At 33.8% G+C, this 288,358-nt stretch overlaps 18 protein-coding genes across 20 annotated transcripts; 10 read left to right on the forward strand and 8 right to left on the reverse strand.

Moving 5' to 3' along the window:
* Window positions 1-1,292: 1,292 nt before the first annotated feature.
* Window positions 1,293-19,025, reverse strand: LOC134254190 (E3 ubiquitin-protein ligase Topors-like). Its single transcript, XM_062736737.1, has 7 exons — window positions 18,935-19,025; window positions 15,054-17,675; window positions 3,271-3,473; window positions 2,877-3,041; window positions 2,387-2,644; window positions 1,905-1,994; window positions 1,293-1,405 (listed from the first exon to the last, which is right to left on the reverse strand). The coding sequence occupies exons 2-7, from the start codon at window positions 17,651-17,653 to the stop codon at window positions 1,293-1,295; spliced, it is 3,429 nt and encodes a 1,142-aa protein (XP_062592721.1). The 5' UTR covers window positions 17,654-17,675; window positions 18,935-19,025.
* A 257-nt stretch (window positions 19,026-19,282) lies between these two features.
* Window positions 19,283-24,466, forward strand: LOC134254191 (uncharacterized). The gene is made up of 8 exons (XM_062736738.1): window positions 19,283-19,543; window positions 21,672-21,767; window positions 22,473-22,580; window positions 22,702-22,799; window positions 23,044-23,140; window positions 23,546-23,707; window positions 23,932-24,056; window positions 24,327-24,466. Exons 2-8 carry the CDS (start codon window positions 21,724-21,726, stop codon window positions 24,464-24,466), a joined length of 774 nt encoding a protein of 257 aa, XP_062592722.1. The 5' UTR covers window positions 19,283-19,543; window positions 21,672-21,723.
* A 542-nt stretch (window positions 24,467-25,008) lies between these two features.
* LOC134254192 (DNA excision repair protein ERCC-6-like 2) lies at window positions 25,009-58,391 on the forward strand. Its single transcript, XM_062736739.1, is given in 30 exon segments — window positions 25,009-25,109; window positions 25,312-25,440; window positions 26,173-26,256; window positions 26,506-26,642; window positions 26,738-26,837; window positions 27,013-27,072; window positions 27,260-27,375; window positions 27,525-27,640; window positions 27,736-27,819; window positions 28,065-28,210; window positions 28,797-29,027; window positions 29,234-29,305; window positions 29,473-29,618; window positions 29,732-29,827; window positions 30,159-30,258; window positions 30,383-30,535; window positions 30,728-30,899; window positions 31,031-31,138; window positions 31,728-31,879; window positions 32,704-32,736; window positions 32,738-32,817; window positions 34,086-34,282; window positions 34,392-35,126; window positions 39,234-39,295; window positions 47,468-47,593; window positions 48,233-48,381; window positions 48,691-48,849; window positions 51,116-51,183; window positions 52,076-52,166; window positions 56,091-58,391. Coding segments are annotated over 29 exon segments (5,706 nt in total). The 5' UTR covers window positions 25,009-25,109; window positions 25,312-25,416; the 3' UTR covers window positions 58,000-58,391.
* An 11,396-nt stretch (window positions 58,392-69,787) lies between these two features.
* Window positions 69,788-82,009, forward strand: LOC134254194 (atrial natriuretic peptide receptor 1-like). The gene is made up of 20 exons (XM_062736740.1): window positions 69,788-69,866; window positions 70,374-70,515; window positions 70,795-71,117; window positions 76,305-76,456; window positions 76,649-76,721; window positions 76,813-76,948; window positions 77,521-77,607; window positions 77,780-77,923; window positions 78,032-78,153; window positions 78,343-78,548; window positions 78,635-78,748; window positions 78,977-79,096; window positions 79,175-79,268; window positions 79,394-79,621; window positions 79,896-80,045; window positions 80,137-80,160; window positions 80,416-80,507; window positions 80,960-81,311; window positions 81,649-81,780; window positions 81,869-82,009. The coding sequence occupies exons 1-20, from the start codon at window positions 69,788-69,790 to the stop codon at window positions 81,943-81,945; spliced, it is 2,847 nt and encodes a 948-aa protein (XP_062592724.1). The 3' UTR covers window positions 81,946-82,009.
* A 699-nt stretch (window positions 82,010-82,708) lies between these two features.
* LOC134254165 (atrial natriuretic peptide receptor 2-like) lies at window positions 82,709-101,704 on the reverse strand. The gene is made up of 18 exons (XM_062736707.1): window positions 101,649-101,704; window positions 100,368-100,476; window positions 93,515-93,668; window positions 92,544-92,878; window positions 90,369-90,514; window positions 90,043-90,115; window positions 89,695-89,809; window positions 89,470-89,556; window positions 89,093-89,358; window positions 87,970-88,163; window positions 87,576-87,683; window positions 86,748-86,867; window positions 86,203-86,296; window positions 84,990-85,217; window positions 84,735-84,884; window positions 83,337-83,435; window positions 83,144-83,232; window positions 82,709-82,958 (listed from the first exon to the last, which is right to left on the reverse strand). Exons 1-18 carry the CDS (start codon window positions 101,649-101,651, stop codon window positions 82,752-82,754), a joined length of 2,577 nt encoding a protein of 858 aa, XP_062592691.1. The 5' UTR covers window positions 101,652-101,704; the 3' UTR covers window positions 82,709-82,751.
* An 8,981-nt stretch (window positions 101,705-110,685) lies between these two features.
* On the forward strand, window positions 110,686-116,658 carry LOC134254212 (calumenin-B-like). The gene is made up of 6 exons (XM_062736761.1): window positions 110,686-110,940; window positions 112,681-112,845; window positions 113,193-113,340; window positions 113,653-113,818; window positions 115,077-115,272; window positions 115,527-116,658. The coding sequence occupies exons 2-6, from the start codon at window positions 112,686-112,688 to the stop codon at window positions 115,802-115,804; spliced, it is 948 nt and encodes a 315-aa protein (XP_062592745.1). The 5' UTR covers window positions 110,686-110,940; window positions 112,681-112,685; the 3' UTR covers window positions 115,805-116,658.
* Window positions 116,659-118,826: 2,168 nt separating this feature from the next.
* Window positions 118,827-128,003, forward strand: LOC134254211 (nucleolar GTP-binding protein 2-like). The gene is made up of 15 exons (XM_062736759.1): window positions 118,827-118,933; window positions 120,742-120,829; window positions 120,934-121,028; window positions 121,145-121,278; window positions 121,440-121,538; window positions 121,806-121,958; window positions 122,169-122,327; window positions 122,691-122,804; window positions 122,953-123,081; window positions 125,458-125,562; window positions 125,904-126,062; window positions 126,603-126,698; window positions 126,975-127,527; window positions 127,628-127,707; window positions 127,824-128,003. The coding sequence occupies exons 1-15, from the start codon at window positions 118,864-118,866 to the stop codon at window positions 127,908-127,910; spliced, it is 2,121 nt and encodes a 706-aa protein (XP_062592743.1). The 5' UTR covers window positions 118,827-118,863; the 3' UTR covers window positions 127,911-128,003.
* Window positions 128,004-128,864: 861 nt separating this feature from the next.
* LOC134254169 (multiple epidermal growth factor-like domains protein 10) lies at window positions 128,865-149,103 on the reverse strand. Its single transcript, XM_062736711.1, has 16 exons — window positions 149,000-149,103; window positions 144,245-144,322; window positions 143,874-143,978; window positions 142,415-142,631; window positions 134,813-135,000; window positions 134,046-134,231; window positions 133,723-133,784; window positions 133,078-133,619; window positions 131,758-131,918; window positions 131,262-131,525; window positions 130,962-131,099; window positions 130,712-130,846; window positions 130,472-130,618; window positions 129,800-129,908; window positions 129,582-129,706; window positions 128,865-129,448 (listed from the first exon to the last, which is right to left on the reverse strand). Exons 1-16 carry the CDS (start codon window positions 149,046-149,048, stop codon window positions 129,042-129,044), a joined length of 2,913 nt encoding a protein of 970 aa, XP_062592695.1. The 5' UTR covers window positions 149,049-149,103; the 3' UTR covers window positions 128,865-129,041.
* Window positions 149,104-159,809: 10,706 nt separating this feature from the next.
* On the forward strand, window positions 159,810-163,632 carry LOC134254172 (uncharacterized). The gene is made up of 3 exons (XM_062736716.1): window positions 159,810-160,301; window positions 162,311-162,412; window positions 163,224-163,632. The coding sequence occupies exons 1-3, from the start codon at window positions 159,902-159,904 to the stop codon at window positions 163,535-163,537; spliced, it is 816 nt and encodes a 271-aa protein (XP_062592700.1). The 5' UTR covers window positions 159,810-159,901; the 3' UTR covers window positions 163,538-163,632.
* A 9,114-nt stretch (window positions 163,633-172,746) lies between these two features.
* LOC134254181 (uncharacterized) lies at window positions 172,747-181,347 on the forward strand. The gene is made up of 6 exons (XM_062736723.1): window positions 172,747-172,797; window positions 177,097-177,155; window positions 177,246-177,468; window positions 177,557-177,664; window positions 180,020-180,095; window positions 180,887-181,347. The coding sequence occupies exons 1-6, from the start codon at window positions 172,782-172,784 to the stop codon at window positions 180,996-180,998; spliced, it is 594 nt and encodes a 197-aa protein (XP_062592707.1). The 5' UTR covers window positions 172,747-172,781; the 3' UTR covers window positions 180,999-181,347.
* Window positions 181,348-182,884: 1,537 nt separating this feature from the next.
* Window positions 182,885-221,543, reverse strand: LOC134254176 (uncharacterized). 2 transcript variants are annotated; one of them, XR_009989269.1, is made up of 5 exons: window positions 221,427-221,543; window positions 211,163-211,199; window positions 211,020-211,084; window positions 206,967-207,101; window positions 182,885-183,462 (listed from the first exon to the last, which is right to left on the reverse strand). XR_009989269.1 is itself a non-coding variant. In XM_062736719.1 (4 exons), the coding sequence occupies exons 1-4, from the start codon at window positions 211,237-211,239 to the stop codon at window positions 182,999-183,001; spliced, it is 741 nt and encodes a 246-aa protein (XP_062592703.1). In that variant the 5' UTR covers window positions 211,240-211,255; the 3' UTR covers window positions 182,885-182,998. The 2 variants fall into 2 exon arrangements, 1 of the variants encoding a protein (XP_062592703.1); XM_062736719.1 differs by lacking the exon at window positions 221,427-221,543 and having other exon boundaries at window positions 211,163-211,255.
* On the forward strand, window positions 221,433-223,947 carry LOC134254173 (uncharacterized). Its single transcript, XM_062736717.1, has 3 exons — window positions 221,433-221,820; window positions 221,925-222,026; window positions 223,537-223,947. Exons 1-3 carry the CDS (start codon window positions 221,433-221,435, stop codon window positions 223,848-223,850), a joined length of 804 nt encoding a protein of 267 aa, XP_062592701.1. The 3' UTR covers window positions 223,851-223,947.
* A 2,255-nt stretch (window positions 223,948-226,202) lies between these two features.
* On the reverse strand, window positions 226,203-228,902 carry LOC134254177 (uncharacterized). The gene is made up of 3 exons (XM_062736721.1): window positions 228,526-228,902; window positions 227,211-227,385; window positions 226,203-226,405 (listed from the first exon to the last, which is right to left on the reverse strand). The coding sequence occupies exons 1-3, from the start codon at window positions 228,784-228,786 to the stop codon at window positions 226,218-226,220; spliced, it is 624 nt and encodes a 207-aa protein (XP_062592705.1). The 5' UTR covers window positions 228,787-228,902; the 3' UTR covers window positions 226,203-226,217.
* Window positions 228,903-230,843: 1,941 nt separating this feature from the next.
* Window positions 230,844-235,531, forward strand: LOC134254178 (prolyl 3-hydroxylase OGFOD1-like). Its single transcript, XM_062736722.1, has 13 exons — window positions 230,844-231,059; window positions 231,345-231,499; window positions 231,775-231,824; window positions 231,933-232,033; window positions 232,265-232,384; window positions 232,495-232,586; window positions 232,679-232,807; window positions 232,992-233,105; window positions 233,290-233,372; window positions 233,541-233,716; window positions 233,915-234,040; window positions 234,886-234,892; window positions 235,297-235,531. Exons 1-13 carry the CDS (start codon window positions 230,885-230,887, stop codon window positions 235,508-235,510), a joined length of 1,542 nt encoding a protein of 513 aa, XP_062592706.1. The 5' UTR covers window positions 230,844-230,884; the 3' UTR covers window positions 235,511-235,531.
* A 289-nt stretch (window positions 235,532-235,820) lies between these two features.
* Window positions 235,821-242,567, reverse strand: LOC134254171 (transmembrane prolyl 4-hydroxylase-like). The gene is made up of 10 exons (XM_062736715.1): window positions 242,293-242,567; window positions 239,558-239,642; window positions 239,290-239,444; window positions 239,028-239,089; window positions 238,568-238,602; window positions 238,258-238,423; window positions 236,825-236,879; window positions 236,608-236,720; window positions 236,389-236,479; window positions 235,821-236,228 (listed from the first exon to the last, which is right to left on the reverse strand). Exons 1-10 carry the CDS (start codon window positions 242,446-242,448, stop codon window positions 235,923-235,925), a joined length of 1,224 nt encoding a protein of 407 aa, XP_062592699.1. The 5' UTR covers window positions 242,449-242,567; the 3' UTR covers window positions 235,821-235,922.
* Window positions 242,568-251,289: 8,722 nt separating this feature from the next.
* Window positions 251,290-253,986, reverse strand: LOC134254210 (F-box/LRR-repeat protein 12-like). Its single transcript, XM_062736758.1, has 3 exons — window positions 253,848-253,986; window positions 253,059-253,219; window positions 251,290-252,244 (listed from the first exon to the last, which is right to left on the reverse strand). The coding sequence occupies exons 1-3, from the start codon at window positions 253,961-253,963 to the stop codon at window positions 251,508-251,510; spliced, it is 1,014 nt and encodes a 337-aa protein (XP_062592742.1). The 5' UTR covers window positions 253,964-253,986; the 3' UTR covers window positions 251,290-251,507.
* Window positions 253,987-262,971: 8,985 nt separating this feature from the next.
* On the forward strand, window positions 262,972-272,644 carry LOC134254182 (Krueppel-like factor 10). Its single transcript, XM_062736724.1, has 7 exons — window positions 262,972-263,124; window positions 263,776-264,022; window positions 264,274-264,913; window positions 265,178-265,281; window positions 270,529-270,789; window positions 270,902-271,703; window positions 272,030-272,644. Exons 2-7 carry the CDS (start codon window positions 263,780-263,782, stop codon window positions 272,212-272,214), a joined length of 2,235 nt encoding a protein of 744 aa, XP_062592708.1. The 5' UTR covers window positions 262,972-263,124; window positions 263,776-263,779; the 3' UTR covers window positions 272,215-272,644.
* A 6,819-nt stretch (window positions 272,645-279,463) lies between these two features.
* LOC134254183 (leucine-rich repeat and death domain-containing protein 1-like) lies at window positions 279,464-282,416 on the reverse strand. 2 transcript variants are annotated; one of them, XM_062736725.1, is made up of 2 exons: window positions 282,093-282,416; window positions 279,464-281,457 (listed from the first exon to the last, which is right to left on the reverse strand). In XM_062736725.1, exon 2 carries the CDS (start codon window positions 281,186-281,188, stop codon window positions 280,340-280,342), a length of 849 nt encoding a protein of 282 aa, XP_062592709.1. In that variant the 5' UTR covers window positions 281,189-281,457; window positions 282,093-282,416; the 3' UTR covers window positions 279,464-280,339. The 2 variants fall into 2 exon arrangements, with proteins under 2 accessions (XP_062592709.1, XP_062592710.1); XM_062736726.1 differs by lacking the exon at window positions 282,093-282,416 and adding an exon at window positions 282,029-282,082.
* Between the last annotated feature and the right edge of the window lie 5,942 nt (window positions 282,417-288,358).

Consider the following 288,358-nt stretch of genomic DNA (forward strand, 5'->3'; position numbering starts at 1 on the left):
CCCTGTATCTATAATTAATCAAGATTATTTGATTTTATATCAAATAGTAAATTATTAATTTAGGACAGGGTTTTAATGTTTGGTTAGTTGGGACGAAGTGTACACAAGTTATTACATCAGGAATATACAAAGTCGTATTACGAGTCAAACTGCGTACGAATTAATCATAAAGGTGCACCGGAAGTTATCCCCCTTTTCAAACCAGCAAATTGTTGAAATCAGACGCTTTTTTCCCAGCCCACCCACCCTGTAATTAATAGTTGAAAGGTCATTAATGATAATAAATTAAAGAGATTTCTTTTCTGCTGTGTTTTGTTTTATCTTGCAGGAAACTGGAATGTGGACCCATGGGGATAGCAGGCATCCATATGTGTAGGAAAATGTGAGCAGCACAGAGCCTATGACCATCAAGGAATACACGCTTATACCAGTTCATTAGACTTTCTAGTGCATGTAGTGTAAATTATCTACCACAGACACTTCTATAACTGGGGAAGCCTGGTCAATTATAAATGGGGAAAATCATGTTTGGGAATTTATCCTTTAACCCCCCTTTTTAACTGTCGCAATTCCGGGATGGGGGGATGGGGACTGGGGGATACTTTTGTGTATGTTGGGATCAAGTGGCCCCATAACCTGGTTGTCTCCCCACCCTGCCTCAAAGCAGGGGGGCGTTTTGGTATGTAATACATAAGTACATGTAGCACATAAGTTGTCTAAAGTAACATTATATGGTAACATCCGTGGTTCATGGCCTGTCATGGCTGGTTCCACCTCCACCTCGCACAAGCGGGGGGAGGCCACAGTCTGGTAAAGTAAGTGGGTACACCAGGTGGCGCTGGAGACAGGGAGAAGGGCAGTCCCGCATTCACTGGTCCAGAACGTGGTGACCGTTCGGATCGGGCACTTGTGCTTACACTCGGCCCCCCATGTGCCCATGGTTATTTTGGTACATTTGTAGGTATCCCCCGTCCCCCACAAAAAATTGCGGCCTTTTTATCTCCAATTATGTTGATTGTAATAAATGTGTGTTTTTGTGCTCAAAGTGTTAATAATAAAGTGATAGAACTTAATACAGGTGTTATCATTACAGGCGTTTACATGATAGGATGGGTCTGATCTGAGTTGTCTGTATGACTTCTATCTTAGTAGTGGATGGACTCGAAGCAAAGCGCTTGCGCTGCAAGTGCATTGAATGAGGGTAGTACACTAAGCGGAAAGTTGTGTAAAGGGATCATGCTCCCTGTATCTATAATTAATTAATAATTTGTAAATAGAAAACTTTAGTTTAATTACCTCCCGGATCTTCTGACCAGTACTGCTATAAGCAGTATAATTAAGATTAGGATTCCAATAACCGCTGCTAAAACATACACTAAAACATTCGGAGAGTCTTGTTTGGCAACTGAAAGTAAAACCAGCATTTGGAAGATAAGCAGGATTATTATTAAATTGAAATGCTGGTATTCTTTACTAAATACGAAAAAATTCCAGAAGAACATAAAATTATATTGTGTCTATGAATAAACTTAATTAAGCTTTGCTGTGATTACTAATAATTAATGATTGATCACTGTTCGTTTTAAACATTTTCATTGCACTCTTTCAGTGCTTAATAGTTATAAATTAGGCATTTCTATTCAAGATCAACTATGCAACACACTTAATATACATGTAATTCTAAAAATTGCAATAAAATCAGCCCTGAACATTGAAAATTTTACATTGATACGTCTATTCTTGCTGTTTACCCCCCCCCCCCCCAAAAAAAAAAAAATAAAAATATAATATAAATTATTATCATAAATATAAAAAATTAGATTTTGTCCATATTTCGATCCTCTGAAAAGAAAAACCAAATTGAAATTGGAAAAAAAAAATAAGAATGTTTAAACGTTGCATACCTTGTGATTTTGTAGCTTCTGTAGAACTCGTTGAAGACGTCTTTATAGAGTCTTTATCAGGTTCATTCTTAATATTTGGATCTGTGTCTCCTTTAATTATAAAGATGTCTTAAACAGGAAGCAAACTTTAAAAGCTGCAATTTCTTTTCATTCATACGTTTATTTGTCATTTAGCATCATTTGAAATATTTTTTTTTAAAAAACCTAAAAACTATCGCCTTGGGTTTCAGTAGAAGAAATACGTTGTTGTAATGTTGTTTTTCTTCTCTGAGTTTGTAGAATCGTTTGAATTCATTATCAAAGTATTTATAGAGTTCGACTCGGGCTTAATAACAATATTATTTTGAATGCGTAACTATTAGAAAGAGCATAAAAAGTAAATTTCATTCCCCCCCCCAAAGGGACGTTAATTTTTTTTTCATTCAAAACACCTCAATCATGGTTGTTTTAGGTACTTATAAAATCAAATAAAATCTGCTTACCAACGCCCTGGGTTTCAGCAACAGATACAGTTGTTTGTGAAGAATTTGACTGTCTTGTGGAAGTTGCTGTTTTCACCGTTGTAGACTGAGAAATGAATGTTGTCATGCGTCCTGTTGTTGTTGATTCTGTAGTCGTGACGTCACTAACCACGCCCTCTCTAGCTGTCCCTGTGCTAGATGAGGTTACCTCTTCTGAGGACGACGAAGAAGAGGAAGAAGAAGAGCTTGATTCTTGTGTTGTAATGTTGATTCTCTTTTCTGTGAATAGCAAAATATCAATCAAACTTATCTTTATATCTTAAAAGAGTCTTCTATTTTAAGTTAAAAAGAATAGATATAAAACATTGTTTAGGATCTTGAGGGTGATTAAAATTTAATTTAAGATCAAATGCAGGAATGCATAAAATGTCAAACATAAAGTTTTTGAGGACATTCAAGGAATAAAAGAGTTCTACTATATCGTGTTGTTTATCACGTTTTGATACCATACCAACGCAATAAGCACTGGAGCAGGCGTCTGTCTGTTTGAGATGGTAAACCCTGTAGCTTCCACAGTTCTTAACGTGTATGGTCCAATTTCTGGAACAACAGCCATTATAGTCAGTCAAGCAGGCCGTGCGAAACACCATGCCATCAGAAACGGACGGAACAGTGCCTTTAAAGAGAAATTGTAAAGCATAAAATGGCAAGTAGTGTAAAATTAGAGAAAAATGTTGCTTTCAAACGTTTTAGCTATTTAAAGTTCTTTTCTAGATTCTTGATTGGAAAATATTAAGAAAAGGGCAAAACATTAATTAAAATGAAGTCTAAATCTTCAACTTGCATAACAGAGTTGGCATTCAAACGAAATTTCCAAAAATAGTTATCTTAAAGTAAAGTCTTACCGAACATCCACACGGGAAAGACGGTTCCACACTGAAGCATAGATGGACATGATGTTGGTATATCTGCGCCGTCGTCCACTCTGTACCATTGTTCCGGGATAAAATTATCACAAAGGCCGATGTCTCTAGGCTGAAGTTGATTAGAAAGACATCTTTTCTCTTGAAATCTCAGTAAATCGTTTGTCGTGCACGGATCTAATCCTGTTTTAAAAAAATCAAGAAAGATTAGAAAAGAAATAATTTATAACCCGAATTGAATAACGGTTGTCCTTCTATTATATAAAAAAAAATACAGAATACATGTGTAGATAAAATAAAGTGTTAGAAAAGATCAAATCTAAAGGATGCCATTGGACTTGATGTTAAATTTTGAAATCTAAATGGGCAAGTACCCCTATGGCAATACAGATCTTGCTCCTTGAAGCTGTCTTAGCCTAAAGTCTAAAACACATGTGCCAAGGCCGATATACTATTAGGGTCTGATCATAGAGCCAAGATACAACATTTATATTAACATGCAGTTTAGTTTTGTTGACTTGCAACTTATTTAATTATTTCGAAAAGATGCAGCTTATTAATGTTAACATGCGACTCATTTATGTTATCATATGAGTGAATTCTGTTACTCAGTAACATGCAAGATATGTTTGTCAAGATGTGAGATGATTAAGTTGATATGCCACTTATTTAGATAAGATACATGTAAAAGTGGTATCAATTGCGCTCCGTTATTAGCAGATCTATCTTTGTATTCATATGAAGCAGAATGTGTGCAAAATATTATGCGTGAAAAGAAGAAAACACTTATTGTGGCCTTTAACTCAACATTTAGACATATCAACGACGTATTGTCAATTAACAATGGTAATTTCCATTCCTATGTTGATACTATATATCCTGGTGAGCTTGAGATAAAAGATATCACAGAATCTGACACATCTGTTTCATACTTGGATATTTACTTGAAAAAGACGTTAATGGTAATCTAACAATCAAGCTGTATGATAAACGTGATGAATTTAACTTTTTTTATCGTCAACTTCCCTTACTTATGCAGCAATATACCTTCATCACCTGCATACAGCGTTTATATATCTCAGTTGATTCGATACGCAAGAGCATGCTCTACGAATGAACAATTTCTAAAACGAGGTAAATTATTGACAAACAAGTTGATGAAACAGAAAAAGAATATCAGCAAGTTGATATAGTTAATTCGCATTAGTTGCATGACGACATAATTATCTTGCATGTAGACATAATAAACGAGCAGAACTATGCTGAGGGGTGGGTTTAGAGTAAGGGTTTGGGCTTCGGATGTTAGGATTATGGTGCAAGAGTCATTGTCAGGGCTTAAGCTGTTAGGGTTATGGTGCAAGAGTTAGGGTCAGGGCTTAAGCTGTTAGAGTTATTGTAAAATAGTAAGGATTAGAACTTAAACTGTCAGGGTTATAGGGCAAGAGTGAGTAGGGGTTAAGGCTAAAGCTGGTAGGGTTTTAGTACAAGAGTTTGGGTGAGGGCTTAAGCTGTAAGGGTTTTGGTGTAAAAGTAAGAGTTAGGTTTTGTAAGCTGTTCGGGTTAAGGTTTAAGCTGTTTGGGTTATGGTGCAAGAGGAAATGTTAGGGTTAAGGCTGTTAGGGTTATGGTACAAGAGTAAGGGTTAAGACTTAAGCTGTAAGGGTTATGGTGCAAGAGTTAGGGTTAAGGCTTGGATTGTTAGGGCTATGGTAAAACAGTTAGGGTAGGGGCTAATGCTGTTAGGGTTATGGTGCAAGAGTTAGGGTAGAGGCTAAGTTATTAGGGTTCTGGTGCAAGCATTAGAGTTAGGGTAAGGTTGTTAGGGTTATAGAGCTAGGATATGGGCTTAGGCTGCAAGGGTTATGTTACAAGAGTTAGAGTGAGGGCTAGGGCTGTAAGGGTTCTGGTGCAAGTGTTAGGTTAGAGCTTAATGTGTTAGAGTTATGATAAAAGAGTTAGGGTTAGGTTGTTAGGGTTATTGTTTAGGAGTTAGGGTCAGGGCTTAGGCTGCTAGGTTGCTTAGGTTATGGTGCAAGAGTTAGAGTTAGGGTTAGGCTGTTAGGGTTATGGTGCAAGAGTTAGGGTAAGCGCTAAATGTGTTATGGTTATGGTAAAAGAGGATTATGCTCTTAGGTTTATGGTGCAAGAGTTAGGGTTAGGGCTTTAGGAGTGAGGGTTATGGTTCTATGGTTATGGTTCTAGAGTAGGGTTACGGTTAGGGTTATGCTGTTAGGGTTATGATGCAAGAGTTAGGGTTCGTGTAGGCAAGAGTTAGGGTTAGGACTCATGGTGTTAGGGTTATGGTGAAAGGGTTAGGGTTAGTGTAGGCTGTTAGGGTTAAGGTGCAAGAGTTATGGTTACGGCGTAAGGTGTTAGGGTAATGATACAAGAATTAGGGTTAGAGCTTAGGCTGTTAGGGTATTGGTACAAGAGTAAGCGTAACGGTTCATGGTGTTAGGGTAATGTACAAGAGTTAGGGTTGGGGCTTAAGCCGTTAGGGTAATGATACAAGAGTAAGGGTCTGGGATTAGGCTGTTAGTGTTATAGTTCAAGAGCTAGGGTCAGGGCTTAAGCTGTGAGGGTAATGGTAAAAGAGTAAGGATCATGGATTAGGCTGTTATGGTAATGGTACAAGTGGACAGATTATAAATTCAGGTAAAATTATATATTGGTTCATAAGCACCTCATCAACATATACTATATCTGTGGATCATGATGAAAACAATGAATTACATGACCCAAGGTCAGGAGAAAAAGGTTTTAAGACATGAAGTGTCCTTCACAATAAATTTAATATGTCGAAAGCAAAATTTGTGCATGATAAGAATGAAATTCTGTCTGTTTCTGTAACTTAATTAGAATAAAATATCAAATACACTTTCCAACTTGTCGAAAGGGTAAGTGATTCAGGGTCAAGCTTCCGTTAGAAAAGCTGAAGGTCATTGCTAGAGAAAAACTAGGTCAATGAAGTGGCTCCCGGCTTCAGAATACCGTATATGTAGTGTTTTTTGAATAAATTAACTGCATTTAAATATTAATATTACATGAATTTTGGATAAATAACTTACTCAATGGGCTCTTTTCGTTTTTAATCTATTTTTTGTTTAGATTTTTGTCCCCCTCTGAAAGTGGGGGGATGTTAATCTCTGCCTGCATATCTGTCTGTCTGTCCGTCCGTCTGTTTATCAGTATTTCTGTTTGTCTGTAACACTTTTGTTTCCACGCGTGATCTCAAGAAGCCTTTTAGCTTTTGCAATGAAAGTTTACACAACTCCCTGTGGTCTAAGGAAGACCCCTATTGATTTTAAGGTCAAAGGTCAAGGACATGAATTTAAAAATCCTGTCATTTTCTTTTCCACGTGTTATCTCGAGAAGCCTTTGAGCTTTTGCAATGACATTCTATACCACAATTCCCTATCACCTAAGGAGGACTCCCAAATATTTTGAGGTCAATCCTTAGCGGGTGACTCTCTGAAGAAGCTTGGTTAAAAATGTTTTTAATGTGCAGATATTTTTTAAAGATTTTTGTTCTATAATGCTTTCAGATTCCAGTTAACACACGTGATGATATCATACATGTACCAGTCCATTTTTTGATTTATTTATTTATTTTTGCTTTTCACCTTTGAATTCAACTTCTGAATAGAAAAAAAGTACACTGTAATAATCGTGTGTAAGTGCTACTAGGACATCTATAAGGACCAGAAGGATCGGTTGATTTAAAAAAAAATGTCAAAATTGAATTCTTTTTTATGGACACGTTTTTCCCCACATTCAGTTTCGGTTTATATCTCTATAATATCAAATATCGAACTCGAATAGATTTGTTTCCTTCAGTATAATAGACAGTTTTAAATTTAACATTATTACTGTTGTCAAACTTCCGTGAATGTTCACAATATACAATATAGAAAAATGCACTGAATAGACTGTACTTCTAAACTGTGTACAAACACTACTGTGTAATTACATTGTATACATGTGGGTACAGAAATCTATTTTGTTGAATATATCGTTGGTTAATATATCCATTAGTAATTTTCTTGCAAGGTAATATTCATCTTATGAATTTCAAATAAATAATTGGAAATAGAGTCAATGCACTGGCGTAGAACTGCTATTAATTTGAAAAAAAAATCAAGTTTTTGTATTTTTTGTGATTTTTATTTCTCCAAAAATCGAGAGAGAGAGAGAGAGAGAGAGAGAGAGAGAGAGAGAGAGAGAGAGAGAGAGAGAGAGAGAGAGAAACGATTAAAAAAATACACTTTGACAGGATAACATATCGATTTTACTTTAAATAATCAAGGAAACGATTAATAAATAATGTAGAGTTTTCTCGTTAAAAATCGAAGTAAAAAGGAACATTTCTTTTATTGCTCCCGTTTTTTTTTCAAACTGATTTATAAAAGGTTTAAGATTACAAAAAGTTAAAAACAAAATTCAGTGATTTGATAGATAATTGTAAATTAAATTGAATATTTCAATCCATTGCTTAATTAATGAAATTGAATACTCAGTTACATATAATGCATGTATAAAATAAGATTTTTAAAAATCAAGTTTGGAATTAGCTTAATGATGGATCCTTATCATGCTTTTCTTCAAATTGCCTGATTCAGATTAAGTTTGTTCACTTTATTTCTTTTCCTTTATACGGGGTTTGATCCAAAAGTAATGTCACAACTTTGATAAAATTGCTATAAATTGGCGTAAAGCAACACAATTATACATGATGGAAGCTTTGTTCATTTCATATCAGACCTGAAAAATTCAAAAGAATATGATGTATACTTTCCAAGATATCGGATTTTAAACAATGTGCGTTTATGATAGTCGCCGCATCTAAATACATGTATAACGTCAAATGATGGATATGTACTGTCATACTTTTAAGCATTTCCCCTTGTTTCATTAAGAAGATATTTGTGATCCGCAAACACTTTCACCAATTCCACTTTCTTTAAGAATTCTTGGTATCATTATACACTCACTCTTTTCATAATTAAGCCCTGCCCATTTTTTTTAAACAGTAACATAAGACAAACTTACAAATTCACATGACACACTATACGTCTGTCTTTTTTTGACAACGTCAGGTGCCAGTGAACGTTTCCGTCCGATCTCCTATCTTTCGGTCTTCTTGTCCTCTGCTGATCATTCAGTAACCAATCACCCGCCCAAAATTGCTGAAACCATCTATTAAGATGTCTCTTATCTACATCCTTTATTCTGTAAGTCTGATTAATTAACGTAACTGTCACGTGTGATTTCCTATAATTTGAAGCAAAAATGTATTACAACTCGTCGAGCCGTTTTTCCCCATTTCGGCAATCCCTTCGTTCAATTTAATAGAGTAAAACAACAATGTTTATGATCACAAATACAATTTCAATTATAGACTAGAAAATGACGAGAATCGTGTCTTTTAAAAAAAATGGGAAATTATGTGCTTTTTAAGAATCTTTTTAATGTGTTTGTCCTTTTCATTCATTAAAACGTGACGTTCCGTTGTGACGCGGCGACACCCCCTATACTATATGTTTTAATCATCTATAAAAAAAATTCAAATAGGTATTATTAATTAAAATTGCAATGTTAATTAGATTTATATTTTTGCATCTTTTGGGAAACTGTATTTAATAATATTACGCCAAATATAAAAGATATGGACACTGTGACATTATTTTTGGATCAACCCTCTATTTTGAATAAGTGAATGTCACATATTCCTAAAAAAAATTCTTTATTACATTTCTGATTTATATTTGATCTGCAGCTTGTTTCAATAAGCTTCTAAATTCATTTATAATTAAATAGCACTTCAAAATTCATTCGAATCATATAAATAAATAATTTACCTTCTATATGAGCACCTCTGAAGACGAGCAATAGAACTAAAGTTAATCGTCCTTCCATATTTATGACATCACTCGAAGGAACTCGGAAATTTAGTGTCCCACTTCCTTATTCGAAAAAAATATGATCCAAACACTTCTATTGTACATTGTAAACTACACTTTCATTTAAAAACGATAAATTGATAATGACGGTAAAGAGCTGTTTAAAAGAATCTTGACTGAATCACCGGTCTGAGGCCGTTTAATGAAATTCAGCGTTTTGGAACAGTGGTACAGTGATTTGCATATTAATTATTCTCGTGGTTGACGCAATGCCTTCGAAAATTCATATTACGACATTTACAGAAAGGTGCCAACACTGTACATAGTCTGGTGCATAAATCGTAAAGGTTTTTTTCTGTATTGTGATCATGCAATTAAAGTGCAAAATTTTATTACTTTTGAAATTGGAACACTTACATGCATTTGACTATGTTTCAAGTCCATATTTTGGATACGTTTATAGCAGGTAAATCACAGATATGAACTTCCGTCTGTATTGAAACAAAAGAAAGGAAAAAAATGGGCGAACAATATGGCTAAATTTTCTGTTTTAATATTTTGATTACTTTTAATAAATATAGAATTATTTGCGCCTGAAGATGTTTTCTCTGTTTGGACCTTAATCAGTTTTGAAAAACAACCCTTCACTTAATTCCTTTTTTGATGCATCTTTTTTTTTTTGTCTGAAGTACTTATAAGCAATGGAATGATTTTTGGAGTAATGAAAAATATTATCACAATCGTAGATGTGTAAACAAATATTGAATGAATCACCTGGTTTCGTACTGAATGAAACTTGACATCACGCGGTCTAGGACAATAGCATATTATGCTGCATACTAATTAAAACAAAAGCTGACGTGATATTATCTATTTTTGTTTTTAATTACATTTTAATCACTTTTATTATTTTACGTGACTTCTCCCGATCACATCATCATGAAGCTAGAAATTATATAAAACCCAAATATATCTAAATAAAGTGGGTGAAAAAACATAACAAACTGATGACCTTTTGTATACTTGAATCATTTGTCGATATAAATCAAAGTACTGAAAGCACTCATGGGAGTTGAACATGGTGTAAAATAAAATCTTTGATCGGGAGGTTAAGTGAACAATATTATTATTTCAAATACAGACAACTGTTTAAGATTTTTTGAGCTGCAACAATCTTGGGAAAGACATTCAGAGACATTGAATAGCAAAAAAATGCATGGGCCATATGCTTGCCTGCCTACATTAGTCCCTTTTTATACCCCCTGCTTGAAAAGCAGGAGGGTATTTATTAATCAGGATTTCCGTCCATCTGTTTGTTACGCTTTAGGTATACCCATCTCTTATCCGCAACTCCTCTTACACCACTGAACGAAATTTTCATAGAATCTTTATTACATATTGTCGTTGTGCACCTTCTATTACTTTTTCATCCTACACTTATTTTGGGTTTCCCATTGCAAAACATGGACACTGCCATTATATTCATATTAGAGGCGGTTGATCATTTATATAATTCACTGCTCACAGTCTTCAAATTTGTGCCCCGTGGGGATCTGGGTTAGAATAGGTCATCAGTACCCCCCTTGCTTGTCGTAAAAGGTGACTAAATGGGGCGGTCCTTCGGATGAGACCGTATAAACCGAGGCCCCGTGTCACAGCAGGTGTGGCACGATAAAGATCCCTCCCTGCTCAAAGGCCGTAAGTGCCGAGCATAGGTCTAAATTTGCAGCCCTTCACCGGCAATGGTGACGTCTCCATATCAGTGAAATATTCTGGAGAGGGACGTTAAACAGTATACAGTCAATCAAATTTGTAATATATTTTTCCTGGCACCTATACCCATGTGTTATGAAAATTTCAGTTCCGCAGGAATAATACCAATGTTGATAAAATGTGGATTTTCACACAGCATGCTTTAAAGAGCTAACAGGTTTGTTATATAAAACTTTTCTGTGAATATAAATGTATTTCAATTACACTAACATTATACATGGAGTACGTCAGAACTTGATCTTTTTTAATATTGTGAAGAAAAAAGCAATACCAAGTTAAAAACAAATATTTAATGACCAAACACAAAAACAGTGGTATATGTGAGTTTGTATGCGTACAAATTTAATATCTGGTATATAATATGTAAATGAGGTTTTCCTTTTATTAAAAAAAAAATATACTTCATTTTGTTGTTTTTAATCGCGATTTTACGAAAACATCGATGTCCGTTTTTGGTTTTAACATTTATAACAGAGTACTAGATTTACCGCTTTTGGCAGGTGATACTGCTGATTTAGTAATAAATACGCATGTTTCCTAAAGTTTTTATGCATTAATGAATTGATTTAAACCAAGAAAATGTTCATGAAAAGTTTGAATAAATTCTATGCACCGGTAAAAAAGAAATTGCTAAAAAACCGGGACCATCGGGCGTCGGGAAGACTTGCCGTCAGTGTGTAGAGTTGTCGTTTGTATCTCTTTCAGTGTATGACGCTACACTAAAAATGAGTTCCATTACGAAAAACTTTTGAGGTTCTTTATAATTTAGTTTTACTTTGAACTAAATCGAATATTCAAAATAAAATTACTTTATCATTACATTTCAAATTATGAAAATTAGATCAATTCAGAAGAAAATGACATGAACTATTTGTGGCGGATGTTTATGCATGTTTTCTGTTGAATATCATCGGAGTAAATCGGTCGACACAGTAGCCTCGCTTTCGGCTCTATATAATCAACACAGATTACTGCGCATGTTAAATGCGTGATGACCATGGGAGATTGAACATAGTTCAACTCCCAAAAATTATAATAGAAGCACATCAGGATGAAAGGTCAGGGGAAAAAATGAATAATTAGAAAGTATTCAACAGAACATGCACACGTGCATTTTACTGTTTTTAAAGAGAATGGGTACATTTATATATGAAGCTCAAGCAATCGGTCTCTTATTACATAATTAAAAGCAAATCTTGACAGGGGATGTCAGATTCTACGTAGGTTTCCCCTCGCATAGACTTATATTCTTTTGATAATGTTGAGATTTTAAATAAAACAAATACATTGTTTTCATTTCTGGGTCATAACTTATGCGAAAACTACTATATAGTATATTTCGTCCAAAGCGACGTGATAAATTGATATGAAAGTCATCAATCATTTAAAGAAAACCAGAAATCTCTGTCGAGACTGTAGCTCTACTGGTTTGTAATTATAATAAAAAAAGAGAAAAGAAGCAGTTGGGACTAAAAACTTTACAAAAGCAATAAATAGAATAATGATCCTTGATTAAGTCTCTTTTTGAGGCAAGATTGCAATAAGACTACAACTGTAGGATAAGCTTTTAAAATTTTTTAAGAGAATTTTCAATTTAAATTACTATGGCAACATACTAAGTAAATCATCAAAATCAAAATTTCTATTTTAGTAACCAAGGCAAAACCATTCATCAAAAACCAAAAACCGATAGACAGAATTATGTATCTTAGTGTAGTCTACTTGTGTGCCAAGTTATATTGAAATCAGACCAAAACTGTACGAGGAGTAGCATTTTAAAAAATTGTTTACAGACAGACAGACGGATGGACGACGGACGTATTACTATTGCATAAGCTTTTCTGGTCTCTGACCAGTAGAGCTAAACAACTCTCTTTTATATCAATTTCCCTTGCACTACATGTATATCCATTCATCCCATTGTAATTTTTACCTAGAATTTTTTAGAAAAAAAACATCGCAAATTTGTAGTAAAATCTCATGTAATTTGTCTGAGAAGTTTTTGATATTTTTTTTTTTTGAATCTCAAACTTTAGTTGCCAATTGTGACCCCCTTGCTACCTTCTGAGATTACGATTTTAACAATGAACTCATAGGCCACAACACTAACCTGAGTCACCATGACCCAGCTCCTCTTTATTGACAAATTCTTTTCCATAATTAAACGTTTACTTTTAGAGAAACGGAAAACACAACACAGGACACAACTGGCAAAATTGATCATAGAACCCACATTGTCTTTCAGCTCAGGTGGACTTACAAACAAATCTACACTCTATGACAAAGTTTTTACATAATAAAGTTTTAGGCAGAGTAGTTCTTAAAAAGATTTTTGAAAGACATAATTTTTCATTCTATATAATGTCCACTTGAAAGAAAGTATAGCTCTCTGTAACTGATCTTAGAGGACAGCCATTTGATTCTGAAAGGGGGGGGGCAAAATTTTTCCAAGTCTGATTATTAATATTCATGTTGGTGAAGGGCAGAATAATTTGTTTTTCAATTAAAAAATTAAAGCTGATACGCTAAAAAAAAAAAACAAAAAAAAAAACACCCCCCCCCCAAGAAAATAATGTTCAAAACTCATTCGTTGGTGGGGGGGGGGGGATTAATATTTGCAAAATCTGCAAGCCTTTTCAGAATAAAATGCTCATTTGTTTGTAGCACCTGCTTTCTTTATTCTTCTTGGTTACGGTTGAATTGGGAAGCAAATACAGTTCTTCTGCATGGTTTTTCTTATTCTTACTACAAACTCTATAAACCTGATGAATACACTGAACAACGGTTACACTTAAAGTTCAAATTTCTTTATCATAAATAATAAGATTCCTAGATACAGCACTTCTTCATCAATACATAAACATGCCTTTCATTCATCACATAATTAATTTGTATTATTAATTGTAAAATCACAACAATTTGTCTAAGTTCAGATTTTTTTCCAAATCTATGAAAACATTGAGAAATCTTTTATCACTAAATTGACATCACATTTGAAAAATATAAGTCCATAATTTATTTAGCTTGGAAAACAGAACACTGAATTTTAATCATTTATATTTGTTTTATGTTTGTTTTGTTACAAGAAATAAAATATAATCCATAACATTTAAATCAGTGCAAAAAATTTTGCCATTAGCAGAATCTTTCTAGTATTTATGATGCATTAATTTGGAGTAACAGATTCTCTACATTCATTTAAAAAAAAATGGTGAAAACAATCAGTCAGTTATTGTAAATCATGTACCTTTAAATTTGCTGTGATTCTGCTGCATAAAAAAATATATAGATACTGGTTCATCCATGACATTTTCACAGCATTCACCACTAAAGTCAGTACAAAGGTTTTATCAGGATCAGTATAAATACACTAATATTGGCTACTGATATGTACTTTTTACTTCTATGTCATGAAGTTGATGGTATAGTAAAAAAAACCAAATGAAGTGGTACATGTACATAGGGGGGAAAAAGTTTGATTTATAATATGACATTGTTACATATCTGTTTAATTAACTTCTTTAAAAATTCATGTTAAATTAAAACTGCTGCTGTAAATGCAAATAAATGATAAGCTTATGACCATATTTTACTTTATCTAAATCACTGTTTTAGATTAAAAATACAATGCCAATGTATATCCTTAATGTAAAAAAAGTTTTCCAAAATCTTTTGATACTATCAGAGGCTTTTTCAGATATAAAAAAATACCCCTGTATATCAGACAAATAAGAATGCCCTATTTAAACTCAGTATTTAGTTCAATATATATTACAAGTATAAGGCATAATGATGTGATGTCAACTACAAGTATGAATGGCGATCTAATGAAAATCTAGAGTGTTGGTTAATTTCAAAATATTTTCTACACCTCACTTTCACTTTAAAGATTTGTGAATACAATGCACTTTTCATTAATAAAACTGCAATCTTACAAGTAGGAAACATTCTTGTACAAATGACTAATGACTTTTGTTTTAAAACTAAATTTTTCTCACAAGTTCAATTCTTCTGAACTCAAATAATTTTGAAATCTTACACACAAAAAACTAAAATATGAATTTATGTTACAAATCAGAAATTTCCCCCTCCTCTGACCCCCCTCCATCTGATATGTCTGATAAGAAGTTGTTGAGTGACGTGTGGATGGGGGAGTGTACTTTGGTGCTTTGAGCGTGACTGTCAGAGGTAGTGGGCTTGTTGGTGGACTTTGCTGAAGACACAGACTGGAGTAAGTTGATCTGGGAATCAGTGGAGCTGTCAGATATCGGACTCAGACACAGGTTACCCTCCGATATCTCCTGGATGAGACTTCCCCCCACATCCGGGGGACTGGCGGGGGTATCCCTGCTCCTCCCTGGTCTATCTGTGCTCGCTGTACTTTGTGTGGCTGTGGAGGACTTCTTCTTGTGCCCTGTAGGATGTTTCTTGTATTTTACTGTTTCAGCAGCTGTGGCACTTTCAGCAGGTTTCATTGTGAGCTGGGTTGGAGCTGGTGCAGTTTTTGGTTTACCTACTGCAATGATTTCAAAATCGGAGTCAGAGGAAATATAGGTGGTCTTATGCTTTTTATGTTTCTTGTGCTTTTTATGTTTCTTGACTTTTTTGGACTTCTTGCTTTTGTGAAAGTATGAGTCTTCGCTACTAGACCTATAGGATGATCTTTTCGGACGTTCATATTCTGCTTCAATCACTCGATTGTATGACCTTCCATAATCCCATTCCCGCCGGTCTTCTAGGAGTCGAGGTCTGGACATTCTAGAATAATAATCATCTTCATAGGTTGGTCTGCTACTCGGGTAGTATCTATCTTCATAGTAATAGGGTTCATATCTCTCTCGTGACCTTGACCTAGTTCTATATCGCTCATGGTCTTTAGATCGGTGTTCCTTGTGACGTTTTCTTGGATGATGAGCATGGCCTCTCTCCCTTGATCTTGATCGACTGCTAGACAAATCATATCTGTGGCGATGATGGTCATGCCTGGATCTGGACTTTTCTTCAGGTCTTCTGGATAAGGTTTTGTCATCATGTCTAGTTTTACTTTTTTTCTTTTCAGTCCTTGATGACTGTTGGGCCACTTGGTCATCATCAGATTCTGAGGAAAGAAGCACTGCGGGACGTTCTTCCCATGGATTTTCAATAGACACAAATATGACATCACTTCCTATAGAGGACTCTGAATCACTGTTTTCAATTTTGATGGTGGCCTTCCCTGCACCACTGAACAACTCAGTAAGCATGGGAGGAAAAACTGGAATTCCACCCTTTTTCTTTGGTGGTGGCAGTGGGTCCTTTTCTGTTGACAAGGTAACAGTGGATATGGTTGTAGATACATTGGGTGGTGTAGGGGGCAGTGGTATCTGGGTTATTTCTCCTGAATCACTGTTGGTGTCCATCCAGGATGGTCCTGGTAATGGGGAGTCCCAGCCGGCTGAAGATAGACTAGGAGGCTCCTCCAGAAATTGTCGGACCCTATCTAGAATTGGTGTGACCTCAGTGTTGGTACTTACTCTACGTTCAGCAGGGGGTTCCTTGGGAAGACGGGGTTCCTCAGGATATGGTTCTGGTGGCAGGGGTGGTGCTTGTGAGGAGGGCTGTGGTGGTGGTGAATCTCCTACAGACAGGTCAATGGGGTCGGTACTAGATCCTCCCTGATCAATGATGATGACATCATCATCGTCATCATCATTTTCTTCCTCATCCTCTGTGGTGTCCACTGTTGATATAACTTCAACTGGTTGTGGTTCATACACAACATTCTGATCATAAGCACCTATATTGTACGGACTTTTGGCAAAAAATTCAAACTCGTGCATAAACTGTCTTGTGTGACGACCGAGGTGAGGATAAACATGATGGTAAAAATCTTCGCTGTTGATTGGAAAGGTTTTGATAAGTCCTAGAATATAGTCTAATAGGAACTGATCATGTCTGTCATTATTCATTAGAGCATTTAGTTCCCGATTTAACCAGGGAACCAGTCTGTGTAAAGTTGCTGGATTCCTCGTGAAGAACTCGGGAGTTACGTCCCTTTCCCTCAATCTCTGATCTTGAAATTGAACAGCTCTTAATCCATTGGTGTACACACTTCTTCTGAAGTCTGATGTAGCATTTTCTCTGTGTCTTCTCCACAGAGAGTGTGTTCGTGTGGTTGTTCTAGAGGGCCTCATTAAGGTATAGTCATGTTCTATATGTGACCTGTCTGCCTGGGGAAAGTCCAACATTAAGCGCCTCTCCAGGGTTAATGTTGTTCGATACCTGAACCTGTGATGCCCATTCTCAGCTTGAGCAGTGTTCTGTATGTCAGCAACACTAATCTGTTCATATTTTTCATAAGATAAAACATTAAACAAGATACTCGTATACTTCTGTTTGCATAGGGGACACTCTGGTTTCACTTTTGTCCATTCTTTCAGACAGGTAAAACAGAATTGGTGGAAACAGCTGTCTGTGAAAGATGTGTTATCCAATTTACCCAGACAGATGGGACATCCTCCGTCTGGTGAGCCCGCGTTTGATTTACGACTACTCTGTCCTCCATCTCCTGCCTTTTGTTGGTCCTCTGTTGTCAGGGTCTTCTCACTGGACTTCTCCAAATCCTTCCTATGCTTTGTCTTTTCACTGCTTCTCTTTTTATCATGTTTATGACTTTTACTAGATTTCTTTTTCTTGGTCTTTTCCTCCTCCATATTTGTACAGTGTAGATTTAATCTAAAATTGAAAAACACATTCCTTTAGGGACATCAACATATTAAGAAATTATAATTTGATATTTTTTAAACTCAGAGAAGAAAGAAAATACAAAATTCCAATCAGTTTCAAAGTAACAAATGGTCAAAACATGTGTGGACCTTTTGTAAAAAAAAAAAATGAATCAATTCAAAGTGTTGTGAAAAAGTACATAAATCAACAGAAAGATGTTTCATTTTTATTGATAGCGTAAGCAATTTTTAAGAATGACTTTTATGCTACTATGAGGGGAAAAAATGGCAGCAATACCACACATGATTTGTTCATGACGTGATAGTTTGTTTACTTATTTGCTGACATCATGCACAAAATAGCCGAATGGAGAGGGATGCCACCTTATTCAAATGACACTCAATTTGTCGGCTATAATTTTCATTATACTTTTTTTTTGGCAATAACGTCATTTTAGTGATGATTTAGTTGTAGAAGAATCATCCCTTTAGCGAGTTTTCGCGTCTCAGATGTAAGATCAGAAAAATAAACAGGTCCAGCAAAATACCCTGATAAAGGTATATAGCTTGATAAAGCTATATATTTTTATCAAGGTATTACAAATACCTTGATCAAGGTATTTTATGTAATAAAAATTCAAAAAAATTCTTTAAAAATCAAATACTGAAAGTCGAGTTCTGAGTTTTTGTCAGTGTGTCTACTTGTGCATGTAAAACACTCTGGTATCAAAAAGACAGCATAAAAGAACATCTCCTCACATGACATGATTTTATACCGATTTATTTGTGTTTGAGTTCTTTACATGCATGGGTGAATTTACTGACAACAACTTTTCTCAAGTAAGTTGTTTTTTGACTTTGTTTGCAAATCGTGTGCTTATTTTGATTCTTCCCTTGTGTATTTTTATATGTGAAGTAGAGAATAGAATGGATAAGATGCATCTGTGCTCTGACTCTTCCCTGCACATCTCACAATATAAAAAGCAGGGATTAGGGTCAGAGGAATCTCGGGTTATGTAAACAACTGGTACACATAACCCAGTCAGTGTTGGCTCAGCACGATCACTGCTTATTGTTTACCTTGTTATAATGTTTAACTTTCGATTCCTGTCCGAAAGCTACGTTGTTAGGTCGACTCGTTAGTCGTAGCTAAACGTAGCGATTATATCACCAGGCCTGAAACTAGTGAAAGCAAACGTGTCGAAATAGGCTAGATAAAAAATACATTAAAATTTTTGTTTTCAAATTTCTGAAAAAGATCTAGCTTACCTTGAACATGAAGAACTAGTCTACAAATAGGATGAATGGTTTCTTTCAACAATTCTTATCAAAAAGAACTGTTATGTCGTAGATCTTTTAAACCGGAAGCTGATTGTTCACAATCTCAGAACTTAGTTAGCCATTACAATGTTGTTTCTGCTTGTTCAAATACACAAATTGTTATTTGATTAAAGTATATATAGGCTTCTTTTTTTTGAGTTTATACCAAAAATTATGTCAAATGTTAACAATTTATTTATTTTTTGTACGAAAAACCTTGCAATTGATAAATATTGTCATTTGTACATTAGATACGAAGTTCAGAAGCTCGGCTTATCCAAAATGTTATCCAACGAATTTTACCTGAATTTACTCTGTTCAAAAGTTGTTTTAGCACATAGCTGAAAAAGGTCCAATGACCATGATGCGAGTTGCGACATATTTTATTTAAAATGACCTAACACATGGGGTCAATGTGGTCTTACTCGTTTTTCCGATATATTTCTTTAATATCGTTACGCTTATAGTCATAAATAGCTTTCTGGTCATATCCTAGTTAGATTACCTGATTACTGCATTATGCCATTAGATCAAAAAGTCGAATGAAGTAGAAACTTGGTAAGTAAATTTTGTAAATAAACAATTTTTAAGACTCTTTTGGTAGATACTTCATTATTCAGTAATTTAAATAACTTTTTGAATACAGTGATTTATCATGTTAATAAAAATTTCATAGTATTAATCATGTTAATGAAGTAAAGATAACTACATTACATATGTAGTCCTTAGTATGGTAAACAAAAAATGTATGTCTCCAATCATTACAGTTTATAACTTTATATATAGTTGACAATTATTTAAGAACTTCCTCTTTACATATTCCTCAGATCAGGTCCAGTACAATCTCTTGATTTTAAATAGCTATATAATTATATTCAGTATAGCTTAATTTAGCTATTTTACTACAATTTTTTCTTAAAGGTGTAATTTTCTCTGTGTGTACAAAAAAGCGCACCTTGGTGCAGTCATTATATACAACTTTGAACTCTTCTGAAAATAATGCATGTAAAAATCACTCATCAAATTACGTCTCCTTGAGAGACTTTGTACTCAAATCTAGTTTTGGGGCTATATAAAGCAATTGATACAGTTACTTCTGCGATGATATTATAATGGAGACCAATTATGTTCAACAAGATAATTGATTGGTAACAGTTCACCACAATGAGAAGCAGTCATGCCTCAAGGCACCCATGGTAGTGGACAGTTAGTCTAACAATAGAAATTCTCTTTTTGCTTAAAAGTATTCAATAGCTGCAAAGTTAGAACTATCTTTGATTTTGGTTGTTGTTTAGATAGCCCATAGTACCTAAATGAAGAGTCAAATACATGCGACTTTTTGTTTATTTTCAGCAAAAAACATTTTTGTGAATAAATGTATACAAATAGCTAAATATAGCTTAATAAAGCTATATAGCTATTTAAAGCTATATAGCTAAATCAAGAGATTGTACTGGACCTGCAGATTTTCAAACTAATATATTATTTCATCAGGCCTTAGGCCAGGTAAAATTAATCTATAGATTCTCATCCTAATTTGCTAAAAAATCGGGGCGGGTGGGCGGATTTTATTTTTTATTTCTTATAATTCTTAAATTGTAAGTATATCAACAAAACATATTGGACTCTTGTACACATTTTTTTTTATCATGTTTATTATGTCAATGCCAATTAATGAATAGATTTTATTTTTTTCATATTCTTTTAAATATGTAAAGAAAATTCTTGCATAAATTATTAGATATTTATTGTTAATTAACAAATTATCAAGTACACATATACCGGCACCCGCAAAACAAAATGAGGTGGGGTTCTGATACCAATAAATTTTGTATGCATGACTTCTAATCGGCCTTTCCCTAAATACCCTTTAGTTTTACCTACAAATCCCTCTGTTTTCTGTAAAATATATATTTCCACCTTCCTCAAAAATTGGATCGTTCTTGAGACTTGACATTTTCGACAATAAACTAGGTCATATTTACAAAATCTATAAAATATTCTAATAAAATATCCTACCGAAAAAACCTAGGCCTGAACAGTTTTAAGATTTAACATTTTCTTAGCACTAAACATTCTCTAAAGTCTGCCTACGATGTTTTATTTTTCTATCAAATCAAAATCACACACAGTAAATTGGAGATCGTTAAAACTTGACCAGGTGTCATTTTCCATGTCTATTTTTATACTTAGTTTTAAAAAATCTTAAAAAACTTGCTCATGCCAGTGATGGTATCTAGATGTGTTTATGCTATTATTTTTTCTCTGCCTTCTCTATACTGACAAATAATCTTTTCCTTACATATTTAAACTGCTTTTATTGCCGATTTTTCTCCATTCTTCATATGGCTCTTTTGCTATAAATAGCGACACGCGACTTTTAATACAGTCGGGAGATAACTCTTAAACTTCACCCAAATTCTTACTGAATAAGAATACATGAAAATATTAATGCCTTTATTAACACCAAAAAATCAAAATAAAAAACGCCGTGGCGGGAGACTTTGAGAGGGGCGGGCAGGGATGAGAATCTTAAGATTAATTTTATCTGGCCTTAACCGTATCAATTATTTCGGTATGAGAATTTTATTTATTTTTTCAATTTTGAAAATAGAACATCTTTGCTTGGAGCAACTTTTTTTTTGATAGATTGTAACATACAATTCTTATTCTTCAAATTTTGTAGACATTAAACTTGATAAAAGAGTCCCTGCTTCCTGAAAATCTAGAAAGGCTTAATGTTCAAACCACTAACTGGTTCCGAGGAGGGTAAATGGTTAGAGTAAGTGTTAATTTACATTCAGGAAAAGATAGTACTTAAAGTTATAATTTTTTAAAAATTTAATTTCAAACATTGTAAAAATGCATTCAAGCTCGACTACATTAGGCTTAAAGGAAAGAAAATAAATCTTAATCATTTTAGAAATTACTGGTACTTGAGAATTTCACTTTTTTTTAAATTTTGATTTTTGAAGACAATCATAATCCAGGTTGTTGATAATTTGAGTACTGTAGATCATATCACATTTTTTTGTGTTTTGACTCTTTTTAGCGAGACAAAATTTTCACGAATTGTGGTTACTGCTCTATATAATCTTAAGGAATACTATTATACGCGAGAATTAAATTTTGAGCTAACTATCTCGCGTTGTTGTCTCGCGAATAAAAAGTGATTTACAGTATTTATATGTACCGTAAATCACCTTTTATTTGCGAGAACTTTATTTTCGAGTAATTATGCGAGACAGTGAGCTCGCGAAAATAAAGTTCTCACGTATAATAGTATACCTTAAGATTTTATTGAGAAGTAACAACAATTCATGAAAATTATGTCTCGCTAATAAAGAGTAAATGATAATCTTGTGAAAATAAGGTGTCGCGAAAATTTAGTGATCTACAGTACTTAATCATGGGGGAAAATGAATGTAGAAAGTCATTGGAGTAAGTACTAAAAGTAAATTAATCTTGTGTTTCCCCCACAATTTAGGGAAAAATATGCTGATATAGATTATGAGAGTTCTAAGCATTGCAAAACTCTGAGATCAAAAAAAGATTCAAGACCAGAAGTTGTGACCCGGCTGTCTAAATGTACCAGGTGAGTGACAACTGTGCAGGAATCTTAATTCATAATCCCAATCATTTTTCTCTCAACCGCTGATTTTTAATGGCCATACATTTGATTATTGAGAAGCAATTTTAATACATTGTTACAGTAGTAGAAATACAAAGGTATCTGACAAACAGCAAGGAAGAAAGAGGTGTCATGGCTTCATTAACAATCTAGGAGAGACTGAGGAGGAAGCAGATACATCAGGTTTCTGGGTCACCTGTTTTCTAATTTGATGTGGTATAAACATCTTAAATTGAAGCATGCAGAGTTTTGCATATCCTTTTATTTATTTTTTTTTTTAATTATTATTTATAAGTGAAAAAAGAATAATAGAATTTTTTTCCAAAGTTCTAGCTGATTTGAAAAATTAAATAAACAAAATAATTTAATAAACACTAACTTGCAAATGATGATTTTAAATAAATTCTACCATCTGTGTTTTTGACAGACTCTGATGTGGAAATTATTGAAGAAGAAACAAATAGTCCTCAGAATGACAGCTTTTTTAAGCCACTGAGAGGAAATGAAGAGGCAGAAAGATTGGAGTAAGAACTTTCTGATATTTTAGTCATAGCATATTGTAAAATAACATACAAGTATATGTTTTAAATGAAAAGAGATTTAATATGAACGTCAAAGTAAATTTACACACCAAGAGAATCTTGAGGCATTTAACTTTGGGAATCAAGGCAAACTATATTGAGAAGAAGAGAGTGTTTTAATTTGATTTTTAACACCACTTTTATATTTTGTTTTATCTTAACATCAGCATGATATATAGCTCAATGTATTTGAATAAAAAAAAAATTTTGTTCTTCATTTCATTTACCTTGAATTTTTTTTTGTTTGTTTTTGTTTTTTGTGTGGAAAATTATTAGGCTAGTAGCGGCATCACCTCTGATGTCTCTCTTGCTTTGCCCTGGCATAAATGTATATTTGTATTCTTACAGAGTCAAATATAAAACTGAATTTGAAGCTGAGGATGAAGTACAAAGTTGTTCCACAGCTAAGAAACCCAAACTGACATTTATAACTACTGAAAATTTCGCAGGAAAATGTAGAGAATCATCAAAAAATGTGTATGTCATGAATATACCTCTTTTCAAAACACAGTGATGGCAATTCAGTTGCTTTTTAGAGTACTATTTATTTTTATGACTGTTTTTTTGCTTCTTTTTCTTTAATAATCGGAAAAATATGTACCAGGTAACACATGCTCATTGTATTTGTGCTATAGGAAAGCAAATATGAATTTTTCTAATTTATCTCTTAACTACTGAAGAGTATATTTATCTGAATTTTAAAATAATTGTTCCTGAAATATAATTATTAACAGGGATAGTACCAAAAAGCCAAGTACACCAAGACAATCACAAAGAAAGGAACAAAAATTGGCTTGTGCTGAATACAGTCCTGATACAGAGAAGGAGAAAACATTCACACATATAAAGCATACTACAGGTAATAAACATATGGAGACAACCACTAAATCACTCAGCTCCATAAATGTCACCATCGCTAGTCATGGGCGTCCAATCCAAAATGTACTGTTGTAGATTAAATTTTTTATCAGAGACCCAGAGCTGTTTACCCTTACTATTTCGTGGTATTTCTTACGGATTTTTAATCCCAAATACGCCTCACGTTTTGCTATTATGAAAGTACGAAAATGCGTTTCTTTGGAATTTAGCAGTTAGTTTTCATTATGATCTGCTGAAATATGGCTGAAAGAATGCCGACTCGGCTTAAAACAACAACAATCATTGACATTAGTTGCTGGCATGAAACAGACCCCTCCCTGCTCGATGGCCTTGAGTGCTGAGTATAGGACAAAATTTGCAGCTCTGCACTGGCAGGTGGTGGTGACTTGATGAGTAAAAAATTCTTGAGAGAGACATTATACAATCAATCAATCATTGTTATGATATGTCTCAGTTTCACGCCTTTTAATCACTATAAAAGAAAGAGATTTCAAGTGCATCAGTGATTTCAAGTTGCCAAAAATGCTGTAAGAACATGTTATTTAACCATGTTTTAGTAATCAAAAAAGCAGTTGTTCTCTAATTATATACGTAAAATCAATGGAAAGGAAATCTTAATGGCAAATGTTTAATCTCACGGACAAATCTAATAAAAAATACTGAGAGACGACGATATGGGTAAACAAGTCTGGAGACCCTTGACTAGCAAAAATGCATATGAGTTAAATCTTCAATAAAGAGTGAAGGAAGAAAAAGTGTCTCGAAGGATCATGCATGTAAACTTCACATGAGTAACATTTATTTTAAATAAGAGATCTTACATAAATAAATGTATTGAATTAATCAATTACTAAGTACTGTGACAACAAATATGTTTTTATTTGTGTATATAAGTTTGATGATTTTATGGTATTTGTTCAATTAAGGAAATGATCAAGAAGATTTTGAAAAACCAAGGTTTAGAGGCAGAATTCCTCCAGCTGCCAAAGTCCCCTTCAAGTTGTCTGACCCAACAGATGACAGACAGATAGAGGTTAAAAAAAAATCACAATTTAAGATTTAATGAACCCCAAGGTGAATGTCAAAGCTTTTCAGATTGCAAACTGATAGAAAAATGTGATAGAATTTAATGAATGAGACAATGAGATCTAGTTATAAGACACAAAAATTTTTGGTTAAACATGTATTCCAAAGTTAAAAAAAAAAAACAACTTTTAATTGCTATTTATTTATAGGTACCAGCTCCTTTGAATCAGCATCTGAGGGATTACCAGAGAGAAGGGATAAAATTCCTATATGACCACTACAATGAAGGAAAAGGGGCCCTTCTGGGGGATGACATGGGGCTGGGGAAAACTGTACAGGTCAGGAGAGGAAATAGAAATATTCTCAGACATAATATAATATATGATTTAAAAATTCTGCAAAGAAAATTTTGAAGTAAACTCATTTTATCATCAGTAAGTAAAATATGTTAGTATTTACTTGTTCCAGAAGTGATACTGTAAATGTATTTTATTTGGCGTGTACGATATTTGGCGGAAATTTTTTTTTTAACAAGTCAGTGTAGATCTGAATTAGCGCTTTCTGAATGTGCTTTATATGAATATATAAAAACAAAACATTTGAGATGTACTTGATTTAGCGAATGATGCTTTCTGCGAAAGGCGCTAAATACTGTTGATCACTAAATTTTCGCGATACCTTATTTTCGCGAGATAGTCATTGCCACTTTATGAGCGAGACAAAATTTTCACGAATTGTGGTGATTGCTCTATATAATCCATAGGAATACTATTCTATGCGAGAATCATATTTTCGCGAGCACTCTGCCTCGCGTAATTACGCGAAAATAAAGTTCTCGCTAATAAAAAATGATTTACAGTAGGATACACAGCAAAATATAATACGTTTACAGCACATGTAGTTTTTTTTTCAAATCAATGTACATGTAAGTGTTAAAAATAATTATAAAAATTATATTGATTTTAAAATACTTTCACTTTAGATATTTATAAAAGAATGCTTAAATGAAATTTTTATTTTTCTGAAGAAATGTATTTGTTGGTCACGTAGTAAAGATATTGTCCTTGTAGGTCATTGGTTTACTAGCAGCACTACTTGGGAAAAAGAACAATAAGGCAGACATCATGAAACAAAAACCAAGATTCATTAGAGAGGTAATTAAATATAACAGAAGATGATTTTTATTCTGAGGTAAATCAGTCTTTTTAATTGGCACTGAAATGCTCTGGATCACAAATGACCAACAACTGTCTCCGTTATATTTCTCATATATGTATTAATTTTATAAGTAACAATACTTGGGTGTTTAAAGCCTTCCTCTTTTTGTTACACATTTTTTTTGGGCATAAGTCTGCAATATTGTCTTTTGAGAGCCCCTCTGATTTATGTATTACCATTTACAGATGTCAGATAACAGTCTAGAAGACAAGCTAGATGAAGACACAACATACAGATGTCGGCCATTTCTTATCATTGGTCCGGGGAGTGTGCTGTATAACTGGATGGATGAGTTAGAAGCCTGGGGCTACTTTACTGTGGGGTCAGTCTCACCTTGTTTTCTGTAAAGGTAGGGAGGATTCTATACTGATTGAAAGTGATTAAACTCAGTCCGTTCTTTGTTTTAATATTTCACAGGAAATACCATGGTGGTGAGAAGTCGGAATGCCTGTCCAAATTAGAAAAACAAAGTTTAGAAATAGTTGTGACTACTTTTGAGACTTTCAGAGAAAATCTGGTAAGAAATGAAACTGCCATTTAAACTGTACAGACTTATGTAAATGTAAACATTTATTGAGTAGTGGCAGAAAAGCACCTGAATTTTTTTTTCATAGAAGAGGAAAATTAACACATATGGAATTAGTGATTTCATGTTTACAATTGTTGCATTTATTCTGTAAACTTTAATATAGAGTGAGCTGAATTCAGTGAAATGGGAAGCTGTCATAACTGATGAAGTTCACAGGATCAAGGTAAGTGCCAAATCAAAATACCACAGTACGTCACTTTTTTTATAAGACTGGCGTAGCAAAGGGTATGTCCAGACAAGAAAGGACAGATATTTAGTCTATAATTTTTTTTTTCATTTGGCATGTTAAAAAAATCCTCAAATGAAAGATGTTAAAGCTGCAGCATTTCTACAAAGCTTTTCTCTGACAGGGATTAAAAGCCCAGGTGACCAATGCTCTTCGATCAGTAAAAACTAGACGTCGGTTTGGACTGACGGGAACAGCTCTACAAAACAACATGACAGAACTTTGGAGTATTTTAGATTGGTCAGTAAACCAACCAGAAAGATTTATGTATATAAACCTTTTTAATAAAAAAAATATGTATTATTAAACATACATCTATGAATCTGATGCCATGGTTTAAATTCAATGGCACAGTTTGACTTTGATGTATAACTTACTTTTCCCTCTAGGGTCCAGCCTGGTTGTCTTGGCAGCATTGATGTATTTACAGAAGAGTTTGTGGTTCCCATAGAAACAGGTCAGAAAAGAGATGCCACAAAGAGGGAGCTGGCTATGGCCAGAAAAGGTACTGATGTTATTTACAAAGCACGTGTAATAAACAAATGAAGGTTAAAATGCAGCCACATGTATTTATGTTTTCCTTGTCTTCTAAATTTAAAGTGAAAGAGAAATTTGCTGCCATCAGAAATAAGATCATGCTTAGAAGAACTAAGCAACTGATTGCTGACCAACTGCCACAAAAAGGTAAAGATGGTTTGGTTTTATTTACATATATGTCAGATTTATAATTTGTAAAGGTAAGAAATACATGTAAGAGAAATTTGCATTATGCATTTTAAGCTTTTGTTTGAACAACTAAAATAATTTGGTTTTTTTTGGTACCCAAATTGAACATGCATAACCATTCATTTTTCTACTGTTTACAGATCTGATGTAAAAGTAACATTCTTATGTTTTATGACCAATGATGTTTTTTATCTTGTTCACAGATGATAATGTTGTGTTCTGTCGCCTGAGTGACCTACAAGAACAGGTGTACCAATTTATCCTGGAACACCCAGGCCTGAAGCATGTGATGTCAATGGATGACCCTTGTCACTGTGGCAGCGGGGAACCCCGTAAATACTGCTGTAAGGTAGGGGAAAACAGGGGGAACCCTGTAAATACTGCTGTAAGGTAGGGGAAAACACTTGGGAAAACCCGTAAATACTGCTTTAAGGTATGGAAATAAACCTATAACACTGAGGGAATCCCGTAAATACTGCTATAAGGCATGGGAAAATACCAGGGAACCTCCTGTAAATATTGCTGTAAGGTATGGGAATACACCAGGGAACGCCCATAAATATTGCTGTAAGGTATGGGAATACACCAGGGAACCTCGTGTAAATATTGCTCTAAGGTATGGGAAAGTACATGTACACTGTACCAGGGAACTCCCGTAAATTCTGCTATAAGGTTTGGGAAAACACCAGGGAACAACAAACAAACAAAACAAAAGTTCATCAATACTCGTTTATATTGCCGTTTTATAAAATCTTTTTATGTTTGTTGCTACATGTAACAAAATAAAATTTTACTCTTTGGAAAGGTGAAAATTATGAAAAAGTTATTTTTAGCTAAATTAAAACTTGACATTGAAATAATTCAGTTGATATTGTACTATCAGGGCTGTGATAATAAAGATGAATTTTAAGACAGGTAATATATTTTGGTTTCAGCAAGTGATGAAGGAGGTGACTGTTACGGGGCTTCAGTTTATTTTTATGCACCTCCTGCTGAAGGTCTCTAACCATGCTGCTCTACTGGTCGAGAACCCCCATCGTGAACTGTCCCAGTACTCCAAGATGATCTGTAAATCAGTGTTTGAGGAGTTTCCTCATTTCTACAACCACACCAGGGAGTCGGCATTTAGAACCCTGTCTGATCCTAAGTACTGTGGCAAAATGAGGGTGAGAGAAATGTTCACTTTATGTTTATTTTTATATCTTTAACAGTACAAACGCATGTAAATCTATAAATATTACTGGATGTAAAGGGAATATTTACTGTATTTCTTGATCTTTTTAATTTAAATCTTGATTTTGACTGCCTAAAAAACTTATGTGATGATGTTTAAATGGATTTAATATATAAATAATGTCCAATGGTTTGACAGATCCTGCAGAGGTTGTTGAAAGTTTTCCAGAGAGACCACAGCAAGGTGCTCATCTTCTCCTACAGTACCAGGGTGAGATAACTCTGTAATTACTAAAATCAATGTCTCTATATTTATAACTATGGTTAGGCTTAACAAAATGCATTCCAGAAAATGGCTTGTTATTGAGATAAAAGGCTTTTAAATGTAGACAAGTTGTATTCAGTTATGTTGACTTGGTGTTTGTGTGTGAATTGTAGGTATTAGACATTATTGACCAGTATCTAATCACCACTGGGTACGAGTACCGGAGACTAGATGGCAGCACTAGTATGTCCAAGCGGTCAGTGCTGGTCAGAGAATTCAACAAAGATCCAAACATCTTCTTGTTCTTAATCTCAGCTAAGTATGTTACTATGTACTCAGAATTCTTTTGGATTGTATTCTTTTAAGCATGCCATTTTAAAATAGACATTTGAGTTGATACCTGTAAATAAATGTAACATTTTTTTTCTGTAGAGCTGGGGGATTGGGTTTAAATCTGACAGGAGCTAATAGAGTTATTATTTTTGATCCAAGCTGGAATCCAACCAATGACCTCCAAGCACAGGATAGGTATGCAATAAGCAATAAATATCATCTTGCTCAGTTCAATTCTCTGTAATTTTCCTCACTGTTTTCTTTATTTTGTTTTGGGATTCTGTTTTGGTCAGCAGTACCGTATATACTCGCCTATAAGTCGGAGTTTTGGGAGTTAAACTTTGATTCAAAACTTTATGTCTGACTTATAGGCAAGATATAAAGATATTTGTATTTTAGAAGGTCAATATTTCTAACATAAGCTTAAAAAATACAACCAACTTATAGGCGGACCGACTTATAGGCGAATATATACAGTAAATGTTGTATTTTGACAAACTGTAATTCACATGGATGATTTGTACAGAGCCTACAGGATTGGTCAGTGGCGAGATGTACATGTGTACAGGTTAATATCATCTGGTACCATAGAAGAAAATATCTACCTGAGACAGGTGTACAAACAGGTAGGAACCATAGAAAATCTTAATATTGTACCTATAACTACCTGTAAAGTATTGGTCTGCTTAGCAAATACCAGGTATATATGTACTTGTAAACATCTTCTCCCCTTTCCTACACCATGTTTAGCAATTAGACAGTGTAGCTGTTGGGACAGAGAATGCCAGGAGGTACTTCCGGGGGATAGCTGGTGACAGGAAGAGGTACGGGGAACTGTTTGGAATAAAGAACATGTTCCAGCTCCACACTGGAGACTCCAGCAGGACAATGGAGATACTTAAGGTAAGAAAAAACTGAGTCAGGTGATGTATTGCAACAGCTTTGTACATTCCAGAGTACTTTAAAGTAGATTTAACTTATGTGCAAGTTATTTCCACAAGATTTGTGACCTTCCTTCACTGTACTTGCAACATTTTCAACAAATATTTTTCTATAATGAATATCATACTCAAGGCCCACTATAAATTGTTTCAGCAAAATGAGAACCTGGAGGAGAGTCTGACAGAGTTTAGAATGGCTAAGTATGTCCCTGGGGCGAGTCGCAGAGTTAGTGTGGGAGAGGAGGACCAGGAGGAAGTTGGGAGTGAAGATTCCCAGACAAGCGAGGAAGAGGAAGACTATCTGTCCAAATATCTGGATTTACATCGTAAGTCTGGCTTTTATTCTACTGTAATGTTTTCCAGATAGAGGAGAATATTAATATGTTCCTTATTTTAGAACTTATTTTTAAATGAAATTAAATACCTTTTTTATTTTTTCTGGTTTGTGACACTATAGACAGTGATAGTGAAGCAGAGGAGGTCAAAAGTAAAATGTCAAAGGTCAAGATCAAGAGAAAGAACAGTAAAGGAAAGGATTCACCCACAAAAGAAGGAACCCTATTAGGTAACTCTCTCTGTACCAAGATAATTCTATAGAATTCAATTCCATTGGAAAAACATTCGGGTATTTGGTTAGTGTATTGTCTTCTAATGCTGTGGAGAATTGTGCTGGCCAGATCCAGTTGGACTCAAAGCTGGTCAGAGCTAGAAAGCTCATGATACTCAGGTGATAGCCAAGGCCTATGAGCCTCTTTTCTAGAAAAAATGACCAGATCATAGGGTTTTTTTTAAAAAAAGATATTCCTATCTATGTTAATTTAAGCTGTCCCTTGACACTTGTATGGATAGCATGCACACTACCATACATGGTTTGGATGTTGAATCTTGCTAACATTCTCCTGGTAATTGTACAGAAAAAGTGTCTTTTGGAGGAATTCCATTCCCAAATAAATGAAAGTCCTTCCCACACCCAGTTAGCATAAAATAAATGTTGCATTTGTGGATTCACACTATCAGAGTATTTGTTTGATGGTGTTGCCTAACTAAATTTTAAGATTTGTTGCTGTGAGCTCTGCAATCTTTGCTAACCTATTTGTATTTATTAGAAACCAAGGTCTCTGCTATAAAGCTATTGAAGATGAACTCTTTGTCAGGTGATGAGGATGTTGTTCACGTGTTGAAGAATAGTAAGATTGTGGGAGGGAGTCGGGCGGAGGATCACATGTCACGGTGTGCCATACAGGACGTGTTTGAGCTCCACCAGAATTCCCAGGAACTGGCTGCCCACTGCCAGCCACTATCAGAGGTAGGCATCAGCGGCTTTGAGGGATTCTCTAAATTTAAAGATCAAAAATCTCTTTTAAGTTTTTTTACATTTACAAAAAGAGATCAACTAACCTTAAAATGCATAAACAATGTCAAATCAATATAAATGTCAGGATTAAAAGTTTTATACCAGCTGAAGATCAAAGTATTTAATATACAGTTGTATTTAAAGGTATTTTTTACACATTTGGGGATAAATTGGATTGTGAAGTTGGGGGGGGGGGGGGGGGATTTGGACCTGAATATCCAGATAATTAAATTATTTTTGCTATCAAACTGGTAGCACAATTAGAAAAAAAAACATATTTTTTTTATCATTATTTATCACTATCCATTATAAGAAACAAAATCTTTTAATTACACTCCATGTGATTTTCTCTCTCAAAGAAATTTCAGATGTACATATATTAACAACAGAGTTCACACTAGGCTCCTTTTCTGGCTCAGCTTCAGACTCCAATTTCCAAAAAAAGTCATTACAAATCTGTAGTAATTTTATTGCAAGGATTTTTCTCTCTTTTTTGGTTTAAAAATCACTCCAATTTCCAAAAAAAAGTGTCATTACAAATTTGTAATAATTTTATTGCAAGGATTTTTCTCCCTTTTTTTGGTTTAAAAATCACTTTTCAACCCATTCAAACATCCGTAAGATATTAAATGTATTAATACATAAAAAGCTTAAGACAAATGTTTCTTATCAGCCATAGGTCAACAAGTTTCTTGACAAAGTTTATTTTTTAGAGAAAGGAAATTGTTATTATATTAAATATATGGAAATTGGTGTTTATTTTTGTATCTTTACAGCCTGAAAGTGAGGAAGATGTAAAAGAAATCAAAGGAAAACAAAGCTTTATCGTATTCCACCACAGTAGGAAATAAAAGAGTGCTTATTGGTCAAACCCCTCCATTAATTAGAATGTATGCATATACAATGTGTACCTTATATTTCAGTTAATCTGGATATTTAATAGGTCATGAAAGTTTTTCAAACAAAATTGTTTAATATGTGCGACAACTATGACTAAAGAAGCAGTAAAATGCGTTACTATAACAAAGTGACAGGGTTTTACGATTCTGCTTCGTTATAATCGTAATTTGTTATATCCGTTTTTACAATATATTTTAAAGTCATGGCGAACTAAAATCACTTTGCTGTAATTGTCAATATTCATTATGAATTTTTTCACTATACGAGGGGTGATCAAAAAGTTCACAAACTAATTGAATAACTTCCATACAAGAAACAATATTTGGTTTTAATGTTGATTATATTTTAAATTAATCCTCCCCGATTTTCATGCACATCAAACACCATTCTGCGCATGCGTGAATCACTTGATATTGGCGGTCACGTGACCCCCTCCATAGCGTTCTGTCACAAAAGTTAAAAGATTTTTCCGAGTTTTATATTTCTTTCCATGTGAGTTAATTTTTATGACAAGAACAGTTAATTTGTCAGAAATGGTCATATCTCGGCAACAGAATGGGTGGATAATAACATCCTTTCCAAAAATAAGCATGGCAACCATTAAAACACAAATCTGTCTCAGGAGAGACCTTTATTCAAGGTGGATAGAGAATGGGTGCATCCTTTTTATCATATCTAATATGTTTAAAATCTAAAGTAAAGGATATCTTAGGTATTTAATACTTATATCATTGTTCAAATATTCAACTATTTTTCAAAGTGCTAATTGGAGGTCTTTGATAGGAAATTGCTTAATTAAAAATGCATATCTTTTCAAACTTGCTTTCACTTGGCAAGATGACAAGTATCAATTTTAACCATCAGCCTTCCTTCACTAAAACGATTAATCCAATCATTAATTGAATTTATAGGAACTCATTTATCTCAATAAACTGTGTACAAATTATTATATGATATTGTAGAGGGGTTTCTAAGATATTACAATAAATTGTACAGTCGTTTGTTAGTTCAATACAACCATTTTTCGTCACAAGTGACCTAAACAGTGAATTTTCACATTGTGACGTCACAAACAAGGAGAGAAACTTTATTCAGCATATGCTATTTATAGACCTTGTGTATGGCTATGTGTGTACCGAATTTCATTCTAATCTGAATTGTGGTTTTGTAGATGTAGAGATACATGTAGTTTGCGAACTTTTTGATCACCCCTCGTAAGTATGTTTCACTGTACATATAAATGTATTTTTCTTCATAGGAAGCATTTTCAAGAGATGACAAGGTTCAAGAAAAAGGCAGCAATGGTAGAGCTGGCTGAAGATATACTGAAATCTTCTTCTGGTGAAAGAAAAAATATGCTAGAGCATTTCTACACACATTTACACCCTGACATTTCTAATATTTTCAAAAAAGAATCAACAAAAATGGATACTACTTTAGAAAATAATAGGAAAGGTGGGAATAAGGAAGTTTGTTCCTTTGCATATGAATATTTAAGTCTCGTAATTGTAAAAAAAAAACTAAAGATTTTTATTAAAATTATTATCTGTGTGTCTTTCTCCAGCAGATTCCAATAAAGAGAGACAGAGAAAGAAGAGAAAATCTTCAAATAGTAGTATGATAAAGAAATCACCCATAAAACCATCACCCTGTGTTGTGACAAGAGAAACATTTACGACTGACGTCAAGAAACAAGGTGTAAACGTGGTTAGAAAAAGAAAACCTCCCCTCTTTGTACCAAGTTACATTGAGATAAGTGATGATGGAACAATGGATACCTCACACGAGGGTGTGGATTTCAGCACAGATGATTTGCTGCAGGAAATAGCCAAACAGAATGATGAAAAGAATGCTGAAGAGGTCGGTCAGAAGGAGGAAAGAGTGACAGAAGTGGATGAAGAGAGAATCAGAGAAGACATTGAAGGGCCTAGCACCTCAGATACATCAGTTCTGGATGAACTCTTCTCACCTTCCCTGATGGCAAGAATTCAAAGAAAACCAGCACCAAAGAAAAGTAGACAGGGAAAGACTAAATGTGATGGGTCAGATGAATTGTTTTCAGACTCTTCCTCAGCCAAGGGGGAGGGTGGGGAGGAAGGAAGAATTAGAATGGACAACACATTAAAGGATGATGATTTAGACTGTTTCACTGACCCATCAAGGAAAAGGAGGAAAGGGTCAAGGGCACAGAAGATTGTGTCAAGGTTAATTGAGGAGAGCGAGGCCACATACAACAGACTTCCGAAGGTGGCCATTGGAAGTCAATTAGATCAAGTGGAATCATGTGACAGAAGTCCGAGTCTGTTCTGATGGTTGATAAATGGATATGAAACATACACTTGTGTACTGTGCTTATACATGTACTCCAGTCTAGAGAAATTTTAGGACCAAGGATATCTAATTTCAAGTTGTTTGTGTTTACAAATTTTATGCTGAAAGTTTTAAGTGAAGTGTATTTTAACAGGAATCTTAATTTTTAAGTTTTGGAAAATTCTGCATAATCATCAGAAACATTGTCAGAATTCATTTTTTTTAATCCAAGATGGACTGTACCATTTTATTTCCATGATTCTAGTATATTATTTTAAAACCTGTGTTTTAAATTTTTTGGATAAAACTCAAACCTACATGTTACATCTTTTAGTATCATTATGTGGTGCTAAGTTGTTATATATGGAAAATAATAATTACACAAAACCTGTGATAATCTTCTTTATTGAATGGACACCTGACAAACGGTTTATCCATTTACCTGAGAATTACCTCTTCTGAGACAAGACCAATTTTTATACCCCACGCAACAAGTTGCGTGAGGTATAATGTTTTTGACCCGTCGATCAGTCAGTGTGTCAGTCAGTCAGTCCGCCAGTCCTGGTTTTTTTTTTGTCAGCACAACTCATAAACCGCTGCACACAATTTTGTCAAACTTTGCAGATATTTAGGACACAATGTGTAGATGTGCATATTACCAGGAAATTTCCGCAATTTTCAACTTAGATTTTTGACCATAATTATCTTGAATATAGAGATGAACAGTTTGTCAGCGCAACTCCTCATAAACCGCTGCACACTATCTCGTCAAACTTTGCAGATATTTAGGACACAATTTGTAGATGTGCATATTACCATAAAATTCCGATTCCTTTATTTTTCCAGGAATTTCGGCACTTTTCTACTTAGATTTTTGGCCATATCTTGAATATAGAGATGAATAGTTTGTCAGCGCAACTACTCATAAACTGCTGCACATAATTTTGTCAAACTTGGCAGATATTTAGGGCACAATGTGTAGATGTACATATTACCAGAAAATTCCGATTCTTTTATTTTTTCCAGGCATTTCGGTACTTTGACTTTTGGGGGAGCGTGGGGTATGTGAGCTTGCTCACGTTTTCTTTCATTTTTGTTGATCGACCTCAGAATATGTTGATCTAGTCAGGGTCTCTATGACTTACTTTTGCATTTTAGTTGAATCTCTGCCATGACTGACGATAAAAAATGGGTGGGAACTGTTCCTTCGCCATGCACTTTGCACTTGAAGAGAAGTTTCGTGTCCTTCGGATGGGACCTTAAAAACCAAGGTACTGTGTCATGGCAGACATTGACAAGATAAAGATCCCTCACTGCTCAATGGTCCTGAGTGCCGAGTAGAGCTCCAGATTTGAGACACTTCACTGGTATATGGTGACGTCTCTACATTAATGAAAAAAATTCTCCAATTGGACATGATACAACATACGATCAATTTTTTAATCTATTTCAATATGAAGTTTGACAGTATTCGTTTTAAAAGCAGTTAAAGATATCTTCTACATATAATGGTAGTGTTTCAGTAGATCAGTAGCAACATGAGGGGATACAATTTGTTTTGAGTTTGAATACAAGTCTCAAACGAGGTAAATTACTAGTATTGACAGACAAATTGCAGAAAGAAGATTTTCAGTAGTCTTGTTTTTAGTCATTATTTCATAAGTTCTATGGTCGATACAATTGACCTTGTCAGCAAATACAATTTATCATTAAATATTTACATCCACTGAATATTTTCTCCTTTATTTTTTAAAAAAACCCATTGCGTTAATCACTGCATGAACTACATTAGGCATGTCGCCTGTACAGATTTCTTGATCAGTGGCTGTTCCATCAATGAAACGTATAAAGACGTTAGCATGAACTACATTAGGCATGTCGCCTGTACAGATTTCTTGATCAGTGGCTGTTCCATCAATGAAACGTATAAAGACGTTAGCATCATTAATACAATAATTAATCTTTTTTAATTCTACTTTAAATGATTATTTACGCGGGTTATGTATTTTTTCTGCAACAGCTGCTTCCGTTAATTCCAGTAATAACAAACAAAGAAAGCATTTTATTGTTTAATTTAACTGACGTTTTTCATACTAATAGTTAGGCCATTATTTACACACTGAATTGTCGAAGGATTTTTCCATTATTTCATTATTATGACAAGGAGCACAGGGCGGGTGTGAACGGTCGGCAGGAGATGCCCACTCCTCCATGGCACCTGATCCCACCTCTGACGTTTTGGAGGTCCATGTTTGCTCTGCTCTAGTATTGTTTAATGGACTTTTGAGCTTGAATACTGTTTGTTATCTCCATATACTTCATTGTATGAGATGGTTTATCTAAGTTTGGATACGAGTTTCTTTACTCTAAGTCTAGATACGGATTGTTTATATCCGAAGAATTGTTTTTAGAAGCTTCAGAGTTAACATACGAGTTGCTTTATTCTAAGTTTGAATACGATTTGTTTCGTTGAGATTGTACAAATGTATGTAATAAAATATATATCCAATTGACCTGTATCCAATATATAATAATGATTCAGTTGTAAACATTTTTTTCTGAGTTTGGATATGAGTTGTTTGCATCAGGAACTCTATTCTTATTTTGGATACGAATTGTGTATATCAGAAGCCTTATTCTATGTATGGGTACAAGTTTCTTTACTCAGAGTTTCGATGCGAATTGTTTATATCAGATGCTTTACTCTGAATTTGGATTTAAGTTTCTTTATTCTGAGTTTGGATACAATTTTTTTTTTCAGAAGCATTCTGAATTTGGATACGAATTGTTTTTACAAGGAGCTTTATTTTGAGTTTGAATACGAGTTGTTTGTATCCGTTTAAAAGATGCACGTTGGGATTGTATGCATTATATCATCCTATTGATCTGTATCCATATATAGTAATGATGCAGTTGTTTATGCAGCATTGAATATTAAAGTAATGTATGCATAAACAGAGAAATCATCAAAATATTAAATACCTATGTTAAGATATATAATTAATTATTATTGGAGATATTGTAGATGTAAACCTTTGATAAACTTTTAAGGAAAGTAAAAAAAAAGCAACCTGAAATTCATTAATTAATTATTAAACTATACTCATTATATAAATGGAAATTAGAGTCGTTCCGTTATTTTTGACAGCTTCAGCAATCGATACGTGCACTGGAAAATCCGTGAAACATTCCCAGCTTCCGCTGTCCCTCAGTTACTTTTCTCATTTTCCGCGCTTCTTAATTATACCCTTTGTATCGCAAGATTTAGTGCGGACTTTCACAGAAGAACACAGACACGATGTGAAATCTAGAGAATAGAAGAAAATGTTTAATTATCTTATCCCGAATCTCTCCCTCGTTTTCAAGACAGAGAACTGTGTGTGAAGCAAATCTAATGATATTGATTTCATCATAAAATATAGATAGTCTCGAATCGGAGCTCGGGAAAGCCTTCCATTAAGCTGGTAAGATTTTGAGCAGCAAATATTCAAACAATAATTAAAGTTTAGACACAGTGGCAAGACTGGATCGATAGAGACCGTACTAGCCGAGTCGCTCAAGATGTGGGTTACAGACAAACGAGGCAGTGTGCAGAACTCCGCTAATCATCGATGTCTCTTGCAATCAACATTGTCGTTCATTTGTAGACCAAGATAACGATGATATATCATTGAAATTAACGTTGTATTTATCCCCATAAGAATATATTTTTATGGCTATTGGACCATTTTCGGGACATTTGAAGTCAGATGTAGCAATATAAAATATCACCACATTAATTGTCGGAATTCCAATATTTATCATGCTTTAACTCGTGCAGGTCTGAAAAGGGAATGACACGAAAATGTAAAATTGATTAAAGCTTTCGGATAAAGTGTCACATCATGTGACATAAATGTGTATTAGCATGTTCTAGGAATTAGGTGTAGGAGTACGGAAAACAATTAAAAAATGATCGATTTTCATCCACTGAGCGGCCTTATCGTAATTTACAAATCGATACTGAAAAATAATAGAATCCTGTGAAAGTGAAAATCTCCCACACGACATATTTAGTTTATGAGTTGACATATGTATGATTTTTTTCGTATTTCAGGATATTCTGTCACAGCAGCCAATCAGTTCAGGGTGTCGTCAGAAAAAACAGACGGAATCGCAGTCAATATCGATCCGTCATAGAACTGCCACAGAGCAACACATTGAAAAACGGATGACGAAAAAGCCTCTTTTTGATTTGGAATAATTTTCATCAATGGAAGAACATTTTCTCGTGTTTTTGGTGAATACCATTGGATGACTACGGACGGAAGCGAGGGGAAATAACTCAGTGCCAAGGCTGGTCCGACGTCATGTCATTGCAGACAGTCTGAGGTTTGTCATAAAAGTACTAAAGCTACCTTAATCATGACTTGGGCACTATATCTCATTAAAAAAAATTAAAGGATGAATATTTCTAGGGTGCTTGAAGTTCTTCCTCGAAAGTCACATATTCATGGAAATAAAACGTTATAAGTTATGATTGTTTGAGGTCTAGTTCATAAAGAACCGTGATAATTGTATTAGCTGAGGTATCTTCTCTGCACGTTCATGATTTGACAAATCTATGGAATGTTAATTAAGCAATAATATAATGATTCTTTGTTATCAACTTGTGGCCTTTAGTTAATTCTATGTGTTACTAACTTGTGGTCTTTAGTTAATTATGTGTTAATTTCCTGTGGTCTTTTGTTAATTCTTTGTTAATTTCTGGTAGTCTTATGTTAGTTCCGTGTTAATTTCATGTGAACCTAAGTTAATTGTGTTAATTTCTTGTGGTCTTATCTTAATTCTGTGTTAATTTTTAGTGGTATTATCTTAATTCTTTGTTAATTTCTTGTGGTCTAATGTTATACAAGTCTCCTTCTGAGTATTATAAAATAGTCCACAGCCTCCTACGAAATGAATATGGCTCTGCGTCACATTGAAAGTACACTGGTATTGAGTGACGAGAAAGTACTAAAGTAACATGCACGTAAAAGGGGCAATCAAATGGCGTACGGTCTCCGTGGAACAATAAGTGGCACGTATCTTTGTATTGTCATCACTATGTCTATAAAAAAAACAAATGTCAGGTTGCAATTAATTTGATGAAAGAAAGTACGTTTCTCGAGTAGTAATATAAACATCAGCTTTCACGCCTGTAGAAGCTAGTATATATTTCGAGTTTTGTAGCTGCATGACGGGTGCGGTTTCCACAAGTTTTCAGTGGTTTTCGTGATTATAGTATTTAGACCTGTCTTTTTCTAATGTGAGTGTTATTGGATGGAACTGGGAACTAGATAATGACCAAGGTCGTGGATAAGTCAAGATATTTTTTTCTCTGTGACATAGTCACACTGGAAAGGAAAAATGTGGAATTTCATCAAAATCACTAAAAGAGTCCAGCCCAACCGTATATAGTGTTTGTCAATTCCTTTCGATAGGTCTTGACCCTTGGTTAGGAAATATATATTAATTTATTAGTAGAGCGGTTATTATCTTTGTAAGGGAGAAAATGAAGGCTGAATTAATACTGTATTATACTAACCCAAATACATTGTATTCTATTCTCCTACTTGAACAAATGCTAAGAAGTTTTCTACACAAGAGCTTACTCTGAGTACGACAACTTTTCAAAGCGAGGCAGGCTACTCACAGATAAGTTGTTGTTACACCGTGCAGGGATTTCAACTCGTTTAAAGTTAGCACTTCGTATAGTTTTTGGTCGTTATCATGACCTAACCCTTCATCGGTTCATCTTTTTGCTGACTTATATCATACCAAAAGTTAGGCCTTTATTTTTATACTGAATTGACTACAGAAAATTCCTTCTACGTGTTCAATACTTAGGGCACACGGCGGGTGTGACCGTTCAATAAGGGATGCTTACTCGTCGTAGGCACCTGAACCCCACCGCTGGAGTTCCAAGGAGTTCTTATTGTATGTAATTGACCAATTCACATATTTATGTTGTTCAAATTATGAATCACGGTTCTTTTTCTTTATACCTTTTACATACGTTCTGATTTTCATCTAAACATTATATAAAATCTGTAATCTCTAGTCTTTTTTTCTTGGCAACCTTCACTCAACTTCTGTGGACTAGTTCTATATAAAAAAGCTTTGTCTTGTTTTTTAAGCGTATGGATGCTTAAAAAATTTTGTGTTACATGGTTTAAATTAGTCTTGACAAAGTATATGTTTTCTACCTGCATTGTCTGAGAAGAAAAACCTACGTCAGCAGTAATAAGTACACTGTATATTTATTGATTCCATAGCTTCTGAGGAATGATATGCATTTAACACGTGGGAAACACAGAGAATCGTATTATTTTTGTAAGTTTGAAGTTTACGGTTTACCCGATTCCACCACAATTATATCTGCATATTTACAGTAATACTTATGAAACTAAGTATAGTTAACGATTCCGTAAAACTATATTTAACGGTTGTTAACTATGGAATGTTAATTTAAGTTTTCTGTAATAAAGCGTTAACAATAGATTTTGTTGATAAACATAATACTTATGAAACTAACTTTGGGGTTTCGTATCTTGAATTTGGTAGTATTAGAATCTGACACTTCTTATTCATATTTAGATTTTTTACAAGAAAAAGTTAATAAAAAACCTGTAAATAATTATTGACAACAAGTACGATAGACGTTATGACGTCAAATTTTCTATCGTCAACTTTCCTTATTTACCCGGTATGTAGCAAATACATGTATACCTAAATCACTTACGAAACATATTTGATACACAAGAGCATGCTCTACACTGTTAAACCAGTAATTTCGAGAACAAAGGAAACTAATGACAAATAAGTTGATGAAACAATGGTATCAAGGATATCTTTTTGAAATCATTTTTATTCTATGGTCGATAATATAACCGTGTCAGCAAATACAATCTATTATTAATTCGAATACTGACTGACGTTTTTCATACAAATTGTCAAGCCATTAATTTCACACTGAATTGTCTACGAATTTTTCTATTTGTCCGATTATGACAACAATATAAGGAGCAAACTCCGAGTGTGACTGTTGTTCGACAGGGGATGCTTACTCCCCCATGGCACCTGTCTCCACCTCGGCTGGTTTTAGAGGTCTGTGTAACTGTTTCTTCTTCTCCAAAGTATTGTAACAACGGACTTCTGAGCTTTATTAAATACTGTATGTATTTCATTCAAAGAACCTTTTTTATGCGGTATGACCAGATGATCGGGTTGGGGACGAGGATGGAATATGATTTTTAAAAATCGACAAACAAACAAACTTGATAGTTTTTGTACCAAGCGCCATTTGATATTTCTGTTTGTCCTTCAGTGTTTTGCTTGTTATTTGTTAGCAAGGTAGGAAACCTATCTCATTAGGTGACCAAAATTGGTTCTGGCGACAGGCTGTAGAAAACATCTGAAGAAAACTAATAATCAATACAACATGACTGCAGGCAATCTGATTCTGATATCCTCCCACACCGACTGTGACGTCATGACAGCGTGGGAGGCTCAAGGTTTCTAAGTCATACATGTATGTCTCAATTTCTTTCTCAATACAAAACGACCCACCTACAAAATAACCATCTGCTAATAACTTTGGCATTCTCAGTCACGGCGTTCAATAACATCTTTATTGGTGAAAGCAGAAAGAAATCCCGGTTCTTTTATAAGGTCAAATCACCTGCGTGGGGACGATTGCCTGTATATTTCCTTTACTTATCCTTCGCAAAGCCGGCAAACGGATGCTGTGCTCAGTTGTTGTTTCGATATATAATACTACGCAGGCTAATTGCTGATGGTGAAATGATAATTCGATTAACAGTGGAGTAATTACGACAGTGTTGCATTCATTCAGCACCCAGATTTACTAGAAATCACAGCGTCATATAAATGTTGTGATCACATTTTTAATACCGATGCGTTTGTAAAGTTTTTAGGAAGTGGTCAACATATCAGTAAATTCATGTGCATGATAAAAAGCAATTTTTGGACACACTTTATATGACGATGAAAGGATTTATTAAACAAAAATCTAGAATTACAGAAACGAATAATGCAAAAATTCGACACGTTTAGATTGGTTTAATACTAATTCACTTGACAATTTGCTAAGGCACCATTTTTTTTTTTTACCTTTTCAGAAGTTGTTTAAATTCCTAACAGAGCGCTGATTCTAATAAAACAAGAATGACCCCTGGGAGTAGAATAAGCCTCAATGGGGAATCAAAGCATTGATATATCCACCCACTCTGGCAAGGAAAGAACCCTCGTATTTCATTCACGTACTATGAAGTCTTGTCCTTCCGTTTGCATCGCTTAAAGACAGTAAAGCCTAAAGGTCTTATTCCAAGGGCTGGTCTTTCAATCCATCACAGAGTACATAGAAAGTAACGTCCTTAGTTTAAACCCTAGTAATTAAAATAGGCCATTCAACTGGTCATTCACATACGTAATTTACCAAATTATTCACATTGGTCATTCAAACAGATCATGCACTTGGTCATTTACATAGGCTTTTTACCCCTAAATCTGTTCTTTACCAGAGAAAGCAATGTTTATTTTTTTTTCTGAAGATAACCATCGAAATAAGTAATTTACTCTGAAGCCGATGTGATCCTTAGCATAGAAGGTAATGCTCCCTCATTCCTTCGCCTTGTCCTAACCAGAGGAGGTAATGTTTCCGTACTCCTTCGCCTTGTCCTTTCCAGAGAAGATAAAGTTTCTGTACTGGTCCTAACCAGAGAAGGTATTTTTTCCTTACTCCTTAGTATGATGCTTAACGGAGTAGATTATGATTCCTTACTGTAATGCTTGTCTGATCCTTACAATAGTATATTTCCTTATTCCTTGTCCTGCTCTTTACCAGAGAAGGCAATGTTTCTTTACTCCATACCCAACCCTAACCAGAGAGGTAATGTTTTTTTACTCCATACTTAACACTAACCAGAATAGTAATGTAATGTTTCCATACTCAATACCTATTCCTTACCAGAGAGATATGATTCTTAACTCCTTACCTAACCCTAAGCAGAGAAGGCAATATTTCCTTACTCCATACCCAACCCTAACCAGAGAAGCTAATTTTTCTTTACTCCATACCTAACCTTAACCAGAAAAGCTAATGTTTCTTTACTCCATATCTAACCCTAACCAGAGAGGTAATGTTTTCTTACTCCATACCTAACCCTAACCAGAAAGGTAATGTTTTCTTACTCCATACCTAACCCTAACCAGAAAGGTAATGTTTTCTTACTCCATATCTAACCCTAACCAGAAAGGTAATGTTTTCTTACTCCATACCTAACCCTAACCAGAAAGGTAATGTTTTCTTACTCCATACCTAGCCCTAACCAGAGAGGTAATGTTTTCTTACTCCATATCTAACCCTAACCAGAGAAGCTAATGTTCTTACTCCATACCTAACCCTAACCAGAGAAGCTAATGTTTCTTTACTCCATATCTAACCCTAACCAGAGAAGCTAATGTTTCTTAACTCCATACCTAACCCTAATCAGAGAAGCTAATGTTTCTTCACTCCATATCTAACCCTAACCAGAGAGGTAATGTTTTCTTACTCCATACCTAACCCTAACCAGAAAGGTAATGTTTTCTTACTCGATATCTAACCCTAACCAGAGAAGCTAATGTTTTCTTACTCCATACCTAACCCTAACCAGAGAAGCAAATGTTTCTTTACTCCATATTTAACCCTAACCAGAGAAGCTAATGTTTCCTTACCCCATACCTAACCCTAATCAGAGAGGTAATGTTTTCTTACTCCATACCTAACCCTAACCAGAAAGGTAATGTCTTTTTACTCCATAACTAACCCTAACAAGAGAAGTAATGTTTTTTTCTACTCCATTCCTACCCTAATCAGAGAAGCTAATGTTTCTTTACTCCATACCTTACCCTAAGCAGAGAAGCTAATAGTTCTTTACACTATATCTAACCCTAACCAGAGAGGTAATGTTTTCTTACTCCATACCTAGCCCTAACCAGAGAAGCTAATGTTTCTTTACTCCATATACCTAACCCTAACCAGAGAAACTAACATTTCTTACTCCATATCTAACCCTAACCAGAGAAGCTAATGTTTTCTTACTCCATACCTTACCCTAACCAGAGAAGCTAATGTTTCTTTAATCCAAACCTAACCCTAACCAGAGAAGTTAATATTTCTTTCTCCATACCTAACCCTAACCAGAGAGGTAATGTTTTCTTACTCCATACCTAACCCTAACCAGAGGAGCTAATGTTTTCTTACTTCATACCTAACCCTAACCAGAGAAGCTAATGTTTCTTTAATCCATACCTAATCCTAACCAGAGAAGCTAATATTTCTTTCTCCATACCTAACCCTAACCAGAGAGGTAATGTTTTCTTACTCCATATCTAAACCTAATCAGAGAAGCTAATATTTCTTTGCTCCATATCTAACCCTAATCAGAGAAGCTAATATTTCTTTACTCTATATCTAACCCTAATCAGAGAGGTGATGTTTTCTTACTCCATACCTAGCCCTAACCAGAGAAGCTAATATTTCTTTACTCCATATACCTAATCCTAACCAGAGAAACTAACATTTCTTACTCCATATCTAACCCTAACCAGAGAAGCTAATGTTTTCTTACTCCATACCTTACCCTAACCAGAGAAGCTAATGTTTCTTTACTCCATACCTAACCCTAACCAGAGAAGCTAATATTTCTTTACTCTATATCTAACCCTAACCAGAGAGGTAATGTTTTCTTACTCCATACCTAACCCTAACCAGAGAGGTAATGTTTCTTTACTCCATACCTAAGCTAATATTTCTTCACTCCATACCTAACCCTAACCAGAGAATCTGACATTTCTTACTCCATATCTAACCCTAATCAGAGAAGCTAATATTTTTTTACTCCATATCTAAATCTAATCATAGAAGCTAATATTTCTTTTCTCTATACCTAACCCTAACCAGTGAGGTAATCAAAGAAGAAAGCTTATATTTCTTTACTCCATCCACCCTACCTAACCCTAATCAAAGAAGGTTATATTTCTTTACTCCATACCTAACCCTAACCAGAGAAGCTAATGTTTCCTTACTCCATACCTAACCCTAACCAGAGAAGCTAATGTTTCCTTACTCCATACCTAACCCTAACCAGAGAAGCTAATGTTTCCTTACTTACTCCTAAGCCTGGTCCTTACCAGAGAAAATAATTTTTCCTTACTTTGTAATCTGATCCTTTCCGGAATATATAATGCTTCCTTATTCTGAATCCGTGTCCTTACCGAAAAAAGATATATAATATTTCTTTACTCTTTGTCCTGGCCCTTACCAGACAAGGTTGTGTTTTCTCTCTGCTATGCTGGGTTCTTAACGGAAAATGTAATGTTTAGTTACACCTAGCCCTGGTTCTTATTAGTGAAGGAAATGTTTCCTTCTCGTCAACCTGGTCCTTTCCATTGAAGATAATATGCCCTTGCCCCTGAAACTTGTCCTTACCAGAATAATTATTATTTCCATGCTTTGTCCTAACCAAAGAGGGTCATGTTTTTTTTACTTCTGAAACTGGTCTTTACCAAAGAAGGAAATATTTTCTCACCCCAAGCTTGGTTTTAGATATGTGAGCCATGATACCAGTTCTGCTGTTCTGTTTTAACTGTATAAGAAAATAACAATTTTACCTCCCCTATCAAAGCGTCTCTTATTTCGAATCTGTCAATATTAGGAAAGGGGCACTGGAGTGACCTTTATGTGATCAGAAAAAATTAAATTCACGCCCTCGCGGCTTGATTTTTATTTATTTTGATAGAGTCATTACTCATTATTAAGAAGCAATGAATTATGCTTTACCCTTTACATGAATCTTCCACCCACTCTGGCAATTATGCCTCAAGGACTTCTATTTTGCAAGACTGCAAAAGTGTTAAGATAAAGTCAATAGTTTTTCAAGCTAATTATTATTTTCCATGCATAGTCTGGAGAGATGAGTAAATAGCGTCAAATGATACTGCAATAAATCCAATATCTTTCATTTTACAACGAAATGACACAAAGATGTGGAAACATTGAATATTGACAAACAATGGCATTCAGTGAGAAACAAGGGATTGGGCCACATCCATGGTACTAATATACATGTACATTAAACATTTTTTTCGCACTATCTCTAATCAAAATTTGAATTTTCAACATTTTCAAAATTTTGGGATGGGATTCTCATAAATGAAATTATTTTTTAACGAATAATGTTTGTGGATGAAAACGTTCAAGACGTAGTGTATGATTAAAATTGATAAATATATCTGTCATTTCAGGTTCAATGGCGAGAAATTCACGTGATTTACCGAAGCATTGTGACAAATATTGGACAGTTTGATGTAGAGGCATTCTCTTTTACGGGAGTTACAGAAATGCCACAGGGAAAAGAAATTTCAGATGCAGTAGGTTCAGTTTTAGCAAGTATGATTCCCACAGAAAGAAACATAGTTTAATATAGAATAAGATGTCTGATAAAGAATATATGTACAAACATCGCAGCAAAAGCAAACATTTGAATGCGTTTGTACTTGTAAAAGGAGTGGTTGTTAAAAATATATTCATTTAACAATGTATACCGTTGCTATAAATAGTTAAACATGCTTTTTAAAAAAAAAAAAAAAGGATTATTATTTGCAAACTTTGACATTCTTAAAACGGTTAAATGATTAACATACTAGTATTTGAGGATAAAATGGAAGCCATTCTTTGTCTATTTTTAAAAAACGAATTTTATCATGATTTTGTCAGTACAATGCAAAAAAAGAAAATAAATCCAGTTTTTGACATCTGGAAAGAGTTTGGTTTCAAGTTAAAATGTTCGAATCGTTTTTATGGTAAACATATGGCATGTGATTACATTAAACTTTGAGGAAAATTGTTTGCAAACTTTTCTAAAATTCTTGAAAAAAGTTAATTTGCTTAAAAAATCATAATCTGTCCTTTATTTTTAATTTCTATGGATAGATAATTTTTTCTTTCGAGTAAAGAATGTTCGAACCGTATACTGGTATAGGACCATTATGTGATTACATTAATTTTAGAGTTTTAATTCCGGATCCGGTGGTCAAGCAGCGCCACCTTACGTTACTTTGAGTATTCTGGTGGCGGGAGTGGTAGGCGGTGTGGTGATTGTGGTGGCGGTTCTCTTTTGCTGTAAATGCTGCTCGGAAAAATCAAAGTCAAGATGGAGGTAAACACAGCATCATGTAAACGGATTAGACTACCTACATATTTTTGAAAGTGAACTATTTTTAGGATATATGAATGTATCATAATTTTTTTAGCATTGTTTTCTCAGAATCGTGTGAATCAATGAATAAATTTACGACTGTAGAAATTCAACTGTAATTATTGGTCTTCTTGAATGCTTTTTGAGTTCGATGCTACATCAATGTTTTCAAATCGATGCAAATCAGAAAATTTACCGAAAATGTTTCAGGTCAAATATATCAAATAAGATTTTTTTTAGAAAATTTTTTTTTTCTTCTGTGTGTTTCAGATTGAACATAAGGGATTCCTTACACTTTACTGATATAGAGAGGAGCGTGACGTCACCAACCTCGAAATTCGAAAACGCCCAATCTGACTTGTTTTCAGACCCCAGCATCGGGTCCGTGGAAGGAATCCTGTCCAATCCCCGACCGGACCTCAATAAAAAGTTAATAACTATGAAGTATAAATTATAATTATACATTAAGTATAAATTGTTCACTGAGTCTCTTATATTGGCTTCCAGAAAACAAGTTTTATACGAGTATATATAAATGCCCTCATAACCTTTATTCATAACATTTGAATGGACAGAATGAAATCTATCGAAACACGGTTCATGTTACTGGGTATATAATATTTTAAATATGAAAGTCGATCATCAGCTGTTAACATAAACTTCTTTTCAAAAGTGAAAAAAAAACTGCAAATAAAATAAGAAACTCTATTACATCAAAAAACAAGATGTGTTTGTGAAACACTATGCGCCCAATGGCAACAAGTTCAAAAAAATATTTTCAGAAGATACGTCAAGGTCACAAGGTCATTGACCTTGGTGTCATTTGAAGAACTTCATTAGTGGAGTATGCACACCAAATATGAAGTCTCTATCTGTCATGGTTCAAAAGTTATGGAGAAAGTTTGTAAAATCTATTTTTAGCATAAAGGTTACAGTCAAGGTCACAAAGTCACTGACCTTGGTGTCATTTGAAAGAGCGTCATTGGTGGTATATATATATATATATATATATATATATATATATATATATATATATATATATATATATATATATATATATATATATATATATATATATATATATATATATATATATATATATATATATATATATATATATATATATATATATATATATATATATATATATATATATATATATATATATATATATATAGTATGATATCAAATATGTATTATTCTCTATGTGTATATATATATATATATATATATATATATATATATATATATATATATATATATATATATATATATATATATAATAACCTTTATTCATCTCTCATGTTACTGGGTATATAATATTTTAAATATGAAAGTCGATCATCAACTGTTAACATAAAATTCTTTTCAAAGTAAAAAAAAACTGCAAATAAAATAAGAAACTATCCATATATCAATAAAAAAAGAGTATGTTAATTCGTAAAAAGCTAATTTTAGCAAATAGGTCACAGTCAAGGTCACAAGGTCATTGATCTTGGTGTCATTTGAAAGAACTTCATTGGTGGAGTATGCATACCAAATATGAAGTCTCTATCTTTCATGGTTCAAAAGTTATGGCGAAGGTTAAAGTTGACAACAGACAGACAGACAAACAGACAAACAGATAAACAAACAGACAGGACAAAAAAAATATACTATGATCTATCGATAAAGTAAAGGAGTGTGTTATTTCGTAAATTTCTATAAATGAAATACGTATCAGACATTTCCATCCATGTTATACGTGTTTGTCCTTGATTTTTTTGAGACGCATTTTTCAGTATTATGTAATCTTTGATGTGGTTTCTAGAGATTTTATTGTTAATGCTACCACTTCGAACTAAGCCGGTTAAGATACTCTTTTATGACATAGAAGAAGTGGTAAGAAAAACGACAACTACCTTAACCCTATTAAAGCATTACAGTGTGGTCGAAAGATCAAGTTATGATTTCATAAAGTACTAGAGCATTATTACAATTCTCAGGTCATTATAAGCTTGGACTTTCAGTAAGGCGTGGCATTCTCGACGTTATACATAATCAGCATGTGAAATTTACACAGCTTTCATTCACTGTTGAAATATACATACACCACCTTGAGTTTGAAAGATGCTGTTTTCTTACATAACTACATTGCCGTCCCCGTATAGAGAATAAAAAGTTCTTTTTTAAAAAATTTTTCCACTACCTGTAGAATTGAAATCTAGGAACAATCACTCTCATTCGCAAGAGGTTACCCAACGTGGGCGCCGAATGCAATTATGGAATATCTGCCTCCAGTGGATTTGAACCTGGAAAAATATTTTAAATCCCCAAATAAAATTACATAAAAGTAATATAAAGTTATTTAGAAAATAGTCATGGCTGCAGCCAACTTCTTAGCTGTAATTACAATTGTAAGTAAGATTTTTTTTTTACAATTACTGATTACGTCTTGATGTAATTACGTCATTGACCCAGGCATGATATACAGGTACACTGTAACATAATTAAAAGAAAAGGCAAATTTCTACAGTATAATACATTATAAAGCACAACATACAGAGCTAAACGTTCACAAAAATCGCACAAATAAATTTGGCAACGCACAACTTTCATAAAGCATATATTGCCAATAAATCAATGAGAGTGCCAAAAATTTTCACCAATGACCATGATATCAACTCTTTCTTAAATGGTGCTAATGATTTTTCAGTGGAGAAGCAGAGCAGCTATTCTACGAGGCATCAGAAACAACGAAACTGAAAACGGACTTTGAAAGAGGTTAGAAATGATTGGCGCTCCTCTCAACACACCTACTTGATGTCAAGTTATAGCCAGATAATAACATTGAAAAGATTTTTAAATAATAAGCTGGTGATCTTCAGTTGCTAGGTTTGAACATTGGCAACTTTTTAATTTACAATTCAAGACGTTTTCGGCGAGCGCAAAAGATACGCGATTATCAGCGTATTATTTTATCTTTTTTCAATTTTATCAAGTGGTTATTTAAGGAATCACTGTCTAGTTTGTATAGTATTCCAGGGCATCAACAATAGTGGGAAACATGGGATAATTTGCATAACGGGCGAAGCCCGTTATGCATAAATTATCCCATGTTTCCCACTATTGTTGATGTCCCTGGCATACTATACTACCTAGACAGTGATTCCTTATATTTCCATTTCATTGTGAAATGGAATTGTAGATTTAGACTTTAAAAATGCAGACATATATATAAATTACACGAGGATTCCCATCCCAATTTCAAAAGTCCTCGCCCACTGACGTCAAACACAACGACAGCCGCACGAGATTTTCATGCATATTTGGCCTCCTTAACGTCAGACTCAGAGACAGATGCGCACGAGATTTGTATGCATATTAGGCCTCCTTAGCTCCCGACCTATTGACTTGCCTAATTTACATTCCGGTAGAATTATCAAGAAATTAACTCCGCTAACTTTCAAAGGGTTATCACAGAGAGAAAAATTAGAAATGGAAATTTATACGAATTTCATTTAAATTTTCTCTGTTCTTATACGTAACTCTATTGAGCTCGTTGTTCTAGCTATCATTCACGCATTAAATCCTACTTTCTGAATGCAAAATGGGTGATTGTTTCATTTGAATTTAAACAATAGCTCCATATATTAAGATATTTTTAAATTTTCAGAGGACTATAAAAATGACCTGGGTAATTTGGAATATTCCAAAGAAGAACCGATTTCTCCTCCAGAGGAACCAACAAACGACAAAGCCTCAAGGCGAGTATCCTTCCAGCTGGAAGATCTTCCGCCCAGTCAGCACCTGCGCAAAGGAAGAAGGTTTGATCAAACTGCTCGGTTTTTTCCCGTGATCCCACACTGCACAACTAATCATTACCTCCCTTTTCCGACATCCGGGCAATAAAAGACTAGGGCACTTACTAAATTTTGTTGTCTATTTATTCAATATTGTGTCTATGTTCTCTGGCATTTTAGAAGGGGAGATAACTATAATTTAGATTCTGAAAATAAATTGCCAGAACCAAACGTTTTGCCATCTTTCTGCATGATGTGGCATGGCATGTCGTAACGTACTGTTTATAAACACAATGATTTTGCACATATGAATCCTTTGAAGTATAACTTACACTTTTACAATTTTTCAAATCGACAAGTAAATCTTAGAGGACAGGCACATTCAAGATTTTTTTTCTATCTGTTCATCCCTCCGTTATTCATGAAATCCTTTTCTTTGCATCAACAGCGATTTAATGTTCACAATCGCTTCTATGCTTGAACCGTAATTCAAATGTCCACATGAATCTAGAAAATGGATCATGTGCTAAGGAAGAGCAAGCATCCCTTATTGAAACACCTGCCCTGAAACCCAAATATTGATCAAGAGATGACTCAACATTTCGTATCAAATTTAGCTAAATAAGGCCGTAAATTGGTATGAACACATGAGCCAAAATATGACCCATTGATAGATAATATTTGTTAACATGGTCGTTATAACGACCGTGGAATCAACGAAATAATAACTTTCACTGGGAATGCTGAAATCCACATAACATTAACTTATCTGTCAGTAGCCTGTCTCGGTTTTTCAAACTGATCGTACAATGAGCATGTTCTAAAGTATCTTATATCTATTATTTAATCATTAAGATTCGCGATTGCCAATTTTTGTGGTTTATTATAATTTTACAGATTAGCAGGGACGATTTTGTATATTCACAATAGAAAAGATGACCCTTAAACCCACTTTTTTATTGAATTTGTGGAGGATGCAAATTCGTGTTTGATAACACCCACGAATTCAATGAATATTGAGGCCGGCGAAATTTTATATGATTCCACAGTAAGTTGGGAGACGCAAACACCATATGCAGATGACGTTTTGTTTGTCATGCAATTTAGCTGTTACTAAATTAAAATTGCCGTTATCGTTTATAGTCAATAAATCACCAAACTATGAAAAATATGTGGCAGAACTTGTGTGTCTTTTATCACAAGTTCACAGGGATACATCGAGGCGACAAATGAATGAAAGTATAACTGGATTGTTGATTGTTAAAACGTCGATATTTCTAAATGTCGAGTTAAAAGCCACAGCAAGAGTTTTCTTCTATCACCCTTGCCCTCTCCCGTCTAAGAATGGTAAATAATGGATCGGTAAGTAGGTAGGAAGTTTGCCCCCAGAAATTGCCAACATCAATGCTGAATTTTAAAAATCTATTGTTTTAAACAGCTCTACATGAAATTCCACCATTTTCCTGTTTACTGAAATCTTAGAAATTCAAAGTTAAGTGAACCATCAAATTATAATTTACCATGATAGCTAAGCGTACAAACATGTTTTGTAAAACATTCTTTTAATGATAATTATTAATTCTATCTACGTATGGTATGACTTTATGGAGATATAAAACTCAGCAGTTTGGTCACCTTTACCTCCATGTTTCCACCTTCATTTATTTCTTCCCAGTCACTTCACTATTTCAATGTACATGTTATAACATCAATTTATGACGGACAAAAAAAATTGGTGAAGGCAAGGCATTTGCTTTTTAATAAAAAAAAAAGTATAACTGCAACAATATATTTTTTTATTGAATTGAATATAAAAATTTGGATATTATAACAAAGGGAAAAAACTCGCCATCAATAGAACCTATACTAGTGAAAAGGAAAAGTAATTGCTACCTGACTATGGCAAGCCCTTTTGCTATTTATTTGGAAAATAAAATTTATCTTAAAATTACAGAGATATCTCTCATTTTAGAGAGATATCTTTTTAAAAATAGAGATATCTCTCCTCTTAAAGAGATATCTTTCATTTTTAAGAGATATCTCTAAGAGAAAGAGATATCTCTTATAGTTAAACTTAGAGATAAATCTCTTATACTTAGAGAGGTATCTCTTTTTATAAGAAAGATATCTCTCTTATTTGAACAAAGGTCTCTTTCTCCTTGAGAGATATCTCTTTCGTGAAAAGAGATATCTCTGAACGTTAAAGAGATATCTCTTTCATCTAGAGAGCTATTTCTTTTACTTTGAAGATATCTTTCCAAGTTAAAGATATAACTCTTAAAGTAAAAGAGAAATCTCTAATAGTTTATCTTAAGAGATATCTCTCAACATGAAAGAGATATCTAAGAGATATCTCTTAAAGTAAAAGAGAAATCTCTCATAATTTATCTTAAGAGATGTCTTTCAACATGAAAGAGATATCTTTCAAACGTGTCTAAAAGAGATATCTCTCATGCAAAAAAGATATCTCTTTATTGCAAAGAGATATATCTCTTCATTATTTTTATTTAAATTCCGTTTGAAATGACTTCTCCCTTTACCGGAAGTAAGCTTTTTATTCGCAGAAGTACATTAGAGTATTTTTAAATTTCGACATGTTCATGATATTCTATATTATAGTTTTTCTAAACATGACAAGTAATTCAGTGTTGTCTAGATTTCAAATTAGGAATAGTTGATTATTTCATAAGCAGAGAAAATTCGGTCCATTGCATTTGAGATTTGATGCTAATACTTTCTTTTTCCTGAATATTTAACTGTTAGCATTTTTATCAAACAAGTTGCCCTCATTATTTGTTGTTTCAAACAAGGGATTAATAGCATTTTTCAAATTTTGTATACATAGTACATATATTATTCTGGGTATTGCATTCTCAGCTTTTTTCTCTTATAGCAGCGAAATTATTCCAGAGACTTTACTTCCTGTTTCGCTTTTGTTTTAAAGGGGAGAATTAATTATTTTATTTTAAGGATGACTGGAAAAGAGATGTCTTTTTCAATTAAAACAGATAATTATTTAGCTTAGAAAGATATCTCTTTTTGAAAATCTAAAGAGATATCTCTCTAACTAAGAAAGATATATCTTTTAACCTTGTTAAGAGACATCTCTCGCTTAAAGAGAAATCTCTCTAGCCTTTAAAGATATCTCTGTGATTAAAAGAGATATCTCTTTTTCTTAAAGAGATATCTCTATATAAGGTATAAAGATATCTCTATTAGTCAACGACATATCTCTAGAATTTAAAGAGATATATCTCTATGCTAGAGAGATATCTCTTTTATTGAAAGAAAATTTTTATTTCACTAAAAAAATAGTAAAAGGGCTTGTCATACCGGACACTAGCTTTTGATAATTGTAAAAAAATAGTACGTTTACATAGTGAAAGTGAAGTGTATGTGCAAACAATTTCTAACATGTTCTTGAATTTCTAATATATCTCACATGTTTTGTTTCCTTATATTTTTATCTTATAGTCAAATAATATCTGGAAATAAGGGTAATTTAAGAGGTATTTAAAACATTTGAATATTTTCAGTGAAAAATGTACTCAATTCGAATTGCAAATTACTGTAGATTCCTAAAAATCGCGTAATTTTGCGGGAAGTGCCACACGCAAAATAAAATTACTCGCCTTTATTTTTATGGTGCTGAAATCTATGTAAAATATCTCTTGACCAACCGTCCATTAGCGAATTATTATTCTCGCGATTTGATGCTGAAGAGCCCATTCGCGACATTTTAAAAGTACCCGCGAAAAATAAGGAATCTACAGTATACGTTGATTTAATTAGCTAGGAAAAACTTAAAATTAATATTTTCTTTGTACGTCATGTTCAGATTTTAAAAAAGCATTCTAATCTAAGGAATGTTTTACTTTTTGTTGACAGATACACCGACGGAGATTTCCATCATCTTAAAAGATCCAGAATTGGAAAAGTTCCCCGCCAGTATTCTCTCGGAACAAGGAACCCGGATGCTACCAATGGCGTGGAACCACTAGACCAGACAGTTCTAGAAAAAATACAAAAACCCACGGTGAGTGAGGAAGATTACGTGACTCCTCAATACACTGGAAATGAATCTCCCTCACCTTCAAGTACCCCCCTGAAAACGGAGGTGGCTGTAGAAATACATCACAATGCTCAGGAAAACAAATCAGTCCCGAGCTTGCCGAAGTTCAAACCAACAGTGAGCGAGAAGAAACAGTGGCGATTTAAGTTGTATTCACAAAGTTTGGACATTGCATCGGATGATTACGAACATAAACAAGAAGAGCGAAGATGTAAGAGTTACCAGGACATCGGGGACTATGATGTACTCCAGATAACGGAGTTCAAAGGTCCCTTCTTTAACACAGATTTCGACGCCATTTCAGAATTAGGGTCGTCAAGCAGTAGCAAGGTAAGGTATAATGATACAGGAAGTATCGAACAGCTTAATGATGAAAACCTAGATAGTCTGGAATTCTTTGAAGAGTTTGAGATGGATACATTAAGGATTGATGACAGTGATGATAATGAAACAATTAACGGTACACAAAAATACCGCGATCTATGGCATCTAAGAACCACTTTTGAAGAAGAGGAGGAATGTAGTGATACAATACGAATGGAGGACATGACTTCGCCAGATCAGTCACCTGATGCCGATGTCCAGAACGTATTTGATTCTCAAGCAAATTCTTCTGATGATCAACCAAAAGGTAGAAGGTCTAGTTCGGTTGGATCAGTTCCAACTAAAGAATCGACCTTAAATCCCGAGTCAGAAATTAGACGTAGGACATACAAAAATATCCTTGAACGACGAAGTGAGCAGCGTTCGATACACTGCTCTCCAAATGCGGAAAACAGTTTTGATAGCATTACAACTGTTGACACCGACGGCGACCGCTCAGATACCAGTCGACCGGAAGTGACGACGACTTCATTTGAGTCAACAACCGATAACACAGACAGCACAACAGAAAGTCAGAACCATAAACTGATCCAGATGAAAGCCGACAGTGGGTACAAGTCACTAGAAACTCCAAATCCTTCACATCTATTTAAAAGAAATCACAGTACTGGAGAAATTGAGGAAGAAATAGTAGAATTAGAACCACTTACTGAGAAACTATTTGTTCATGCGCACTCCCTTCCGGAGAGCGGATCTTCCGGTGAACGCGCCTATTTTGATAGACGCACAGGCAAAACTGCCTCTCGAAAAAGACGAGAGTATCGTAGAGAACGGCAAATGGTTCAAGTGTATGAAAGCATTAACGAACCAGAAAGCGATTCAAAATCCGATCAACAGTCTGTTGAAAGTCTGAAAGTTGCTTCACCTTCCAGCAAATTCTCTGTGTTTTCTCGATTGTTTAAGTCAAATAAAGACCACAAAGAAAAGCAGTATGCTACTCGTGACTATTCTATAGATGAAAAATCCAACAGGGTGTTCCAGGAATTTTTACGGTTTGACCCTGCGCTGGAAAACAGGCCACGTTCAGCAAGTCAACCAAGAATACATTTACCAAAACACAGACTTCACAGAAAACACTCAGATGTCAAATATTTTGAGGAAAGACGTCGGGATAGGCTGGCGCCAGACAAACGAAGTTTAAGTTTAGGAAGTGACAGCAGCACCAGTTCTATTCGAAGACTCTCGCCCCAGGACAGTATTGAAGAGGAAGATTACGAGGATGTTCGAAAGGAAGAGGAAGAGAGCAAGTCATGTGATCCACTGTTACAGAGAGCGTTTTCCGGTCACATGGTACAAACCTTACCCCTACCGGAAGAAGAGATTGGTACGGAGGAGGCGTAACCTCGTGTCCTATTTCTTACAATCAATTTACAACAATTCCATAACTTTGTCACAATTTTAATTGACCTTGTTTACTGTTCTGCAGTAATCTTTATATTTATATGAACAATTGGTGCAAATATCATTTTATAAAACCATTAACTTAGATTGGATTTAGAATTTAAGTGGTAGAGAAAAACTGTTATTTGATATGTTTTAATATTATCCACAGACAAATGTGCTTATACATGTTATAATGGCATCCAAAACGATGTGTTTTTTTACATTAATATTGTTCAGCATTGAATATACCTTCCCAATATTTTTTTCTATTTTATATTCTTTTTTAAGTTAGAAACCTTATCAAAGAAAATAAATGTTCAAATTTTACTACATTAAATCAATGAAACCAACGCTCAAAAGGTTATTTTTGGTTGTTGGCTTAAATGAACAGGAATGTTTTAGCACGAGAGATCGTGATAGTGTTATGTCTACATGGATGGAGAAAAGGAAAGATCAACAGATTAAACACAAATTACTGGGGTAGGGATGGGTGGTCTGAAAAAATTTCGCCGAATACAATTATTTAAAAAAATACATGTACAATGTACAAATATATATTGTATAATTTCTTTGGCGAGTGATATTTTGAAATTATTTTTCTACGAACAAAGTTAACTTGTTTACTGTCAACCTATCATTCACGTTTTTTCTTGCGTACTAAGAAAGCAAACAACAATTATACTCCTTAAAAATGTATTTATGCATTTAACGCTAATGTAATTAATATGTTAAATGTTTTCAGTACACTTTAGCGTTTGTGAAATGGTTCTTTTATTTGATACACTCTTGGATGCATGTCTAAGCTGATGTATGCCATCCATGAGATAAGATCATAAAGTCAGCTCAACAAATTACTTACATGAATTTTAACAAATTTGATTTCATTACGCTGCAAAGCACTACTTCTATTTATTTCACACGGAGATATTCGAATTAAACGTAAAGTAACTCCTCCGGATTATGCTAATTTTTAAGTTTTCGCCATTAAATTACTGATACATTACGGCGCAAGCGAATTAAATTTTGACGCTGTACCATGGAAGTTTTGATATATATTTGTGCTATATTTGTTAAAAAATTGAAAGTATGTTAATCACTAAAATCAATACAGCTGTAGCCACTACATGATGTATCAAAGGATTCTCATGCATGACGTGATTTACAAAACTATGAATTCAATATATGTATTTTTCTTACCTTGGTCTTTGACCTAAAATAAAAAAAAAATAAAATCATATTGAACTTTCCCGGTGGCCAGCCTTAGCTGTCCTGTCTGTAGCCACCCTTTCTCACTCAGTCTTGGAGACTCCTTTGCTACCTCGCTGCTCTTCCTGCTTCATACATTGTTCTAATGCTCCAAGTAGCGAACCTGATGGTTTCCTGATAGTACATGTAAAATCTTCCGTTGCAAGACCTCAAGGATAAAAAAGATATCATTAGGGAATCATTCTTTGCAAGGTAGATATTTGTGACTTTGTCATTTGAACTTTAAACCCATTCCGTTGGAATTATGGTAAAAGATTATTGAAATAAAAAAAAATTACAACGTTTGAATTTCTAAACTTATATATCCTGAACCAGATTTCGCCTACTTCAATGGGGGCCTTGATGCTGTGCATTGAAGGTCAAAAGGAAGCTGCAACGATGACTCCTTTCTCACATGCAGGAAACCATCAGGTTCCATCAGGAGCATTAAAACAATGTATGGCACCTGATCCCACCTCTGATGTTTCAGAGGTCCGTGTTTGCTCTGCTCCTATTTTGTATTGTTTTATGGACTTTGCTATTGAATACTGTTCGTTATCTCTATATCCTTCTTCAAGAATCTCCAAGGACTGAGTGAGAAAGGAGGGCTATAGACAAGACAGCTAAAGCTGATCACCGGGAAAACATTGTTGTATTCAGGACAGAACGCGGAGGGACACCCCCCCCCCTTACACACGCGCGGAAGGTGTAGGCTTGGTGCTATCCCTGGAGGCACAACAACGTGCTCTTATAGGATAGGAACCTGTAAAATTCCAAGAAAAGATCAGATTGAACATGATCCATTGTTATGTCCCCAAAAATGACGCTGATGACGAGAATACAGACTACCTTTTTCCAGCAACTAAAGGCAGACGGATAAAACAGAGAAGAAATATATGACAATACTTATGGGCGACTTCATTGCAAAGATCAGAGCTGACAATACTGGCTACAATGAAGTCATGGGCACACAAGGACTTGTAATGAGAATTAATGAGAATGGAGAGATTTGCATTTGCAGACCTATGCTCCCTTAACCAGCTTGAAATAAGATGAAGCACCTTCCCTCATAACGGATACAAAAGCCACATGGAGATTCCCTGACCGTGTTACGAAGAACCAGATTGATCATATTTGCTTCAGCAAGAAATTTAGAAGAGCATTGAAAGATGTCAGGATATTGAGCGGAGCAGACATTTCACCTGACCACCATTTCCTGATGACGGCAATAACAAGTTTAACAAATAAACAAACATGAGGACAAGATACAACGTGAGGGTCCTCAAAATAAAGGAAGTGAAGACAACATTCTCCACCTGCTACAAGACCAGTTAGAAAACAGCGATACCTACATAGAACCAAAATGGTAGCACATCAAGGAAAGGTGGCGAAATACATGTGAAGAAGTCTTCGGCAGAAGAAAGATTCAGCACAAAGAGGGATGAAATGTATAAAGACAACAAACAGCATCCAAGCTCAAATGTCCTCTCAGAACAAACACGGACCTCTAAAACATCAGAGATGGGATCAGGTGTTGTGGGAGTGATCATCCCGGTCATCCGGTGCTCCTTGTCATGATCGGGAAATAACTGTAAAATCCGTCGACAATTCAGTGTGGTCAAACAACTAGTTTGAAAAAAGTCAGCATTTGACTTAATGATAGATTGTATTTGCTGACAATGTCGTTGTATCGACCGCAGAACTTACAATAAATAACTTTAAATGAGACTGTTGATAATCTTTTTTTAAATATCTTACTTCGTTTTAGAAATTGTTCATACGTTAGAGCATGCTCTTGCGTATCGAATCAACAGAGATATATAAACCCCATGTACAGGTGATAAAGGTATATTGCTGAGTAAGTAACGTTGACTTTTGAAAAGTTAAAGGCATCCCGATTATCATAAAGCTTTGTTATTAGATTAACATTGGCATCTTTTACTAGTCTCATAATCCCGTGAGGAAATTAAATGTCAGAAAGGAAAAAGAAAGCGGGACTTAAAACAAACCGGACAAGAGCAATAAATATTAAGAAAGATAAATTGGATCACATTGACAACCTGCATGACCAAACAAATTGAAGAAGCAGCGGGACAACGAAACTTGAGAGAACTGTATATGACTACAAACAAGCTCTCCAATAAATATCAGCAGACAGACATGCCAGTGAAGGACAAGAACGATAAACCTCTCACTATAACAGAAGAACAGCTGAAGAGGTGGGTAGAACACTAATTTTTAAAAGCTATTAAATGAACCAACACCAGAAACACCTCCGGACATACAACCAGCCGATACAGACCTCCCAATCAACTGCGACAAGCCAACAAATAGAACATGAGATGTACTAACAAACTTAAGAATGGAAAAGAGGCAGGGCCTGATGAGATACCAGCAGAAGCCATCAGAGGGGATACAGAAAGGGCCATTGACATCCTCCTGTACAACCTCCTCAAGAAGACTTTCACGGAGCGACCGGCCTAGGTAAGTAAGGATGAATTTCTGAATCGGGCTTTTGACAATCCATTGGGTTCTTTAATACACTTGTAGGTTAATAAGAAATAATATTTTAAAAAGCTATAATTAAGCCCCGAATTAAAAGAACAAAAAAGTTTAAAACATGATATCTTGTATACTAGTTAACAATGATATGACTGTTTTTTCCCTAAAATAAATTGTTAATTGATATTTTTAAAAAAAGTTATCGTAATACGTAATATAAAGTGATATTTTAGAAAAAAAGAAGTTATCAGTCTTCCGCCATATAACACACAATCCGAAAAAACGTGCAAGTGTAAAGATTACAATAGCCCACGCCCAAAAGATTAAGATTTTTGTATAATATTCCTTTGAAAAGTCTAAAAAGTTTTTAATAAAAAATACATGTATTTGTAAAATTTGATGATATCTGCATACGATGAAACCCTGATTTAATTATTAGTCTAAGTTTCTTTGTGATATACACTGTATTTAAGACTTCTTGTGTAATATCCCTCTGATAAGAGAGATAGTAGTAACTTTCCGAGGAAATTATTCCAAGCTATTCAATGAATTATCATATCAAAGTTTAATTATGAGGACCATTTTATATTTAACTCATTCAAATCTAATCTATGGTACAGATGTTGATTTCTTGTTTCTGTTGCTAATACTTTCATTAATTGCAACGTACAGTACTTACAATAGTTTACCTAAAACATTTTATGTTCAATTCCTCTAAGCTGTGAATATTTACATATTTCTATCTCTTACTGTATAAGTCTTCAAATTGTTACAGGAATTTCAGCTGCAGAATTTTCATAATCTATTAATTACAGGTAATATTTTGTTTCACTCATAGCTATTTTCAAGAACGATAATGGAAAGATAACTCTTGTTGATGGATGCGTATTATTTTACAAGCACAGAAATTTCAAAACAATATGATATTCTGATTTAGAAAGCAACGCTTCATTATGTTTTCTAATGGGAATTAGAAAGGTATGATTTTAAATTATATTTTCATATATGCCTCATATTTTTAATTTTATTGTGAGATAAAGAAATATTGATCTTCCTAATAACCATATCAAAATTTTTTCACATCATCATCAGACATAATATTTATTTCTGAAAAAATAAGCAACGCTTCATACTTCAAACTGATTTCCATTGGAATCAAATAATTTGTTGTTGTTGAAAATCAGTGTTTGGAATTTAAGAAAAGGTGGTGAAATATGGAGCAGAGGAATATTTCACGTTAAGTGAAATATTCCTCTGGTCCAAACACCATTTTTTTTTTAATTCCAAACATTGATTTTCATCAATAACAATAGAAATATCTATAATTTTTAACTCACAATAAAATTAAAAGTATGAGGTATATATGAAAATATTGTTTAATATCATATCTATCTAATTCTGATAAGAAAACATAATGAAGCTTTGCTTTTTAAATCAGAATATCAAACTGTTTTCTGTGCTTGTAAAATAATATACATCCATCAACAAGATTTATTTTTCCATTATCGCCCTTGAAAATATTTTTAATGAAACAAAATATTAATTAAATGTTTATAAACAATTCTGCTTCTGAAATTTCTGAAACAATTAAAAGACATACGTTAAGAGATAGTAATATCTTATTTTTCACAGTTTAAAGGAACTTGATATAAATATTTAAGTAAACTATTATAGATAATTAATGAAAATATTGGCAATAGAGACTAGAAATCAACATCTGTATTTTCACTGTAAATTGGTCCTCATTAAAGAACTCGGTACATTCTGACAAGACAATCCATTGAATATCATGAAATGATGTCGTCAGAAAGTTATCTCTCTTATCAGAGGGATAGTACACCTTAAGTCCCTTATTATCAATTTCACTTACATTTGAATATATTTTCTTCAAGTCTTTGATTATGTAAAACTATAATTAAATTCGTTGTTCTATATATAATAATTTTGAGAAGCAGAAATGAAAATATTTTCAAACAACGCCATTCTGCGGAAAATTCAGTCCCTGCTAGATTCCAAACTCAGTTTACTATATATATTTGTGAAGAGGAAAGTAAAAATATTGTATTTTTAATCTCGTACATCTAAATATATAGAAACCAGACAAGAACCCCCTTAATATTTAAAGCTTTAAATATTGATGGTAAACCTTAATTTTCAGAGATTAAATAGATTGGTTGGGTGGCAATTACTCGTGAGTTGTACTGTACATCATTAAATGAAGATATTTTAATTTTCAAGAACTTGTTCTCATCTCATTCACAAACACTCGTTACGTAAATAAAGTATGGCTTTTCAACACTTTATACAACCTTTTCCCCTTCTAAATTAAAGAAAGACCGTTAATTTTGATAACATAGACATCTGTTCTTTTTATAATAAAAATTGACCTCATAAATAATCATTCCATGTTATTGGCCATCTGTATACTGTAATTATTTCATAAATTATAAATTTATGTTTTAAATTATACATCATTTTGATTGTACTCCTTGGTTGATTCTGATTGAAAATAACGTATAAGTAGTAATAAGAGCCTAGTCGGGGATGTCAACTGAGTGAGCTTTTAGTCCCCGGGCCGAGTTAACCCAGCCGGGTCTGGTAGGCCGGGTTAAGCCTGGTTCGGGATCTGGAAAATCCAAGTGCTGTAAGCAGCCCAGTCCGTTTATGACCCCCTTTTTCCAACTGTTATGAAAAAGGTTAAAACAAATATATTGCTGAAGCCTATATGTTACAACCAAAGCCTAATGAGACCATGATGATGTTTTTTCTATGGGTACTGCATGTAATCGCGGCGCTATGAACAAATCTATTTTTGTATTCATCATAAGAAGAATTTATTTTTAAAAGTTTCTTCATGCAGAGAAAAGGTTTCTTGCTGTGGCCTTCAATTTGACATTTAGATAGATATATGGTCTTTTATCTACATGTGTATAAACAAGTTACTTCCATTCATATGTCGACACGAAATACACATATTACATTGAATTTGAAATAAAAGACTTCATAGAGTCTGACACATTTATTTCATATTTGGATATTTAACAAGGAAAGTCATTAAAGACTTACAACAAAACTTGATGATGAACGTGATGAAGTTATGTACAGTGTTTGTACCTTTTCCATCGTCAACTGTCGTTATCTGTTGTTAAGTAGCAATATACCAGAACGCATGCATATGGTACGTGTCTCCCAGATTCAACACGCAGTTGCATGCTCTACCTACAGCAATTCCTAAAATGAGACATGCTTTTGACTAATATCCGTAACAGGTAAGTAATAAGTTCCGTTTAAAGTAAGCATTCCGTCAATTTTATGATCAATACAACAACCTTATTAGCAACAGAGGCGTCGGAAGCAAAATCGAAGTAGGGTGGCTAATTGAAAGGGGGGAGGGGCAAAGCAACGAAAAAAGGTAAGCCGCAATTTTCAATGCTTATATTATGTCTATCTTTGAAAAAAATTTGGGGGGGGGAGGCTAAACACATCTGTTTCATATTTGGATATTTTACTTGAAAAAGACATTGATGGTAATCTAACAACCAAGCTCCATGATAAACGTGATGACTTTATTTTTTCGATTGTCAACTTTCCTTACTTAATTCATGCAGCAATATCTCTTCATCACCTGCATACGGAGTTTAAATATCTCAGTTGATTCGATATTTGCAAGAGCGTGCTCTACGTATGAACGATTTATAAAACCAGGTAAATTATTGACAAACAAGTTGATAAAACAAGAATATCTACAGTTTCGTTTAAAGTCATCATTTTGCAAGTTCAAAGGTCGATACGATGACCGTGTCATCAAGTACAATTTATCATTAAGTCAAATGCTGACTGACGTTTTTCACACTCGTTGTTATTCCATTATTTATACACTGAATTGACGACGTTTTCCGTTATTTTCCGATCATGAAAAGGAGCACACGGCGTATGTGACCGGTCAGCAGAGGATGCTCACTCCTGCATGGCACCTGATCCCATCTCTAATGTTTGTGAGGTCTGTGTTTGCTCTGCTCCTATTTTGTATTGTTTTATGGACTTTTGATCTTGAATACTGTTTGTTATCTCCATATGTTTCATGCGTCATCAGCTGGTTTGTAAATAGCATGCCCTGTTTTAATTTTTTTTTTCGTACATATGTTCTTGCATATGAAATTAACTTAGAGGTATTGACTCAATATGCAGGAGGTGATTAGAGAAGTTGACGATTGAAAAGTTAAATTCATCAGGTTTAATAATAAACCTTGGTATCAGGTTTTCATTAACGTCCTTTTTAAAAGTAAAATATCAAAGTATGAAAAGCATCAGACTATGTGGTTTTCCTTATTTCAAGCTCATTGGAATATATCGAGTCGACATTTGAATGGAAGTATCTATTTTTCAACATGATACATGTAAAACGTCGTTGGTTTATTTAAATGTAGAGTTGAAGGTCGCGGTAAGTGTTTTCTTCTTCTCAGGTAGAAGTCTCTGAATAAATTCTGCTTGACTCAATGAAATGAAATGAAATGTACAAATCCGTATGATACAAAATTATAATATAATATATATCATATATTCATATTTGAAATAGCGTGTTTCCACATCATTTGGAGAAAATAATTTAACATACGATAGTCTTCATACTTTCACCTTGCTATTTGCAAACCTCGATATACTTCTCTTAAATCATCAGTTATTATCCACAATCGATCATCATACGAAAATAGAATACAATTTAACTTCCTTGTAAAATGTGACAACGGTACCCAATGTGAAGCGATTACAAAGCTGCACAGCTGCTAATGTATAGGTATGCCTAGACTAATTAATCTCTGAAAGATTGAATGCATTAAATACATGATTTTAATCCATCTAATTTAAAACCTTTAACAATCTAGTCAGAATGCTATGTGAGATATACATGTACGTGCTGAAATAAACATTCAGGATAATGTTTCAGAGTGGAAAAAGATCTCTTTAATGATCAGATCGCATTTATGTAGTACAATTAGTCTATCACTGCTGAACTTTTTTTGGTTCAAAAGGTCTGTGATATATCATTGCGCTAATGAAGATTTTTTTTTTTATCTTTTAAAATATCGCTTCATTATCTTTAGAAGTATAGTTTCAAAATGTTGTCAATTTACACTAAAAGTATTTACTATTTAATTTTCTTCACGTCGATAATTAGATACGATAGAGAGCCACAAGTTTATTCCTTCATTTAGGATGTAAAATGACTGAAAACCATCGAGCTGTAGCAGAAGCATTTTCTATCATTGTGACCAACACTTAATATCCTTTAATAAATCGCCGTAATATACCAGACTATGTTCAACGCTTTAATGAGAACATTGTCCAAAACGATCGTTAGGTTGATCACGATGACAAAACGGAAATTTATTTATTGATGGTCCCATTGATGAGGTATTCCCAGTGGTGGGGGTATTTCTCCTTTAATTGACTTTCATCTCTTCTTTGACCATTTCCGAATCACTCTTCAAATCAAAACAAGGTGAATAAAAACTAGGATACTATTTGTTTATGTAAGGTTTGAATTTGATAAATGGTTATGGATTGCTTTTTGAATATATTCTTTATAATTTTTACATTGTATCTTTGCTGAAATCCTTTATTTGAGAAGATGGAAAATTATACACGTATCGCCTTGAATGCAGTTGCAATTACCATTTAAAACAGGCACTCTCTAACAATGCATTGGATTCTTAATGGAGAAAATTTACCCCCAAATTAAAATACTTTTTTTCCTAGTTTACAATTAGCGAGTCTTTCAATCGTTTTGAAGCATGTGAGCAGCTTATGAAATCTTGAAACGGTGATTCAAATACATTTCAAGTGTTTTGTGTCTGGAATCTTTGAATAAAGTAGATTCCAGAGCAACTACTGCGGCCTTATGTGTATTATGTCCATGGTCCTTCTGCGTTCTACTGTGATTTTAAGTTTGTTCAATAGACTTAATTAAAGCAGGAACATTTGTTTACTTGGTAAAGGAAACAACGGTCCCATCGAGCAAACAGCGCCCGAAATCAACGAAAGCTGAGAGCTTTTAATTGTCCAATGTCCATTTAAAATATTGGTCATTTTAAAATACCTATTTAAATAACTGTGCGTTAATCACGTAAAGTAAGTTGTCAAATATTGCACATGGCCGTTGTTTGGGTCCAGTAATGAGCGATCTTAATTCGATCAATACCCAATAACAAGCCATATAAATAACCCTCTTCCTTTACCCATGATCCGGGGTGCTGAGATTTGAACAGTGGATTTTCATTCAAGAGGATGCCATTCTAAGAGCTCAAAATTATGGGATAAATGAAAAAAAAAAATGGACTTGGTCAGAACAATTACGTTAATTCTGGTTAGTATTTGTTTTATTTTACAGTCTCAGGTATATATTTTTAAAAATTTTTTGCTTTTAATGCCTTTTTCTACAATAATCCATCATTAAATTATCGTCATTTAATTGTCATTAAAATCAAATATTTCATCCACCTCTCTCTCTCGCGCGCGCACAACAAATGATCACAACAAATGATATAAAAATTATTTTTAAATGACTTTATATGATGCATGTAGTACTATTATTTCCACATATATTTGAATTATATATTAACTATCATTTTAAATTATCTCTACGAAAATCAGCCGATTTATCCGAGATCTTTTATGAAATGCATATACATGTACATGTATAATACATGTACTTTGAAATCTTTCGAAGATAAAAAAGTTTTGTTCCGCTCTTTCATTTGCAAACGTTTTCTGAAAAACTATTGTTATCAATTGTACCAAAAGCTTTTAAGGCCATTATTTACAATTTTACAATGCTAGCAAATACACCCTTGTGCGGGTACATTATAATTTTTTACCATCAATATAAGCATTTCATATACATGATAAAATATACTTACTTTGTTTGACTGAAGTGTATGTAATGTTTTCAACTAAATATACAGGTGTTCTCTAACATCACCTTCTAGGGCTTGAAAAAAAATTAAATGACGATTTTGCATCATAAAAAATAATAAAACACTTAAGATACATGAACATGTATATGAACAGGGACCATAAAAACGGCGGATTGAAAAGGCAAAGCCATACATACATGTGTCAAGGAAGAAAATCCAATATGAACCGATTAATAACAATGTAGGCCTAATATGCCTTTTTGTAATCGTAAATTAAATTGTTGAAAATCAGTAGTGGGCAAATTTTCATGTGTACAATATTTGAATATTTAGTATAAAAAAAAAAACTTCAACTGTTATGAGAAAATACAGACAATCGGAATTTATCCGAAATTTAATTCCATTTTACTTCCTCAGGTTTCCTTAACAACAGTGGTAGGGTATCACGACCCCTTTGATAATGTGAACTATCACTGCTGGCCAAAGACTGCCTCAGCAACCAATGACACGCCGCTACCAAAGTGTGAAGGTACGTACATGTAAAATTAACCACAGGCAAGCAGCTATCAAAGTGTGAAGGAACATGTACTTACATGTAAAATCAACAAATGACACGCCGCTACCAAAGTGTGAAGGTACGTACATGTAAAATCAACACTGAAATGACACGCCGCTACGAAAGTTTGAAGGTACGTACATGTAAAATCAACACTAAAATGACACGCCGCTACCAAAGTGTGAAGGTATCTCAATGTAAAATTAACAAATGACACGCCGCTACCAAAGTGTGAAGGTACGTACATGTAAAATTAACAAATGCCACGCCGCTACCAAAGTGTGAAGGTACGTACATACATGTATAGAATTAACAAATGACACGCCGCAGTACCAAAGTGTGAAGGTACGTACGTGTAAAATCAACAATGAAATGACACGCCGCTACCAAAGTGTGAAGGTACGTACGTTTAAAATCAACACTGAAATGACACGCCGCTACCAAAGTGTGAAGTACCTCAATGTAAAATTAACACTGAAATGACACGCCGCTACCAAAGTGTGAAGGTACGTACATGTAAAATTAATAAATGACACGCCGCTACCAAAGTGTGAAGGTACGTACACGTAGAATTAACAAATGTTACGCCGCAATACCAAAGTGTGAAGGTACGTAAATGTAAAATCAACACTGAAATGACACGCCGCTACCAAAGTGTGAAGGTACACACATGTAAAATTAACAAATGACACGCCGCTACCAAAATGTGAAGGTACGTACATGTAAAATTAACAAATGACACGCCGCTACCAAAATGTGTACGTACGTGTGTGTAAAACCAACCCTGAAATGACACGCCGCTACCAAAGTGTGAAGGTACGTACAAGTAAAATCAACAAATGACATAACGCTACCAAATTTTGAAGGTACGTACATATATATACATGAAAATTTGAAACTAAATTCAATCCTGCAACTATAAATATGCACTTTTCTTGAATTTTGCCAGCAAAATTTTCGTTGAAAAAAAGAACTCTTTTGCATTTTTAATAGTGTAAACTTTTCTTAAGGTTCAGTGACCCTCTTACAAGAAAGATAACTCTCATCGGAAAATTACCTAAACACCTTAATAAAATGTTCATATTATGTTTGTCAACTTGTGAACTGTTCTGTAGGAACGATCCTGAGATGGGTGGATCCACCACCTTCCACCTTAAAAACAGAAACCGGATTTAACACCACATATGAACTGATACTTACATCCGACTTCTACACCTGGGCAGTCACTCAAAACTTCTTTCAAACTAAAGGATTCACGTATGTTATTTGATATTTTTGGAGGAAAAAAATCTATTTTATTTAAAAATCTTTGGCGTTTTATATATTGTGAATTAGATAATCTTATAAGAAGAATAGCTATTAATTAAGTTGTGAATTTTGATTCCTTCTTGTGAAGAAAAAAAGCAAAAATGTATTTCATTAGGATCGTTGAACAATCTCAATGAAATTTGGACTTGAAGACATTGATAAAACGTTCTTCAAAGAGAACACTATATTTCCAGTGAAGATCACATTTTCTGTCCGCATGTTTTGCAGCGATGGTCCCACTGCGCAGGCGTGGTGTGAGAATACGGTGTGTCCGTCGGCTTCTGCGGCCACAGCTGACAACTGTTGTATCCATCACGTGAATGTCCACTCCTGTCCGAGAGCACGGACAAGCTTCTGTGGACCATGGATTCCGCACGACGGACAGGTGTTCACGCACTCGGAAGCCCTCGTGGGTCCAGTGCAGCAGGGAAATTGGACAAGTTATGTCCCGGGATTTTATGAAAGCGGATTAACGTCGGTGATTGCACATTTTAAAGTGGCTGATATGCACTATGCTTTAGAAACTGTGATCAATGTTGTTCCGAAATCAGGTTTGTGTAATACTTTTTTTTATCTATGTCAAAAAATTGGAAGTACAAGTACTAGTTTATTAATATTTCATCTAATTATCACTGAAGTATTTGGGTTACTGTGTAAAAACACGTTTCCTTTTCAACACTTTTTACATCTGTTAAAAACACCCTTCAATGCTCGGTATTCTGCTAATCATACTCAGGAGCATAGAATAATTGAATAAACATAATATGATTGATACATTCTCGTCCTAAAACAAGAACTTTTAAGAGGAATCCTTGCACATCAAAATTGTGAATATTTTACCTGTTGAATTATTAGGAATGAAGAAAAAGACTTTCGAAGAATTACTTTATTTTGCTATATATACTCAGTAGAACCACAGCCTACATGTACACCACAATTCCTGACCCAAAGGCCATCAATTTCATGATTCAAAAGAGGCAACGTTGAACATCATTAAAATGCTCCTGAATACCGAAGATGATCACATTCACGGAACTGATGCATTTTCACTATGTAGTTAATAAAATCTCACATTATCACCCGTAGCCCTGAAGTATTTTTTTCTCTCTCACAAAACTGATGCATTTTCACCACGCAATTAAAAAAAGTCTATCTCTAACACAAGAACCTATGATCCTGGTATAATGAATTTCAGAAGGTTGGAAAATTCACTGTTGCTAATTATGAAATGAAATATATGGAGATAACGAATAGTATTCAAGCTTAAAAGTCCATTTCACAATGCACAATATGAGCGGGAAAAGGGACCTCAAAAACATGAGAGGTTTGGTCAGCCGCGTGCCCCTTGTCATGATCGGAATATAACGGAAAAAATCCGTGGACAACTCAGTGTGTAAATAATGGCCTAACAATAAGTATGAAAAACGTCAGTCAGCATTTCCCAAACTTATTCAACAATATACCCTCAACACCTTCATAAGGGGTAATATCTCTTAGTTGATTCGATGCGCAAGAGCTTATGCTACATATGTACAATTTCTAAAACGGGGTAAATCATTGACAAACAAGTTCCTGAAACAAGAATATCAGCAATCTCGTTTAAAGTCATCATTTCGTAAGTTCTATGGTCGATACAATGAGCATACGGCGGGTGTGACTGGTCGGCAGGGGATGCTCACTCCTCCATGGCACCTGATCCCACCTCTGGCGTTTTGGAGGTCCGTGTTTGCTCTGCTCCTATTTTGTATCGTTTAATGGACGTTTGAGCTTGAAAACTGATCGTTATCTCCATATATTTTATTAAGGAGGTGAATATATCGAAGTGTTTGATCTAAAAATATCTAGAAATAATACGGGCCCCTGGAAATAGCAGAGTTGGTATCATATGACAAGGAGGACTAATCATCCCCTAGCCTGTCAGCCACACAAGAAATATTTCAAAGCTTTGACAGATTATGCACAATGCCTTTTTATTTTATTAAACAAGGAAAGGCAAACGACCTATTCGGTAACTGTTGCTAAAATTTTATCTTATTAAACATATAAAAGAAATCTAATAAATCACAAGACATAAATACATTTGAAAAGAGTATAACTAGATCAAATGAAATCTTATTTGTTTTGTTTAATTTTCATCAAAATATCAATTTTTCACACAGCATGGCTAAAATATGATAAATTATTTTTCGCACACAAGTTTGAATGGTCCATTTATACCATAGCAGAATCCACTTTGTAAATAATTGTTTAATTTTTCAGTTCATGAACTATATCAATAGGATTTTTCTTCCAGATTTGCTCTGTGAAATTAGTAGGATATTTACTTTTAGTTATTTCAAAGAACCCCTGTAATGCATTGTCCGTTGTTGACTGAATTGTTTTGCCTGGTCTGTCCGTTGAATTATGAAAGCTCTACTTTACTATTTATAACAATATATCAAGTGTTTGATAGCTTATGGAACTTTGTAAGGTTAATTAAACAAATGGCAGTTAAAGTTATTTGTCCTCAAACATTAATGTACTTGGAATCTGAATGACATTTCCTATGTACAGGTGACGCATAAAATTAAACTGATTTTGTGGAATCTTAAAATTCTACAAACAGTTTTTAATATGTTCACTTATTTACAAAGAAGTTTATTAAATTTTCAATTCTAATTAATAAAATGAGTTTTGGAAAAAACAATTATGGGGTTATTTCAAAATAAGTCCATTTTTGAAATGGTTTTGTTGTAAAAGGAATTATTCAAAAAATGAATGCTTTTCATAAAGTTGAAAAAAATATTATCCTCTCATTACTAGTTTCTTAACAAGCATATTGTAACGTTTGCCCAAAGCCTTTTATTAGAATGAAGAAAAAGAAATTACTAAACTGTCATGAAACATATGGATATAACGAACAGTATTGAACATCAAAAGTCCATCAAACAATACAAAATAGGAACAGAGCAAACACAGACCTCCAAAACATCAGAGGTGGGAGAATTCCCTGCTGACCGGTCACACCCGCCGTGTTATCCTTGTCATGATAGGGAAATAACGGAAAAATCCGTCGTCAATTAAGTGTATAAATAATGGACTAACAATTAGTATGAAAAAAACGTCAGTCAGCAGTTGACTCAATGATAAATTGTACTTGCTGACACGGTCATTGTATCGACCATAGAACTTGCGAAATGTTGACTTTAAACGAGACAGTTGATATTCTTGTTTCATCAGCTTGTTTGTCAATGATTTACCTCGTTTTAGATATTGTTCAAACGTAGAGCATGCTCCTGCATATCGAATCAACTGAAAAATATAAACTCCATATGCAGGTGATGAAGGAAACTTGCTACATAGATAAGGGATGTTGACGATTGTAAAGTCAAAGTCAGCACGTTTATCATAGATCTTGGTTTTATATTACCATTAACGTCTTTTTCAAGTACAATATTCAAATATAACAGATGTGTCAAACTCTGTGGTATCTTTCATCTCAAGCTCACCAGGATAGATCGTATCGACGTAAGAATGGACGTTATTGTTGTTATTTGACAATAGGTCGTAGATATATCTAAAGGTCGTTTTAAAGGCCAGAGCAAGTGTTTTCTTCTTTACATATATAAGATTTTGGACAAATTATGCTTAATATGAATACAAAAATAGGTCTGCTAATAACGGGGCGCAATCGGTTCCAAGGGATAAGATTTCCAATGAATTGTTGGAAGATCTGGTCTCCAAAAAACCCCATGGATATTGTCAATCAGAAACTCCAGCATCCATATTTATTGATAAGCAGCTGTCAATGATATCAAAGAGCTTGGAATTTAATTTATCGTGTGGAATGGTTGTGTATCAAGTTGAAAAGTCGTATGTTTTTAAACTGGTTGATTTTGGTAAAACCTTGTAATTTCAAATCGTCCAAAAGTTCCTTTGAATGTTTAAGTATCCACATCTGATTTACACCACTTCTTGAATATATTGTCGCACAGTACACTCTTGAAGCTTCTCCTTCGCTACTGCTAATATCTTAGTGAGGAGTAGAGAAAGAGCTTGGTTGAGCATTTACTGGAACCCGCTATGTAGGACTTTTATGTAACTTCCGAATCCAATATAGATATGGTAGTTCAAATTCATTTTGGTTCTTTGGGATCTTTAAAATTTTCAAACCTGACATATGATTTTGAAGATTTTCTTCCTTAGAAAGGGAACTATACGTATAAGTTGGATTACCACCTATAGAATTAAATCCAATTTCTTCTAAGATATAATGTATAAAATGAACCTTCCTCACGACCTAGAATGTATAATAATGTCAGATTCAAAACTTTCAAAATGATAAATTCGTATCAGTTAATTTGATCGTTTTATTTTGGAACCAATGTCAGGTCAGGTCATATATTTTCCCTTCACATTGAAAATTAAAAAAAAAACCCACCATTGCCAATTATGCGATGCCTATTTTTATTTCAAAAGTTTAAATATTTTCTTTTCGCGTAAAAATATATTACCATATAGGGTCTTTTAATAGATGGTACTACCAAATCGACATGAATTATTCAACTGGATAAAATCTAGTTCAAGCTATTTGCACAATTGTTAGCAAACTAGATTTCAAGTGATATGGATAGATTTTTATGGATGGAGAAGACGCTACAAACCGTGTATGAAATTAAAAAGCATCTTCAAAGTAATTTTGAGAAACTTTCTCGACATTGATTGTGACGTTACAATGTTGGTTAACCGTGCTCCATGGTATCAAAATGTGTTACTTTAAAATTGGCTAAATTGAGTTCTATTTATTCAAATGGATTGAAACTTCATACTTTGACAAAATAAAATGTTTTTATTTACAAAAATTGTTGATCAATAATCTTGTTATATTAATATGACGATGAGGAACATTGTTTACGATTTTTTTAATGACCCTCGTTTTCAGTTCTTTGAAAATGAACAATAAGAAGAGTACTGACTATTTTAGCGGATAAAATTTTAGCGGGCTACCATCAAAACGCCAAAATAAGCTAAAATTAGCACCCCGCTAAAATAACCCGCTATACGGTAGTTTGTGTCTCCCAGTCGATTAGGTGAGCAAGATCATGCTTCATCTACGAAAACTTTCTAAAACAAGGCAAACCCTAAGCTTTAACAAGGAAAATGATAATTCTGACTGATGTTTTCATACTTGTTGCTAGGCCATTATTTACACGCCAAATTGTTTACGGATTTTTTTTTTTCGTTTTACCGATCACGTCAAGAGGCACACGGCGGGTGTTACCGGTCAACAAGGGATGTTTACACCTTTATGGCACGTGATCAAATTTTAAATGGGCAATTTGTTTGCAAACCCTTTATACAGTATACTGGTTATTTCAAATAGCAGTATATGAATTCGATACATATACAAAAATGTTCACTGATTAACTTGTTCTGACTGGTCAAGGAAAATTTATTTCTATTAACTATATTCATAATAGTATGAGGATTGGAACGTCACATCAGACATGAATTATATGTGAGTACCTTATGACTTTATCAGTTCTAAGATGTCCGACTTTTTATGCGCAGAGTTCCGCACAGCTTACATTTAATGATTATAGAAGCCCGTGTTTGCTCTTCTCCCCAACAGGATTGTTTCAATTATTCCCGTTCAATATCTCCCTATTTCACAAATATTAAACTTCCAATCAAAGGGTTATGTACGTACTGGTATATATGAGTTGAGTTTTTACGCACCACGTGATTAATCTTTACAGTTTGTGGAGACGGAACTTGTGACACGGACCTATTGGAAGACTGCTCTACATGCCCGAGGGATTGTGGGAAATGCCCGCTACAGGCACACGAGATTGCTCTTATCGTCGTCTTCTCCTGTCTTGTCGTCATCGCAGGAGTCATTGTATTCATTGTACGTGGGCTTTTGTTGAACTTTAAAAAATTTCAGATCAACATATGATATTGCCGTTAATTATCTGATAAGGATTTAGATTCTACAAGCTACATATACACCGATACATCTGACTTGGTAGATATTACGTACGCAAAAAAAGTATGCAAAAATTACGGGCTTACGTTTTAACAGATATAGACTTCTTTACAGTATTTCCAGTATCAGAAACGAAAGCTTCTTTGGGATGAAAGTTGGATTATTCCTTATGAAAAAGTCCAAGAAGGTACCATAAGTTCTGAAAATTGCCTTTATTTTGTTTTACTCAAATTAAATATTATTAATATTTGTCAAATTAACCTCATTTTGATTGCTAGATGAGGGTCTTCGTGGAGCTTTTGGTAGTATGATCAGTGTCAACATGGGTGCCAGTACAGACCTGACCAGTGGTACAACAAGTAACATGTCAATGTCCGCTCAAAGAAAGCAAGTCTTCGCTAAAACAGCCATTGTGTGAGTAGTATTTCAGAGGTTTAAAAGTAGTTTTGGTATTGATAGGCACAATGAGTTCAAGATAGGGAGAAGGCTTTGTCTGTTCATATAAAACAAATACATTGTATGCACATAAACTCTTTTGCATTTAATACATACATATATATTCATCAATATTTAAAAGACGGATTACTTGGCCAACATATTTATAACAAAAACACTGAAAAATTATCATTTATTTCTACTCAGCCAATGTTTTAGTGAATAAGAATCTAAAAATGATACACTTAGAAAAGAGATCAATTTAAGAGGAGAATCGGACTAGCCAATATCCATTTTATTTAAATTAACAAAATATAGTTTGCCTATTCCTTACTTATCAATCGGATACAGAAAAAAAAATAGGAATAATTTTTAACGTCCCAATAGTGTTGTCCAATAAGTTTACTTAAATATCAATGTCTACGGTAAACAATATTGATGAAACTTTTTTGAGCAATATTTAATATATTAGTTAGAATTCATCGTATGTTTATGTTGTGAATGTACAAAAGATACCATTATTTTTTAATTGTCTTTTTAAAATCTTTTAGCGAGGGAAAAACTGTTGCTGTGCGTAACGTGAAGAAAAAGGAATTCACTCTGACTAAAAATATCAGGATAGAAGTTAAAGAAGTCAGGTAAATAACCAGAAATCTTATTTTCAAGTGAAAAAAAAAATTAAATAATTTTCCAAACTCTAACAGAGCCCTTAATTTAATTATGACATTCAGTAAATAACCTGAATTTATTTAAAATTGAACACTTTTGTTACTTTGACTAAGTATGAGAACCTTACCATGTTTGTTGTAGAGAGCTGGATCACCAGAACCTCTGTAAACTGGTGGGTTGTTGTACTGAAGTAGCTAACTTTTGTGTCTTAGTGGAATATTGTCCCAAAGGAAGCATCAGTGATGTCTTGTTAAATGATGATATTCCACTAAACTGGGCTTTCAGGTAAAAATGAAGAAATCAAACAAAAAGACTTAAACACAAGCAAACAAACCAAATGGAAGCAAAACGAGGACAAAACCACGAATCTGATTTATTGTTTTGTACCTTTAGATTTTCGTTTGCAACGGATATAGCTAGAGGGATGGCCTATTTACACTCCTACAAAATAACTCATGGACATTTAAAAAGTAATAATTGTGTAGTAGATGATAGATGGACTGTAAAAATCGCAGGTGAGGAATTCGTACTTAGTCTCCAACACTTTATATCTAACTTAATTATGTAAAGTAACAGCTAAAATTTTATAACGTAAATTAAAGAAAATAACTCCTGGTAATTAAAGTAAATGAAAAAGAGTTTTATTAACTTCATTATAAATTTTTGATTTGTATAAATTTTGTTTGTTTCTCAACACCATCCAGACTTTGGTCTGACGGAAATTAGGAGAGACGATGAGATGATTCTTACTGAAGATGACAAAGAAGACAGATATTATAAAGATAAACGTAACGAAGTCTACATAGCACCGGAACTGAAAGGTGGCGCTAGTGTTCCATCTTGTAATGGTGATGTGTATTCATACTCCATCATTCTTGTGGAAATAGCCACACGCAATGATCCATTCGGAGTACGTACTTATATAAAAAATAAGTATTTATATTATTTTCCAGCTTTAAGATGCCTACAAATATTTAAACATTTTGATATTTAAAGGATGAAGACCCTTTTGACATTCCTAAATGTTGGAAGCCACCTCTCCCCGATTTATCTCTGGAAATGGCCGAAGATGCTGATAGCGCATGCCCATGCCCCAAAGACTATAACTTTGTATGTTTATAAACCAATTTCAGATTTGTTTTTTAAATAAAATATTTTTCTAATAGCTGAACAATTTCAATGCTAAAGCTTATGTTATTTTAAATTCTGGAGAAAGGTGGTCTTGATTTAATTAAAAAAAATTGTTCCATGAAAGCTGAAATCTAAAATTGTATTGCTTTTTGAAAGAAATCCTACTTTAAAGAAATGTATAAGAAACAGTTAAATTTTCTGTTATAGTTAATTGCAGATTGTTGGAATGACACACCAATAAACAGACCGACCTTTGAAAGCATAAAAAAGACTCTACACAAAATAAATCCACACAAAATGAGCCCAGTGGACTTAATGATGAACATGGTTAGTTTTGTACAATATATTTTAAAACAACCGGAATTTTATAGAATTTATTAACTCACTGCCAGGAATTTTGTCTAGATGGAGAAGTATTCAAAACATTTGGAGTCCATTGTTGCAGAAAGGACTCAAGAACTTGTTGTTGAAAAGCAAAAGACGGATAGGCTATTATACAGTTAGTAAATTTTATTTAACTACTAATATCAATGTCATCTTATTGATTTCTTTACTGGGAGAACTATCTAAAACATCGCTTAATTTCCTCATACGTTCACGAAGTTAACGTTGATTTTCTCGTAGGTATGTTACCTAAACAAGTTGCAGATGATCTGAAAATCGGTAGGAGAATAGAAGCAGAATCATTTGACGCCTGCACAATCTACTTCAGCGATATAGTTGGATTTACTTCCATTTCCGGCGGAAGTACACCTATCCAAGTGGTGGCGCTGCTGAATCATTTGTACACAACCTTTGATTCTGTAATCGACAAATACGATGTTTATAAAGTGGAGACAATAGGAGATGCATGTAGGACAATTTTTACAGTCTTACGAATGTTTATATTAATATTCATGTACGAGGTAATGTAAAAAAGCGTAATTTTTACAAAGTACTCTTGAAAGAAATTATCTGACTAATTGTTTAATAATCAAGTTTTGTTTTTTAAATCAATTTGATATTAACTATTATAGTTTGTTTAACTATCAAAGGAATGGATAAAACAAAGTTTTTGGAAAAGACATGCAGTATTTTCGTTTATCTTGTGTGGCGATCGTAATATTTTGTTAAACTTTTATATAAGATATGGTTGTCTCTGGAATACCTTGTCGAACACCCTTTCACGCACGCGAGGTTGCTGACATGGCGATTGATCTGGTGTCTGAATGTACAGTTTTCCAAATACCTCATTTACCAGACACTCCACTTAAGATCAGAGTGGGATTACATTCAGGTTTGTCTAAAGAAATAATTTTAATTGCTAATGTTATTTAAATACTTGTCAAACAACAGAGATATACTCTGTATTCACACTTTGACTTCAGGTTCAGCTTGTGCCGGAGTCGTGGGCGTCCAGGATGGAATCAAATGAAGATGCAACCACACGCTATTGAAATTTATATCAACTGTGGTTGAGAGTGACACCGTCAACACAGCTTTTGAAATAATAATTTCTAGGATGCATTTCAATCAAATGGCGAAGGTCTGAAAATTGTTCTTTTGAAATAAATATTTCAGAAAAAAATGAAACTGCTATCTTTTGTGCGGAATGAAATCTTTTATGATTTAAGCTAATGTTATGCTGTTGCTTTTGACTTTTCCAGCGTACAAAATTCACATCAGTAACTTTACATACCTGGAGTTAAAGAACATTGGTGGCTATCAGTTTGAAAAACGTGGAACAATACCCGTGAAGGTTTGTATCAATTCGATTAAGTAGATGTTAATATTCCAACAATAATTATTTTCGTCAAAAGCAAATGTTGCCTACACAAATGCAATTTTGTCTTTTTTGTGTAATAATTAAAAAAAAACAACATTTTTATTCATATGTATATTTTTTTGCCATTTGCTCATGGTAAAAGTTCTTTAATATTAAGAATATAATAAAAGGTCAGCTATGATGTAAAATAAACCATCATCTCCATCATGTAAAACATCTCACTTATTTAAATTCTGTATAGGAAGAAAAAAAATTTTATTGCAATGAAATAAATTAATAAATATATTGAAATGTTCAGAGACAAATCTCATGTAAAATCTATAAACTGTACATATATTTTCCGATGTATGAAGATTATATGCATACATCATGATTTGGGGTATCCCTTCTTAATAATACTTGGATCCAAATTTTAATCTCCTTAGGGAAAAGGAGATATGGTCACATGGTGGCTGCTAGGCAATGATAAAAAGGTTACCGGAAGTTCAAATAAAGATACTCCTCCAGTCCAGCAAACTATTCTACCTCCGGATGACATTAAAAATGATATTTCAAGTGAAGAACAAAAACAAGATCTGATTGACTACAAAGAAGAACAAAATACCACCCTTCAGAATATGAAGGACACACCTTATATATCAGATGATAAACTGTTCACCCCTGTAGAGCTCCAAGATTTTGGTGTTTACAAAGAAGAACAAAATACCACCCTTCAGAACACTGAGGACATCAGTTATATATCAGATGATAAACTGTTTACACCTGTAGAGCTCCCAGGCAAGTACAAGTAAAACTATTAGACATAAAATCCGGTTTTATTGGTGCTTTTTATTTGAATTTATTTGTTAACCACATGCTTTTTTTCTAATAAATTTAAGAAAGTTTTTGTTCAATTCAAAGGTAGAAATTTAGCTTTTGATTTTAAATATATTTTTCCTAAATATCGTTTCTTCTTTATTCATTTTTGTATCTCAACGTCACCTTTTGGTGCATCAAGAATATTTCAAAACAATTTCATAATACTAGTATCTTACACAAACAACAAAGTTCAATTTAAAGAAAAGGAGGACAAAATGAACCATAAATACAATAATAAACGTTTGATACTTTGCAGAAGAGAAACCCAAAACGAGGAAAATAAGCCAGATAAGTACATCAAACGATTCCGGATACAACGAGAAGCAGGGATCCGGAAGTCTGGATGACGTCAACGAAATTGTCGTGAAAAGCTATGCTTCTCTAAATGGTAAATATGTTAAGAGTCTTGCAAATCTACTTTTTCTACATTTTCCATGTGTTGTTTTATTTTACACTGTTAAATTTACTTTTTATAGACGCGCTCTCTGAAGAACAGGAAAATGTTCGAGGCAAGAAAACGACGCATTTCTTGATACCTGATGGCCATGAATAGCTGTTAATTTATACATTGTGATATTCCAGTGTAACAACATGTTCTTCTCTTAATATAAAACATATTTAAAATAAGGCTATTTTTAAACGAAAAAATGCATTCTGTTATTTCCTCAACTGCATACAATGATGCACATTTGTTGACGCAATTTCTATTTTATTATAAAAATAAAGCTATATAGACGAGATATGTTTCCTCTTGTCAATGCCAACAGCTTGCAATATAAATTTATAATATATTACTTTTTCTTAAATATATATAATTAAGGAATTACCTGTGAATTTCAACAGCTTGCAATATATTATATTATTTTTTTTAAATATATATAATTAAGGAATTACCTTAAAGACTGAATTCAATTTTGAAATATTCTTGAGGACGTGAACTTGCATTTAGCTTCATGCGTACGAGCTCCATAATAAATATGCTGGTGTAAAGCATTCAAGTTTTTTACCACGTGAATTTTCAAAAATTCAATTCTGAGGTTATTTATTACTTGCCACAGTTTGATGTCATTCAACTATCTTTTTTGACACAAATTTGATTGCATTATAATTTGACGTCATCTGTGAGACATTCAAGCTCCTCGTTTCTAAGTTCTTGACAAGATGAACAGTTTTTTTTAAATTATAATCTCAGGGAAAATGATTGGAAATGTATACTAGAATTTTGAGAAGTGGACAACACCAATCAATTGGCATCATTATTATACCTCACCACTTTGCAAGTATAGCTTATTTCTTTGCTAAGCTGTCAATAAAGTAAAACTGTAAGATTTGAAAAGTCTTACAAATTTCACATTCGATCTACATAAACATATTCATTTCATTAAGCAAATTGTCAACTGAATTAGCGGTTGAGGATGTTCCGTTTGGTAAAGAAAGCACTCGCAATATTCCTGGATTCTGTGGTAAAATGTCAGTAAATTGCTCAACTTCTAATGTTTTGATAGTTGGAACCTTTTTTGGCCTGTCCTCTCCAAGAAGCCAGTAAGTCTGCATTTCACCTTTGCCCTAAAACCAAAAGCACTTCAATGTGTACATGTATCTATAAGTACACAGATAGTATTATGCATAGTACATGTATCATAACCAAAAACTTTTACAGGGTTATACGTGTTTTAATTTTTTTTTTATAAATTTGTTTTAATAGTATAAAAAATGAACAATAATTGATAAAAATTTGTATTCTCACTTACTTTGACTTGTATTTTCTCCCGTGCCTCGAACTTGAAACTCCCAGTTTGTAACAGATTATACGTGTTCCCACTAATATGGATTTTATAAGCTAAAAAATGAGTTAAAAATTCCATAAAATGAAACATGATTGCTCATTCCTCAAAATAAGACCATTAGATTGTTTGAAATATATAGGAGACCACAATTTACTACCTTCTCCATTAGACTCCATCCTTGATGCCGTGTTAACTGTATCACCAAACAGACAATACCGAGGCATCTTAAGACCCACAACCCCAGCACAAACAGTTCCTTGTAAATCCAACAAAAAAAATTCATATTTTCAACAATCTCTACTCCTATACCCTCGGGGAAATTTTGAACTTCACGAGAATAAATCACCGTTAAGCATTTTTAATGATGTAATAACATAATTATGCATTTTAAAATAACCTTAAAAATTGATGGTTTTTTGAAATTATATCTTAAAAAAGAACGAGGGCGCTTTTGATTGGCATTCGGCAGGAATCTGGGCGTACTTAAAAAGTGAAAAATTTATCGACATGTCTCATGAAATTTTAACATTTTTTTTATTTATCGGGTCCCTGTGCAACAGGAAAGGAAAATATTTTCCCGAAATTGAGCTTTGATTTGCTAAAAAATAACTTGAAAAATGGCCAGATCAGACATTTGGTACAGAATGGTATATTTTTAAACACATTTTTCTAAAATTTTTCTATCTCTGGGTCTTCTCTCCGTGATTTTTAAACGTTATTTGTGTGTATTTTTATTCAAAGAAACGAATACACATTTTTAAAAAATGGAGAGAAGACCCAGAGACCACGAAAAATGAACTTTTCCCCCCAAAAATCCAAATGTGTGAATGTGGTACTCCTTTGTCCTTTTAAAATAATCTGTATATGTGTAGCGGTGGTAGCTCAGTATGTTGGGCTACTTGTTCAGTGCACTCGAAGCGAAAAGGTTTTGGTTCGAGCCTTACATGGGGCATTATTTTTTTTTCATGCAAACCATTTATTTTGTCAGTTTCGTTTCATGTACTGATGTATAAAAATTTTGAGTTAGATCTATAATTTTGGTTCAGTTTGGTTCTCGAGCGAAATCAATTCCAATCTTCTATAATTTTATAATGTATTTGTACACGTATCATGCATTAAATATTTAAGTGTTTATTTTTTGTGAAACATTACTACATGTATGTTATAGTAACCCCTAGGAAAAACGGACATAAATGTTACAATTTGACAAGGTCTTTCAAATTAAATGGAAAAAAAAAAACTATAAACGTGTTCGTAAAATCTGACCAGCTATGTTTAGCCAACCATATCATGGACATTTAAATCATAAATGTTTCGTACAAATGATTCCTGCAGATCACACGCCTAATGCGCCCATCTTCTTTTTAATGAAAAAAAATCAACCAAACGAAATTGAAGTTCAAATTTTCAATTCTTATTTATCTGTATTACTATAATTCATATGAAAAATTAATTCGGATAATCACTATCAACATTTTATTCATTGATATATCTTTAAAATCATATAATAAATCAAATAATGAAGTAAAAAGAGTGAAAAGAGTATGGTTTTTACCTGAGTGAATACCAACTCTAATTTTAAGTTTTTGTCCCGGAAGGTGTGGTATGGCAAACACCTGACATTTCTTTACCAAGTCTATCGCCATCCGGGCTATTTCAGCAGCGTGTGTTGGGTAGGGTTCGGGAACCCCTGAAGCTACCATATCTTGAAATTTGAAAATATATGGAGATCAATCCATTCCGATGAGCAAACATAGGAATAGATTTTTATTTGTATTTCAACAATAGATATTTTATAAATATAACTTACAAGCATCTCCAATAGTTTCCACTTTGTAAACATGATACAGTTCTATAACCTCATCGAATGTTATATAGAGTTTATTAAGAAGATTAACAACATCCATAGCAGTACTGCTTGAGCAGAGTGTGGTGAAACCAACTATGTCACTGAAGTAAATGGTAACATCCTCTAAATACTGGGCTTCCACCTGGTAGCCCCGCCTCAGTACGTCCGCCACTTCTTTGGGCAGCATACCTGTGATAAATAAAACATAATGTTATTTTCATCTTGATCATTGTTTCAATCAGAGTCTAAGTAAATAATCTTAGAAACATACATACACAGGGACATATATTTTCTACCAGTTGTATGTTTTTTTGTCTGGATGGTCACAATTACGAAATAATTATTAAAAAGGTGTTCATGAATTTTAATAAATGAAATCTCGTGCCATTACTTTTATGATGTACTGACTCTGAGATTTTCTTTCTTTGCCCAATTAAAGCAAAGATCTCATGGAGTGTGTAGCTATTTTACAGGGAATATGCTTACTCCCTTATGACCTGATACCAACTCAAAATTTTAGTCCATGATTGTTCTCGTGTTTATTAAAATTTTTAGTATAATTACTGGTCGTTATCTGAACTTTCGTGCCTTAATGCGTAAAGCAATTTGATGGATTTGCCGGTGGAATATATTGATAAAAGAAGAAAAAAAGAAAGAAAAATTATCAATCAACAATCAAATGATGTTCAGTTGGTCCAACAGCAATCATAATTACTACAAGACTACAAAAAGCTGATAGAACAGAAATCCAGAAGGAAATCAAACCAAGAAACAATCAAACATTGTCAACGGCCACCCTATGAGAGCAAGGTACGGAATAGTCGTACATTACAGAGTGGTAGATTTAGTATAATACAACTGAAAGTCATTACACAGGAAGTTCAAGATCAGAAAGTCCAAGATTATTTATTCATCCTTCTTGATATCTGATAATGATGTATACTCTAAACTTTGATTCATCTAGAAGTTTGAATATCGTTTAAATGTCTTCAAAATTTAAAGGTTTAACTCTCGTATATCATTTGGAACAACTATAGGTTTGAACAGCTCTTTAAAAACAGAAAGATGTGAATGTGATTCTTATTTTTTAAAATGTTTCATTTTAAAAAAGCTCTTTAAATAATAGTATTATTAGTTTAAATAACATATTCTTTTCGCAAAACAAGGTACAAACTATATAGTAATCGATCCGTCCTCTGTTTTTCAATCATCAAATCATTTGTTCGTTCAGTCACGATCTGTTCCAGGTGCTTGGAGTACTTCTCCATCTAAAATCAGATCGTTAGTAATGAGTTATTTGTAATTATTTCTATTGCGACTATTTATTTATTGTCAAATTCAGTAAGATTAATGAAGCATAAAAATGCTAAGTGCTTGTAAATATGATAATTCAATTAATTTTTATTTTACATTGCAATTAATGTTAAATGTAATTTTCTTTTTTATGTATAGCTATTTGACATGCTATAAAATACGAGTCTGATCCAATCTTTTATTTTATAATCAAAAGAAAACGTGAAAGAGAGATTGTTTGTTTTTAGGTCATTAACCATATGTCGACCAAGAATTTTCCGATTACAATCAATGCGTCATTCACTTCCAATGATTACATGTCAAATAAAAACATACATATGTTAGAATGTCCCATAAATTCACATTAACGGTAAAAAAATATCATTAATTTACTAGGAGTTTTCTGATTTGGTTGATCAGACCTACCATTGCCATCATGAGATCGACAGGGTTTTGCTTATTGGGGTTGATTTTGTACAGTATTTTCCTTGTATTACCAAAGGTGGGCCTCTCCGAAGGTCTGGAATCTAGACACTCATCAATCAGCTGAGAGCAAACAAAGCCAATGTGAAGCTTTAGACTATAATTGATTTACTTAATAAGAATATAGTGATCTGCAATTCAAAATGAAGCTTTTAAGTTTTATTCTTATATCCATTTTTATAGGAAATGGAACTAAATCTTGTACTTTCACATTTTTTTCAAATTGCACATCACTGTTATCGAATTTATGAGATTTTAAGCTTTAAATTCTCAAAAAATCTTGAGTAAAGTTAAACTTCAATTTTGATTATAGTTAACTATAGCCAATACTTTGATTTAATATTAAATCAAAGTATTGGCTATAATTAACTATAATCAATTGTAGGTAAAGCTACATGTAGATCAGTATCTTAATATAACAGATTAACATTTTATCACTTTTGACAAAAGCTTTTACCTGAAAAGTTTTCATGTTGTGCCTTCCATACGTTGTAAAGCAATATTGTTCAAGTTTTGTCGATATGATATGCATTTGTTTTCATAAATTAATTTTATGGATAGATCAGAACATCTTATCAAAAGAATCACAGAATCTGATGCCTCTGCTTCAAGTTGATTTTTTTAAAAGAAAGATATTGATGGCAAATTAACAACTGAACTTCATGACAAACATTTCTTGATATCAATTTTTTATTGTCAACTTCGCTTATTTATTCGGCAATATAGCATCATCATTTAATACCAGTTTAAAAACATGAATTTGACACTTACTGCACAAAGAGCTGTGGGTGTGGGACAGGTATCATCTTCATTCTCCTTCTTCTCCAGGTTTGGTAACGGAGGTTTCCAGTGAGGCGGTAAGGAACTCAGGTCTTCGTCCTGTTTATGGACCATTGCTACTTTTTATAATCCATACGGTTTATTAATGCAATGTACAAAACAGAGATCATTTCATCATTTTTTTCATAATTAACGTGGGTTATCGCAAACTTTACATTTAATCTTTTAAAACTGATTTGTAGTAAATCCTTTAGATACTTTTTTGTCCAAAATCATATAAAGAAAAACGATATCAAGTTCATGTGATACTTTTCGTATATGAAGCCAACCTCAAACATGGCAAAGACGAACCTTTTCTATGACTAATGAACGCTTGTATACAAACCCCGTATGGATCACTTCTGTTTGCTATTTCTATTAAAATAATTCCATATGCATAGACGTCTGATGCTTTTGTAAACACAGGGAAAGCACCGCCGACTTCAGGGGCGTGGTACACAACCCGTCTTCTGCTCTGAAATTCTGACGTCATCTCGTCTGATTTGAAGTCATGTTTGCGCAATAAAGGAAGGCCATAGTCTACAATGAGTTTTTATTATTAAATTATTTTTGCACATAAATACTTTTGAATATGAAAAAAATTGCATGATTTTGCTGAGAAAAAAAGGAATGTGAAATGTAGAGATTGAATCTCACTTTTAAAAAGCATTTATTTCATTTTTTTATGCTTGCCTTTGTTAACATTTTTTTTTATTAAATCTTATCTAAGGAGGCATAGTGTGCCAGGAAAGTGAAGAATTAAAACTTATTGTATTTTATTTAGTTACTGTGCTTTTAAAATCATTTAATATAGTCACCTTTTCCCTGAGTAGAACAGCGAGAGTAAGACTATCGTTAAGATTTTCAACACTCTGTTAGAACGAGTTTTGAAAAATCCAGCATTGAATTTTCATACATACATGTATTCCTCAAAGTGTATGTATGTTACATAAACGAAATGCACCTTTGAAAGCTTCCTGAGAAATTTCATACGAGAAAACGATGGTTAATAAACACAACAAGATTTCTAAGTTGATGACATTTTTGTTTGAATTTGAAAAAAAATCCTTTTGATGTGCAAATTTTGGCATATAAAAAAAGTGTCCTTTAATTAAAGGTGACAAAAAACCGACCATTAAAGATCCATCTGTAGCTCGATATTCTTAATAAGATATACGTGACCCTTTATTAATTCCATCAGATATGGCAATTACTTTTAATTATAAAAGCATTTCGTAAACTCATCGTACCCATTACTTTTAATCAGAATTTTAATTTACATTTCAATTTTCAATTACCCTATTTAATTTAACCACAAGGTGACATTTATCGAATATTGCTATTCAGTTGCTATTTAGATTTTTATGCTTCATCAAAGAATATTCCCCTTCCGGTTCTTTATTAGGGTAAAAAATGGCACCTTCACTAATTAATAAAAAAAAACGTTCCCCGTGTAATGTAAAAAGTACCTGTAATTTTAACCGACCATCGGTCGTCCACCACGCAATTACTGGAATTAAGTCGACCGTGAATAACAGAATGATTATGGAGATAGTCCATTCCATTCGCGATGTCGGAAGCGAAGGAGAACCGGAAGGACCAGGTGAGCGGAATTTCGTCGTTCTGAAGGACATCCGCTAGAGCACCCTTAGGACAATATTCCATCAGGATGCAGACATTGGGAACCTCTACACAGGCACCCACAAACTGACACAAGTTCTGATGCCGCAGTTCTCTACCAAATAAGATCGAGCATTGTCACATTATTTTAGTATTCACCTAAATTCGTTACTCTGAAGAATTAAAATGAAATTGTATATTTATCCACATGCTTAGTTATATCTACCTGATTTCTTTAACTTCGCAACGAACACTTCTAGTGAGAATAAAGTTGTACTTATTTATATTTTTGACGGCAACAAGTTTTCCATCTCTGTGAAAAACGAAATATGAATTAAAAATGATGTTTTAAGCAGTTTTTATTTAGACTAAAAATCAGTACTCTTGATACTCTTTTTTTCATTTTTGATGAGAAAAAAATTTAAAGAAAATAAATGGCCATTCAACTTACAATCTCGCTGTTTGCGCAAAGATTTGCATACCGGTCTGAGCATTGAATACATCATCGTCATCACACTTTAATGATATACGACTGATGACGCTGTTAAACATAACTGTATTGTTGTCTGCAACAAGAAAGAAAGAGAAGATTTGTCATAGAATTATCAATGAGGTGTGAATGTCTGTCAATCCAATCATCAATAAAAATATAAATTTATAGCATATGAACAATTATTGTAATGATTGTCCATCTGAATTAACAATTTAGTAAAGATCTGGGTTAATGTAATGAAGATAAAATTGTTAATTGAGATGATAATGTTGCATTTTCTGTTCTTTGCATATGTTCAATACTCACTTAGTACTAATTTATGGTATGGAACAATCCAACTTTCATCCAAAAGCAATTTCCTTTTCTGATATTGAATAGCCTTGGAAAAATAAAGAAAGTTTACAAAGTTACACAGATCTCAACAGGAGATACCGATTTCCTTCATTTTTCATATAAATTCTTAAAGTCTTGCAAAAAAGGAACTTGTAACAATGATAAAATAAGCTATGGTTGCCTTTTCTAATACAAATCAGCTAAAAAATGAGAAAGTACATTCTTAACTTCGATATAGCTTTAATAAAGCAGATGCATTTTTTTTTTTTAAATGTTTTCCTCAGGTATTTTTTACTCACAATAATGAATCCAATGATGACCAATACACTAGCCAATGAGAAGAAAACGATGATTCCGATGTGTAACGATGATAGAGGACAGGATCCACAATCATAGGGACAAGTGGAACAGGTCTCCTCTACGTGACAAGAACCGTCTCCACACACTAACAGTAAAATTTTAAATTGTTCTTAAGTTTTTGTGTACTGCAATAAACCTTTATTTTATATGGGTTGTGATATATTGTCCTTTTTGTAAAAAAAAATAATGGTAATCTAACAACCAAGCTTTTTAACAAACGAGATGACTTAAACTTTTCAATTGTCAACTTCCTTTACTTATGCAGCAATAAACCTTCATTATTTGCATACGGTGTTTATAAATATTATCTCAGTTGATTCGATACGCAAGAGATACGTATAAACAATTTTTGAAACGAAGAAAGTTATTGACAATCGCTACCAGCATCATTGATGTAACAGCGAGAGACAATGACAGTCCAGTGAGTTTATCTTGTTGCAAACTTGAAAAAAAAATCCAAAAAATGCTGAACAGACACTAGTACTAGTAAAGACACTGATAATTAAACAGATGTTTCATAAACACATGTATAGCAAATATCTAAAAATATTACTTTACATAGATAATTATTAAACTTCATTGATTATTGTTTTTATGACTTAATTCTTTTTTTAGACTACACCATTTGGACAAATCACATATGACATTATTGGTGATGATTCTACACCAAGCTACTTCTCCATAAATGCTGCCTCTGGAAGAATAAGCATTGCAAGGTCCCTTACAGAAAAAAACGTAGAGGAATATAGGGTAAATAATAGTGCTTGAGATTTATAACTTGCTGAAACAAGAACATCAGCTGTCTCGTTAAAAGTCATAATTTCGTAAGTTCTATGGTCGATACAATGACTTGCAAATACAATTTATCATTAATTCAAATGCTGAATGACGTTTTTCATACTAACTGTTAAGCCATTATAAACACATTGAATTGTCGACGGATTTTCCCGCTGATTCCCAATTATGACAGGGAGCACACGGCGGGTGTGACCGGTCGGCAGCGGATGCTCACTTCTCCATGGCACCTGATTCCACCTCAGATGTTTTGGAGGTCTGTGTTTGCTCTTTATATTTTGAATTGTTTTATAAACTTTTGAGCTTGTATACTGTTCGTTTTCTCCATGTATTTCAGAAGAACATTTTTAAACAAGACAGCATTTTTTCGATATAAATAAAGTATTGTTCATGATTAACAACATGTGAATCGTTTTGGTTGTGTATGTTTAAGACTGATAATTTAGGTCTAGTAAAGCGTAAAAAAGATTCCTGATTGGCTCAATATATTGATTCTTGCAATTAATAAAAACAATACGTTGGAATACTGGTAATCTGTAGGCTTTATTCAGTATCAGACATTCAACTTCAGGGAAGGAGCAAAAAAAGTACATCTTTCAAAATTGATTAAATGATTTGTTTTTTTTCTAATCTGGAGGAGATATATGGCCACAACAATGGTTAGATTAGAAATATAAAACTGTCATTATTTCCATCCGTCATAACAATAAAAGGACGGGTACGAGTCAGTGCATACGTCCGTAAAAACATAAGTTAGAAATTGCATTTCAGTTTCTGTATGCTACACTGACACTAGTAAGCTACCAAATGTGAGTGTGTTCGTAAAAAAGTGAAAATCAATTCACTTGATAACATTGTTTGACGGCAAATATTTTGACTGTAAGGGAGATGTATTCAATAAATCTCGATTATAAAGGACTCGTTTATATGGAAATCTCGATTGTATGTAACACGGAACTTTGATCAATCTAATTTCAAAGAAAACGTTTTTATTATGTTCCTTACACCGATATAAAAAAAATACCGGTATTCAGGAAGAAAATTCGACTTTCTTAGAACCAAGCAATACGATTTTTTTTCCTGTAGGCAACATACACATGTAGAATTCTGTAGTGTAAGATATAATAAGGGTTAACAAATGATTCTGAAGATTATTAAATTCATTTTGTGTTTTTAATTACCACTTAAGTTATACATTGCATCTAAAAAAATGTACTAAAATATTTGCAACATACATTTGATTATAAATTGACTTCCTGTGATCAAAATTTAAACTCACTGTCTAGCAAAGACAATACCCCTATCAATGACTGAGTTACCTGATTTTGGATCAACTTTGACCTCCTTCATCAATGCTAGATGCATCCCAGCAATTTTATAATGGGCAATTATGGAGTGTTCTCCCTCCACAAATAACCCCCTTACATTACTGGTCCAGTTCCCCTGTGTAGGCGGCCCCACCTCTGCCTGGGAGTGCGTAAAGATGTCCCCATTGGCGGGGATCCAAGGTCCGCAGAGGTTGTTAGTCATTCCTTGTTGGTTGGCTGGACAGCTGTGTATATTGTAATGATATATACAACAGTTCTCCATATTGGCTAACTCTTTTCCGGGACATGTGGTGGTTTCACACCACGTCTTAGCTTCTATTCCGCTGCTACAAAAAGACACAAAAAACTTATGAAGGTTAGGAAAATTAACAGATGGATGTTTTTTTTTCTCTAAAAAAAACTTTAAACGTGATAAGGGATCCTTGTATCATATACTTATTTGTCAGTAGCTTGCCTTGTTTATAAATTGTACGTAAATAGAACGTGCTCTCGCGAACCGAATAAACTAAACGACAAAAAAAAAGCTTCATATGCAGGTGATATGGCACGGTTTCATAAATTGTTTACAGGGCAATCATTGACATGTTGTTTAAAACAAAACTTCTATGATTATTTTTGCAAGTATCATGCTGAGAATTATAGAAAGCTGTTTGAAATATATGACGATTCTGTATACGGTGCTGCGTGTGGAAAAAAAACCCAATTATCATCTGAAAATTGATTCAAATTTAAATAAGAGCCGTTACTCTATCTGATTCCCTGCTCCATTTGAAATCTCTTGTATTGCTGAGCGGGAAAATCAGAGGGATTATTTGAAATAAGGAAAGTAAAAAAAAAATGGACGTGTTGTATGAAGATTTAGGCATAAATTCTTTTTCGTCATTTCTTTCCTTTATCCCTTGCGTGGCATCATATAAAAATGATGTTAAATTTACTATTAATTTTAAAGTACAATAAATCACCTCACTCCTGTCGATCCATTGATACCGCTGAATATGTCCTGCTGGAATCCCCACGTATAGAACTCTGGGGTAAGGATTAACTCCGATGTGACATTAAATTCTACCCCAAACTTAACCACATCTGGTGGTTCCTTGACCCATTTAATCTGAACACCTGAAATTGAATTAAAACAGAAAGAATATGTGGAAAATGCTTCTAGAAAACAGTGTATTATCAAAAATGATATTGGTGAATATGAAGATAACGAATAGAAATTAAGTTAAAAGTACATTGGAATACAAATTTAGTGCAGAGAAAAAAAACATTAGACCCAGGTGCTATGGAGAAGGAAGCATTCACCGTCGACCTGTCAATGTATGTTTCTTCTAATTTCATAATCGTCATGCTCAGGCAAACGGAAAACTCCGCAGCCAATTCAGAGTGAAAAATACCCTACAATAGACTTTACGCTATTAGCTAACAATTGAAAAAATACCCTACAATAGACTTTACGCTATTAGCTAACAATTGAAAAAATACCCTACAATAGACTTTACGCTATTAGCTAACAATTGAAAAAATACCCTACAATAGACTTTACGCTATTAGCTAACAATTGAAAAAATACCCTACAATAGACTTTACGCTGTTAGCTAACAATTGAAAAAATACCCATCAATAGACTTTACGCTATTAGCTAACAATTCATTGTATTAACCGAAGCATTGGCAAAATGTTGATTTTAAACGTTAACGAGACAGCGGATATTTTTCTATCATGGACTTCATTGTCGATAGCGAATAAATGGGAGACAACAAAACTTCATATGCAGATCAGAAATGGCATATTGATATATAAATTAAGGAGGGTAAAAATTCAGATATGACAGATGTTTCAGATTATATGCTGTATTTTATTCCGAGTTCAAAGGGATATGTCGAATCAGCATAGGAATGAAAATATAAATATCGTTAATTAATAAAAACAGGTTTATCTAAATATTGAATTGAACGTCACATCAAGAGACATCTTTTCTTGAAGCAGAAGTTTGAATTAATTCTTCTTCATATGAGTGTAAAAATAGGTCTGCTACTAACGAGTGCAATAGGAAAATTCAATAGATTTTTGAAAGACTTTCCAAAAAGTACTTAAGTACTAAGATATTGTCAATCAGAAACACAAGCATCTTTTGATATTCACTTTGGAATACTTACATGTACAATCAGAATGGAAAATGAGTTTCATTGTTATCTAATATCTAGGATATCAAAAGGCTGGCCTCAAGACCATCAACTGAGAACGGACTTAAGTCATTTTGAGTATCGTTTAACATATGTACAATTTGCAGTTTTATATCACATTTATTCAAATATATGGTGAAGATTTTATTTTATTATCGAAATTATTACAAAAGATATATTGTTTTTGTAATTTTTATTTAAGACTGTTCTCAGTTTATGATCTTGCAAGCCTGGAATTTTAATTTATCGGGGGAAGTTGTATAAAGTGTTGAAAGGTATTACGTTTTGATGTTTAGATTATGGTTAATTTTAGTAATTTCAATATGTGTAAAATAGAGATGGAGATCTATACGTGTTTATATAATACATTACCACTGATTTTAAAATTTCTTAAAAAAAAACGTGGGTCTTTGAACTTCGGTTGTTCATAGACAACGACTCGTTAAGATAATTTGTTTTCAGGATAAAACATAGATGAATTACGAGAATTATGAAAAATTGTCACATGACTGTTTACGCTTCACTAGTATATTCAATTTGTTAAACTCTGTACACAACACTGAGCACGGACTCACAGTAAAAGGTGAATGGGTTTTACTTTTGTGCATTTTTACTTGGAATTTTCTGGATTATAGATGTGATATTATTCATTAATACATAACAAAATCGCTATACTTTTCTTAAGTTTAAAGGATGAATTTTATATTTGTGAAAGTGCAAGAATGTGTCAATCAAACGCCTCCCGAAATTCGTAGTTTCAAAATAATTTTCATATAAATTTTTTTTTATTTATTTTAATTCTGTGATATGCTATAGCAACAGATAAGTTGTGATGTTATACAGAAAATTTGAGAAAATAAGTTCAAATCTGAATCTAACCACCTTTAACGGATCTGTTATAATAAGAAGCTGTAACGTAGCATTTACATTACAAATATGATTCCTGCAACTCTTTGTAAAAGATTCAAAACAGTCTGTCCGCATTCAAAAATAATCCTTCGACAATGGTTTAACCTGGCTCTGAGGCCATATAACATAGCAAGCTCACTTCTTGATCTCAGTATCAATTGAACAAATGGGGTGGAAAAGTGAGACTGACTTCAATGAAATATATGGAGATAACGAGTCCACTAGATAATACAAAATTGAAGCAGAGCAAACACAGACCCCCAAAACATCGGGGTTGGCCATGGAGGAATGGCCATCCTCTGCCAACCAGTTACACCGTGTGTATATCATCTGCTTCTTGTTATGATCGGGAAATAACGGGAAAATCCGACGACAATGTAGTGTGTATATATTACCCTAATAATTAGTGAAAAAGACGTCAGTCAGCATAATGACTTAATGATAAATTGTATTGAGATAAAAGATACCACAGAGTCTGACACTCTGACACATCTGTTTCATACTTGGATATTTTAATTGAAAAAGACGTTAGTGGTGATCTAACAACCAAGCTCTTTGATAAACGTGTTGACTAACTTTTTGAACGTCAACTTACCTTACTTATGCAGCAATATGCCTTCATCGCCTGCATACGGAGTTTATATCTCTCAGTTGATTCGATACGCAAGAACAAGCTCTACGTATGAACAATTTCTAAAACGAGGTAAATTATCGACAAACAAGTTGATGAAACAAAAATATCAGCAGTTTCGTTTAAAGTAATAATTTCGTAAGTTCTATGGTCGATACAATGACATTGTCAGTAAAAACAATTTATCATTGAGTCAAATGCTGACTATTTTCATTTTAATTGTTAGTCCATTATTTATACACTGAATTGACGATGGGTTTTTTACGTTATTTCCCGATCATGACAAGGAGCACGGTGGTGGGACCGGTTGGCAGGGGATGATCCCACCTCTGATGTTTTGGAGGTCCGTGTTTGCTCTGCTACTATTTTGTATTGCTTTATGGACTTTTGATCTAGAATACTGTTCGTTATCTCCATTTGTTTTATTTGATGACAAGGTCATTGTATCCATCTTAGAAGTTACGAAATGATGACTGATATTAACAATTAAGGGCATCTAAGTTTTTGCAGATCCGGGTTGTCGCTACTGCCCAGGCTTTCTCCTGTTGCCGATTGCCTAATTATACAACAATGGGTGTTTCGATCTTATATATCAATATCTATATACTCAACCAGAAAGGATCATCAAATAACACTAGAGAATTTGGCCACTTTCACTGTAAATTTCTGTCAATTAATTTATCAACTTTCATCCAATGCAATTAATTTACTTTAATCAATATCAAAAGTTATGTGCTGCAAAGGACCCTCAATATTTGCAATAGGAGTGAAACATCACGGAATGGGACATTTTCATTTTATATAGGTGAATAATATTTATATGTTAATGAATAATTAAAATCTGATTTCCTAAGTAAACTCTCACGTGCACTCACATACTTCTCACAATAGATAAATAATACCAACCCATCGTTTGAAATTGTAAGAGTAATCTTTGAAAATGTTAAGGGTATTATATTATAATACTGTTTTTTTTTTTAAAAAGAGGCAAATATTCAATTTATTTCATTTTATTTTTTAAAAATAATAATCGGTAAATTATAAACTACTTCTTGTAATTAAACAATGGGTAACACAGCGCATGAGGATTGTGACAACCTGGTCAAAGCATAACTTCAGACTTTGACGGTTTTGAGAATTTTCTTTTACAAAAGAGTGCCTAGTAAATGAATCATAGTGGATGTATGTGAATGTTAAATACAGATTCCTAACTATAACAGTTTGTTATAATCGTGAAGGCTTTTAAACTAACTTAGACTCCGTATATTGTTTGTAAAATTTCTACATCAAACATTATCAGTATTATTCTTTAATATACCGTATTTGGAAAGAAATAATATATCTTATCAGTTATAAACATTTACTCTTTGAACAATTAAATTTTTAACCGTGTAATTTGAAAATTCCTTTTTAAAACTAATATGAATTTTAAAACGTGTTATGCGGTACTAGATGATATACCGGTAACCGTAATCTTTCTTCAAAGGTTTTTTTTTCTTTTTCATATCAACTGTGTACATACTTTATGTAATGATATTTGATAAAGTCGTAACTTGTTTAAACATGGCTAACACCAGATGGAACAAACTAGAAGTCTAAATATGCAAACTAACATCAGTAGATCTAGATTTGACTTTTATAGCATTTGATGAATGTGGTTAAAATTTTAATGTCTATACCATTTTTCTAACAAAATTCATACTTCTTTGCTAAATTAGGTGCCTTTCTCACTTGAAAAGTGATATTTGTATGGTTTAAAAGCTTCTATTTATGTTTGGCAAAGCCACATTATCCGGCAAAAAGTGCAAAAACGCAATTTTACAGTTCAGTGTGTTTTCTAATAAGTTTGTAAAATGTATTCAGTTTTCTTGTTTCAAAGTTTCTGTGGACATTTCCAAGAGTGTATTTTAATATTTTACAAAACTAAAATTTAAATAATAACTCTTCTGTGTCTGATATAAGAAAATTTGTTTGTGGTATGTATCCTTAAAACATTTAAACTTCTGACGTAACAGTGAAACATATAAGGCTTCACAACTTTATTTAAGATTCATTTTAGGGAAAACAAGCCGATGTAGATTGAAAACTCGGATTCAAAAGATCGACATTTACAGGATTTTTATGAAACATATGGAGATAAAAAAACAGTATTCAAGATCAATGGTCCATAAAACAATGCAAAATAGGAGCAAAAGCAAACACGGACCTCCAAAACATTAAAGGTGGGATCAGGTGCCATGGAGGAGTGAGCATCCCCTGCAGACCGTTCACTCGCCGTGTGCTTCTTGTCATGATCGGTAAATAACGGAAAAAATTAGTCGTCAATTAAGTGTAGTAATTATGGGCTACCAATAAGTATGGCAAACAGTCAGCATTTGACTCAGTGATAAATTGTATTTGCTGACAAGTCAGTGTATCGATCATATAACTTACGGATAATGACTTTAAACGAGACTGAAGAAATATTTGTTTCATCAGCTTGTTTGTCAATAATTTACCTCGTTTTAGAAATTGTTCATATGTAGAGCATGTTCTTGCGTATCACATCAACTGAGATATATAAACTCTGTGTGCAGGCGATGAAGGTATATTGCCGCATAAGTAAGGGAAGTTGATGATAGAAAAGTTAGTCATCACGTTTATCATAGAGCTTGGTTGTTAGATTACCATTAATGTTTTTTTTTTCAAGTGAAATATCCAAATATGAAACAGATTTGTCAGACTTTGTGGTATCTTTTATCTCAAGCTCACCAGGATATATCGCCGGTATCGACATAAGAATGGAAATTACCATTGTTAATTGACAATACGTCGTCGATATATCTAAATGTCGAGTGAAGGTCCCAGCAAGTGTTTTCTTCTTTATACGCGTTAGATTTTGCACAAATTCTGCTTCATATGAATACAAGAATAGGTCTGCTTCTAACGGGGCGAAATTGGTACAATGGGATTTCCGGTAGATTTTTGGAAGACCTTGCCTCCAAAAACAACATAGATATTGTCAATCAGAAACTCGAGCATCTTTTTGATGTCAACTTAAGAGTACTTTTTGAAACAAAATAGTTTTGCAAATGACCACTGACAAGGTTAGTAAATTTACGAGTTCCATGTTTATTTTACATTGGTATATGACATTATGTAACTAACCAAATTAGTTTCAAATACATTCGAATACAACTACGTACACGTCATTTCGCATTTTCTATAATGTTATTAAACAATGTCAAGGAGACATGTAATATAGAATTCCGATATTTCACATGGTTAACCTTAACGGTTTGATATATAGCCTACATTGGCTTTTTAATTTTGATATTGGATAATTATTCTATGTTCTTTTAGATGAAAGTTCTTTTTTCACTATCTACCAGGTTTATTTCAAGACAAAAAAGGCAAGTAATGTCTTTCTTTTGAATATAGAACCCGTATAAATCCGGTTATTATTTGAGCATGGAGAAGTGTTAATCCCTAAAAGGCTACAGGAAATAACATCGCGATAATCGAAGAACGCCAAGGAATTGGTCAATTTTATGTGCCTGTATCTTTAATTTTCCCCATGAATTTTTATACATACTTGACTGAATATCTCATACAACTCGGAATTTTTTTCCCTCGGTCATTTTTCGTAATTAAATAAATTAGAATTTCTGTTTTCAAGAGGGAAAATCGATATAATTGAATGACAAGAAAAAATCTTAAGTACATAATGTCTTTTACATCATTCTCAGAGCATCCTTAATTGAAACTCGTTTCAAAAAATTAAGATAGGTTGTGAAAAGAATCATATATAAATTACTCAAACGGCCTTTGATATAAGCAACTAGTGTAATTAATGCTTTAAAAACATTTTGCTGTGTCATTATGGTAATGATGACAGCAAATGATAATAATATTGAATTTTTATATGCTATTTTCAGTATGTGTGTGTTAAAGTTAAGAAAATATTTCAAAAATGCATAGTTCTTGTTTAAAATTATTCATATACCTGTTCAAAGATATAAAGTGCTGCAGCAATATATTTGTGAATTCAAGATTTTTGTTTTTTGAAACAGCTATTGGTACCTTTGATGCTTCAATTGCTTTGATACATACCTTTACACGGATTGAACGGGGTTGGTTTGTTGGCATTAGCATCTATCGGCCAGCAGTGATATTCCGTGTTCATGAACAGATGCCAGGCCCTTGTTTTGTGAATGGTGTGCTGAAATATTAGATAACAAAGGAATCAAAGATCTAAAGAACATGTCCTTGAATAATTTTCCAATTATATGTGAGAACAATTCCAATTTATGCAATCACTCCTAGATCAAAAATAGAAATATGCGTAATTGGTTTTGGTAGTTTAAATAAAAGATTCGAGAAAAAAGTCTTATTGGTTTAAAATAGGACATATCAATAATTTACTGAAAATAAAATTTAAACGTCAAATACAATTTTAGTCAATGTATGTCTGTACATCTAAAAGAATAAAGTCCTTGTCTCTTTGTCATAGAAATAGATGTAACGTTTTTATTTAACTTGTGATAACTTGTGCTGTTGTTATAATACAAAAGACTTGTAACATGGTATAATTATTTCAATTTAATTCTCTTTATGACAGAAAGATCTTAATATGCCACACACATATACAAACCAAAACAGACATATTTTCTATTACAAAAATCTGAACTTAATGATAAAGGCTGTTGCAATTGTCTTAAGAAATTTCATCTTTCATATCCCAACTTCCTCGGGGGAATATTTTTTTCTTCTTAAAGTTGAAGCATTAATTTTCTTCGCAAGCAAGATAGAGATATGATGTAAAATTAACATTAAACCTTTAAATACCTGATCATTATAAACATAAAATTTCTTAAGATTTTAAATTATTTATTAGTAAAGTAATAATACCTGCAATGCTGGGGACCATCTTGTTATATTAATTTTAAAAACTGACAATTGCAAATCCAAAATCAAATCAAAAAATGTATTGAATCTGACGATAAATAGAACATCTTTTTTTGTAAGTTAAAATGTTATAACGACTGAAATAAATATCAAGGTATTCACCTCAAGATCTCAAGATTAAATCCTAAATGATCAAACACACATGGTTCTTGTTTTTATTTTGTGGATCAAAATTCATATTTTTATGTTATGTTATAGTATTCTTTTTAAATTTCAAATTGACATATTTTAACACATTCTCAGTTCAAAATTAAATTCATAATCAAAAAATCGAAAACTTGAAATATATAAAAGTATATAAATATGCAATTAAAAAATCCATTCACTCAAAGCAAAAAATCATATTTCAGTAACAATTATAGAATTGTGAATAGAATTGAATAGAATAGAATTGTGTCACAGCGATGATAACAGAGAAAATCTTACCATCAGAAAAATCAGCAGGGAAAAAAAGAAAACTAGAGGAATCCGAACGACACATAACTTCCATAACACAGGCATTCTAGTCAGTATCGTAAACCATTGTCCACGGAAGGTATGCAGTCCCCTTCCAATAGCAAGTATTTTTATCGCTCTAATATTGATCACTTCTTCATCAATATGTCATCATATTGTACCCTTGCTTATTAGAACAACGATATGGTTTTAGGGCATTAAATTTCTCAATTTAATCGGTTATTAATCCATTGGAGATTAACTATGCTTCTTCATAATTGAATATCTATAATCTATTATTGGGAAGTCGGAGGAGGTCATACTAATTTTTCTGAAACGTACAGGTGTGGAGGTCGATGTCTATAGGCTGGAATTTTCTCTCTCGATAAAATAACGAAGAAAAAATATATAATGCTATACTATAAAGCCAATTTCTTGTACCGTAACGCTTTTTTTTCTTATATGGATTCAAACCATTTCTTTTAAATCTTAATGAAGGGATTTATATTGCTACTACGTTTTCCCTTTTTATGATTTTCTAATGGAAAGGAAGGACAAAATTGATGTTATATATTCTTTTTTAATTTTATTGTTTTAGTCATGTTTGTTAAGAAATAAGAATTGGACTTCATAACATTTCAACAATGTTTAGAAGCTTAATTTTTTGTTCTTATTGTAAATTATCTTTTAATACAGTGAAGATTATGGAGATAACGAACAGTATTCAATGTCAAAGTCCATAAAACAATACAAAATAGGAGCAGATCAAACACAGACCTCCTAAACATCAGAGGTAGGATCAGGTGCCATGAAGGAGTGAGCATCTCCTGCTGACATATTACACCCGCCGTATGCTCCTTAATATGATCGGGAAATAACGAAAAAATCCGTCGTCAATTCAGTGTATAAATAATAGACTAACAATTAGTATGAAAAACATCAGTCAGCATTTGACTCACTGATAAATTGTATTTGCTGACAAGGTCATTGTATCGACCATAGAACTTATGAAATGATGACTTTAAACGAGACTGCTGATATTCATGTTTCATCAACTTGTTTGTCAATAATTTACCCCATTTTAGAAATTGTTCATACGTAGAGCATGCTCTTGCGTATCGACTCAACTGAGATATATAAACTTCGTATGCAGGCGATGAAGGTATATTGCTGCATAAGAAAGGGAAGTTGACGATAGAAAAGTTAAAGACATCACTTCTATCATATAGCTTGGTTTTTAGATTACCATTAACGTCTTTTTCAAGCAAAATATCCAAATATGAAACAGATGTGTCAGACTCTGTGGTATCTTTTATCTCAAGCTCACCAGGATATATCGTATCGACGTAGGAATGGAAATTACCATTGTTAATTGATAATACGTCGTCGATATATCTAAATGTCGAGTTGAAGGCCACAGCAAGTGTTTTCTTCTTTTCATGCATAAGATTTTGCACAAAATCTGCTTCATATGAATATAAAAATAGGTCTGCTAATAACGGGGCGCAATTTGTACCCATGGGAATTCCAAAAGATTGTTGAAATACCTGGTCTTCAAAAACCACATAGATATTGTCAATCAGAAACTCAAGCATCTCTTTGATGTCAACTTCAGAGTACTTGTGTGTGCAATCAGAATATGTTTTGAAACAAAATAATTTTGCAAATGACCAATGACCAGGTAAGTAAATTTACGAGTTCCATTTATATTGAAAAAGCAGCTGTCAATGATATCAAAAAGCCTGGACTTTAGTTCATCGTGGGGAATGGTTGTGTATAAAGTTTAAAAGTCGTAAGTTTTTAAGCTGTTTATTTTGGTAAAATCTTGTGATTTCAAATTGTCCAAACGTTTTTGGAATCTTTGAGTATCCACATCTGACTCACACCACTTCTTAAATATATTAATTATATATTGTTGCACAGTACTCTTGAGGATTTTTCCTTCGCTACTGTCAATATCTTAGTGAGGAGTAAAGAAAGAGGCTTGGTTGAACATTTTGACAAACAAATAGATAAAACTAGGATAACAATAGTTTCATTTAAAGCCATCATTTTGCAAATTTTATGGTCGATAAAATTACCTGGTCGGTAAGTACAATATATCATGAAGTCAAATGCCGACTAATGTTAAATTTGTAATTTTGAATTTTCTACGGATGTTCCCGTTTTTCCCGATCACGACAAGGGGCATACTACTGGTGTGACCGGTCGACAAGGAGTGCTCACTCCCCCATGGCATCTTTAAGCCAACCTGTGATGTTTTGGAGGTCCGTGTTTGCTCTGCTCCCCATCTATAATAGTTTATATGGACTTTGAGTGTTGATACGGTTCGTTATCTCCACATTTCATTTGTATTTCTATTAACCAAAAAGATTTTTATGTATAATTTTACTGTTCAGAATGATATCTTACTCAATGCATGTGTTGTCTGCTTATCTAGAAAACAATTAAAATCGTCATAGACGTTTTGTATTGCGCTTTTGTAAAAATAAATAGATAAATAAAAATGGGCTTGAAAATGACCATTGCATGCCAAATCGGTGAATGAATGGGAAAAAAAGGAGTTAGAAAAACATTGATCATACCTTCATTTGTGTACCTGGGCACTTTAAATAATCGGTGCAGTAAATGTAAAAGAAAGGATTTGTATGAACCTTGTGCGTCCTATACCCTTTGTATTCTATATGAATGAATCCCCAGACGTGGTCAGCTATTGATTTCTCTTTTTCTGACCTTAAATAACCGAAAATTTGGTAGAATCTATGTAGTAGTAATTATTCGTCCCGGTAAAATTATACTCAAATGTAAACGTGACTTTTCCGTTGGACTCTATCGTACAGGATACCGTATTTTTGTTGCGTGGTGTTCTTATAAATATGACTCTCATGTTGGCTGAATTTTCCTATTTTTGTTGGCTGGATTTTCCTATTTTTGTGTTAACAATTATAAATCTATTTTATTTTTTATTTTATTTTTATATGTTGTTTTGTGTAATATTTAAGGTATTTAAGTATTCCCCTACATCTTTATTTACGTCCCTCGCTTTCTCTCTTTTAAGTCAACCACTTGCTATAAACATTTGTCTTGATTAAAAATACGGAGATAAGAACAGTATTCAAGCTCAAAAGTCCATTAAACAATACGAATCAAGAGCAGGGCAAACACAGACCCCCCAAAACATCAGGAATCATGGAGGAGTGAGCGAAAAATTCTCAAGAGACAAGACAAAGACAAAAAACAGAAACAAAACATTTACTTCATTAAATTTGATGAATATTTTGTAGAGAGAAGCATATATATTAAGGACTTGTACAAGAACTTTATGCTGACTGATATTTATGGCATGCCAAATTCACAAAAATGAGCTAAACATAGTTTCACAGTCGATAAACTAGGGTTATTGGTTGTAAACTATAGTTTACGGACTGTAAAGTATAGTTAACAACGTTAATATATACATGTATTTTACATCTGTAAACCATAGTTAACGCGAAAATCTATGTTTCAGAACCGTAAGCTATACTTAACACTGAAAACAATCATTTGCGGTTGCAAAACATAGTTTATCTGATAAATACAGTTTCACGATTTGTAAACTATGGTTTACAACTCTTAACTATAGTTAACGATCTGATAAAAATAGTTTCATGATTTGTGAAACTATATATGATTTATAACTCTTAACTATAGTTGACGATTGTAAATTATAGTTTACAGACGTGAATCTATGTTTATCAACAAATCATCTATTATTAACGTTTTATTATGTACAGACAGATAAACTTTGATTAGCATTCGAAAACTATAGTTAACAACTGTTAAATATAGTTTTACAGATGAAAACTATAGTTAACGAATTGTTAACTAAAGTTCACGGTTTGTAAACTATAGTTTACAGTCGATAAACCTAGTTTATCAACTGTGAAACTATGTTTAGCTCATTTTCGTGAATTTGGCGTGCCAAAGATATTAAACACAAAATTCACTATATGTCCTTTTTTCCTTCCTCCTACAAGATCTTCAACTAAAACCTGTGTCTGGAAAAACGCATTAACAATCACCGATTTTTACTAAATACGTCAAGCACAGTGGGAAATTCTGTTTCCATTACAAATACCAAATCCATATTTTGACCATTGTTCTTTATTAACAAAATGCTGCACATTATTCCTTTTATAGGAACAGATATACTCGTATTTGCACGCAAGATTTTTTTTTCCAATTCAGGTTTCTATATGCTGAATGCGTTAGTACCAAAATAAAAGTTAATCACACCTATGATTGTTATTATCAAACACGCAATATCAATTATACTTTTTCCGTAAATACTTTAACAGAAACATACATCATTTTGCACATGCAAATTTAGATCTTGTTAAGATTTAATTGTTTTTAGGTACCATTACCAGTATTTGACTTCCTGAAAGCAAATACATGTAAAGCTTTTTTTTTTTAAACCTATGACTGAATGTTTCACAGACAAGTACGAGGGTTGATCCAAAAATTCGTGGAATTTCTTCATATTTTATATATTTTAAAGTGGAATTGGTTGAAAATCACAAATAAAAATATAGACACTTGATGAATATTTTAAATTAAAATTTTTCAAAAATATCTTTGATAGTAACTCTATGGCAATTACCATAGAAACGGTTGTTTGGAAATGCGGGGGAGACATTAACGCTTTCATTATCATTTAAATTCTAAATACGTGAAATGAGAATTAAACCGCCCCATGTGGTATATAAAACAAAAATTATGTCATTATTACAATTTCTTGATCTTTTATAAGCCTTTGTGTGTGAATTTTACTGATTTTAATGGATATTTTGTTTATTAGTTGATGATTTATTGTTCATCTTTAAGTTCTTATACAACGTCAAATTTCGGTCAAGTCAAACGTTTGTGAAAATTTCAGGATCACTTTATCTTAAACGCGTATAGACAAAGGCTTGGGAAAAATTCATTTAGTTACTGTGGTAAAGAAATTTAAGAAAATAGAACTTCCATGGACGTTAATTAAAGGTTTGGTTGCTTTTCTGAGGCTCTGTTTTAAGTGTGTATCCCCCTAGACAAATTAAAAACGTTAGTGGGCGTTGTCGGCTGCTGTACTGTCCTTGACATTGCTATTGAAATTGGAAATCATATGGAAAGATGGGTAGTATTTTGAAATATGAGTAAAAATTGAAGATAAGTTGATGCGAGAGGATACGCAGGCTTTTCTAGAGAAAAGAAATGGAGAAAAAGGCTGCATTTTGTAGAATTACGTATTCGAATTGGACATTAGGGTGAGATGCTTCTATAACGTGACGTGACATATCTAACTTGACGTTACGTCGAAGTCTCCCCCGGGTTTCACAACAATCCATTTTCAGAAAGCTCGTGTGACCTTATAGGTAATTGGAAACTGGTGAAAATTTCCATTATTGTTGCATTATGACTCTATATTAGGAATATGCCTGTTGTTTGCTTTCATCAAATCACGATAAAAATTTAGAAAGAAAGTCCACGAACTTTTGGATCAACCCTTGTATTTATAATAACTAAATATAATAAGTATATTTCGGACAAAATGTAAGTTTAAAACTCGGAGGGAAATCAATGATTATTTCAGATATGCTTTAAATATATTTAAAAATAACTACATATATATGTTCAAGTGTATACAAGATATCTGTCAAATCTAATCCATGCTTATTTTTTTTTTACTATAGACGTTTACAGTTACAAAAAAAAAAAACAACAACAAATGACAAACAGGAAGGCATTTTTTTTTCTTCGCCTCTCCCCATAATAAGACAGCACTCTAATATTCCAGTATCACCTGTACGTGGTGTAATAGTCTCCTTATTTATTCGATATTGAAGAATATCTCCATTACTAAACAGAGGATGGCTAGTGACAAACAAGTTAAGGTTATATGGTATCGTTTGAACATTTCACAAAATCTATTGCAGTCATAATGACTTTGATTGCAAAAATAACCCATTGTTGGGTAAAATGTATTTCGACTGACATATTTCCTAATAATTCTTTTTTGATTTCATTTTTAGCTGTTGATATATTTGTGACTACGGATGAACGTGTGTACCTGATCAATATATTTTCCCAAAATTCTAAAATAAATACAGGTGACTGATTTTGATGCACAGCTAAAAACAAAAGGGGTGAATTACAGGTGATGTAGTCTAGTTTAGAATGACCAAAGGTAAAGTGATACAAAAGTCTGATTAACTTAAATTACATAATTAACCTATTTATATATTCATTTACCGATATTTTTAACATTTTAATGGTAGGCCTAATCAAATCAAATGTTTTTTTTTTCTTTTCTTTTAATTCCAATTATTTAAAAAATATTTTTAATGATCCAACTTTGAATTTTTTTTTAAACAAATTAAAAAAATAAGCTTCCTATTGCTATTTTGTATGACCAAAATATACAATCCCAAAAGAGGTACTTTTCAATCAAAATTCATAAAGTTATAAAACATAGTGACTTTCTCCATTGAGCATTGATAAACGGTACTCCTGATCATTGACATGATGTCAACATTCAAATATATGAAGCTGTATATACATGTACATTAATACATGTAGCAACGGCGAGTTTAAATTGACCTGATCAACAGGGGATGCTTACTCCTCCCTGGTACCTGATCCAACCATTGGTTTTGGTTTTCAAGGGTTGGAGTTTTTTATTACATCTTTTTCAAAATAAAAAAAAATGTAGTTATACTAATTGCTTAAGAACCCTCTCTGGATTCTGCATGATAAAAATATTCTATATACAACTCAGATCTAGGCGTTCGTTACGCCTGCATGAAGATAACAAGATTCGTGGAAAATGGCGAAGTCGAGGTTTCCAGCTGGGATTCATTAAGGACAAGTGGTCGAATGTCAACCGAAAAATCAATCGACTTGATTGGTTGTCATTATAACTGGAAAAATGTGTATTCAGGTATTGACATATCGCACATCAGCATACTTTGTACTATTAGATAACAAAGAAAGGATTGAACCACAAAGCACTTGTCACGAGAGATTCCTGAACCCTTTCTCTATCGGCATCTCGAACAACAGCTTTAATAGATCGAAATAAAATATATCCATGTAGCTCAGTTGTTAAAGGACAAGATAGGGTAAGACCCGTTTTTGGCCCCTGGTTTCTTTCAGAATGATGCAACAGTTTATCATTAGAAATTTGTTGTCATTCCTACCACAAAATGAGTATTGGTTCTCATGCAGTTTTGAAATACACAGAGGTCACAAAGAGGTGAGAAAATAGGTCAATTTTCAAATTTTCTCATTTTTATGCAAATTTTCATTGATTTTACAGCAACATTTTGTTTCGCAAAACATTAGTACAACTAGTATATCAGATGCAGTTTATGTGTAAAAATCTCAGATAGGCAAGCTTGTGCTCTATGTTGTCCGAAGAGAAAAGTATCTCAAATCTGATGAAATTGTACCACAGTTGAGGAAATTCGGGAAAATGTCCTACTTCTGCACCCTCTAGTGGCTTCCATATAAGCTTTGAATCCAATTAGTGCTGGTTTTAAGCAAGCTTCATTTTAAGTTCTTAATTACAAACTATCACAATTTTACCAGTGTTCTGATTTTTACATCAAATAAGGGGTCGTATATTAATTTCGCAGCTTAAGAACTAGAATTAGTATAAATTACAATGAAAATGTATTCACGACCATAAATATCAAAATAAATTTGGGCAAAGTAGACTAGATTTAATCATATTAATAAAATTTTTTAAAAAGAATAAATTTCATTATACAATTATAGCCTTTTGATGAGGTCAATCCCTCGATATATACATTGTATCAAAATATTGACCGAACACAAGTGCGAGGTCGATATGCTTTCTCAAGGTCTATATATCGAGGGATTGTACATTTTTCTGTAAAATCAAAAGGCTACAATTGTTTTATATTTTTAATCAGTTAACAAGAAATGTCTTAAAATCCTTCTTTATAATACTCAGTATCTTCTCATACAAGGCATTGTTATGTCATTGCATTATGACGTCACAGTAATGAAAACCAGCTGCAGTATCTGTTTTTAGAAACATCCAGTCTATAAAGACTATTGTGACGTCAGTACTATTGTTTCTTCTAAGGTCTATATATCGAGGGATTGTACCGAATCAAAAGGCTAAAATTGTTTTATTATTTTTTATTAGTTAATAAGAAAATCCTTCTTTATAATACTCAGTACCTTCTCAAACAAGGCATTGTTATGTCATTGCATTATGACGTCACAGTAATGAAAGCCAGCTGCAGTATCTGTTTTTAGAAACATCCAGTCTATAAAGACTATTGTGACGTCATCACTATTGATGCTTCACAGAAGAACATTTCCAATTTTAGAAACAGCAGGTTTATAACTTTTTAAAATAGAAACATCCAGTCTGTAACACTTTTTTATACTTGATCATGTGATCCAGTTTGAGCCAATCAGATAGTTGGAACAATAAAGAAAAATAATAACACTCTTTATACTTGATCATGTGATCTAGTTTGAGCCAATCAGATAGTTGGAACAATAAAGAAAAATAATAATCTTTTTTAAAAAAATTATTGTACGTAATATTGTGTGAAATTTGATTCATATGTGATGAGTTTGTGATACAACATGTACAAGGTAATTTCAACTTTAATTGATAAGCTCATTCATTTACATTGTTAAGTGGCTTTCTTTAGTTATGTATCTGATTTACTTTTATGCTACAAGTCTCAATAAAAGTCAAATCGCATTGATCGAGATAGGAGGTCAGTTTCAGGATGGTGTATGATTTTTTTTCTCTCGCTGAATAGGGTCAAAAAGGCTAAGACTTCTCAGGTCAGCGTTGTGACCCTAAGCCTCTTATTTTTGTTTTTCTTTTCCTTTTTTGTTGGGGGTGGTGGGTGGGTATTTAGTTTTTAGTTATTATAATGTTGAAAAGGCTACCCTTTTATTTCTTTTTTTCCAGAAAGGATAGTAAGAAAAAGACATATGTGACAACATATCGGAATGTGTTGTGGTACGACCGAAACTTCACCTGTCGATTTGTCACAGCTGCAACAAACAAAAAAATGTGATCTTTGTACTCAGAACCTCAAATCAGCCTTGGCCACGTGTAAAAAATACCCACTGTAGCCTTTATAATTCGAATTTACACGTTGGCGCTATTTTGTGGACTCCAAACTTAGCATTTCCCTTTGATTCCTGTGGTATTGGAACTGTTCATTACAGAGGAAAGTCGGACTAAAATATTTCTGAGAGAAACGTGAGCAATTAACACAAATTTATTATTTATTATGTGATAAAAATTGGTATTAATACTGTGGCTACCTAAAATACAATTAACTTTGACTACATTTTTTATCATAGGTCGTTAAAGTAGAACTTTTATAGCATATCCTCCCAAACTGAATAACTGAACCGTGAACGTTTTTACTAAGTGATTCCGACACGCCCCCTTTTTAAAAAGAATTGTTTTAAAAAGTTGCAATAAGGCAATCTTAAGTAATGTTTGTTTGCCCTCTCCTGACTCAGGGTGAAATTATTGGGTCAGTAGTTAGGTGTGAAGATCTTTTTTTTCGTGAAATGTTCAACGTACATGTAAATATTTAAGAGACATGTGGAATTTTTGTAATTTTGTTGAGAGAGCAGCCAAACAATTTTTAAAAGATGGCTTAATTTTAAGCTAATATTAATCAAGAATGCTTGCCAGTTCCGATCACTGTTTGTTAGGAATTCAGACTTTGACATCTTTAGTTTTGTTTATAACATTTATTGGTTTTTTACATGTACATGTATGTATTAAGTTATTTTACATGTAGGCACTTCAGTTTTTATATAAATTAATTAGACCTACATGTAATTATATGTAGATCTTGGATCAGACTACTGCACCGATCAGAAAATTCAACTTTAATCATGTTATTAATTTTATTTAAAATATAATCTAATACTGGAAAACTGAGGATAGATATACATAAGCAGGAATTCAGTATGATTAAATTCACAAAATACTTCAAATTGTAACATGATTATAAAGAAGAAAATGTATGGCTGGACCAGAAATCGAACCCGGTATCCCTTCATCACTAGTCAGGTGCTCTACTGACTGAACTACCCAGACTGATATCCACAGCCAATCCCATTACATTTCTCCCTCTTTAATTTTTTTTCACCCTCGAAGATGCAACCCAAGTTCTTATTAGCCCGCTGCCCTTGGCAGGACCTTTATCTACAAGTCAAGGGGTGATCAATGGCACCAATCTGTAATAGGAAAGGAGAAAATGTCTGGCTGGACCTGGTATCAGACCCAGGATCCTTGCTTACTAGTCAGGTGTCTAATGATTGAGCAACCCAAATGGATATCTACAGCCTGAACCATTAAAAAATATTACCTTGTCTGATCGGATAAGTACACAATAAAAAGTATAACTTCTTGAGTAAATAAAAGTAATTACTCCTAGAGATCAAATTACTGGTCATGTCTATCCCCACAAATTTAATACATCAGCTAAATTTTAATGTCATTTAATAGCAGCAAAAATAATAGCAGACATTAAAAAAAAATGTAAAAGATTAAGAATGAATGCAAATCAATACTAGAGCATTCAGTAAGATCAGTTACATGTAGCACATTGGTTTGAGTTTTACAGTATACATGTACTTGTATTGTGCCATTGATTACAAAATGAACAGATGTGAACTTATTGGATTTAAAAGAAAATCAATGCTGGGGCACAATTACAGGTCAATATAGCAGAATTGTAAGATGTAGCAGGTGCAATGGAGAAATTCAGAGACATACTCCTGGATAAATTATTGACAATTATAAAAGTATTGTAGGCCATGTTTGATTTATGGCAAGCAAATAAGCAGGCTGTCAAAAATTTGATATTGCAGAGGAAAATGAATACTTTCGAGAAGAATAAAAACAACTAGATTTCGTTTCTTTAAAACACACAATAAATGTTATCAATATTAAATATTCTTTTCATACACATTACAGGAGCCATGGATATGAGATTTCTGTTAATTAGTGTTCTACTGTATGTGATACAGACAGGGCTCTGTGTTAAAGAGGAATCAGCACATGGAGGTCACAACCCAATCCACAAAGAGCATTACCATGACGGGGAGCATGACTCACACTACGATCACGAAGCCATTCTGGGTAAATAGAGTAGCAGAGACTAGAGTACTTCTAGAGCATCAGAACAATTTCTCCTGTAATAAATCTGACAGAACAACTGATCTAACTTATCCATATACAGTAAAACTTGTCTAATCTGGACCGCACTTGTTCCAAAGAAATTTATCAGGATTAGACATTTAAAACATTTGAAATAATTTAACAACTAGGGATGCAAAGATAAAACTGTATTAGGCAAGATTGAAGATTCCAGAATACACACCTTTCAGGATTTGATAAGTTTTACTGTATTAACAAAGACAGTTACAATATGTATTTTCTCTTACAACTTTAGCCCTTTGTAATTAAGTTTGTTCATATTGTTGCAGGAGACAGGCAGCTGGAGAAGGAATTTGATGAGTTGGAGCCTGAGGAAGCCAAGCGTAGACTGGGGATACTAGCCAAGGATATGGATAAAAACAAAGATGGATATGTATCCAAGGAGGAACTTGTGGATTGGATCATGAACTCCTTCCGGTATTACTGTATAAATTTTAGATTTGAAATTCCTTATGCACTGTGAATGCTGAATGAAAATTTCAGATGTCATGAAAATGTAATATTTTAATCTTCACTTATTTTTTTAAGCATTCAGTAAATAGTGTTGAACAGGCAAAGAAACAAACATATTATCTTTGATCTCTTGATGACTTATTCAAATTAAAGCACACTGTCTTCCTTAGCATTGTACAGAGTTTAATAATGGGACAATAAAAATGAGTCTTAAAAGTATGTTTGTGATTTTGTGCTTTAGGTACATTTACCTAACTTTATTTTTTATTGTTTCAGGAAATTGGACATGGAAGATTCCTTAGAACAATTTGAGGAATGTGACGAAAACAATGACAATAAAGTAACGTGGAAAGAGTACCTAACGCGACACCACGGCTTCAACATCAATGATTACAAAGACGATTACGCCACTGAAAAGGAGGCTGTAGAGGAGTTCACAAAGGTCAGGAAAGATTATGATCAATCCTAGGATTCATTTATATCAACTAATAAGTCAAACTCTGTGTATATTACTCAACTTGTATTTTAGGAAATTCATTCATAAATGCATGTTGATAATAAAATTGTGTCATTATTCAGTGGTAAACTGTGTTATAATGGTTGAAACAAAACTTAAAAATGGTGAAAAAAAATTTTGTTACAAATACCTGTATTGGAAAAATAATAATTTTGTCTTTTTCTGTGTGGATCAGAAATATAAGAAAATTAAGGTAAATTCTTTATGATTTTCTCCTTATAAAAATAGTATAGGTATAGGTTTTATTTAAATATGGTAAAGGTTTTTTGTTATTTTATTTTAGAAGAAATTAATTTCATTGTGTTTTAATTGTTACCTCTTTTTAGGTGGCAGGTTTACAATTCTTTTTTATTTTTAATTAGAAATGATTTGTTAGTCATGATACACATCTCTTTTATTTCACAGATATTAATTTATAATCTCTAAATATCCATGTTTTTTCTATAAATTAATATTTTCAATTACTGACTATTATAAGCATTAAATATTTAGGGAAAAAAAATAAACAGCAGTTAAAGTTTGCAAAATTACAATGATAATCTTACGTGTAAAAATTTCTAGCAAAAGTGATGACGTATGCGCAGATTTCTGGTGCTACACGTAGACGTTGTAATGTAAAAAAAAAAATGTTTTTTTTTATTATTCAAAACAATGATCAGTTGTGCATCAAAGGAATATTGTTTTATGACAAAACAATTTTACCATTCATGAAAAACAAGAGCTGCTTAGCCATGGTAAAATGCCTGCCTCAATGACAAAAGATAAAGTCGAAAGTCTCTTGCCTGCAATTTTTTTCTTAAAAAAGAAGTGGCACATTTTCATAACATCTATACTTTTTGGTACCAGAGCCAAGGCCATTATTGGGGAAAATTCACAGCTTGTTGGGAAATTTATGAAATTTATACTACATGTGCATAAAATACTCAAAATACATATAACTTAGGTTTCAATTACATGCATTATAAATTCTGTTATGTGAAAGTTAAATTCTCTAGAGCCACATTTGGGAAAATGAACTCCTTATTTATGAAAAAGGGAAGCATTTGTGAATGGGAGTGATGAAGGAATGAGACTTTTCTACAACCCTAAAACAATCAAAGAATAAATAATCAAAAAACAATCAAGAGTTCTCAAATGCAATAAAAACAGTTCAAGAAATATAACTCCAGTGTTCCTGTTACAGGTTCTTGATGAAGATAAGAAGAAATTTGATGCGGCCGATGTAGATAAAGATGGAGCCCTGACTAAGAAGGAACATGTGGCCTTCCTTTACCCTGCCGACTTCCCTCACATGCATGATATAGAACTGGAGAGAACTCTCCAGGAACACGACAAAAATGGGGATGGGACCATTACAAAAGAGGAATTCCTGGCTGACAGTGGGTGTCACTTAAACATGCGTTACCAAAAACACTCTGTCAGAAAGATTTTATATTTATCATTTCTATATCTCTTTCAATATCTTTCATTTAAGTACACTATTGAAATTGTTATCAGTACATACAACATTTTTATAAAGTAATTTTAAAGTTATGCTTTACTGTACGTGGTAAAGGTTTATAGTTTTCTTTAAAAAAAAAATAATGAAAAAATAATAATTGATAAATTTTAAGTTTATGCTTCCAATTTACAGCTGATAAAAATGACAAGGAGCTTTTATTACTGGAAGAGGAGAGGTTTGGTGATTTTGACAAAAACAAAGACGGAGTTCTTGATAAAAAAGAGATTACGGATTGGGTGCTTCCTGACAATAACGAGGCCGCAGTCGAAGAGGCGGATCACTTAATCGAGCGGGCAGACAATGATAAAGATGGCAAACTGTCCATCGAGGAAATTGTCAACAACCACGAGGACTTTGTCGGAAGTCAGGCAACCAACTACGGAGAATTTCTTCCCAAGGATGAACTTTAATGATAAAATTTGACTAAGTCTTCTTTTTAATTATTATCTTGACTTTAATTTACATGGTTGTCAGTATTTTTTCTAGGTGAACAGCTTTTGTAATACATAACGAATTTACAATGTTTAGATATGGATACATATATATTTTCTGACTATTCTCTGGAGTTGTAATTTTTTTTCCCACAAGATCATTTTTTTTTCTCCATACAGACATTACTTTCCCTAGTCATATTGTTTTACCAAAAAAATTAATAAAGCAATTAAATAGAATTAAGATTTTTTATTTTCATAAAATCATTCCATGTTGTATGAAGTATATTTTTACAGATGTTGTGTGATTGTGACATTCAGTATATATACATGTATGTTAGTTATTATTTGTAAATTAATGCTTGCAAAGTGGAGATGCACCGTGCTGAAAATTATGTTCTAAAATTGATATGGTCTGGACCATAACTATTTTTATTTGTGTAAATGCACACATATACGATGTTGACCAATTACATAACTATTTGTCTAGACTACTGTTTTGCACTTTAATTTTCTACTGCTTCAAACTTTTTTATTAAAGCAAATTTAATTATAAATAAGATAAATGTAGAATATAATTTTATCTCAAATGTCTACAAATTAAATTATTTTTTGTGACAGAAATACAAAGGATAATAATATGCTTTGCTTTAATGTGTTACAAGAATGTGTTCAGCAATACAATTGTAAGTTATGTTCATGCAAGCTTCCATGTGCAAATGTGAATGTAATTTTGTCTTTTGAATGCGAGAAATGAACAATGTGTATTTAAAAAAAATGTCTACCTGAAGTACTCTATTAATTAAAGTAAATAAAAAATGTATTACTTTAAATATCACAGTTCTAGTTCTTATTCCTTTTCTGATTTACCATCATACATCAGCTCTACACTGTATGATGGCTAAAAAGATTCCAGTTAAAAAAACAAGTACATTACATGAAACATGAGTTCAATGATGGATTTTTTATTTCCTTAAGTATATAAAACTCGGGAAAGCAGACTTTAGTCATTGGTCATTTGGTGACAACTCTCCTTCATAATGAAAACCTTAGTTCACCCAAAGAAATGTTTTGTAACCAAGCCATAAATTTTCTGTTAGAACAAAGGCCCTTAAGCTTGTGTGTGTTTTTTCTCATCTCCTTGATTTAGGCTTTGCAAGACTTCAGTACATCCTTTAAAATAAAAATATAAATAAATTTTTTTAAAAAATATTGTATTACTTAACAAAGTACACAGTTGCAGTAGACTTCCTCAAGTCTCTATGTTTTTATTGTTTATTTTTTATAAATTATTTTAAAAATTCTTTGTTCTTATTTGTATTGCTGTCCTCTGCTCTCTGTCATGTACAAATGTGATATCAAACATTTTTTTATGTTTGACATTGCTAAAAATGAAAGAGAGTACTAAAAAAAAATGTCAAGTCTAACAGTTACAGTAGCAGTTTAAATTCAATAAAAATTAAATGTATTCACTCTACATTTTACATGTTTATAAAATCAAAACAATAAATGACAAGATCATGTTTTATACATCTGTTTTGGAAGATGAATATCAATTGATATATAAGTACATTACATGAAACAAAGTCAAAGTTATGCATTAGGTACATTTCATATTTTGTATACAATGTAACTTATATAAATGTTAAATTTAGAATTAAATATGCATGGCTTTTCATTGGTTTTGTGCATGAAATCTCCTTGTAAAGTTGTACCAGCTTCACATGCACAAGAGAAAGAACTTTTATGTCAAACTAGAGGCCTCAGGATCACTGGGTAAATTTAAATGATAACAGTGCCTCCCATGTGTGTTTTGGCAAAGTCCATGAATTTTGCTTTGCAAGACCCAAAGTACATCCTGTAAAATAAAAATGTTGATAAAATTAAAAATATTGCATTACATAACAAAGTTTACAGTAGCAGTTGATGATCTGTTACAATGTACTGTATTCATTGACAGTTACTTTTTGAATTTTAAATGACATTTTGTCCATGTTTTGCTATGGGAACCCAAAATATGATATCAAAAAGTAAAAAAATAAGAGGATTACAATGGCAATGTGATAAACAATGATTCCAGGAAAGTCCATTAAATTTACATTTATTTTAGTAAGCTTAATAATGGGTACCCAAAGCATAACAGGCAGATGGACACCTATATTATACCCCCCGCCTTTCAAGGAGAGAGTATAATAAATACAGCAGATATATACATATACTGCACTCAGTGCAGTGTATCAGAATTTATAAATTACCAGACTTACATCAGCCACTTTTCTGATATGGTAGCTGTTCACACTATTGTCTTTTTCTTCTTTGGCCTGTAGTTGAGCAGCTGTTGATAATTTCTGCATCATAGATATGTATCCCAGCCAAATCTGTATTAAACACAAAGTTGACAAACTATTGGATAATACAATCATTTTCTAAATATTAATCCCAATAACATGATTAAGAATTGATTATATAAAATTATGGTTTTATTAACTATTAATTAAACACCCTGCATCACTATCAAAAGAATTTTAAATCATAAATGCTTGTTGGCATACTATGATACTATCACAATGTCCATTTGTTTTGCCTTACAGTTACAATATAAGAAAATCCTAATGTTTTTTGTTTTTAAGTCTTACCAAAACATCAACTTTAGCTGGTTTGACATGCACTCTTTTAGTTTTCTTCTTTAAAGATACTTTTAGCTTGTTTTTAGGACACTTTGGTAACATTTTTTTTTATTTTGAATAACCCGCACTTGATTTATATATTTATTAATTAAGTCGTTTTAAAATGATTCGATCAAAACCAAAAGTACTTTTATATATGAGTGCATATATCAGGTTAACAATGATTTTTGACAAAAAGTTATAAAAAATTTCAACAGTTTTGATTTTTTTTCTTGTAGGATAATTAATAAAATGATGGTCTGACTGAAATTTATTTGGAGATAATTTTGTACGAGTTATTTAATACAATCACCACTTCCGGGCAAAAAAAAAAAAGAAATCAACAACGTGGTTTTCTTGATAACTGTCATAATGGCAAAAACAAAAAGAAAGGAAAAGAAGGAGGATACAATAAATAGAAGCTCACATAGCATGAATCCAGGTATAGTCTAGACTTTACGTAACTTTATTTTCCATAAAGATTAGACAGGTGTACTTGAGGTCTTCTTGAGAAAATTGCTACCTTTTATTGTTTAATGGGCTTGTCAGTGTCGAGAATATTTATCTTCTTTTACAGGATAAAAATACACTTTTCGTGACAAGCCCCTGTGTTTGGTTAATAGAGATATATTTACCTATTGGTCTTTTAATAGTACTTAATTTGCAAAGTTGTTTTAGCAAAATTTGTTGATCCTGTTGTACTCAATATTCATTTCTGACATGCTGTCAGAAACTGAATTAGACCTGTTTCATTTTTAGATACATTGAAAAAATAAGTTGTGTGCTTTGTTCTCTATAGTAAACTAGGCCTAATGCTCAAACTGTGTTTTGTAAACAAACTTAGAAAAAATGAAAAGAATACACTTCCATTATTTTTCTTGTCTGAGGGGCTTTGGTAGAGATAATGGGCATGTCTGTGGGGCGGGGATATACAGTGAACAACAGCGACTGGAAAGTGGGGTGTAATCCCTGCTCAGGTGGAGGTTTTGTGAACATTTGTTATTAGCTCACCTGAGCCTTCGAGCCGAAGGCTCAAGTGAGCTTTTCTGATCAAAATTTGTCCGTTGTCTGTCGTTGTCGTTGTTGGCGTTGTTGTCGTTGTTGTCGTTGTCGTCGTCGTAAACTTTTCACATTTTCATCTTCTTCTTAAGAACCAAAAACTGCTTCATGGCCAATTTCAACCAAACTTGGCACAAAGTATCAACATTGGGTGAAGGGGATTCAAGTTATGTTCAAATGAAGGGCCACGCCCTTTTCCAAGGGGAGTATATATAATCATGTCTAAAAAAATTTATTAAAAATTAATGGCATTTTAAAAAAATCTTTTTCTCATTTGAAAAACCGCTGGGCCAGGAAAGATCAAACTCATGTGGAAGCATCCTCAGGTAGTGTATATATCAAGATTGTTCAAAACAATGACCCCCGGGGCAAAAATGGGGCCACACATTTATTGAGACCCTGGTATTTACATCACAGGAATATATAGGGAAAATCTTTAAAAAATCTTCTTCTCCAGAACCACTGAGCCAGGAAAGATGAAACTCATTTGGAATCATCCTCGGATAGTGTAGATTCAAGTTTGTTCAAATCATGACCCCCGGGGCAAGGGTGGGGCCAAAATGGCCGACCCAAGTTTTACATTGGAATATATAGGAAAAATCTTTAAAAATCTTCTCAGGAAAGATGAAACTCATGTGGAATCATCCCCAGGTAGTGTAGATTCAAGTTTGTTCAAATCATCAACCCCTGGGGAATCAAAAGGGTGGACGCCATAATGGCGACCCGAGTTTTACATAGGAATATATAGTTTACAATATCTTTTATTTTTCAAAAATCCTTCTCCAGAACCACTGAGCCAGTAAAGATGAATATTCATGTGGAATATACCACAGGTAGTGTATTGGTTCATAAAGATATGTTCTATATATTGGTCAAAATACCCCCGGGGCAAGGGTGGGGCCAAAATGGCCGACCCAAGTTTTACATAGGGATATATAGAGAAACCTTTTAAAATCTTCTTTTCAAGTACTTCAAAAATATGATTAGTGATATTTATATGGAATCATCCTCACTGGTAATGTAGATTCTAGTTTGTTCCCAAATGATGAACGCCTAGGGGAGCTTGTCTGTGGGGCGGGGATATACAGTAAACAACTGTGACTGGAAAGTGAGGTGTAATCCCGATCAGGTGGAGGTTTTGGGAACATTTGATATTGCTCCATAGTAACTACAAATGTTTTCTTTTTAAAGATCGTGCTAAAGGTGCAGGAGGAAACAACATGCGAGACAAAGCTACAATTAAAAGACTGCAGATGTACAGAAACTTTAAAGCAAAGAGGTAAGGAAATTCAAAGAAAAAGTATTGTTAAATAAAAAACGAGATTATTCAATTTCAAAAACAAAACAAAATAAAGCAATAATTCTGTAATTTTTCTTCTATAGGGACAGAACAGGAAAGATAATAAAAGCTGCACCGTTCCAATCAAGATTATCATCTGGAAGCATGGCTAGGGTAGAACCAAACAGAAAATGGTTTGGTAAGATAATTAATATGAAAATGCTTTGCAAATTAATGAACACTTCTTGAAATATTGAAAGTATAACAATTTATTATGGTTTGTAATCATTTTTCCATTTTAAACAATTTTGACAGGTAATACAAGGGTGATAACTCAGAATGCTCTACAGACTTTCCAAGAAGAGATGGCTAAAGTCAGGAATGACCCCTATAAAGTTGTTATGAGACAGACAAAGCTGCCAATCACACTGCTTAATGAAACAGCAAAGGTATAACATTTGTTATTATCATGGCAGTCTTATAAAAAGCTGTAAAGTTATATGTTTTTATAAAACATGTATCATTTTATTTCATTTAAAAAATGTAAACATTTTTTGTTTATAAAGTGTAGGCCACTGAAAGTCACACTTCTTTCTTGTTATAAATATAGTATGCAAAAGTCCACCTCCTAGACACAGAAGGGTTTGAGACAACATTTGGTAAAAAAGCTCAAAGGAAGAAACCAAAACTCAGAACTGCAGACATGCAGGTTTGTTTTTACCAGTAATACAGTTCATTTTGTAAGCTATCATTTTTGAAAGTCTGGGTGAAAACAATCTGAATATTTTATTGAAAATTATTTTAATAATTTGATTGATTAATTATAAAAAAGGAAAGGGGTAGATAAATGTATCATATAAAGGAGTTAACAGCAAATTAACATTTTATGATATTAGGTAAATTAAATTAACCCTAATCCGTAGTGACTTATATTTAAATACAATATTGAATATTTATATTGTTTTCATATTGACAGGCATTGGTTGAACAAGCCATGACCGCCACAGAAGGCTACTCAGCTGATAAGGACCGTGACCTTGTCACAGAGGCTCCAGAGTTCAAGGACGAGCAACCAGAGGTCATTTTCAAGGCTGGTCAGTCAAAGAGAGTGTGGGGAGAGTTGTATAAGGTACATGTAAATCCTGTAAATTAATTTTACTATATGTAACTACTAAGGTATAGTGAAATCAGAACTCTATCTGCAGTCCTGTTATTCGCATATACTATTAACAAATTTTTGGAATACACATATATGATGGAACTATTACTTACTTTTAGAGTACAATAATTCTTTATTTAATGAATAACTTCTTTTGTCACCACCATGATTTCTTTGTAGGTGATAGACTCCTCTGATGTGGTGGTACAGGTTCTGGATGCTCGGAATCCTCTCGGGACCCGCTGTTACCAGATAGAGAGATACATGAAGAAAGAAAAACCTCACAAGCACCTCATCTTTGTACTCAATAAAGTGGACCTGATACCAGTATGGGTCACAGTAAGTTTTAAAACCTCAGTGTTATAAATTGAATATGTTGAACTCTTTTACCACTTATGACATCACTGTAAAATTATGTCAATCATCTATGACTGTACAATGAATTTAAGGACATGTGACAAACTAGTTTTTACACACAATTTGAATGTGCCTTTCTTAGATTTTGTTATTCAAGGGAAAACAAATGTAAATACATGTATATGAACATAAGTTTTTATTGTTTGCTAGGGTCATAGAAAGTAAAGTCAGATAAACAATTGTCTAGATCAAATAATTTAAAAGAAATTTAATATTCAGATGTTCAAAAGTTTTTGAAAAGAAGGGGAAATACTTTGTCACCTCTGGAATTTATTTTTTTAATAGCAAAAGTGGGTAGCAATTCTCTCTCAGGAGTATCCAACAATGGCCTTCCATGCCAGCATTACAAACCCATTTGGAAAAGGAGCACTTATAAATCTACTTCGTCAATTTAGTCAGGTTAGTTTTTGTCACAGTTTAAAATTATTATTTTGTATTCATCTGTTAATTTTTGGAATTTTGATAAATGCAAGTCAAAATTTATTTGCTCAGTGACAAAATTCTGTACATAATGCATAACTTGTGTGTTTGTCTGTTTGTTTGACAGCTGCACACAGATAAGAAGCAGATCAGTGTTGGATTTATAGGCTATCCTAACGTCGGGAAAAGTTCCATCATCAACAGTCTGAGGGCAAAGAAAGTCTGTAAAGTGGCTCCCATAGCAGGCGAAACAAAGGTAAAGATGGAGAAATAAACACTGATGTGTGCATTTTGTACAGTGAATTTCATTCATTTTAGATAAAAGTATTTATGTATGTTCACATATTAGCATGATAAGTGCACCTATCGCAGGGTATAAAGAATGTGCATCACCAAAAAATTGGAAGGTCCACCAAATGTTCAGCTATCAATGCAAGTTAAAATTTAAAAAATTAAAGAAGTGAAATTCCAGGGTTTCTTTTTCCATAATAATGCAGTCAAATTATTAAGGCCATACCTTTATTATACAAGAATTAAATATACATGTAAAAAATATTTTTGATGGGGGAAATAACTCGAATATATTTTACATGTAATAATTGATAACTCCAATATTAAGAAAATAACAAAGAGCATTCAACTGGTCCTTGAATAGCATGAAAAATCTGTGCCAAATTTTGAGTCTCTCCTCTGTTTTAATCCACAGAAAGGTGTGAAAATTACACTGGGTAACAGGAAATCGCTTCACGAATATAACGCACACTGTTTTGTGTTAAAATTATTGACAGCTGCGCTTATGTATTGGGAACAGCTCACCTGAGCCGAAGGCTACAAATGAATGAAGTATTGTACCTGTCTAGCTGTCTGTCCGTCTGTCTGTCTGTAAACTTTTCACATTTTCGACTTCTTCTCAAGAACCACGTTCCAATTTTGACCAAATATATAAGCATCCTTGGGTGAAGGGGAATTTAAATTGTTAAAATGAAGGGCCAAGTGGCCAACACAAGGGGAGATAATCAAGAAAAGACAAAAATAGGGTTGGGTCATTAAAAAATCTTCTTCTCAAGAACCACTGGGCCAGTAAAGCTGATACTTATGTGGAAGCATACTTGGGTAGTGTAGATTCTAAATTGTTCAAATCATGACCCCCGGGGGAAGGGCGGGGCCACAATGGGGAATCAAAGTTTTATATAGAAATAAATAGGAAAAATCTTTGAAAATCTTTTTAAAACCACTGGGCCAGAAAACTGAAACTTATGTGGAAGCAATGGTATAGTGTAGATTAAAATTGTTCACATATGACCCCCGGGGGAAGGGCGGGGCCACAATTTTCAAAGTTTTACATGTGTACATAGAAATATATAGGAAAAATCTTTGAAAATCTTCTTCTCAAGAACCACTGGGCCAGAAAAGCTGAAACTTATGTGGAAGCAGGTTAATGTAGATTCTAAATTGTTCAAATAATAAAACGGGGCCACAATGGGGAATAAAGTTTTACATAGAAATAAAAGGAAAAATCAAAATCTTTTCCAAGAACCACTGGTCTAAAAATTGAAACTTATGTGGAAGCATCCTGGTATAGTGTAGATTCAAAATTGTAGGAATCATGATTTAATGCGGGGCCATTTTTCAAAGTTTTACATAGAAATACATGTGAAAAATCTTTGATTATCTTCTTCTCAGGAACCACTGGGCCAAAAAAGTTGAACATATGTGCCCATGGAAGGATCATGGGGTTTAGATTTCAAAATGTCTATTATAATATTGGGGTAGGGTGGGGATGCATTATGTATAACAAGGGGGAAATCTGGTAAAGAACAGAATGGTCAAAGCTTCTCAGGTGAGCAATGTGGCCCATGGGCCTCTTGTTTAAATAGATGTTCAAACAGGCGTAATTTACATTAAATGAACTATTATCTGCAGTTTCATTTTCTTTTCTTGATATACATATTATATCACACTTACGAATAAATAATAAATTTAAAAAATAAATTAATTAATACACATACATGTACCTATGTCAGTTTTGCATCGTAGTAAAATAATGATCTAGCCATGGATACATGAAAAATTTTACTTGTTTAATATTTGAAAAAATTAATTAATAATTGAAATTTTAAATTCAATCTACACAAAGTGAAATAAATGCAGGTTTTCACTTTTGTAACTTAATGATAATTATTAAAATATTTCTTTGGTTTATAGATTAATAGTTTTTTTTTTTATTTTTACAATATTTCTGAAAAAAAAAATCTTACTAGTCCCAGATTTGATTCTGTTGACTGGTTAGATTTATGCTTTATTGGTCTGTCTGGTATCGGTATATATTAAAGTTAGTTTTAATTAATGCCTTGTGTAATGTTTCATTCATTAATTCAATCATTTATAAAGGTCCACCAGACGCCACACCCACCAATAATTTTTGACAAAGGAGCGGTCCACCAAGTCTAAAAAAGTTAGTACACCCTGCTATGTATAAAGAATGTGCATCTTGAGAAAGGAGTTTGAATATCAGCTATCAATGCAAGTTATATATCTAAAAAATTAAAATATTGGACACTTGTTACCATAATAATGTTGAATTATTACGTAATGCACATTTAACAATCTGGTATATAATGTAATTGTTAAGGTCTGGCAGTATGTTACTCTGATGAAGAGGATTTACCTGGTGGACTGTCCAGGTGTAGTGTACCCCACAGCTGCCACGCCCACCGAGTCAGTCCTCAAAGGAGTGGTAAGTCTTCATATTATATACACAGCTGCCACGCCCACCGAGTCTGTCCTCAAAGGAGTGGTAAGTCTTCATACTATAGATATAGCTGCCAAACCGAGTCTGTTCACAAAGGGGTGGTATAAAGTCTTCATGTTTAATATAGACCAAATTGTAATGTGAACTAACTCCTTTAAAGTGACACTATTTCAATAGTCCTTATAGTTAGTGAAGGGATAAAAGTTTCAGACATTCTTGGAAGCATGTATGCAAAGTTTGGTGAAAAGTCAGTATCAAAATTCAGCATTTATCTGCTAATCCTTAAAGTTTTGGGTGAAATTGTTTATTGTTTGATGATTTTGTAGGTAAGAGTTGAGCTGGTTAAGAGCCCTGAGGACTATATTCCAGCAATGTTAGAAAGAGTGAAACCAGAATACATCAAAAACACGTACAAAGTGGAGGACTGGAAAAGTGCTGAGGATTTCCTAGAGCAGATTGCCAGAAAGTCGGGAAAACTTCTCAAGGTATTGGTGCATACCATGGAGATACTAAATATTTTTGGTTGGAGGTCTGAAAAAAAATCCACAGCCAGTTATGATCTGTCTGTGGATGTAATGTATCATTATTTCTAGTCAATTTTTTATTTCAACTTAAAACTGTATGTTTTATAAATGTTTAGAAACTAGGAGGATTTTACCCTCACTTTGGACTTTCATCGTGATTATTTTTAGATTCTCATTGGTTTTTCAGGAACCTAAAATTGTTGTTGATGACGATGTATATGCCCCACCTCTGTGCAAATTGGCTATTTACTACACCAGTTGACATAAGCTTTTGTATCAATGTATATTTCAACAGTGAAGGGAAAAATTTCAGAAGCTAATTATATTTCACGCTTTACTGAAAGTCCAAACTAGGCGTGTAATGATAATATTTTCCAGATATTTTACAAGTGAATAAGAAAATACAAAAAAAATTGATCATTAATTATTAAAGTTACAACTGACCGGTATGTATGACAAAAATTGATAATTTTACTTTGCATAATACATTGGTCTTTTAAGGGTGGAGAACCAGATTTGGGAACTGTGGCCAAAATGGTGTTGAATGATTGGCAGAGAGGAAAAATCCCTTATTTTGTCAAACCTCCAGGGTGTGAGGTATATTTATAAATAAATCAGTTTACAAATAATACACTTCATTTTCAGCATCTCCATATTGAAAAACTGAGAGGCATAATCAAACAAAACTAATATCAAAAAGAGACAAGGCATATGAGCAAATATAAGTAATGCACTTTCCAATGATTTTTAAAAGAATTGCTCAGAATTTTAATTGATACCAAGATGTTTGGGTTTTCTGAAATTGACACTGAGTAATAAAAATTTTATGTTTGTGATTGCACCAATTTCAACCTGTGTTTGCATTGTATTTAGAATGAAGAACCAGGGAGTTCAGAAGATCAAAGTAATGAAAACCACACTACAGAGAAAGTAACAGAGGAGGAGACTGTAAGCCCTACAGACAAGAAAAAGCAGCCTGCTGTTCAACAGAACCTGAGTAAAATTCAAGTGGAGCCCAAGTTTCTGGAAGAGGACATCAAGAAAGTGGAAGACGTGGAGGGCAAAGATGATTCTGACCTTGAGGCTGAGGCCAAGGTCAGTGAAGGGGAAGAAGAGGTCACCGAGGAGCAACAAAAAGAAAAGAAATCCACAAAAAAGAAAAGGAAGGGAATTAAAACAGACAGCAAAAAAGATGTGGATGTGTCAGACATTAAAGAAACAGAGAAAGTTGAACTGAGAGATAGTGAATGTGTGTCTGACAGGTTACAACCAGGTGAGGAAGGGACAGGAAATGCGGTGAAGGTCAAGGGGAGTAAGAGGAAGGCAGAGGAGGGGGAACCAGACCAGGCAAAGGTTACCCACTCCACCAGTGGAAAATTCACCGTCAGCAATGATGGACAGCAGAACCAAAAGAAAATGAAGTCAGGTATAGAATTTAAGTAGATAGAAATGTAGTTTATTTCTCGGATAATGTTAAATATTAATAATAAATGCATGAATTATAATTGTGATTAAATGTTATATAGGGAATAAGAGACAACCGAAACACAGAGATATCCAGGCTGAAGAGAACGACTCTCCACAGTCCAAGCTTACTAGTAAACAGGTAGGCTCACTTCTCCATTCATCTGTGAGGAGTGTGTAATATTTTTGTTCATGGAAGATAATTCTGAAATATTCTATAAAACAGCATCATGATATTTTATTCTTTTCTTTCTCCAGAAGCGAAGATTAGAAAGAGAAGCTCGAACTAAGAAGATTGGAACTCACTTTTACACAACAACAAATGTTAAGAATAAGAGGAGGTGATCTTTAATGTAATATAATACATTGAACTCGAGATTGTTACATATACTGATTTTATAATAGAAAATGCAATAAAATGGCATGAAATTTAAACAAGTGTATTTTATTTACAAATTTTATGGAATATGAAATTTTCATATAAAATTTAAATAACTGTGTACATGCATTTGATAAGTCTTTGAGACAAAATTTCAGTCTGTATAAAAAATATAAATCTATATACATTTGACTGAGATCAGTAAAGCTTTATTTTAAATTATATAAACATGGATGAACTGACTGACAATGATAAAATGAAGATCTAAACTTCAAAAATTACAATACAAAAAATAATAGTGGAAAAAAAAAGACATTTATTGAATAATTGAAAATCAGGTGATGTTATACCACCTACCTGTACTTGTATACTAAGATATTGACTATGCATTGTAATGCTCAGTCCATGACAGATCCTGCTTCAATGAAGCGACAAAGATGTTATTAAATGCACTCTTGTATATTTACAATGATATTTCACAATATTATACTTTCATGTAAATTATGTATATTTAAAAAACAATGAATAATACGCCCTCCTGCCTAGCAACAGTCACATTGCTTTGTTGCTTTCCTGTAATATGTATTTGTATAAAACACAAATATAAAACTGTATGAATTAAAGTATAGTTAATGTTACACTCAACTACATGCAATATTTATATATTGTTGATACAAATATAAAACTATATAAATTAAAGTTATTTTTACAGGGGGGGGGGGGGGTCACATCTGATAAAAAATAAAAAAAAAAATTAAGGGAAGTTCAACTGCAAAATGTGATATCATTCATTAATGGGTATAAGTGGTTCAAATTTTGCGATTTGTCCAAAATGTTATTTATTTTTGAGATGTTATTTTAGCAATTTAAAATTGAAACAAAAAGCTATTACAAATAAAACGCAATTAATTTTTAGCGATATTCAATTTTAGCGATCTCAGCACCCTCGCTAATAATGCCAAAATTAAATCCTCGCTAAAAATTCTACTTATACGATACTTATTTTGAAAATTGACCAGTATGCATATGAAATACATGTACTTTGAGCTGAAAAAGTTGATGATCATATAGGCAATAAAGGCACAGACACATATTTTCTATTCATCTGCTTTATCTCCTGTGTCCATTTTTAATTCGGAATTGTTTTCTCCTCCAATATTTATATCCTCTTCCTTCGTTTCCCGTACATCATCTAAAGAATTATTTTTACTTTCTACTCCGTCAATGTATTTGAAGTCACTTTCAGGGACACTTCCATTTGTAGTTGCCATGTTTGTCCCTGTTTCATCACTGTTGTCTTCTGTCTTGTTCTCGTCTTCTATGTTTGTGTTTTCTGGATGAGGTTCCTCTGTTGACGTATCACCAGCTGTGTTTTCTTGATCTGCTGACGGTTTTGCCTCCACATCTGTAGATTCACCACTGTACACTGCCGTGCTCTGCTCCAATAATGGAACTGCCTCTCCTCCATTCATTTTCTCATTTTCCACCGTTGCATTTGTGGTACCTTTAATTAATATATATTTTGATAAAGATTTAAAAGTCTTACATATGCATTTTGTTCCTCAAATTATTTAATAGTGATTCATTATTGAGGTCTCTTGAAAAAAACATTTTTTTTCTTGAATTTTGAAATTTACCTAAATTGTCTTGAATTTCAATGTCTTGCATTTCAATGGCATGACCATTACCATCAGCATTAGTCTTTTTGGAACTTATTGGCTCTACTTCGTTCAATTCATAATCTGCACCCTGGTTTCTTCTCCTACAAAAATTAAAGAACAATTATTATATGGGGTCCAGGGGACAAAACAAACAGAAACAAACCAGAGTTCCTTAGGGAAGGGAATTAACATACCACAGGATGAATCCGATGACAAAGGCAATGACCAGCAGACAAACAATGATTATAACAACAGCGATGATAGTCGACTGCATATCACTGGATGGGTTGGCAAGTGTAGCATCTACCAAATACAAGAGGACATTATACAATTATGGACTGTTTAGAAGGGAGACATTACCAATTATTAGGTCTAAGTAGGGTTGTCACCCAAGGGTGCAAAACCCTACTCAGACCTGATAATTGGTAATTAATGTCTCCTTTCTTAAAAGTCCATAATAGTTTTATTATCCTGAAGAATCTAAATTATCAAATAGAGTAGAAAATAGTGATCAAATCTCTTGTTTTCTACTCTGCTCCGATTCCATAGTTTCAAAATATGTCAACAGACAACTTTGATGTCATCGTTTGAATTTTTTGTGTACGATCCTGCATATTTAGCAATATGTACATGTATAATGATTAGAAATAAGAGTTATTTTGGCTTCAACCACTGTAATTTCATTCAAAGGGCAACAGTTGTCACTATGTGCGTGAGGAGACATCATGAATTGTCAAACATCATGTGACATGCTCTAAACCAATCAGATTGGGTGTATAATTCTGAAGAATAATAAAAGTACTGGATCCTTGGTGCCAATAATATTTAAACCAATTGCCAAGAGCTTTGATAAAATACATATTTACCATTTGATTTTAGCTTGGTTGTACAATACATTCCCTCATATCCAGATTTGCAAGAAGAACATGACCCGTTGGTTTTGTCACATACCACAGCACAATTGGAGCTACATTTTTGCATACAACCAGCACCATAGTAGTTGTCAGCACAATCTGAAAATATATTAAAGAAGGGAACATTATAAACATGCATTCAATAAAGGGGCTTTTCTAATGATTATCCAATATAAAGTTCTATCCCAATACCTTGATTACACATGGATCCAGTTTTGCCGGCTGGACACGAGGAGCATGATCCATCCACCTTGTTACATGGCACACCCATCCCACAGGTGTTACAGGTGCCCGTGCAATTATTACCATAAGTACCTGAGGTACAATCTGTAATAAAAAAAAACATTATATATTTATTCCGCCACTTGGTCTATTAGTAAAAAATTGCATAGCAAAAATTATACATGGACTTGAAAATACCAAAATATGCAAAAGAATCTACCAGTTCTGCACAAAGGGTCTGTTTTTGTGTAGCCACTTTTGCACGTGCAGTGCCCAGTCATTGTGTTGCATGTTCCAGTTTCACAGTTGGAAGAGCAGTTGAATTTACAGTCAATGCCATAATTGTCATTGTTGCATGCTGAAAAGATATTAAAAAGGGATATTTATGAACCAAAGTGTTGTTACAATTTTCCAAAGTGCATTTTTGCATATAAACTCCCTACTCAAGTCAACAATAATTAAAAAAGATACCGGTATTGTCAAAATTGAGTGAAGCTGATTAAATTGGTCAGAAACTTACTCTCGTTACAATGTAAACCCTGGTAGCCTGCAAGACATCTCGTATTATTAGATGTCAAATCGCAAGTTCCATTGATGTGTGAGCATGACTGGATGCAATTGCTGCTACACCTGATATCGCAGTTATCTCCCGTATATGAATTGCTGCTACAACCCGATATACACTTTCCTGTATCCATTTCACAAGATCGACCAGAGCCCGATGACTGGCAGTTAGAGCTACACATCATGGCGCATCGGCTTCCGTAATATCCTTCCATGCATGCTGTAAAAAAAACGAGAACGGTGTTTGTTTATTCCAACGAGGTGCATATTCTGCCTAACCACAATGAAGGTTTAGGCGAATCTTATCCAAGTAACACTGGAATTGCTTCATACGGATATGCTTCATTCATGATTAAGTTGATTGCTGAGGTTTTGGACTTGGAAAACGTTAATATTTTAAACTTTTGTCTGGTAAAAAGTAATTCAGTATCTCGTACTGTGTTTATACTTACGGAAGATCTCTGTGATGCTATCGATGTACGTGGAAAATATGTCTTGAGCGGTCAGTGCGAGATACCTCGTCACGCTGGTAATGTTAGACCAACAGGGTAACGAGGACACGCCTCCACAGCCAGGCTTATTGACTACGTTGTAGAAAACTCGGTATTTCAACCTAAAAAGTATTGTATTATTATAAAACCCTTATTCCTCAACAATGTTTAAATGACTCTTACTTAATGCTTTGAATATGCCATTTTTGGCATTTCCTTGAATAGCAATTACTAATTGGTTGTAAGTTTAGGATATCATTTTTTTCTGTTTATTTTTCAAAAATATTTCTATATCATGACACAAAACAACATTAGATTTTAGAAGCTGTGACTGTGGTTCTTTAAGTTTGTATACAATTTATTTTAAAGGGGCTCAATATTTCGAATCCATCCTTATTACGTATTGACTTGAATAGAAGAGTTCTAGAGATGTAAACAAAACACGGATTTACATCACAGGTGCCTGTAGACAGGACCCCCCCTCCCCAATATAGACCCCCGGGCCTGTTACACTTTTATCACATAAATTATATATGGATGACACATTTGTGATATGATCTATCCTATCAACTCAGAAAATTTGCTTAAACTAACATTTTATAAAAATTTCTACCCCTCTGTATATATAAATAGAGTATAGGTTAGATTTTATAGAACGTTTGTTTTAGGTAATTTTTCGATTTGTTGGTATACATCTTATCACAAATATGTCAATGAAAGATTATTTATGAGAAAAAAGAAAAAGCCCAGGGGTCTATAAACTCAAGCACCTGTGATTTACATTGTGCATCTTCATTAGCAACTAGAGCCGAAAGTAACGTTATTCCTGGATACCCCCGACATTATTAATGTTATCCCGCTAAATACACGTATAGATTGTTAGCAGGAATTATAATGGATACAAAACAGGAATAATATTATTACCAGTATTCGAAGAAATTTAAAGTGAAAACATAAAGCAAAAGGATCCCAAAATTTACTGAATATTATTTTTTAATGTGCAAGGAAACGATATCTTTTAGTTTAATATAGTACATTATAATCGTATATATTTTTTCATTCGTTTATTTTTTATTTTAAAGATTTTAAAACTGTTTAATAATGAAATTCAAAGCTTGCTTATACACATGAATAGCTGCAGAACTGTAGCTCTCTGCTTGAGAAAATTCGCACAGATAAAGCAGAGATTAGCGCTCTCTGCTTTATCTGTCCGAATGTTCTCAAGCAGAGAGCTACAGTTCTGCAGCTAATACATGAACAGAGTTACTTTAATATTCTTACGAAGTTGCAAAGTCGGGATAAGGGTTGATCATTAGAGCTCCCGTGCCAGGATTAAATCTGTCTGTGGTCAATCGACGAACAAAAAATCCAGGGAATTCCGGAAAGACGGTGAGATCTAAGGGCAAGTATTTACTGAACAGTGTGGGGGTAGATTCATTTAACATTGTCACGTTGTTACCAATACTACCCCTCAATAAAACAAAATCAAACACAACCACGCCGAGGATGTTCGAAGAGTCTCTTTTGTTACTCAAACAGTCCAGTCCGTCACTGCCACAGCTCTCGTTACTGCAGTATCTCAGTGACGTTGCATTAGATAAATCTACACACATGTTGTCATCAAAATAACCAGAACACAGAAAAGCCAGGTCCCTAATGTCTGTTCCATTGTCGTATGTGCCGCTACAAATTTCAAAGGTTGTGTTATGGCAGTCAAAGCCATCATACAGACACAGTTCGTTGTTACATTCACTATCACACACGCGGTTAGCAAACTTATTCTTACACTGCATACAATCCTTCCATATACAGTTTCGATCACGCTGTAAAATAGTGAAATAAGTAAATTAATGCAAAGTGAGTGATATATTGAAAGGCAAGACAGGTTATTAGCAAGATTTTTTTTAAATTGTAAAGGATACTTGCCTCACATCTAACTTGACAATTGTAGCCAGTATATTCACTGGGGCATTGGCATGTGTAGTAACCTATAGTAGAAGATAGACGTAGTTAATATTAAAAAAAAATAAAAGAGAAAAATAATTCTTATAATAACATCCGTACGGACAACGGGTGATCAAAACAGCTCACTCGAGCTTTCAGCTCAGGTGAGCTAAGAACCCTCTATTATATCAAGCATAAAGTATACAAAATTCCTGAAATTTCAAAAAGTTTACAAATCGTTAATGCCATACACCTTAAAAAAATTAAGAAACTCATTTAAAAAAAAAACAACTTTCCAAGTATACCTGTTTTATCCATGCAGGTTCCCCCGTTTTGACACGGGGATGAGCTACATTCGTTAGTTGTGTTGATGGCACAGGTAGGGCCACTCGTCCCCACGGGACACACGCACCTACAGGTAGCGCCAGCATCCGGCACAGACACTCCACCATTTTCACAACCGCAGTCAACTTTATACTGGCAACTATCTCCTACAAAAGAACATTTCGTTCTAAATATAGCGAAGACCTATGGGCATGATAGGACCGGGTGAGTTTTAAGTTGAGTTTTAGTCTAAAGTTATGATTTTTTTTTTTTTATAAACTTGATTAAAGAATCGATTTCTGTTCTTGTGAATGAAAATGAATTTAGGTAAATACATCCTTATGGCATGTTGTAAAATTTGAAATTACCAGGTGGTATAATACATACACTTTAGTTAGTTATCAAAATGAAAATTAGATTTTGTAATTTACTCCCATCCGGTATATTCAAAAGTTACAAAACGGTACAGAGATGAAGTCAACGGTTTTCATTTCAGTATTTAGAGATAAGAGACACCTTAGCTTTTCATTAATCATGTACCACGATATTGAATTATATCTTTTATTTTTCTTTACTTTCAGTTAATTAAACGGTAAAGTCTAAAAATATATATATTGTCTATTTTCGGTATAAGCAATTAACTGTTCATAAAAAATGATGAACAAGATTAGTATTCTATGACCAATCTGATCGACCCTTTTAAAATGGAAATAATGCAAAAAAAAAAAAATAATTAAACATATATTACCATAGTAACTGCTATTGCAAGGACATGTTCCATTGCATTCTGGGAATGAGCCGCCATTGTAACACAGAGCACTACAGTTGGTCATCGCTTCACAGTAAAGTCCAACGTATCCTCCTTGACATTCACACGTTGGGAATTTATTGAATTGTCCATAGACACAACTTCCGTTATTTAAGCACACAGACGTACTGAAATGTATAAAAACCGAGAAATACAATCGAGCACTGCTAAAGCTATTTATAGATATCCACGATAGAATTCAATCATAAACTTCATGTAGATACTAAAACAAACTCCCATCCTTCATAAACCACTGCTGGTAAAGTGCGAATCGAGAAAATCTTGGTTTCGGACACTAGCTACTATTGGCACCTGTGAAATATCTGGTTTATGGTATTTTTTTTGAAATTTCAAAATAAAAATCAACTTTCACAAAGCAACATGATTAAATATCTGATGGATTGAATTCGTTTTGTACCCAAAAGGCGCCCCATATCGAAACATTGTATAAAAATAGCTATTTACATCGTGTTTTTCACGTATTCGTGTTCTATTACGAAATAGAGGACAAGAAGATAAATTGGACAGGTTAGTAGATTTATTTTTATTAATCATACGTTATTTAACATTAAACAATGTTTTTTTAATAAAATATTTTACAAATTTGCTGATAACTAGCAAAATTATTTTGAAGACGCTACAATTGGTTTCTGTAACACTTAAACACAGGCGACTATTTACTTGTGTAAATGCGACAATTGGTTTACGTATGTGAGACTCTTGGTTTATGTAGCTAAAATGTGAAAAATACGAAATTTTGAACACTTCCATGATATATGAACATAGATTTTGTTGTATATAGTAATTTTTAATCAGTCTTTTCTCTCTCTCTCTCTCTCTCTCTCTCTCTCTCTCTCTCTCTCTCTCTCTTCAGTGTTATTAATAAATAGTATTCTTAATTTTACTTTTAGATGGAGATAGACGGAACATTGCAGTCAAATGAAGAACTCATACAACAACAAAATGCACCAGTGAAAATCTATAAATGTATTAGCTGTAGTTTTTCGTCAAAATGGCGATCGAGCTTATTGAGACATAAGAGAACCCACAATGGTAATATATTTGCTTGCAATATTTGCAGCAACAAGTATCAAACTAATAGTGCTTTGAGCGAACACAAGAGGATAAAACATGAAGAAGGGCTAGTATGTAGTCATTGTTCAAAAAGATTTCACTCTAGACAAGGTTTAAATCAACACAATATGCGAGTTTTAGGAAATTATAAATTCAGATGTGACATATGTGAAAAAACGTTTTATAATAAAAATCACTTCGACTGTCATATGAACAATCACAGAAATTATAGGCCCCACAAGTGTCCAAAATGCAAAAAGGCCTTCATTTATAGATCATCGTACAATGACCACATTAAAACCTGTGGGACGAATGAAGGCCACCAATGCCACATTTGCAACATGTCTTTTGGGAGCCAGCCAACGCTTAGAAACCACATGCAGGGAAAACATAGCGAACGCACACATGTATGCGAGGTTTGTGGGAAATACTACAAATGGGCAGCAAGCTACTACAGGCATATAAAGAAACACTCGTGATTAAGCACATTTCTATTGTTGTTATTTACGAAATTTTCTCCATTAATAAAAAGTGAAATTAAACATGGTTATTATTATTTTTATTTAAACAATTTATATTATATCAGGAAGTTCAATTCCTGCCCTCGTATGTGGAAATATTTTTGTCTCGTCAATTCTGTATCTTTCAGCTCTAACCCCCCTTGTTCCTCTTGCAGGTTCATCCAAAGAGCTTATTGTCCCTTTCTTTCTCTTAGGATTCCTTTTTTTCTCATCTTGTAAATCAAACCTATGGTCACTAAAACATAAAGTACTCAGTAATTTTCGGTTAATCTTGGCATTTAACTTTTTCTTTAAATATGAAATACAAAATGAAGCTAGTGTAAAGAAAAAAATTATAATTACTTCATCTCAATTATCTTCAGCCCCCGAAGGTGGTCTATTGTTGGGATTTTAACAGTCGTGTTGATGAGGTTTTCACATTTTTCCAAGGAACGGACTGGATACACTCTTGATGAGGAAGTGTGCATATAAAATCCCCTAAAAAAACAAAATCTTATTGCACTTAATTATCTAAAGAAGTGCGGCTTTCAAGTCAAGTCCTTACAGAACACATGTAAGACGTCTCATAATTTCACACACTCACCTATCAGAATTTAGTCTTGTAGCGTATAAATCGCAAGCAGTATATAGCGCATGCTTCACTTCATCAGCCCTTAAAACCCCACTTCCTTTTGCATCCCAGTCCTGGAAAGCACCAAACAAATTCTCGTTGTCAAGAGTTCCAAGACTTCTAGCATTGTAGGATCCTGCAGTAAAAGCATAAAGCTGTGAACGACGGTCAATATGCACTAAAAGACCTTCAAATAGTACTACTGGTACATCTTTAACATGTTTTCCAGGTGGTGGGAAAACATCAAATCTCACATTGTTCAGTAACCATGTTCGTAAATTTTGTTCGTATTCATGTCGGACAAGACTTGTAAGGCCCCGTTCGTCTTGTGCCCTGTACCAATTCCTCATCAAAGAACAAAAGTTTGCCTCGTTTTCAAATCCGATTTCCCGCATGGCATTTTCAACCTCTAAGCTGAACGTTTTGATGGCAAATCCAACATTTTGTTTATCAACTAAGTCTTGTACTAGTGCAAGATTTAAGTTTGACCCATTCGATTTTCCATTTTTTGCAGTTTCTACCCATGCTTTTCTTGAAATTTTTGCTTTTGGCATGCCTGTGCTGCATATCTTTGTTCTCATGTTTGTCAAAAGATGTTCAGGATCTAGGAACTCAAGCAAGTGTTGTGATTCAGAAGGTATATATTTTGGCTGGCAATACCAGAAACGTGGTTTCTGTGAACCACTGATCGTGCAACCATCCTGAAATGTTGCTTCATCACGCCACTTCTGTAATTCACGAGGATAAATACAAGCCGCTTGTACTGCATTCAAAAAGTGTTTGGGGATTTTTTTCTGAATAAAACTTTTAACTATAGAGCGTAACGACTGCGGTTGAAATATCTTCCTTCCAATATCAACAGTGGATCCATCACCAAACTTTTCCACAAATTTGTTCACAATTTCACATTTCCTCATACTTGACAGCGACTGTATGCCATTCTTCTTTAGCTTCTTGTTAATTGGTCTGCAAAATGAAATTATTTCTTGCTTAGTCAGTTTGTTCAATGAAGCGGCTGTGGATATTATGTCGAGGAATTCTTCTTTTGAACAATGTCTCCGTTTTCCATTTTCACAAAAACTAATCCACATTGCATTCTTCTCATAATCATCAAAATCCTTTAAGGTTTCTTTGTCATTCTGTGCTGGAAGATAGAACTTACTGAAATCGTCAACAAGATCGTTGTTAACTTCAATTTCGATGTCCGTGTTTTCATTTTCCCCTATTACTAGTACTTCTTCAGTTATTTGTTGAATTCCCTTTCCAGTTCCAATGTCATCGTCTGCTGTTTGTAAAATCCCTGTTTCGATGTCTTCAGCAATTTGTCCGTTTTCTTTACGATGAATTGTTAATGTCTCTTTATCTGAATTTAGAAGTTCCCTCCAGTTTAATGGAGTTCTGGGAGTATTTTTCTTCTCCTCAAGGTAGCCAATACAGAATTGATGAACTATGCCATTTTTTGTGCGCACTTCTTTACACTGAACATCGAATCTACTCTTCAAATCTTCAAAACTTTCAATACTATCTATCTTAAGTGAATCAAAAATGTTTTTCACAATTTGGTGTTTAGGCATAGAGCACGCTTCTGTCCAGACATCTTTTGAAAGCTGTAATAAGGTAAGAGGTTCATTTCTCTCTCCACGCAATGCTAATCGAGCAAACGCACCATCAAAACATTGTGCCACAATGTTGATACCCCTTTCTTTACAACATTTCCTTACTTCTGCGAGTATATCTGAAGCTTGCTGACAAGTAAAACTGTAGCCAGTGAGACAATATGCTACTGGACATGAGTGTGGAATCTCTGGTTTGTAATAACGGTCAAAGTCAGACAGCATGATTACCAGCACTTGTTTTGCAATATCTCTTGTCAGTGAATTCGAAGCCAACACACAATTTTGGTACTTCCGAAAGCTTGTTTCTATTTCCTCTGTCCATACTATTTCCATGTTGCTCTCACAAACATCGTTATCTTCGTTTCTTCCGTGAGATAAGTAAAGATCGTTCACGTTATTAATATGAACAGAATTGTGTGAACAAGGATTTGCTGTTAATGATCCTACTTCACAAATGAAATTGCTTTTCGTTTCAATGTATTCAGCAATATCCGACTTCAGCTCTTTTAACTTTGGATGAAGCTTAGTTGGTCTTTTAGGACAAGCAACTCCATAAATATCCACTATAATATCCCACATCTTCTGCCAAAGGTTTTCTGAGAAAGTTGCCTCTATAACAGTTGTTACGTTTGGTAGCCAACAAACCAGCAATGCTGAATTCACTTTCATAGCCTGCATTTCCAACATCAATTGCAATACATATCTGGTAGGAATTCTGTAGTAAGGCCCAGCTGCAGATGAATAAGGACATTTGATTTCGATAGCTTTCTCTACTTTGTCATTTCGTCGAAGACTGCCATCAGGGCTGACTACACAAAATGGTTTACCATTTCTTTCAATAATGTGAGCGCCTTCTTCTTGGAAATGCAAATCTGGGTAAAAGGTTGGAAGAACTGAAGCTATCAAAGTTGCCATTCCATTGACTTCATTCTGTTCTCCGTGCGCCATTCTCTTCCTTGTTTCCTCGTTTATGGGATCCTTTTCTTTGTTGCGGAATTTCTCATCAAAATGTTCTTGTTCCCGTTTCAATGATTCAAGACCTATTGCTGCATATGCTGTGCTTCCAGTTATAGAAGCTTTGCTGCGGATATCAAACCACTCAGGGGATCGCTGTTTGACATAATTGCATGAAATATGCAGTGGAATGTTGTAACGATGTGCGAATTCTTTATCCATGGCAACTAAGCACTTGTAATTAGGCTGATAATCCAAATCTACCTTGTTTGATATTGGATATGGAATTCCATTCATAACTGAGCCGATACGCAATATATCGCTTGTTGTCTTGGTTATATCTGACATAACTATTCTTATGTCACAAAGTGAAATCTGAATTTTACTTAGAACATACGCCACTTTGGACTCCTTCCATTTTGATCCAGCTTCAGATTTTAGCTTTTCTATTGTGTATTCTCTTTTAGTCTTCAGCTCTCGGAGATCTCTTTGTCTTCTGCTTAGTATTTTCACTATTTGAGGAAGCATTGTGGTGAATTGTTTTTTAGTTTGGTTGTCTTTATCAATGTCTAGCTTTTCGTGTAGAGATCTTGCATTGGTAAGTACATCTAGTTCATCATGTAATCTTTCATTTCTTTCAATGAATGTGGGCTTTTTCTCAAATCCTAAGCAGTTCACATCCCCAAATTTGCCTCCAGGATTTAACTTTTTTAAATCCATACTCAGTTTAAAAGCAGTTGATTTAGACTCGCACTTCGATGCAATTTGTTCTATAACTGGAATCATAATGCCAGGTGATTGACAACTTTCTTTAATTGTGTCGTTCTCTGTTTCTAGAACTTGTTTGCTTGGAACAATAAAGTTAATCTTTGAATCCTTTGTTTCAAACTGGCCTAGCTGAACACCGTCTTCAAACGTTTGACCTTTGTGCTTTAGTCCTGACATAAATCTCAAAAATTTGTCTTTGAACAATTGCTTTCCTGTTCTCCAGAAGCGTTTCACATTGGAATCGTATCGCATTCCACAGGAATTGTGTGTTGCAAACCAAGTAACGACGTTCATGAACAGTTTATAGGAAATGTTGTTTAGAGGAAGGCTTTTGTTTGCCATAATTCTGATAAGATTTGTCCATTCCTCTACCTCTTCATTTTCAACTATGTATTCAGCCACTTGGGGTAGATAACTAGACACATCTTTGATAAAATGCTTTGCTTTGTCAGTTAATTGTCCACAATCTATGAAAACATTTGCTTCATCTTCTTTTCCGCTGTCTGCTTTATCTTGTATCTCATGATTTTCATTCTTTTCATTCTTTCCTCCATTCTCAGTTTCTAAAACCTTTTGTTTTTTTATTGGAGGGAGGTCCAAAGAATCTTCTATGTTGACCACTTTAATATTTCTTTTCTTTTCATTTGGAATGATACTTCTACCAGCTTTGAATTCTGTTTCGGGTGTTACTTTAAAATTTATATTTTGGAATGTTCTGTTTGGAAGAGTTCTTTTCTTGATAATTAATTGCTCTTTTGTATGATGATGGATAGTGTGATGCACTGTGTTTTCAAACGATGATCCTGTGAATTGACAGCGAAAACAACCAAATTCTGTCATCTGTAAGACAATTATATCGTATGTACTATAACCCTTGTAGTGTATATATATACAGCAGTAAAACGTCGCACCAGTTGGGAAAAAACACAAGCCAGAAGTAGCATTTACAGGTGCCGAAAGTCGCATATACAGCAATAATATTCGCATCGTTATTGGGAAACTAAGTATTGTATCAAAATGTGAGTCTTGTGAAACATTACAGAAAGAAAAAAATCATTTACGATTGGAATATCACTTACAAAAATAAGTTTTAACGTAATTAATGCAATATAATTTGTGTAAAACAAGTAAAACTTCTTATGTGGAAAAGTCAAGTAACACACATTTATAATGTGTTACTAAAGCAGTTACTGGTGTTTTTCTCGTATGCATTCATGGAACAAGCAATAATACAGTAAAAAAACATTTCATACATTAATAATTACCTCTTAATCAAATGAACTGTCATGCCGGCACGTTAAATTGATCTGTGTTGCCTCATTTATGTAAACCAATAGTAGCTAGTGTCCGAAACCAAGATTTTCTCGATTCGCACTTTACCAGCAGTGTAAACGTAGACTCCTGACAAACACTGTACATGTTTAACTTTTGACTATAGAGTTGGGGTCATTGGTAGTTATATATTTTTGTCATCAACAATGTACATATAATATTTGAATTCTTAATTATCGATTCCAAAGTGACGAACAACAAAGCTTATTGCTCTGTGATCTTGACAGTCTATTTGAGAGTTATTTCCCGTACACGATTTAGTAACACATTTGGATGTAAAGAGTAGATGGACAGAAAATCATGAATTCTTAATACTTGTATGTTCCCTCTAATCATAATATAATAATATATAGCGGATTTAACCTTTATATTTGAATGGATTATCGAATTATTTAAAAAAAAAGTAATAAACAAATAATTTGTCATAACAATTAAATTAAGAAATGTCTCTCTCTTTTTTTTTTTTTTTTTTTACTAATTACATTTTATTACAATGTTATTTGTAACGCCACTTTCAAAATTTTATGAAAAGGGGGTAGCTACTGTTTTGGTCCTACTCTGCTTCTGTAGCATAGTTCACATGCCTAGAGAGTAAAGTATTGACAAGTAGTAAATACCAGAGAGTGATATACACCACACACTTGTAGAGGAAGATAGGAATACTCACGACTGAGAGCACAGGTCCAGGCTATACTGGCACTCGCTTCCGGTATAGCCATTCGTACAAATACAGACTTCCTGCGTCCCCAGAAAATCACATGTACCGTTGTTTCTACACATTTTATCACAGGGTAACTTAAAGCTGCAGGTCTGTCCCGAATAACCAGGCTGACAGACACAGGTCGTTGTGTTGGCGTCACAACGTGCGAAATTATCGCATGTAACTGAAAAAAAATCCAAATGTGATTCCATACGATTAAACTAAATTAATTTTTGATCATAAAAAATATGCAAGAGTTGATGGGAAGAAAAGTATTTTTTCTTTGTATATACACCCGCATAATCATAATTAATACATTTTCATTTTGCAAATAACAACGCAAAGTGAAAAAAATATATCCCATAATTAAGGTCAGACAACATGATCCTCAAATTTATCTTTTGCATTTCTTGATATTACATAAAAATATGCATATTTGTCATTCTCTTGTGATTTCTACATGTTTTTTAAATGTTTTAAACATAAGTACATCAAACATTCTGATATAGGCCATTCAGATGATTACCCATATAGATTATATAAGAAATATCACCCTGTGGTATCTTGTCCAAATGACTGGTAAGGTACCCTAATTTTTTGTGAGGAAACTTGTTTAAATACCTAGATTTCACAGACAAATTCTTGGGGGAAATTATATATTTTTGAGGAACTTGTCGTCTGACCCTTAAGTTACATCTTAACACCTGTCATATTGTAAATTTTGAATTTACCGGGTGGCAGTTTCAATTTACAATTTTTTATTTACTGACACCCTGTTAATTTAAAATTTACAATACGACACTCCTTAATTTTTTTTTCCAAAGTTGTATGTCATAAAAGTTACATTTATTTAATATTTTGAAGACATGTGAGGCATATTAAAATCGCTTTCTTCTTCTAATTTAGCAAAAAAGAGAGTTGTACTCTTGTAAAAGGTTCAGATTTCTCGCTTATAATTCATTACAACGAAGAACATACTGTAAACCAACTTTTTATTCGCCTGCGAGAAATTTTCGCGAAGTTCGCAAATATTTGTCACCACATACCGGCCCTTAAAGTGTATGTGCCTATATCAACAACAGATCCAAAATAGGCTTGATCGCGAAAATTAATCGTTGCGAACTGGTTTATCTATGGTAAATCGCGAAATAAAGTCATCGCGAATAAAAGTTGGTTTACAGTATTGAAAAAAAATAATTAATGAACTTGATAAAACAAGCATATCATTAATTCTCTCAAAAATGAGTTCGATATTGTTCCCTATGCAAATTATGCCACTTCCAAATATGCACAGTAGAATAAACTATCGCACCCACGCACTCAAACAAGCACCTTACTATCCCCCCTCTCCCCCATCTTAAATCGTCACGAGCCTGAGGGGATAATACATGTACTAGTAATAAAACTGAGTGATGGAAATACGTACCTGAGCCACAGGTAACCCTTTTGTTTTTATCTACCGACTGACTGTCATCACAAAAGTAATTTCCATTTGTGTTCTCACATGTGCCTTTCGTACACGGGGCTGAACCTGAAGTAAGTGGATTCCAAAATGAAATGAATAAAGATTTGTGCATAGATATTTAATTATTGGTGTGCATGCGTCAGCAATGCTTAAATAAAATGCTTCTCAAACTGAAAGATAGGTTGTACGTTGCTCATATTTTGCTTATTAGCTAGAATATACCTAGCATATATGCACTAGTTACACCCGACTGTCTTCTGAGAAAATCAGGGGTGGTGGTCCGCGTGGTGGCGGTGTTGAGTTGTGGACTAGTATATATAAATGTTCCCTACCTTGACATTCGTTTACATCTGCGCACGTTCCCAGAATAGTTGCTTGAAATCCCGAAGAACAGTTAAAAGCGTGGACACCTGTAATTATAAGTTATTCAAGATACTATACAGTACTTCAGAATTTGACTTGCTTCAAATACAGATTTACTAGATTATATACAATACATTCATTTTTGTTCGATTTTTGTTTTGTTTGTTTCCTTTCATATTTATTTATTTTTTGGTTACTAGTAATTCATCGTCTCAAGCCTCGGTCCGGAGTCCGCATAGAGCTCTCTCCAGAATGGGTGAGGACATTTTGGCCGTGGTTTGCGACGGTGCTAGCAATTACACTATAGTTTTTACAAAGGAACTTGATATTTGGTCAGACGTCCGGGCAGGTTATGCCTATAAAGTAATCGTTTTGTAATGTTGTATATTTTGAATTTACCGGGTGGGACTAAATACAAAATTTAGTTGTTAACTTATCATGTTGTAAATTTTGTATTTATTGCCACCCGATAAATTCAAAATTTACAACATGACAACTCCAAAATATATTGTTTATAGAAAAAGCATGAGGATTTTATATGTATTACATAGATTAATAAAATTCTAGCATGTGTCAGCAGAGACATATAAAACCTCATAGTATTTAAATAAAATTCAAACAACAATACAATTCTCCGGCTCTATTACAACTTCAAGTTTGCAGAACCATTATGATCTGAAAACAATTATTAGATTTAACTGTACAGTTTGGGTGGTTTCCAACATGTTATATTTATAGAATTTGAAGACAAATTCTTCTGATAATGTGTTCATATATCTATCACGTTGTGATTTTTTATAGAAACAATTTTAGTAGCATATGTTTTAGCTGACTTTAAAATATACTCTTAATTTACTGTAATTATTTTAAACAACTTGAAAAACTTTAATTATGCTAATTACTATGTAACTCCGAATCTGGAAATTAATTATTTAATCAATTTACTCAACATGTCATGAGTTATTCCATCTAAGCCATCTGTCACTCATGCTCAGATTTATGCTAATTGCCTTTGTTATTATTATTTATATGTTACACGAATCATTGTTAATCAGTTTACTCCTAGGCTTTGGATTGTTCGGGTGCAGTTTTTGGATTTCCAGAATTCACCCTACCGACCCAAGTTTATAATTAAGTGCTATTCCATCGTTAGCATTTTTATGTTTTATTGTTGCCGGAAAGTTTGACACCTACATTCCCCGGTGATAATTTGGTGGAGAAATCCTAAGGGTATAACACCCGGGACTGCTGCTTATATTTTGTAGCAGTTTGATCCTGAGTACCATCAACTAAGCGAGTTCCCCCGAGACGACCTATCTTCAACAACACCATGCCAACCTGGAGAAAAGGAGTTTACCGCTCCTCCCCAACATCTAACCAGCGCCATTGTCTTTCGCGTCCTTGGATCACACCAGGACCAGCACGAATTTTCTCGACACCAGGATCCTTTCCACGGTGCTATAGGTGCGGGAAATCCTACTTCCACGGCCACCTTTTCACGTGTCCAGCTACACGTTCCGAGTGTTTCGTGTGCGGAAAACTTGGTCATTATGCGCAAGTATGTTTTTCTTCTGCAACAACACCTTACCGTTCCTCCCAAAGGAAATCATTTCCACTGGCGTCCATCGATCACTCAACGATCAAAAAGGATCAAGCCAAGGGGTCAGGACGAGCCTACTTGAAGACAAACCTGGGAAACCCGTCTGTAGGATCGTCTGACAACAATTAAGTCAGCAACAACATGCGATTCTACTGCAGGTGTGTGTTTTTCTCGGACTGCTACCAAATCTAGTCAGATGAGTGTTGCTGTTGCGGAGAGGCAAAGGAAGAGCATACTTTGCCTGCAGACTAAGTCCGTAAGCAAACAGCGAAGGGATTAAAAAAGAATAAAGAATTATTACGATAGGTTGCAGTTAGTAAAATCTTTACCATTCCAAGACCTAAGTTCAGAAGATATTTGCAATTTATTCAAATCAACAGGCCATACCACCCAACTAACTGCGTTACAGAATGAAAACAAGACCTTAAAGACAAAGATAAGTGAACTAATAACGAAATGTGAAAATCTCCAAACAGTGACATCCGCCCTCCATAATCGAATATCAACACTGCAAAGCAATCAAAAACCAACGAACAATGGAAATGGGAAATTCAACTCAGCTGAGCGTGTTACTAAAAGACATCCTTTTCTTCCGCTACCAACAGCAACCAAGAGTTACTGGTACCAACAACCCAGTGCTGTGCATTTCAGTTCCGGATATTCCTGAGACGAGGACGTCTCATTTTCCGAAGCGAGAGGGAAATATCACGTTGTGATTTTTTATAAAAACAATTTTAGTAGCATATGTTTTAGCTGACTTTAAAATATACTCTTAATTTACTGTAATTATTTTAAACAACTTGAAAAACTTTAATTATGCATGCTAATTACTATGTAACTCCGAATCTGGAAATTAATTATTTAATCAATTTACTCAACATGTCATGAGTTATTCCATCTAAGCCTTCTGTCACTCATGCTCAGATTTGTGCGAATTGCCTTTGTTATATTTTATTATTTATATGTTACACGAATCATTGTTAATCAGTTAACTCCTAGGCTTTGGATTGTTCGGGTGCAATTTTTGGATTTCCAGAATTCACCCTACCGACCTAAGTTTATAATCAAGTGCTATTCCATCGTTAGCATTTTTATGTTTTATTGTTGCCGGAAAGTTTGACACCTACATTCCCCTGTGATATATCATATAAAACATTTCTACAACTTTTAATACATATGTTTGCCTTTACAAAATTTAGGATTTGTGGCCAAAATTTGGCGCGCATTGAAGTCGTTCTTCTTTTTCTCTTCAGTTATAGATAAGTTGAAAAGGAAACCTGTATGGAGACTTGTGATGTAATCGGTAAGTTTTATTAAGTGCTATTTCTTAAGCATCTTTATCTATTACAAAACACTTTAATGTAATGTGTAGTATTGCTCCTTCAATCAGATTAAAAACCATCAAAACAGATTAAGTATAAATTACAAAACCAGAGTATATAATTCTCTAGATGCTACATTCATTTTGAACACTGTAACGCATTAGCCTTCAATTTTCCGTTTCCGCAATTAATCATCTAACGCGTTTAATGCGAATTACTCACTGAAGAGCTTATATGATTTAGCAAAAGAACAACGGGGAGTGGATGTGTTCACTTCATACAAGTAGAGCTTGAGATTTCAAAAAACTTCACCCTTCCTTGTTTATCTTGACACTAATATATTAAGTTTTTCTTTCAGTTCCCAACCAATGAAACCGGAAGGAACAATAAGTTTCCTCTTCCTATCTCCCTGTGTCTGTCTGTCTGTCTGTCTCTGTCATGCATGTATTTGGTTTTGCGTACTTTTTTTTTTTACATGCTTGCAGGTATTGAGCTGATTTTTGTCTATACCTTGATGAGTTACAACTAGATCAATTTTGATTTCTCGTTCAGCTTCTTCTGTCTTAAACATAATAACTGTCATTTTAATTTAAAAGGAGAACTATAAATTACAACCACTAGTAGAGAACGCTTGTTGATAACGGATCTCTTAAATCTGTATTTTTATTATCCCGTATATACTTTATATATATTATGTTTATACTATATGTCCCCCAATAACTTTGCCGATATATAGAACACTATAGAAAATAAAGCTACTATATACATGTGTCCCCTCAATAATAACGTCTGATGATCTTTTTTCTTGCTTTTGTTTGGAAGTTGAAAGTATTGAAAATGTATGGTTGTGCCCCCCCCCCCACAACAACTGAATGTAATTCCTACGGGCCTGGTACAATCTGTTGGCATAGAACGATTTATGGGTGTGATTGGCGGGAAATCTAATATTTTTGAGAATTTATATTATATGAATTGACAATTTTTTTCCCATTACACTATGATCTTTTTTATACTAGTAGTGAAATTTTATACCAAACTCCTTATGGTCTAAGGAAGACCTCTATTTTTTTTTAAGTCAAATGGTCAAAGGTTAAGGTTTTAAATTCATACATTCTTTATATATGTTATACTTTCATTACCGGGCGATATCTCAATTAGCTTTTGAGTACTGTAATTAAATTACAGCCGCCCTTCTGAACCCCCCCCCCCTTCAACCCCTGATCCACGCATGCTCTTAAATTTTTTTTTCAAATAATGCGGTGGACACCGATTTTCTAAATACGTTTGTACTTATTGCCTTAAAGTGTTTCCTTGTGTAGATATGAAACTGAGTTCTTAAGATACTGTTCCTTGCTAATCATATTATCCATGCACTATGGCTAATTTATGCCCCATTGTTATTTACTAGCAATGTAATTATATAATTTTTTAAAGAATCAAATCTTCATGAAATTCATCCTTTTAATTTTAGTATTGGTAAGATTTGGGACAAATTTATTACAAGTATTAGTATTAATTATTTTGCCTGAAAATCCGCTGTCTCGATGACCTTAAACGTTTATTACAAGTACATACATGTAGCTACTAAAGAAGGTGCGTATGGCTGGATATATAATGAGAAACAATTAGCAATTAGCATGATTAGAAGCAATCCCTTCACATTTCGTTCACTTATAAATTGTGTGTAAAATCTTGAAAAGAAATGACAAAAAATATTTAATTCTGTAGAAAGGTTTTTAAAGCATAAATTTTCTTTATGAGATCGATCAGCATTTTAAAAATATATAGATATATTTCCTTACCCTGTAAAGCACAGACAATCCAAAAGATGAAAAAATACCCCATAGTCATCCTTATTGCACTGCAAGTTATAACAAACAAAATAAGCTTTACACTGTAGTGTCTGACTCGATCAAAGGCGACAAAGTTTCGTCTTCCGGGGTGGGGACTAAAAAGTTCACACTTTTAAATTTGAACAAACATACTAGTTTTTGCCTGTAGTTGTAATCCCGGCGTGTGATGGGGAGGCCTCTTTGTTACACGGCCAGCCTCTTTGTGAAGGTCACTTTCCTCCGCCGCGACTTCCTGTGGATTCATGGTCATTTCCTATCTAGATTCGGATGTATTTATCTTTCGCCACAGCTTACACATAATTAAAGTCAAGATATGATGGAAACCATGAAACCTTGTGACGAATTAACAAATCAACAACAGATTTAAGCTTCTGAATTGACGGCCCTGAAGATTTTCAAACTTCACTCACTGTTACTGACATGACAGATTGATGCATCAGAATTCTAGAAATTTTGCCTGCCAGTTTATTTTTTTTTTTGCATTTTTTTCCTGGTCGTAATACTGGATAAAGATAGCTCAATTGTCTTAATATAGTTTTAAGTCTAAAAATTCGATTAGGAATAAAATAATTTAAGACTCAAATGCATTTTACGTGTATATTGACCAGAGATTAAGAATCAATCAAATATATAATATCTGGTATTGTATAATTTCGAAAATGTACTTTTAATTTTATCATGGTGGTAGTGAACTGTCTTCCTGGTCAAGTTAATCGGACGTTCTCGGGCTCATTAGCCTAATTAAATCTCTGTCGATTATGTGTGAGGTCTTTCTGGAATGCAATTTTATTACACAATCAAAAGATTGTTTTTTTTTTCAATAAAATGTAGAAGATTCATTTTTGCTAAAGCGGACGAAAGAAATTGACGTTTAGTCACATCACACTTGTACTAGTATATGATATAAATAACTGCATTTCACCCTCATTCTCAAATCTTGTCAATCGTGTAGTGTAGGGCGGCGATGTCATTTGGGCACCATTTTTGATTAATAGTTGTTCATGTTGTCAGACAGTGAGACATAAAGAACTATTTATCAACAGAGGGCTATTCATTTTGATAAAATTCTTCGACCAATATTTAATCTTGATCATTGCTAAGAAAAAAAAACCCCTAATACTTAAAGAAGATTGCACTATTTATGATGGTTGTAGCCCCTTTCCCTCATGCCCTGGAGGACCATGAAATTTATAATTTTTGTACCCCTTCGATGCTGCAAGCTAAAAACTGGTTCAGTGGTTCAAGCAAAGAAGCTGAAAATGTTCAAATGTTATAATGACCGACGCACGAGGGACGACGACGGACAAAAGCGGATGGCAATAGGTCACCTGAGTGAAACAGGTGTTCTAATAAAACTGAAATTCTAGGGGGTGCCTGGACCCCCCCCCCCCCTTCATCACCCTCTCCTGGATTCTCCTATATGCGAATGAAGTTGATAACTAATTAATCTCTTGCAAAGGTTTGAAACCATATCAGGCAGGTAGAAAAGGAGAAATAATATTAGAAACTAACCATAATTTGAATAAATAAAGATTAAAAGTTGAGCTTTTTTACCGATATGTGGAATGACTCGTACTTCGATTATAAATGACAAAAGTTCAATCGAAGATGTTGGATCCGCCCTGCTTTTGGTAGCAAAAGTTTGTTTGGTTTCCCTACAAAAAAAAAGATGGAAAAAATACATTTAAATTTCGATAGTGAAATTGACAAAACTAAGAAATATTTTTGTTTGATTCAAATTTCGAAAAAATTGACCCCCTCCCAATGAATCCATCGTTATATCTATCTAAAAAAATGTTTATTTTCAAGAGCTGGCCGAATTATCAGAAAGGCAGCTTTGGTTATTTCCCCCCAAATTTGCAATGCAAAACTTTCCTAGGTACAGGTATATAGTAGGTTGTATATCATTCCGGACCTGATAAATATATAAGATATCAGTGGGTTATATTTTATATAGGCAAAAAGGCTGTAGCCTATAGCCTTCAAATCATTTTCTCAGGAATAAAGATTTGGTTGAATAAAGGGGCATTTTGTTAAATTTGTTAATACAAACCGTACCTATTAATTTATTTTGTTGCAAATGCCAAAAAAGCATTATTAGCAATCTACACTTTTATACCTATCCGATTTTGTTTACAGTTTTGCTTTATATATTGAAGGAGGGGAATTATACATAGGCAGTGCCTGCTATCCGATCCTATTATGTTCATTCATAACAAAATATTGTCTAAATTAAAAAATTGTATTGAAGGACAAGACTATTCCCATAACTGGAAATTTTTTAGCCAAAGTTCAAGTGTTATAATATTAAGTCTGTATCAAAAATTTCATCGAAAGCAACAGGAGTCCTTAATAAGTGCAGGAAACGCAATTGATAACTTGAATTAGAATTAGATTTAGTAGGAAATTCAATGTATTGATCAAATTCTGAGTATTCACTCAGTAAGGAAGTTTCCATATTTTCTAAGCAGAGTAAAAGAATAAGTTAAGAGTTCTCAGATTTGTTCAGCGGTCTTCACATTACGATATGAACTGTAAATACGTCTTCATATTATTTTCACTAGTCAAATTAAAATTGTAGATGTCTGAGTTTGCAAAAATGCTCCCTTAGAACCCCCTCCCTACCCAGCGTGAGGAAGTTCCTTGTCTACCCACACTTTGCATGTCAGCTTAAATCTGTGACTTGACACTACCCCCTATACCTATCAAGAGGAAGCTCCTTGTCTACCCACATTTTGCACCTCAGCTTAAATCTGTGACTTTACACTATACAATGTATACTACACATTAGCAGAAAGGAATGTAGGCCACTGGATATACACACCCACAGAAGCTTGTCGGCTTGTTGGATAGATGGAACGCCATCACTGCCTTATAGCATAAAACTATGCATTCATTATGTCAATCTATTATTACGTGATGTGAACATATCTTTACGTTATGTCAATTTTTTATGGGGTGTTGTAAAAATATCTTGACATCATGTCAATGCTGCATTACATGAAGTGAACACATTCTTCCATTATGTCAGCACTTTATAACTTGAAGTCCAAAGTTCATTATGTGAAGTGAAAAATTAATATGTTTACATTGTGTTAAAACTTTATTACTTGAAATGAATGTATCTTTATATTATTTCATTTCTTTAATATGCGAGGTCAAAATTGCATTACGTCAAGTAAATTTCGTTTTACATGTGTTCTATGATTAAATTTATCATTACGTTAAGTCAGAGTTCATTCCCTTTTGTGAGTGTATATTTCTATAATAACTAAGCATTATTACGTGATGTAAATGTCTCTTTATTTTACGCCGAGGTCATCACAATGTTAGGTGAAAACATCTTACCTTTATGTCAGTGCTTTATTAGTGATGTAAAAAGGTTTATAACGTAATGTGAACATATATTATGGAGACAGTCCCGGCGTTCCATATTATATCAACACTTTATTACATTATGTCAAAACTCCATTCCGTGATGTGGATATATAATTACGTTATGTCAAATCTTTCTTATATGATTTAAGAATATCTTTATATTGTGTTAACTCTTTATCACGTTGACTCAAATGTTCATTACGTGCTGTACAATACATTTACATTATGTCAAAGTTGACAACCGTGTTTTCACGACGGGGAAGGGGGGGGGTGTTCTGATTAATTAGGACGAATTAGAGACACATTATATAAAGGGGGGGGGGTCTGGCTTCCTCTTTTTTTCCAACATAACATTATCAAAGAAAATGTTCATTGAAGGGGTCTGAAATTCCGCCCCACTTTTTGCTGAAGTATAAGGGAATTTTTTTCAGGACTGATCGAAGTTGGACCTCCCCCCTTTCACCCAAATAGGATTTTTGAGTTTGGACATTATTTTTTTCCTGGCCGACAAACCTCCCCCAACTTTCAAAAACGATGCAACGTCACTGGAACTAGTCATTTTTCAACCATTCCAGGTCCAAAATTCTGTTACAAAATTCTACCAGTCCCTCACTGGTTCTTGAAAAGAGTAGCTATAGAGGGACGGTATGGTGTCTAAGATGGGGACCAGGGGGTGAAAGCCTGGAAGCTCTCAGGCTTTAGTGTTTTTTTTATATAAAACGTTTCAACTTATTTCAGTTATACTTTTTGTGAAACTAATGCAATGTCCTACAAAGTAAAACCAATTGATTAATTTCATGCATATTTTGGTCACTAAAGATGGGGGGCGGGATCCCCCTCTCCCCACCCACCCACCAGTGCACGTATGAAATACGATGTGTTTACACTTAAAAAAAAAATAAAAAGGAGGGTTAAAGACTGATAAAAAGCTTAGGACAGTGTTTTGTAGTTAGATCAGAAGTTTCGGACTTTTCAAAATAAAATGAAAAAAAATGCTGCATTACACATACTATTTGATTTGCGATAATTATGAGATTAAACGGCCATTGAATTTCGACGTTAAAAAAAAAACAATCGTCAATAAAGATTCCACGGGAACATGATCCTATTTATAAATTTTAACCTGATATTTAATAAAGGAATTACTAAGTCTTGTGTATAATTTAATATTTGATATTTTTAATTTAAATTTATTGCATGTTGAAAACACAAAACGAACTTTTAGGCATAACCTTAACCTTACGTCACACAATAAAGAGTTGAAATATTCTAAGATATACTGACAAGAGGCTAACCATTTTAGACACAATGTAAATATATATCGTACAATGGCATAACATAATAATGATTTGTCAAAAAGTTAGGAAAAATTGACATCATGTAATAGATTCCCGTCGTCCTGTAGCATATTGATGACACAATGTAGTAAAGAATTGGCCACATGTGACAATTTGTTCAGATCATGTAATGAAATTCTTACATCGTGTTATATCGACTTGATATTGAATTAAAGATATATTCACATCATGTAATGAACTACTTAGACCAAATAGTAGAGAGTGCACATAATGTAATAATGAGTTGAAAATATATAAAAACATCTTTACACCACGTAAAATTGTTTTGACTTAATGTCATAAAGAGCTGATATAATGCAATGGAAGCTTGGCGCAATGTAATTAAAGCGCGAGTTAATGCCATAAAGACTAAACATAATGTAATGGAAAGTTGACATAACGCAATAGTAGTGTGTGTAAATGTCATAAAGAGTTGACATAATGTAATGAAAGGTTGACACAATACAATAGTAGGTTGAATAAATATCATAAAGAGTTGACATAATGTAATGGACGGTTGACACAATGCAATAGCAGTGTGAGTAAATGTCATAAAGTGTTGACATAATGTAATGGAAGGATGACGCAATGCAATTGTTGTGTTCTGCTATAAGGCAGTGACGGCGTTCCATAGCAGGGCATTAAGATAATTACTGAGGTTTAACAAAATCAGTGCTTATTCAAACAAAAACAATATATCACCATACATTATTAAGGAGTCAGTCACATTTGCTTCTTCCGACTAGATATCCCAACTAACAAAGCAAATTTATAACAAACGGGATGAGTTTTTCATCGGTATTATGTGTTTATGTATTCATACTGATTCGATACTCAAAAGAATGTTCCGAGTTCAATATCAATTTTTAAAACAGAAGCTAGCTGCAGAGATACGATCAAGTTATAGGGTTAATTATCTCGTTTAAGTTGGAATGCTACACCAAAATGTTATTTAATTGAGGCTGAAGGCGTGTCTCTTTAGACATGGTTTTACCGTGGAAAGATTGATATTAGCTCTCAATTAGCTCTCAATTATGTTATATTATATTTTTTGATTTTTCAAAAAAAGTAAAAAAAAAAAAGTTTTATCTTCAAATAAAATGCTTTAGAGTTTAACATATGCTGTTAATGAATGCACAATATAAAAATTTAATGATACGTGTCAAGATGAGCCAGAGAGCCGTTTACAATGTACATGCATGTTCACCAACTTCAGCATTTTAACAGCGAGTAAGAAAATCCATGGGATCAAATTTCAACATACTGCAGAATCATATGATTGGAAAAGAGGTAATTGCCTGACGTCACGGCGTCAGGCAGTATAAGGATTGATATTTCCAAGATCCGAAAATGTGCGACGTACCATATCTAAAGAGCTAGATTTTGTGAAAGCTGATTTACATTGGAATTCTTTACCTGCATTTTAAAAGAAACAGTTTTCAGAAAAAAGAAACATATTACTGATGCGAAATACTGCAGTGTTTACTTCCTTTAATCTTTTTGCATGGAACAGATTATTCCATATGATTTGCCGTTTCAACATGTCCGTGTATCCTTTTTTCGGCATTTCTATACTACTGGATCAGTCCATTTATATTCTACGAAAGGGGTGAATCGCTCTTTTCGCGCCAAATGTCACTAGTAAGCTACCTTGGATTGTTCTATTGTATGAATGGGTGTGCTAACTTACATGGAATCAAATAAAGTTTGTCCTTTTAATGCTTCAGAAATTCTATCTACAAGTTTTATACCATTCTTTAAAACAACATATCGTATACATCAGTATACATGGTATATGGGCATGTAACACTAAAGAAATCATGTTTTGTTTACCAATCCCGCGGTTGGTTTATTCCATAAATGGACGAGTCCAATAATAACAAACAATGCAGTTCAAGCCATCGTCTCCAGATGCATGATCTATTATGTCTTTGTTCAGATGCACACAATAAAATAAGAAAGTAGTGAATCATCTTGGATATTTCTTTCTACAAAGCCTAACTATTGAATTTATTTATTTCATTCTCAATATATCATGTATCATATTATGATAGTGTCATCCCCCACCCCTTTTAAGGAAAAAACAATGAACACACATTACTACTGTTTACTTTAAAGCAGAAAATACACTCCAACAAAATGTGTTTTTAATTATATCCATCTTTTAAAATGTTCACAATGCGTGATTTGATAACAGATTTTATAATAGGTGTTACAATGTACCTTGAAATCAATTTAGATTCAAGGGCAGATCACTCCACTTTCAGACCCCCCCCCCCCCTCCTCTTCAACTACAAAGTTCTTTAGTATGCAGTGTAGAGATGATATTTCTACAAGTTCAGTAAAATTAAGTTTTCAATTACATAAGGTTCTCAAAATATAAAGTTAGGATATTTTTTAAACACACAAAGTATTGCTCAAAAGGGCCATCACTCTTCATGCAGATAAATTGATTGATTTAGTCAGGCAAGCTTTTTAAAAAGCTGTTACTTGTATCAATAGATTAATTTGAATTAGTGAGGTTATTATGAAGGTCATGTCAAAAATCGTTTAGAAAAGTCGGGTTTCGTCTCGAGCTATCGCTCTCAGTAAGAAGTGATATACATGTACATATTAGTGCTAAACTCGTTATCGTCCACTTGTAAGCATAATGTCATTTATGGGTATTTTTTCTTCATTTCGTTATATGACAATATTGCCAACATTGGTACAGGGAACCTGTTCATGTATGAAAGAAGATGTGGAGACAAGGCGTGCAGATTGCCTGTATCTTCAGATAAATGTAAGGAATCGCTGTCTAGTTAGTGTATAAGTATGCCAGGGCATCAACGATAGTGGTAAACAGGATAATATGCATAACGGGCGAAGTACTATACTAACTAGACAGTGATTCCTTATATTTCCATTTCATTGTGAAATAAAATTATAGATTTAGATTTTAAAGATATAGACATAGATTTAATTTACACGAGGCCTCCCATGCCAATTTCAATAGTCCTCGTCCACTGCCGTCAAACACAAAGGCAGTCGCACGAGATTTACATGCATATTTGGCCTCCTTATATAGTATCAGACACAGATACAGTTTCGCACGAGATTTGCATGCATATTAGGCCTCCTTAGCTCCTGACCTATCGACCTGCCTAATTTACATTCCGGCGGAATTATCAAGAAATCAACACCGCTAACTTTCAAAGAGTTATCACAGAGAAAAAAAAATCAGAAATAGAAATATAAAGAAATCTTATTCAGCATGTGAATTAAGTATTCAAATTAAGTTCTCATTATTGAAATTATGAGAAACAAACCTACTATGAGAGAGAAATAAATCTCGGAAAAAGTTATTCTTTTATAAATAAATAAATAAATGGTATTCGCGAGATTCGAACTCTAGTAATGAAAGTCCGAAGTACCATACTGCTTTGAAATTAACGCCCTAAACACTTCGCTACTTGGCTTATAAATGATGTATTTGGGTACATAATGTTTGTGATATGACCTTGACTTAATGAACTTGAAGTATTTCTCGGAAAGATACGAATGTTTGTCATTAAAGTGTACTTTAAGGTATAGTGGGTCCTTGTTCCATGTTTTTGTAAACTAAAAAATGTATGTTTTAATGCAAACTTTTAGGATTATCTTTCAAAAAGATGGAGCGAAGACCCACTCATATTGAATTTTTTTGTTAAAGCACAAGAAAATGATCTTTTTTGTTCTTTTTAGTGCTTGTATGCTTTTTCATAGGCAAATAATTTCAGCCTTTGTGAGATTTTTGTAAATTATAGAGATTTTACATTAAGTATTTTAATATTAGATGAAATAGCAAAATTGGGATTTAATTTTTTACTTCATATCTGTCGCAATATAGGCACTTCGTCCGCCTTATCCCCCATCTTCTTTAAATGTATCAGATGTATGTTTAATTCGCGCATTGCAGATCCTTCTGTATTCCATGACCAAGAAGTGGAAAAAAGAATTTGATAGATAACTTGATCCGTACGTATTGGTCCCTACTGACAAAGCATTTATAACAACATTGTCTTTGAATGTAAAGCTCGTTATATATAATGTATTTTAGAGGAACTTGGAATTAATTCTACAAGAATATTTTTATTAAAGGATACTTTGAATATTTTTTTAATATACCAAACAACCAAAATGAATTTGAATTACCATATCTTTATTGGATTCCAAAACTTCATGAAAATCCTGATAAACAAAGACGCATGGCGGGTTCTAGTAAATTTCTACCAAGCCTTTTTCTTTACTCCTCACTTAAATATTAATAGTAGTGAAGGAGAGACTTCAAGAGTACAACAATATATTCGAGAAGTGGCGTAAATCAGACGTGAATACTAAAAAATTTCAAGGAACTTTTGGAACATTCTAAATTACAAAACTTTACCAAAATCAAGAACATAAAAACTTAAGACTTTTCAACATTATATTCAACTATTCCCACGATCAATCAAAGACCAGGCTTTCTGGCATAATTGACAGCTGCTTTTTCAGTAAAAAAAAAAATGTAACTCGTAAATATATATTTGCCTTGTCATTGATCATTTGTTAAAAAAATAATCTGATTATATACACAAAAGTACTCTGAAGTTAATTTTAAAATATGTTCGAGTTTTTAATTGACACTATCGATGTAGTTTTTGGAGACCAGGCCTGGGGGCCATAAAACAGACGAGCTCACTTTTGATCTCAGTCTAACTTTTTCCAAAGGAATTTATAGCGGAAAAGTGAGACTGAGATCAAAAGTGAGCTCGCCTAAGTTTTATGGCCCCCAAGCCAGGTCTTCCAACAATCTACTGGAAATCCCACGGGTACCAATTGCACCCCGTTCTTAGCAGACCCACTTTTGTACTCATATGAAACAGAGTTTATTCCAAATCTTTAACATGAAAAGAAGAAAAAACTTACTGTAGCCTTCAACTCCACATTTAGATATATCGACAACATATTGTCAATTAACATTGCTTTATGATAAATAAACGTCATCACTTTAACTTTTTTATCATCAACATCGATCCCTTACTTATGCACAATATACCTTCGTCACCTGCATACTGAGTTTATGTCTCTCAGTGTAATCGATACAGAAGAGCACCTCTACGTATGAACAATTTCTAAAACGAGGTAGGTTGACAAACAAGTTGATGAAGCAAGAAAATCAACAGTCTCTTAAAGACTATATTTCGTAAGTTCCATGGTTGATACAAAAATTGATGTAATTTATCTTTAGGTCAAATGCTGACTGACTAACCCTGAGTGTAAGGCCATTATGAACATATTGTTTTGTCCACGGATTTTCCCGGTTTTTTCCGAACAGGACAAGGAGTACACGGCGGGTGAGACCGGTCTGCAGGATATTCTAACTCCTTCATGGCATCTGATCCCATCTCTGATGTTTTGGAGCTCCGTGTTTGCTCCGCTCCTATTTTGTAATATTTAATGAACTTTTGACCTTGAATACTTTGTTGTCTTCACATATTTCACTTACCTCATGGTATAATGCAAGTAAAGGCGACCTTATGCTTAAAATTTCATTACATTATCAAACCAGTGCATAGATATGGTAGAAAAATATTTGAAACACGTATCATTGAATTCAAAGACATGCATTGCTGTATATTAATAGTAGGGTTTAAAGATATTTCTTCTACTTGACACATTACTTCCACTTCCCCTTATGGTGGATTATCTTCGATTATGGAGTAATGGGCAGTACCATACTGTTTTTCAGTTTTATTTAGAACAATTCAAAAGTAAGTGAAAGACAAAAGGTCTTACTTTTTTTTTTTTTACTGTTTTTAATTTTTGATCGAATCGATTAAAAGTAAATTTGTTGTTTTTAGAAAGCTAGATTTTTTTTACCTTGTAGAGTACAACTTTTATTTGATTTGAAAGGTCAAGGACACCATGTGCTGACATCATAGTTGTATACAACTTGAGTAATTTATGCATCTGTAGGTCGTGTGCAAAATACGCTTAACAATATTCACCGGTAACTCTTAAGATGCAAGGTTTTTGAATCTGAAACTATACATTACTTGGAAGGCTTACATGCATTAACGTTTGTGTGTAAATCAAGTTGGAAGCAACACTCATCGAGCTTGACACCTACTTGATTATGGCAATATTGGGAAGAAATGTCTTTGATTTTTGTTTTTATTTCATTCTTGCCATTTCGGCGCTGGATCCTGGTGTACAAACTGTAAATACACCACGCTCAAATGGTTCTGAAAGATTGAATTGGAAAAATGCAGTCAATGTAAGACAGACTGATGCCTTGTTAAAACTGGAAGAGGAGATGAAAGCACTGGAAGAGAGAGTAGAACAAATAGAGGAAAAGAGTCGACAAGGAAAAGATAAGAAATGTGTTTGTGAACACTGGGAAGAGAAATTTAAATTACAGATGTTGGAAAAAGAAATTCAATTGCAACGTAAACCAGGTGTACAAGTATTTAAGCGGGTAAAAAAGAGCAGCGGTAGTCAAAATGAAAGTCAGAATTTCAACGCCGAAATTAATGGTAAGTCATGATTTGTACATTATATCAATTAATATAATATTTTTTTTAAAAAGTACATCAATAAAAAGACTTAAGTTTTTTTTAGGTCACCTGAGTAACTCAGGTGACCTATTGCCATCTGTTTTCGTCCGTCGTCGTGCGTCGTGTGTCGTGCGTCGTGTGTTAACATTTGAACATTTTCAGCTTCTTCTCTGAAACCACTGAACCAATTTCAACCAAATTTGGTATGCAGCATCTATGGGTGAAGGGGAACAAAAATTGTGAATTTCATGGTCCCGGCCCCCCCTGGGGCCTGAGGGGTGGGGCCAAAACCACTAAAATTATTGCAATATTAAAAAATCTTCTTTACTCCTGGACATCAAGCAGGCAAACTGTTAGCATGAATGTAATAAGCATTGAGTCCTCTACCAAAATTGTGAAATTCATGGCCCCAGGGTCAGGGGTTCTAGTGCTAGGGCGGGGCTATATAGAGTATATAGTGAAAATGCATTATTTCTTTGAAAATCTTCTTCTCTGCTTCTGGGTATTAGATAAACTAACTAAGTACATAGTTATGATGAGCAAGAGTGCCTCTTCCAGATTTTATGGCCCCAGGGTCAGGGGTTCTGGTGTTAGGGCGGGGCTCTATAGATTATATAGTGAAAATGCATTAATTATTCTTTGAAAATCTTCCTCTCTGCTTCTGAGTACTAAATAAAATAAAATAATTAAGCACAAAGTTATGATGAGCAAGAGTGCCTTTTCCAAAATTGTAAATTTATAGCCCTAGGGTCAGGAGTTCCAGTGTTAGGGCGGGGCTCTATTGATTATATAGTGAAAATGCATTTATTCTTTGAAAATCTTCTTCTCTGCTTCTGGGTTTTAAATGAACTAACTGAATACATAATTATGATGAGCAAGAGTGCCTCATCCAGATTTGTGAATTTTATGGCCCCAGGGTCAGGGGTTCTGGTGTTAGGGCGGGGCTCTATAGATTATATACTAAAAATGCATTTATTCTTTGAAAATCTTCTTCTCTGCTTCTGAGTATTAAATAAACTAATTAAGCACAAAGTTATGATGAGCAAGAGTGCCTTTTCCAAAATTGTAAATTTCATAGCCCCAGGGTCAGGGGTTCTAGTGTTCGGGCGGGGCTCTATAGATTATATAGTGAAAATGCATTTATTCTTTGAAAATCTTCTCTGCTTCAGGGTTTTAAATAAACTAACTAAGTACATAGTTATGATGAGCAAGAGTGTCTCTTCCAGATTTGTGAATTTTATGGCCCCAGGGTCAGGGGTTCTAGTGTTAGGGCGGGCTCTATTGATTATATAGTGAAAATGCATTTATTCTTTGAAAATCTTCTCTGCTTCTGAGTATTAAATAAACTAATTAAGCACAAAGTTATGATGAGCAAAAGTGCCTTTTCAAAAATTGTGAATTTTATTGCCCCAGAATCAGGGGTTCAGGTGTTAGGGCTCTTTTGATTATTCAGTAAAAATACATTAATTCTTTGAAAATATTTTTCTTTGCTTTTGGGTTTATGCTAATGATCCAAGTATATATATATTTATGCTGAAGAAAGGTGCATCTAGCAAAATGATTATTTTTTATGCCCCCCCCCCTCCTGGGTCAAGGGGGGGGGGGGTGGGAGTTACATAGTCTGAAAACAAATTAATGCTTTGAAATCTGCTCTTTGGTATTAATCGACCATTTTACGATAAAATTTGCAAAATTTTGAAATATGTGGCCCCAGGGTCAGTGGTTCTTTTGGGGTGAGGTGCACAACTGGATAGAAAGTGGAAGAACATTTTCTCTTTGTAACTCTGATCTACCTCTGGGTATTGAACAAGTAGAGTAAGCATGCTAAGTTTTTTAATTATGATAAGCAATGGTGCCTCTTTCAAAATTGTGAATTGTGAATTTCATGGCCTCTGGTTTAAAACATGAACCAAATTTAATTGTTTGAAAGTTGTTACACAATACTCAGGTGACCTATAAGGCCCGTGGGCCTCTTGTTTATGTTTAAGGAAGGACAAGTTTGTGTGCGTTTTCCAGCATCTTAAGTAGGGACAGAGGGGGTACAGGCCATTCCCAGACCGTTGTCTTTGATAACGTGATCACAAACACACGTAAGCATTTGCAAAGTTAACACTATTAGATCTTTAGAATTTTTTTTATTGCAGACACTGTAGAGGTTCAAAACTATAAATATAAGCATTTAATGGAATTGCTCACTTTGCAGATATCTGAATGTCGAAGACCACATCAACAGTTTTCTTCGTAATAGAAGTTCATCTAAATCTTAAAAATAAAATAAATAATAATCCAATGTTTAATAATTACGTTTTATTACATTTTTACCAGTGAAATACTGTAATTTATTCATTGAATAAAATGATATTCTGTCACAGTGTGAAAGGATATCAAAATGATATCCTGTCTCAGTGTGAAAACTCTCGATTTTCCTTCCCATAACGGAGAGTGTTGTAAAAACTCTACCTTGACCTGATATAAGATAGAAAGAAATAAATAAATCATTCTGACAGAGAAAAAAAACTAAAAATTACCCAAATACATTGATAAATCCATGTTTACAATGTTTTTACCTCACTTAGCTATGACGTCTCAACCGCTGAACTACGGGTATGACCTCATGTAGCCTATGACGGTATTACAAAAAGACAGAGGCAAAGGAAAAATCAAAGAAACTTTTTAAAAATGTTATAAACAGAAAACTCAATGTTTTGTACATGTAGTTGAATACACTCGTGAGACAGGATTTTTAAAAATATTTTTACTCGTGCTTCGCACTCGTGAAAATATCAAAAATTCCCGTCCCACTCGTGAAATAAATTCCATATTCAACTACAAAACATGGAATATCCTCTATATCTTTCACTAATATTGATAAAAATGTACCGACATTTTCTTTTAATTTAGACAATGCCTACAATGGACACACGGGAATCTTCACATCTCCTTCCACCGGCGTCTTTGCCTTCTCGTGGACAATGAACTCTGAAAGATCAGGGCACTACGAATTAATGCATAACTCGGAGGTCAAAACTATCACAACTTCTGAATCTAGTGTACGTCCTCATGTAGAGAGAGCGAGTGTCTCCGCGACTATAGTTTTAGAACTACGTGAAAATGACGTTGTTTTCCTTCGAACGCATCATGCGCGGGGTCAAGGGATATTTATTGTCAGCAATTCCCTAATGCAATCAAGTTTTTCTGGTTGGCAAGTTTATTAGGACAAACATTTTATTTCATAAATTCGAACGTGAGAAAAATATCCAGCAAAAGTATAATGCTGTATTTTACTTCAACTATAAAAAATAATAATCTTTGTCAGTGTTTAAATTGAAAGACGGAGGAGTGAAACACATGGAGACAACAATCAACATTCAAGCTAAAAAAAATTCCATAAAACAATACAAAATAGGAGCAGAGCAAACACGGACCTCTGAAACAACAGAAGGGGGATAAGGTGCCATGGAGGAGTGAGAATCCCCTGCCGACGGGTCACATCCACCGTGTGCTCCCTGTGATGATTGGGAAATAACGGGAAAATCACTCGTTCATCAGTGTGTAAATAATGGACTAGCAATTAGTACTGAAAAACGTCAGTCAGCATTTGATTCAATGAAAAATTGTATTTGCTGACAAGATCATTATCACCATAGAACTTACGAAATTATTACTTTAAATGAGACTGCTTATATTCGTGTTTCATCAACGTGTTTGTCAATAACCTACCTTGTTTTAGAAATTGTATACATACGTAGAGCATGTTCTTGCGTATCAAATCAACTGAAAGATATACTCCCTATGCTTGTGATGCTGCATATGTACTGGAAGTTGACGATTGAAAATTTAAAGTCATCACGTCTACTATATACAGTTTGGCTGTTAGATTACCGTTAACGTCTTTTTCAAGTAAAATATTCACATATAAAACAGATTTGTCAGACTCTATGGTATATTTTATCTCAAGCTCACCGGGATACATTTTATATCGTGTCGACTTAAGAATGGAAATAACCATTGCTGATTGACAATACGTCGTCGATATATCTAAATGTGGAGTTGAAGGCCACCTGAAGTGTTTTCTTCTTTTCACGCATATGTTGACAGATTCTGCTTCATATGAATATAAAATAAATCTGCTATTCACGGCTCGGAATGGGCTCCCATGCATGGGAATTCAAATAGATTGTTGGAAGTACTGGTCTCCAAAAACAACATAGAAATTGCCAATTAGAAACTCAAGCAACCTTTGAATGTCAACTTCAGAGTACTTGTGTGTACAATCGGAATGTTTTAGCAAAATAATTTTCAAATGACTAATGACAAGGTAAGTAAATTTTCGAGTTCTATTTTTATTGAAAAAGCAGCTCTCGATGATGTCCATCTTAAAACTTTAATGGTTCAAAATTTGAAAAATTGCATTTACTTTCAATTAATATACATGTAGTTTAAATTTACCAATTTTTGCAAAAAATATATAGGTTGCTAAAGTATTTAAGATGGGAGACTTAAATAAACAGAAGTTTATGTGTCAACTTTAAAAAATCTACAATTTTTGTAAACAGTATTTATTTATAAAAATTATGTAAAAACTGGTCCAAATACATACTTTTGATGCTGAAAGTTCCTTGTTACCTATAGATCAGATTCTTTTGAATGTGAGTATCAGGGAAAATATTTTAAGTTAGACGTTCAGTAAAGAAAATAACTAAAATGAAGATACTTAAGATGGATTTCTTGCCCTTGTCAACAGATTGAATAATTTGCTGAATAAAGAAAATATACATTTTAAAAATTCTTTTACTTAACAATATTTATTATTACACCTATTGAAATGCATTCTTTCAAAAGATATCGTTTTGTTTATTTTATTAACAAAATTATTTTGTTAAAAAACTTTCTGGTTGTAAGTACTCTGAAATGGACGTCAAAAAATGCTTCAGTTTCTGATTCAGTTTCTGATTGACAATATTTACATAGTGTACGTAGTTTTTGGAGACCAGGTCTTCCAACAAATTACGCCCAATCATTATCAGACCTATTTTTGTATTCAAATGAAGCAGAATTTGTCCAAAATCTTATCCGTGAAAAGAGAACACTTGTGGTCTTCAACTCGACATTTAGATACATCGACGACGTGCTGTCAAGTAACAATGGTAATTTCCATTCCTATGTCGATACGATATGATACAGGGACGTAGCAACAGGGGGGGGGGGCTGTCCCACTTTTTTCCCAAAAAAATTACTATTGAAAATGTCTACTGAAAGGTTGGTTGGCCCCCTCACTTCTTACCATAGTATAATGATATCAAGGATATGTAGTATTATATGGAAAAAATGTAAGGGAAAGGAAGTTGGCCTTGAAAAAAAGTTAGCCACAACACCCCCCCCCCCCCAACGAAATAGGATTTCTTTTTTTAATAAATGTAGAAGGTTAATTTTTGCTAAAGCGGACGAAAGAAATTGATGTTTAGTAACATCACTCTCATACTAGTATATGATATAAATAACTGTATTTCACCCTCATTCTCAAATCTTGTCAATCGTGTAGTGTATCATTTGGGCGCCATTTTTGATTAATAGTTGTTCATGTTGTCAGACAACATGAGACATGAAGAACTATTTATCACCAGACAGCTATTTATTTTGATAAATTCTTCGACCAATATTTAATCTTGATCATTGCTAAGAGAAAAAAAAATCCGAATACTTAAAGAAGAATGCACTCTTTATGATGGTTGTAGCCCCTTTCCCTCATGCCCTGGAGGACCATGAAATTTATAATTTTTGTACCCCTTCGATGCTGCAAGCTAAAAACTGGTTCAATGGTTCAAGCAAAAAGCTGAAAATGTTCAAATGTTATAATGACCGACGCACGACGGACGGCAACGGACAAAACGGCTGGCAATAGGTCACCTGAGTGACACAGGTGTTTTAATAAAACTGAAATTCTATAGGGGGTGCCTGGACCCCCCCCCCCCCCTTTCTTCACCCTCTCCTGGATTCTCCTATATGCGAATGAAGTTGATAACTAATCTCTTGCAAAGGTTTGAAACCATATCAGGCAGGTAGAAAACGAGAAATAATATTAGAAACTAACCATAATTTGAATGAATAAAGATTAAAAGTTGAGCAGTCTACTCTCTTTTAGCGATACTAGTATGTGGAATTACTCGTTCTTCCGTTATAAATGACAAAAGTTCCATTGAAAATGTTGGATCCGTCCTGATTTTGGTTTCCCTACAAAAAGATAGAAAATATATATTTAAATTTCGATAGTGAAATTGACAAAACCAAGAAATATTTCTTGTTTGATTCAAATTTTGAAAAAATTGACTCCCTCCCAATGAATCCATATCTATCTAAAAAAATAATTATTTTCGAATTGTCAGAAAGGCAGCTTTGGTTATTTCCCCCCAAATTTGCAATGCAAAACTTTCCTAGGTACATAGTTAAGAAATAAAGTCTGCGTTTTCGTGAATGTTGCAGGATAATCTCCGAAGTCGAGAAATGTTGTTTGAAAGATAAAAGCCGAGGCTTTTATATTTCAAACAACATTTCGAGATTTCTATTCTACAAAGATCATGAAGATCGCTAAAATACGCCTGATCGTTTCCTCTATAGAGAAACGAAATAGGTCACCATGTCTCGATTACGCTGTTCCATTTAACACCAGAGGGAAAATTTGTTTGCTTACATGTGTATGGAATGCAGACAATTTGAGATTTCGTTGCATTAGAAATAGCCTTTTTAAATTTCAAATTTGTTCAATATATGTATTGATTAATTTTAATGAATGTTCCTGTTTAACTGCTTTATTGGTGTTTAGATGTGTAGGGAGGTCCGTGGAATAGCCCCGCGCTTGGCTATAAAAACCGACATTCATCAGCAATTTGATGCAATTTACAGTGTTCAGACTGTAAAAGACGACACATTGATGTGGTCTGAACAAGTATTTCATTTTTAGAATCAAATATTTATTTCAGCTGTACAGATTTGATACTTGTTTCTGATCTGATAATTTTTTGATGACGTTCGTGATTTATTGGAGAATAAAGTCCGCGGCATGTTCTTGATGTCTGCAATAATCGTGGTAGAGTGGTTTGTATATTATTCCAGACTTGATAAATATATAAGAGATCAGTGGCATATATTCCATATAGGCAAAAAGGCTGTAGCCTATAGCCTACAAATCATTTTCTCAGGAATAAAGATTTGATTGAATAAAGGAGAATTTTGTTAAAATTTGTTAATACAAATCGTACCTATTAACTTATTTTGTTGCAAATGCCAATAAAGCAGTATTAGCAATCTACACTTTTATGCCTTTCCGATTTTGCTTTATACTGAAGGACTAGACTATTCCCATAACTGGAAATTTTTAAAGAGAAAGTTCAAGTGTTATAAATATGAATTCTGTATCAAAAATTTCATCGAAAGCAACAGGAGTCCATAATAAGTGCAGGAAACGAAATTGATAACTTGAATTATATTCTTAGAATTAAGAGGAAATTCAACATATTGTTCAAATTTTGATTATTCACTCAGTAGGGAAGTTTTAATATTTTGTAAGCAGAGTAAAAGGATCAGTTAAGAGTTCTCAGATTTGTTCAGCGGTCCTCGCATTACGATATAAACTGTAAATACGTCTCCATATTATTTTCACTGGTCAAATTGAATTTGTAGATGTCTGAGTTTGCAAAAATGCTCCCTTCGAACCCCCCCCCCCCCCTTCCCTATTCATCGAGAGGAAGTTCCTTGTCTACCCACACTTAACACGTCAGCGTAAATCTGTGACTTGACACTACCCTACATATTAGCAGAAAGGAAAGTACGCCATTGGATATATAATCATACACACCTACAGAAGCTCGTTGGCTTGTTGGATAGAGTGCAGGGCATTAAGGTGGAATGCCACACCAACTTTTTATTTTATAGATCTTTGAGTCATCCTTTTTAAACAATGGTTTCAGTATTGAAAGGCCGATATTAGCTCTTAATTATTTTATATTATTTTTTTTTTGTATTTTTTCAAAGAAAATTATTTATATCCAAATAAGCCGTTTTCGAGTTAAAAGTTTCAATTTCTTTTATAGATATGATTAATGAACATGTTCTACCCAGTTGTGACTGGTTTTAAGAAGATTTTAACCACAAGTTTAAAAAATATTCACAAATTATGTGTTTTATTTTCATAAATATTTTTTTATTAAAAAAATTAAAAAGTTTAACCAGACTTTCTTTACATATTTTATTAGGTATTCATGTGATGCATTCATTTACAGCAAAATTTTTACAAGAAATCATCTAGTTTGGATGTAAATAATTTTTTTAATTTTCTTTGAAAAAAAAAAAAATCATATAAAATAATTTTAAAAGAGCTAATGTCGGCCTTTCAATGCTGAAACCATTATTTAAAAGGGTTGACTCAGAGATCTATGAAATAAAAAGTCGGTGTGACATTCCTCCTTAAGATATTTACTGAAGCAGGTTTAACAAAATCAATGCTTATTCAAACAAAAACAATATATCACCATACATTATTAAGGAGTCAGTCACATTTGCTTCTCCCGCGAATAGATATACCCAACTAACAACGCAAATTTATAACAAACGGAATGAGCTTTTCGTTTGTTTAATGTAATTATGTATTCATACTGATTCGATACTCAAAAGAATGTTCAGATTTCAATATCAATTTTTAAAACAGAAGCTGACTGTAGAGATACGATCACGTTATAGGGTTAATTAAGTTGGAATGCTACATCAAAATGTTATTTAATGAAGGCCGAAGGCGTGTCTCTTTAGACACGGTTTCACCGTGGAAAGATTGATATTAGCTCTCAATTAGCTCTCAATTATGTTATATTATATTTTTTTGATTTTTCAAAAATAGTAAAAAAAAAAAAAGTTTTATCTTCAAATAAAATGCTTTAGAGTTTAACATATGCTGTTAATGAATGCACAATATAAAAATCTAATGATACGTGTCAAGGTGAGCCAGAGAGCCGTTTACAATGTACATGCATGTTCACCAACTTCAATATTTTAACAACGAGTTATAAAATGGGATCAAAATTCAACATACTGCAGAATCATCTGATTGGAAAAGAGGTAACATCAATAGATTCATTTGAATTAAGAGGTTATTGTAAAGTTCATGTCAAAAGTCGTTTAGAAAAGTCGAGTTTCGTCTCGAGCTATCGCTCTCAGTATGAAGTGATATATACATGTACATAGTAGTGCTAAACTCGGTCACGTCCATTTGTAAGCATAATGTAATTTATGGATAGTTTTTTTCTTCATTTCGTAATACAGCAATATGCCAACATTGGTACAGGGAACTAAATTGTTCATGTATTAAATTATAAATTATCAGATATATGTGTAAATCGCGCTTTACAAATCTTTCTGTATTCAATAACCAAGAAGTGAAAAATATAGAATTTGATAGATTACATGATCAGTACGTACTCGTCCCTGCTGACAAAGCAGGTAACAATTTTGTCTTTGTATGTAAATCTCATTATATAAAATGCATTTTAAAAGAAATTGGATTTAATTCTACAAGTGGTAATCCAATTTATACCCATGGAGAAATTCTTCAGCATCATACCCCGGTATCATATGTCATTATTGAATATTTTTCATATACAAATATCCAAAATGAATTTGAATTACCATATCTACACTGGATACCAAAACTTCATAAAAATCCTTACAAACGAAGATACTTAATGGGTTCTAGTAAATGTTCTACCAAGCCTCTTCCTTTACTCCTCACTAAGATATTAACAGTAGTGAAGGAGAAACTTTAAGAGTACAGTTGAACAAACATGTATTTGAGAAGCGGTATAAATCAGATGTGTATACTAAAAAATTCTAAGGAACTTTTAGAACATTTGAAATCACCAAATTTCACCAAAATCTACAACTTAAGAATTAACGACTTTTCAACTCTATATACAACTATTACCCACGATAAGTTAAAGACAAGGCTTTCTAACATCACTGGCAGCTGCTTTTTCAATAAAAATAGAACACGTAAATATACTTATCTTGTCACTGGTCGTTTGTTAAAAACAATCTGATTATACACACAAGAACACTGAAGTTGATATTAAAACATGCTCAAGTTTTTAATTGACAATATCTATGTGGTTTTTGGAAACCAGGTCTTCCAACAATCTATTGGAAATCCCATGGGTACCAAATGCGCTCTGTTATTAACAGACCTATATTAAGTACTCATATGAAGCAAAATTTTTTCAAAATCTTTTACATGAAAAGAAGAAAGTATATCGACCACGTATTGTCAATAAATAAAGCTTTATGATAAAGTTTTACTTATGACTTTAAATTTTCAATTGTCAACATCCCTTACTTATGCAGCAATACACCCTTGTCACCTGCATACGGATTTTATATACCTCAGTTTAATCGATCCAGAAGAACATGGACTCTTTTGGAGTTGAATATGCTTTGTTATTCAACAGAAAAATATCAAAGGAATCAAAAAAAGGCTTCGCCTCGGTCAATCTTATATTTTTCTGATGAATATCAAACCATATTCAACACCAAAAGTCCATATCTGTATATGGTTCCTTTATTTTTCATGATTAAACCGTTTCCATTATATGTATAAAACTGCAACACGAGTTCAGCCACAGATATGTAAAGTTAGCAACTAGTAGCTGGCTACGACAAGTGGGTAAAGTTGGCTACTTGTAGCTGGCTACGAGAAGTAAGTTAAATTGGCTACTAGTAACTGGCTACTAGTTACTAACTTTAAATGTAAATAAACCTAGCTACTAGTAACTAGTTACTATATTTGAGTAAAGCAAACTACTAGTAAATTGTTATTAAAACGAGTTCGAAACGTAAGTAAAGGTACTTATATTTTAGTAACTGGTTAAAACACAAACACTAATTTGAAGAATAAAAGTAATATATTGAATGCATTGAAAAAGAAATGAATAGTATTTTTGTTTCAATATCTTGAATATGATACTAGTATATGATCTGGCACTCAAGTAACAAAGATACCTGTAGTGATATCTTTAACTAATAATACTTTTTCTGAAATATGATTATTTCTTAGGGTAAAATATAAACATCCTCCATATAGCTGGATATTTAGAAAGTTGATATCCACTGATACAGTTAATAAGAAATTTCTTCAAGGTTCTCCACATAAAACATGACTGAAAATTTACGCTTATCATTTTTCATTTTTACAACTTCTAGTATGTTCCGTGAGACATTTGGAAATTTTACCATACAAATAATAGTATTAACATCATTAAATATATTGGTTTTTAACTTAAGTGATCTACTATTATTGCTGGCAGATACAATCTACATTGTAATAGCCTCTCCAAACCATCTGGGGTGAAGTTACCAAGATATATGCAGTTATCATCGTCGCAAACCACGGCCAAAATGTACGCTCCTCTCCCATCTGGCCGTGGTTGAATGGGGAGAGAATTCTTCGTAGCTCATTAAAATATTGACCAATGCGAGTAAAGCATAGTCGGATGATGAACTTTATCGCGACCTTTCAATAGGAAATATTTCTTGTATACTGTTGACGTCAGTTGTTGATTTCGATTGCGATGGAAACAAAACTTGCTATTGACGGAATATGACGTCACAATAAGAGAGGCTTAAAAATTCAAGATTACGGCACTTTTTGTGATCAAGCAGCCACGGGTAGGAGAGAGCTTATATGCGGACTCCGGATCGTGGCTTGAGGCGATGGCAGTTATATACTTATCTACTAGTACTTTGACGTAATATTATGTAATTTTAGGATACACATGTTGATATTATTAAAGTTACTTGATTTTCTAAAATAGGTGATATTTCTTATATTACTGATAAAACATATTCTTGGGTTCTCCACATGGTCTGGCGTTGACGTTAACAAGATATCTGCAGTAATAAACTAAGCTACTAGTACCCTTTGTGTATTTAGTAACAAGTTGCTAGTAGTTGGCTTTACTCACATGTCGTAGCTAGTTACTAGTAACTAGTTTTATTTACATTTAAAATCAGTTATATTAGCAGCCAGTTACTAGTAGCCAACTTAACTTACTTCTCGTAGCCAGCTACTAGTAGCCAACTTTACCCACTTGTAGTAGCCAGCTACTAGTAACCAGTTACTAGCAGTTAACTTTACATATCTTCCAGCCACACAGTATCTGAATAACGCATAGAGCCTATGAAGTTAGAAAAACAAAGATTAAAGTAAGATTTATCAACTTTGAAATTGAAAAGCCAAATTTTAAGTCGATATTACCAACTTAAGTGTTGGCAAAGATTAAGATTAAGGGTGGAATCGCAAACTTTAAAGTTAAAAACAAATTTCAAAGATAGAATTACCAACTTTGAACATATATTGCGTGGCACTAATACGCTTCCGTACTGAACACCCTATAAGAAACCGAAAGTTAATACCTTGCCGACATGATTGTTACTATCGGTCAGTATAATTTCTCTCTTTAGAAAATAGTCATTAGAAACTTTCAACTAAAATACGAATCAAACACTTTAGTATATTCCTTAAACTGTGTAAACTTTCTTTTTATTTGTGCTCTATAGATCTGCCATTCTGACTTTTTTTTACATTCTTTCCTTTGATCAACCTAAAGTAACTTTATGTAATTGGTGGTAATTTCAAGAGGGAAAACCACATTTTCGTGTTTTCTTGATATACAAGCAAAATACAATGTACATTCCATGTGTAAATACTAGCTTTGTTAGACCACTTGCCTTACATTATTTGTTTTTGTCCCCCGCTTTGACTGAAAGTTGGGGATATTAATTTGGGTCTGTCCGTCCGTCCGTCTTTCTGTCTGTCTGTGACGCTTTCGTTTCCCAACGATATCTCAAGAACCCTTTGAGCTTTCGCTATGAAATTTTGTATAGCAACTCCCTATGGCCTAATGACGGACGGACGGAGAGACCAAAATTAATATCCCCCACTTTTCAAGCGGGAGACAATAATGTAAGTGACCTCATGTTTGCATACAATTTCCGCTTGAGAAAAGCGGTTCCGTGGTGTGGTGGTATGTCTCTCGCTTGACATGTGAGAGGTCCCGGGTTCTTATCACGGCCGATCCATTTTGTTTTTTTGTTTTTTGTCCCCCGCTTGAAAAGTGGGGAATATTAATATGGGTCTGTCCGTCCGTCTGTCCGTCTTTCTGTATGTCTGTGACGCTTTCGTTTCTACAGGATATCTCGAGAACCCTTTGAGCTTTCGCAATGACATTTTGCGTAGCAACTCCCTATCGACTAAAGAAGAACCCTATTGATTTTGAAGTCAAAATGTCAAAGGTCAAGGTAATAAATTTGCAAACTCTGTTTAAAATATGTACACTTATTATTCACCAAATGAAGATGTGTACCTGGTATTTTTTATTTATATTTTATTTGTTAATTTTTCTGCATTTTACAGGTGCTATTTTTATTACTAAATCATTTACAAACCTATTAAAATCATATAAATAGATAAAACGTAAAGTGTTATTTTTAAAGGGATCTTGAACATTTACGATCCACTTTTCAACTTTATACACAACGTTTTACCTTGGGTATCTAACGATGATATATCGACGACGTATTGTCAATTAACAATGGTTATTTCCATTCTTATGTCGATAAGATATATCCTGGTGAGCTTGAAATAGATACCACAGAGTCTGACATATGTGTTTCATATTTGGATATTTTACTTGAAAAATAAGTTAATGGTAATCTTACAACTAACCTCTATGATAAACGTGATGACTGTAACTTTTTTATCGTAAACTTCCCTTACTTGTGCAGTAATATACCTTCATCATCTGCATAAAGAGTATATATATCTCAGTTGATTTGATACGCAAGGGCATGAACAATATTTTTTTTTGAAACGAGGTGAATTGTTGACAAACAAGTTGATGAAACAAGAATATCAACAATCTTGTTAAAGTCAGCACTTCGTAAGTTCTATGGTCGATACAATGACTTTTTTAGCAAATACAATTTATCATTGAGAGAATTCTGATTGACATTTTTAGTACTAATTGTTAGTCCAATTATTTATAAACTGTATTGACGACGGATTTTTCCGTTATTTCCTGATCATGACAAGGAGTATATAGCAGGTGTGACCGTTCGGCAGGGGATACTCACTCCTCCATTGCACCTATTACCACCTTTGATGGAGGTTCGTAATTGCTCTGCTCCTATTTCGTACTGTTTTATGGACTCTTGATCTTGAATACTGTTCGTTATCTCCATATGTTTCATTTATGAATTGTTTATGTTTATAAAAGTGAATGAATGAATAAAATCAATAAAATTTGATAAATAAGGCCATTGAAAAAAAAATTGGTTGCTCTTTCAGACTGACTGACAAAAAATGACCCGACTCAAAAAAAATTCACATTCTAGGTAACATTTTTTTCTTTTTATTCCTGTTATCCCGTCAACAAATATGCTGAAATTTCATGGTAAAAAGATTTTCCAACTTACCCACCGACCCAAAAATTTTACCCTTAGTCGGGAGAGGGCAAGCGAACATTATTTTAAAGATAACCTATGAAATGAATTTTTAAAAACAATAATTTTTTAATCATTCTTTGTTTCTATAGTGATACAATAATTCAATAGTTAACTTCTTAAATTTTTGGAAACAACCATTGCCACTTGTTTGCTCGCTAAAAACGTTAACTTTGGAATTCTCATATGTTCAAAAATGCCATTTTTTTTAAACTTTGGGATATTTTGTCATGGTTATGATGACACATAGAGACCAATTTTTGCCTAAATTGTGTTTACGGTTTGAGGAGACTACGAATTTAAGAGCTAGATCCCCTGTATAAGAGTTCGACAATACAGGGACTAGCTCTTAAAGCATTTATTAAATAGAAATTCTAAAGCAACAAGCTACCGATATTTACTTATACCCTATTTAAACAGCGAGGTTATATTTTTTCTTAAGTGAATGACTTGCATATCTGTGTACATATACTCAGTAAGCATAACTCAATATATAAACCGACTTACTTTAAACACTTGTATAACTAAGCATATTTTACATTGTCAGAAGCAGTTGCAAATATGTTCACTTAATCAATGTTAATTGCAAAAGCAAATATTGTGAGAAAGATTCATATAATTGATGTTGTTTGATAAAAGCTTTCCAGTAAGTCCTTTGTGGATGAACGAGCAATGTGAAATTATCCACCTCTTGCTCGTTCATCAATTAATACTTCGAACTGTATGCTTGATTGTGTTTTTCTGTTAAATTTAGCTTGAGGAAGCATTATACTGAAATGCTAAATAGATATGAAAGAATTTCCTTTTTCGAGTTTGAGGCTTTTTGAAGGGAAATATTTCAGGAATTGCTGTCTAGTTAGTAGAGTATACCAGGACATCAACGATAGTTGGAAACGTGGGGTGATTTGCATAACGGGCGAAGTCAGATATGTTTAACATTATTTCACGTTTCCAACTATCGTTGATGGCCCTGGCATACTCTACTAATTAGACAGTGATTCCTTATGTTTCAATTTTATGGTGTAATAAAATAGTAAATTAAGATTTTAAAAATGTAGACTAAAAGATTGTAGGAGGCCTTCCATGTCCATTTCAATTGTCCCTGCCCACTGAGATCAACCACAAAATCAGCCACACGAGTTTTACATGCATATTATAGGCCTCCTTAAGTAACGTCTGACCCAAAGATAGTAAAAATAGAGGTACTGTGAGAACTGAGTTCGCTAAAGATCCGCCTCCCATATGTTTAAGATGGCAAGGTTCACGTTTTGCTATGGGAGAATGTCAGATCAAAAGTAAAATAGGTGGTCCACAATGACATTATGTTATAAATATTCTGTGAAAGCATCATTAAATTTTATTCAATGGCATAGGGGGAGTTGCGGATAAGACATGGGTACCTTTCAGTATAATAGAAAGAATGGCAGTGTCATTTTTTTTGCAATGGGAAATCCGAAATATGTGTCCGATTAAAAAGTGAAAAAGGAGGTGCTTAATGGCACTATATAAAAAAGATTCTGTGAAAGTTTAATTAAATTTCATTCGGTTGGATTAAAAGAGTTGAGGATAAGAGACAGGTACCCAAAGCGTAACAGATGGACGTACGGACGTAACGACGGACGGACATCCCGGATACCCTCCCGCTTTTAAAAGGGTGGTATAATAAAGATTTCGAAGAATATGGCACTTTAATCCATAGCGCTCTCGCCTCTTTCCTCTGCAGTCGATTTTGAATAACCAAATGAATGTTATCAGTGTTTAATGTTTCAAAGTCCACTGAATTACCAGCGAAATCTTTATTATACCCCCGCTTGAAAAGTGGAAGGGTAAATATTGATCGGGATGTCCGTTTGTCTAGCCGAACGTCCGTCCGTCTGTAACGCTTTGGAGTTCCTATCTCTTATACGTAACTCCTACTATACCACTGAATAAAATTTTATGATTATTTCCAAATGCCATTGTGCACCTCCTATTTTTCTTTTTTATCTAACACTTATTTGGGGTCTTGCAGAGCAAGAGCAGAGTATACATTGCCATTTTAGTCATATGGAAGGCGGGGGTATCATTCAGTTAGCTCAATGCTCACAGTACCTCTAGTTTTTTTATTCACCTATATGAAGGACTTTTTGAATTTTAACTTTTGTGATGGCTTCCTGGGACCGCTTGAGTTTTCTTTGAGTCATATTAAGAATATCCCGATTTTAACGATTAAGACGTATTTTTTTCTATTCTTCAGACAATATTAAAGAACCTAACATGAAAAACGTACTGGAAGTTTTCATCCTTTTCATTTCGGTAAGGCATTTTGATTTTCTAATGCAAATTGCAAGATACTATTTGTTGTTCATATAATGGTAAACTATACTCTAGTTTCAAATTGTACAGATAAAATCATCAACCCAACAATGTTCTGATTCCAAGAAGACAATGGAATATGTACCTTCTTGTCCGAGATCACGTGCCGAATGGAATGCTGCTTCAGATTTTAAAAAGTGCGCTAATGTTCAACAAACCTGCGTTCAGCAGTCGGAGTTTGTGTACCACTGTGTTATCAACACATACCTTAATGCCACTGTTGAAGTTTGTGCACCAGCTGTCGATATTCTTGGTAGAGAAAAATGCAAATTCTAATCAAAAATTGCATTTTATTTAATTTCTAAAGATACTAGTTTTGTTTTTCCCCTTGCATTTTGTAGGACAAAAATGTGCCGAGTACAATACTGGAGGTGAACGTATACAGGAACATTCGAAGACAAATTGCTCAACATGTCCGTTTCGTTACTTATCTTCAGATTCGTACCTCTGTAAGTCTTAAATTATGAAGATTCTTTTTTTTAATGTGTTTGTTTTTAAAACTAATTATAAGCACTAAGCATTAGATATTAAAGAAAATCTTTGTGAAATTTCATCCAGACCAGATACTGATTGATTGATTGTAGGTTGTTTTACGTCCCATTCGAGAATATTTCACTCATATAGAGACGTCATCATATACCGGCGAAGGGCTTCAAATTTGAACCTTTTATCGCTAAGCTGTTCGACTGATACTCTCTTTTTATGTATCAGTCCAAAACGATATATTTAAAAACAGCTTACCGAGACAAAAGATTTACGTTGTAGATTTTAGGTAGTGCATATAAAAAAAAAAGAAAACGATGTGACGACCCCAAATTTAAAAAAAAAATAGAATTGGGGGGAGCCTCCAAGTGTCAATGCAATTTTCAACACTTCTTAAACTTTTGTTGTTTTATGGCTCTTAATAAATTTTGTAAACACAGACTACACAGTATTAATTTTATCGCATCAGTCCACGAACATTTTGTTAACCCCTCGTATATTTTACTTATAAAGCAAAGTCAGTTATCCACACTATCACATTTTCCCATTTAGTTCCATCGTAATAGTTTGACAACTTACAATTTATCAATGAATATGCTGATCAATCAAGTCAAATAAAAGATAGATATATGAAAGTTACAGGACATTGTTATTTTATATTCTCTATACAAGTTAGATGTATGAAAGTTACAGGAAATTGTTATTTTATAAAAATTTGATGAATGTTTTATTTTGAAAAGGTTTTTGCAAAATCTGTTTTGTCACTTGTTTTTAGATTACAAAACTTTAATTAAGTTTGAAGTAATATCTAAAAATAAAACTAGAGGTACTGTGAGCAATGAGCTCACTAAATGATACCCCCCGCCTCCCATAATGTCGATGTTTTGCAATTGTTTTACGGTAATGTGTAAAGAGGAATAACTCGTCTTATCAAATGTTATCCAGAAGCTTCTATAGGTGACGTCATAGGATATAAATATAGAATATAATGGCAATGTCCATGTTTTGCCATGGGAAACCTAAAATACCTGTCGAATAAAAAAGTAAAATAGGAGGTGCACAATGGCAATATGTAATAAAGATTCTGTGAAAATTTCATTAAATTTCACTCAGTAGTATAAGAGGAGTTGCGGATAAGAGATGGGAAGTTCCGAACCCCAAAGCGTAACAGACGGACGGACGGACAGACGGACGGACGGACGGAATTAACGATTACTATATACCCTCCCGCTTTTCAAGCGGGGGGTATAACTAGAGGTATATTCTAAGTAAGCTCACATAATAATATTTCATAGGCATCTCTAAGGCGCCCATCAAAATTTTGTATATACCTGTAATCTCGAATGGCTTAAAGGCCTTCATTAAATTACGACATATTTTCTGGTCATTAATAATCTTTTAGCGAAAGACACACCCTCAGGTCATAAACAAATTTTGCACCACACATGAGTTTCCACTTAGTCTGCATTGCTAGGATATAAGAATTATTTTATACTTTTTCGGTGACCTTGAACTTGTCAGAAAGACTTTTTGAAAGTTAGAGCTTCTAATGATTCTTAATTACAACTGATTAGAATTTTATACTTTCTGTACAAGTAACGTACCTTGGACGAGTCGGAATTACCTTGGTTTAAGGTCATGTCTCGTTCTTGGATCAACCTCACCTTAAAGTTTGTTTTCGGATGTATATAAATTTGAAGAAGGTACGGTTTGGGCTTTATTGTGCTCTAAAAATTTAATGTTCTTAAAAAGTTAGGAAACTGGATTTCACAATAGTTGAGTAGATGAATATGATGAATCATTAAAGAATATGGCATGAAGCCATGATGAAGGAGGACCATTCTAGAAATCTGACGTCACTAACTTGGTACATTTCTAAGTTAATTGCAAAAAAGACTCAGAATGACTCATTTTTGTGCTTATTTTCCTTTAGAAAATAGTGTCTGCCACCGTCGCCCGCTTCAGTTTTTGGATATATTTTGTAAACTGCTTTAAGAAATCACATATCACGAAATCTTTGTGGACGACGGTGGCAGAGTATGTTTTTTGAATAAAAATCCTACTGAAAATTGACGTCTTCTGCAACTTTTTAAGAAAATATTGGAAAATGCAACTTAATGACGTCACACTTACCATTTAGGAGGTCATATGAGAGAAACGATTTGTGCATTCTCATATGTATTGCAAGGAATTCCTATGATTTAGAAAGAATGAATTTTTATATCATATATCACTTTCATATTTTTGAAAAATACAAGGCTTAATTTGTATTGAAACTGTACCTTGTTCTAAACATGTATTTTAGTTTTCATATGTTTTAGATCAAGAATGCTATAGGATTATCCATTCAAACGTTACATTATCAAATGATAATAGTAACTGTGACTCGAAAATAAGGTAAATAATAATTAATGCTAGTTAGCTCTACTGGTCAGAAACCAGAAGAGCTTATGCGATAGTAACGTGTTCGGCGTCCGTCCGTCTATCTGTCCGTCTGTCTGTCTGTAAACAATTTTTCAAAATGCTACTCCTCCTACAGCTTTGGTCTGATTTCAGTATAACTTGGCACACAAGTAGACTACACTAAGAAACATAATTCTATGTATCGGTTTTTGATTTTGATGAAAGGTGTTGCCGTAGTTACTAAAAATAGAAATTTCTGTAAAATGCTTTTAAAATGCCACTTCGCCTACATTTTTGGTCTGATTTCAATATAACTTGGCACACAAGTAGACAACACTAAGATACATAATTAGTGTGTATCGGTTTTTGATGTCGATGAACAGTGTTGCTTTGCTTACTTTAAATAGAAATTTCTGTGAAATACTTTTAAAATGCTACACCAAATACAGTTTTAGTTTCATTATAATATAATTTGGCATGCAAGTAGACTACAAGTAGATTATCAGTTTTGTGTTTTTGATTTTGATGATTGATGTTGCCATGGTAACTAAAATCAAAAATTCTGTAAGGATCTATTCTCCTTATTGCTTTGTAGAGTTTAAAGTGCCGACTGCTACTTTTCTCTTCCTTTATTATAAGTACAAAGTTACAAACCAGTAGAGCTACAGTCTCAACAGAGACTTCTGGTTTTGTCTTTTCCGTTTTTAAAAATCTTTCTAGCAATATGTGACTACATTAATTTAATGCCTTATTTTAATTATTATATATCTTCTTATTTTAATTAGGGAAAGCGAAGAAGACAATCCCTATGTCGCTGCTACATGGGTACTTTTTTCCATCTTGGTTATCATCGTGTTTATTATAGTGGTTCGCTGTATACGTTCCCGCAAATCATAAGAGATAGTAATCTAGAAAATACACAATTTAGAAAGAGAAAACGCATGGTTACATGTATGTACATAACAGTGCTTCTACAAAAAAAAATGCCAAATTTAGATTTTTTATGTCACTTACAAATTTACCGTTGGAATATCTTAACTATGAATTTTCAAATATGGAAGTCCAGAATGATTACTGAAAATAAACTTCATATAAACGTAGGTATTTTTTGCCCAATCAAACAGCAAATATTTTTTAATATGTTGGAAGTGAAATGCTTCATACTTTTTTGGAATATCCTAAAACAACCTTTGATTCTAACTATTGCTGAGAATTTAAACTTTATTGCTGGGAAAGAAATTCTGTGAGGATTAATTTCCGGAACGATGTGATTTTTCTCCAAATTTTAACTTAATTACGGATTCATGAGAGACTTCATGAATCATACGTAAGCTCTCTATGCTGAACATCAGAAAAACGAAATGGTCAAATTTCGCTTTATTTTAAAAAAATTATAGGGCTTGATCAAGCATTAACTTCTGTAACATTAACTGAAAATCAATGGAATATTGAAATTAAATTTTGTTTTTAAAAAAAGTACTATATTTGTGCCCATTTTTTATTCAAGTTCACTGATGTGTCCTGTAGAGAATTATGATGTTTATTCTGCTTTTCGAAATAATAGCAAGGGACAGACGAAGGTTACAAATTAAAATATGTAAATCTACAATACTTGGGATAATTCTATATATGGGTTCTTTTAAAGAATTATATATTTCTTTTTAATTTCCTACGTATTTGTTATGTAAAAAATGACCTCTCATTGTGGTACCACCCTACCCCTGGGTGTCATAATTTGAATAAACTTTACAACACCTAATAAAGGTATTTCAGATCTATACATCTTATGAAATAATCATTGATTTTTCCCTTGTATTCCTTTGCGGTCCCTGTGGGTCACTTTTTGAACAAACTTGATTTTTTACTACCTGGGATAAAATATAACAATGTGAAATCCATGATTAAAATAGTTTTATTTACTACAGTAAAAATTTTAAATTAATATAGTGAAAACGTTTATGCTATTTTCGCATATAATATTTAAAGAAATTATAGTTGTCAGTCGTGTTATTTGTTAAGAATACTTAAGTTTAAGAAAAGTCCTATTAAAGCAATCAAAATAATTGTGTTCACAAGAAAGACTAAACTTACACTAAGTCTAATGCAATATTTACATCATTTGGTCTTTGTGACGGCAAAAAACCAGAAGTTCAAGAACAATAAATACGTAACTGTATGGGTAACAATATCTAAGGCAAATGAAATGTTGCAATATTCAATCTTTCCCATTTATATTGCATAACTTTATTTGTATTCTATAACTTTCCGTTTGCTTTATATAATTTTCAATTTGGAATGGATTTTTTTTTATTTTCTTATATTTTCTATTGTCTTGGAGACACCTTCTTTGAGGTGCAAGAACATACCTGCTATCAAGTCATGTTTTGACGGCATAGCCTCTTTATTAGCTCGATATGGAGATAACGTACAGTATTTAAGATCAAAAATCCATAAAACAATATAATAGGAGCCGAGCAAACACGGACCTCCAAAACATTAGAGGTGGGATTAGGTACCGGCGGACCACACCTGTCGTGTGCTCATGATTAGGAAATCACGAAAAAAAAAATCCGTCGTCAATTCAGTGTATAAATAGTGGACTAAATTAATCAAAAAATGTCAGCAAGCATTTGACTCAATGATAAACTGTACTTGCTGACAAAAAAATTTTGACAAAGCCTCAAAGTTGTTTAAAAATATAAAATGTTTACAGACGAGTAGACATATAGACGTCTGAAAAACGTACATATGCTTTAATAAATAGAGCTAAATATATAATTATTCTTTCGAGCATAAAAAGTATTGTAGTGTAATAAACAAAACTCATTCAACATGCAAAGTTTCTGCAAAATGTCGCTCTTTAAGTTAATTGTTATCACTCCAAATTTTATGTTTATTCACGTCATTATTTTTTTCTTCTTAATATTGGTACCTTTTTTCGGAATATTAGGTGGTCCTTTGGCTTCAGAATGCGTTTCTATGACAACGTTTTGAGTCGCCTGCTGAAACTTTAACTTAGTGTGAGTCGTGCCTTCGAATACCAGCTCGTTTTGTATAACATCATAATTGTCATTTTGGAGGGGCGTCTCTAAAACACCCACATAAAGTTCTTTGCCATATTCTTTTTTGCTCTGATGTGTATATAGACAGATCAGTCTCTTGAATTTTCCTCGAAAATATTTCGCAGATTTTATTAGTACGTAAATAATGTTAATGCAGGCAATGATCAATAGTAGCAAGTGCATTGGATCTCTGAAATTATTATTAGAATTTCGGTTCACCTCTGGTGCAGAATTCCATTTAGTTGAGAGTATCATTTTTTCTGTTGGCCCTTTTGTCCGTTTTTGATTATGGGAGTTACCTGTGAATATGACAAGTGTTATTTCATAATCAATAAAAGCATGATAAATAAGTCAAATCATTTATTTCATCCTAATCTGAATTTGAAGCCGATTAAATGTTTTTGGAAGATGGATCTACATATACTCTTCAAAAAAGGAAATGCATGGTAAAATTTTTCTGACTCATTGAATATAAAGTTCATTTAATAAGATGATATACATGTTTTAATAATACAGAAATGTAGTTAACAATAGGGTTACAATTAAAGTGTTGAGCATTTTGCAAAATCAGATTTTTTCGTCTATGAGATTGCGGAATAGCTGTACAGTTAACAATTGCGTTAAAGATAACCCATTTTACTCGAATCAATCATATCCATCTTTTTAAAAAAAATTATGACAAAAATACTTTCCATGATCGCCTTTTTTACTATAACTAGCTCCACAGAAAGAAAGTTAACAAAACACCAAACAACGTCATAGAAGATCGATGCTTCAGATCAACAAAATAGTCACAGTGAGAGACGAAATACTTGCACACATATTTTTGACATCCCAGTCTTTGGAAATGTTAATCCACAATTTGTTGTAGAATTAAATTGAAAGACGAATAAGATATTTATCTTATTAGGGTATAATCGCAATATAGTAACTTTACGCGAACTATTTTCAAAAGCGCGGACTTTTCGAAAGGATACTATAAACCTACTGAATTGTTGAAATTTTCATTATCTTTTTCGTCGGTACTCTGTGAGTGGTTATATTCTCTGTCGTGTTTTAGCAAATAAATAGATTAGTAAATTGGAGTTTGAAGAATTAATATGCGGTATGCATGAAGTCGCCCGACAATGTATATAGTGTACATATGTACCATAGTTTGTATTGTTTGTATGTAGTTTTTGCATCTCTGACCTGTTTGTTTGAAATGAATATGTGTTATTAATGTACCCCATTAACCAAAATTTTGGTTTGGGTGGATGTAGTGAACTGAAATGAACATGTATCTAGTTGGCGATAAAAGTACAACACCGTTAAACAACGAGCATTAATTTACTTGTATTTAACTAGTTCGTTATATATTAAGTGCAATCTTTAACTTATTCATCTTTCAATGAAAATTCTCATGAACACTGAATTTCCTACAGGATTTAAACGTTTTTGAAGATTTATTTTCCCATTTAGAAGTATAATAATGTACGTCTATGTAAATGTTCCCAAGATTTGTTTGAATTGTAATATGATTACTGCAAGCATGAAAATATTCTCAAGATTATTCTTTCAGTTGTAATACTGGTAATGCTGAGATGTTTTTACTATATTACAATGTAATTACTCCATTAAGAAGTTAAATTTTGAATTCGTTTAAAGAAAAGGGTTTGAAAATACAGTTTACCTCGATAATCCTTAATGCATTATAATAACTTTCTCCTTTCTAATAAATAATTTCGAACAAAACTTCTTGTGGTTGCTTAACATTTTGTGCATATAAAGTTCAAAATTAATTGTTTTCTTTGATAATATGAAATGGACAATGGAATTACATTTGCTTGATATCTTATTAAAACCTTTTAATTTAGATGACTGGGCTAAAGATTCATGAAGGTGAAAAAAATAAAATATTATGATAGAATGTTTAGGTGAATGTATAAATATGTTAATTATTTATACATATTGGTCTAAAACTACATACAAGCTCTCAATGGTGCAGCAAATAAAAATCGTTTGTGTAATTATAGGCCTATATTTAAAAAAGCTATCATGATGTCCATAAGTCCCTATCTAAGTACAAAACATTATAATCTAAGTTGCTACAAAACCTTCTGTACAGAATGAAGAGTCCACTATATATATGTACGAGCACAGGCACCAAACTCGCTTGAATTTTTGACCCCCTAGTATATTATAACTCTTTATAATATACTAGGGGGTCAAAAATTCAAGCGAGTTTGGTGCCTGTGTGTACGAGCCATAATTTAGACCTATATATCATGATTTGCTCAGGCCATGACCATTTGGAAGAAATCTAGAAGCAGAATTGATTCCCCCGAGGACCAAAAATATTTTTTTTCCGGCTTAATACAGGCATTTAGTATCGTTTTTAAAAAGAGGGGGTGTCGATATTCGAGAATCTTATTCCGTAGGAGTGGTGGTAGAGGAAGGTTCCAACTTACGTTCACAATTGGCATTGGAATACAATATCAATTACTCAATTTTGATATGCTCAACGAAATAAAGGGTACAATCAAGCTTAGGCTATTAAAATAAAATCATTAAGTTTGCAGTAAATTTGTTACATGTAACTGGTAAATTTAGGAAAAGTTAGATGAAAAATTAATTGATGGTGAAGAATCGGTCAACCTTCAATGTACATTTTCCATTGGAAAAGTTTACGTGTAAAAGATGCCCCCACCCCCTTTATGTGCCTGTATTAATCAGCAAAACCACTCAAAGTGCTCTGTCACCATGCATACCAAACGTGAGCTAATGTTCAGAAAGGTATAAATGTATTTTTTTCATTAAAATTGTTTCCAATAAAGTCCTGTCCTAAATGTTTATAATACCGCATATTTGATTTCATCTCACAATATGCGTCGTTATCAAAGCTCTATCCTCAATATTATATGTCATCATTCATCTCCTTTTTGTGAAAAAAACTAATAAATGAGATAAGCCGGAATTTATTTATCCATTCATACAGTGTCGGTACTTAGTCACTAGGTTTACGGGTTATCTCCCCTTTTCCATGCATCAATGAAAGTGAAAGGTGGGTGATGAAAGTATCCGATTTATTTTTGTGGATTATGAAATACTTTATCATATTTCCAGTTTTTAAAGTTAAGTTTCAGTCAAAGAATTAACATGGGTTATCTTATAACATTGATTTTGCTCGATGGCAAATATTTCATTGGATTGAAACAGATCGATTTGCCACCCATCCATACTTTAAACTAGGGCACATGGTACAAGAGGTAACAGTATGGTAAGAATAACCAACTTCATCAGCAGATTTTGAATGAAGAAAAGCGTACTTAGTGAAATATTATTTAAACAAAATGAGCTAATGTAAAAATAGCTATGAACTTCAACTTTATTCGGTCCATGTTATTCAAGGTCAATGGTCAAACTTCCATACACATTGTGTATGGAAGTTGTCATGGTAGCTTATATTTAGATACTAGTTCCCTTGGCCTATCTGTTGCATTTTATCAGTTTATTTAAAATATTTTGTGATATTTTGATAAATAAATAAATAATTAAATAAAATAAATGTTCAAGGACAGGGCTACCCTAGCTGCACCATACTACCTTTTTCCTTAAAACTGAATAAATAGAAAAAATACAGATTGAGAATTCATAAAAGTTTGATAAATCTATTGCATCATGTCTTTAAAAATGTTATTTAGCTAGATTTACAAAGAACAGAACTCTAATTAAAGTATATAAATTTTCAATCAAGGCCATTCAGCTTTAACAAGGGGCCAAAGAGAGGCATGAAAGATATGGAATTGCGACAAAGGCCGTAATCAATTGTGAAATAAAATAGTTCTAAATAAAATACAGAACAAGTTGTGGTGCTTTTGAATGTTATATTACAATAATGCATTTTATGTATATGAATTAAGCATCAAGTACATATAAGAGGTGTATTTGTTTATACATATTTACAGTTGTACACATGCTATGACAAAACTCAAGGTAAGTAAATATGAATGATGACTAAATAGATTTCGAGTCAAAAATTACGTTGGATAGAAGCATTACAATGAACAATTCAGGCTGTAAAATCTAGGGGGCATAGGTTCCATGCACCTGAGTTGAATTGTACATTGTCTGTCAAATCTACATAATAGTTATATTAGGACCAGCAGCATCCTCACCTATTCAGATATCTCTTCTCTTAGGGGGCTTGACAAGGGGGACAACTTCAGACTCAACCAGAACAATAACAATGTGTGCATAGTAATTTAGGACCTCAATGGTTCACTAGTTGATATAGACAGGGTTCCCCAAATTTTAATTTGATTAACTACATGTAGATATCTAGCAAGGCTAGCTAATATTTTGCTGGTTTATATATATCAAAGGGTTCAGATTACATGTAAGTGAGATGGGGTCAAAGGCATGTTTCGCTTATATTTTCTGTGTAAATTTTTTGGTTTAGTTAAAATTATACATAAAGAAAATAAAAGAAGGTCAGGCTTTTCGTTCATGTGGAAGCCGTATCCAATGTACATGAACATAATTATGAATTTCTCTAACAGGGCCTGTACCTTAATTGAGTAGGTTTGATGATATCATATAACACAATAAAGACACATACATTTAATGTCTTCTCACCCCTTAACTGCACAAAGGCCTTGTATTTTATATATTTGTGTTTAGTAAATGAAAAGTTTTGTATCATCTTATGATAACATGAAAAATCAGGTAAACTTATTGTACTAAATTATATAGATTATTTCACAAATGTTGATTATTCACACAGATGTCAATTATTCACACAGAGATTAATTTCAGCATGGGCTTTTATTTCCTGACAATGTTCTAAAAATAGTCACTTATACAAGAAGAGAATTTTAGGTAACATTTATTCCTTTGAGTTATCTTTCTCATTAGGGAACCTTTAAATAGGAAATACAACTTAAAGTCCCTGAACTTTTACCAGTGTTACTCAAGTTATTCAGTTTGACAAAGGGATGAGGGACAAATTACAGAGTTCTTCAGGTGCTAAAGTCAATGCGGGCTCATTTGGATAAGGCTCACAGTGCTGGTTCTTTCTGTGTATTTTCCTTATGTCATATGCTGTATGAATGGTCACGCAATAATAATAAATAAATCAATAAATAAATAAAATAAAACGGGTTATAATGAGACTTATAAGGTTTAAAATGGGGCTTAATTTTTTGTCGGTGTTGGTTTCTGCTGTGTCTCGAGGTTGTTAAATAAAAAGATTTGCTATTACACACAGATAAGAGTTGCTTCAGTTAAAATTCTATATTCACAGATTTTAAATTCACAAAGGGTAAATTGTTTAGGTAACTGGCTTTATTTATCGGGAATTATAAAATTAAAAAACACAAACAAAAAATAAAAAACGCTGAAGGCGAGATTACCTAACGGCATAGGAGATACAAATTCTTAAGGGGGGGGGGGGGGGGTGTTGTTGTTGTTAGACACACATTGTGCCACAGGCTAGGTTACAATCTGATCCATCGCCTACAATATTTTCTTTTTAATAGTATGCGCTTAATCTCATATGGGATTAAGATGCATTAGTCAGTGCATATGTACATGTAGTTTACATTCATGCATTAGCTATATCGGGTACAAATACAGGTTACTTCTACAAGTAAGAGCCTTGGTTAACGTCCTTACGCTCCTTGTATACCTCGGAGCCAAGTCAAAAGTATCTCGTCGTGAACCTCTAGCATGCTGGAGTAAAATACAGGTTAGCTAGGGGATACAAATACAAATCCACATGTGTGTTGGAGTTTAAGTTTCATAGTACACATGTACTAAGATTAGATAAACTTCTACAGGATTTTAGGGTATTAGATAAAGGATAGGTTTCCACTGACTTAGCATATTAATTTTCATGCTCTATATCATATATCCATTTTTCACAGCCTTAAAAAGAATTTTGAAGTCTATGTTTTTAATAACCTATTCCACAGCATATTTTTGCAGGGGGGGTTCCCTTTAAAATTCACAAAGTAGGAAGTAAGATCATTCCTTTTTGATGGAGCATCAGCTGGGAAGGGATTTAGAAGAAAGGTTTTAGTCATATGTGCCTTACATGTCTGGTGCAGTCCATCTACATTTACAAATGCTTAGGGGTAAATACAAAGTCCCATATTGTGTTTCATGGTTTGCAACGTAATTAGTATATAGAAGATTTCATCAATTTTAAATGGTCCTTGGAAGATCTTGGTTTCAAAAATTAGTGGTTCTTGTATAACCTCATTCCTTCAGACCTGGCAAGATACATTAAAATACATGTATCACAAAACATGTTCTGCAGTTAACAAATTGGGAATGTGAACACTTTTAAGATTATTGTCAACAATACAGGTACAGCATAATCATGCTGAAATGGGAAAGGGGGGTTAAAGAGTATAGGTGCTCATTCATCTTGTTTGTAATCTTTGCTGCAGGAAAGTAATTTACAATTATTATTTTTTTAAATCACCTAAAAAATAAATAAATAAGAAATAAAATTCAAATGAATAAACAAATAAATTTAAAGAAAAGAGGGGGGGGGGTTAAATCTAGATAAAACATATTTCCTACATTATTTTCTTACATTAGTCCAGTCACTTCTTTCTTGCTGACTCAGTAATATAACTGGATATTAAATTATTAATAATAGAAATAATAGAAATAGAGACCCAAAGCAATATAACTTTGAAAGATATAAAATCAGGGGGGAGGGGGGTTAGGCACGATTAATTTGAAGGGAGACCAGAATTATTTTAATGCAACATAGATCCACAGTGGGTTGGAAATAAGAGAGAGTGATGTCCACGATGGATGGGTTGCTGAGGGTTTTGAGTAGACTAGGAGTCCATGGTGGGTGGTTAAATTGAAGTTGCCTACCACCACCAGGTGGCGGTGGGCACCTACGGTGCCCATGTGGCGAAATCGTCACCTTCAATTTAACCATTGAACTGTTGAATTTGTTGACTTTTTGTGGTTGATGTTGATATATGTGATGTTGACTTTGAAAATTATATCATGTACAATGTAAATCTAAAGCAAAATAATATAATTAAAAGACAATTTGTGTTGAAATGTGTCCGTAGCACGAATGAGGTCAACCCAGCGTGCTACTTTTCCCGTCAGGGAGGGCACAATATATGTTGATTTTGGGGGTATGCCAGTTTGCCGGCTGCCCCACTGTTGTGTAGACCACTGTGGACAATACCTGCCAACTCGAATAAAATATCAAACTTAAATACTTAGCATTTGTTTATTATATATAGGTCTTTGATAATATATAATTATATTAGATGTACATATACATGTATGTATATGATTTATAATTTCGAATTAGAGAATGTACTCGAGCAATTAAAGCCCGACTTTCAGTCTTTTGATAAGGGTACTGTACGGTGGCTGGTATAGGACATGGTATGAGAATTCTTTTTATTAATTCGTGGCCACGAAATAAAATTCGTGGGAACGAAATAAAAATTTGTGAGAACGAAATAAAATTCGTGGGAACGAAATTAAATTCGTGGCCACAAAATAAGATTCGTGGGAACGAAATAAAAATTCGTGGCCACGAAATAAAAATTCGTGGGAACGAAATAAAAATTCGTGGCCACGAAATAAAAAGATAAGGAATCTAGTGTATTGATAGATCGGGTTCGCAATTTAGATGTGTCCATAGACGCGCGCATTGAGTGATTGGCAGAAGGATAAAACGTACGCTGAACTAGGACCTTAGGTCCCCCGCGCAGTTCACGTCTATCGGGTCTGTTTACTCCGCTACAAAATGTAGTGCATTGCATACGTAAAGTGAAAATAGAATAAATCGTAACACTGTGAAGCCTTTTCAGTGTAAAAAAAAAAACCCAGAAAATTTATTTTTGTCACGGGAATAACCATCTGTGATGGGTATTAGAGAACAAAGAGGGGGAGGGGGTTGCTGAGCAACATTAACTGCAATATTATAAGATATATGATATATTAGAGTTTAACATTTATGGATTATGTTGGGTGACCTGTGGTCTCCCCTATGATTTTATTATTCCATGTAAGGTTATAGTATCTATATAACACAGTGCCTAACCTCTGATCTCCTTACTAATAGTAAGCGACGTACGTCACGTCTCTGCATTCGCAGATCTCTAACAAACCGGGGGGGGGGTTGAAGATTTTGCCCCCTACCACCCCTTTTCATTTCGCTCGGACTTTTCACCAATCCTTTAACATAATGGAATAATTATTTGTTAATAAATTATTTAATGTCTCTTTTGTCTTCCTTATGAGGTCATGCTTAATTAAATAGGCGACCTCATCACTTTAACACTCTTTGCCGGAAATCCGTGATCAGAGGCGTAGTCACAAACTTAAAAGTGGGGGGGGGCTCAACTCCGGAAATTCTTTGACAAGCAAAAAAAAAAACAAAAAAAAAAAAAAAAAAACAAAAAAAAAAAAAAAAAAAAAAAAAAAAAAAAAAAAAAAAAAAAAAAAAAAAAAAAAAAAAAAAAAAAAAAAAAAAAACAAAGTTCAAAAGTGGGGGGCTCAACTCCAGAAATTCTTTGAAAAAAAAAAAAAAAAAGGGAAAGTTCCCCAAACTCGAAAATCCTATTTCGTGGGGGGGGGGGGGGGGGGGGGGTTATTGGCCAACTTTTTAAAAGGCAAGTTACTTTCAAATCCAATTTTTTTCCAAAGTAAAGGTTATGTTGGGAAAAAATACCTGTGATTTTGTTCTTCATTAAAAAATGGGGGGCACAGACATACTCTTGCCCCCCCAGATCTGAAAGTGGGGGGGCTAGTGCCCCCGCTGCCCCCCCCCTGTGACTACGCCTATGGTGATTTTTATTTATCTTACAAAGATGTACACCCTGTATTACAAAGTTTGGGGCTGCATGGAGTTTTCCTCCCATTTCCTTGGAATTAACACATCAAATTCATAAACCCATCAAAACTACATTAAAAAAAAGGAAATAAAATTTAAAAAGTGCACCAATTGTTATTTAACTTTGGGATACATATACTGTATTCGAAGACAAGCAAGTTGACTTATCTTCCAAATTCCAATTACATACATGAACATTTAGAGAATTCGGAGAAATTGTGCACTTTTTCCTCGGTCAAAAAATTAGGGTCGCAATTCTTTTTTTGAGAGGATTTAAAAAATGATTCTACACATACCATGATTTTAAATTATTGCCTACTTATAACTTTAAATAACATCGTAATAATGTACAACATAATATTACCTTTGTCTCATTCATATACTACAATTTGTGAAGTATGAAAGTCTTACTGATGGACAATATAAGACTTCCGCTTGTTTCCATAATCTTTATGCGAATACCAGAGGTAATAAAAAGTTAATAAGACCAACGGTCACTTTATATCGTACATATTTAGGGCGACCATAGGTCACCTTATATTTCCATTTCTAATTTTTTTTCTCTATGATGACTGTTTAAAAGTTGGGGGAATTTATTTCTTGATAATTCTGCCGGAATGTAAATTAGGCAGGTCGATAGGTCAGCAGCTAAGGAGGCCTAATACGCATGCAAATCTCGTGCGCATCTGTCTCTGTGTCTAACGCTAAGGAGGCCAAATATGCATGTAAATCTCGTGCGGCGGCCTTTGTGTTTGACGTCAGTGTGCGAGGACTATTGAAATTGGCATGGAAGTCCTCGTGTAATTTAAATCGATTAGTCTACATTTTTAATGTCTAAGTCTAGAATTTTATTTCACAATGAAATGGAAATACACATGTATAAGGAATCACTGTCTAGTTTTGAGAGTATGCCAGGGACATCAACAATAGTGGGAAACATGGGATAAAGCAAATTATCCCATGTTTCCCACTATTGTTGATGCCCTGGCATACTCTCAAAACTAGACAGTGATTCCTTAAATATTGTACATCAAAAGGGAGACCAGATGTCATCTTCTGTTCTAAATCATATGGGGGACCAGAGGCCACCTTATTTTGTACATCAGTAGGGGGACCAGAGGTAACCTTATATTGTATATCAGTAGGGGGACCATAGGATACATTATATTGTACATCAGTGGGGGACCAGGGATCACCTTATACTGTACATAAGTAGGGGGACCAGAAGTCACCTTAAATTGAATAACAGTATGGGGACCAGAGGAAACCTTATAATGCAATTTACATAAGGAGGGGGAACAAAAGTTATCTTATACTCTGAATCAGTAGGAAGACCAGTAATCATCTTATTTGTACATCAGTAGGGGCCCAGAGGACACCTTATATTGTACATCAGTAGGGGGACCTGTGGTCACCTTATATTGAACATCAGTAGGGGACCAGAGGACACCTAATATTATACTTTAGATCAATAGGGGGACCAGAGGGCACCTTATATTGTACATCAGTAGGGGGCATCAGTAGGGGACCCAGAGGACACCTTATATTAAATAACATCAGTAGGGGACATCAGTAGGGGGACCAGAGGTCACCTTATATTGTACATCAGTAGGGGACCTGTGGTCACCTTATATTGAACATCAGTAGGGGACCAGAGGACACCTAATATTATACTTTAGATCAATAGGGGGACCAGAGGGCACCTTATATTGTACATCAGTAGGGGGCATCAGTAGGGGACCCAGAGGACACCTTATATTAAATAACATCAGTAGGGGGACCAGAGGTCACCTTATATTGTACATCAGTAGGGGACCAGAGGTGACCTTATATTGTACATCAGTAGGGGGACCAGAGGACACCTAATATTACACTTTAGATCAATAGGGGGACCAGAGGGCACCTTATAATGTAAATCAGGAGGGGGACTAGAGGTCACCTTATATTGTATATCAATAGGGGGATCAGTGGACACCATATTTCGTACATTGGTAGGGGGACTAGGGGTCACCTTATATTTTACATCAGTAGGGGGACATCAGTAGGGGACCAAGAGGACACCTCATATTTAACATCAGTAGGGGACTTCAGTAGGGGGACCAGAGGTCACCTTATATTGTACATCAGTAGTGGGACCATAAGACACCTTTTATGTACATCGGAAGGGGGAACAGAGGTCACCTCATATTGTACATAAGTAGGGAACATCAGTAGGGGGAAACAGATCACCTTATACTGTATATCAGTAGGGGGACCAGGGGTCACCTTATATTGTACAACAGTAGGGGGACCAGGGGTAACCTTATATTGTACAACAGTAGGGGGCCAGGGGTTACCTTATATTGTACAACAGTAGGGGGACCAGGGGTAACCTTATATTGTACAACAGTAGGAGATAACAGTAGGGAGACCAGAAGTCACCTTATTTCATACATCAGTAGGGGGACAGAGCCTTCAGTTCAGTTTTAACGTTCGTTACACCAGAGGTAAACTAATATTGCACATCAATAAGTTGACCAAAGGTCACCTTATATGTTATTTCATTATGGAGACTAATGGTCATCTTTATATTGTACAACAGAAAAGGGACCATAGGTCACCTTATACTGTACAAGAGAAGACGTCAGATTATATTGTACATCATAAGGGGAAACGGAGGTCACCTTATACATCAATAGGGGGTCAGAGGTCACCCTATGTTGTAAATCATTATGAGGACATTAGGTCACTCTGTATTTTACATCACAAGGGGGACAAGAGGTCACCTTGTATTGTACATAAATAGGGAGACTAGTGGTCCCTTTTGTTGTACATTTTTAAAGAAATCAGTCATAAAAAAAATTATATGAATGCTGAGAGATAAAGCATCAACGATTCTAGACCCGTCTTAACCAACAGACACCTAAAAAGAAAACAAGGGCGGACCAGAAGGTACAGATACGAGGGGCGTTCAATAAATAATGTCATCAGGGCTCGGAAAGAAACAAAAAAGCGTTTTTCTATGATTTTGTCTTAATGATTTAATTAAAATATTCTCTTTTAATTGAAACACATGTCCGAAACATTTTTATTAAATTTCTGATTGCTTGACAAAAACAGCAAAGGTCTGAGAAGAGCAGAGAATTGCAAGAGCACAAAGATAGATTTATAGGCAATTTTCTTAAATATTAGTGGTCTTCTTGTTATTATTTGTTGGTATTATTATTTACATTTACATTTACATTTACTGTTGGTCCCTCTACTGATGTACAGTACAATATGAGATGACCACTAGTCATTGCCTAATGAAAAATATCAGGTGACCTCTGGTCCCCGAACTGAAGTACAATATATGGTGTCCTCTGGTCACCCTACTGATGTACAATATAAAGTGACCTCTGTTCCCCAACTGATGTTCAATATAAGGTGAACTCTGGTCCCCCTACTGATGTACAATATAAGGTGTCCTCTGGTCCCCTTATTGGTGTACAATCTAAGATGACCTTTGGTCCCTCTACTGATGTACAGTACAATATTAGGTGACCACTAGACCCGTATAAATGTTAAATATCGGGTGACTTCTGGTCCCCGTACTGATGTACAATATAAGGTGTCCTCTGGTCCCCCTACTGATGTACAATATAAATAGACCCCTGGTCCCCCTACCGATGTACAATATAAGGTGTCCTCTGGTCCCCCTACAGATGTATAGTATAAGGTGTCCTCTGGTCCCCTTATTGGTGTACAATATAAGGTGACCTCTGGTCCCTCTACTGATGTACAGTACAATATTAGGTGACCACTAGTCCCCGTATTAATGTAAAATATCGGGTGACCTCTGGTCCCCGTACTGATGTACAATATAAGGTGTCCTCTAGTCCCCCTACTGCTGTACAATATAAGGTGAACCCTGGTCCCCCTACCGACGTGTCCTCTGGTCCCCCTATTGATATACAAGAGAGGACATCAGGTCCATTCGCTGATGTACAATATAAGATGACCTCTGGTCCTACTACTTATGTAAAATATAAGGTGTCCTCTGGTCCTGCTACAGATGTACAGTACAATATGAGGTGACCACTAGTCCCCGTACAATATAAAGTGACCTCTGGTCCTTCTGCTGATGTACAACATACGATGACTTCTGGTCCTTCTGCTGATGCACAATATAAGGTGGTCCCTCTACAGATGTACTGTACAATATTAGGTGACCACTAGTCCCCGTACTAATGAAAAATATCGGGTGATCTCTGGTCCCCGTACTGATGTACAATATAAGGTGTCCTCTGGTCCCCCTACTGATGTACAATATAAGATGACCTCTGCCCCCCCCCTTCTTGTGTACAATATTAGGTGTCCTCTGGTCCCCCTACAGATGTGTAGTATAAGGTGTCCTCTGCCCCCCTACTGATGCACAATATAAGGTGCCCTCTGGTCTCCCTACTGATGTACAATATAAGGTGTCCTCTGGTCCCTCTACTGATGTGCAGTACAGTATTAGGTTACCTGTAGTCCCCCTACTTATGTGCAATATAGGGTGACCTCTGGTCCCCCTACAGATGTATAATATAAGGTCCTCTGCCCCCCTACTGATGCACAATATAAGGTGCCCTCTGGTCTCCCTACTGATGTACAATATAAGGTGTCCTCTGGTCCCTCTACTGATGTGCAGTACAATATTAGGTTACCTGTAGTCCCCCTACTGATGTACAATATAGGGTGACCTCTGGTCCCCCATATGATGTACAATATAAGGTATCCCCAGCCCCCCCCCCCCCTATTATGTGCAATAAAAGATTACCTTTGGATCCCTATTGATTTAAAATGTAAGGTGACTGTCTCCCTACTGATGTTAAATATAAGGTGTCCTCTGGTCCCCCTACTGATGTACAATGTAAGGTGATCTTTGGTCCCCCTATTGATGTACAATATGAGGTGTCCTCTGGTCCCCCTACTGATGTACAATATAAGATGACCTCTGCCCCCCCCCTTCTTGTGTACAATATTAGGTGTCCTCTGGTCCCCCTACAGATGTGTAGTATAAGGTGTCCTCTGCCCCCCTACTGATGCACAATATAAGGTGCCCTCTGGTCTCCCTACTGATGTACAATATAAGGTGTCCTCTGGTCCCTCTACTGATGTGCAGTACAGTATTAGGTTACCTGTAGTCCCCCTACTTATGTGCAATATAGGGTGACCTCTGGTCCCCCTACAGATGTATAATATAAGGTCCTCTGCCCCCCTACTGATGCACAATATAAGGTGCCCTCTGGTCTCCCTACTGATGTACAATATAAGGTGTCCTCTGGTCCCTCTACTAATGTGCAGTACAATATTAGGTTACCTGTAGTCCCCCTACTGATGTACAATATAGGGTGACCTCTGGTCCCCCATATGATGTACGATATAAGGTATCCCCAGCCCCCCCCCCCCCCCATTATGTGCAATAAAAGATTACCTTTGGATCCCTATTGATTTAAAATGTAAGGTGACTGTCTCCCTAATGATGTTAAATATAAGGTGGCCTCTGGTCCCCCTACTGATGTACAATGTAAGGTGATCTTTGGTCCCCCTATTGATGTACAATATGAGGTTACCTCTGGTCACCCTTTATTACTTTCACGTTTCTGCTAATATATATATTAGAAAGTTTATCTTTATAAAGTTTTAAATATGATTATTTTGGAGTAAGACAAAGAAAAATGGCTATCATATAAAATTCAATTAATATATAAGGTGACCTGAGGTCTCCGTATTGATGTCGATGAATTTACTTTTGTGCCTTTAATGCCAGGAGAGTTCCTGGAATGTTTTATTACTACGCAAAATGACGAACTATTTGCAGGGGACCCCAGGTCCTAGTTGAGCGTACGTTTTATCCTTCTGCGAGTGATTGACTAAAATTTTCTCTCAAAAATATCATGCCTATGTATGGGGGGGGGGGGGGGTATGCATTGTTACAAGTGTCCTTTTTTCAATGTGGCGACCAGTTGCATAGTTGCATTGAAAAATCTGATGTCTGAAAAATGAAAACTGGATTCCGAGAAAAAATACAATGTAATCAGTTGGACAAATTTTTAACTGTATCCATAGAAAACAATTTCAACTTAATTTTTTTTCTCCAATCATATTTCATACAAGTACATATATCGATGCCTTAGTATGTCTAAAAGTTTCTTTTGCTTTATGCGTAATAGCAACCATTCTCATGTATTTAAATTGTAAAAATGTCATTTATTTCTAAGCATAAAATTTTTTCAAAACTTGAAAAAACAAAAAAAAAAATAGTAGTGTTTGCACTCTGCTTTAAAATAAAAAATATTAGACCGCTCGGGTTAAGGAAACATACTTATGCTCCGGCTTGCAAAAGAAGTATTTTGTATTGTAATGTTGTTTATCTTCTTTGTTTCCCTTAAAAGAATTTACTCAATTCAAATATTCTCACAAAAGGTTAATGGAACCTATCAATATCATACATCTTAAAATTTACTCTTTGTAAACAGGATATATCAATAGATAAAAGTCCGGGCTTTTAAGTGCAAAGAGTGAGGATTCCCCCCGAGAAAGTCCTACTTTAGATGTACAGCTTCGGAATTAAGGAGGAAAGTTGGCAATATGGTTGAAATCCTTCTCTAAAGGTAAGGTTCATATAACATAGATTTTCTATTCAATTCTTGACTACTAAATGAATGTAAGTAGCAAGATACATTAAAAGATAGTGAACATTTCAGGACAGGGAAATAAATAGAAATTTGGGTTTCATTCATTTATGGAGAAACCACCATTTGTAGGCGGATGACTGCAAACCGAGTTTCAGGGCATTCAAGCAACGAGGGATCTTTTCGTCAATATGGAACGCCGTCACTGCCTTATAGCAGAACACTGCGATTGCATTGCGTCAACCTTCCATTACATTATGTCAACTCTTTATGACATTTACTCACACTGGTATTGCATTGTGTCAACTTTCCTTTACATTAGGTAAACTCTTTATGACATTAACCCACACTAGTATTGCATTGTGTCAACCTTCCATTACATTATGTCAACTCTTTATGACATTAACCCACACTACTAGTGCATTGTCTCAACCTTCCATTACATTATGTCATCTCTTTGTGACATTTATTAACACTACTATTTCATTATCTCAACTTTCCTTTACATTAGGTCAACTCTTTATGACATTTACACACACTACTATTACATTGCGACAACTTTCTTTTACATTATGTTAACATTTTTATGACATTTACTAACACTTCAATTATATTGCGTCAATCTTTCATTGCATTATATCATCTCTTTGTGACATTATGTCAAAAGATTATTACGTGGTGTTAAGATACATTTATATAATTTCAACTCAGTATTACATTATGTGCACTCTCTACTATTTGGTCTAAGTAGTTCATTACCTGATGTGAATTTATCTTAATTTGATATCAAGTCGCTATAATACGATGTCAGAATTTCATTACATGATGTCAAGAAATTGTCACATGTTTTGAATTCTTTTACTACATTTAATATGTCATCAATATGCTACATGATGACGTGAATCAATTTCATGATGTGAATTTGCCCTTACTTTTTAACAAATCGTTATTACGTTATGTCATTGTGTCTTTACATTAATTGTGTCAAAATGCTCAGCCTCTTGTCAGCATACGTGTATCTTTGGCTATTTCATATTGATCAGATGTGGAAAACTCATGTTATACTGTGCGCACTCTTCTACATTATGTCGATTCACTATTACGTTATGCGAACACGGGTATCCTCGGCCTTTATATGCTCATAACGTATTTTCCGCGTTCCGCAGGCACTAAAAATGGCGGGAAAGAAAACAGTCGTAGAAGAAATTCTCGGCGATTTGGGAATGGCATATTTAAATGAAAACGTAAAGCGACAAATGATTGACAATCTTGAAACGTGCAGCCAAGGCCTTCACACTGCGACTTTGAATTAATTTCAATGGCGTTTACTTTAATCTGATAATTAAATAAATCAAATATTATGAGTCGAGCAGCATTTTTTATTTTCATATTGAATTGTTTTTTTTTTTTTAATAGAAGTCTTAAACTTCTTATCTTATTAAGAACATTGTCATATATTTTTTTTATCAGTCTCTACCTCTCCTTTTTATTTTAAAAAGTGTTAACACACCGTATAACAAACGTGCAACGGTGGGTTGGGGGTTGGGGGGCAGGAATCCCGTCCTTCCATCTGTAGTGACCAAAATATACATAGGATTAATAAATTTATTGGTTTTACTTTGTAGGACATTGCTTAAGATTAGCTGAATTAAGTTGAAAACCTTTTTTCTATAAAACTATAAAGCCTAAGAGCTTCTCCCCCCCCCTTGGTCTCCAACCATATACCGTCCCCCTTCCTTGTTCAAGATTCCCATATCCGCCACTGATATGTGCTCATGCATGCTTGCTAAGGCATATTCATCTGATTTAGACTGATATATAGATTTTTGTAATAGAATTCTGGCACTGGAATTGTTGAAAAAATTACTAATTCCAGTGACGTAGCATCTTCTTTGAAAGGGGAAGCAGGCGCGGATCCAGGAATTGAAGTTAGAGGGGGCGCCAAAAGTAGGCAAGGGGTCTGGGGGCCGCCTTGAGGCCCCCAGTGAGTCCAGGGCAAAGCCCTGGTGGGGACCCAGGAGGCGAAGCCCCCGGAAGCTCCTGGGTTCTAGAGATTTTGTAGGGTAAAAATGAGGTATACCTAGTAGACATATTTACATTTTCTAGACGAAACTGTGATTTACGTTAACTTTGACAATTTTATGGGGCGCGCGCCGGGTGCGCCCCCCCCTTAAATCCGCCACTGGGAGGTCAACCAGAAAAAAAAATTCTACTCGAAACAAAAAACAGTCCTAATTTTTTTTTCAAGTATACTACATTACCCGTAGTGGACTATACTTCAAGAAAAAGTGGGGATGGGGCTGTGCTTTCCATGAACATTACATTTCCTATAGTAAAGTTATATAGGGGAAAAGAGGGGGGGGGGCTGATATTATGTGCCTGAAATTCGTCCTAATCAATGAGGAGCCCCCCCCCTTTCTCTTACCAGTCATTAAAACACGGATATACAGCTTTGAGATAATGAAAATGTATTTTTACATCAGGTAATGAACTTTTGGAATCAACATGATGAAGAGTTAACACAATATAAAGATGTTTTTAAATCACATTAGAAAAGGTTGACATAACGTAATTATATATCCACATCACGGAATGGAGTTTTGACATAATGTAATAAAGTGTTGATATAATATAAAGATATGTTCACATTATGTTATACACTTTTTACACCACGTAATAAAGCAATGACATGAAGGTAAGATGTGTTCACCTAACATCATGATGCTCCCGACGTATAATAAAGATAAATCCATATCACGTAATAATGCTTTGATATAATAGAAATATACACTCTCAAAAAGGAATGGATTTTTGACTTCATGTAATGATAAGTTTAATTATAAAACACAATTTGCTTGACGTAATGCAATTTTGACCTCACATATTAAAGAAATGAAATGATGTAAAGAAACATTCATTTCAAGTAATAAAGTTTTAACACAATGTAAACACATAATCACTTAACAAAATGGATTTTTTACTTTAAGTTATGAAGTACTGACATAATAAAAGAATGTATTTACTTCATGTAATGCAGCATTGACATGATGTTATGATATTTTCACATCATATCATAAAAAAATGACATAACGTAAAGATATGTTCACATCACGTAATGATAAATTGACATAATAAATGCATAGTTGTATGCTATAAGGCAGTGATGGCGTTCCATACGTCAACATGGCCTCGGTTTATACGGTCACATCTATTGGTTTCCACTTAGGAGCATAAAATCATTGTGCAAGTTATGATTCTGAAATAATATTAAGAAATGGTAGGTGGCAAGAAGGTCATTTGACACAATTTTGTCAGTGCAGAGAACAAAATTTCAGTTAAGTTTATGTATAATTTTACAAGTATATGTAATGTAGAATTGTCATGTAGATTATACAGTATTAACGGAGTACCAGTGTGGCAGTAGATACCTCAATGTTCAATATCCATAAGTGTCGAGTACGTATTGAAGTTTGCTCCCTTTCATCGGCAACTGAAAGTGTACAAACGTGATTTAAAAATTCCAGAATAGATGTAAAACAACAATACAAACAAATCATTATGTTCCATAGATTTGTTTTCGGACTAGAGAGGCAGACAATTTGATCTGAAACTCTTAAAAACTTTGAGGCATATTAATTGATTTCAAATTTCTATTACTGGTCACGGTAGCCTAGTGGTAGAGCGTTCGCTTCGGTCCTTGTTCGATTCTCGTTCGAGGGGCCGCCGCAACCCTAAGACGTAAACATAGGTAGTGACTGTTCTTTCGCTAAACGCTCGGCATTAGAAGTGAAAGTCACGAGTTTTTCGGGTAATACCTTAAAAACGTAGGTCCCGTGTCGCAGTAGGCGTTGGCATACGGTTACGTCTCCATGTGAGTGAAAATTCTCGAGAGGGACGTTAAACAACATACAATCAATCAATCAAATTTCTATTATGTACCGCTATTTAACCTCTCTATCTTGACACTTGTAGTCACTGATTGCAGGTGTGTTGATGTTAGCCGGTGAATTAACGTTGTAGTGGGCATCATTTCTAAAAAACAATAATACAAAAAAAAAGGTAGGTAATATTTTAGGTTATGTTCACTAAATAAGACATTTTATGAATTATAAATTTGATAATTAACCAATGCCAGTTATTTTTTCTCCTCTCTTTTATACGTCATTCTATATTAGAATCGGATACTAGTAATAATCTTGAATGAGAGGTACGAGGTTTTCTTGGAATCAAGCATTTTTAACATACCAGTTATCTTTATTATGAAGGTTTTCTGTCCCCAGAACGGAACTCATATTATGAGTTCCTTTTTAACTTTAATTCTTCTCAATTAGCGGACAGCATCAAAGAGGGACAGGAAGTCTACCCCCTCCCCTCACTTTTTTCAAAGTTCATTGAAAGAAATTCCCCTTCCCTTTGATAAAGTTCACCAACATCACTAATATCATGGTTAATTTGTTATTATAGAAAAATGATATTGGACCCCTATCCTCTCCCCAACGACTGTTTTCTTGGCTTGACAGTCAGCTTGTCAGTTTTTTCCTGGAAGTTTACAAAACTTTTATGCCTTTTCTCTTACTTTCAAATACTTTTTTTCCACAAATTTTGTGTTGACTTTTTATCAAAAGCATCCTTTACCGACCGGTCACATTCCGACTGGTTTCATAACCGTGGAAAACAAGAAACTTCTAACATAAAAGTTATGATCAGTGTTTCATTGATGTTCAAAATTAGAATGCAGGATTTGACTTTTATTGTATTTGCTAACAAGGTAATTCTATAGACAAAAGAAGTTGCGAAATGATGACTTTAAAGGAGACAGTTGTTTCACAATCTTGTTTGTCAATAGCTTGCTTCGTTTAGGAAATTTATTGTCCGGTGAACATATTATTGAGTATCAAATCAACTGATAGATATAAATCCCATGTATATGCAGGTGTTAAGGATATACGAGAGTTTTTCGAAAAGTTCATGGACGATGTCAATCTTCGTTTTATTACTTACTAGAAATTAAAATAAGCACAATATAATATGTAAAAATATTTGTTTTGTTGATGTGTAAAGTTTCATTCAATTCGATGTAACAGAAATCAAAATATTATTTACATTTGAAATCAATATGTTTTGTACCCGCAGAGCACAATAAACGGAAATGTAACGTAGTATTAGTACATGAGAAATGGAAGTTGACGATTAAGTGCTGAGTCATCATGTTTATAAAAAGGCTTTGTTGATAAGGTATTTTTTACGCTCTTTTCAAGTAAAATACCCAAATATGGAACAGAAGTTACAAACTTCTTAGAATCTTTATTTCAGTATGTCGATTTGAAGGACACAGCAAGTATTTTCTTCTCATATATAAGATTTTGTATGAATTATACTTCATATGAATACAAAAATAAATCTGCCAATGACGGGACGTTACGAGTTTCCCGGCATGGAAATTTCGACAGAATGTTGGTCAACAAACTACTGTACATAAATACTTTCAATCAGAAACTCGTGCATTTTTTAAAATTAACTTCAGAATACCTCTTTTGCAAACAGAGTGTTTGAAAATTGTTAACAAAATAATTTTGTAAATTACTTATTCAAAGATATTCAATTTCTAATTTTAAAAAAAGCCGCTCTCGATGAGGATAAAAAATCTTGACTTTAATTTATCGTCAGGAGTGGCGTTGAAAAGTTGTGTGTTTTGATGTTATTGTTTTTGATGAGATTTTGTAAATAGCTAACAGTTTCCTGTAATTTTTTAGTACTTAACCACATGAAACATATGGAGATAACGAATGCAAGATCAAAAGTCCATAAAACAATACAGAATAGGAGCACAGCAAACACGGACCCCAAAACATCAAAGGTGGGACCAGTTGCCATGGTGGAGTGAGCATCCCCTGCCGTCCGCTCACTCCCGCCGTGTGCTCCTTGTCATGATCGGAAAATAACGGAAAATCCGTCGTCAATACAGTGTCAAAATAGTGAACTAACAGTTAGTTTGAAAAACTTCAGTCACCATTTGACTCGATGGTAAACTGTTTTTGCTGACAAGGTCATTGTATCGACCATAGAACTTACGAAATGACGACTTTCAACGAGACTGCTGATATTCTTGTTTCATTAACTTGCTTGTCAACAAATTTACATCGTTTTAGAAATATTTCAAACCAAATTCCTCCTAAAAAGTTAAAACAAGCATTCAAAGAGTAATGCATAAGGAAACTATATCTACATGTATAACTCAATCAAGAGACACTTAAATACAAAAATTCAGCTCAATATCCGCAAACGTCCTGTAAAGTTGTCTTGCAATTATTAATCATCATATTTCAGCACATGGGAAATACATGTCCTGGAATTCGTAACAGAATTCAGCACATGTGATTGTGATTATTAGTCCTCACTTATATATTCTAATAGTGCTCGTTATAAATACCAATGTCCTAATTTTTTATGTCCACGTAATCGAAGATTTGGGGGTATATATTTTTGTCGTGTCCCTCCGTTCGTCTAGCTGTCTGTCTGTCTAGCTGTCTGTTTGTCCGCAAAAACTTTAACCTTGTCCATAACTTTTGATTTAGGAGAGCCATGTCTTTCATATTTCACATGTGTATTCCTTGTGACAAGACCTTTCGTTTGGTACCACCAAATTTGATCTTGATCTTGGTGTTTGACCCACTTTTCCAGTTTCCACAAAAAATCCAAACTTTTGAACTGTAAATACTAGGACTTTCATAATTCCGATACAGAGTCTCTGTCACTCAAATACTGCCTGTACTATGTGTACACTCATGCACGACTCGCTTGTAACGTTTTGTTTATTCCTTCAACATTTTTAGAGCTTATTCAAGATTTTTCCCGAGTAAAACACAAAATTACATTGTTATGATAAACCGTTATCTGCTGCTCCGCGACATTCTACAACGTCATCGTTTTTGTTGTTTTTAATGAGGACTACCTATCTTCTCAAGTTGATTTCTTTTCAACGAAGCAAAATATTAAGACAAAATTTGGAATATGAATCGATGTAGCAATTCTTAATTTGAATTTCTAGTTTTCTTTTTGTTTTTACTCAATTTTACAGAGAAATGGGCATTACAACAGGCATTATTTAGTGTATTTTATTTAGTGTATTGTTTGTAAGTTACTAAATTTTGACCTGCATGCTCCGCGATCCAAATTTTGCATTATTATTAAATCTCGATCAGTTAATAATACATCGTGATAATTAAATTTTTTCAATACAGATCATTTGAATTCATTGTAAATATATTTCTACAAAATTTGGATAACATATGACGTCAAAGATATTGTAATTAAAGAAATAAAAATAAGAAATATATTCATTTTAAAAAATGTCACTGAATTCTATCCTCTGATCGGTATGTTTCTACCATTCATACTACAGGAAGCTAGTTGTTTCAAATAAACAGTACTTCTTTTTTTCTGAAGAAAACGTAGGGGTGCCCTATGTACAAAAAAGGTGCTTGTGACTCGTTATATAAACCGACCAACATTGCTAGTAATAAACAGATGTATTGTTTACAGACCGGTTATCGTCACCTATCTGAGAGTAGTATTTTGTTTGTTTGTTTGTTATTAAACGTCCATCTCGAGAATTTTTCACTCATATGGAGATGTCACCGCTTGCCGGTGGAAGCTGCAAATTTTGTCCTATGCTTGGCTCTCGGGGTCATTGAGCTGTGAGGGATCTTTTTCGTGCCATCATCTACCACAACACGAGATCTAGGTTTATGCGGCCTCATTCGAAGGAACGCTCTCCACGTCCCACAGTGGGATTCAAACCCAACAGGGGATGACAAATCCCATTGCCCGACGCCTGTGCTAGTGAATTTTAGGGGTGGGAAAGTGAAATTTTATCGACCACTTGGCCGTGGGCAAGTGACTTATCAAAAAAATATCAATGTGTAAGCCTTAGATTTGAAGCTGGACACAGGGGGCTTACATGATCTACTCAGTATTTGTCTTCCTCTTTTTCTTTTTTGAAATATTTGTAAATACAATTCCAGTTTATTGTTGAAAAAGCAAAAATAAAAATTCAGGAAAGGCAAGTGAATACTGACTATGTACTTGCCCTTGGACAAGTGCCTTAAAATCTATTTTTAGACCCTGCTTAAGAGGATAACTCTTTCCTTCGCGACTCTAGAACAGATGCTCTGACCATTGTGACATGTGGGCAAACCGAGAGTAGTTAAAAGGTGACAACTTTTTGAGTGAGAAGGAAAGAGAGGGTTTTTTATGCATGCGAAATTTTTAGGCATAAAGTCGCAATACTTTATCTCACCTGATGTGTAAGTACATCCTTTGACAAAGTCACACATTGATAGAGGACAGTCACATAACCCCTGACACCGTCGGCCAAATGTTGGAAACCGACACACTTCAGAGCAGTTTTCGCCAAAATAACCGTCACCACATTCTAGAAAGAAATCAATAATATATGACATTTGAAGATGTTCATTTATTACCAAAAAATACAGTCCTGGTAGTAACAAAGTCATATCTAGAACTGTTGAGATTCATAGTGATCCATAGGAAAATAGGAAGAGCGCAAATTTTTGGATGCGAACTATAACTTAATGTGGAGCCAAGAAACCAGCTGGTAAAAAAACAGTAAAGGTATGTATATATTATATAAAATTCACTTCATTAATCCACTTGCATATCTGCAAAACTAATCCCTTGTGGTTTAGTCAGGGGCAGATGCAAATCTGTTTACTCATATGTAAAATCAAATATGTGTCAAGAAGTTCGTCTATGGTGTATCATGGTAGAGAAAACTTTTCATTAAGTATTTCTTCACGTCTTGGATTGTATTAAAAATTAAACCAAATACATTGTTCTATAGTATTTGCTGAAGCAGAAAAGAAGACATTTTCATACGCCGCCATTTCGCAGAAAATGTAATTCATGCTAGATTTCAAACTCAGTTTACCATATCTATATAGACTTTCACAATTGTGATCAGGAAAAAATGATCCTTTAAATCCCTTACATCTTAATATATAAACATGCGTAGAAGCAAATATTATGAATATTTAATCTTCTCAGCAACAGGACAAGAATGACACCTTAATGTCATGAAATTGTTCAGCTCTTATATGGCAAAACCTTTTACTATTTATTCGTGAAATAAAACTTTTCTTTCAATAAGAGAGATGTCTCTCTATAGCATAGAGAGATATCTCTTTAGCTTATAGAGATATATCTCTTTGACTAATAGAGATATCTTTATACCTTAGAGAGATACCGGTATCTCTTCAAACAAAAGAGATATCCCTTTTTGTAAAAGAGATTTTTTACTTAGAGCGATATCTCTTTTACTTAGAGATATATCTTTTAAAGTTAGAGAGATATCTCGTAAACAAGGTAAAAAGAGATATCTTTCTTAATTAGAGAGATATCTCTTTAGATTTTCAAAAAGAGGTATCTTTCTAAGCTAAAGAGATGTCATGTTAAATGAAAGAGATATCTCAATTCAAGTCATCCTTAGAATGAAATAATTAGTTCTCCCCTTTAAAACGAAAGCGAAACAGGAAGTTAAGTCCCTGGAATAATTTCGCTGTTGCAAGAAAAAAGACTTCGTGGAGCAAGCAATACCTAGAATAATATATATTCTATGTAGACAAAAATACTATAAATCCCTTGTTTGAAACAACAAACAAAAATGGCATGTTTGTTGATAAAAATGATAAAAGTTTAATATTCAAGACAAGAGGCCCATGGGCCACATCGCTCACCTGAGCACTAAGGGTAGGAAAAAGTAGAAAATGGCTTTTTATTGTAAAGTTTAAATCCAAAAGTAGTCCCATGACCAATCATGGATTTGCTATTTTTTAGAAAATGATTTTTAAAGAATTTTCCTATATATATCTTTAAAATCTTTAGTCGGCCATTTTGGCCCCGCCCTACCCCTGGGGATCATGATTTGAACAAATTTGAATCTACACTACTTGAGCATGCTTCCATATAAATATGATGAATTATGGATTTGTCATTCTTGAGAAGAAAATTTTTAAAGAATTTTCCTATATATTTCTATGTAAAACTTTGGTCGGCCATTTTGGCCCCGCTCTACCCCCGGGGGTCATGACTTGAACAAACTTGAATCTACACTACCTGAGCATGCTTCCATATAAATATGATAAATTATGGCTTTGTCATTCTTGAAAAGAAGATGTTTAATAAATTTTCCTATATACTTCTATGTAAAACTTTGGTCGGCCATTTTGGCCCCGCCCTACCCCCGGGGGGTCATGATTTGAACAAACTTGAATTTACACTACCTGAACATGCTTCCATATAAATATGATGAATTATGGCTTTGTCATTCTTGAGAAGGAGATTTTTAAAGAATTTTCCTATATAATTTCTATGTAAAACTTTGGTCGGCCATTTTGGCCCCGCCCTACCCCCGGGGGTCATGACTGAACAAACTTGAATCTACACTACCTGAGCATGCTTCCATATAAATATGATGAATTATGGCTTTGACATTCTTGAGAAGAAGATTTTTAAAGAATTTTCCTATATATTTCTATGTAAAACTTTGGTCGGCCATTTTGGCCCCGCCCTACCCCCGGGGGTCATGATTTGAACAAACTTGAATCTACACTACCTGAGCATGCTTCCATATAAATATGATGAATTATTGCTTTGTCATTCATGAGAAGAAGATTTTTAAAGAATTTTCCTATATTTTTCTTTGTAAAACTTTGGTCGGCCATTTTGGCCCCGCCCTACCCCTGGGGGTCATGATTTGAACAAACTTGAATCTACACTACCTGAGGATGTTTCCCCATAAGTTTCATCTTTCCTGGCACAGTGGTTCTTGAGAAGAAGATTTTTAAAATATGCCACCAAATTAATTAATTCCCAATTATCTGTCCTTGAATGAGGGTGTGTCCCTTCATTTGAACAAACTTGAATCCCCTTCACCCAAGGATACTTTGTGGCAAGTTTGGTTGAAATTGGCCCAGCGGTTCTTGAGAAGAAGTCGAAAATGTGAAAAGTTTACAGACAGACAGACAGACAGACGGACAGACGGACGCCGGACAAAATGTGATCAGAAAAGCTCACTTGAGCCTTCGGCTCAGGTGAGCTAAAAACGAAAGTAAGCATAAAATCTCAAATGCAATGGACCGAATTTTCTCATCATATGAAATAATCAACTATATCACTACTAGTAATTTAAATCTAGACAACACTGAATTACTTGTCATCTTTAGTAAAGCTGTAATGTAGACTGTCGTAAATATGACGAAATTTAACAATACTTTAATGTACTTCCGTGAATAAAAAGCTTACTTCCGGTAAAGGGAGAAGTCATTTCAAATGCAATTTAAATAAAAACAATGAAGAGAGATATCTCTTTGCAATAAAGAGATATCTCTATCACTTTGAGAGATATCTCTTAAGATAAACTAAGAGAGATATCTCTTTTACTTCAAGAGATATCTCTTAAACTTGGAAAGATATCTCAAAAAGTATAAGATATATCTTTCTAGGTGAAAGAGATATCTCTTTCTCCCCGAGAGATTTTTTCACAAAAAATATCTTTCAGAGAGAAAGAGATATCTCTTTCACCTAGAGATATTTCCCTCGTATAAAAAGAGATATCTCTCTAAGTATAAGAGATATCTCTCTGAGTTTAATAAATATACCTTTTTCATAGAGATATCTCTTAAAAATGAGAGATATCTCTTTTAGTTGGGAGTTATCTCTATTTATTAAGAGATATCTCTCTAAAATGTAATTTTAAGAGAATTTTTTTTTTCCGAATAAATAGCAAAAAGGCTTGCCATACTTTCAACCTATATCTAGAAAGCCACGACGAAAAATGAAATTTAATTTAATCAGTGAAGAACGTTCAATCAGAAAATTAATATATATCCATCTACAAGAAATGTCTGAAACTCCTAGGCACCCCTTCTATTTTGCTTGGTCACAGTCAAAAGTATCGTACCATGACAATAAGTAATACAAAATTACATTTAAAAAAACAATGTTTCAACTGAGAAACAAAACACAGCTGGTCTTTTATGTCAGATAAAGGATTGAGACTCGATGCTTGCCCCCTCATCCCAGTCGTGTATCAGACAAATTAGACCATCGTCGTCTTATGGTTTTGAAATAAATTTGCAAAATTCTGTTCATTCAAGATCTAAGCTTTCTGAGTAACATTACTATATACTGGTATACATATAGTTTCGCGTTATATCGCAAAATTCAGAGTTAATTTGCGAAAGTTTCGCGTTATAACGCGATTTTTTTAAACCTACGTAATGAACTCAATAGGCTTTTGTATAATTAATAAGTAAGTACAAAGTTTATTTACCTCTGCAGATTCCTGTCTTTTTATCCAATTCGAAGCCCGCGCAGCACACCAGAAAACCATCTTTTCTATTAATAAATAATTTTTTATTAAATTCTTTTCATCATTTTCTTCCTTATTTAAATAATCCTTTCCTACATACATACCCTGTACACTTCGATTGTGCGGTAGTTATGGCTGCTTCTACAGAAATAAGAAGTACAGAAAAATATAGGCGCGACATATTTTCCTGTCTTATATATTGCAATATTTGAATTCAAATGTGATTAGAATGAATTGTTTCCTTGCTTTTCTTTAGACGGAAGAGGCTAGTAGACTTGAAAATTAAAATAAAACTACGATTTTCAATATCATATGAACTTAAAATACACGGAAATACTTTTTTATATGTGTATTTAAAGTAGTTGTTTCCTATCTGCAATAATGTAGCCCTGTCCGATATTTTTATCTGATCTTTTCAGGAGAGGGCTACCACAAAAATCTTCCACAAAATCTCCACTATGGAAATATACATGTATATTTTTGAAGACAGAACTATGCGGGCAAGATTAATTGCTCTCGAGTTCAGTCTTCAAGACCTTTTTTTGTAATTTACTAGCTGAAATCCCGTGCAAGCGCGGGAAAATATTTTTTTTTTCATTGCTAATAGATTTATTCCAAAACGTAACGTATTGTTTTATCTGACAGTTCATTGTAGATTTATTGTTTGAAAAATTTCAAAATCCCACAATTATTTTAAGAACAGATGTAAATAACTCAGAAGTAAATATTTTCTGTATAATACCGGGTATTACGAATGATATATTTTAAAAGCATTTCACACAAAAATATATTGAAAATTTTATTTCATCTTAAAGTTCTTGAAACTTCAAATTTTTGGATGGGTTTGATTAACACATCCTTGCACTCTCACAAATTTTACTTTTATTCTTAATACTTAGGAAAAGTGGCAATCTTGTGTATTAATAAAAAATATTAAAACTTTAATCCACAAAAATAATTATATTCAGAGTCGAAATGTTAGAAAGCAAAAAGCCTTTACAAGTATCGTCATTCCGCGCTTATTGTTGTGTACAAAGTTTAGTAAATTGATCACACCCGTGAAACGTACACCGTTTTTGTAAACAGGGCACGAGCTCTGTTATTGTTGATGTTTACGATTAACCGGGTGCGTTTAATTGCTAAAGTCTGCTCACCAAAACTGCACCGACTGACAATATACTTTGTGTATGTTTTGCTTTTGAACATTTCTACTCTAAATTTTCTAGATTATAGTTTTAATATTTTTCATTTATAAACAAGATTGCCAGTTTTCATAAGTATTAAAAATAAAATTTGAAGTTTTAATAACTTTTAGATGAAATAAGATTTTTAATATATATTTTTGTGTGAAATCCTATTAAAATATAAAATATAAAATATATTAGTCGTAATATTATACAGAAAATATTAACTTCCATGCACCTTTAATGTTTGAAATTAAATTATAATGAATGAAAAATATAGTAACCCAAGTTATAGTGGTTGAAAAGTGACTCCTTTTCCAACACAATATTACACCTCAAGGTTTAATTCTTCTTTACGTCCTTTTTGATCAACAATGGACGAACGCACATATATATGCATATAAACACAGGTTCAAAATTGCTAAGTGGCAACTACCGGTATATTGGTTATAACTCTTAACATACTAATCATCTTCCATTCTGTTTCATATTTGGATATTAGACTGATTACAGACATTCAAAGCTTAATAACAGACAAGCGGGATGCTCTGGGTTTTTTTTTCAATGGTAAACAAGTATTCAGCATGCTTTGAGTAGGATCAAATTTTTAGGAAGTTGAAGGAAAAAAATATATTGAGAAAAGTTTTTGGAAATAAATAGTTATGCAATGTAATATACAGGTCCGTACACTTTTAAACTCACATGGCTTTTCGCACAAGTTAAGGTCACGTCGTTTTAATGCGAAATTGTGTAACGAGGCAGCAATATATATATATAAGTATTACTCAATCTTAATTTTATTTCATAATAAATGATAATTAATACTTAATTTGACAGATTCGCAACAAAATTTTGAAAGAAATTTGAAATTTTCAACGTTTCCCTCAAAACTGTTAGTTTTTCTGTCATGGAACATCAAAAACAAAGGTATATGTAGACATAAAAAAATGAAATGGACTAGTGTACCTTTATCATCTGCTTAATTTTCTGTGGATATTCTTCATATCGGCATTTTTCATTCCATTCCAAATTCACCATTAACTAGATTGTCTGACATGATAATTCATTTCACTGCTTTAATCTCTGTGTATGTTTTAATGAAGAAAAATTTTGTCCCCACTCTCCTTATCAAATTCTCTCAAATACCTTCTTCAGTGTAGCCAAATCCCTAAATACTTTACATTTAAGCTTGCATTATTGAAAGAATTGCTTCAGTAGTTACATGTATTAACATTTTTGTCTTTTGTTCTAATATCGGACTGTCTCAGGTAAATCAAAAGCAATGTTTTAAGTACGGTATATGCCTCATACAATTCTGTATTAAAAAATATCAGACAGTTTTCGGCCCTAACGGGCCTCAAACTGTCTGATATTTTTTTAATACAGAACTGTATTCGGCATATATCCAATACAGAAACATTGTATATAACGATGGTTCAGGCTTTCATTTAATTACGGTGACAATGCATAATAAACTCGCAGGACGTCTCCTCTGATTTTTTTCGATGTATTTAAGTATTATTTTCGCTTTGGTCATGGATCTCTCTCTCTCTCTCTCTCTCTCTCTTTAAAAAAGATAAAGTATCATATCTATAGTGATATCATTTTAAAATATAAACAAAACATTACTACCTGTAATATATCTTTAGTCTTGCTTTTGGTAGAGTTATCAATGATAAATTCAATGTATCAAGTTCTTGATACTTTAAGAATTAAACGATTAATCGGTCAGAACGCCCTTAAATAAAATTCTACGTTCCTAATTATATAAAATCTACTACATGTATTATCTTTAGCATTCCAAGGCATTTTTGCTAATGCTATCCCTGTTTTCAACAATTGCAATTCCCACGGAAGTACGTTTAGCACATACAAATTATACCCTTTGGACATAAGCGTATATATCTTTAAAGTTCATGTCGGAGACAGAGTTAATTAAGGTTATTATACGAAAAATGATAAACAAGGAAGATAAATAACACTTAATGAGATGATTTTTTAAAATTTCCTCTCTAAGTTCTGTTACGGCCCTTTAGGCGTTTTGTTATACCCATAGATATGTAAGATTTTTACACCTAATGAATGGTTAATAAAATGATCCTGTTATAACTGTTGGAATGGTGAAGTGCAAAAGACCACTAATCAGATTTGTTCCCATCCCAATGCATGTGTTCCATTCAATCTGGGAAAATATTTATGGCACTTTAAAAATACAAAAAGTACATTTTCCTATTTTTTAAGCATGAAGAAACTACTTGACTGTAGGTACATACTCGACACGGACTGTACAAAGATTTATATTTATTTATAACGGGTTTGATTAACTGATGAGGATAATTAGTCCACTACCGGTGAAACCGGACAGGACCATAGGTTTACTCTAAGTCTGTCCGTTCGTCAATATATTTATACCCCCCCTTTAAAGTGGGAGGGTATATAGTAATCGGTATTTCCGTCCGTCCTTCCGTCTGTCCGTCCGTCTGTACGTCCGTCCGTCTGTTAAGGCCCTGTCACACCAAGCTGCGTTCACACGGAGTCATTACGGCGTTGTTAAATTTTTAAAATCGCCGTGGAATCGCAGGAAAATTGCACAAATTTCTGTAAAATTTTCATAATATGAAGATGTCACGGCGTCCCTACGGCGACGGACGCGATTCTACGGCGATCTCACGGCGTTCTACTGCGTTCCCACGGAGATCTCTCGGCGATTGACTGCGCTTCCGCGGAGTTTTCACGGCGCGTTAGGAGTTTTCACCTCGTGTTCACGGCGTTCTCACTGCGCTGACTGCGTTCACAATGCGTTCTATACTCATTGATATTATTATACCCCCCGCTTGAAAAGCGGGAGGGTATATAGTAATCGGTATTTCCGTCCGTCTGTACGTCTGTCCGTCCGTCCGTCTGTCCGTCCGTCCGTCTGTTACGCTTTGGGGTACCCATCTCTTATCCGCAACTCCTCTCATACCACTGAAGGAAATTTAATGAAACTTTCACAGAATCTTTATTACATATTGCCATTGTGCACCTCCTATTTTTCTTTTTGATCTGACATATATTTTGGATTTTCCAGAGCAAAACATGGATACTGCCAATATATTCATATGGGAGGCGGGGGGTATCATTTAGTGAGCTCATTGCTCACAGTACCTCTAGTATTTAGAAGGAATGTAAAACATTTTTGTTTAAAGATTCAAGTTACACGATGAAAAGACTTCTAATCATGCCAAGAAAAATTCTTAATAATTAAAAATGTTCTATTGAAATAATTTAGTACTAAATTATTAATAGTTTTATGATTAAACTCCTTTTTTTCAATTTTATCGGTTCAGATGTGTTGTTAGATATTCTTTGATTTTATTATGAATGTAAAAAAAAATAAACACACTGAAAAGTTTTCTACAAAATTTAAGTGAAACAACAGAACAAGTTCTGGTGTAATTTTCTCTTCCATTTTTTTTTTCACTTAAACGCTGCTAGTGCAACAAATACGTTGGAATTATTGCTGATCAAATATGATCCCATTGCTCTTGTTTTTTGAGCTGGCTGACAACGCTCTAACAACGCCGTGAAAGCGCATTGTGATCGCAAACGGACGCTGTAGAAACGCCATGGGAGCGCAATGATCGCAGTGACAACTCCGTGCTGTGGCCGTGTAATCGCAGTCGAAAAAATCACAAGACGATAAATCTCATTAGAAGCGCCGTAAAAACGAGATAGAAACGCAGTGACATCTCCAAGGACTCCGCGACATCTCCGTGGAAGCGCAGTCTACTATCACTGCGTTCGGGCCGCGATCATGTGCGTCTTCACGGCGTTTACGGAGCTCCCACTACGTTGTTGGAGATCTCACCGCGCTGCTACGGCGATCATACTACGTTTCTACTGCGTTCTTATCAGACGGCGATCACACGGCGCGTACTTTGTGCATGCCCAAAGTGATCGCCGTCCTCTGGCGTTCTAGGAGACCCTACGCGACCCTACGGCGTTCAGTGGAGATCTCGCCGCGTTGTCACGGCGCTGTAGGAGACTCTACTGCGATCACCTCGGCGTTTTGCATTTTTTGAGGACGCCGTGCGGTCGCCGTGAGGACGCAGCCCCGGTGTGACAGGGGTTTTACGCTTTGGGGTACCCATCTCTTATCCGCAACTCCTCTTATACCACTGAGTGAAATTTAATGAAACTTTCACAGAATCTTTATTACATATTGCCATTGTGCACCTCCTATTTTACTTTTTGATCCGACACATATTTTGGGTTTCCTGGCCACAACAAAACATGGACTTTTCCATTATAATCATATGGGAGGCGGGGGGTATCATTTAGTGAGCTCATTGCTCACAGTACCTCTAGTTTTTTTTTCGGAGAGCTACAGTTCTACAGCTATTCTTCTTCTTGACACATGATTTCCACTACCTCATATGAGCATTATTTTCGATTATGTACAGTGCAAGATTGTTTTAAATTTTAAGGAACATTTTTAGAATAAACTAGAGGTACTGTGAGCAATGAGCTCACTAAATGATACCCCCCGCCTCCCATATGATTATAATGGCAAAGACCATGTTTTGCTGTGGCCGGGAAACCCAAAATATGTGTCAGATCAAAAAATAAAGTAGAAGATGCACAATGGCAATATTTAATAAAGATTCTGTGAAAGTTTCATTAAATTTCACTCTGTGGTATAAGAGGAGTTGCGGATAATAGATGGGTACCCCAAAGCGTAACAGACAGACGGACGCGGACGGACATACCGATTACAGATTACTCTACCACTTTTCAAGTGGGGGTTATTATAAAAGACAAAACATCTGACATGTTTTAACTTTTGATCGAATCAATTTAAAGGGGCTGGGTGGTCATGGCCATTTTTAGACTATTTTGATCTCCTTTAGAAGAAGAGCTCCATATATCAAAGATATACACAAATAATCAAATTTTAAAACTAATACTATGTATGAAATTTTTCTTTGTCAAATGATAGTTGACAGCAAAAGATAGCATATCTAAAAAAATCAGTTATATCTGATTTGCTGTAAATTTGTTGACCCCCAAGTCTCCTTGAATTAAAAAGCCGTTTTGAGGTCCCCAATAGGTTCAGCACTAGAGTTGATTTAGAAAGCGAAGTTCTCGGAAGCTGGGGAGAATGCATGTATTTGTCGATCGACTGATGGGGATCTGGTGGCGACGCTCCCTAGAAGCTGGTGAATTTGTAGCTTACCTTACAGCTTAAAGGTGTCCAGAAAAATTTTGAAGTATTTGAATTTCAATCGTTGATCTTCAAATTTATCATTTAATGATGAAATACTAGTATGAAGAAAACGAATAGTATTCATGCTTTAAACAATTCAAATCGGGAACAGAGCAAACACGGACCTCTAAAACATCAGAGGTGGGATCAGGTGCCAAGGAGGAGTGAACGTCCCCTCCTGACCGGTCACATCCGCCGTGTGCTCGTTGTCATGTTCTGGAAAGACGCAGAAAATCCGTAGACAATACACAGTGTGGAAATATAATTGTTACAATTAGAATGAAAACTTTTAGTAAGCCTTTAACTTAGTGATAGATTGTACCAGTATTTGCTGACAAGGTCATTGTATCTACCATAAAACTTGAGAGGTGAAATCAAACTCCTTGTTTCGTCACTTTGTTTGTAAAAAGCTTTTCCCGTTTTAGAAATTGTTCATACTTAGAACATGATATTGCATACCTAATCAACTGAAAGCCGTAAACCCCATTTGCATGTGATAAGGGTTCACTGCTGCATGAGTAAGAAAAGTTAAAGATAGAAAAGTTGAATTGGGTCATCAAGTTTATCATAAAGCTTGGTTGTTAGACTGCCATTAACGTCTTTTTCTAGTATAATTTGCAAATATGAAACAGATATATCAGACTCTGTGGTATCTTATTTCCTTATTTCAAGCTTACTGGGATATATCAAATCACCATATGAATGGAAGTAACCATTGTTAATCGATAATACGTCGTCGATATATCGAAATGTCAAATTTGATTCGACATAATATTTTGTTCTCCTCTTTTCATATAGGAGCTTTCGAAAAAAAAAAATCTCCTTCAGTACTAGAGGTACTGTGAGCAATGGGCTCACTAAATTTTACCCCCCCCCCCCCGCCTCCCATATGTGTATAAATGGCAGTGTCCATGTTTTATTATGGGAAACCCAAAATATGTGTCGCACCAAAAAGTAAAATAGGAGGTGCACAATGGCAATATGTAATAAAGATTCTGTGAAAGTTTCATCAAATTTCATTCAGTGGTATAAGAGGAGTTGCGGATAAGAGATGGGTACCCCAAAGCGTAACAGACGGACGGACGGAATTAACGATTACTATATACCCTCCCGCTTTTCAAGCGGAGGATATAATAAATGTCTGCTAATAACGGGGCGCAATTAGTATCCATGGAAAATGCAACTGACTGTTGGAAAACCTGATCTGCAAAAACTACATAGATATTGTCAATCAGAAATTCGAGCATCATTTTGATGTCAACTTCAGAGTATTAGTACTTGTGTGCACAATCAAAATATTTTTAAGAAAATAATTTTGCAAAATTTCCAATGACAAAGTATGAAAACTTAAGTATATTAACGATTCCAATTACATTGAAAAACAGCTTTCAATACTATCAAAAAGCCTGGATTTCAATTTTTCGTGGGGAATGGTTGTATTAAGTGTAGAAAAGACTTTAGTTTAAAAGAATTTGGTAAAATATTGTGATATCAAATTTTCTACAAATTCCTTGTAGTTTTTAAATATCCACATCTTATTTACACCACTTCTCGATTAAAATAAAAAATACGAGGACGATATGCTAAGACTGCATGAATACGTACAAAATACATTTAAAACATTAGTATTATATTATCTTTTATTCTTTTAATACTTTCTATTTCTTGCAAGACCGAAAACAGTTCAAAAAGCTACCTCAGGCTGTCCAATAAGTTTAAAAATCTGTCCATTATCAAAAATAATGGACAGTATTCAATAACGTATTGGATGGCTACATGTAACTTGTCGGATTAAGAAAACACAACAAATGTGAAGTCAACACAAATAAATATTTTTAGACAATTAATATAGCATGTTTTATAGTGTAATCAAATAATATATTCTGAGTAACAGATATGATGAAATGTATGAAGGATGTGGAAATAACGAACAGTATTCAAGATCAAAAGTCCATAAAACAATACAAAATAGGAGCAGGGCAAACACGGTCCTCTACAACATCAGAGGTGGGATCAGGTGCCATGGAGGAGTGAGCATCCCCTGCTGACCGGTCACACCCGACGTGTGCTCCTTGTCATGATCGGGAATTAGTGGAAAAATCCGTCGTCAATTCAGTGCATATATAACGGACTAACAATTAGTATGAAAATCTTCAGTCAGCAATTTATAAATTGTATTTGCTGACAAGGTCATTGTATCGACCTTATGAACTTACGAAATGATGACTTTAAACGAGACTGCTGATATTCTTGTTTCATCAACTTGTTTGTCAATAATTTACCTCATTTTAGAAACTGTTCATACGTAGAGCATGCTCTTGCTTATCGAATCGACTGAGATATATAAACACCACATGCAGGTGATGAAGATATATTGCTGCATAAGTAAGGGAAGTCGACGATAGAAAAGTTAAAGTCATTACGTTTATCATAAAGCATGGTTTTTAGATTAGCATTAACGTCTTTTTCAAGTAAAATATCCAAGTATGAAACAGATGTGTCAGCCTCTGTGGTATCTTTTATCTCAATATTGGAACTCACAATGAATGTAAAAACATTAATTTGAAGGAAATATTTCCGGATTCTATTGGAAATTAATTAATTTGCACCAACAGCACACGAGGGGATATCACTGCTCCTGGAAAGCAACGAAAACTCTTACTTATTTCTTACTTGTACTTTGAATAATTTTGATCATTTCTCTGCAGGAGCACATCCGTCGTTTTTTTTCCTTTCTCCTACATTAATGCAAGAGTGTTTTGTCAATAGTCTTGTCTACTCAGTTCGCTCAATTTTTGATGCTGACTGGAGCAGAGCAAACACGTCTTGTCTAGTGATACCTACATGTTCAATGCACATCATTTTTTCAGCAAGTATTCTGCTTCAAATGTGTTCCATAATCATTTTTCTACATAAAATATAACATCAAATGGGGAATATCTGTTTTTAAAGAAATTTGACAGGTCTTTAGTACGAAACTATCCATTGCCACCCAAACAAATGTCTGGATCTGAAAAAAGTGCGTGGCCGCAACCTCTACAAGATCCTGGTACACTGCAGCAAGTTGGTGTTCTTTACAAATTAATTAATCTGGATGTATTTGTCCAGAAGAACCACCACGGTTTCTTGCCACGTTACCATTTGTTTAAACTCAGTCAACCGCTTGACAAATTCAAACGTTTGTGTAACCATCTGTAAAACCGGCGGTAAATGACGCAAATGCTACCTAAATCTTCCATACTTTTGTTACACGGTTCGCATGTTTAACAATGAGGTGCCTAATTAAATTCCCTTTTCGCAAGGGCATACTCTTAATCGTCATATTATCATATTGCTACATCAGATCATATTTAACCATTTTTTTTTTAAATATGAATAAAGGACATTTTCCTTACTTGAAAAGTGCTGCTGCTTTAGTTTAAAATATATTTTATTCAATAAGAAAAGCTGCTACTTTCCCGAAATCGAGATCATTATTCAATAGATGCATAAAATACTTTGTAAAGGTCACATATATTTCAACCTGATCTACTAGTATATAACATGAAATTTATCTAATAAGATGTGAATTCTTTTTAAAGCAGCAGCACTTTTCAAAAAGTACAAGGTGCATATAAATAATTCAAGACATAATTATTTTGATTGAAATAGGTTATGCTCTTGCGATATTAAACTTTGTGTATGATCTCCATGTAGTACACACTATATACATTTAACACGTGACTTTCAAAAAGGTAACAAAACTAGATTCAATACAGCGTGTGGGATACAATATTATTTCAATAAATTTTTAGTAATCTTGTCATTTAATAGCCTCAGAAAAATAAATCAATATTAAAAAGGTATATATTTGTACACATCTGTTTCCCGTTGATTTTTTTTTCCATAGTATGCCTTAACAGTGTTGTGCAATACTCAAAGAGCTGGATCACTTACTTGATCATGGCAATATTCGGAAGAGATGTCTTTGATTTTTATCTTTATTTCATTGTTGCCATTTCAGTGCTGTATCGCGATGTACAGACAGTAAATACACCACGCTCAAATGGTTCTGAAATTTTAAATTGGGATAATTCAGTCATTTTAACGCAGACTGATGCCGTGTTAAAGCTAGAAGCAAAGATGAGAGCACTGGAAGAGAGGGTAGAACAACTAGAGGAACAGAGCCAACAAGGAAAAGATAAGAAGTGTGTTTGTGAAAATAAGAAAGAGAAAGTTGAATTACAGATGTTGGAAAAACAAATTCAACGTAAACCAGGTGTATTCAAGCGAGTAAGAAAGAGCAGTGTTGGTCTAAATGAAAGTCAGAATTTAAACGCCGAAATTAATGGTAATTCAAGATTCGTACATTAAATTGATTTTAATGAAATAAATTTTTAAATATACATGTGTATATATTTTTAAAAAAAAACGCTATCCTTTTGTATGTTTGAGGAAGGACAGGTTTGTGCGCATTTTCCAGCATCTCAAGTAGGGACAGAGTTGGTACAGGCTATTCTCAGACCATTGTGTTTGATAACATGATCACAAATACACGTGAGCATTTGCAAATTTAACAAATACGAGTTTATATAATAGCACCATAAAATATAATTTTTTGTGGTACATCAATGATTTATTTTTACACATAAGCTTACATAATATTTTCTATCTAAAGAAAACTATAAATCATAGGTTTTTTTTAAATTATTAATAAATGATTCTGGAAGCAAATATGGCTAATTATAATCTGTAAAATTTGCAATTTGTAACCTCATTCTGTAGTTTCTGAAAGAGTCATGAAATGTAACAATCGTAAATAAAATTATTTTTTAATATATTGAGTGTCCAAACACATAAAAGGGGTTTAAAATGAGATCAAAGGGGAGGGGATTGACTTATCCCTAAATACTGTAAGGTTTACCCCTGTTGATTTTTAGAATTAGATATGTTTTACGATGTGACCATTTACACGAGGCATTTGGACTGGAGGTCCTGTGTCGCAGTAGGTGCCGACACAAAAAAGATCCATCCTACTCAACGGCCCTCAGTGCCGAGTATTGGACAAAATTTGCAGCTCTCCACCGAAAAGTTGTGGCTCCATATGAGTGAAAATTTTCGAGAGGGACATTAAACATTAGCAGAAAACCTTTATGTTTTATGTTATCTATTTATTTGCCATTATCGCATGGAATCCTGGTAAATGGAATTCTGGGTAGGCTTCACACAAAAAGTTTGCTTGACGTATGTACCTGTAGACAGATTTCATTCTATTATACATTTTATAGATTATTATGCATTGAAATCAGCTACTACCTAAGTACGCATGGCATTGATAGAATCTGGACAAGGTCTTGTCTTTCTTCAGGGAATTGCAGCGAGAAAATGTGTATTGAGGCATTGAAAAACAATGACGTTTTTGGACGTCATGAAACTGAAACGGTGACAGTGCTGACTGATCATATGTAAAGAGCGGTGCATTTAATGATTATTTGGCAAATTAACGACGTATAAATATTTCTTTAACAATTATTTAATTTTTAATTTGTTATTTAATGTTTTCTATAAATTTTAGCAAGCACCGGCTACATATTATTAATTTTATCGCACGAATTTTTGAAAACCTTTTGTATATTATACCTTTAAATTGTTTTTCTCTTAGTAAAAAAAATAAGATAATTTCAATTACAAATGTATAACAGCATAAGAAAAAGTCCCATTTGCAAGTCAGTTGTGCGTATGAATACAAGAGTTACTAAGTTATTATTACAGCAACGAATGTTAAGGTATCAAATGCAAATTTGTTATTACGTTAAAGTTATCACTATCAGATTCTTTATTTTTTCGATTGCAGTCACTCTAGGGGTTCAAAGCTGTAAATATAAACTTGTATTAAGTGATTAATCACTTTGCAAAAGCTGTTGCAGATATCTAGATGTCGATTAGAAGGCTACATCTTCAGAATAGAAGTTCATCTAAATCTTAAAAATAAAATAAATGATAGTACATTATCCTTCAGTTAAATTGATAAAGATGCACATATACTCACGTGAATCATTTTCTTTAGACAACGCTTACAATGGACACACGGGTATCTTCACATCTCCTTCCACCGGCGTCTTTGCCTTCTCGTGGACATTGAACACTGCAGGAACAGGGCACTTCGAATTAATGCATAACTCGGAGATCAAAACTACCACAACTTCTGAATCTGGTGGACCTCCTCATGTAGAGAGAGCGAGTGTCTCCGCGACAATAGTTTTAGAACTACGTAAAAATGACGTTGTTTTCGTTCGAACGCATCATGCGCGGGGTCAAGGGATATTTATTGTCAGCAATTCCCTAATGCAATCAAGTTTTTCTGGTTGGCAAATTTATTAGGACAGACATTTTCTTTCATAAATTCGAACGTGAGAAAAATATCCAGCAAAAGTATAATGCTGTATTTTACTTCAACTATAAAAAAAATAATAATCTTTGTCAGTGTTTAAATTGAAAGACGGAGGAGTGAAACACATGGAATCAACGAACAGCATTCAAGCTTAAAAAAAATTTCCATAAAACAATACAAAATAGGAGCAGGGCAAACACGGACCTCCGAAACAACAGAGGTGGGATAAGGTGCCATGGAGGAGTGAGAATCCCCTGCCGATGGGTCACATCCACCGTGTTCTCCTTGTCATGATTGGGAAATAACGGGAAAATCTCTCGTTCATCAGTGTGTAAATAATGGACTAACAATTAGTACTGAAAAACGTCAGTCAGCATTTGATTCAATGATAAATTGTATTTGCTGACAAGATCATTATCACCATAGAACTTACGAAATTATTACTGTAAATGAGACTGCTTATATTCGTGTTTCATCAATGTGTTTGTCAATAACCTACCTTGTTTTAGAAATTGTTTACATACGTAGAACATACTCTTGCGTATCGAATCAACTGAGAGATAAACTCCTCATGCTGGTGATGCTGCATATGTACTGGAAGTTGACGATTGAAAATTTAAAATCATCACTTCTATCATATACAGAGTTTGGCTGTTAGATTACCGTTAACGTCTTTTTCAAGTAAATTATTCACATATAAAACAGATTTGTCAGACTCTATGGTATATTTTATCTCAAGCTCACAGGGATATATCTTGTCAACATATGAATGGAAATAACCATTGTTGATTGACAATACGTCGTCGATATATCTAAATGTCGATTTGAAGGCCACATAAAGTGTTTTCTTCTTTTCACGCATATGTTGACAAATTCTGCTTCATATGAATATAAAATAGGTCTGCTATTCTCGGGGCGCAATGGGTTCCCATGCATGGGAATTTCAATAGATTGCTAGAAGACCTGGTCTCCAAAAACCACATAGAAATTGTCAATTAGAAACTCAAGCATCCTTTTGATGTCAACTTCTGAGTACTTGTGTGTACAATCAGAATGTTTTAACAAAATAATTTTGCAAATGACTAATGACAAGGTTAATAAATTTTCGAGTTCTATTTTTATTGAAAAAGCAGCTCTCGATGATATCAATAGCCTGTACTTTAATTTATCGTGGGGAATGGCTGTGTATAAAGTTGAAAAGTCGGAAGTTTCTGTGATGCTGATTTTAGAAAAAATCGTGTGATTTCAAATTGTCCAAAAGTTCCTTGGAATTTTTAAGTATCCACATCTGATTTACACCACTTAATGCATATATTGTTGTACAGTACTCTTGAAGTTTCTCCTTCACTACTGTTAATATCTTATGAGGAATAAAGAAAGAGGTTATCAGAACATTTACTGGTACCAGCTACGTACGTATCTTTGTAAGCTTTTCTTTGGAGTTTTTGAATTCAGTATATATACATGTATATGGTAATTCAAATTCATTTTGATTGTTGGGGATGGAAAAAAAAATATTTTAATTTGACAAACGTTATTGAAAATTTTCTCCTTAGAAAGGGAGCCGTAGTTAAGTCAAAATTACCACTTGCAGAATTAAATTCTAGTATCTAATAGAGGGATCTCCTGATTTATGATTACGGGTAAAAGATCCAACGTGTAGTGTGCCTTTTATCCTAAATCCTTTATAGTTTTATACTGGATTTAATTTCCTTGTTAATTATATAAACAAAGTAAAAAAAAAAATATCCATATTATGCATTTACAGTCAACGTACAATTATCAATTTGTTGAAAATTTTTATATAGGAGTTTATTGGAAAAGTATTTAGAAATCTTCTTGAAAACGACAAAGGCTGATTAGTCATATAAATATCAATATGAATAAAGTACATGTATGTATAGTGTTGAAACACATTTTTTTCAAACCATGACCCCCTGGGTAAGGAGTGCCAAAGTAGGCAGTTAAATTTTACACCGTAACATTTTAAGGAAATAAAGAAACATAATACCATATTGACTCGCATTATAGTTGTTGCCTATGGGCCTCTAGTTTCTTTTCAGTATAAAGTTTCATATCGTCGCAAACCACGGCCAAAATGTACGATCCTCTCCCATTGTAGGAGATAATTTCCTTTTTAAGAAAAATCTGATCGCTTGGGTTGCTCAAAACACTGGTTAAAATTTATCATTGAATAAGTTAGCCAATAGTTAAATTCTTTATCCACTGGACAACTAGCCACTGATTACATATCAGCTCGTCTAACGTCTTGGCGCCTGATGACTTATTGATCTTTTAGAGAGGTTTGAGACTACATCAAGTGATAAAATAAAGTAACTATATGTTTTATAAAACGCTCAATTACAGAAAGTCACACAATTTACGAACATTAAGGTTAAAAGTTGAGTAATCCATATTTTGTCTGGAAATAATCGATTTTCGGAATTACTCGCACTTCCATTATAAATTTCAAAAGTCCCATTTACGCCGTTAGATCCGCCATGTTTTTGAGGAAGCTCGTCTCCGACATAAACGACAATTGTCCCTATAAAAAGATAAAATGACAACAGTCTCTCGTTCCAAGAATGGGAATGCAAAAATATTGAATTAATCAAATATAATTATTTATCAAAATGAAAAAATGAAAAGAAATCAAATCATGCATGCATGTATCATACAATGCATTACACTAAAGATTCTTGTTATGCCCATAAATCTACACGAGAGAGCTATAGGTTCACTTTATTCATGAAATGGCCCTGTCCTTATACATGTATCAATTGATAAACTATCACCCTCTTTCCCATTTCATATATATATCAAAATAAAGTAGAGACTTAGTGCTTTCATTTACTATATGTATAATAAAATTTCTTTTTGAGAATCAAAGTATTGGAAAACAGGCTTTGGGATAATGCAAATTGTTCTTGAATTTTGCAGAGAACATGCTTATTTGACTACCTTCAGCAAAGAATCTAAAAATTTGAAACATGTTTTTTTAATCTTCAGAAATAGATCTTTCATTATGGATCAGAGGTTGTGCTCTATATGAAATTTTGAAACGAATTTACAGGATATATGTATTTGGAAAATGACGCCTAGCTTTTATGACGTCCTAATGCATTGAATAAAGGGAAACTTACGTTCTATTCAATAGATATATGGTCACCAAAAGTCCAAGTGATAATTACTGCATTTTCAACCTAAAGTGAGCAGCTTTGATTTTTTTAAAAAATTCCCAAGGCCAAAAAGGACCTATAAAGTGCCTCTTGCTCTTTTTCGTTTTAATTTCAAAGGACAAACCATGCATTTACTTATACCCAATAATTAAATATGAAGTAGTGTATTACCTGGTTTTATCATCCGACCTTTTCCTTCCACATAAAGTTCCATCTGATGAGGATATATTGTAAATTGTTCTGTAATGGAAGTCCCACTCTTCACTCTGTACCTCTGAAATCCCACCAGCTTTTGGATAGGAGTGTCGGCCGTCGCATTTTGCCATGAAATGTAGCATTCAGCAGTCTGAAAGTTAGGACAGATACATGTGATAGTTCATTATAAAAGATTGAGGGAATAAAAATGGAAATGTATCATAGTGAGATTTGTATTGCTTCGTATTTTTACTTGTATTATCATTTACATATTATTTATAATATTCTGGTGAGCTTGAGATAAAAGATATCACAGAGACTGGCATATATGTTTATATTTGAATAATTTACTTGAGAAAGACGTTAATTAATGATAATCTAAAAACCAAGCTCTATGATAAACGTGATGACTTTTCTTTACAATCGTCAACTTCTCTTACTTATGCAGCAATATACCTCTCTCATCTGCATATGGAATTTATATTCAGTTGATTCGATACGCAAGAGCATGCTCTGCGTATGTTCAATTTCTAAAAAGAGGTAAATTATTGACAAATAAGTTGATGAAACAAGCTTAACAATTACAGCAGTCTCGATTAAAGTCATCATTTCGTAAGTTCTATGGTCGATACAGTTACCTTGTCAGCAAATACAATTTATCAATGGGTCAAACGGTGACTGACCTATTACATACTGTAAGTGTCAGTCCATCAGTGTACACTGTATTGTCCACGGGTTTTTTCTGTTTATGTCCTGATCATGACATAGAGCACACGGCGGGAGTGATCGGTCAGCAGGGGATACTCACTCCTCCATGGCACCTGATCCCACCTCTTTTTTGAGGTCCTTGTTTGCTGTGCTCCTATTTTGTACTGTTTTATGGACTTTGATCTTGAATACCACATGTCTGTTATCTCCATATGTTTCATTGGTATGAATTTTAATTAATAACAGTTTTTGCAAAAAACTTTGACATCATAGGAGGATGGAAATACCTTAACCATGTTAACAGAGGATCATCCTCTTTGAAATCCGTAATCAGGACGTTCGACGGACATAGCCTGTGTACTTCTTAGAGTTGCTGAACCCCGTGTATTAGATAAGCTAAATGTTGCACACTTCTAATTAAAACATTTGTGCATTTTATACCTAAAATAATATGCTGTATGAATAATCAAAGTTATCGTGGATTACTTATACTGTATTATCTATATAGGTACACGTCGATCTTTTAAGAGGAGCTAGGTCAATACTATATAATCAGTTTTGTCAGTAAATTAAGGCCTCTCACCTCGTCTCCATCTCGCTGCCCAATATTAGTGATTGTAAAATTCACTTTGACATTCGCCAGTTTTCCGTTTTGTACTCGATCTGGAGTGATGAGCAGTCTGCTGAACTTAAATGATGTCAAACCAGAACTAGTTCTTCTCCAGTCCGATTTGAGGGAAACTACTGATTCGTCGTCGTTAAATGGAATGGATTCAGCCAAAGAAACCGCATCATATACTTGTAGTAAAATTAAAATACGTACGACTGCGCGAGAAACAAACATGTCCTTTTTTATTTAGTGTACCTATATAATTTTTCACACCAACTTATATAATACAAGTAAATACTATATGAACAGCTGATATGCAATGTAAACATTCGATATCAACTGGGTTTTTTTTCTTTTTTTTTTTTTTAGTTTGTCTCGTTTTGTCAACAATCGCAACTTGTGATGAAATTATTTACATGCAATAGGCACTGACGGATTTAGAGAGGGCCCTGCCCCCCTTTTGTGTCCAAGATATACATAATATTTAATGAATCATTTTTTTTGGTGTGGCTTTGGGCCCCTACCCCGACCCCAAACTGCCCCCCTTTCAAGACTATCTCTTAAAGTTCGATGTGTACCTCCATAAATAATATTCACGACACTCCTAATAGGTAATTGCTAATTATTCATACACCATTATTTTAGGTATAACATGCACAAATGTTTTAATTAGAGGTGTGCAGCATATTTAGCTTATCTAATACACGGGGTTCAGCAACTCTACGAAGTACATAGGCTTTGTTCGTTGACCGTCCTGATTAAGGACTTCAAGGAGCATAGGATCCTCTTTAAGAAATTTCAATCCTCCTACGATGTTGTAGGCTTTTGCAAAAAAATGTTATTTTAATAATTAATGTAAATTCATACAAATGAAACATGGAGATTACGAACAGTATTCCAGATCAAAAGTCAATAAAACACTGAATAAAAAACAGGAGCAGAGCAAACACGGACCTCCAGAACATAAGAGTTGGGATCAGGCGCCATGGAGGAGTGAGCATCCCCTGTCGACCGGTCACTCCCGCCGTGTGCTCTGTGTCATGATCGGGAAAAAACGGAAAATCCGTCGTCAATTCAGTGTATAAATAATGGACTATTAATTAGTATAAATAAGTCAGTCAGCATTTGACTTAATGATAAATTGTATTTGCTGACAAGGTTATTGTATCGACCATAGAACTTAAATGATGAGTTTAAACGAGACTGCTAATATTCTTGTTTCATCAACTTGTTTGTCAATAATTAGAAATTGTTCATACGCATAGCTACAGCAAGCTCTTGCGTATCGAATCAACTGAGATATATAAACTCCGTATGCAGGGTATGAATTTAAGGTACTAGTACATGTATATTGCTGCATACGTAAGAGGAGTTGACGATTGTAAAGCTAAAGTCATTACGTTTATCATAGAGCTTGATTGTTTAAATACCACTGATTAACGTCTTAATTTTTCAAGTAGATATGAAACAAATGTATCAGACAGTGCGGTATCTTTCACAGGCACTTGGGGGCTGGACCTCCATTCCCCCTTTTCATTCATTTTTCTTTTTAAATCTGGGGTCGATTAACCTTTTTTTTTTTGATTTTGGTAGTCTGATATTTATACACTACATGTACATGTACTTGGTTTCGATATTGTAAACCTTTTTGTTTGAACTATAAGGCGTTTTTTTTTATTTGTCGTTTTCAACGGATACATATAAAGAGAGTTGAAAATTATTTAATGTATGAATCTATGAATAAATTGAATTTATTCAATTTAGGTTAATTAATAATGACAAGTACCTATTTTTCACATTTAAATCAAAACCTGAGAAAAACTGAGTACTGTCTGCTTAATGTGGATGTAACTGAAAAAAATCTTATATTTGTGATCTTCTTAGACTCTTTTCTTTCATTATAGGGAAGGGGGTTATCCACACCTCAGCCCGTATTCGACACAGCTGCTTGGGGACGGACGAACCCACCCCCCAATCTCCCATGCAGAGTTGTCGTTCGTAGGTGAATGTATGAGCCGATGGTAGAGAGTGCCCACCCCCGTGTTCCGTGTCCCAAGGGTTCTTTGTCGGACCTTTTTTTTAATAAAATTTTTCTGTGACATATTCACAAAATATTACAACTAAATATAAAAAATGAAGCTAAAACTAGCCTTTTATAAAAATTCCTACTCCCTGATGCTAAAACAGACCCCGTTCGGATAAGATGGGGGGGGGTGTATTCGAAAAATATAAGAACAAATTGATTTCATATTTGAAGAGAAAGTGAAAGTAATTTCCGGTAAACAAACACACGTGTGTCACATTGACAATCGCTACATATAGTAATATTATAATGTCAACGAAGAGGAAATCAACTAAACTGGAAGCTGATGTGAAGCCAAAGAAAAGTAAAAACAAAAGTAAATGCCACATTGACGTCAACAAAATATTCGATGACGAACAAGCTTTACAAAGAATCAGAAACTTCGTAGATTTGCAAGACAGTACGAAAAACGATGAAAATAATTGTAAGTACAACTCGGTGGAATAAGGCGAGGTTACATGTAATTTGACCATAATGAGAGTTTTGTTATGTTGCTTTAAATTCCAAGTTTATATTGTCTTTGAATGCATCAAAATATCAGCGATTATCATGCAGTGAAAGTGATCAGATTTCATTAATCTACAGTATGTACCTGTGTACTTGTACATCATGTTCAACTTTTCAAGGCATGTAAAATATAGTATCTACAAAAAAATGATAAAAGTATGTGTTGATATTTATGTTTCATGATGATGAATCCTTTTTGTAGATGACAATGGCGATGTGCAGGCATTTAAGAGACCATTCTTTCATTGTGTGCTGTCCAACCTTGTACTGAGTGAAAACTTCATAGAGAGCCTGATGGATGAAGTTTTAGACCTCAACTTTGTAGAGAAAAATAATGACCTATATAAGTTTCATCAGGTATGGCATCCACACAATACCAGGGGTCCTGGGTCAATATGTTGCCGTTGGACCCCTGGCAGTTTTCATTTGATATTTGAGGGCTTACTTCTTTGATACATTTGAATGTACAATGTATATTGGAATCATTTTTTCTTGGAACAAATGTATGAAATACCTGAAAGCACTAAAACTTATTTTTAAAATTAGATTTTGTTTGACATTATTTTGGTTTTTTTAAATCTTTATTAGAAATAATGTTTGTTTGACACAAATTTCTGTCATTAATATTTCAGAGTACAGAAGATTTGAAAACTACAAAGTTGCCATATTTAAGTGCATTGAGGTCTGTATTAAATTCCACTATGTACATGTATGTGTTCTGGAACAATTTTGTTTAGTGAAATATACCTAGAAATATTTAAATACATGGTTTTCTTATGGACTTAAATAGGGAAGTAATATATAACACTGTCCGTGAGTGGGTAACAAAGGTCACTGGAATAGAACTGACCGCTCAGGTAGACATGTCCTGTGCAATGTACAGGTATACAGGTAATACTACTCACTTCATTTGTTGATTTCTGTTCATTATGAATTTGATATTGCATTTTTTTTCAAGCACCTTTTATATAATATAAAAATGATTTTACATTTGATAGAAATCATAATCTTTTTAAACAGAGGATGATTAGTTTATAGAGATGAAAAGTTTAAAACAATGAATAAAATTTTAGATGTCTGCTACTATTCAAGAGAAACTCTCTTATTGGATTTTTCTTACAGATGTGTTGTCCTGTCATGATGATGAGTTAGATGACAGATGCATTGCTTTTATATACTATCTAGTGCCACCATCTTGGAAAGAGGAGGATGGGGGTCGTCTTCAAATGTTTTCTCTGGATGGTATTCATCTTAAATAATATTCTTTTCTTAAATATGTTCATTTGAAAAGATATCACAAAATTTAATACTAAATCAATGAGAGTGAATATTTCAGGACATTCTAATTGCAGAAAATGGAGAGCCTGAAGAAATAGTAAAAAACTTAATTCCTGTCCAAAATAGCTTTGTTTTCTTTGAAGTGACTCCTGCATCTTTTCATCAGGTAAGAATTGATGATGTCTTACAATGCATGTAAATTTTTGACACAAATGAAAAGAGCGGTGTGTTTTTTATTTTTCTCTCTTGTAATGTAAGGTGGAGGAGGTTTTAACAGAAGACAAGACCAGACTCTCAATCAGTGGATGGTTCCATGGACCACAAGTGGATAGACCCCCTCCATATATTGAGACCCTCCCTGCCCCCTGTCTACCTATTTCAATAGAGGTATTGTGTGTAAAGTGTGCTCTGGCTTATCAGCAACTGATTAAATCAGGGATGTCATTTTAGACCTTATCTGCTAATTCTGTTGTAATAAATTAGTGGTGAGATATGGAAAATGCTTGAAGGAAAACTCATTTCACTGCTAAATTATTTCTTCATTGTGTATTCAAACAATATTTGTTTGTAGGAAGATGAATTTTACTCCTGGATAAACCCACAGTATTTGGACACTGTCACACAGGCTTCAATCAAAGAGACATTTGTGGAGGAGTCACAGATAGAACTCAGTAACTTCTTACAGGTAACCAATTATTGACAAGCTCTTCAGCAGATAACCAATCATTGACAAGAAATTTTTATCTTCAACCAATCATTGACAAGAACCCCTCACAGTTAACCAATCACTGACAAACTGTTTGATAAGCAAACATCTCAAGGGATTAATCTTTCAAAAGTGATAATTGAAAAGAATATCTGACTTACAGGAGAATAAGTATGAAGAGCTGGTAGCATTGCTTACAAGTATTGACAAAAGTAAATGGACTATCAAAGGCCCTCCTAACAAAAGGTTAGTTATGTTCTATTTCACTAGTATAACAATCATAAATTTATATACAGAAATCAACAAACTAGTTGAACAATCATAAATTGTATAAAATAATTAAAATATTTTAAAAATTTTTTTTTTTTAAACATTTTTTAAAATTAAAGAATGAATTTTGTTTTATATGTGAAGGAGATACCTGGCTGTTGATCCAAATGAGGTGCCTGATCATGTGACCAAGTGTTTGAATTTCCTCCAATCAGATGCATTGTTTCTATTATTGTCCTCACTGACTGGTCTTAAACTTCATGAGCTAGCTGAAGTGTCAGATTCAGAAGAAGACGAAGAAGAGAATCAGAAGCAAAGAGGTGGGTCTTTGATTTTTAGGCAGATCTTATTTACACTTTAATATATGTATTTATTGTAGTAGAAATTTAATTTTTCTTCTATATTTAAAGAGGCAGATATTTAATGTCAACTTGTCAATTTAAAACAAATTTGGACACGTTTTTAGTATTATAAAGATATGGAATTGATCTGGATAAAAAGTTATTTTTTGTTCTCAGGAGATACTCCACGTTGTCACTGTGAGGTTAGGAAATGGCAGCATGGAAACTACACCCTGGTTCATGACACAGACACTGAAACCAAGCTGTGTGCTCTGGATGCTGTTTTATATATTGGCTGTGAAGGTAACGACCCCCTTCCCACTAAAACAGTCTATTCCAATGAGCTGTTCATGATAACTGGGATACTTCTCTTTTGCAGAACAAGTGAATATATTTTCAAAACGTTTTTAATTAATTTTCATTAAATATAACAGTTTATTGCTTTTTTGTCATACCGGTATTTAACTAAAATATAAGAGCAAATTTGCAGTTCATTGTGAACCAGTTTGTCAATTTCTTCAATGTAGAAGTCAGGGTAGCTTATTTAGGGCCAAACACTTTGTTTAATTCATAGTAACACGTGTTAGTGTGTATTGAAATTTCAACATAGATATTTTATGAACTTTAAAGCATGATTAATGGACTTTGCGTCCATGTTATTCACATTTGTAATTTGAAAGTGTTGGTATATGAATTCATAATCTGTGGATTAATTATCATGTAATGCTTCATAAGCAATATGTTAAGTGTCGAACCATCAGACAGTTCTTGTAAACTACACATACAGTACAATGTATTCCAAATGGATTGCATGACCTGCATTAAGCTTTCACTGTGCCTAAGTAGGAGGATAATGCTGTGAAGTATATCCAAATTCTAACCTTGTTACTAGTACTTTGAACTCCCTCTGCAAAAAAAACAAACACTTCACATGATATGTATAAAGAATGATTTTAAAATATTTCAGTTTGAAGTAACTTTCATTTCCAGTTAAATTTTAATCAGTAAAATTAAATTGACTTGGATTTAATTTTATGGTAAATAGTTATCTAACTTTAATAGATATTGTTCAAATGAATGAAAAACCTTAATTTTATTTAGCTTACAATTCATGTGAAAAAAAAACATAAAAATGAAGTAATTTGTAGATTGGCAGTCAGATTAACAACTTATTTAAGAGAAGATGAGTGTGTAGGGAAATTAATTTTATTTCAGATATAGAGACACCAGAGACAGTGGTATATTTTTTTTAAATGTACATGTACCAGTACTCTCCATAAATTGCTGCTTTAATACTGTAGATAAAAAGGTTAGTTTCAGATGTTTAAGAGTTATCTTTCTTTTTCAAAGGATTAACAGATATTTCTCTGAATTACATAAAAAGAATGAATTTAAAATACTTCTGTATAAAATAACCGTCATTTCTAATTAAATTTCAATCAGTGAAATTAAATTTGACTTTAAATTATGATAAATAGTTATCAAATTTAATAGACTCATTGTTTTAAAAAATGAGAAATGTATCTGTATAAATTTATTACTACTTCTTATTTAAAAAGAAAAAAAAACTCAGTGAAACGTAAATGTGGCATGCAGTGCAGATTAACAATGTCTGTTTCTTTACAGTTGTTGTCAGTCTGCCCCAGCCCAAACAGTTTAGCTCTGGTGTATAGAGACACAGAGACACTTAAATTTGTGAAACACATCAATGCCAGGGTCAAAGATACGCAACATCAAGGTTTTATGGACATTGCATGTGTGTATTACGAATAAATTTTATCAGTTTATTACCAATTCATTGTTATTACTTTATATATATTGGGTAGAGCAGATTTTTTTTTCGTTGTTTGATACTGTCAGCATTCAGTAAAACAAGTAAATTGAAGGTTATAGATATATGTACCAACTACACATACATGTAAATAGCTGATATATGGATTTCTCTTGATGAATACTTAAAGAATGTCATGAATTCCTTTTTTTCTAAACGGGGATTGATATACATGTAGAATATCATAAAGGGTATTTAATTTTCATAAGAAAGGGACAAATATTATATGTGGTATTTTTAATAATAAACAAACAAACAATATATATGCATAACATTAATCTCTGTACTAGAATTTAAATTTAAATTTTAGTAGAAATGAGCAATGGACAAACTGAACACATTTGGCTGGAATAATTACAATTCTTCTTTAGATATTTTAGGCTGCTTTTTCGTTGACTCTTTGTAAAACTTTTGCATCCTTTTCAAGTCTTTCATTTTCTGATCCGTGGTCTTAACCCAGAAATTGGCTATCCACTTGACTCCCTTTTTCACGGGACATCCCCCATGGAACGTGAATTCATCAAGTGGACCTAACCATCCTGTGTCCTTGTCCACAAAGTGATTGTACCAAATGATGGCCTTACCCTTAGCAGGGGCCACCTTCAGGGGGGAATCCTCACATTTCCTATATAGATCTATTACTTCTTTCTCCAACATAGTCTTATAGAAAAAAAAAAACATTGGTGATTCTGTTGTCTTTCTATTGAAAAGTTATAGAATCTCCAGAAAATCTTAATTCATTTAAAAGGTTGCATTAGATTAATATACAGTTAAACAAACTAGGTATTACGGTAAAACATGTGTTTATTAGAAGATATACCTTATAATCAAGCGTTTCATTATTGGCCACTGGAAACGCTGTCTCTCCTCCCCCTTCTACGTCATTCAGGTAAAAGAGAATGGTCATGTACCTGAGTCAAAATTTAAATTTTAAAACATCATTTATCACAGATAGGTATTACTATTTTACTAACTGAACTATCAGTTTAATTTTTTGAATTATTTATACTGTATCAAAATCTTAATAGGCACCGCATACCTACATATCCGACACTGTTTTGTCCGTTCACGCGTACAACACGGGACTTTTGTTTCTACACGTGATGAGTCCCAGTGAGCATTGTAATGACCTTTGATATCATACGATACAACCTGCAAAAACGACAAATCTGATATTGCTACCAATAACCTTAGGTCAAATTAAATATCTGATACCCTGGTATTACTTTTACTCCAGAAAAAAACACTCTACAGACCTGAAAATCGCTGAGTTTGATCAGTTCTATTGGAAGCCCCACTACTGCTGCAACTCTGAAAGAAAAGTGTTGCAATGATCTATCAAGTTCAGCTTAAGGTATTCAAATACATAAAAAAGCAACTAAAACAACATGGTTATTAATGAAATAAAGCATTTAGAGAGAGAGAGAGAGAGAGAATGCGACACCCTTCTTCTCCCATCCTAGTCCGAAATATCTGACGTTTTCCTGGCTTTTTTACGATTTTGATATATGTTATGTGCCAGGAAAACTTCAGAACTGGCGCCATTACGAAAACTGGAAATTCCACCGTTCTCAACTGGAGTTGATTTTCGATACTTGCGAACCGAACTGGATGCCGAAATCAGAATATATCAATAGCTAAATGCTTCCAGTACTCACCAAAATCGATGAAAAGGAAATACCACTTCACATTTCGTTACTTGACTTCCAACATTTTAAAATGCACAAAATGAAAATAAATCTCGACAGTCTGATAAAATGTTTTCATCGGATTGTATATTTTATAAATGAACCATAAACATGTTGTTTGATAAGTACTAAAGGTATTGTACTCTTGATATTTTGTAGGCTTGGTATTTAATTCGGTTTGCAAGAATCTAAAATCAACCAGAGAATACCGCCTCCAGTTGGAGGCGGCGAATTCCCAGTTTCAGAAATGGCGCCGGTTCTGACGATTTCCTGGCAGTAAAATATCAAAAACATAAAAAAGCCAGGAAAACGTAAGTTAAGTATTTCAGACTACTCCCATCCGCGATGTGACCTTCCATTAACGATAGTTATAGCACGCCAAATTCACAAAAATGAGCTTAACATAGTTTCACAGTCGATAAACTAGGTTTAATATCGGTTGTAAACTATAGTTTACGGACTGTAAACAATAGTTAACAAAGTTAATCTATATTTTACATCTGTGAACCATAGTTAACGCGATAATTTATGTTTCAGAACCGTTAACTATACTCAACACTGAAAACAATCATTTACGACTGCAAAACATAGATTATCTAATAAATACAGTTTCACGATTTGTAAACTATGGTTTACAACTCTTAACTATAGGTAACGATCTGATAAACATAGTTTTACGATTAGTGAAACTATGATTAACAACTCTTAACGATTGTAAATTAAGTTTACAGACGTGAATCTATGCTTATCATCAATCTGTTGTTAACCTTTTATTACAGACAGATAAACTTAGATTAGCATTCGTAAACTAAGTTAACAACCGTTATAAATATAGTTTTAAAGATGAAAACTATAGCTAACGAATTGTTAACAACAGTTCAAGGTTTGTAAACTATAGTTTACAGTCGATAATAATAGTTTATCTACTGTGAAACTAGCGGTATGTTTAGCTCATTTTTGTGAATTTGGCATGCCATAGATACTCTTCTATGGATACTTACCGTCTCTGTACCGTGGCAAACACCTTGTCTTTTGACTTGTCTGGGTACAACCAAACTTGTTTACTCATCCGGGAATGTTTCTCTGGAGAAGTCTTCAGGATTTTCTCGATTTCTTTTCGTAACATCGTGGGAGAGAAGCCTTTCAGCTCGTCGTCCGTGATCATTTCTATTAGGTAGGTAAAGTTTTACTAAAATATTTTAGTAGACAATGCATGCATTTCCATGCATATGTATGTACTTACTTTTATATTTATTGATATAGATCTCTTAAAGTTGTAAGCCAAACATAATATTGTGTAACTTTGCTTACCATCGCCATTCTTATCCAGCCCCGTCTCTTTGTACCTGTTAATTAACACCAAATAGACAAAGATAAGAGCACAATTATACATAAACGACATAGTTTTGATCACCTTAATTAACCAGATTTATCGCCTGTCTGTCTGTCTGTTGCCTGGTTTTATTTGTTAAAAAATTCAAGAATCTTCACATAACCCAAAGCTTACAGACCAATTTTAACCAAACGTTTCAAAGAACCAAAAGGTATTATTCAAGTTAGTTGTATGAAATACATCATAGCTCAAAAAGTATTAAAAATTTTAATGGTAGGCATCTTTGAATTTTTGTTCTTGGGGCTGGTCCTTTTCAGCAGCTAGGATTTATCCAGATGCTGTAGTTTTGATAGTAGAAGAATGTCAAAATGGCGAATTAAATCAAATAATAAAACAAATCAAGAGACAGTGTTTAAAGTTAGTAAATATAATACAAACATTTTCACTATATCTTCTTCATCCAAATAAACATCAAAGCTGCCTTGGATGGTAAGCTTCATCTGTAATTAAAGGAAAGTATTCTACATAAATTGACAAGTATGATTCCCTCTCTCCTCAAACTTTATTACTGCATCTCCAAACTAAGCCCATTTGAAACAAAGAGGGGCGAATCTTTACAGTTATTCGAGATATCTGAAATGTTATTGGACTGTTTCAGACACAGGATTGTTCGACAATAACCCATCTATTGCATACGTACCTCGCGCACTGACAGTTTCCGGTTCCCGTCAATGTCCCTGAGCACGAAGCGCTGACTTTCCTGGTTGAGCACAGTCTCGCTTTCTTGGAGACCTTCCTCTGTAGCCATCTTGACAAAGTAGTCACATTCTTCAGATGATAAAAAATTGTCTGCCTCTGTAAATAAAATATTATAACTTTTAGAAGATGTAAATTACCTTATATTTGTTTGACGGTAAAACATTGAAAATAGAAAGAACTAGTATCGGATTATCTGAAAAAAATCCTACCAAGAACAAGTGGCTTGATGTTGAGCGTTGTCAATGTAACGCTTCCCTGACTGTCATTGGTGTTGATCTTTTGAGCATGCCCAACCTACAATGTAAAGATCAAAATTAATCTACAAAAGTCATATGATAATTTGATAATACCCGCTCCACATTAACCCTAGGTTTTGTGGATCGGTTTGGATCAGAAACCTTTGACTTGGGAAGAATTCTTAGAGAAACATTTCTGCGAAGAAGAACGTGTAATGTTTATAACTTCAAACAAAGAATTAAAAGAAATCAGCATTGCAAAACTGCGATAAGTTGAGTTTTTAAGATCGATCTAGACGACTGGTGTCATAATTTCATAATTATTATGGTTTCTGTGGACGATTACGCCAGGCGATATGCCAAAAATGAAAAAGAAATCCTTGACACTTTTTCAGAATGAATTAAATGTATCAGATGCACATGTATGTTAAAATCTCGCATGCTTTAAAAAAAATTATTTGGAACTCGTAAATTTACTTACCTTGCCATTGGTCATTTGCAAAATTATTTTGATAAAAAAATATAATTGTACACACAAGCATTAGTACTTTGAAGTAGATATCAAAAGATGCTTGAGTTTCTGATTGACAGTATCTATGTTGTTATTCCTACAATCTATTTAGTGGAATTCCCATGAGTACCAATTGCGCCCGTTATTAGCATCTACCTTTATTGTATTTATATGCAGCAGAATTTGTTCAAAATCTTATACTCGAACAAAAGAAAAAAATTGCTATGTATATATATATCAAAGACGTATTGTCAATTAACGATGGTTATTTCCATTATGTCGACACGATTAGCCCGGTGAGATTAAAATAAAAGATACCATAGAATTTGGCACATCAGGGGCCCGTTTTACAAAAGAACTTACGACTGAGACCAAAAACTTTAGATGATTGTAACATTCTGCAAAATTAATTATTCTGTTTAAAATTGCTAGTGTAAAAATATCTCACTATATAATAGTTCTTCAGATAACTTTCTAAATAACAATATATTGAAAATGATTTGAATCTTTCAAAAAGGAATGTATATATATTTTTGAAAGATTCAAATCATTTTCAATATATTGATATTTAGAAAGTCTTTGATATATATACATAGCAATTTTTTTTATTTTGTTCGAGTATAAGATTTTGAACAAAATCTGCATATATATACATTCCTTTTTGAAAGAATCAAACCATATATATACATTCCTTTTTGAGATATTCAAATCATTTTCAATATATTGTTATTTAGAAAGTTATTTGAAGAACTAAATTTGGTCTTAAGTCGTTAGTTCTTTTGTAAAACGGGCTCCTGTTTCTTATTTGGTCATTTTACTACAAAAAAATAAATAGTTATGAAACAACCAAACTTTTAATATGATAAAACGCGATGACTAAAAAATTTTCAATCGTCGAAGTTCCTGCCTTGTGCAGCAATATACCTTCATCACTTGCATACGGGGTTTATATAACCTCAGTTGATTCGATACGCAAGAGCATGCTATACGTGTGAACAATTTCCAAAACGAGGTAAATTATTGACAAACAAGTTGATGAAACAAGAATATCAGCAGTCTCATTTAAAGTCACTCATTTCGGAAGTTCTATGGTCATATAAAGACCTTGTCAGCAAAAACGATCTATCAGATAAGTCAAATTTAAAATGTTGTTTGGACTTGACAAAATTATTTAATGTAAAGATAAAAGTGAAGATTTTTTTACAAAAAAAAAAAAAAAAAAAAATGAAATAAAAAACAAATAAATAGATTAGTCAGTTTATCAATTTCAAAATTTTTATTCTTTACTTCAGTATGTGCAGAGCAAATCGAAATGAATGACCAAGTAAAAAATGTGTTGAAAATACTATTCGTCGAATTATATTGCCAGGAGCTGATACAGTCCTAGCTGTCACATCTGAATTTAAATTTTATGTATAATATCTATTGATTTTTCTTTGAATTTTTCATTATTTGCCCATTACATATAATTGGTTTGTTATAGTTCCTCAGACTTCCTTTCCTGCAAGTCCTCGGCTCAACGTTGAGACTGTTAAACTTTGCCGCGGGGAAAAGGGTCTTGTTACGAGAAAACAACTTATACATCCCAACTTCCTCCTTACATGAACCAAATTTATTTATATAGTACATGTTTATGCCATTATATTTTTCTGACCCCCTACTTTCCCTTTTTAATTGTTAAATTTGGTAATATGGGTTTTCGGTTAGGGAATATTGGAGTATGGTTAATAAGTACTTTAAGTCGTGATGTTTTATTGTCCAAGTATGTATTTGGAGTGTTAGGGGAATCACTTACCGAATCCTAATACTCAACATTATGATCATATCAGAACTTTATCTACTACACGTCAGTTAGAAAGTGTAATCAAACGTTAAAAACTGTGATTATGTGTCAGTACTTTGTTTATACTAGTACTTTAATTTCTAGTGAACAACTTTACATACACCAGTAGCACTTGATATGCGGTATATAAATAAGTGTTTACTATAGCATAAGAGGATTTTAAAACTATTTTTAAAGATATACAAGTGCGTTCATGTGTTTTATGCATTGTTAATACTGTATAGATGTTACGTGTATGAGAGTTTTAAAGAGTATTTGCATATTTTCTATAATGTGAATTAAATGAATGTTTATGCAAGATAAGTGGAATTATATACTAGCTTATATATATAACACTCATTCGGTATTACGTACCTCGTTCCCCGCTATCCTGGCGAGGCGTACATGATTCCCGTCCCCGCAGTGTACTCCCGTATTGTCTGTCACACACAGTTCTACTCCGGAGACTGGTGTAAAGGTCCACACTATCAATACCTGCACAACGAGCAAGCACCTGTCCCGCGTCCCCATACTACTATCGATAACACCAGATAAGCCTTAACATAGGACAGAGCATGCCGCTCCGTCAGCAGTACGGTGTTAAAAATCAATCGCGAGTAGAAATGTAAGCCTATTAGATTCTAAAAGTCGATATTAGTGGTTAATAAAGATTTCGTATTAAATATGGATATTCCGACCTGTTTTACTTTCTTCTGAAACAGAATTTATTTAAAAGCGTTTACATGTTCAGTAAACTGTTACAAGTTCTGTTCATCGACGAAATTTTATCAATAAACGATCGGTGTTTTTATCCATACTGTTTGTCAACTATAGGTATATTCCAGTGCTCAAAATAACGAACATCACAGAATCTGCGACTTCCGCTTCATGCATGAATGTCAGTTTTTCGAACCATGTATAGATTTATTGATTGTACATCGTGTGTTGTTTTACGAGAATTTTTCACTCATATAGAAACGTCACCATATGCCGGTCTCTAAGAAGAGCTTGAAATTTTGACCTTTACTCGGCACTCATTGAGCAGTGTGGGATCTTTATCGTGCCAATGTTTGTAGTGACACATGGCCTCAGAATTTCAGGTCTTATCCTAGAAACCCGAAACTTTCACTTAAAGTGAAGGAACACTTGCTACCCAATATTTTATCAAGTCAGTTGCGGCCGAGATTCGAAGTCACGACTATCCGATCGCGTAGCGAGCGTTCTACCGAATGAGCTACCGTGACTGTTGCCTTATATAGAAGGCGGGTGTGGCCGGTCGGCAGGGGTGCTCACTCATCCATGGCATCTGATCCAATCTCTGATGTTTTAGAGGTTTGCTCTGCTCCCAAATTTGTATTGTTTAATGCCTTTTTGAGCCTAAATAATGTTCGTTATCTCCATGTTTTTCATAACAACAAATCTCGCTGTCCTATGCTGTGCACCTCCTTGTCGATGCTCCAAGCTGTATATGGATTCCTGACAAGCGAGGCATACTAGTCAGTGGAGTATTAGCCTGCATGACAAGTGTTTTATATAAAACTGGACTTTGGTGTAGGTCGGTAGCCTGGCTAGATTTCCTCTGAGAAAGCTGAGACTGGATTAAGTTGCATCGATATGGCCAAGAAGGCTTCTTTGATAAAGTAACAATGTAATTTCCCTTTCAACAGTGTCCAGCATATGTGTAAGGGTTTACTAGTCCTTGGTAATATGATGGCAATATTTAGTTTTCTGAATGATCCTTAATATTTCTAATTAGAGAGGTGGAATAACATCTGTGGAATGAACCCTATGATCCCATTCCTATCACTTCTAAAAATGTTCTTGTTAGAAAGGAGTTTGAGTTTGTACCTGACTTCAATCGGCGGTGTAGCAGCCTATCATCTGCCTGACAGTTGATTTTTGTCTCTCCAGCAGGTCGTTAATACACAGAAAGGAGGCTAGTAGGCCCAGGTCCGAATCCTAGGACACTCCAGGGGTCACCAATGCTGACTTTAAAGAGTAGTTGTCAACCAAGATTTTTTGGCAACGTTCACTAAGAAAACTTTTCTTCAAGTTAACAGGGTGCCCCTGATACAATGTTATCCAATTTCCATGCTTGTGACTGTCAGTACATCTTTACCAAAGGTTCTCGCGAGACCTCCATTTCCTACAGTCATGTTGTTGGTCTAGAAGAATTTTGTATTGTTCAAGATGTTTCATTACCTGACTATGTAGTATTTGCTCAAACGTCTTACTGCAAATTGACATCTAACATTCAGATGGGTCTTTAGTTAGAGAGGGATATGTTGGTTTCTTTCTTTCTTTTTTTTTTTGAAAATTGTATCACTTCGACCTACTTTCAATTCACTGGGATCTTTTTTCACAAACCTATGCTTTTTAGATTGTGCTATCACGTATCAATTTTTTTCTCTCCTGAATTTGTTTTTAATTTACATGCTATACTTAATGGTACGCGTTCTTCCACAATAAATAAAGATGTTTTAAAGGTTGTTGACATCAACGAAAGAGATATATACTCGGTGACAATGTGCATGCTGCGATCTCATGTTTATTCAATTCCCCTTTTTTTTCTTTTCAATGACTATTTTTTCATCGAAATACTTTTCTCGCAATCTGCCGTTTGTGTGGAACATGGGTATGTGCGTTTGTGAAGACGATACCGTGCTCACTAACACAAGGGTTGTTGTCTCAGGATGACCTATTCGTCGAAAAGAATTTTATCTCCGGGTCCCCGTTTAAGAAGTTAAAGCCACGGGTCTTTCGCATGAGACTTTCCTAACCGGATGGGATATTATAAAGAAAATCGTTCCAAACCACAATCCGGAGTCCGCATATAGCTCTCTCCAGAATGGGAGAGGAGCGCACGTTTTGCTCGTGGTTTGCGACGATAGATAAAGAACGGAAACCTAATCGCCCGTACATCGAGTGCTCGATGTACACGACTGTGTACTTGAGGGTGTGTAAAGGTCTAAAATCTAAATCCGAATGATGACGTCTCAATTTCGCAAGGAACGTGAACGACAACATTTAGACCTAGAAGTATGGAAATGTAACTTGCGTACGATGTGGCCCTAGACCTTCAAAGTGATTTGCACTGTTGGAACGATTGATTGTTGTTTTACGTATAGTTCGAGAATTTTTCGCACATATAAAAATGTTACAAGGTTCAAATTTAGATCTTTACTCGGCACTCAAGGCCATTGAGCAGCGATGGATCTTTATCATTCCAACGCCTGCCGTGACACGAGGTCTAACGTTAGATTATAACGTTAGTAAACTCTTTTACAGTCAGAGAAGAACAAAAACAACCAAGGATAAACAACATTATACTACCAATTATCTCGCACAGCAGCAAATAAGACTTTCATGTAATAAACATGTGAATAACATTCTGGGTACGCTGGAGGATCAGACCTCTGACTCAGAGGTAAGCTCCTATGCCCCAAGAAACTATCACTTTTCTAAAGCATACTAAGAGGGACTCGTGTGGTGTGTCACCATTTCAGGAGGGTGGTACCCTCAAATCAGCACCAGTAGAGAAGGCTGACATTTCAAACCGGCTGTTTCAGTCGGTTTTTAACCCCAAATCTCCTCTCTCCCTCTTCCAGCTATGCAATATGAAGGTGAATGACCAACATAACAGTATCCCTCACTCAGCTGAGTATACTGTTTACAGGGTTATTTTCGCACTTTTGAACTTATGAACAGTTTTGCCCCGTTTTAAATTCGCCCAGTCATAGTTCTGCTTAAGAATTTATGAGGTTTAATTTGAATTCGCCCTGTTTTAAATTCGCCCAATCAAGGAGAAGGCGAAAGGGGCGAAAATAAAACGGGGGCGAAAATTTCCCTGTATACAGTACCTTCATTCATCAACCCTCCCCAGCAAGAAGCAACATATTACCTGAAATACAGGTATAAGCACAGAGGGTATAGAGAAATTGTTGAAAAACTTGAGACAAAGCAGCTGGCCCTGACAAGATCCCGCCCATCTAATTAATGGAACTACACCATGAGGTAAGTCTAATACATGTAATTCAAATCCTCTTTCAACTCTCATATGATACAGGAAAATTACCCAGAAAGCACAGCAATATAAGTCCATCATGTAAGAAAGGGGACAGATCAAAGCCGGCCAACTACAGGCAAATATCCATTACCTGTTTACTGTGTAAAACTATGGAGCACATCATCGCATCCAACTTGGTAAAGCATTTTACACATCCTATATGATCTCCAACATGGATTTAAGGAACGACGCAGTTATGAAACCCAGCTGGTGATGCTAGTAGATGAGCTTGCCCGTAACATCCAACACGGTAAGCAAACGGATTTGATCCTGCTGGATTTGTGCAAAGCTTTTGACAAAGTCTCACACACAAATTACTTTTCAAATTACATCAGTTTAGTGTTTGTGGTCGAAACCTGGCATGGATCAACGGGTTCCTCAGTAAACGTTCCCAGAGTGTGGTGGTAGAGGGCGAGTTTTCTACATCCATCCTCGTTACATCTGGGGTCTCTCGGGGCCCAGTCCTTAGTCCCATTCTATTTCTTGCCTACCCGGTAGATTAATAACTTGCAGGAGCATGTAAAGTCACCTACCTGTCATCTACTAGTATATCACTATAGATGGACAGGATTGTCAGGCAATGTTTCAAGAGGACCTTAAGTAACTAGAGCAGTGGGAGACTTTGTGGGATATATTGAATTCAATCCAAGTTTAAGTGTCAGGTGATCCATGTAACGATATCTGGATGCCCCATTCGTACCAAGTACATGCTTCATGGACAGATATTAGAGAATATCTCATCAGCTCAGTGTCTGGGTGTTGATATATCGGATCACCTGAATTATAGTAAGCACATCAGTCGGATTACAAACAAAGCCAGCAGCTCCCTTGGTTTTTTTTATGTAGAAACATGCCAACCAGGAACCAGCAGCTTTGGTCAGCAACTTACAAGCCTGTGGTACGACCACAGCTTGAGTATGCTGCCAGCGTTTGGGAGCAGAGAGCTGCAGTTAAGGTGGGTGATGTCTGATTATAGTAGGGCATCAACTGTATCATGTACACTATGCTACACATGCACCCTCAGTTGACGAAGTCTACAATTAAAGAGGGCTGATGTCAGGCGTGTACGTATGCAGAAGATCATAGATGGTCTTGTAGCCATTCCCTCAGTTCAACTTGTTCCCCTTGTTCCCCTTGTAGGACTACTCGTTCGTCTCATTCTTTTGTAAACTTTCCGACAAATACAAAAAATGTTTATAATTAAATACTCTGTCTTCTCACTTAAAATAGTTCAGTGTAACAAATTGCCGGGCAATGTTGTCTCACTTCCAAATGTTCAGATTTCATTCAAACTGGAAGTGAGCAAACTGAATCACCCCAGACATTCATTATATAATAAATAAAATTATAGTGCTTCTATATCATTTAATTGTGAATACACTGTTTTTTTCACTAATAACGTAGGATATTATTTCCTTTTCATCCTTTGGAAATTGACTGTCCTTTACATTTTTTATATCTTTTAACCAGCTGCACAGCCTACTCAGAGTACTCAGTTTGAGGGCGAGTAGTACCGAGAGATATATAGATATCTATATTTTTCAATCAAGTTAAACTCCATACAAAACCATGCAGACAACAGGTCTTCAAACAATTATTTCAAAATTTGTGAAAGGGGGGGGGGGCATGGCAGCCACGTAATATATTCGAGGTTGTTTTTCTGCTAGTCGGGATGGCCCGAGAAGTTGCGATTGCACCCCTTCCCTATAGAGAGAAGTATTTAACGTACGACTTATCATCCGTCCTCATTTCTTGTGTCAGTGTACAACTTCCTGTTTCGTTTTCATCACTGACGCCAACGTCGTATTTCATTTTCTTTGTAAGTTATGCATTAAATTAAACGGTTACGAAATAATCCATGACTTAATTTCGTGCTGTATACGTATTATGTATAATAATGAATTTAACTGTGCTAAGATTAATATCTGCTGTCTTTTGTACAGAGTAAATTCGAACTGGTTACATCCATAACAGTATACGTTGTGTAATTTATCCAAAATGTCATTTGAGAATTGGATATATTTTTATTAACTATTATATAACTGACAGATATTTGTTTTTGTAGTTTAGATTGAACATTTGACCATGTTTGACTGGGATTGGCGAGAGATGTTGACGGACATGTTAAAATGGGCTGCCACAGATCCGTGGAACTTTGTTTATTACGTGCTTCTTTGTCTCTCTCCCCTGTTTATGATCAGTGCTATCTTAGCTTGGAATTTAGCGAAACAGATTGAGGCAAAAGAAAAGGAACAAAAGAAAAAAGCAAAGCGTGAAGCCAACATCAACAAAATTAAGAAACAACAGAAGGCAAAGAAGACAGACTAGCAGAATGAACAGAACTTAACAATTGAGGAATTTGGCAGGGAAATTTGATTCTTAGTTTTGTCGATCATGTTACAAGTTCTTAATTTCCAAAGGAAGAGACTTATGTTCTAAAAATGAACTTCAAGTACATTGTAACATTAACGTAATTATTTATGTTTCAGTGCATATGTAATATGTTTTTATTTTTTATATCACGTTTATAATAATTATGTATTACTTTTAATTTCAATGTTTTTAATTCAAATGTAAAATAAAATCACCTTAATTAGTTCAAAGCCTTAAGGTCAATTCTTTTTATCAAAGGGACATAGATACCGATTTGAAGTTTACATCCAGTAAAAATTTTAACTAGACAGTAGAATGCCATGACTTACATGCTGCAAGCTTGTTAAAGGCCAACTTCATAAGAGTATAATTGTTGTTGAATATAAGAGTTAAACTCTATCAGTTTATATTTTAATTTGCTTTACAAAGAACATCACCATCATGCTATAGGAATCATCATTTAATCATATAGCTTAATTCATTCGTCCTTATCATTTGTATCACACTTTAATTAGGTCAAACCTTCATCCTTGCCCTTGGAGGATAATGGGGAAGCATAATTTAAACAAACTTAAATTTTCACTTCATCAATGGTGCTACTATATTTCTTAGAATTTATATCTTGGCCTTAAAAAGTGTTTCAAAAATATTTTTATTAAATATTCATGCAATACATTGTATTTGCACTAGCCTCCTCTAAAATGCTGATATAATAAAATGAAATTGGCATGTTTAAATGTCTTTATTTCTATATGTCATATAAGATATTGCTAATAAAAAACAAATACAAATAATATTTACAAAATAAATAAATAGGATAATGGCATATGTATACACATTTAAATGCTCAATCAATATCACAGAAAAAAGATGTTACAAAAATAAATTTTGTTTTCTGGCTTTAAGCAATTAGAATAATTATATTTTGTTTTAAAAATATAAAATTAATTTTAACAAGAGGCCCATGGGCCACATCGCTCACCTGAGAAGTTTTGACCATGTGATTCTTAACCAGATTTCCCACTTGTAATACCTGTTATGACCCCATCATACCCCAAGGGTCTTAATTTGGACAATTCAAATTCCCTACTGTGGGCCCGCCCAACCCCTGGGGGTCATGATTTGAACAATTTAGAATCTACACTACCCAAGGATGCTTCCACATAAGTTTCAGCTTTTCTGGCCCAGTGGTTCTTGTGAAGAAGATTTTTCCTATATATTTCTATGTAAAAATTTGATTCCCCATTGTGGCCACGCCCAACCCCCAGGGGTCATGATCTGAACAATTTAGAATCTACACTACCCCAGGATGCTTCCATATAAGTTTCAGCTTTTCTGGCCCAGTGGTTCTTGAGAAGAAGATTTTAAAAGATTTTTCCTATATATTTCTATGTAAAACTTTGATTCCATATTGTGGCCCAGCCCAACCCCCTGGGGTCATGATTTGAACAATTTAGAATCTACACTACCCAAGGATGCTTCAACATAAGTTTCAGCTATTCTGGCCCAGTAGCTCTTGAGAAGAAGATTTTTAAAGATTTTTCCTATATATTTCTATGTAAAACTTTGATTCCATATTGTGGCCCCGCACAGCCCCCGGGGGTCATGATTTGAACAATTTAGAATTTACACTACCCAAGGATGCTTCCACATAAGTTTCAGCTATTCTGGCCCAGTAGTTCTTGAGAAGAAGATTTTTAAAGATTTTTCCTATATATTTCTATGTAAAACTTTGATTCCCTAATGTGGTCCCCCCCCCCCCCCCCCCCGGGGGGGGGGGGGGGGGGGGGTCATGATTTGAACAATTTAGAATCTACACTACCCAAGGATGCTTCCGTATAAGTTTGAGCTTTTGAGGCCCAGTAGTTCTTGAGAAGAAAATTTTTTTAAAGATTTTTCCTATATATTTCTATGTAAAACTTTGATTCCATATTGTGGCCCCGCACAGCCCCCGAAATTGGTGCATGTTTTGAGAAGAACAATTGAAAATTTACACTACCCACAAGGATGCTTCCACATAAGTTTCAGCTATTCTGGCCCAGTAGCAAAAAACTTATCTCCACAATAAGATTTTTAAAATTTTTCTATATATTTCTATGTAAAACTTTGCATAACATCACAATAATTGTGATGCCATGTACATCAGCCCCCTAAGCTACATACATTTCAACAATTTAAATTTATTTAAACACCCAATTTTATGCTTAACGCCCCCAAAATCTACCTGTTTCAGCAATATTCTGGCCCAGTCAATCATAAGGAAAACAAAGCTTCTGATTTTTAAAGATTTTTCCTATATATTTCTATGTAAAACAATTATTCCCTAATGTCAAACTCTTTCATGTACCCCCATAGTATACACGCAGGTTCAAAACTCCAATACGTTTGAAAATTAAAAAAAAATAATTGAAAGTATACTAGTATTATTACAACATGCTGACATTATAAAATATTTCAGCTTTCCTCTTCACTGCTGTTTGTTACTTGTAAGTGTAAGATTTTTTAATGACCCCACCATATTTTTGTCGTAATTGGAAGTCCGACGATTTAAATTATTTTTTAAGAAATGGGAGAAAGGACTTGGCCCGGCATAGCATAGTTTTTAAAAGATTTAAATTCCCCTTCACCCAAGAATGCTTTGTACCAGAAAGTTTGATTGAAATTGGTTCAGTAGCGTCTGTATATATATATATGTAATGAAAATGTGAAGATAATTAATAATGTGAAAAGTTGCTAACACACGAAGAATCGGAATACGGACAGCTGGCCAGGGGAAAAAAAACAGACGCGGTAAACGGACAACGGAATGTGGATTAATAATTTAGCTCAATATTGAGATTTTTTTAATCAAGGCTCAGAAGATTAAAAAAGATAAATATTAATTTGTAGTTTTTATCGTCCACAATAAGAAAACATTTTCTAAAACGATATAAAATGTCTTGTATTGCATCATCCTGAATTTCAGCATAACATCACAATAATTGTGATGATCACATGTACATAGAAATCTAATTTTGCATCTAAGTTACATACATTTCATTCATTTAAATTTATTTTAAGTCAACTAATTTCGCTATTTTAGACAGTGCTCATTTTATATTTATGTGTAATCATGATAAACTGGTTGCAGTAGTTGGTACTAGTTGAACCCTTATGTTTGGCATTTACAGGAACTGGGTTCTGTCAGGTGAACGGAGCACTCCACAAGGAGGGACTCCAGGTCCTCTATATTATGTCCCTCCATCTGTGACTGGCAGACTTCCAACAGCCTCAGTCCTCTCATGTTTTGTTCCATATTCACAAGAGAAGTGTACTTAATATCTGGACAACAAGCAATATTAAGTGTTTTTAACTTTTTTAGACCTGACAAGAGGTTCTGGAGAATTACAGGGGTTAATGATGCACACCTTTTGAAATTTAAATGATGTAGAGAACTCATGTTACGTGTCATGTGATGAACTGCTAGCTCCAGATTCTGGTTTGTATTCTTTATGCCTGTATCTGCCAACTCCATTTCCTGAAGGTTTTTCAAGTTTTGCGCTATTTTTGATAGACCTTCCACTGATACACGATAACAGCCATTAACTACTAATGATTTTAATTGCTCTGACTTACATAGGTAAGACAACTCTATGTCATCAAACCTCACAGTTCCCGATACATTTAGATATAAAAGCTGTGGTAAATCTTCACTGAAATTCTTCATTAAGCCGGGCTGTACTGCACAGTTTTCTAGTGTTAATCTCACAAGTGTCGGTGGAAAAAGTTTTGGATTTAGGTTTGTTGTGTTACAATTTTTTAGGTGAATTTCTGCCAGGTTTGGACATCTGTCTTTTAAATCATTCAGCATTGCATCAGATAAAGAATGGGCTGATGACTTTGGTTTCCCTTTAAAAATAAATAATGCATAATTTGAAGATAATTAAATACTTTGCATGTATTATTATCTTAAAGTTTAAAAAGTAAAACTTAAAAGAGAATTTCCTTCATACCTATGTGTTTGAAATTTTCTTCATTTTATTGACATTTAATGTCAATGTATTCCGAATCTTAAATAATTTCTCATATTTCAAGTACTAGTGTCATAAATAATCATAGAAAAAAAATCATAAAATAAGCGATGTTTGTGAAACACTAATTCCCCCTCACCCTGCACATGCGAAGAAAATAACAGAAACTGCAAATAATTGGATTTTTTCTAAGTCCAAAGGGCATAATCATGACTGTCCAAAATGGCATGATCATAACAGAACTTGACCTATATATTTTTAAAAAAAATCAGTATATTAAATTTCATTTCAGTATGTGCAACCTCTGCAAAGAAAATGAATGGAAACTTATGGTGGACCAACAGACAGTCAGCAGCAAAGCAACATGCCCTCCCTTCTTTGAAGGGGGGCATTATAAAATATATTTACAGTATGTCCCAGTTCTAACTCTAAGGGTTTCTGATTTTGCAAACCATTTAGATGTTTCTATTAAACAGTGATAACATTTCCTTGAAGTTAATAATATTATTTTTTTCCCCTTGTTATTAATGCATTATGTTAAATTTGATCACTGTTTAATTAAAAAATTTAAAAAGGTGAAGTTTACAGCCAGCCAGACATGTCACAGAAAGACTGATGGATGCCATACAACTAGTGATAAGAAAATCTCATGAGCTTCAGGCCCAGGTGAGCTGAAAATAAAATTTAATTACCGGTATCCATAAAACCTTTGACTTTAATTGAAAGTAAGCATTCTGACAGGTGACTGCGTATCACTTTCCACATCTTCTTCAGATCCAGACGATAATTGAGAAGATCTACATGTCTCCATAGGGAATTGTCACGAACAATTCTTCTCCATTGTCTGCAAACTCTGGATAAGAAAATAATGATCTTAAAAAAATCAGTTTGCCATTAAACTCTACAGTGTATATCAATGGAAAATCTATTGCATGCTCAGGTGATGATAAGGTCTGAATATTTAAGAATATAAAGATATGATCCTAAATTATTTAGTAACTACCAAATGAGCCATGGAAGTATTTATGCACATGTACTTAGCTGCAATAATGTATTCCCCCTTATTTGGGGGGGATAAAAAAATCAGAGAGGGCTGTACAGTGTGTTATTGCAGCTAACATGAACTTAGCCTATACTGTAAGACGTTTTATCATTATGGATAGAAGGGCTGTCATTATCAGGTCTACTATGATACTGCCTTTAGCTATGTAGAATTTACCCAATGTAGCTTTATAAAACTACCTCGTATACCTTTATTTAGCTATTTAAAGCACAGACGCTCCTGGGAGAATTTTTCGATATCTGATTCAATAAATCATTTATTGAGCGACTGATTGATAAAATTCAGATGCCTGTGTTAAAACTATAACGCTACAGTTCAGCAGCTAGTGGATCTACCAGATCTGATTATTTCTATGTATCAATAGAATATAGGGCATAACCACTATAGTCAGCATAATCTCAGACACCTCGATCATTACCTTCCAATTATACATAATTCCTTCACAGGTAGGTAATCAAATATTTTCAGCAAGAGATTTTCTGGTAAATCACTTATTTTCTTTTCATTGTTCGACAAAACAGGCGATGGCCCCATTTCTTGAGTCAGTCTCCGACCACTCCGACCAGTCAGTCCAGTGGACCTTGTTCTCTTTTGAAAAGGTGCGTTTAGCTCAAATTAATTCGCGCACAATTATTTCGCCCCCGATGCAGGCATAATGTGACAATCCTTTTCGATAAAAAAAAAAAAAAAACAAGTCCCTGCAAAAAGTCTTTGACATGCAAGCGAGACAAGAATGAAAAATCGTTTATGCCCCAAAACCTATTCCGAAGAGGGGGAGGGTTTTACTTATTCTCTTTAGAAAAGTGGACAGGCTTTCGCCTAATTCGTCCACGAAAGCATTTCGAGTTTTGACAATCTTCCTTTTTATGCCATTTTTTTAAATCAGGAATGTTTTTATTTTTCTCTGGTTACCCTCTTTTAATTAAAAACAATGCTATACATCACTGGTCAACATGTTACCTCATGACTTCTGGCAATGCGAGGATGATTTAAAATAAATTACTATTGGTGTAAAATGATCATATAATTTACATAATATTGCAAGATACAACTAGGTTACTTTTTATTTCATATCACATATATGCTTAAAAAAAAACACTGGAATAGGTTTACACAATTGTAGTTTCAATTAAAGTCATTAGAGCCAATGTCATGGAGAGATTGTATCTGTCACACCTGCATTCAAACGAAATAAAAAAAAAACATCGACAAATCAGTGTGTAAATGATATCACCTTTACAATAAGTACGAAAAATGCCAGTCAGCATTTGACTTAATGATAGGTTGTATTTACTGACAATGTCATTGTATCGACCATTAAACTTGCGAGATTACCTGCAAACGAGTTCTTCAAACGAGACTGTTGCTATCCAGGTTTATTAATTTTTTTGTCAATAGCTTACATGCACCTCGTTTTGGCAGCAAATGCAGGTATGGGACTCGAGGGAGTGATCACTCAAACTTCGAGTTAATACCCACCTAATCTCAGCGAGATGTCGACCTTCGACATTTCGCTGAGATTAATTCCCACCGCCTCAATTAGGTTACAGCAAGTCACATGTCACATCTCCCTGTTTTGGTGACCATGGAAATTGGTGGGACTCAAGACTCCGGCGCCTTTAATTAACTGGAACCAGTGCCTAAGGGAAAAATTTAAACCACCGGTCCTCCGGGTTTAGGGAATTGGGTGTGGGCTAGCAACCCCATCCAATAAAAAAAACCCATGCTACTGAAACCGAAACAGCAAAATCACAATGAGCTCCGGCCCAGCTCGTAGCTCCGAAAGACGGGTCTCAAGAATAGCTCACGGCGTGTGAAAGCCGTCAGGAAGCCAGCAGTTCACCGACAAATCTTCTGTCGATTCTGGCAAAAACGGGGATAGGGAATTGGAATATCAGTATCCTATTTAGGTTGGAAAATCTGCCCATGCAGCAAAGGAGATCGGCAGAAGAAGCAAAGGAGATGAAAACTTGTATACATGTAACATTAAGAAAGGTTAAATGGAAGAGATGTCTGCTTATCATCAGGTCCGACCATCATCTACTGAAATGAGGACATGAGGAACAGAACCTTGTGCATACTCTTCTTAATGCTGTCACCAGAAACAACAAAAGCAATGATAGTATGGGAACCAGTGTTACCAAGACTCATATCAGCCAGGTTTAATTCCAAGGGAAAGAAGTTAGGTGACGATCATTCAATGCTACGCACTAACTAATGCAGCAGGAGAGCAGTAAAAGTAAGACTTTTTTTACATTACAGTCATTCATAGACCGTGCACCTCGCAGAGATAGAAAAAATGTGATGGGAGGCTTGAACGCAAAGGCGGGAGATGACAACACGAACAAATACAGTAACTCATCATGGAAATGATGGCATTAGAACTTTGAATGAAAATGGAGAACTTTTTACAGATTTCTGCACATTCAGTTCTCCAGTTGCAAGAGGTACCATCTTTTCACACCAGAAGATACACAAAACAGCCAGGATGGAAATGCAGAAAATTAAATACTTAGATCATATAACCATCATGCATAAGTATGGCAGATGTCAGGACAAGACGAGGAGCAGAGGCAGCCTCAGATTTCCAACTGGTTACAGCTACGCTGGGGATGAAACTCAAAAATTCAAAGACAAATCCAACACACCACACTTCAAGTTTATCACCCAGTTTATGAAGAACAAAGAGAAAAGAGAGGAATTCAGCATTGCAATAAACAGCAAGTTTGAGGCACTAGAGTGTCTGGCAGAGGCAACCATAGAAAATCTTTGGAGTAAGCTTCAAGACACTTCAAAAAGTGCAGTGAAGTCCCAAGAAAAAACAAGGGAGCATAAAGAGTGAATGATAGCATGACCATGGAAAAAGTGAAGGCGAGAAAGGATTTGAAGCAATCAACCAGTGTCTGAAACTGGGAATAGAATATAGGGAAGCCAACAAACATTGAAAAGTTAAAAAGAGTGTCAGGAAGGACAAAATGCAGTTTGCCCAAGACAAGATTGAAGAGGCAGAGAGAGCACTAGAACAGAGCAAGAAAAATCTATATGGAATAACCGGAACACTGTAGGCAAGAAATGTGAACATCAACCCCCCAGTGAAAGACAAAAAAGGCAAAATTATCAGTAGCGGTGCCTAAGTCTTGCAAGTATACCACCAAATGAATTTCACATCAATGAATGAGCGCCATAATATAGAATAGAAATCAAGGCTATAAACTATAAAGACACTAAAAAATGGAAAGGCAGTTAGTCCAGATGGCATCCCTCCTGAGGCACTCAGAACCACTACAACAAAGTCAGCAGAGATGTTTAAACCACTTCAGCAAAAGATATGGGAAAAGGAAAAAGTACCAGATGCATGGAAATCAGGATACTGGTACCTGGTTAAACTACCAAGGAAAGGGGACCTGTCGCAATGTGGAGTTTGGCGAGACATCATGCTCTGATTCATAATGTTAGTAAGATACTAACACAATTAATCTTGGAAAGAACAAAATGAGCATTGTACAAGAAAGTATAATAAGATCAGAGCAAGCCGGGTTCCACCAGGACAAAGATGCACAGATAACACTGCCACGCTTCGTTTTATCATTGAACAGTCAATGAACTGTGAGTCTCCTCTTTACTCAATTTCGGGGACTTTATGAAGGCCTTTGACAGTGTCAATAGGTCAACCATCCGGTCATTAATGTGGCATTATGGAATCCACCAAACCTCACAAGTTTAATCAGGAACCGAATCTGTATGACGATGCGACATGTCACCATTCAAAATGGAAAACTCACAGTTTCTTTTACTGTGGAAACAGTCATTGATAGACCTGCACCTCTCACCAAGAAAAATTGTGATTGACTGGATCATGAACAAAAACAAAGGGAGATGAAGACTGGAATCCAGTGGATCTTTACTAAACAGCTTGAGAACCTGGATTTAACAGATGACGTTGACCTGCTCTCGCACAAGCAACAACATGCTGAGGAGAAATTACCAAAAGCTCAAAACACTGGCCTTAAGATAAATACTAAGAAGACAGGGTGATGAGAATTTACAACAAACGGGAGATACCAATCCAGTTAAATGGGAAGAACATCAAAGATACTGACAAATTCACTTATCTTGAGAGTATCGTCAACAAGAACGGTGGCGCAGGTGACGAAAGCCGAATTAAATAAATAAGGCAAGACATGCTTGAAATGCCTTCAGACAAATCTGGAAGTCTAAAGCACTCTCCGTATGACAGCAAAATCAAGATTTTTAAGACAATTGTTAAAGCTGTTCTTTACATCTTTCTGAGACCTAAGAGGTAACTAAAACAATAAACAGCAAACTAGTCTAAAGAGTCTTTTATCAATAAATATCTCCGCCATATTTATTCCTAAACAGATGGCCTGACACCACATCAAACTAGAGGTATTGCGAGCACAATGCTCACTAAATGATACCCTTTGCCTCCCATATGATTACAGTGGCAAATTCAAGATCAAAAGTAAATAGGGGTGCACAATTACATTATGGAATAAAAAATCTGTGAAAGTATCATTAACTTTTGTTCAGTGGTATAGGAGGAGTTGCGGATAAGAGATGGGTACCCTTCAATATAATAGAAAGAATGGCAGTGTCCTTATTTTGAAATGAAACTTCCGAAATATGTATCCGATCAAATAGTAAAATAAAAGAAAGGAGCACAATGGCACAAAGATTCTCTGAAAGTTCCATTTAATTTCAATTCATGGTATAAGGAGTTGCGGATAAGAGATGGGTATCCCAAAGTGTAACAGACAGGCGGACGTACGTATACAGATGGACGGACAACCCGATCACTATATACCCTCTCACTTTTCAAGCGGGGGTATAACAACAGCCTATAGGAGAGAACCAGCCAAAGTCCTATCCATATTGACATTAAGAAGAGAAATGGGGATGGATAGACCACACTTTACATAAAATCTTCAAAACACATCACAAAACAGGCTCTGGATTGGAATCCACAAGGTAAGAGGGGGTTTGGGAGACCCAGGCAAACCTGGAGATGGTTCGTGGAAACTGAGGCAAAACCTAAAGACAAACTCAGAGCTGCTCGGATTGCTCGCACCTCACCCACTGACCTCGATCGGACGTCAAAGGTGTTCTACCATCTTGCTGATTCAGTCATGTGTTTTTATTTGAATTTCTTTCAAATGTTTTACATTTGAAATCCGAATTATTCTGTGGCACGACCAATACTTTGGATTTGCTTTCAAAGCCTGCTAACATAAGGATGTATATGGCACGCCAAATTCACAAAATGACAAACATACAAATCACATTGCCACGCTTCGTATTATCATTGAACAGTCAATTGACAGGGAGTCTCCTCTTTACTCAATTTCGGGGACTTTGTGAAAGCCTTTGACAGTGTCAGTAGGTCAACCATCCGGACATAAATGTGGCATTAATAAAACGTTAACAATAGATTTTGTTGATAGATATAGATTCATGTCTGTAAACTACTAGTATAATTTACATTCGTGAACTATTGTTAAGAGTCCACTTAAATGAGGAGAACATCAAAGATACTGAAACTATATTTATCAGATCCTTAACTATATAAGTTAAGAGTTGTAAACCATAGTTTACAAATGTGAATTAAATAAATAAGGATAGACTATGTTTTGCAATCACAAATGATTGTTTTCAGTGTAAAGCACTCTCGGTTATGAAGCAAAATTATTTTTAACACAGATGTAAAATATAGATTAACGTTGGTACCTATATAGTTTACAGTCCGTATATAAACTATAGTTTTCAACCGATAACCCTAGTTTATCGACTGTGAAACTATGTTTAGGTCATTTTTGTGAATTTGGCGTGCCATAGATGTAATTAAGGATGTACAACACACCCACCCCAAAAAATTCCTGTCGTTTAATTTTCGTTATTTTTATATATTTAGTACATGACTATATCTACTGCATGTATGCACATTTTGGACAAAATTACATGGTTTTTAAAGAATCTGTGAAAGTATCATTAACTTTTATTTAGTGGAGAGAAAATTTGTAATCAATGAACTACTTAAACCTTCAAAAAAATAGATATAAATGTAAAATTTCATATATTGCTTAAACCATTTAACGCAAAAACATAGTCATCTTTTTGATATAAATAGCATCAAAATAAAAGAAACTGAAAAACTATGCAATAATTTAACTTGAAAATTGTGTATGTTTCTAATTAAAATTTTTTTTTGAAAAAACCTGTGGTATAAGTAAAAAAGTTGCCTTTAAGTAGATGGTAGTAAAAATAATCTTCAAATTTTTTGTATAATTTTTGTACGACCAGATTTGATTTAATAGCAAATTACAGACATCCCGATCACTAATAAATCACTTTTCAAGCGGGGGCATCAACAGCCTATAGGAGAGAACCAACTTTGCTATAAATCTACAAATACACACTTTAAAAAAATCAAATTGGAATATTGCTTTTGCATAAAATATATTAACACAAAAAAAGGCTCTGTAAAGCATATTAAATGTAGATTTTTAGGCAATTTTTGATAAAACCTGGACCAAGCCTTGGAAATTGAGGCAAAACTTAAAGTGTTTGACAAAACGGATTACAGTGCAAATATACTCACTGACCTCGATCGGACGTCAAAGGTTTTATACCATCTTGCTGAATAAATAAGTCATGTATTTTTATTTGAAAAAATATAAAATTTCATTCATATAATGTTTACATTTGAAAATACGAAGTTACTCTGTGGAACGAATAATTCTTTTTTTTTATTTCTCAAATTTTAGTTATTAAAAAATGTAGTGACTGTTCCTTCTCCTGTGGTAATGGAATAAGTGAAAGTTTCTTTCATTTCATTATTTCAAAAACGTATGTCCCGTGTCACAGTAGGCATTTGCATAGATGTACACCCCTCACTGCTCAATGTACGCATTCTTTCAATGTCGTTGCTTCTAAAGTTAAAATGAAAAGCTATTCGCCGGCCACATTAACTCTCAAAATATGAAAAATTTTCTTCATCTATTAAACAATTTATATCAAATCGCACTATTGATATTTTTTTAAAAACCTTATACATGTTATAAGAATTAGACAAAGTTGCGAAACATTTTTGACAGTCGATTTGCTGCAATAGGATATTCATAAATGAAATTTGAGCGAACAATTCTTTTCAATTCTATACTTACATTGTGTATATGAGGTCTATAGTATTCAATTCTCTGATTTATCAGGTCTTTCTGTAAATGTATCTGATTCTGTGGAAAACCGTGAATAAAGGGAGGAAAATATATATATCTCCTACATTTTCAGATTTTCCTTTTTCAGTAAGGGTCTGCGATAACTCGATTTTTTGTAAAAAGTTTTTTGTTTGTTTATTGTTTTATTTAATTACAGAAGAAAAAACAATATTTATATCGTAAATGCACAAAATTTTAATTGTAATGAAGACCATTAATCGGAATGTTATATAGCCAATTGTACATAATGAGAATTTCGGCAATGTAAAATAAAATTTTCAGAATAAAAAAAAAAATGCTGCGTTTTGATCAAGAATACAATTTATTCAATTGTATATGAAATGAAATGAAATAAAATTAAGGGATGTATTTTAAATCGCTTTTACATTTTAATCGGGTTAATTAAAATTTTATTATTGATTGAAATGGTAAATATACAGCCAATCTCCATATCCCATTTTTCTTTTATGATAGATACATCGGGATCGTAGTATTCGTCATTTTGACGCTTTATTGCCAACGTTAAATTTGACGTCACGTCAAACGTTCAATTGAAATCGCAAGAGTTATCTCCCCCAGTGTGTTGTACGTCTTTAAAACCAATTAAAACCGATGTTATGCAATTCCTCCACCTATCACATTTGAGGTTCGAATAGAGCGTATATAACTCTTTGAAAATTAGTGGAGTTGATTTCTTGATAATTCTACCGGAATGTAAATTAGGCAAAGTGATATAGGTCAGAAGCTAAGGAGGCCTTATATATGCAAGTAAATTTCGTGCGCGTCTGTCTCTGCATGTCTTACACCAAGGAGGCCTAATAATATGCATGCAAATCTCGTGTTACTGTCTTTGTGCATGTTTGACGTCAGTGGGCAAGGACTATTAAAATTGACATGGGAGGGTTGTGGAATTTAAATCTTTTAGTATACATTTTTAAAATCTAAATTTACAAATTTTATTTCACAATAATGTAATGGAAATATAAGGAATCACTGTCTTTTTAGTAGAGTATGCCAGGGACATCAACGATAGTTGGAAACGTGGGATTTGGGCTTCGTCCGTTATGGAAATTATCCCACATTTCCAACTATCATTGACGCCCTGACATACTCTACTAACTAGACAGTAATTCCTTAAACCTAATTATGAACATGTTAAAAATTAACACTACTTTCTACAGTGTAGCGGAGTCAGTCGAGGATTGCCAATTAATAGATATATGAAACATATAAACTCTATATACATGTGATATTTAAGGAACCACTGTCTATTTAGTACAGTATGCATCAACGATAGTGGGAAACATGGGATAATTTGCATAACGGTCGAACAGTGAGTCCTTATATTTCCATTTCATTGTGAAATTAAATTGTAGATTTAAAGATTTTTTAAAAATTTTGAATTAATTAAATATTAAATAAATTTTATTTACGAGGGCTCCATTTGCATGCCAATTATATTTTTTTTAATCCTCGTGAAAATGACATCAAACAAAGCACGATATTTACATGCATATTTGCCTCCTTAGCGTCAGACACAGAGACAGACACGCACTAAATTTGCATGCATATTAGGCCTCCTTAGTTCCTGACCTATCGACCTTTCTAATTTACATTTCGGTATAATTAACAAGAAATCAACTCCGCTAACTTTCAATGAGTTATCACAGAGAAATCAAATTAGAAATGGAAATATTAAAGGGTATATTTCTATATTTGCAAAATTTGCTTTTTAAAACTGCTCATTTACATAACTGTATCTGGGGATTGAATTTGCTCAAAGTTTCATGTAGGAATATATTCAGAAACATTTTTTTTTTTTTACTTGATCCTAATGTAATATTAATATATGCCAGCATCTCCATGTACATGTAGTTCTAATTTAAGACAATCAAGTATGTTCAAATCATGGCTCCAGGAAAAAAGTGTAAGTTTAAAAAAAAGGACGTATATAAAAGAAATGTTTTCAGATAATATCCGTTTTCACAACTTGATCGATTTTTAAAAGCGATTCGTTTTGAAGATAATAAGTCGTTTTCACAAGATAATATCTCGTTTTCACAAGATAATAAGTTTTCAACCAAACGTATACATATAGAATGATCATGAATGTAAAGTATTTTGCTTCATTATAAATTTATTTTGAAATAATTAAATTTTAAATTAAATTTATTTTTAAAATATTTTAGAAGGCACATACGTATTTCCGTAAACTAACGAAATCAAAATATAAACACGTGCAAAGTACCCTTCGGATCAGCTAGTGATCACTCGCGGAAATTCATTTGATTGGTTAAACGATTCGTGCCCCTATTTTTTGATTGGTTAAGAAAATCCCCGCCCTAGCACAAAGCATACTGTGTGCTGGTGATATTTTTGTTGATATTTTACACATATTGCAATGATTCGTAATATATTTGAGACTGTACTTCGAGAAAAACACGAATGAAATAAACAGAGAAGGTAAGATTTTGCATTAGCCTAATGTCTTCGATAACGCTCCATTCCAAAACACAAAGTAGTGTAACCACTACTCTCGTTTTCCCGTATTTTTTTAATGTCAGTATAGGCTATAATTTTATAAGGCGTAATGTTATACATGTAGGCCTACTAAATTCCAGATTTTTTGAAAAGATGTTTGGTAATGTACTATATAAGTAAACAATACTGTAAATATTCTGTTGCTCGGGTAAATTTACTTTTAAGAATATATATAATGTAAGACTGCGTGACGTAATGACTGTCTTCAGGCAATACACATTTGTCGGTCGACCTATCGTGTGAAGGAGGGAATGACTCAAATATTCGCTGTCAAAAGGGCAATGTTTTCATGTCATTATGATCTTGAAAATAGATGGATTGGTAAATAATGAATTTGATGCTTGATGTGATATACACGCCCCTTATTTGCCCTTCTGACGTTACATTAGAATAAACGCATCGATATTTTTTTTCTCTCTCTCTATTTTTTTTTTTTAATATCGTAATTGAAATTACAATTAATTTATACTCTATGTAATGAAATTTTTTAAGCTTGATTTTGGTCAAAATATATTGCATGTCAATGAGTTCAAACATCAAATGATGGATGCTAAGCGTTCATTCTCCTTTCAGCAAAATGGTCGTTCAACATGTTCAAACAGGGACGATGAATGTGTGCAGTAGCCCAGGTGAGAGGGATGCAGTGGAGACCTTGCTGTCCATGGGGAATTCTATCTGTGTCGGCAGTAGTGACGAGAGCTCCGGTTTCTCGGAGGACGACACTCGGTTCACCCCCTCCCCCACCACATCACTCCAGTCTGACGAGGATTCCAATTCATCTGATCCCCCCATTTTCAGAAGGAATTCAAAACTTGCTAGGGTAATTCATTTTAATTTCAAGTTTCTGAAAAAGTGTGTAAATTTTGTAATACATTTTTTTCAGTTTTAATGCATGAAGATAAATTTAGTTAGATCAAAGTAGACTTAAAAATGAATAGATAATGATTTCATTTCAGTAAAGTAAATATTTGCTTTATATACCACCATGTTTGCAAAGAGATATGGAATCCAGGTTAATCTGGGTTATTAATAGTCTTCATCATTGTTGATCATTGAACTTTAAATTTATAGCTCTTGCTGGAGGATTCTTCAGACTTTCCATACAAACCCATCATGAGGAGTCAGCAGATGCCGGCAGCTATGGTGCCTAACTATCAACTTGCCAGAACAGGTGCAACAAGTAATCCATCACGGATGCCTGAAATGTTCATTGACTCTTCAAACATCCCATACCCTCCTCCAAATAAACAGAAACTTCATGTCAAGAGGCCACCACCCATTTTAAAGAAAACACAGCCAGAGGCTAAGAAACAGAAAACTTGTGACACTGACTCATTGCTAGGTATCAAGCCCATAACTGACCAACAGACTGAATCACAAAGCAGTGCCACCATTACAGTTAAATCACAAGAAAGCCCCACCATTTCAACATCCACTATCGCTACGATTCAGAACTTAAATACAGCAGCAAATCCCCCCGTGATTCAAGTGATCATTGTGAATAACCAAACAGTTGAAAATGACAAGAATGCCTGGTTAAATAAACTCTGTCCCATTGCCCCGGCACCACCACCGAATAATTCATCAGAAGGAGCAGTACAAGACCAGGGGCTGGGAAATAGGCGTAGAAGCCATTTGTGTATGTATAAAGACTGTGGAAAGACTTACTTCAAGAGCTCCCACTTAAAGGCCCACCTCAGAACACATACAGGTTAGTGATATTTTCTGAATTCATTTAAAATATCAGATGTTTGAAATATGAAACTCTCTTGCCATTTTAACAATACATGTATTTCCAAGACTTGCATCACACACAAATTTTGTATAACAAAGTAGGAAATAATAAAATTAAGTGTAAGTTTTAGTTTATACAAAAAGTTCTCAATTAGTCTTGATTAAGGTAAAGCATTTTTAAGATATTAAGGAAAATACCATACTGAACTAGAATTCTAATTTGTTTCCATTGTTATTTCAGGAGAGAAACCATTTGTGTGTCTGTGGGAGAATTGTGATAAGAAATTTGCCCGGTCCGATGAACTTTCACGTCACAAGTACACGCATACGGGGGAGAAAAAGTTTGTCTGTAGTCACTGTGAGAGGCGATTTATGAGGAGTGACCACCTTTCCAAACACATGAAAAGACATGCCACTCGCTCAGCCTAAGCAAGGTGGAGAAAATCTGCCTCATCATTGCTACACACCTTATTGGCATGACTTTTGAAGCTCATTACTCCTTTTGTTTTGCATTGAAAATGTGATTTGCTAAATGCAAGATTACCTAAGTTTCAAATGTTTGTAAACTTGATGAAATAGAACTTTTTATTTCATCATGTGAATATTTGTCAAGGTCAGTGAAAAGTTATAAGGAGGAAGGTTACATAAGCACATCTCTCCTGTCTCTTAATTTATTTATTTATTTATTGAACAAAGTTCCAATCTCTCTTGATTCTATATTTTGTACTTTCTTTTTTTGCTTTTCTCTATTAATGAAGATTTTTGCAGCAGCATACATGTTTGTGTTGTTCAATCATTTCATTTTGCATCTTTGATAATTGAAGACAATAGATATTATATAAATATCAAAGTGACTTTTGTTTGTGCAATATTTATTTATTGTATAAAAAGTACTAGCTCGTTGGTGCTGAATTACCATTTACCTTATTATTTGAATTGTGCCAGGGATTTTTTTGAAAAACATTTTTGAAGTGTATAATTTATGTTGTGTGTCATTTATATATGCTTGTGTGTAATACTCTCTAAATTCCATGATAAATTATCTTTGAACTAACAGGTATAGTGACTACGATTAGGTATACTGTTTATAGGAAAGAGAGGAAAAGTTTGATTCATATTGAATTAGTTCAATACATTTGTTTAATAGTACATACTACACAAAACAAAAAAGTTGTCTTGCACTGTTTTCTTGCTTTGAGGTTGTAAGTTAAATTTGTAATTATTAAGTTTTGAGTTGAGTTCAACAGTTAATCTTTTAATGAAAAGAAAAGAGTGATTGGTGAGCAGTTTGTGTGTACCATTAAAATGCAGCAATTTTGTAGCTGCTTATTAATATTGCAAATCATTTATTTGTATTGAAATGTAGCTTGCAGAGTGTAAATACAGTGTGTATATTATGCTCCATATTTTCTTTGTTTCTTATTTGTACATTTTTCAATTTGAATATTTATACTATCTTTAAGCTTAGAGATTGTACGTAGGAAGATGGATTTAGTTAAAATTCATCAACTTAGCACTTTATGAGATGGTACTTGGATTCAATGCAATATTTCTTGTCCCAGAATTTGTCTATTCATTTATTATACATTTACATGCAGTTTAGATTTAATACGTTTCATTATTTATTTTTTTTTAATGTTATCTTTATTATTATGAAGTTATTCTTGATTAAAGAATGTAACATACTTGATTCAGTGTTCTTTTCAAGTGTCACTTTGCATGTTTAAAACATGATTTATAATTAAGCTTGAAGGTCTTGTGATGTGCAACCATGAGGAAAAGGCAATGATTCAAGGATAAGACCTTTTGACATATATTAGATGCACTTTACTCACACTTAAATATAGGAGAAAGCTTGGTTCATGTTGTAATCATGAAAATGAGTTCAATGTCCAGAGAACGTATATTTCCACGACAGATGACGCCATGGACGACACTTTTACAGTTATTGCAAAAAAATTAAGAAACGTTGAGTATTGTTTTGCCTTAGTAATGAGTTTAACTATTGTTGTTATATATAGATCAGGTTAATTATTCAGAGAGAGTATTAAAATTGTCATTTAATGATGTGTCAAAGAAAATCCGCCCGCTGGAGGGCATTACACCCATATGGTTGACGAACGCACGTGATTGCTAAGTAATGTCAATATAATAAGTATCACAAGGAAATGTCAAAGACAAGATTTAAGGTTATTCGTGCTGATTAAATTGAGGATTTTTCGGGGCCCTCTAAACACATGCACAATAATACAATTATTAAAACATTGTACAATAATATAATAAATAATTCACTCTTGTCAAACATAGTGAAAGCTAAAAATTTGTTAAAATAGTGAAATTTATATACTATAAGTGGCGTTTTCCAGACTGAACGGAAATGTAGGAAATCATTCTGCTACACACATGTGTATATATATATATATATATATATATATATATATATATATATATATATATATATATATATATATATATATATATATATATATATATATATATACTAAAGCTTTTCTGACACGGTTACTTGTGGTGATGTACACGTCAAGTTTTCAACGAGACCATGCCATGGGCATGAGGACGGGGACTAAAAGTCCATGATACTACATGCTACATTTATATAAAATAATGTTTGTACATGTTTATTCTGTTGTGTAGTTATGGTCAACGAAATCAGGTTAATATGTCATTATAACGTACACTATCATTGTCTATAAATAAAACTGATTGGTTTCCCACGCGGTCAAGACTTACTGTATATAATAAATTCATAAATTTAATCATGATATACAATAAATGCACATGATCTGATGTAATGGTTATATCTTTTTGAAATTAATTGTTTTACATATATGTACAGTAGACATCGATGGTATTACATCTTTATTTTGTGCAACATATTAACCTATTTTATATTTAAAAATTCCTTTTTATTAAGTTTATGCAAGACAGAGTTCAATGGGTCTTTGGGTAGAGCCATATGTTGGCTGACAGCACGATATTGTTACTAAAGTAAGTTGTCTTCCGGAGTTTTAGAAACCAAGGACAATCATTCCTAAATAACGATCCTTCTATCACGTACAATATTAACCGCAATATACCAGTCAATGACGATTTCATCAGTTTCTTTTGGTTGTCACTTAAAACACATGTATACTGATCCATAGAATCAGACACTGATCACACTGACAACGCCATTTCATTGGATAAACCTCTATTTACTATCCCCTGTGATTGGCTAAGACGTCCACGCCCAACCCTAAATTTGTTTACAAATGTTCCATGTTATTGTACGGTAACAAGTTAAAGCCATAACAATGAAAAATGCTTCTTTTTGGGACGGAAAAGGTAAAAGTTTCACTTAACATTCATAAAACATTGTTTCAGTATTATAATGTATACACTAATGGTTTGCTCACATATCTTCAACTAATTCATCAAAGTTTGTGAGAGACGGTGAAAGGGGAGGGGGACTTTTAAATGCGAGAAAAATTATATATTAACTTGACCATGAATGGGTGTCTTAATTATTTGATAGTGAGAAAGGAATAGTTTGGCATAGCTTTTTCCCTTTAACTAACAATTTGTTTAATTGTCGCATATCTATGTCCTATTTTGACACTATCAATGAAATTGATACGTTTTATTGCGACAAATGATGATATTTTATGTTTGCTTTAATGATAATAAGTTTAATAATTGAATATCCCCGACGACTCCGCCTCTTAGATATCGAGGGAAATAGAAATGACATCAATAGGCCCGTGTGATGAAATTTACTAAAAAGACTAAATCCTGTTAATCGGGTCCAGAATCAACCTTTTCTGCCAAACTAAGCCTAATTAGGCCCTATGACCCATGATTGTTTTTTACACAATCTTTTGTGATTTTTTCAAGCACTAAATTTTGAACGCGTTTTGATCCAGTTTTATTAACCATTTTAGACGATTAATTCTTATATTACTACTTTTCGATTCCAGCATAGCTTTTTCCCTTTAACCAAAACTTTGTTTAATTGTTTTATATTGTTAAAATTTTATTCGAGAAGTTTTCACTCATATTGAGACTCACCCACTTGATGATGGAGGAGGGCTGAAATTTAGACCTGTACTCGGGCTAACTCGACACCGACGGCTTTGAGCAGTTCGAAATTTTTGTGCCAGTACCTATTGCAACACTGGACTTTGGTTGATATCCCATCCAAAGGACGGTCTCCAAATGTGATTCGAATATGCGACTTAGAACAACTCTAAAATTCGCTATTCTAGAGCAAACGCTCTAGAACAAAATAGTTGAGACTCTATGTATACATCAACATATAGATGAGAATACCGGTATATATCTATACATAGTGTTTTAAGAGCGATTGTTTCGATCATAAAAGATACACCAATTTCAATGTTCAAAAGAAGTTTGTAAGTAAGCCAAAAGAGAGTTGCAACCACTAATGGCGCTCCATAGCTTACTAACGCATTAACCCCATGCATCCAGCACGCAGCTCCTAAAAATTATAAAAATATTTTTCATTGCTGGCTAGAATGTGAAAAAGTGCTGGAGTCTACCTTGCACAGGTAATATTTTTTTGATTAAATTAAATTTGAAAAAAAAATCGTGCATTTATTGATTTTAATTATTTTTCAATTTAAAAAATATGGCTTTGAAAAATATTGCAAAAAGTAGTTTCAAAAATCGAAACACACTTTGATGCAATATATTTAATTTAATTCTAAACCCATTTATTAAATATATTTAATTATACCATCTGTAGATTAATCGGTATTCTTGCTAATTTCTTTAATTGAAAATCTCGATTATGCTTCTGAAGAAACATATGCTAATAAATAAATGCTTTAAATATTATCATTGGTATATTTCTTTTATTATTATTTTGCTCTTCAAATAGCTCAAGCACGTGTAATCTAAACCATAACGCATGGTAGTCAGGTTGACATTCTTTAATATGTGACCTACATTTGGACCGTTATATAAGATAATCTCATCACAGTTCCTCATTCAAAGCATACTGCTGCATAGTTGATATCTCAGGTTTTATCATATAGGACCAATATATAAGTCCGAAGTTCGAATGATAACACTGCGATCATGTACTGGACAGCACAATTATCTTACACAGAGTGACCCATATTTCAGAAAGATAGGTTACCACCTACGCTTACATTCGATTTGTTCCGATTAAGTTTTGGCGCGAAATTTTGAAGTCCCAAAAGTGAGATGCATATTATGCTTAGCTTGAAATTCCTTTAAAAAATATTGAATGTAGAGCTTCTTGAGGGAACCTGTTAAAATAATGTGGAGGTGTTTGCTTGAAACAAAACTTTTCATGGTTGGAACGGGTCATTCGTTTCATAATGTATAAAATCAATATCCTAAAATGAAAAAAAATCTCTGCATGTGATCATATACACTATATATACTTACTTGTAATTGAGCAAGTCGATGTAAAATATAAATTCTTACCAGTGAGAACGCATTACTAATCTTACTTTACAAAAGTGTGGAAATTTTCTATTGTAAATGCATATATATTATATTAATCACACGTAAGTCATTCAGTCATCAATTATACCTTTTCAGTTTATCACAATGGTCCTGCATACGCCCGATATTGACAACCCCGGGGAGAGAGATGCAGTGGAAACTCTTCTGTCAATGCGGAACTCCTCGCACATCCTCGGTCTTAATGATGATGGATCAAACACGTCTGAAGAAGACACCCTGTACTCCCCTTACTTCCGTGGCTCACCACTGCGCAGTCCGCGATTTTATGGTGATGATGACTCCTCGTCTTCTTTCCAAAATTATCCCAAATTTAGACGGTCACCCAAACTTGCTAGGGTGAGTACAAAGAATTTAAGCATTAAAGAATTATTTTTATTATAATCTAATATCTTTACCTTGCTCATTTATATATTCCAAAGTTAGCAATATCTGGGATCTACCCTTTCAGCTATTACTGGAGGACCCAGACGACTTTGACAGAGAAATGATGCGTTGTCAACACGTTTCGGTCATTGTGCCGAATTACCATCTTGCTAAAACTGGGGCCACTTGCAATCCCTCAAGATCACCCGAGATGGAAATCGATTCTTCAAACGTACCTTTCCGTCCTCCACCTCAGTTGATGAGGGACAGTGTCTCCTGTAAACGAAAGTTCCCATCACTAGCATGCCATGATGAAGACGATTATTTGGAAAATGTCACAAAAAGGAGGAGAGGAGAAAAGATAGCAACTTGCCCAACAAAAAGAAAAATTGGCGACACTGCGGCTAGGGAGGGAGTCACCAAAAATGGCCAAGTATCTTCTTTAACAGATGAAGAGACGGAAGTTTCAATCAACAGACCGGAAGAGGAACAGATTGCAAGGAAAAAGACAAAATTACTAGAGGAAATGCTGACAATTGAAGAGATACCCAAAACGAATGAGTCAACTGCTTCCACCTCTAACAACCCAACTGACAAACCTGAACCTCCAAAGTTGCGTCCCACAGCAATATTACCAGCTCTTCCAATCATTCAGGTGATTATTGTGAATAACTCTTTGGACAATCAACATGTCAACAACAAAAACGTGAAACTTAATAAATTTTGTCCAATTGCGCCTGCGCCTCAAAGTAAAACTAAAAGTGCAGGAGATGTTATGAATTCAAAGGGAAGCAGCAGACGACGCAACCATGTTTGTCACCATGAGAACTGTGGAAAGTCTTACTTTAAAAGCTCACACCTGAAGGCACATTTAAGAACACATACAGGTAAATATATTCATGGACAACAGAGCAAATAATGCATATTCTTAGAAAAAGGATAAGAATTGTAAACTTACACAACAATTTTCATTTTAGAATATCATGAACATTAGTTCAGATAATATGTCCTTTACGAAAAGTTTGAGATTTCCAATGCAAAATTATCAAATTTAAAACAATAAAGTTCAAAAAAAATTTTGTAACGGATAGTACCTTTCATACGTTGCTTAATACATACGCATGCTTTCCATTAATTCAAGGAACAATATCAAAATTGAAAGTTAACAAGGCAACGTTCTAATTAGAGAACATTAACGTTTCATTTGTTGCAGGGGAGAAGCCCTACATCTGTAAATGGGAGAATTGTGATAAGAAATTCGCCCGGTCAGATGAACTGTCACGTCACAAGTACACCCACACGGGGGAGAAAAAGTTTGTATGCAGTCACTGTGAGAGACGATTTATGAGGAGCGACCACCTTGCCAAACACATGAAAAGACATGCAAAACCTCCTTAGCATCTTGTGATAATGGAAATTATCTAGTGGACCAAATTAGTCACATTATAATTGTTGTTGTTGAAATTGCTAATTTATTTAATTTATTTGTTTTTAATTTTATACTGCTTGATATGCATGTTATTTTGATTAACAGGGTATTTAATACTTAACAATTTATGCAAATGCTGTCCTATATTCAGTTATTTTCAGAAAGGATTGCTGAAGGTTCATAATAAGTATGCTACACTGTGGATTTTTTTTTTCGAAGAATTGTAAAATTAAACACATTACATATGTAATCATGCCTCATATCAAGGTTTCTGTCCATTAACAAAACACGCAAGCAGTAAGCAACCATGCATGTCAATTATCTTTATCATACAACTATAAGCGAAATAATATTTTTTGATGTATTTGTTATTTTTTAAAATAAAATAAAGAAAACATATGCATTATTTTCATATTAACTTTCAAGTACTGAATTAATTTTAGCAAAATTGTTCTTAGCATCTTACTTCAATGATAATAACGTCTGATTGGTTTTTTGTTTGCCATCCATCTGAATGAAGTATGGAGAAAATATACATTTGTTCAAGCTTCAGAAGTCCATTCAAACAATACATACCTGGAGCAGAGCAAACATGGACCTTTAAAACATCAGAGGTGGGATCAGGAGTGACCATCCAGCACCCACCGCTCATATCGAGTGCTTACCTTGTCATTTGCAAAATAACGTACATTTTGTTAAAATATTCTGATTGTACACACAAGTACTCTGAAGTTGATATTAAAAAGATGCTCGAGTTTCTGATAACCAATATCTATGTGGTTTTTAGAGACCAGGTCTTCCATCAATCTATTGGAATTCTTATTGGTACTAATTGCGCCCCGTTTTAGCTGACATATTTTTGTATACATATGAAGCAGAATATGTCCATAAATTTATATGAAAAGAAGAAAACACTGGCTACGGCCTTCAACTCGACATTTAAATATATAGACGATGTATAGCCGATTATCAATAGTTATTTCCGTTTCTTTATCGACATGATATATCCTGGCTTGAAATAAAAGATCCACAGAGTCTGACACATCTATTTCGTGCTTGGTTCATTACTTGAAAAAAAGTTAATGGTTATCTAACAATAAAGCTATATGATAAATGTGATGACTTTAACTTTTCAATCGTCAACTTCCCTTACTTATGCAGCAATATACTTTTGTTCCACGTATGAACAATTTCTAAAACGAAGTTGGTTATTGGCATAAAAATTGATGAAGCCAGATTATCTGCAGTTTTGTTTAAAGTCATCATTTCGTAAGTTCTATGGTCGATACAATGACCTTGTCAGCAAATACAATTTGTCACTGAGTGAAATGCTGAATGACTTTTTCATACTGATTCTTAGGCTATTATTTACACACTGAGTTGTCTACGGATTTTTTCCTCCGTTATTTCCGTGGGTATGACCGGTCGGCAGGGGATGCTCACATGGCATCCTCCATGGTACCTGATCACACCTCTGATGTTTTGGAGGTCGGTGTTCGCTCAACTCCTATTTTGTAATGTTTAATAGACTTTTGAACTTGAATACAGTTCGTTATTACATGTATTTCATTCGGCGTGTGCCGAGAAAAACGACGAAAAACGGTGGAGAATTTCGTGTGTAATTAATGTACTGACAAATACCAAGAAAAAAAAACGTTAGTCAGCATTCGGCAAAGATTGTATTTGCTGACAAGGTCTTTGTATCGACTAAGAAAACTTGTGAAATGATGAATCTATTGGTATCATTGTTTCATCAACCTGATCTTAAAAATGAATTGATAACTACATACACTCAGTATATTGTCATTCGAAAACTCAAGCATCTTTTTAATATCAACTTCAGAAAATTTGTGTGTGTTTGAATGTTTAACAAAATTATGCAAAATATGACCATTTACAGGTAAATATTTTTACGAGTTTTATTTTATTGAAAAAGCAGCTGTCTATGATGTCAGAAATCCAGTTATTGAATCCAGTTTAGGTATTGTAATTCAAATTCATGTTGATTGTTAGGAATATTAAAATTATTTAAAAGTGATTTGATCCTTTTTTTATTTAAATATCTTAAAGTCTTAAACCTCAGCTAAATCTAAGCAGATGTATCAAAGAATCTTATAATTATATGCCCAGAAAAAATAGGAAAATTAGAGGGGGGGTCTTATTTTTTTCTTCAGAAATTACTAAAAATAAATTGGCATGATTTTTTCCGAGAATTTCAAAACATATTAAAACATTAATTGTTAAAATGATATATAATTCATAAAAGTTTATTTAATACTGGAATTTCAAAACTAGCATAAAACATTTTTATTGCCAAAATAGTGTTCTACCAGAAAGGAATTACAGTGCTTCAAGGAGAGAAAAAAAAAAACCCATTTTCTTATTTATAATAACCTTCCGCCACAAGATATATTTCCTGCTGTAATCCTCTTTGTATGAAATTCAACCGTAGAATCCAAATTAGAAATGATGCAGAATCTTAAAAGTATAAAGATGTAGACAACAATTTTCCAGAAGCTCATGGAACCTACTCAATAGATGGTATGGGACAGCAGACAAAACTTCTCTTACATTTTTTTTTTTTTTTTTGGCTTTTGAAGAAAAACACTTTTTAACCTGTAAAAGTGAATTTTGAAAATTTTTATCTGTTTATTAAAAAAAAAACAAGAAATAATTTTCTTCTTTTTTTTTCAAAGTCTTCATATTGTAGGCAAAAGATAACAAAGTCATTGTTCGTGAAAAAAGAGGAAGAAAAGTAACTTTTTTTCCACAACAAATAGGCATACCAAATTGGGGAAATGTTTAGTTATTGAAAACAAACATATAAAATTATTATGAATTGATAATCTACAGTTATAGAATGTGCGTAAATACACTGTAAATTCACAGAGTAAATATATAATTGGAAAACAGACTGTTTTAAGGTTCATTAACCCTTTGCTCACTCATATGAAATTTTTCTTTAACTTGTATGATTTTCCAAAGGAAATGTATATGCTGAATAAAATACAAACACTTATAACATGGCTTGCGGAAAGGCAAAATTTGACAAAAAAGGTTACTTAAACTTGACATTAATTTATCAAGGGAATAATAGACATTTGTGTCATTAAGAGTTATCTCTCTTATCAGAGTATCAATGTACCTTAATGAAAAGATCCAACAGGAAGAGTTATCATTCTTTACATTTCAAGGGTTGAAATACTATAAGTGCTATATCAGAAATTATGTCTATCTTTTTCAGACTATTTTTGCACAGTAATAGTTTTCAATTTTGAACTGTTCTAAAACAATGTACATGAACAATTGCATAATACCGGTAAAGATATATTATCCTAAATCAGTTGCAATCAATCTTCTTAAAGGTTAGGGGGATAATGTGACCAAATGTTGAATTCTTAAATGAAATATAATTAATATATATAACAAGGAAAACCAGCTCTGGGTAACATGCTAACTAAGTACAAGGTAAAGTTGATATGCCTATGCTGATTCATGCATTACCGCAGACAAGGTGGTATACATGTATTACATCAAACAATGAAAATGCTTGTGCATCTACATTGCTTAAAATTAAACTTTTATCAAGTTTGCATTAATTTCGAAATGTCCAAAGTCTTATTCAACAGCTAGCTTGTGAACTTGTAATTCAAGGGCTACTATATAATCATATTGACACCAAAAGAGCAAACACTGTTTCATGATATGATTTAATAATTAAATGATACATATTTGCTGAAGAAAACTTTTTCTTTGGATCTTTCTCGGTTTCTTAAAACAATTAATGATCTTAATAAAGTGTTAATATTTGTTCACAAATATAAAGAATGATATTCAATGAAGAACACTGTATTAGTCAAACTATATAAATATCATAATAGATATTTATATTGTTAAACTAATACAATTTCAACTTCATTCATTGTCAAATTTAAGCTCTTTTAATATTATTGAATAAACGACTTAGTATTTATCCTAGCAAAAATGTACTAGCTAACTATAGTTTACTATAATTATTTTTAGTTTACCTTGGTTGGTAGAAAATAAGTATTTATCTATAAATTTCGATTTGTCATATTTTATGTACTCTGATTTTTATTCATACATGAACATTTTTTAAAATTAAATTTATCTATTTCCTGTATATTTCACATTAATCACAAAATTTACATCACTTTGATCGGATTTGAAAGATTTTTAGCTGTGAAATCCAAAAAACCTAGAGTAAAAATTCATAGATAATAAATCAAAGTATCAAAGGATTTAATATCGCCATATACAGTAAAGAAAAAAATATATATAATGTCCTTTAGATATTAAGGTATACCTTAACTCAGATGGAAAAAAAATTCCACTAAGAACGTAAAACCCTAAAAGGCTCTAATTGCCATTCTTCTTTCTTTTTTATTCCTACTGGATGAAATCAAGAACAATACACTAGTTCATAATTTGTGAAGCAAACAAATTTCCCAAACAACCAAAATGATTTTGGATTACCATATCTATATATTGTATTCCGAAACTTCATAAAAATTCTTGCAAATAAAGATACATACCTGGTTCAAGTAATTGTTCAACAAAGCCTCTTTCTTTACTCCTCAGTAAGATATTTAAAACAGTATTGAAGGAGAGACTTGAAGAGTACTTGCAACAATATATTCGAGAAGTGGTGTAAATCAGATGTAGATACTGAAAAATTTGAAATCACAAGATTTTACCAAATTAACAGCTTAAAAACTTACGATTTTTTAACTTTATACACAACCATTCACCAGAATAAATAAGATTTAGGCTTTTTGATTTCATCGACAGCTACCTTGTCATTGGTCATTTGCAAACTTATTTTGTTAAAGAAATTCTGATTGTACACACAAGTACACTAAAGTTGTCAGCAAAAATTGCTTGAGTTTCTGATTGACATTATTTATGTAGTATTTGGAAACCAGGTCTTATAACAGTCTATTTGAATTCCGATCGGTACCAATTGCGTGGCACGTTATTAGCAAACCTATCATTGTATTCATATGAAGCAGAATTTGTCCAAAATTTTATACGTGAAAGAAGAAAACACTTGCTCTGGCTTTCAACTTGACATTTAGATATATTGACGACGTATTGTCAATTAACAATGATTACTTCCATTCTTATGTCGATACGATATATCGAGGTTTGCATGAGATAAAAGGTACAACAGAATCTGACACATCTGTCGCACATTTTGGATATTTTACTTGAGAAAGACTTTAATGGTAACCTAACAACCAAGCCCTATGATAAACGTAATGATTTTAAATTTTCAATCGTCAACTTCCCTGAAGCGATATACCGTCATCACCTGCATATGGAGTTTATATCTCTCAGTTGATCGATACGCAGGAGCATGCTATACGTTTGTACAATTTATAAAACGAGGTAAATTTTGACAAACAAGTTGATGAAACAAGAATATCAGCAGCCTCGTTTAAAGTTATCATTTCGTAAGTTCTATGGTCTACCTTGTCAGCAAATACAATTGATCATTGAATCTAATGCTGACTGACGTTTTTCATACTAATTGTTAGTCCATTATTTACACCCTGGATAGAAGACGGATTTTCCATTATTTCCCGATCATGACAAGTAGCACACAGCGGATGTGACCGGTCGGCAAGGGATATTCACTCCTCCATGGCATCCGATCCCACCTCCAATGATTCGGGGGTCTGTGTTTGCTATGCTCCTATTTTATATTATTTTATGGACTTTGGGGCTTGAATACGGTTCGTTATCTCCATATATTTCATACAAGAAGTATTTTAAAATTATAACTGGTTCAAATTTATAACAAAGGTCATAGAGAGTCATGAACCTTGCTGAATATCTGTGTTTTCAACGTCAGTAAACACAAGTAGTGAACTTTAAAATTAAAAATTGTTATGGAGTCGCGCACGGTGTTGATATCGATTTCAGTTACGTCAAAATGATGTTGTTATATGTGACGTTATAAAATTAATTTGACGTTACTTTTTTTTTTACTTTTTACTTACATTTTTATCAAATACAAATTTTATATGAAAAATAAAAAGGGGTTGATTGAACTTAATGATTTCCAAAGCCAACGGCGCCTATTTTTTTTTTTTTTTTTTTTTTGAAATGAGCAATTTTATTTAAGCATTGAATTCATATTTTGGGATGTCTTTGGTCCTATAACACACCTGGCCGTGCCGGCAAATTGAATACCGCGTGTTAGCGCGGTATGATAATTTGTCGGTACGGTCAGGTGTGTTATAGGACCGAAGACATCCCAAAATATGACTTTAATTCAAATGATAAACGTAATATTTACATTCTCTAATTTTCCTTTTCATAATTGTTTATTTCGTTCATTTTAATGTGAATTTAGCGCCCTTCGGTATTGGTGTGCTTAATAAACGTAATAGCCGATTATGCAAAGCCGTTTGTGACGTTGGAAAGTTAAATAACGCAAATAAACATTGCAAGGAAAAAAAAAATGACAAATTAATTTTTAATGCACATTTGTTGCATTTTATGTTTATTTTAAAAGGGTAGTTTTTTTAAAAATGAAATTGAGTCAAAACAATATACATTTTGGTGTTCCTAAATATTGAAAATGCATGTAGTTCCTACTGTGAATTCTACCGCGCTGTGACAAGGTTTCGCGTATGTTATAGAAATTTGAACGTCGTGGATTTCTAATGGATTTCATAAAGAAAATCATACTGAATGTAAATATATCTTTATTCAAACTTGAAAAAATCAAAACCCTGCATTTTTTTTATAATCATAAAACAAATCTGTAACTATGTTAAGGAAAAAAATGCTCCAGACATAAAAAACAACAACAGTATTTGTTTTTGCTAATAAACCTTTTTATGTTATAGCAATATACATGTATATCCTGGCGTTATTGCTGTAATAAACAGTCTTAAAGAGATAAAAAGAACAGACCAGGGAATTTAGCAAATTCATCCATATGATACTAGTACTACATATGCTTATCATATCGTACTCAGGATCACAATTTATCCAGAACTTTTATATTTTTTGTCCGTTACTGTCTGCAAACTTTGAAAACCTCCGAAAAATGGCCCATTCGGGAAAAGCCAATATTAATCAACCAAAAAACTTTCAAGAAATTCGTGATTAAATCAGTGTATGATTTTCCGAGGATTAAATTACGAGGACTGATCCAAAAGTAATGTCACAACTTCGATAAAATTGCTACTAGTCAAAGTTTAATATTTTAAACGTCTATAAAATTAATTCAATTTAACATTATTAAATGAAATTTTCAATTTTGATTAGATTTATTTTTATGCATCTTTTGGTATATGATATTTAATAATATGACGCAAAATATTAAAGATATTGACACAGTGACATTACTTTTGGATCAACCCTCGTATAACACACCGATGATCATTTATTTCACCAAGAATGCAATATTTTAAAGCTATTTAAAAGTACACATGTACTTTACAATGGTTTACAGTTGTTCACTTTTAACAACTTCATTCAGGAATGAATGAAGTGTGTGTTGAAATCAGGGTTATACTGATCCAATTTCGTCGACCATTGTTAAATAGCTGCAATTACATGTATATATATGAAAACATCAGGGGAAGTGTACATATATAATTAAATGCATTCTATAGCTTAATTATCGTCTTTTAAAATGTTCTGAAAAGGAACGAGTTCTTTTTTTGAAATTTCTAACAATACGATCTAGAACTACAAGGAAAGTATCCAGAATGACGCACATTTATGTACAAAAAAATATCAGACACACTAATCTTTTTAATGCACGAATTAAAAATTGAAGGAACACAGAAAGTTCTGACAAGAATATAAAAGATATAACCTATGAAACAAGCATATAAAATCGATGAAATATTTATGTAAACAGTGGTTTTCAAATAGAAAATAGAAGTGATCAAAACTTGACACAATCATGCATGGTAAATAATTGAAAGTGTTTACGACATTAAACGAATAAATTCGATAATCCCTGGCGCGGCACAAAGGATTGCGAGGAGAAATAAACTGTTCAGATTAATGGCAAACTTGCGTATATGTGCGTGCAGCGCACTAAAGTTAATCGGCTTCTTCTTCGGACTTCTCCCACGTGGGATTGCTGACCAGCTTCCGGACACCATTAAGGTCCGATGATCTCAGAAATTTGTCAATTGCCCGGATACCCTGCCGACAAATCTCCAGAGGGGGGTATGTGAGAGGATTCCCATCCAGCACCGATGACGTGTACCTCTCATCCCAGTCCAAGTTTGTCAGGTTCCCAAAGTTCTGTGGCAGACGACTAATGTTATTGTTTCCTATCCATAGACAGTACAGTTCTGTCATATCACATATACTGTCCGGGAGAGCAGACAAATTGTTCAAAAACAACAACAAAGTATGGAGGTTCTTCAAATTTGAGATACTCACAGGTAGCATTGTTAGATTGTTATCACTCATGTCTAAGAATTCTAAGTTTTCCAACTGACATAAATCCATAGGAAAGTCTTCGAACTTGTTATTCGCCATATGTAGACTCCTTAAGTTCTTTAAGTTGTCAAATCCTGCAGGAAGATGGTCCAACATGTTGTTGCTGAGGGCCATACTTTCCAAATTCACCAACTGACATATCTCTTCCGGAAGTTCCGTCAGTTCGTTGGTGTCTAGGATCAGCACATTAAGGTTTGTCAGCTTCGAGATTCCTCGAGGAACCGCGAGAACTTTGAAATTCAGGCAGGACTGTCTCTCTGGGCTTAGATCAAGAATCTCCAGCTCATGAAGTTGAAATATTACATTTGGAATATCCCCCAATTCCCTCCCGGCCAGTTTCAGCTTCTTCTTTCCTTTAAAGAGTGGATCTTCTGTCTCAATTCGAAGTCTGAATGATTTTATATCCGAAGTATTACGAGGGGTGTATAAGTAATATGCCATCGCATTGATTTTCAATCACAGAGTGCAAGTGTTGGCGATTAAAATGAAGCTTTTATTATTAAAGTTCAAAAGAGGGTAATTTCCGAACAAACAAACAGTTACGTCACTGTTGAAGTAAATAACATTCTTATCCCTGACTTAATTGCTTAACTATATCCAATTTTTTTCTCAAGGCCGCGATCTTTAAAATCCCTTTTAAAAGTTCCAACAGTTTGTTAACCGTAGAAAAAGTCTCTTGGGCTGGTAGTCAATATTTCAGATACTGGTACCTAAATGGAAGAAGAAACAAATCTATTATTCAGACATATTATACTGTAAACAAGCGCGTTACATTGTTCTGCAATAAATCTTATCCACAAAGACCTTCTTTTTCTACCCCATTTATAACTCTGGATTTGTCTTGTTGCTAGAATCGATGTATAGGAATCCTAGAGACAAGACCTTCTTCACTGAAAACAGGCGAAAAAAATGAATTGCAATAAAATAGCTAAAATGAAGTATACCTGTGTTATAAAACCTCTATAAATCCTCCTGACACTAACCTGATTGTTTTTTAAATGCTGCTATTGCTAACGTGCTTTCAGAGTTTTGTTGATTTTATCGACATCAAATCAAACGAAACTCTTGAACTGTCCATTCTACTCTGGAGCCAACATACCTTAATCACCAGTACCAGAAGTCCCTCAAAACAATCAGTCCAGCGTCTCAAAACCCAAACTTTGTCGGAGTCAATATTGGCCCTCTTGTTCAACTTACCAAGATAGAAATGGAAATTAGCTTTTAATTTGGGCCTCGGTCCGTTCTTTTCCTGAATTCGCACAAAAAAGAATACTAATTTACCTGCTACTGACTTGCATTTGGAAACTGGGCAGGGCATGGATACAATTAGATTTTAAAAGTTTACCTGTAATTTTTCACGTGCTGTAATCCAACAATGCGAACGTGGCAGGTGAGGTAAAAAAGGTACTAGATACAAAAATATCCTGGCTGATCGATTTTAATTACAATTGAAATTGCTCCCCCGATTATGTCGAATTTATCATTGTAAGGAACAAAGACTCACAAATTTTGAGTATACATTTCTCCTTAATCCCGCATTTGAATGTTGATCTTTCGCAAATAAAAGCACATGTTTAGCATTCATGAACTAAAAGGTTTCCTCAACTGCGATTGTCAAAAAAACCAAATCTTGCTTGGTCTGTTCACTTTTTTATCGCCATGACAATTCGTTGAAGAGACAATCAATGATGGAGAATTTTTAATGGTCCTTGTTTTTGCGTTAATGTGTTGTACCCATGAATAATTCATTGATAGTCTCTCTTCTTTACTCAATTAGACTTTAAATCAATAAATTTAATTATAAATAAACGATCTCACATACTAGAGTATTGTCTAGATGTCATGTAATTTATGTTTTAATTTACTAATGTAACATTTAAAAGTCTATATAAATTTTTGTGTGTCTATTTATTTTGGTACGATCTATAGCTGATTTACTCCCTAAAACAGAATGCTTTTATGAGCTTTATTTAAAAAGTTATCGATAATTTAGAAGGAATATTTCAAAATATTCTCACTACCCAATGATTACTAGTATGATTATTACTAGAATATGGGATAAACATTCAGAATGATTTACCTGACTTGAAATTCGTTCTTACAAAACGACTACAAATTAAATATTTTCTTTAATTAAATTAAACATAAACCAATAAATTAATATATATATTATATAGCCAATAAAATATAAGAAATAAATTAATATAGCTAGCTTACATATACATGTACAACGTATTATTACTTCATTCGTAATTATATTCTCTTTCAAGACCAATTTCTAAATTTAGACAAATTATTTTCCCTCCAATTAAACACGAATTTCTTTTCTAAAGTAAACAAGTAAATACATTTATCCTTACGTTCATGCTTCAAATCGCTGAGAATCGCGTAAAATTTTGTTGCACTAAGATTATATTTTAATCAACTTCAATATACTTTCTCAACTAATGTTAATTATTGCCTACATGCATAATCATATTATTAAGTCATACGGTGGTATATTTATCGACCACACCCACTATTTGCTTACCCAGACTAAGAGAGAAAGACAAGTCACGCTATATGATCAATAATTTTAAATCAACAATGAATTGTACATAAACTATTAAACGATGTTTGAAGACCTGTTGTAGCAAACATCTTCAAATTTTATTACTTACTTTCTCTATTGAAAGGCGAAGTTTGTACGCTGACCAAAACGGGTTTTTATTCATAAAACTCACACATTTCCAAATATCCGTACATAGACAAGTTACGGCACGAAGACAGGAAGAAACATCAAAGCTATCAACTCTTCATCAGGATCATAATTTTAATAGCAGAAGTCAGAAAACTTATACATGTAGATTTTATAATTAATCGTAACTGCTTTAATGCTTCCAATTCGAATATCTAAACTGAAACGCAAAAAGAAACTGAACGTCCTATTTGAAGTAGAAATATTATTTACAGGATATATTTCTTTTATCTAAAAAGTTAGAACATATTCAACTTTGTAAATATTGGTAATTCAGCGGTCAAATGAAATATGTGGGGACAACGAAAAGCATTCAAATTCAGAAGTCCATTAAAAATAGAAAATAGGAGAAAAGAAAACACAGACCTCTTAAACATTAGAGATGGGGTCAGGTGCCATGGAGAAGTGAGCATTCCGCCGTCTGCTCCTTGTCATGATCGGGTAATTACGGAAAAAATCCGTCGAGAATTCAGTGTGTAAATAATAGCCCTAACAATTAGTATGAAAAACTTCAGTTAGCATTTGACTTAATGACAGGTTGTATTTTCTGACAAGGTCATTGTATCGACCATAGAACTTGCAAAATGATAACTTTAGCGATACTGTTGATATTCTTGTTTCATCAACTTGTTTGTCGATAACTTACCTCGTCATTCGAAGAACATGCTCTTGCGTATCAAATCAGCTGAGAGATGTTAACCCCATACGCAGTTATATTGCTGTGCATAAGTAAGGGAAGTTGACGTTTGAAAAGTTAGTCATCACGTTTATCGTAAAACTTTGCTGTTAGATTGCCATTAACGTGTTTTCAAGTAAAATATTCAAATATGGAATAGATGTGTCAGACCCTCTGGTATCTTTTATTTTAAGCTCACCGGGATATATCTATATCGTATCGACATATGAATGAAAATAATCATTGTTTAGCATAAGTATAATTTTTGTCATTAGTACCGAAAGTTAAGTTTGATTCCGCTTAACAGAAATCAAAACAAAACATTTGGCAAAAGTATGAGATTTTAAGGGTTTGTATCTGCTTATCATAAGTAGTGGAGCAATATATATTCCGAAAAATAAATTCTCCTTTCTTTTCCAAAAGCAACGCCAAGCCATTCTGAAATGAATTTAGTGCCCATTTCCATTGATTTAGCTTGAAAATCCCAAAATAAAGGTAGGCTAAAGAAAATCCGACCTCTTCATCTGAAAAACAGGCATTCAAGAAGGCTCAGATCTAGAGGTTAATGAACCTATCGCATCGTAGAAATCAGTCTGGAATTGTTTGCACGACAGTCTTCTTGCACGCCGTAATTGAAGACTGGGTGGGTGTATTTTAACAGTCATGTGTTACTTTCTAAAGTTAAAAGATAAATACATAACATTTTTATCAAATCTCTGATGTTTTTCAATTGAATTTTACCTTACTGTATTACTTTTTGAAAATCATGAGATAAAGAATTCAAATATTTGTAGATAACTGCGTGTTGTGTTTTATTTTGCGTTTCAGTATATCCAGCTTACTTCCAAACGAGATATTTCATATTTCATGTAAGAGAAAAGGCGAGAACCAGAAGAGCTGATATTGTTAAGCGCATCGTAAAATTTGAAAATGTTGAATATTTTTCTGTACAGGTTATATTTATAAAAAAACTTTGCGAAATTGTTTTACTTACCAATTTCCCCTTGACGACTTCCCCTCTTGATATCCATTAAAAAACTAAATCTATGCATTTTGTAACTTCTGATGTTTGTTTTATTGTTTTATTGGTTTGATTTATAAAAATTCCAATACCCGGATCTAAATGAATGCCCATTTAATCAACATGGATATTAAGAACGTGCACCCAACACATGTAATTTGTATTATTTAAGAGCAGCTGACAAACCTATCAAACATAGCTCGGCAGGGGAATGTGCTTTTGGCTATCTGAATTGGTATTTTCACACCTTTTTACTTTTCCTTATCAAAACTTACATCCATGAAATGAATTTTACCTTTGTATATTAAAAAGGATCAATATTGATAAAATGTTTACATAGAGATTAATGAACTCTATTTGCAGGTGCACTTAAATCGAATTCAAATACAAGGAAAGATTTAATAATCTGTCAAAGATATATGCTCACAGTAAAACATTTTTACTTCTCCAAATGTGTCAAACATTTTCCATATTTGATCTTACCAAACAGATTTTTCTGATACATTACTTTGCAAAATAATTTCATAGGAAACATGAACAAGAGGAAGGCCCTGGAAGAAGGCAATATACTAGTAGTGAATATGCAATGTCTGAGCTCAATTTTTAAATGAATGAGTTCTTTACTCATATGTAAGAAGCATTTTCGTTATTATTTAGATTCTTTAAAAAGTACATTTATTGTGTCCTAAATTACCTGAATGCTGTAGAAAAAAATGCTTTTATTACCAGAGATTTAACGCTGTCTTTTCAAATAACACATTTTGAAACCTGTAATCATTACTTCTACCAGCAAAGGTGGTGTGTGGAGGCATTTATTGTGGTGGTCAAGTTCACTGCAGGCCAGCGAAGCCAAGGAGAAAAAATTAAAGAAAATAACTTGATTCTCATTCAATACTAGTAGAATATTTTCTGTTACATTTATATTTTAGGAGAACATGTTAAGGAGCTGAAGAATAAATTAGCTGCATGTCAACATTATATCTTTTATTGGTATAGGAGGAGTTGAGGATAGGTTATTTCCGTATGTTTCATTCCTATATATGTAAATTAGATTTCTACTGAAAATAATTTGCAACTTACACACTTAGGAATATCAAAATGTAACATAGTGTAATGAACTAAAATTCTTTTTAAAAATATTGTTCAGATATTAAATGTTATCATTCTACTTGTTTAGAAGATCTGGGCGTACTTATTTCTGCAAGTGATAATCTAATTTTTACCCATCTCTCCACTTTAAGGAGGAAATCCTTCAAACGAAACATATAGAGATAACGAACAGTATTCAATCTTATGTCGGTTTTAAATATTTTAATATATCCAACAATGAAAAATCACTTTGGAACACCATACTTTTTTTCTGAATTCATTAACTACATTAAAATCTTTTCAACTAATGATGCATTGCGGGTTCCAGTGACTGTTCTACTAAGCCTCGAGCTCTTGCTCCTTCATTACAATATTAACAATAGTGAAGGTGAAACTTCAGAAGTACTGAACAACAATGTACTCAAGAAGTGTAAATTAGATGTGGTTACTTGAAACATCCAAAGAACTTTTAAAATCACAAAATTTTATCAAAATCAATAACACACACATCGTACTTACGACTTTTCAACTACGTATACAATCATTCCCTAAATAAATAAAAGTCCAGACTTTTGACAGCTGCTTTTTCAATAAAAATAGAACTTGTAAAATAACTCACCTTTTCATAATTGGTATTTTGAAGATTTTAAAAAAATAAACAAATATAAAAACACATTCTGAATGTATACTCAAATACTCTGAAGTTAAAAAGATGCATGTTTCTGATTGACGATATCAGTGTGTTTTTGGAGATCGAGTCTTCCAACAATCTGATGGTGCTCTCATGGCACCAATTATCCCAGTTATAATTATGAATAGACTAATTTTTGTATCAAAGCAGAGTTTACTTTAAAAAAAATCACAAAAGAAGAAGAAAAAAATTATTTTGGTTTACAAATCAACAATGAAATATTTCGACGATGTTTTTTTCAATAAATAAAAGTTACTTCCATTCATATGTCGACCAATTTATGTTAGTGAAATAGAAGATATCTCAGAGTCGGACTCACCATTTTCATATTTGGATATTTTTGGAACAAAGTCGTTAATGTTAATCTATAAACAAAGCTTAATGAAAAAACGTGATGACTTCAACCTTTTCTTTTTTCAGCTCTCTTTATCTATGTAGCAACATTTACCTGTCATCTGCAATATTTCTTTTCCAGCTTATTCGATATGCAAGAGCATACACACGATTTCTAACAAAACGAGACAAGCTTTTGACAAAAATGTTGATGAAACAACACTGGGTCGTTTTTACCTGACTTTTTCATACTAATTGTTTGACCATTGTTTACACTGACCTGTCTACGGCTTTTATTTGCTCTATCGTGACTAGGAGCACACGCAGGTGGTGACTGGTTGACACGGGATGTTTACTCCTTCATGACACTTGATCCTATAGATGTTTTGAGAGGTCTATGTTGGCTCTGCTCCCTATTTGTTTCAATAAAGCTAGACTTTAAGGATAAATAACACAAACAAACTTTTTTCAGAAATCAGCATTATTTCTTATAGATTTACATTGATGTTGACAACCTGAATAATGTTTACCAAGTAGAGTGGGAGAATTTTATAAGATTTTGTCATAAAGTTAAAAAATTGTGCAAAATTTTGTATGGAATTATATAGAAAGTAAAATAAAATCTCAAATCTAAACACCAAGGAAAACCTACGATTTCTTTATATTTTAGGGATTTATTATTTATATCAATACAAATCAAAATCAGTCAAAAAATATATATCAACCCGCGCATCCATTTTTTTGTTTGTGGTAAGTACCCTTAAAGCTTGATTTCTGTTCATTATCTCTAAAATTCTTTAGAGACAAAAATGAAATTAAGAAAATCATACAATAAAATAATCTAAGAGCTCACGTATTTAACTTGCAGTTCGTTAATTTTAACTTTGTAATAATGATGATAACATACAAAACACTTCACCTTTCTATTTGCTTATAAATTTTAACAAAGTAAAATAACACTTTGAATAAGTGGAATGAAAGAGTTATCCTTCTTTCCCTTTGTGTTGACAATATTAATACATATCATTAAAGTATCACTTATGCATCAAAATCATAATCTTTGT

This window comes from Saccostrea cucullata, unplaced genomic scaffold, assembly GCF_032062105.1.
Source record: "Saccostrea cucullata isolate Sc308-1 unplaced genomic scaffold, CSIRO_AGI_Scuc_v1 ctg239, whole genome shotgun sequence".
NCBI classification, from domain to species: domain Eukaryota; kingdom Metazoa; phylum Mollusca; class Bivalvia; order Ostreida; family Ostreidae; genus Saccostrea; species Saccostrea cuccullata.

What these genes read in the sequence shown, in the direction of transcription:
- LOC134254210 (XM_062736758.1), bottom strand. Translation starts at nt 253,963, where the DNA reads ATGGGGCCATCGCCTGTTTTGTCGAACAATGAAAAGAAAATAAGTGAT. An exon ending in GAATTATGTATAATTGGAAG is followed by an intron (nt 253,220 to 253,847) that starts GTAATGATCGAG and finishes TTTCTTATCCAG; the next exon opens with AGTTTGCAGACAATGGAGAA. An exon ending in CAAAGGTTTTATGGATACCG is followed by an intron (nt 252,245 to 253,058) that starts GTAATTAAATTT and finishes TTATTTTTAAAG; the next exon opens with GGAAACCAAAGTCATCAGCC.
- LOC134254194 (XM_062736740.1), top strand. Translation starts at nt 69,788, where the DNA reads ATGACACGCCGCTACCAAAGTGTGAAGGTACGTACACGTAGAATTAAC. An exon ending in CGCAATACCAAAGTGTGAAG is followed by an intron (nt 69,867 to 70,373) that starts GTACGTAAATGT and finishes ACTGTTCTGTAG; the next exon opens with GAACGATCCTGAGATGGGTG. An exon ending in ATAGAAGTTAAAGAAGTCAG is followed by an intron (nt 77,608 to 77,779) that starts GTAAATAACCAG and finishes TGTTTGTTGTAG; the next exon opens with AGAGCTGGATCACCAGAACC.
- LOC134254183 (XM_062736725.1), bottom strand. Translation starts at nt 281,188, where the DNA reads ATGGCATATTACTTATACACCCCTCGTAATACTTCGGATATAAAATCA.
- LOC134254173 (XM_062736717.1), top strand. Translation starts at nt 221,433, where the DNA reads ATGGCAATATTCGGAAGAGATGTCTTTGATTTTTATCTTTATTTCATT. An exon ending in TTTAAACGCCGAAATTAATG is followed by an intron (nt 221,821 to 221,924) that starts GTAATTCAAGAT and finishes TGTATGTTTGAG; the next exon opens with GAAGGACAGGTTTGTGCGCA. An exon ending in TAACATGATCACAAATACAC is followed by an intron (nt 222,027 to 223,536) that starts GTGAGCATTTGC and finishes CATTTTCTTTAG; the next exon opens with ACAACGCTTACAATGGACAC.
- LOC134254171 (XM_062736715.1), bottom strand. Translation starts at nt 242,448, where the DNA reads ATGGGGACGCGGGACAGGTGCTTGCTCGTTGTGCAGGTATTGATAGTG. An exon ending in CCAGGATAGCGGGGAACGAG is followed by an intron (nt 239,643 to 242,292) that starts GTACGTAATACC and finishes TTTACATTGTAG; the next exon opens with GTTGGGCATGCTCAAAAGAT. An exon ending in GAAGAAGATATAGTGAAAAT is followed by an intron (nt 238,603 to 239,027) that starts GTTTGTATTATA and finishes GTTAATTAACAG; the next exon opens with GTACAAAGAGACGGGGCTGG.
- LOC134254181 (XM_062736723.1), top strand. An exon ending in TTTTCATCCTTTTCATTTCG is followed by an intron (nt 177,156 to 177,245) that starts GTAAGGCATTTT and finishes CAAATTGTACAG; the next exon opens with ATAAAATCATCAACCCAACA. An exon ending in AACTGTGACTCGAAAATAAG is followed by an intron (nt 180,096 to 180,886) that starts GTAAATAATAAT and finishes TATTTTAATTAG; the next exon opens with GGAAAGCGAAGAAGACAATC.
- LOC134254191 (XM_062736738.1), top strand. Translation starts at nt 21,724, where the DNA reads ATGTTCAAACCACTAACTGGTTCCGAGGAGGGTAAATGGTTAGA. An exon ending in GGAGGAAGCAGATACATCAG is followed by an intron (nt 22,800 to 23,043) that starts GTTTCTGGGTCA and finishes TGTTTTTGACAG; the next exon opens with ACTCTGATGTGGAAATTATT. An exon ending in ACATATAAAGCATACTACAG is followed by an intron (nt 24,057 to 24,326) that starts GTAATAAACATA and finishes TATGGCTGAAAG; the next exon opens with AATGCCGACTCGGCTTAAAA.
- LOC134254176 (XM_062736719.1), bottom strand. Translation starts at nt 211,239, where the DNA reads ATGTCGCGCCTATATTTTTCTGTACTTCTTATTTCTGTAGAAGCAGCC. An exon ending in AAAGACAGGAATCTGCAGAG is followed by an intron (nt 207,102 to 211,019) that starts GTAAATAAACTT and finishes ATTTCTTTCTAG; the next exon opens with AATGTGGTGACGGTTATTTT. An exon ending in AGGATGTACTTACACATCAG is followed by an intron (nt 183,463 to 206,966) that starts GTGAGATAAAGT and finishes TCATATTCACAG; the next exon opens with GTAACTCCCATAATCAAAAA.
- LOC134254211 (XM_062736759.1), top strand. Translation starts at nt 118,864, where the DNA reads ATGGCAAAAACAAAAAGAAAGGAAAAGAAGGAGGATACAATAAATAGA. An exon ending in TCAAACCTCCAGGGTGTGAG is followed by an intron (nt 126,699 to 126,974) that starts GTATATTTATAA and finishes CATTGTATTTAG; the next exon opens with AATGAAGAACCAGGGAGTTC. An exon ending in CCAAGCTTACTAGTAAACAG is followed by an intron (nt 127,708 to 127,823) that starts GTAGGCTCACTT and finishes TTCTTTCTCCAG; the next exon opens with AAGCGAAGATTAGAAAGAGA.
- LOC134254178 (XM_062736722.1), top strand. Translation starts at nt 230,885, where the DNA reads ATGTCAACGAAGAGGAAATCAACTAAACTGGAAGCTGATGTGAAGCCA. An exon ending in CCATATTTAAGTGCATTGAG is followed by an intron (nt 231,825 to 231,932) that starts GTCTGTATTAAA and finishes GGACTTAAATAG; the next exon opens with GGAAGTAATATATAACACTG. An exon ending in GTCTACCTATTTCAATAGAG is followed by an intron (nt 232,808 to 232,991) that starts GTATTGTGTGTA and finishes ATTTGTTTGTAG; the next exon opens with GAAGATGAATTTTACTCCTG.
- LOC134254177 (XM_062736721.1), bottom strand. Translation starts at nt 228,786, where the DNA reads ATGTTTGTTTCTCGCGCAGTCGTACGTATTTTAATTTTACTACAAGTA. An exon ending in GGCAGCGAGATGGAGACGAG is followed by an intron (nt 227,386 to 228,525) that starts GTGAGAGGCCTT and finishes CCTAACTTTCAG; the next exon opens with ACTGCTGAATGCTACATTTC. An exon ending in AGGTCGGATGATAAAACCAG is followed by an intron (nt 226,406 to 227,210) that starts GTAATACACTAC and finishes ATCTTTTTATAG; the next exon opens with GGACAATTGTCGTTTATGTC.
- LOC134254169 (XM_062736711.1), bottom strand. Translation starts at nt 149,048, where the DNA reads ATGACTATGGGGTATTTTTTCATCTTTTGGATTGTCTGTGCTTTACAG. An exon ending in GATTGTCTGTGCTTTACAGG is followed by an intron (nt 144,323 to 148,999) that starts GTAAGGAAATAT and finishes TTATAATTACAG; the next exon opens with GTGTCCACGCTTTTAACTGT. An exon ending in CTGGACCTGTGCTCTCAGTC is followed by an intron (nt 135,001 to 142,414) that starts GTGAGTATTCCT and finishes TATACATTTCAG; the next exon opens with TACGTCTGTGTGCTTAAATA.
- LOC134254165 (XM_062736707.1), bottom strand. An exon ending in CCCGTTCAATCCGTGTAAAG is followed by an intron (nt 93,669 to 100,367) that starts GTATGTATCAAA and finishes ATTCAATTTCAG; the next exon opens with GTGTTCAGATTAAATGGGTC. An exon ending in ATGGTCGGTTAAAATTACAG is followed by an intron (nt 88,164 to 89,092) that starts GTACTTTTTACA and finishes AACTCATTGTAG; the next exon opens with ACTATGGCCTTCCTTTATTG.
- LOC134254190 (XM_062736737.1), bottom strand. Translation starts at nt 17,653, where the DNA reads ATGGAGGAGGAAAAGACCAAGAAAAAGAAATCTAGTAAAAGTCATAAA. An exon ending in TGCTGAAACCCAGGGCGTTG is followed by an intron (nt 1,995 to 2,386) that starts GTAAGCAGATTT and finishes TTATAATTAAAG; the next exon opens with GAGACACAGATCCAAATATT. An exon ending in AGAAGCTACAAAATCACAAG is followed by an intron (nt 1,406 to 1,904) that starts GTATGCAACGTT and finishes TTTTACTTTCAG; the next exon opens with TTGCCAAACAAGACTCTCCG.
- LOC134254172 (XM_062736716.1), top strand. Translation starts at nt 159,902, where the DNA reads ATGGCAATATTGGGAAGAAATGTCTTTGATTTTTGTTTTTATTTCATT. An exon ending in TTTCAACGCCGAAATTAATG is followed by an intron (nt 160,302 to 162,310) that starts GTAAGTCATGAT and finishes TTTATGTTTAAG; the next exon opens with GAAGGACAAGTTTGTGTGCG. An exon ending in TAACGTGATCACAAACACAC is followed by an intron (nt 162,413 to 163,223) that starts GTAAGCATTTGC and finishes CTTTTAATTTAG; the next exon opens with ACAATGCCTACAATGGACAC.
- LOC134254182 (XM_062736724.1), top strand. Translation starts at nt 263,780, where the DNA reads ATGGTCGTTCAACATGTTCAAACAGGGACGATGAATGTGTGCAGTAGC. An exon ending in GGAATTCAAAACTTGCTAGG is followed by an intron (nt 264,023 to 264,273) that starts GTAATTCATTTT and finishes TTAAATTTATAG; the next exon opens with CTCTTGCTGGAGGATTCTTC. An exon ending in ACATTTAAGAACACATACAG is followed by an intron (nt 271,704 to 272,029) that starts GTAAATATATTC and finishes CATTTGTTGCAG; the next exon opens with GGGAGAAGCCCTACATCTGT.
- LOC134254212 (XM_062736761.1), top strand. Translation starts at nt 112,686, where the DNA reads ATGGATATGAGATTTCTGTTAATTAGTGTTCTACTGTATGTGATACAG. An exon ending in TGGATCATGAACTCCTTCCG is followed by an intron (nt 113,341 to 113,652) that starts GTATTACTGTAT and finishes TTATTGTTTCAG; the next exon opens with GAAATTGGACATGGAAGATT. An exon ending in CTGTAGAGGAGTTCACAAAG is followed by an intron (nt 113,819 to 115,076) that starts GTCAGGAAAGAT and finishes TTCCTGTTACAG; the next exon opens with GTTCTTGATGAAGATAAGAA.